Source organism: Euprymna scolopes, chromosome 13, assembly GCF_053919585.1.
Source record: "Euprymna scolopes isolate OS-2025 chromosome 13, ASM5391958v1, whole genome shotgun sequence".
NCBI classification, from domain to species: domain Eukaryota; kingdom Metazoa; phylum Mollusca; class Cephalopoda; order Sepiida; family Sepiolidae; genus Euprymna; species Euprymna scolopes.
Window position 1 is genome coordinate 102573865 of NC_136494.1, and position 250000 is coordinate 102823864.

Sequence of the window (250000 nt, forward strand, 5' to 3'; positions counted from 1 at the left end):
CACCTGAATTCTTAAATACAGGACATACTGATGAGATTTTCCAGGGTGATGGGAAGCAATTCTCCTTAAGACAACGTTTAAACAGTTTTGTAAGTATGGGCGCTAGTTCTGGTTGAAGTTTTTTGAGTACACTAGCTTAACATCTAAATCTGACCCCCAAGATCGCCATAGGCATGAAATATGTGCCTACATTAAAGATGACTTCCCGTGTGGCAGGGATATTTCTAGAAAAGATCCTAATTTACCTTATATGTGCTTCCGGGTTGCACTTGCTTACACCACTGCATTTATATTTGTCCTCTATCGGCCCCATAACAGTAGAGTTACTATTTTTAAGAGTATATCTGAGAAAATAGACCACATCCTGTCTGCACATCTGTCGGCTAACATTCACATCTGTGGTGACTTCAACGTCCATAACGTGGAATGGCTGACTCATTCAAATAAGACAGACGATGAAGGGAGGTTCTGTCATGATTTTGCCATTGCTTATAACCTCGCTCATATTGTTCGCGAGCCCACCCGTGTGCCCGATACACCCGGTCAGTATGCAAGCCTTCTAGACCTTTTTTTCTCAACTTCCCCTGAACTATGTTCATGTTCCGTTTTTTCACCTCTAGGATCCTTCGACCACTCCATCGCATCAGTTAAGATAAAAATGAAATGTAATAAGTTCCCAGACGTACCCCTCCACCGTACTGTATACCGATACTCCATGGTTGACTGGAATAGCTTCCGTACATTCATATCTGATCTACTTCTGCATTCCATGTTTAAAAAGGATGTGTCCTCTATAGTATCAGACCTGACTGAATGGTTAATTGTAGGCATAGACCAATTCATACCATCTAAAATATTCCAACAAAAACCCAACAGCCAGCCATGGTACTTCCCAGAATGTGCTGTTGCCATCGCGCACAGGAATCACTATTTCCATAGCTACCAACGTAATAGATGCACTGAGACTAAAGCTGCTTTCAGGACTGCCAGCAACCACTGTAAAAGAGTAATAAAAAATGCAAGAGAGCTATATGCCCAGTCCGTTAAATCCAAAGTAGCTGATCAGCGGCTTGGTTCCCACCAATTTTGGCAAATAGCAAATAGGATCCTGAATAGAAGTGTGTGTTCAATCCCAACCATTATCAATGGACCAGAGGTCATCTCGTCAGCATCAGACAAGGCCAAACTATTTGCCAAGAACTTTGCAGCTTATTCTACCTTATGCGACGAAGGCCATCAACTCCACATATTTCCTCCTATAACACAGAACATGCTAGGTAACATACAAATATCTGTGCATGAGGTCGCCAAGCTAATCAAGAACCTTGATTCCAGTAAAGCAACTGGCCCTGACGACATCCCAATTATAGTGTTAAAAAAGCTTCAACCAGAACTTGCTCCCATACTTACGAAACTGTTTAAGCGTTGCCTTAAGGAGAAGTGCTTTCCAACACCCTGGAAAATCTCATCAATAGTCATCTCCCTCTCAGTACAGACCAATAAGTCTCCTGTGTGTTATGAGTAAGTTGCTGGAATCCATATTAAATAGAGAAATAGTCAATCAACTCAGCAGAAATAACCTTCTTAGTGACACGCAGTATGGTTTCCGTTCTGCAAGATCTACCGCAGATGTACTAACGGTTATATCTCATAGGATTAGTGAATCTCTTGACAAAGGCTTCCTTTCTAGGGCAATTGCTCTTGATATATCAAAGGCCTTCGACAAGATATGGCATAAAGGCCTACTTCAGAAGATTTCCAGCTACGGTATAACTGGAAATGTTTTCTCAATCATTAAATCATTTCTCTCTGATAGGCTCATAAGAGTAGTGGTCAATGGACAAAAATCAGAGGCCTGCAGTATTAAAGCTGGAGTCCCTCAAGGGTCAATCCTGGGCCCAACTCTCTTCCTGATCTACATCAATGATCTCCCTAAACACATACTTAAATCATTCGTTAATATCTATGATGATGACACGAACATCTACGTCAATACATCAAAGGCTGTAAATGACAAAGTTCTCTCTGATTCTCTCTCCTCTGATCTTGAGCACGTGGTTCAGTGGGGGAAAACATGGTTGGTTACCTTTAATGCATTTAAAACCAAGCTTCTATCTTTACATCATCAACGCTCTGATCCTCATCTGGCATCAATTGAAATGTATGGCTCTCGCCTAGAAGAAGCCCCATGTTTTGATAAGCTTCTGGGCTTGACCTTTGTTCCTGATCTGAAATGGACACATACATCAAGTCTGTTGCCAAGGTCACTGGAAAGATGGTGGGATCCTTCTACCGCTCCAGAAGATATCTCACTACTGATGCAATTCTCTATCTATATAAAAGCCAAGTACGTCCAAGGATGGAATACTGCTGCCATATCTGGGCAGGAGCTGCTAAAAACAGCCTATCCTGCCTTGACAGAGTACAAAATAGACTTCGTGGCTTAGTGGGGGATGCCCTTTTCTATTCCTTGCAACCTCTCTCCCACAGAAGAGATGTTGCGAGCCTATCTTTGTTATCGTTATTTCCATGCAGGTGCTCATCTGAGCTCCAATCCCTGGTCCCCCCTCGCAAATCTTTTACGAAAAACACCCGTCTAGCTGAAACCACTGTCAAAAATTTTCCCCACTCTTTATCTGTGCCTAAATCAAAACGTAGATTCCATGAACAAAGCTTCTTTCTAAGAACTGCACGCCTGTGGAACTCTGTTCCGTCTGCCTCCTTCCCACCTGACTCCAACTTGGATGTCGTCAAGTCCAACGTAAACAAATTCCTGATGAACCGCCCCCTTAAGTAGACACTTTATTAAATCTCCACACTAACGTACTGTACATGCAATAACCCTTATCCCTGAGTGGCTTCCAGGCCTTGATAAGTGGTGACCACCTTGTAAAAAAAAAAAAAAAGACTATAATGGGAATACTGTCAAGGCTGGTTGCTTTACTGGAATCAAGGTTTTTTATTAGCTTGGCAACATCACGTACAGATATTTGTACATCTCATAGCCTGTTTTCTGATACAGGAGGAAATATTGGGGGTTGGTGGCCTTGGTCGCAAAGAGTAGAATTAGCTGCAAAGTTCTTGGCAAAGAGTTTGGCTTTGTCTGATGCTGACGAGATTACCTCAGGTCCATTGATGATAGTTGGAATAGAGCACACGTTCCTGTTCAGGATTCCAATGAATCTTCATCTAGGTCTTCCTCTTTCACCACTGCTGCGAGTAATACTTCATGACTGTTAGCCAAGTAGTGGTGAACACATCTAAGCTCTCTCCTGACACATTCTTCAATCGCAATCAGCTCTCTTCATCCTTTCTTCCTTGTGATATACAGCCTCAGCACATTAGAATTTGGGTGAAGTGTTCCATACTTGACTAACAATTTCTGTGTGTCACTATCCAACTTTTACAGTTCTTTCTGTGTTCATACTACAAAGGCTGCACTGTATCGAATTACAGCAACCACTTATGAATCGACGGCTGTGAGCAGGTTCCTACTAACTTATTATTATTATTATTATTATTATTATTATTATTATTATTAGTAGTAGTAGTAGTAGTAGTAGTAGTAGTAGTAGTTTAAATGGCGTTTTAGTAAAAAAAATAACTTTGGATTTGTATGTTTTTTAATGCCAAATTTCATCGTACATGTGAAACACTGAAATGAAAAATAGGTCACAAAAAATATAGTCGCCATCTAAACAATTCAGCAAATAGGCTTGTAAAAAAGAACGATAACTCAAGTTTATAAATATGCCTTTCTTTAACTAGAAAATTTTGAAAAGACGTTATCGTCCTTAATAAGATGGCGACTATATTTTTCCATCCGGTTTTTATTTCATTGTTTCACATGGACAATGAAACTTACTGAAGCTTTTCTTTTTTTTAATGTCTTTATTTATATTAATTTTATATACTAAGTAGCATATCAAGGAATAATTCTTAAAGTCGTATTATATGTTTTTTATTATTATTTATTTACTTATTTACTTATATTATTATTATTATTATTATTATTATTATTATTATTATTATTATTATTATTATTTTAATTTATATATTAATAAAATAGTTACTGGATGTTATCTACACTTTTATTAGGAAGTGGCATTTTCCACTAGAGTGCCATATATCTAACAGCTGTCCTATTTTTAAATTTCTGAAACAGCTACATGGTAAATAGCTGGTGATTCCCGTTTTCTATTTAAATTACATCTTTTTTCCTCACTACTATATAGTTGAATCTCCTTTTGTAATTGTAGATTTTCTAGCGGAAAGTCGGGTTATACAATGCTAAGTCTGTGATATGCTGAATTTAGTTGGTACTAGCATTTCAGCCCGGCGTTGCCCGGGTGTTTGGAGATGTGTGTTGAGCAAAAAAAAAAAAAAGTGGTAGTAGGAAGGCTGGTTTGAACCCGTACTGCAAAGGAGGAAAAGTAGGGGGAAAAAACGTGACGTCTTTGCTGTTACGACCACCGCCAAACCGGATGTGGCGTAGGTTTTAATTAAGGCTAGACAATGGAAAGGAGAGGATGACTTTCGAAAATATCGTCAAAAAAAAAGCGCCCCCATCCTTGATACTAATGTTTTTAGCCAATATTTTTATATTTGTCGTCTGAAAGGTCGAACTTCAAAACGATACTTATCTTGAGAAAATCCGTCACCTCTGTCGAAAGTTTTAGGCAGTCATGCAAACATACATACATACATACATGCATACATTTATATATTGGTAACTCAAATTTTCGACCCAGACTGATTAAAAAGCTTGCCCTATCTCTGAATACCTTTTATGTAAAATTTCAAATGTTTAGACCAGAAATTGTCTGAGTAATTTGGTAGAGACCGAAGCGGTCAATTTTCTTTTTTAATTTAACCCCTATTATGACCCCTTAACATTTATTGTTTTGGCCGCAAATCAAGTTATTAAGTTAGACCCATGTCCAAGGAACCTATATCCAAAATTTCAAGTGTTTAACCTCAAAATTGGCGGAGGATTTTGGTAGAGTTCTCAAAGGTCAAATCGTTAAACTTTAACCCCTTAACAGCCAAATTTCTGGCCAAAAACCAATTACAAATATTTTCCCAAATCTCAGTACCTTGTATATCAAATTTCGAGTCTGTAGACTAAAAATTGACAGAGTTATTGTGTAGGGAAATGTACTCAGACGCACACACACAGACAGCAAATGAAATACAAATCCGAAAAGAGATTAAAATGATCCGAATTTATTTAAAACAAAATAAAATGTTACGATTGCTTTTATTTTCCCAAGCTCGTGTTAAAAAAAAAACCCCTTAAGGTAACATATGAAAATAAAAAGCAAATACAAGAAAACAATTCTTACTTTAAAGAAAGGCTGAAAGGAAAAGCACATACAAAAAATAAAAAAATAGTTCTTTTAAGTCTTTAAATTCAGTCCTTTAACAAAAAGGTCTATTTTTTTTTTCAGGAAAGAAAACATGCAAGGCTGATTGCAAAGTTCTTTTAAAGTTTTTTTCCTTCTCCTCTGTCTCTCTTTTTTTTTCTTGAAAGAAACGAAACATTCAAAAGGTATTTTTTCTTAAAGTTTGTCTCTCTCTCTTCGTAGTATGGAGTGTCCGAAATAAAATTCCTTTTCTGAGAAAAGGATCTTCTTCTTCTTCTTCTTCTTCTTCTTCTTCTTCTTCTTCTTCTTCTTCTTCTTTCTCCTTCCTTCCTTCCTTCCTTCTCCAGAAATAATATTCCTTTTCTCTGAAAAGGTTTGCCTGGCTACTTCTTCCTCTGTTCGAAAGGGGACGAAGAAAATGAATCAATGTTGCCGAGTCTCTCAGTCAACTACTTGAAAAGGAAGAAATAAAAATGGTGACACACTTTTTCTTTTTCAATAAATGGTGTATTTTAGAACACCAATTTCAACCACTCCAATAAAAGCTTTCTACCCTTAGTGAAGTGGTTGAATGGATTTACGTCATATTGTATTCTGCACACGACGGAATCTCAGAAGGAAAACTTGCTCTCATGAAGTCTTAACTAGAATTGATTTGAAAAAAGGCGCAAGAAAGGGATCTCTGGGATTGTTTTTACAGCAGCCAATCGCCATCAAGCAATGATGATCGATACTACTAAGTAAAAGGAAAGACACTACATAAAGAGAGAGAGAGAGAGAGAGAGAGAGAAAGAAAGAAAGAAAGAAAGAAAGAAAGAAAGAGAGAGAGAGAGAAATATCTGCGAGGACTTAAATGACAAAAGGGGGGGGAGAAAGAGAGAAAGACGCACACACGCACACACACACATTCGCCAGCTGAAAAGGCCTCTCTGTACGTATGACTGCTGGACCACGGGGCCAAGATGAGAAGAGGAGGAGGTAAGATGAATGCTACAGACTAACCAAAAATGATGACCTCCCCTTCCCTTTGCACTGCTGGAGGCGACTGCATCGACAAAAGAAATAAAATTCCGACACTGAATACTATGCATATGTAAGTGATACACGGATGTGAGTATTTGGCAGCATGGTATTGTGCATGTGTGTTGGTTCACTTTGATCTTGTTAGTGCATGTGAGTGGATAGTAATCCTTTCTGTTCGCCGACTCTTGCTTGTGTGTAGGAATGTGCAGGTTAGAAGCAAAAACTGTTACATAGTAATTTAGTTCTTTTCGCCTCCCTCAGCCCAAAGGAACTAGGGGATGGGGGTTAAGCAGGCGTTCTTGGGTTCTACCGTGCACGTGCGGCTGGTGAAATCCAGAGAAAACTGATTTCGTTGACTATGTCTTATAAGATTTTTCTAAGTTAACACCGCGCATGCGTGCATAGTTCACATAATAGATTACTTATATTAAGAATAAATAATAATGAAATAAATGAAAACACCGTTTAAAGAATGTGTCAAGCTGGTCTAATGGTTATCATACTTGACTCACTGTCTTTAGGTTTTGGTTTCAATCTCATTTCGAGCATTTTTTCTTTTTTTGTTTTTTACTTGCAAGACGTGAACGGTCTAGAAAAAAAAATACTCGCATGCACATGCCTCAGTTTCTGCATGAATTAAAATAATATTTATGCGTATTTTACGATCGGGCAATGCCGGGCGGCCTGCTAGTCGTAACATAAAATCGCCAAAATGAATTCGTTGTTGCTGCTTTTTTTTTTTTTTTTTTTTTTTTTTTTTTTTTTTTAGGACCGATGGATTGAAGAGAAAATATCTGATCTATTATTTTTTGATGATCAAATTTATTTTTAACACATTATTTTCTCACCGTTCATCAAAAAATAGGACAGTGGTACGATTTCCACGCGAACTATTATTATTATTATTATACCATAATTAAATCTCGGCTGTCTGTTAGGATTTCTGTCGCCATAACAAGTACAGCGGGAATAACTTTTTCACATTCGATCGACATATTTCACTTGAGAAATAAACAACAACAACAACAACAACAACAACAACAAAAATGTTGCACCATTACATAACACTACGTATTTCAATAATCGGTGTTGTGACGGACGCGGAACCGGATGTTCAACCTGCGGCCTCAAAATACACGTGATTGAAACATTACCAATAAAAGGAGAATAGAAACATGGACGTTGGGTTCACTTTCGACAGCTTTGTACCTCTTGCTTGCCTTATTTTGTCCTTTAGCCTTCAAATCTCATAAGCGATGTTTCTGACAAAAAGGGGAGAATCGCTGTTTCCGTGGGCAGAGGCTATCTATCCAACACTTATCGTTACCATGAAGTATCAGGTTGTTGCGGGTGCCGAGGGTCCGTGTTAATGTCGCAAACTCAAAAAGTATAATAATAAAATTAGGAATTGAATAATAATAATAATAGTGATAAAAATCGAGTGTAAAATGGAGTTGAAACAATCAAGCAAAGATGACTGAGACAAATGGATAAATTAAATACAAAATTTATTTATTTAGTTTAATTATAAATGACTGAAAAGAGAAGATAAGAAAGTTTCTTCTTAATTGAAAGTCTCTTCCTACGACTGAGGTGATTTGAATGAAAAGATGTAGAAAATGAAAGTTTTTGGTTAGAAATAACCAGTCTTTTTACGAAGAATTAAACAATATAAAAAATCCACTGCTTACTTAGCGGAGAGATAGAAAAGGGTAAAAAATAAAAAGTCTATTAGGGTTGCAAGTCCGTATCCACGTGGAGGAATTAACCGTCAGGCGCACGCGTGTTTAACGTGCAAACTCGGACGGGTCGATGTTGATGTTTACGCCATGGTGCTCAAAGGTCGACCCCCTGATTTGGGCGAAAAGTGCCCTTTTTATACTTGTCCGATCGGCTTTTTAAAATTTGTTTTCCCTGTAATCCGATTGGATGAAAAGAATAACATTCTTATGACATAAGATGCTTTAAGTGACGTCCGCACGAACAAAGTAAATTTCGTTTAAGAACCATCGAATTTGCGTAGGTGGGGAAAGGGAATGTACGCGCAGCTGAAACGATATTTATACATCCACGCGCGCGCAACTGGGTTTTACTGTTAAGGCAGCATGCCATTATTTTGTTTTGAGTAGATTCGACGTGCGCGCGTTGGGGCTACGATAAGGTTCGTTAAAAAAACTTTGCCGATTTGTAGAATGGATATTTTTAATCATTGTAATTTATTTTATGCATATTGTTATTGTTAAGTGTTGAGACATTATGTTGAACAAAGATGGCGGCAGTAAATCAAATCGGCGAAGAATCAATGCAGTCACGATCTTGAATGTTAAGTAATTCCTAGTAACAAAGACAGCGGTGGAGAATCACAATTCAGTCATTTTGAGACAGAGGCTGACGACGAACTGATTGAATCCAAAATTCGACATTTTTATGATAACTTTTGAAGCTCCTGATTAGTTGATTGCTATAACTATGGTTATTGTTGTGGTGGCACACATTCATTTGCATATGTGGATAGTAATTACACATAAATAGGAAGACTCAGTTAGTCTGAGTGTGTGTTCACCAGAAGCCACCGAAGGCCGCCGAGAGCAGATATGTTTCTCCAGCAAAGACTCTCTTATTTGACACCATTATGTAAATATCCTGTAAATATACCTTTTCCTAATACACTTCTTATTTGATCTACCTTTGTTTGTTGAGTCGTCATTTGTATTGCTTTCTACGTTACTTGTTTCAACCTGCAAACTTAACAGTGACGACGAGGATGAACGTCAAATATAACAGTTTGACGAAGAAATGGAAAGAACTCACTAAAAAAAAAAGTACAATGCAACGGTTGAGCTTTCTAAGGAATACAAGTTTTGACGAACGAAATAGTCGTAAAAACGGATTTTACGCTAAAGAGAGGTTCGACTCAAGCGGAAAAAATGAATAATTCAGCGAACATTGGAAAACTGTAAAATATTTTCCTCGTGAAGTACAACACTAAAAGAAAGAAACAGTTGTTTCCCAAATTCCAAGAACAAAAACTACATTCAGTTAAAAAAAAAAAATAACCTCGATTAATAGTATTTTATTTACTAAAATACTAGTCGGAAAAAACAGAGACAAACCAAAACCTTTAATGCAGTCTCAAAGAAAGAAAAAAACTCGGACGTGGTAAAAAAAAAAAAAAAGCGACGATTTACGCCGTTTCCCGTGGAATCCATCTTAAAAAAAAAAATAACAAACTGTAAAAGTGAATTTTTGTAAAACGACAAACAGATCGTATTACTAAATTACGAAGAACAGATTCGTATTACTAAATTACAAGGAAGTAACATACGAAGAAAAAAAAGTTCACCAGTGGATTTCCTAAATTGCTGTAAATACCAACTAAAGACTTTTTGGTAAACCAAATTTTTCTCTTCGGTATTTAAAAAAAAAAAAAAATACCACAGTTAAACTAAAATCAAGGAAAGATTTTTTTTTAAACTAAAGTTGTCACTGGATAACGGATATAAGACAGTAAAACGTCACGCAAAAAAAAAAAAAAAAAAAAATTAAATGTAGTCCATACATTTTATTTTTTTCAATTGTGATTCGAGTTGAAAAACTTTTTTTTTTCTATGGAAAGAGTTGTACTTAAGTTCGGCTGTTATTTATTAGGAAATGCCTAAAACGGAAAAGTCATATTTTGTGATTTCAGCAAAAGCCTCAGTTCTTATGTTGTGGTTGGATGAGCTTGACTCGCTAGCGAAGTGAGAAAATATTATTCGAGCAGCGAAATTACTATTGAAAACAGGAACTATGAACACTTTTTTTTTGTAACACAAGCCATTTTATATGGTACGGATATTGTGTTGCATGTGAAATTGTACAATTTTTCTTCGTAACTGCATTACTGCTACTGAAGGATACAAAAAAAATGGAAGATTTATCTAGAATGTTAATGCAATTTTTGCAGACGCAACAAAAGGCGCAATTCGAGCTAGATGCACGTAGAGAGGAGAAATTATTGAAATGACAAATGGAACAAGAAGAAAGGCAGAAGAAATTACAACTTGAACAAGAAGAAAGGCAGAAGAAATTACAATTTGAATATGAAGAAAGGCAAAATGAACGTTTTGTTAAAACACTGGAACTATTAAAGACTAATCCAGAAAATGTCGACAGTAGTAATTTCTCGCATACAACTATATTTAATAGCATGGACACATTTAATTATGTGCCGGAGGAAGAAAAGACTTTTGAAGCATACTATACAAGATACGAGGATGTCTTTCAACTGGACTGCAAAAGTTGGCCAAATAGCCAGAAAGTGAGCCTTTTACTCAGGAAGTTGGGTGTAAGAGAACACAGCAAGTTTGTAGATTATATACTACCTAAAAAAAACTACGGAATTAGATTTCATGGAAGCTGTAAAATTACTAAAAGAATTATTTAATCCGAATATATCTCTTTTTCATAAGAGATGGTTGTGTATGAATCTAAGGAAGATGGACAACCAAGATTATTTGACATACGCATCAGTTGTCAATAAAAACTGATAATTTTAAGCTAGCGGAACTAACAGTAGAAGATTTCAAATGCCTAATCTTCGCACAAGGGCTAGTCTCCACGAAAAATGCAGAAATACGCAGACGAGCGTTGTCTAAAAACCCAAAAGAGGAAATTATATCTACATTTAAACTTGGACCCCCTCCCTCCAGCCCAAAGAAGAATGAGATTCGGGCATTTGTTACTGTAAGTACAGAACAAAAAGAGATGAAAAACAAATACACAACAAATAAATGCTACCAAAGGCAAATCTCTCCTACCTACCCGGATGTTTATGTGTGTTTTTAAACTTATTTTATTTAAAGTGTGTTTTTAGTTCAAAACAAACTTAATGTTCACTCTGTTTAGTTAGAATAAAAATGGCTGTACATAAGCCCTTCTCAAGGACCCTTGATAATTGCTAAAAATCGAAAATTAAACAAACGCTAGTAGAAACATGTCAAATAAATGTCAACAATCAAGCGAAAAAGTTTTGTTTACCAGTATTTTGTTTTGATTTTTGAGCGATTAGACAAGATTAAAAAGTTAGGAATAATCCTCATTTTACATAAAAATTTATGTGCAAAATTATTTCCCTGCTCGAAATTCTAAAATAATTGGTTTTTATTTCTTTCCGTCACATAATCATCTAAAAAATTAGAATCTCATTTTGGGGGAGTTTTTTTTTTTTTTTTTTTTTTTTTTTGTTGTTGTTGTTGTTGTTCTTCTTCTTCTTCTTCTTCTTCTTCTTCACTCACTCACTCACTAGGAATTTTCACACGGGCCATCATCAAAGAATACTCTTTGAGAACAACCTGTGATGTTCTCCGGAGTCTGAGCGACAACACGTCTCCCTAGATTTCCAGTACCCTCTACCTCTTTCTATACCATTTGCAAATTAATTTGCATTATCGCAACAACCGTTTATCATTGATTTCTCGTTGGTAGCTGCCATTGGTCTTCACTGGAATTTGAGTGGCAATAAGCCTCCCCAAGATCCAACTCCTTTTCCCACTAATCCACGCTTTCTCTCCTTGGTCTTTCCATCCTCCTTGACCCTTTGCCGATTTGGTGCGGTGCCAGTTGTGCTGATGCAAAAGTTGGGGGTGGGGGTGAAAGGGAAAAAGGGAGTGGAAATGAAAAAGGGGAAAAGGAATAGAAAGGGGAAAGAAAAAGGGGAAAAGAGAGGAGGGACAAGAGTAGGGAGAAGGAGGGATGGAAAGGGGGAATCGGCACTTTTCACTTTTAGTGTACCAGTTCTCTTGATTGGGCTTTTTTGTTTCATTTCTGTTGCAGTTTATATATGCCCGGTAGAATTTGTCACTCATGTGGACTAGTTTCTGCACTCAAGGGTTTTCCTTAAGATTTCATCTGTTTTCAGTGTTATTGTCCATTGCATAATCTCAGTCTTCCTCTCGATACAGATTTTTCTTAGTCTTTTTTCCACGTTTTTTTTTTTTTAACTGTTCCTAGTGCTCCTACAATCATTGGTATTATATTGAGTTTTTTCACGTTCCGTATTCCTTTTAGTTCTCTGACAAGTTCCGCATATTTGTTTTATTTTTCTTTCTCTCTTTGATCTTCACCCTGTGATCTGCTGGACAGCAAAATCTATAATTTGGCAATTTCTTTCCTTCTTGTTATTTTTTTATTTATTTATTTTTTTTTTTTTATTATTATTTACTCACTCACTAGGAGTAGTCACACAGGCCATCATCAAAGATTTCTCTTTCAGAATAACTTGTGGCGGTCTCTGGAGTATGAGTGACAACAAGTCTCCCCAGATTTCCAGTACTCTCCACCTCTTTCAATAACCTTTGCAAAAGAATTTGTGTTATCGCAACAGCCGCTTACCATTGATTTCTCGTTGGCAGTGACCATAGGTGTTCACTGGGATATAGGTGGCAATAAGCCTCCCTAAGGTCCCAGTCCTCTTTACACTTATCCAGCAGTGGTCTGGCTAGTGCTTTCTCTTCTCAATCTTTCCATTCTCCTTGACTCTCCTCACTTATTTGGTGGGGTACCAGTTTATGGCGACATACACAGAAAAAAAAGGGAGGTGGCCAGAATGCATGGGAGTACCTTACAATTATGCTATTTCAGTTTTCATGATTCCATGTGATGTTTATTTGTGTTTTGCATCTGTAGTTGTTTCTGTGTCCAGTTTGTGCGTATAGCTAATGTGTGGTGTTAGTCTCCACATTCAAGGGTTTTCCTTAATATTTCTGCAGTTTTTATTATTGAAATCCGTTGTATCTTCTTGACCATCCCTCTGATTCCAATCTCTCTCATTCTTTTTTCAAAGTTTTTTTGTATTGTTCCTAGCGCCCCTACTATTAGTGGTGTTATCTTGACTTTCTTCAATTTCCAGATCTGGCCAGTTCCGTGTATTTGTTCCGCTTCTCAGTCTACTTGATTTTTACTCTGTGATCTGCTGGAACGGCAAAATCTACAATCTGGCAGGACTTTTCCTTCTTGTTAACTATTATAATATCTGGTCTTCTTGCTTGGATGGGTTTATCCGTTTGTATAGCCATGTCCCATAGAATCTTGTGATTTTCAATTTCCAGTACTGCTGCCGGTTTGTTCTTTTATCTTTTATCTGTGTGTTCAAGATGCAATTGTCTGTATAATTGCCAATGTAATGCCTTCCCCACCTGATCATGTTTATTTCTATATTCATTTTGTGCTAGTTTGCTGCATTCACTTATGTGGTTTATTGTTTTGTCTCTTTGTCTGCAGAGTCTGCATTTGCCGTTTTCTTGTCTTGTTGATCCTTGCTTTGATGTGGTTGGCTCTAATTGTGTTATCTTGTGCGGCTGTTATTAGTGATTCAGTTTCTCTGTTTAGGTTTCCTTTTAGTAGCTATTTCCAAGTGTTTTCGTTAGTCTCATCTTTTGTAATCCTTATGAATCGTCCGTGTAGCTGTTTCTCTTCCCATTTTTCTTTCCACACCTTATTTCTTGTCTCTTTTTCTATCTTGTTTGTTTCTCCAGTATCTCTTGCTGCGGTAATTATTCTTTCAGTGTTCTGCATTATGTATTTTTTTTAATTCTTTTCTTTTTGTGTTATTTATGCGGTCTAATTATGGGCTCACAAGGAGCTTTCACACAGGTCATCAAAGATCTCATTGAATACGGCCTGTGGTCTTCCTTGGAAGCTGAATGACAACAAGTCTCCCCAGATTTTCCAATACTCTCCACCTCTTTCGATACAATTTGCAAATAAATTTGCATTATCGCAACAGCTGCTTGCTATTGATTTCTCGTTGGCAGTCGTCGTTGGTCTTTACTGGAATTTGAGTGGCAATAAGCCTCCCCAAGGTCCCAATTCTCTTTGCACTTATACAGTGGAGGTCTGGTCAGTGCTCACTCCTCGGTCTTTTCTTCCTCCTTGACTACTTGGCTATTTGGTATCATTCTTTTTTTTTCGTGGGGGGGGGGACAGTGTTGTGGTAATGGGGGATGTGGGTGGGGTTAGAGAACTTATAGATATACAGCTTTAATGTTCTTGGTTCCATGTAGCGCTTCATATTTTGCCTCTTCAGCAGTTTGCCTGGTCTGCGCTTGTGGTTTGTGTGTGTTAGTCTCCACATCCAAGGGGTTTCCTTAATATTTCAGCTGTTTTCATTATTGTTGATTATTATTAATTTTATTATTATTATTATTATTATTTTGTTTTTCTTTTTACAGTAACGCCAATCAATCTAATAACCAACCAAATCTTTATAATTGCGAGAAAAAAAGCATGAACATTTCTTCAGAAAGGAAAGGTAGAGAATAGTTAACAGATACCCGTTACAATGTTAAGAATGGTTTTCTAAATAGTAACAATATTATGTAGATGTTCATTCTTGACATAGGAGCGGTTTTATTAACTATTCTGTTCCTAAACTGTTTTCTTTGCATATCAATCGCCAATTCTTTTTAATTGTTTATGAAAATTTCAAATAGCATTAATGACAACCAAATGCAAAGTCTTGTCTCATAATTTTCAATCAATTACAAGGAAAACACAAGAGAAAAATATTTAGAAAGATCTACACCTGTAATACAAGCCCGCCTCCCGAGTCTATTTTTATGTTTTGCAAAATATATGCAAACATTACACAAGGAGGTGGAGGCAGTCATTTGAACGCGTTTTAAAAGAATTGAATGTTTAAATGAATGTAAAGAAATTTTAAAAGAACCAGAATCGGAATTTGTAACTGCATTGGAATCAGGAAAAATTTTGCAATCGTCCCATCTCTAATTGCAATGTGATTTGGACAAATGCTAAAAAGCAAATGACTTGAATAACTTTGTTTCTTCGATTCATTTGGATTCGCTCTACTCATTATTTCTAAAAGCAAGTTTGTTTTCACAGGAACATATTAACTCAAAATATTTTCAATTAATGAAAATAGTTTTAAACCCTAAAAAGTAACAATCCTGTGTGAAATTAACCAAGTCTATAAAACATTGGCTTGGTAAACTCAAATCAGAGTTTTCCCAGGTGACACCAGCAACGTGCTTTGACACTCAGCATCAACAACGTCCATCCTAGAAATATCTGACTGGTGTGCCTCATGCTGCAATCCCTTTAAGTCTGTTGCTATATCTCCAGTGAAGTCAGCCACTAGAAGGTGAAGTCTCTCTCTGTCTGTCTCTCCCTCCCTCTCTCTCTCTCTCTCTCTCTTAGACGCACACTCACACAACAGGACTTTGAAATTAACTTTTAGATGTGCTTGCCTATTTCTTATTCAAGAACTTTAAAACTTCTCAACAAAAGTTTGTCTTTCAAAATATATTTTACATCTCTGTAAAATGGAAATGTAGAATTACGTACATAAAATACGTTTGGAAGGCTAGAAAGCAACTTATTATTTTCTTATAAAAAATTATTTGCTTATTCAGATATTAAGATGATATACATCCTTGTTAATAAAAATCTTTTTTTTTCTCTTTTTTTATGATTCGCATGATGTTATCTGCGAGCAAAAGTGTTAGTTCGTAGGTCATATAACAGTATGATTTTCAAAAACAGTCATCAGCAGGGTATCGCGTTAGCCTCGCAAAATGAATTAAAAACCTATGGACTAACACTCTTGCTCGCGGCTTACACCATGCGAACCAGAAGAGAGAGAGAGAGAGAGAGAGAGAAAAGACTTTCATAGACAAGGATGTATATCATCGAAATATCTGCATAAACAAATAACTTTGTTTACAAAAAAAAAAAAAATAAATAAAATAATATGCGTTACTTTCTAGCCTTCCAAACGTATTTTATGTACGTAATTCTTAATTTCAAAATACATGCAACGCTTCAAACGCAGGTAATATTTCTTTAAACTCTGCAAACATTGTTTATATGAATATATTTTGTTTTTGTTGTTAACTCATGTTTTCGCGTTTCATTTCCCCAAACCTCGTTGTCGCGTTAACACTTGCAAACTAGTGACCCATTCATAACATTCATGTTCGCCAATTTATCTTGATTTATCTTGATTGTTAGCTTTGTCGTTGTCATTTTTCAAAGACGTTATTGCTGTCAAAATACACTATCGCAAACCAGGAACAGCACTACAGGATCAACAACAAAAAAATAGAAGATAAAATTGAGATAAAACACATCTTCTCTTGACTTGCAACGTTGTCGTTACATGTTAACACGTAGAGTCCGTCGTGGTAACAAAGGAGAGGAAGAAATTCTTCGACTCACTGTTTCCGTTTTTAACAAAAGAACCTTTATTCCTGGTATTTCTAGCAACACATTTCATTTCTCGCATCGACATTTTTTTATTCAGTCTCATGTCGCTCGCTGTTATTTTCCAGCCATGTCTACTCTCTCTGCACACAATTCCATTCCCGGTCCTCGCCACTTGTGTTTTTTTATTGTTTCTGTTTGTTGTTGTTGTTTGTTGTTGTTGTTTTTCTTCTCTTCTTCCGCTATCACGTTACTTCGTGCAGCCATCTTGGTTATTTGCATATTGTTAGCTATCATATAGTTGCTGCTGCTAACCCAGAACTAAAGGCTCAGTTACAGACTAATATTTCACTTCCTTTTATTCAAAGAACTTTATTAAAGTAACAACAACAACAACAACAACAACAACAACAAAACAAATTGTTTTTTTTGTATTAGGGGATGGTATTTACAGAAGAAGGTAGGGGGTGATAGTCAGAGGGGTGACTATTTCTTAAGTCTTCAGAAGAATATCTTTCCTTTCAAGTATCTCTTTCAACCAACGCTCAAATAATACGCTGTTCGCATTTCTTATAGTGACGTAAATATAACAAATATTTCGACGCTTCTACACTATTGGGACTAAATTTCGGAAATCGTAATACTGAATTTCACATGAAAACGTATTCCTCGTATTTTTAAGATGATTATATCCAAAAATTACGAAAATCGATAAGGTAGAAAATTATTTATTAAAAAAAATAAAAAATAGAATTTGATGATCGTAAGGCACAGGAGAGTTCAAAAGTGGGGTAGTTTTTCGTTTCGATTTAAACAAGATGGCGGCAATTTTTCACCTAGTAACACGATTAAAGTTGTTTTGTTTAATAATTCAGTAATATTCAGGTAATTTCGACTGCATTAATTGTGAAGCTACCATTGTAATTTATTAGAATTGACAAAAAACAAAAAACAGTTGAAACCATTGTTTTTTATCTGAAAACTCAATTTATCGACTACAAAATCTTGTCCCAATTCTGTAGACGCGCCAATATTTCTTATACTAGGTTTTATGTTTTTAGTGACACACATATTTGAGAAAAGCTTTTCCCACAAATAAGGTCGCTATTTCGGGTGCTATGTTATCGTGTATAAAACACACACGCGTGTATTGAAAGCAAGGATCGAAAACAAATTTTGAAAATTAAACATTTACAAAAATGATGCAACTTCTTACGGTGCATTGTCAAACTCGGGAATCTATAAGTAATCTGAATCAAACTCTTTATTTAATCCATGGCAGTAGATTGTTCTCGTCCAAACAGCCATGATCGAGTAGAAATGTTAAGCAAGTAATTTTTATTTTATCAATTGTAATAAGAATCGAGCCCTCAACCTCCAGAAGACAATCACTTCGAACTGATTCTTACTAAATGTCTTTGTCTGAAAAATGTCTACGGAGGTTACATTTGCTGAAATGTGAGAATTCAAGTTGAGAATAGTAGTCCGAAAAATTCCCATCTCAAAATTCTGAAATATTACCTTTCCTAGGACAAGTACTAAAATAGTTAGAAACTGAAAATCTATTAACCAGCGTTTCCCAACGCTTTTTACCTTCATGGAATCCTTCCAATAATAATAGTAATGTTTTACGGAATCTCTACATAACAAAATATTTTACAATTTTATTTATTTAGTTATTCATAATGCAAACAATATTTTCCTTTTCATAACTTTTTTTTGGTTTTGGTAAAAAGAAATTGTCTTTCTCAAATTTATTGAAAATTAAAAAAAAAAAAAAATCAACATATTTTTTGACAATTATTTCAAACGCATAATTGCATTCTTTATCCAGATTATTCACAATTACGTACTCTGGTGTCACCAGATCAGGCTGTCTGAAGATATCAGTTTCTTAACTTAAATGCACCAAACATTGATGTTAGTGACCTAGTTTCCTCTTTTCAAAACTCAATCATGTTCTGCAAAGTAAAAAATAAAAACAGCAATTTTCCTTATTATTTTATTTTTATTTACTTTTTTTAGTTTTGAAATCCTTTCAGATGAGGCTTCATAATTTGTGTATTTATTTTTTTTTGTCGAATTTTTATCCTCATTTTCATAGTTGTTGTTTTGCCACGTTTCAGTTAACTTATCCTTGGGCCTATACGGTTTCGGATGAACATTTCAATCTTACCAAAGCAGGCCAGAGGATGAGTTGGCCAAAACGTAGTGAGACAACAACTATAGAAGGTAGTAATTACTGGGAATGAGTTATAAAACTCGGCATTCCTATCCTATTGCGGTTAATCACCTGCAGAAGATCATGAGAATATTTACAGTCACATATTCTTAATGTATTACGTATTACTTTTCTTTGATGTAGATGGCCAAGTGCATTACTGGAGTGATTGTTCCCCACAACCACCATCATCACCACTAGTTAATCAAAAGCTTTGGTTTAGGAAAATAAATTGATAAAATTGTTATTCGCACAGCACATGCAATTTCCTTCCCATCCAAAGATGAAGCCAGTACATTGTCTAAAGTAAACGTATTTTGTTGCTTTCCTAAAATCACCAACAATATGGCAGATCGAATTTAGCTGCAGTTTATAAAGACTGTGTGACAGCTTAATTTTTTTTTTTTTTTTGCAAATCAATAAAAGATATTTTCATTTGAAACTGATGTCTAACTTTTGGAGTCAGTCTTTCTATTGCAACCTACAATTACTTCAATTATAAAGGAGAATAATAAACATATATATATATATATATATATATATATATATATATATATATATATATATATATATTAGAAGGTGTACCCAGCATTGCCCGGTATTAAACATAACGTTAAAAAAAAAACTTTAAAAAAATGAAAAAGAAACTGAGACATGATCATGCAAGTATTATGTTTTTTCTAAACAGTTCACTTCTTGTAAGTAAAAAAAATTCTCAAACTGAAACCGAAACCTAAAGACAGTGAGTCAAGTATGACGACCATAAGGCCAGCTTGACACGATCTTTACAAAATGTTTTCAAACCTACTGTCCATAATATGAACTATTCATATATGTGCAGTTGTGAAACAGTTAGCAAACATAAAAATCTGATGGCTGTTTTTTTTTTTTAATTTTGACCCTTTAGAAGGTCTTCATTCTGGATAAAAACTGATTAAAAAATTTTTCACATATTTGAATATCCTATATACCAAATTTCAGGTCTGTAGATCAAAAATTCATTGAGTATATAGGTTAAAAAGTGTCCTCACACACACACACATTTTCATTTTTATAGATATACTAGATTATAAATTGTGAATTTTAGATTTGGAAAGGCAAGACGCTGTATGTATCGCAAAGTAAAATACGAGGTTGAGAAACTGGCACGATCTATCCTTCTCTGAAGGGTAGATGGAACTCTTTTAAGCCATAGTAGGCACCCTGTCTAATGATGGCATCACGATAAAAAATGCCCTTGATAGCCCTGGCAAAGCATCAAGTATTCAGCTACCGACAAGATTTGAATTACACTACAAACTCGTGTAGTGAGTTCAATCTCAGCTGCGGCAGCGCTGGATGGATGGAGATTATAAAGGAAAAAGAGAGACTTTATTATATTTTCATTAAATATAATCCCATTGTTGCAGAGACAACAAAACTGGAATTCATCTTTTAGTTCTCACTTGTAAAATAGCAACATAAAACAATGGCACAAACATCAAAGATGACAAGATTCTTTTTGAATGGAAATTGTTTGATGCTAATAACATTCAGTTTATTTTGCCGATCCTAAACTGGAAGGTTCAAACGACTAATGAAGGTGGTGGGGAGGGAGAGGAAAGAAGAGAATAATCAATCGTTTACAAAGAACTTTTTCAAACTTCATAAAAACATAAAAATGTATATTTTACTTTGTGTCCACGAGTGAGCTACTTCTTGCATTTTTTTTTAGCATAAAAAGGAAGAGAGCAAAAAAAAAAAAAAAACAACAGAAAAATGTAATTTTTTATAAAGCTGTAGGATGTCGTAAGTCTCAGAAAATAATTTTTTTAATAAATGATTATAATCATATAAAAATTTACAATATCATTTCGAGTTCTTGCTTTATTTTAGATAATTTTAAGTAAGAAATGGATGCTCTCGTCTAGGAGAAGCCTCGTGTTTTGACAAGCTTCTGGGTTTGTCCTTTACTCCTGATCTGAAATGGAACACGTACATCAAGTCTGTTGCCAAGGTTGCTGGAAAGATGGTGGGATCCTTCTACCGCTCCAGAACATATCTCACTACTGATGCAATTCTCTATCTATATAAAAGCCAAGTACGTCCAAGGATGGAATACTGCTGCCATATCTGGGCAGGAGCTGCTAAAAACAGCCTATCCTACCTTGACAGAGTACAAAATAGACTTCGTGGCTTAGTGGGGGATGTCCTTTTCTCTACCCTGCAACCTCTCTCCCACAGAAGAGACGTTGCGAGCCTATCCTTGTTTTATCGTTATTTCCATGGCAGGTGCTCGTCTGAACTCCAATCTCTGATCCTCCCTCGCCAATCTTTCACAAAAAAACACCTGTCTAGCTGAATCCACTGTGAAAAATTTCCCCCACTCTATATCTGTGCCTAAATCAAAACGTGGATTCCATGAACAAAGCTTCTTTCTTAGAACTGCACGCCTGTGGAACTCTGTTCCGTCTGCCTGCTTCTCACCTGACTACAACTTGGATGTCTTCAAGTCCAACGTTAACAAATTCCTAATGAACCGCCCTCTTAAGTAAACACTTCATTAAATCTCCACACTAACGTACTGTACTTGCAATAACCCTTATCCCTGAGTGGCTTCCGGGCCTTGATAAGTGGTGACCACCTTGTAAAAAAAAAAATAAATAAATAAATAATTTTTTCAATTAACGAAAATTTTTTTATAAAAATCAATGGATAAAACAAAAATTATCAACCATTATTGAATAGATTTTGGAAAAAATACATTGTTTTAGACTATTAAGCTTATAAAAACTTTTTTTTTTAATCAATTTTCACCCCAAACAAGGCACAGTGCCACTTTGAAGTAGGGGGCTACTATCGGGGACATAATTTGCAGAGGCATTATGAAGGGAGATGAGTAGAAAGATGTTTGTTCACATTACACTTGAACTTCTGCATATCAGTACAGTTGGGAAAGCAGAATCCCGGAAGACTTGCAGTTCTGGGGAAGAAACTATTGGAGTAAAAGGCTTTCTTACACCTAGGGATCTCTACTGTAAAGGGGTGGGACTTAGTTGCTTGTCGGGTTTGTCGAGGGTAGTCACGTCGAGGAGGTACAAGTGCTTGCAGTTCGTCAGAGCATTCACCATGTAAGTATTTGTAGAACAGGCAGAGGGATGCAACATTTCGTCGATGGGACACAGGCTGAAGCCTAGATGACAGTTCAGGACCTATCAGGTTGGCGACTCTCTTTTGGACCCTGTCCAGGAGTGAGAGACAAGCAGCAGATGCACTAGCCCAAACCCCATTAATCTTGAAAATTTAAAGCCATTTATTCTATACATAAAGAAGTGTTTATTCTTTTGTTTAATTAAGACAAGCTGGAGTCGTAAAATACGCTTAAATATATTCATGCAGATTTCTTATGTATTACAGAGCTAATTCTCTATTGAATATACATATCATTCAAACACGGTAGTGTTTGAATGATATGGTTAAGTGGCACTTTTGTCATTCAGTAAAACAAAAAGTTATGATGAATTTTCAGATGTTCAAAATCATAAAAATTTGTAAGGAGGTGAGTGACGCTTTTCATGACTGGTTTCCATAGTAACCACGTTACTTCAGCGACTACTGTTGCTACTAATTCGCTGCTGTTGTGATAAGAGAAATAACAAGTGAAACAGACAGAATGAAAGGGAGATAATTGGAGGGATTTTATTGAAAGCAAACGAGTGCCGTACATTGTTATTACATATGTGTATGCTATGTTTATGGGGCAAAAAATAAGACTGAAATTAAACAAAGAACAAGTGAATTTACTGGAAGCCTGGAAAAATCATGGATTACAATAGAAAAATGCGAACATGAAAAGTAATATGGTTAAGCTTAAACATGGAAAAGTAAAGGACTCGTTAAAACTGGAAAAGAAAAGGAATGGAAATTCTAGTAAAAAAATATAATAAATTTATACCTTAAAATATTGCAGCATTAAGAATTTTTTTAAAATTCAATTTAAAACATTATATAATCAATTCTTAATTTTACTAGAATATCTTGTCCTTTTCCAGTTTTAACTAGTCCTTTACTTTTCCATATTTAAGCGTAACCATATTACTTTTGATGCTCCCAATTTTCTATTATAATATATATATATATATATATATATATATATATATATATATATATGTATAGCACTAATAATAGCAGGGGGTGATAAGTAGTATTATGGATTAATCCGAATCATATAAATACAACACTGGTAAATTAAAAAATATATCAATTTTGAATTTGGAGACAGGGACGAATCTCACAGGTAAGAAAAACATTTTTTGATAGCATGAATAGATTAGCCAAATTGATCTTGAGCAGGAAACTAGATCCAATATCTGGAACATTTTTTATTCTTTTGATTAAGGGAGGTGGTGTTTGATCAACACTACTGAGGAGACATTTCGAAAAAAAAATCCAAGGTGTAATTATTAAGAAAAGTGCGAACAGATGAACGATTTTGAGACAATTTTACAATTGTAATGCACCCTGGGGGGGGGGGGGGGGGCAATCAGAGTCAGTGTTATCCTGGAAAATCCGTTCTGAGAAAAATTTACTTTTACCATGATTAATACATGTGCAAAATTTCCCAACACTTCAAGGCATAGTTATTGAGAAAAGTTTAAACAAACAGACAAATTTAAAAAAAAACTCAGGATTTGAATTCCTAGGTCCAATCCCTCTTTTGTCGGGGAATGAAAAAAATGATGCTAATTTTGATCATAAACATGAACATTTGTTTTAAAAGTGATGTACCTATAAAAATGTTTACAAGTACATATATATTTTTTTGTTTTCTTTTTTTCAGTTTTTTTTTATGGATACTGTTCTTGTCTTTATCTTCATCATTCTGGAAAGTTTAAGATATATTTGCATACCTTGTTTGTCTGGATAGCTGATGAAATGACTGTAAAAAGTGAAACACTTCGCCGATAAAGAAATTGCTGGAATCTACATCCTATTATTATATAGACTCGTTCATTGCATCCCAATAACCAAAGGAAAAAATTAGTCCACAATCATATTTTTTAGTGAACACCTATAAGTTTCTTCTCTATATAGGCATTTGCTGAAATAAAAAAAAAAAGAAGAAAATTATGATTGTAAACTGACCTTTTCATTAGATCATTGGGATGTAACAAACTAATATATATATGCTCTGAAGTAGGAAACATGACTTTATTGAGCTTGTTATTTGAAACAATTTGGACATATAAGAGATATATACGTTAAAAAAATATATTTTTAGATAAACTCAGGAATATGTATATACTTGTACAGGGTCGAAGTCGCCCCAAAGAAAACAATACTACAGCTTTATTTTAAAACTTTTATTGAAAAAATCAATTCAAATAACTTGATTATGTAGTAGAGCTGGCATCTAATCAATCTAGCTGCCTTTAGTCTCAATCACTGCCTTGATATGGGTCTGGAACTGAGAGCATGCTTTTTCACATGTACCGGTGGGTTGGTTGGTTGTTTTTGTTTTACGGCATATCAACCCTTTTCGGGTTATTTAATGCCGAATCCAGTTATTTTGAAGAAAAATTTTTTAATAGAATATATTTGTTGTTTTCAAGTTGATTTCTATTCAACCCATAGTTGGGACCCTAACAGGTACTACCAGTCTGAGTCAGAGTGAACCTGGGAGCAATGGTAATTAAAGAGTGGCTCCACACTCCCCAAAGCTCGCAAGCTGGGGCCTCACCACTGGATATAGTTTAAGGTCATATCCAGGACCTGTACCGGTGGGAGCTCGATGAATACTCGGCAATCAGACTGGCTTTAGTGTTGTGGGAGGTCATGTTGGTGATGTTCTCGATGTATGATCAAATGAAGTAGTCCAGTGGATTCGGGTTGGGGAAGAGGTGGGGCAATGAGAGAAGAGTACAAAGTCGTAGGATTCCTTCTGAAGCCAAGCCTGCATCTTTTTGGACTTGTGGGCCAGCGCAGAGTCCTGCTTCCACACTCAGGGTTTGCCGGCGGCCACCTGATTGCATCAGGGGATTACCACACTCTTCAGCACATCCAGGTACATTTGGTGTTGATTTTCAAGATGTGAGGTGGCATGATGTGGCCCTCGACAGAAACCACACCAAAAACCACTTTGTTTTCATCACCCTGGGCACATCCCTGTTACCTGGATTTACATATTGAGGATGCTAGCAATGGTTCTGTTGTCATAACTTAGTATTGGCAGAGAGCATGAGTTATACAGCGACGCATCTCTGATCTTGCTCACTAAACATTGTGTCACTTTCAGACATTGCTCTTGGGATTTGTACACAACTGGCCAATAGATGGTTTGCAACAAAAAAAGAAAATTGATTTTCATCTAACGGAAATGGAATCATGCCTTTTCTAGGGCGACAATTTTATCGTTCCACCATAATATATATATATATATATATATATATTAGTCATTCAATTAATTTAAAAATTTATGATGTGAAATGTTTCAGTTTCCGATAAAAAGATTTTTATTATTCTATGTAAGATAAAAAATATATTAGAAATATTTTAACGCCTTTATTTGCTCTATCTTGTATATCGAGCAATTCTTATTTAGGTGGGATAATACTTGTAGAATATTACTGCCAGTAATATTTTGTAAAACTTATAATCACAGGTTTCCATACCAGCTGATTGTTGGATAATTTTATTTTGAAGAGTGTGTATATATATATATATATATATATATATATATATATATATATATATACATATGATGATGATGATGATGATGATGATTGCAATGTCTTGTCAGACGAGTGCCACTCCCTCAGACATTTAAAATCCATGAGCCCAAATGTCTGAGGGAGTATCTATACAAATATGATGTTACAGAGTCTTAGCTTTGTACGACAGCTAAGTCTCTCTCTCGGTTCAAAATGTTGAGATCCAGCAACAAGCAAGAGCAAGATAGCCAGCAACAAATTAAACTGCAGACCAGCTTAATGCGGGTACTGGTCTTCCGCTTTATAGTTTTTTAAATCAGAGATTTGCTTCTCCTAGAAAGGTTGCCTTCACCACGGCTTACGGGAGCCCTCTCTACCCCAATACACATATACACACAAATATACACGGTGCTAGTTGGCCGTTGACCCAGTAAAAGAGTTCATTCGCCCTTTGGAAGGTTTTGTTTTTAATCCTTCAGGGAGACTAGCCGCCCTCCTCACCATACAAGTCTGGTGGGGGAACCAGTTTAGTCGCCGGTGACCCGACCATGAGGCAGGTAGTACTGGGTTACATGGTACCATATATATATATACATACACACATATATATATATGCTAGTAACCTTTATGAAAATTAAATCTCGTAAATATGTTCCAAATTGTAAGTACCCAACATTGTTCCAAGGTTTTAACTGATTTTTTTTTTTTTACACATTTTGAAACTGTAATTTTTGTTTTTTGGGTTTTTTTTTTTGCTATTTTTTTTTTTTCTTAAATAGGTATTTTTAAAAAGAAAATTGATACTTATATCTATACAGTGTGAATGTTTGTACATGGCTATCATAAGAATCATTGCCATCTTTTTGTGATCCTTGTTTAACAAAGTGAGAATTTTACTTTTCTTCTGTTGAGACAAAAACCACAATTATAAACTTTTTGGAGAGGGGGTACCTGCAGAGAACATGACATTTTTTTTTTTTATGGAAATCGCTCTAGATGAAGCATGAAGCCACTGGATGTAAGGTGATAAAAAAGTAAAAACTACTACTTCAAGGTCAAAAACTAGCTAATTACAAGTGTTAGATAGACAGATTCCGACCCAGAAAAAAGCAATTTTTCCTCCCCCATGAAACGTTGCTCATGAAATGCAAGGAGAGGTATTGTGGTAAAAAGTTCTTCAAAAGAGATTGAAATTTTCATTGGTTTTTGGTCCCACTCAAATAAGAACAGTCTTTTTTTACAGTATACATCACAGTCTGGTTTTGATGATCCTGGGCTAAGTCGCAGCAAATAGCTAACCACTCTTAATTCCAACGCTAGAGACCAACTACTTATGGGTCTAATAGTATTGTCAGGTTGGCCTTAATTGTTGTTGGCCAGGTCTTCAGCTGCCCACCGACACGTTTTTGCCAGCCAGGCAGAGGGAGGGAAGAGGAGCATGCAAATAAGCTCTTTCTCTGGTTAACGAGCTATATGTCCAGATTAGTGGAGATGTCACCAAAGAAGGACAGATTGTAGGGGTTGTAAGTTTAGTCTTTGACAGAGAGTAGAAACCGAAATACAATCTCCACGGCAGCAGCGTAGAATGTTGCAAAGACGGTCGTTGTCGAAAACTTCCAGTTTGTGCAAATCCACTACTCATAGGCCACGTCTCACAGCCATAGAAAAAGAGAAAGATGGTTCTCACCATCATCTGATAGATGCATCGCTTTGTGTCCAGTCTATTTTCTGTTGGAACCCAAAAAACTGGTCAAGATGGAAGAATGCAAACTGTGCTGATCCTATTTGCCATCCAAACTTATCAGCTACCTGTTCATTTAGCATGATAGTAGAGCCAAGATAAACAAAGGAATCCACATTATTTAGGTGAATTCCATCCAATGTAAGTGGCTGCTAAGCATCTTGGTCAATTAGCGAAAACATGACGTTTGTTTTGTAGGTATTGATGTGCATCTCTAATCTGTGAGCGTAGGTTGGACCTTCTCGCCACTCTATCCAAGCAGGATGATGTAATTTGCTTAAACAAGATCAGTCAGTCACATTTTACCCAAAACAAACTTACGTCATTGAAATCACTCTTTGGCACAAAAATACAAGAAAAAGAAAAGTCAACCATCTAAAAGATATTATGCTGACATGCAGAGTTGATGGGAAATGGCGTTTTCGAAATTTACTCAATTAAAATGACAGCTTCGAACCATTCTTGGGAGAAGAGAAAAAAAGAATGTGTGACAACTCAAAAACAAATACATTGAGGACATTGCCAAGGCTGCTGCAAAGAAGGTAAGCTCCTACTCTGTTAGAAAATTACTAGAGCTATGACAACAACATATTCTTTTCATTGTTTTGACACTCGAGTGTATATCCAACATAGTTAGACACAGTTAATCAACCGAGAACCACATCACTCTATACAAAAGCATATAAGATATCAACGGATACACACTCGAGAGTCAAAACAATGAAAAGAATATGCTGTTGTCCTAGCCCTAAAAATTACCCACACCAGAGAGCATCCTATATCTTTACAAAGCCACAATTTTTCCATGCATAGAGTATTGTTGCCCGATTTGGGATGGTGCATTTACCACTAGTCCTTCCCTGTTAGACTGGATAAAAAAAAAAAAGAATCTCAAATCTAATAGATTCTGAGCTGTTGACTAATCTCCACACTCTGTCCCATCACTGTAATATTGCATCCTTGTGCTTGTTTTATGAGTACTTTAATGGAATGTGTTCTGATGAACTCATAGTACTTGTGCCCCTCGACGTATATACTCCCAACTACACCGACAAGCAGCAAAATCCCACCCTTTCTCTGCTGAAGTCCTTCGATGCTGAAAAATGTTCTAATAGTTTTTTTCCTCAGACAGCTAGATTTTAGAATTCCCTCCCTGTTTCCTGCTTCCCTGACTGTTCTGAACCGTAGAAGTTTACATGTAATGTGAACAAACATCTAGCTGCTCAACTCTGCACAGTCCCCTGTTAGACATGATTCAAAATAGTATGTCCATACATTTCAAGCGGCAATATGCTTGCTTGGGGTGAAAAAGAGGATGAAAACCAAAAAAAAAAAAAAAAAACACAATGAAAAAAAAAAAAAAAAAAAAAAAAACAATGAAAAGAATAAAATTAAATGATTTTATTCGTATCAATCAGATTTTGTGAAAAATGAACAAGAAACAAATTATTTCATTTGTATTTTAAGGAGAGTTCCCCGTGTACAAATAAACGACAATAAATAACATCTAAAGCTTACAAATATAAACGTCTATTGCATGTAAGGCTTTCTTTCTTAGATGTCAGACATGTTTTTGCATGTCTATAAACAAAAGAAATAAAAAGAATCTATAAGCATAAAATGTGAAATGAATCTGTCTGTGATAAGTTTGGAAAAAGCTGAAAAAAAAAAAAAAGTCATTTATTTTTTTTAATAAAGTCGATAAATATGAGAAGTGTTAATGCTCTTGAATGCATCTGCACAGTTCTATAAAGTGTCTCTGTCCGTCACTATACTGTAACGCTTAAGTTTAGTCTGTTATATTTAATTCTTTGAAATAGCGATTTCGTTGCTATATACCAAGATTGAATGGACGCGTCTTAAGATCTATTTTGGTTTGCAGATTAAATGATGAAAGACGAAAAGTTTTGTACAAAAGACTCCATCTTAAGTTGTATGAGATCCCCAAACTCCGAAGGAAATAATCGAAACATTGATTTTTACTCCATTCATTTTTTTTGTACACCAATGAGAATGTATATCAATTGTCGTTTGGACATAAAATGGGCATAAAATTCAGCACGTTCGTCTCACAAATCATAAAATTTATTTCTCCAACAAATAATGAATGATTGAGCTAGAGAAAATCTTAATTGCTACTTGAATTTAATTTCTTGCTAATAAGAAAGAAACTGTCATTTCTCACCAATTACATGTTTTGACCTCTGACATGCATTTGTAAATGGATCGATGATACGATAGGGACAAGGTAAAAAAAAAATGTCTTGCTTTGCTTCAATCTGTGTGTATCCTTTACACCTTTGCATTGTATTGCGTTCTTTAAATTTTACTTATATATATATATATATATATATATATATATATATATATATATATATACAGCAGACAATGCTTTAAGTAAACTACATTAACCTCCAAGATTTTTCTTTGGTTTAGAAGCACAATTAAATCATAATACTTGACTTCTGTCTAAACTTTAATCCTAGCTAATCTATATTTAAAAGGTTTGGTGCTTGTTCGATTTTAAGTGAATGCATTTTAGCTAAAACACTATTACATACATATGTGTTATGTCAAAATTAGTAAAAATTTTAAAAACTACAAAAAAAAACAAAAAATGATTGAATAAAAAAATAATTATAAGTAAAAATAAAATTTACGGAATTATAAAATTTTATTGAATTTGTCAATCTTGAAGAGTCCTATAAATCCAGGGGAGGTAACTGCAGTATCATGATTTTGACAAAATATTAAAATCCTTTATTTCAAAATAGAAAATGGCAGATCGCGCTAATATCTGTTTCTTTGTAAAAAGATAATTCAAGCAAATCTTTTACTCAATTATTTTCCGTAATTTTTACTAATTTTAACATGACAGGTAAGTACATAAGTGTTTCTTACCTAAAGTGCATTTTTTGAAATCGTATTATACTGCATAAGCACCAAAGGTTTCAATATAATGTTCAAATTTTGTGTAACTACACTGTGCAAACAATCTTTATCTCTATAATAATAATAATAATAATAATCATCATTGTAATAATACATGTTTTTCTGTATTATTACGATGATGATTATTAAAAAAACAGATCGGTGAAAATGTGATGCCAAAAAAGATTATTTCAAAAAAATAGCATTTGTTATGTTAAATGTTAACTCAAACCGAAATACATTTTTTGTTGGCTTTAAGGCTAGGATCAAAGTGTAGAGACTGTTCTGTCCAAAGATAGTATAATAATATCATGGAGGGGGTGCATTTGTGGAACGTTATACCACAGGGTTGCTTTCCAGCTAACTATAACATGGTCGTTTTCAAGTCCAATGCAAACAAGTTCTTGTTTAGCCGTTCTCTTAAATAATCAAATTCTATCCAATTCCCAACATTACCGATAATTTCGCTGTTGTCTCACCAATCATCTTACATTCATGAACCCTTATCCTCGAAAGGCCTTCAGGCCTTGGTAACTGATTAAAGATACAATTGTGGCATTTCCATAGGTGTCACATGTCTTTTATTAACAGATAAACAAAATGGTTTGATTTATTTACTGCATGGCTGTGTGAAATTCGGAAAATAATTTTGAGGCCTTTAAATTATTGAATAGAAAATAATTTGATCCAAATTTTAGTTTAATAACCCCCCCCCCATCCCCTGTTTTTTATTTTTATTTTTTGCGCTCCTAAACTAGTATGTTTTGACTGCATCTCTGTCGTATAATTAATCCAAATAAATGAAGGGGAAGAGGCTTTTTTTTTTTTTTGAAAGACTTGATCAATTGGTAATACGGGATTAATCAAAGTTCACAGTGTTTTGACCAGTCGACATCAATCTTCTTCAGGATGAAGTACTGTACACCTTTTTAAAACGGATCAATGTCGAAGGCAAGCAATGGCTCATGCTGGGAAATGAAAACCTGATATGTTTGGAACTTTAGATTTATCCTCAGACAAAAAATGATAGAGTGAAAAAAAATAAGGGGGTTCTGTCTTATGAATTTGCTGTCAGCATCACAATAAATAGGGGTCAGAGGTCAAATAGTAAAGTGACATCCTCTTGTATTTCTTTAAACAAAAGAAAAAAAAGAGAAGAAAACTCGAGTTTCGTTTTACTCGTTTTTCACATGCACACATGTATATAGGTAACTTGAAAAATTGCCTTTTCGGGCAAAGAAACCATTGGTATTACAGAATCCAATATGTAGATATCTAAACAATTATATATTAGACTTTAACTCTTATAATTAAACCCTTTAGCAAACTTTTATTCCACAAAATTGTATTTACACCTGAATGAATAAATGCATTTTTTTTTCGTTTATCACATCTATATATGCATTTAAATAATTAATTATTAAAATCAGTAACATTATATTTTAAAATGTTGCATATATAGTAGAAAGAAAATGCCCAATCACAGCTATTTGTATGATTAATTGGCACAAATGTTTTAAACAGTTTATAATAAATTAATGTTTAGTATTATTCATTTGTAATGTTACTGGTCTAATTTCCTATATATATGCAATAGTGTTTGTCAATATTAACAGTAATTAAAATGATTTCATAAAAAAAAGGATAAATTAACAAAGCCTTTCTTTAAAATGTTAATTTTCAAAGGAGATAATTTAAATAATAAAACTCATTAGTTTCCAAAATTACAATCGATTTATATTAAAGATATGTAATGCAATTTATACATTTAAAGAGAATACTAGATTAATAACTGCCAAATGTAGTGGAGCTATTTTTACCTTGAAAAACTGATTGATGCACATTTTAAAATAAATTCATACTTATATTTTATTTAAAAAATAACTATTCATACCAGAGTTATTTTTAAATGTTTATTGATAAGGTTTTTTTAATATCTATTGATTCAAGGATTTTAACAAATCATAATATATATATATACTGGATTTTGTCAAACCAATGGTTTCTTAGTCTAAGGTGGATTGGCAAGTCATTGAAAAATAACGTTTCTAGGCAAGGAAACCATTGGTATGACGGAATCTAATAAGTATCTTATTTAATAAATATTAGATTCTTACCCCGATAATTGAGCACTGGTCAATTTTTCTTCCTGAAAATTGTAAATATCATATGTGTGTGTGTGTGTATGCATATATGTCAAAATCTGTTACTTAGCACTTAACCCAAAGAGTGGCGGTCAGGGGTCATTATGAAACGAGTCATGGGTCATCATGGAAAAATTAGACGTCATCACAACATGTCTTTCTCTTAGGAATCAAAAATTTTGGATTCCAAAAGCAGAAAAAAGGTCATTGCACACAACCACATCCGTTCTTCTGTGTCCAGAAAATGAGTTTTCTTGCGTTTCTTTTTCCCCACAATCAGTCGTCATATTCACTGAGTAAGAAGTGCGTAATAAATGTCACCCGCTTCTTTTCTAATTCCATCTGTTCCGTTTTTTTAGCACCAACAGGACTCCTTGCTTCATCGTCACTTGGATGTCGCAAGAAAAGGCGACCAAATATGGAAGCTGGTAAAGAGATAAAAACAAAAAAAATTTTTAAATCAACAAATTAAAAAAAAAAAAAAAATGAAATAAAAATATTTGAAGACAATACAAATCTTTAAAAAATAAATAAAAAAACAAATATTATAAAAAAGTGAAAAAAATCTATATATCTATAAAAGTGAAAATGCATGCATGTGTGTGTGTGTGTGTGTGTGTGTGTGTAGATTTCCCTAACAAATAACTCTGTCAAATTTTCAGTCTAGAGACTTGAGATTTGACATAAGGGGTATTGACAATTGGGAAAATCCTTATAATCAATTTTCGGCCAGAAATTTGGCTGTCAAGAGGTCAAAGTTCAATGATTTGACTGTTGAAAACTCTACCAAACTCCTCTGCCAATTTTTGGTCTAAATACTTGAAATTTTAGATGTAGGTTACTTGGACATGGATCAAACTTTTTTAATTTGATTTAAGCCCCAAAAAATAAATCTTAAGGGGTCAAAGTTCAAAATATTTTGACCTCTGTGGTCTTTACCAAATTACTCAACCAATTTCTGGTCTAAACATTTGAAATTTTACATAAAGGGTATTCAGAGATAGAGCAAGCTTTTTAATCAGTTTGGGTCGAAAATTTGAGCTGCCAAGGGGTCAAAGTTAAAAAAATTTGACCATTGCGGTGTCTAGCAAACTACTCAACCAATTTTGGGTCTAAACATTTGAAATTTATACATAATGGGTATTCAGACATGTGGCAAGCATTTGGGACGAAAATTTGGCTGCCAAAAGGTCAAAGTTGAAAGAGTTGACCTTTGCAGATTCTACCAAATTCCTCCGCCAATTTTGGGTCTAAAGACTTGAAATTTTAGATGTAGGTAACTTGGACATGGGTAAATCTTTGTATTTTGATTTGAGACCAAAATAATAAATGTTAAGGGGTCAAAATTGGGGTCAAAGTTTAAAAATTTGACCTCTGCGGTCTATACGGAATTACTCACACAAATTTGGGTTTAAACATTTGAAATCTTACATGAAGTGTATTCACACATAGGGAAACTTATGAACAGTACATAGGGATCGAGCAAAGCTGGGCTGAACTGCTAGTTTGTAAAAAAAATAAAAGCAAATTTGAAAAAAAATTTTTTTATTCCGATGTAAGCATCTGTTAAGCAGTCAGATGATCACATTTTTAAGTTTGAAATAACATTTTCATGACTAAACATACAGATTGAGTTGACATATTTTTAGATGTTAAAAACATCTTTATGAAAGGCTTTATAAGTCAGTCATGCTAAAATTTAAAATTTTAAATGCACAGATAAAAGGGACTCTTCTGTTACTCATAAAATTCAATTTTCTTAGTTAAAAATAAAACTACTTGATCAATCTATGTGATTTTTAGAATATGATGTTTTCATTTCATCCCAGGTACATATATCATACAGATTTTTCTTCCTTTTTTTTATAGGGAGAATTTTAGACAAGAACAAAAAACAAAATATCGATCTTGATTGAGGAGGAAAAAATGTCTAATTTTTCTTACCCAGAGTTTTGACATCCAACTGATTACTTTCAGAATATTCTAACAATTCTCGTAAAAATGCGCAAATGTATTTGAAGACAGTTCTGTGGTGTTCAGGAATTGTGGAGAGAACCTGCAAACGGAGAAAGAAAAAGAATGAAAAGTCGAATCTGCAAAACTAAAAATGATTTTCAATTCAAGCAACAGTTTCTTTGTATTTATTTGGCTTATCCAGATACCTGTTCAGTATTTCTAATGATGTAGCCTCGTTTTTTTTTTTTTTTTTTTAGGTACATCAGACAAAAATGAGAACATCAAAGATGATAACAGAAGTGTGAATAATGAAAATTAGAATTGTTATCTTGGAAATTTCCAGAAAAAAAATCTTTTTATATGAAAGCAAGAAAACAATTGGATTCAAGATTTGAAAGAATTTTCCAATAATCAACTACAGGTTATTATTTGGATGCTTCAGACTGTTGTCCTCAGTTCAAATGTTATTTTCACAACATATCAGTCAATGTAACCTTTGACCTTGTTCAGGTGAGGCGTGTCAAACTAGTGAATCTTCATAGAATTTTGAACTGAACCCTTTATTTAATCTAGGGGGTAGCATGCTCTCATTCCATCAGCCATAACTGAGTAGAAGTCTTAATTCTTATTGTATTTTGAGTGTTGCCCGTATTGAGGATTGAACCTTCAATCTCCAGAAGAGTATAACTTACAACTGAATTACAATGGGTGACACTCAAAATACAATAAGGGTAACTTAGGATTTCTACCCAGTCATGGCTGAGGGAACAAGAGTTTGCTACTCCTGTGGATTAAATAATTGAAATTTCATACAGATTCATGAGTTCAACAGAAAGATTCCCAAGTTCGACAAGATACATCTGAAAAAAGTCAGGTTACATCAACCAAAACGTTGTGAGAATAGAACTCAAGATGACAATAATCAGAAGAATTCAATAATTACAAATAATAAATCCTTCAACAAAAAAAAATTTGCCAACATTTTTTGTCTTCATTTATATACTTTTTTAGCACTTATCAATGGCTGAAGGAAGAAGTTTAGTGGTTAGATTGATTGAAACATTGTGAAAATAATACTCAAAATAAAAACAGTAGTTCGAAGATTCCAAATAATATAATCATCATTTCAAAAATTCAGAAACACAACTCTGTTAGGTTGACAACTTTTCACATTAGTTTAACATTGCTGTTCTTCCCTTTGCAAATCAATAACAAAAATGACAACGATGGAAATCTTTATGATCATCACCAAATATGATATAACAAACAAGAAGGAGGGGGAGGAGGAAATTGGAATGTTTTAAACTGAATAGTTTCATAATTTGAAGGTTTTAAGTTAAATTCTTCCACATTAGAAATAATTTTCTATCCAATCAAACTGGCAAATAAGTTTCACTAAAAATATTCCAAAAGAAATCATGGAAATAAATGTTGTAGTGATTTGAAAATGTTTTCAATGCTTGATTGAATTGTTCGAAAAACGCAGCAATTAAGAAAAATGCTGGTCCACAATGATTGCTGACCCAAACATTTTCTTCTTAATCTTCTGGTTCTGGCCATCTTGTCTGATAATCTCCAAGAGCACAAGCACTGGTTTACAAATATACAAAAACAAAACAAAGCAGACTCACAAAAAAAAAGGACACAAACTCTAATACATTATGTATAAAGTAGTTGTGGTCTGGGTGTGCATATGACACGGTCGGGGAAAAACGATTGCCAAATACAGTTGTCCACATCTTACTTAAGTTTTCATATATCAGCCAAAACCTAACATGGATTATTTGTCTGTTGAAGCTCATCTCAACTAGATCTTCTCCAATCTAATCTCTGCGAGGCTTTAACTACTAGATATCATTAGTTTTGATCGGAAATTCTAAATGTCTGGTCTTCATCCCCATCGCACTCAGCTAATCAGCAGAAATGGCTTTCCTCTCAACCACTTCCATTAGTCCACCTGGAAACCATCAAACTACCTATCAAGCACTACCTTTCTGAAGAATTCAGAAGATTTTGGCAGGCATTTTAATATCTTTCAACTCATCACATTTCCAATTACTTTTCATTTTTGTGGATCATATCCTCCACATTCTCTGGGTCACGATTTTTAAACTCGATAGAATCACAATGGAATTGAAGAATTGACAAAACAATACTGTTGGGGATGCACCCCTATTGCCTGGAATAATGAACTATTCTATGACATCACTTCCATCCACGCCGTCACTTACAGGTAACGACAACCGGTTGACAAAAGTCAATCAGAGATGGACACGTGAAGAGTATAGTCATCACTAACTAGTCCAGCAGTTAAGCAAAGATATTGCTCAATCTACCATTTTCATGTATTTTCGTTAATACATATTTAACTTTTACTGCATTCTTCCTCATCAATCATTCAAATACTAACATCACAACATTGTTACAAGTAGGTTTTTCCATTCTTGTCCGTCTGATTTTTGTTTGCTAAATTTAGTAAAAAATGAAATCTGTTTTTTTTTTTCTTTTTCCCAGGCATTTTTTTTATTGTTGTTCTAAAATCTATTGGGCAATAAATGGCAGCAACCAGAAATTTGTTGAGGAAAGGAAGAAAAAACACACGGGAATGTACTCATCAAAACAGTTTCTCTATTATATGTGCGGTTGACAACTTTTAAATCCAGATGAACATATTTTGTCTCAAACAAACATTTATTGATTTCAATCAGTACCATGAGAATCAGCACACTTTTGCGAACGCAAAACAAGTGTATTTATGCCAGTAACGTAAAAATCTTGTGTTCTGGTGGTGATGATATTGCTTAGGTTTTTGAAGCATTTCTTGTGCAGAAAGTTGTTGAGATGCTTGACAAAGAAGTAGTTGTTAGGTTAGGTCTGGAGAGTATGGCCGACGAGGCAGAGTTTCATAACCCAATTCATTCAACTTCTGCAGGATCGGTTTAACAAAATGCAGTTGGGCATTATCATGAAGGATAATTGGGCCTTTTTTGTTGACTAATGCTGGGTGTTGTTGAAGTTTCTGATGCATTTCATCCATTTCTTGACAGTACTTTACTGCCGCAATAGTTTCGCCTGCATTAAAAAAACTGTAATTGATGAGAATAGTCGCAGACGACCAAACAGTCAGCATTACTTTCATTTGGTGCAACTCTGGCTTCGGGAAGTGTCATGGATTTGTCTGCATCTAACCACTGAGTTGAATGTCGCTGGTTGTTGTAAAAATCCACTTTTCAACACAAGTCACAACCTGCTCGAAAAACGGGCCATTCTTAAGAGTTGCATAAAAGAAGGAAAGTTGACACTTCATAACAGCGTTTCGTTTGGTTGTTGTTCAATTCGTGAGGCACCCATTTATCAAGTATATTTGTCTTTCCAATCTCTATCAAGTGGTTGAAAATCATTGTCTACGTTATGTCTAATTCAGAAGCAAGTTCTAGAACAGTTGTGTGTGGATTGGATTCGACTAAAGCTCTTAATTGATCATTGTCATCATCAAATGGTTGACCACTACGCTCATCATCTTCAAATCTTCTCACAAAATTTCTTAAACCTTCATTGTGCTGTGCATTCAGTAACGGTTCCTGGGCCAAACACTTTATTGATATCTCAAGCTGTTTCAGCGGCTTTTTAGCCTAGCTTGAACTGAAATAAGAAAATTGTGCGAATTTGCTTTTTTTCCATCTTGCATTCAACGTTCTGAAAAGAAGACATAATTGTTTTAAAACAATTGTAATTTAAACGATTAGATAGAGTGAAAAAATACTCTTTAAAATGATATATAAAGTAAAGTTATTATAACAAAAACCTATTTGAAAATACATCATTTGAAATCAAAATTAAAAATTCCGTAAGAACTTTCTTCTCAACCTAATAGTTTCCAAGATATATATTTTTTTTTAATTTTCACACAAATTCTTAACAAGTGCATGTAAAGAATGAAAGCCCCCAACTGTTTGTTAGGGGTCACAATATTAACATGAAATAGTCCTGGTGTTCACTACGAGCGGTTAAACTGCCTCAGTGCTCTCTGCTCGACGGCAGAAATGTCTGGTTTACATAGGGCCAAATGAATCCATATTATGAATATAGGGGTGTTAATTACCCCAGAATAGTGTTTTTTCCTAAAAATCTCCAGTTTAAACTAAACAAGTCAAAAATAAGAGAAACTGCATGACCATAATTACAGAATGTCATGCTTTGATGAAACAAAAGCCATCTAACTCCTCTACCCATATCATGAATTGTTTAAAATATTACCTTTCATGGTGAAATTAATTTTTTTTAGTTTTCAGAGAGAACTGTCATGAGAGGAAAAATGAAGGCAAGACAGAGAGAAAATGAGTCAGAGAGAAAAAAACAGTAAGAGAAAGACAAAGCAAGAAAGAGAAAGACAAAGCAAGAAAGAGAAAGACAAAGCAAGAAAGAGAAAAATAAAATAAAATTCCATTAAAAAGCAATGAAATTCCATTAAAAAGAAATGAAATTCCATTAAAAATCAATGAAATTTCTTTAAAAAGAAAATGAAATTCCACTAAAAAAGCAATGAACCTGTAAAAATATGAGAATCATAGATTTTCAGTAAAACTGTCGCATCATCTAATAACTGTTAAAGGATTCATTTTGATAAGCATTAAAGATATGTTTTATGAAACTTTTTAATGACGTTTCGTTTCTTACCTGTCTGCATGCTTTGCTGTTGTTGCAGGCGTCAAGGCACTTTTGGTGGACATTGAATGGAATGACAGGTTCTGGTAAACACTTGAGGAAGAGAATCAACGCTCCAGCAACAGAATGAATGCTACCAGGTAAACAATGCGTCAAGGAAGATCTAACCAACAAGAATTGTCATCAACAGAAACAGACATGTGCAGCTCAATGGTTAAAGCATCAGTAAAGAACAACAAATTGAAGGTTCAAGTCTAAAATACTTTTATAAATGAAAGGAAGCTGGATTTTCCCCATATTAAAACCCGACCTTGTGTCTAACTTCCCTCGTGGGGGGGGGGGGGGGGCAAATAAATAGGAACTCTGTAATTGAAGCAAAAATGGGAGATAACCAGGCACAGTAGATGACATCATCCATCAAATAAGCAAGGGAACGGATAAAAACATTCTTTATCAAGATGAACTGTGACCCTTTTGATCACAAGCCATCTATTAGATGAATGAATGCTTGTCCATAATTCCCCTATTAAGAAAAAACAAAAATAAAGATCTTTCTTATGCAAGTACCTTGGACAGAAAATATCATACACTAAAAATCATGCAAATTGATCAAGTAGTTTTATTTTACTTTTATTGGTGAAATCATTCATTTTTCAATCAAATCGATTGATTGCCTGCTCTAATCAAGAACCTATTGTGGTGCACAGGGATGAAGCTTTAAATGCCTCTCCATAGTGACTTAGTTCACAATAACATTGTAGTCTACATTGCACTGTAGAGAATACACTTAATTTTATAAAAATATTTTTATATAATAGCTTGAATTAAAAGTTTAAGATGCGAATGTCAAGTATCATGATCCGATTGTGCTCTAAATAGAAACATTCATTTTGAATGCACCCCTATCTTAACAAAGGACCTACTGTTGATTTTATATGGCAGGCCTTTCTGCTTTTGCGGTGATAAAACTTCTCAAATGCACTTGTGATTTTGGGCTGTATAAGGGTATTAAATCTGGTCAAAATCAAACTGTTTCTTCTTTAATCAGATTTTTTTGATCATCGATTTTTGATAAATTATCAGAGGCAAAATCTATCTAAGAATATTCCCAGACACAGAGTGCATTTTTGTGAAATTTCAAAGAAAAATCAGATCAGACTTTAGATAGATTCCATAAGGAACAAACTCACACACAGACACACAAAATACCTTTTATATACAGTGTGTCCAAAAAGTCACTGAATGGTTTTGAACTTAAATAGATTCTTTATTTTTTGAGGATATCTTTCTGTCATTTTAACACAATATGATTAAGACATTGGGAATTTTCTTTTTTAAATTGCAAAATTGAAACAATCTTTATTTATGAAAAAAAATGTCTTTTAAATTTTGCCCACATTTTGACAGATTGCAGAATATCTGGATTGCGATTTAACTCCCTTATTTCGTTCTGCGAGCTGGCAGACCTCGAACTATCAAACCCCAAACCCTGCAAGAATTGTAGGTAAACATCAGAAATGAAATAAGGGAATTAAATCTCAACCCAGAGATTCTGTCATGAATAATGTTTTGGAAAGAGCACAAATATGTGAAGCTGGAAATGGGCAACATTTAAAAGACATTATTTTTCATAAATAAAAATTTTGAATTCTGCATTTTTATTTTTAAATTTCCCAAATGTCTTAATCAGTTTGTATTAAAATTACAGAAAGATATCATTAAAAATAAAAGAATCTATTTAAGTTCAAAACCCTTCAGTGACTTTTTGGACACACTGTATAAGTAGAGACTTGTGATAAAAAAAAAACATTGCTATTTACTTGTAAATAAAATCTTTGTTTAAAATAGTAAAACTTTTTTCTTTAATTTGTGATTCAAAAGTTATAAAAGCACATATTCAACTCAATTGGAAGTTCAAAAATCTGATATTATTGAAATTTGTGTCATTTTGATTATGACTTATTTTGGAGTGCTTGAAATCCATAGGGTTCATATTATAAATTCACCCAACAGGTCACGTATTATTATTTAAAAATCACAGAAAATTGTTGCAAATTTTGATTATAATTTTCATCAAAGAAAACTGTTAATAGCAGATTTCAGGTAATTTCAATTTAAACAGATTTGATTCTAAAATAACAAAAACAAAGTTTTGTGAATGAAAGTGAAAATTCAGAAAACAAAATATTTTTTTCAATTTATCTGCTTTTGATTTTTATGCTTTTAGAATTTTTTTTATTTTTTATAAGCCAAACTTATTTCAACAACTGACTGAAAATAGAGAAAAAAAAAAAAGGATATGAATAACTTCGGGCATGCCAGTATCGAGACAGTCACGGATTTTATAAATCTCTCCAATGAGACCAGTTTCTTGGAAAAGTCCCTCCTGAAAAAATGAAGAAAAAAAAATTGTCAAAACTCTGCTCTTAACAAGTTCCACTGAATCATTGTTTTAAGTTCCTTATTTCAAATTTTATCAAATTACAAGTTTATTCATTTTAAATAATAAAAGTATTTTAATTTAAAAATAAAAAAATAAGAAAAATTATTGATTATTATTATTCACTCCCAAACAAGATGGAACTGTGATAAGAGGCCAGATTTATAGCTGGTATTATAAATCATGAGTTGTACGAGAGTATTGTTCACATTACATTTAAATTTCTGCATGTTGGTACAGTTGGGGTTACAGGGAGTATGGAGGGAAATCCAAAGGCTAGCTGTTCAAGGAAATAAGCTATTAGAGTAGAACACCCTTCAGTATTTGCAGACCTTTACAGTCAATGAATGTGGTTTTAGCCGACTGTCGGGTTGATCGAGTATATTTATGTTGAGGGGGGGGGGCATAAGTGTAGCAAGTTCATCGGAGCACATTCTGTTGTAGTACTTGTAAAACAAGCACAGGCATAAATCATGATGACGATGAGACAGGGGCTGGAGCTTTGTAGACAATGAGGAACCTATTAGATTATAGATTCTTTTTTGAACTCTAAGAGAGAGAGGTTTGCAGTTTGCACCCATGAAAAGAAAAATAATTGCTTGCAAAATTTTTCATAAATTCTGAACTGATTTTAGTAATAAAAATTTTATATTTAGTTTTTAAAAGGAAATCTTGAAATAAAAAAAAATAATTTGAAATGAATTGAACATTATAACCGAGTTTCAATAAAATTTACTGTTGATGAGTAAGCATAGGTTGGAATTTTTAGGTTTAACTACTTTAATTAAAACTTTACAAATAATCAACTCAAGTTTGAAATTTGGAAGAGATTTTTTTTTAATAATTCCTTGTATATATAAACGTTTTTTTTTTATTAAAAGTTGATGACTATTTTGTTTATTTTTTTATACTAATGCATTTCCACTTATCAAGGCTTAAAATTACTCAAGGATAAGGGTTAATAAAATTGTCAATTAGAAAACGCGATGGGTAGAAAGTGCAGGATTTGATTATTCAAGATGACAGTTTGACAAATATTTGTTAATAATGGACTTAAGGATGACTATGTTGTAGCCAGCAAGGAAGTAGTTATATTCCACAGATGGGAAGTTTTTAGAAAAAAACTGCACTATTTTTGTTTTAAGTACAAAGAGAGAAAAGGAAGAGTTCTTTGCAATGGTTGTAGTTAGACGGGTACTTGCTGTGAAGGTTTTAGAGGAGTAACCAGAGATTGTAGTCAAGCATCTACCGTGAAAATATCAAGGCAAAGGGGCTTAAAAGAAGAAATGCTCAAAAGAGTCATAATAAATAGTTATTAAAAAACACTAATTGCCAATGACAAATAACATCCTCTCTGAGAGCCCATCTTTTAAACTCCTTGCTTAAAATTCTCAGGAAACATGAATTGGAACAAATACACTGAGAACATTGCCAATGCTGCTGCTGCAAAGAAAGTGGGCTCCCTCTACCATGCTAGAAAATTAATCACACCAGAGAGTATCCTATATTTTTGCAAAGTTACTCATGCATGGAGTATTGTTGCCATATCAGGGCTGATGCATCTATCACTAGTCTTTCATTCTTAAACAGAGTCCAAATTTAGTAGATCCTACACTATTGGCCAAGCTTCAACCTCTGTTCTATCGCTGCAGTACTGCATCCCTGTGCTTTTTTTGCAAGTACTTTAATGGAATGTGCTCTGAGGAACTCGTACGTGAGTTTCATAATAGTACCCGTCTCTACTAAAAAATCAGATGACCTGTTAACGTAACAGTATTGATTATTATGAAGGATGGTCATTTTCTGTTTCAATTCTCAAAGAAATTAATCAGAGATTTATAAAACTGGTCGAAAAGTGACTATTTTATTTATTAGAAGATAAAAAAATTACTTTACATTTGGACATGTGCAATTAAGAAGGAACTATTTTTTGGCAGGAAAATATTGTCAAGTTTTACATTTGTTAAAAAATGTATTTATTTACGAATCCACATGTGACTTTAATTTTAAGTTAAAAATGCACCCGTTTTTAAATAATTTTTAATTAGTTTTTTTTAATGATCCTTTTTCTTTATAATACAGCAAACAATGTTGAGTTATCTTTTAACTGTATACTTTATTATAAGGATCTAAAAAAAAAAAAAAGAAAAAAGAAAATGGATTTTTGGTCAGAAAGTTGAAATTTTTTTTTTTTTTTTTTTAAGCTTTTAAACCAGTTAAATAATTTTTACAAGTCTGTTTTCTTAATAATAAAGAAAATTTTTCACAGTATTATTGATATATTTTGTAGAGATCTTTAGTTTTCTGTGTTACTCCGTTGGTTATTGACACAACTGAGCTGGAGCTCCACTGCATCCAGCCTGCCCATTTCCTACAGAGGTCCAGTCCACTGGACGATTTAGGTTGGGACTAGGGTAACTTGGAGTTGGTGGCTGATCAGGTATCTTTTCAAGCCAAATATCCATTTTTTTCTTGAAAGTGTTGGGGGACACTCTCCTTATATTTCTTATTGCAGCTGAATACAGTTGAATGTTCTTGTGTCACTGTACGTGAAGCTGTGGTGGATGAAGGACTTGATCCTCCGTGTAGTCCCAGGTGTGGTTTTTATATAGCAGAGCTTTCCTCACTGCTGATGGGTTATTTCTACTATTGTTGTGTTTGGGGCCCTTCCTTCCAAGATTTTCCATATATAGATGATAATATATCGTTTTCTTCAGCGTTGTAGCGAATACAGTTGCAACAATATTTTTGACTTGTTCATTTCTTTCTTATAAATTTATTAAATTCCATTAAAACATTTTTGTATAAAAATGTTTCAAATTTACTATTTCTGTGAGGAAGTTCTTTTTTTGTATAATAATATTTTTTAAAATTAATGTTTATCCTTTTTCAAAAGTATAAGTCAAACAAACATATTTCTATAAAAAGAAATGTGTAAACTAAAACTGTTTATATATTTATTCTCAAATAGTTTTGAATATTTTCATCAAGTTTTATAACATTTAAAAAATTCAGTTCTATTTAGAATTTGATTTTATTTTTAAAAAAATACAGAAAAATCTTTATTATGTATGTACTCATCATGGAACGAAGATGTCATATTCCAAAAATCATGTAAATTAATCAAGTAGATTTTTTTTAACTAAGGAAATCAAAATTTATAACTTTTAGCAAAATAAAAAGTTTTTTATTATTTTGAATACAAACAAAATCTCGGAAGTTGAATTGAGTTGTCCACCCTTGAATTTTAATATACGCAGCTAAAAAACATGGCAGCCCCTACTTCTTCCATCTCACTCATCATAAAATTTGATTTTCTTAAAAAAAAGGTCAATTTACATGAATTTTGGAATATGAAACGGGTACACATATTATAAAGATTTGTCTGTATTTTTATTAAGCCGAATTCTAAATAAGAACACAAAATGCATTAATTAATCAGTTTTTGGTATTTATGGAGTGTACCGAAATAATATTATTTAGAAACCCATTTTTAACAAAATTACCTAACAAATATTTTTATAAGTTTGATTTTAAAAAGATATATTTCTGCACTAGTAACTTTGTATTTAAATTAGCATTACAAGCGTATGCTCTATTTTCGTGGGCTTCGGCAATATTACATACCTAATATGCTTCAACAAGTCATATCTTTTTATTTGTTGGTCAATTTTTAAAAGAATTACATTGCTGGAAAGGGAATAGAATAAGCATTTCGATGATGTTAATTTATTTTTCTTTTATGTGTTCAATGTTTTTATGCTTCAAGTTAAAAATTAAAAAAAGGTATAAAATGACGACAGCAAAAAGGGAAACTGTTTTACAATGTTTACATTTCATACGTTACGTTTGGATACACATGTGTGGGGATAAATTTGATTGGATATGGCTGAAATTTTACAGGCTATATAAAAATAGAAGTTCATCTCTACTGGACTTTTATTTATGTTTTTAGGATGATAGGAAGCAAAGTATGACCGAGCAAAGTTGACAAAAAATATTTCAAAATTGATAAGATAAATCGGCATATATCATCCATTTTCATATAGATAATAATTTCAGAATTATTTTCATGTATAATATGTAAATATTTGATAATTATTAGTTGTGCAGAAATTTCTTTAAAATGTTACCTTTTATAGAAATTCAAATCTGCTTAACGGAAAAACGGCTTGCTAAGCACTAATATGCTCACCAGCGTATTCATGTTGCATCCAGTTATTTTGTAGAAGGTTTTTATTTTTCAAGCTCTTTGTATCTTCAATTACTAGTTTGTAGTGTTTGGTGCATTTCGTCTCAGGAAGCCAACATCTTCAGATATCCTGATCTGATAGTACCATTAAAAATTTGAATGTGGAAGAAATTAGCAAGAGTGAAAAATAATAAAAATTTGAATCTCACTTGTGTTCGTCCAAATTTGTGAAGATGATCAATTAGGCGCCAGATTTCTTTTGGTACTGCATAAAGACGACCCCCAGTGGCTGCAATATCAACTTGCTTTAAACTGCCAGGCTGTTCCTGAAAAAGAAAATTTGATAAAAAATCCTGCATTTTTTAAAATTTTGAATTTCTTGGAAATTTCTTTAATTAGCAAAAAATTTGCAGAATAGAGAAAAACATAAAAACCAAACAAAGAATTTATCTAATCATTTGACTTTAGAGATGAATAGATTTTCAAACAAAATGAATCAAATTGCCAAATGTCTATAAACTTCCAATTGAAATGTGTAACATTACTTGAGACAGAACTTTTTCTGCCATGTAAACAGATAACTAGTAGACGTGCCATTTAGTTTTACTGTGACATCTTGTAGTAGGGAACATAATTACTTCTGTTTCTAACCAATGTGATATCCGCCGCTTGTTGCTGCAACAGCAGTTGAGGATGTGCGTTTCCCAGTCACAAATCTATGTCAATAGCATATAACATATTAATATCAAAACAATAAAAATGTACTCATTTTCATATCCATTTTTTGGTACTTATGCAGAATAGGAACAGTGTTATCATCGGTAGATTCCAGACAGGTTATTTAAATGATTGAGCAAAAATTTTATATGAAAATGGTGAATATTTAAAACATTAGCAAACTGTGAAAAATTCGTAAAAATAATTATAATCGAAAGCACTGCATGGTAATTTCAATAATAATAGAAATTTATTAATTTATTTTATTATTTATTTATTTTATCATCTTTTAAATTAATTTATTTCATCATTGTTGAAATTTATTGAATTTATTATGGTTGAAATTCATTTACTGTGTATTTCGGTATATAAGATGACCTTTAAAGTTAAAAAATTATCTTTAAAAACCAATATTTCATAAGATACCGGGTGTCAGCCTAGGCTAAACAAACATGTTTTCGTGATTTAGCAATCGTCTTATACAACCGATATATGATAAATTTATTAAAATTTTCTTTAATTTTGTACCTCATTTTATCTGATGGTCGCTTTATATGTCGAAATATGCAATAATTTATTTTTATCATTGTTTATATTCAGAAATGAACTATTTTTATGCTTTATCGTAATTCTTTGAAATACTTTTCATTCTCTACATTCACTTTTTTTTTGCTCTGACTTTTCATAAAATTGTAACTGAATTGTGTCATCATTATGTTTTACTAATGAAACTTTTTCTGCTTGTTTTATGGGAAGTTCTAAACTTTTTTTACAACATTTATACACGGATCTCTACCATATAGTTTTATAGCATTAAAAAATATTGTTATTGGTTTGTCTCTTTAGAGAACGATCTGTAAATTATTCATGGCTTGTTTTTTTTTTAGCAACAAACAAATTTTATCCAAGCATGTTATATGTTTTACGCACACATTTTTTTGCAATTTTGCTTTCAGATTCCTCGACCAGGAAGTTATACCTACTTAGTATTAGTTTCAATATGCTGAATGTGTACGGCATAATCACGTTGACACACCAGTTCCCGCTGGATCACGGAAGTTAAGCAACGTTAAACCTGGTCAGTACTAAATGGGTGACCATTTGGAACTTCCAGGTGCTGTGTGTGCTCTCCGCTTATCTCGGCATTGTTTCCAGTCATCCTGGTCTTCTCCTTGCCACTGGACTAAACAGTGCCGACTCAGTAGAGGTGTGGTTGTGGATTGTGTAACCCTTGCTTCACAATTACACTCGCAACTGTGCCTACAGAGGATATCCTTTGTCTTTTGAGACTGAATGGAGGCATCGCGATCAATATACTGAATATAGAACAAGACTGCCAAGCAGTAAATAAAGAAAGAGTAAGAGAAAAGGCGAGTGTAAGAAAGTAAAGAAAGAGAAAGGTGGGAGAGGATGCTTACCAAGTCAACAAGTTGAGCAACTGGTACTTCTCTGATTGGCCGTTGCATCTGAATTAGGGCTTCAATAGAAGAACCAAAGCTGGTGGGAACGAAATTACCGTTTATCGTAATTTGTCTTGGAGTTAAGAAAGATATTACTGTCATGAAATACTTACAAATACACAAGGTTCTACTTTCATACGACAAGCATTAATTTTAATCCGTAACATTTGTGAACGATTGAAACAAAGATAGCAATATTTGAAAAATGATATAAATTTTTAATATAAAAACATAACGCACATAGATTATCACATTTAATTGAATATTCGAACATGCCCTTTTTTTCATTAAGTAAATAGCATTTTCTCAACTACTTTTAAATCCTTCCTTCTGGGAATCGTTATTCAAATCTGACGACATCTACATGCACCGATATTACTGATGTACCACAATTCTCTGTTAATTAGATCAATAAACCTTCCACTTGTCATTCAGGATGATCTCCACAATATTGTGACATTCTCAGCTAAAGCATCCATTTGTTGATGATCCGCATAGCAACTCCAACTACTCTTAAAGCATACAAGTATTAATTAAAGTATCAATTAAAGCATATAATGAATTTAAAAAACAGAATTTTTTATTGAAATTACATTCCTCTAGATCCATTGTGATCTATGCTGATGCACATTAACAAAATTACCTCATAAAGGGTGTGACTCTTTCCCATGCATGGTTTTTGTCATCATAGAGGTTAACTATTGTCTGTAGCTGCAAAAAAAAATGCTATGAAACATATCAAATAATACTGGGTATGTGAAGACCAATTAAGACCACCATAGAAAACCATCTCAGAAAGTACTACTCCATCTGCAAGAATCTCTTAATAGTCTAATGAATTTACATTATACTTCTATTTGTCCGTCTGTTTCTCTGTTCTATTTTGTCTGGAACTACTGCGCCAATCTTGCTGAAATTTTGCACAGACTTTTGCTACGATAAAGTGCCACAAACTAAATATTATGGTATCCTTTCAATGCATGGTTGGGGATTAATAGATATTAGTATTTGATGGAAAAATCAGCACAAATTTAAATATATTCACTCATCAATTTGGCATAAAACACTCATTCTAATTCAACTGGCCATAACTTTTTCCTGTCATAAATGAGTTAAAAACTCTAATTTTCATATATTATTCATTTTATGATGGATATCCTTCACTTCGTTGATGTCACAAAATTTTGGTTGAGATTCTCCAAGACCTTTAGTTGTTTCCAATTAAATCCAGTCAAAGTATATTTGGGCAAGAATATTCACTGCTTTTAAATAAAATTTACCCTGGGAAGATGGAACTGTCATCTCTCAAAACAGGACGTTCAACGGGAATGTCATGTTCACAAGCGATTCCCAGTCGCATGTATATCCCTGTCAGGGGAGATGATGACATTAGGTTTTTGCAGTTCTTGCATGGAGGTGTTAACGTATTCCTACATACAGCACCTGGTATTCTCAAATGGTCACCCATCTGGTATTGATCAGGGTTAACATTGCTTAACTTCAGTGTTTCAATGTTATTATGCAGTATATAACAATGTTTACTTGGCAATGCATGAATATAAGAAAAACAAAATGTTGTAATATCCTTCATTGGTTTAGGGAATACAAATGCTGTTTATATCTTGGGGTTGGGATGATGATGTTCTCTTGAATGCCCCACCGCAAATGTCCATGTAGGAAGATAATCACCTTTTAATCTTAAAAACATTAACTTGTGTATCCGTTTCCTTAACTATGACTTGCTTCTGTTGAAATCATCCTCACCAGGTTCTAAACACCTCTATCAAGCAAGACCTTACGTTACATGTATTTTCTCGCAAACTTATAAACGGCAACTGATCTAAATACAACTAAACCAAACCAACTATCTGTTCTCATATATTTGGCTATATAGGTTAACCTTGGATCAAACCTCGTTAGCAAAACCTAAAAACTTGATCTACATTTAATTCAAAAAGCATATTACTGCAAATAATATGCAACCTAGTAGAACTTAAAGGAAGAAGTTTTACTAATGTAATACTATTGTTCTTTAGAAGAGTTCAACAAGAATTCTATGATAATAATAAACAGGTCGATTAAATAAAAAAGGATATAAAGCAGTCCTTCCCTCCGTGGAGATGCAGCACTAATATATCATCGATCGTGTCTTCTTTGCTGTTTAACTTACAAACAGATGACTCATCAACTTTCACTTCCAGTTCAATTTCTTGAAGGTCGCCTACAAATTAAACAAAACTGACAAACATTATGAAAATTTCGGCACACTTAAATAGATAAGTAACAAGGAATAAGAAAAGGAAACACAATATTCAGCATTTAAAGACGTCTTTATTCTTAGGTGTTAATCCTACGCTACGGCAATGTCTGCAATAATTTTAAGAAATATATCTAATATACATAGTAAAGCCAGTCATTTCATGAATATGTAAATGCTAAATAGATTTTTTTCTAAATGTGCACAGAGATATTGAGGAATATTAGAGAGTGGTTAAATTAACATAGATTGAAAGTAGACGAGCGAAATACATAGATATTTGAGAGATGGTGATGTCCATTGTCATATTTGGTTTAAAATTCATTTTACATCGTAGCATGCTTTCTACAGCATTTAGAAACTGATTTCCAAATTACCCTATTTCTGGCCAGGATTTTATTTATTACTTACTCTCATGTTTTCTTTGCCCATTCCCTATAAATTGAAACAGATATCGCAATAGTTCTCCATACATCAAATCTGTTGTCAAAGATTACTGGAAAAATGGTTGGATCATTCTATCGCTCCAGAAGGTATCTCACTGCTGATGCAGTCCTCTATCTGTATAAGAACCAAGTATGTCCGAAAATGGAGTACTGTTGCCACATATGGGCAGGAGCTACTCAGCGCACTCTATCCTGCCTTGATAGAATTCAAAACTGGCTTTGAAACCTGTCTCTGCTCTATCATTATTTTCATAGCAAGTGCTCATCTGAGCTCCAATCTATGGTTCCCCCTTTCCAAACTTTCACAAAAAACACTCGACTAGCTACAAGCACTATCAACAATTTCCCCCACTCTACCTGTGCCTAAATCTAAATGCAGATTCCACGAACAAAGCTTCTTTCCTAGAATGGCACACCTGTGGAACACTGTTCTGCTTCCTGACCAATTACAAATTATGTAAACTAGTTCTTGTGGAACTGCCCTTAAATAATATTGGTAAACTAACAAGGACGAAATTATAAATCAAGTTATCGCTTTTGCACCCAAAGTGAGATTTATAATTCATTTGTTATATGACGAGTTTTTAACAAGTGCAAGGGTAATAACTCGATTCATACTTTCATTCTTGTTAGTTACAAACTTTTTTTTCCCCTTAAAGCAACGAAACAAAGGCAACATTTCATAAAAAAAAAAAAAAAATGATAGCTTTTTTTGTTTATTACACCCATACACAATAGAATTGAACGATACAAATGTTTGTGTAACCTCTAACTCCATACATCCTTACTTTCCTCAGCAAACTCCCTGGACCTACTCTTCCTGTTATTTATGTCTAAGTTTATATAAAACTTGTTTTACATCATCCCACGTAAAATCTTCTGGCTACCTTTTCTCAGATACTAATTGTTCCATTGTCTGCCCAGTTCAATCATTTTAGTCAGAATTCCAAATCACTTTTAAAAAATTTTTATGAATCCGTATTTCTCATTTTCCATTGTTTGCTTTATTGATGTTACGGTCAAAGAAATGTTGTGACTTCCTATCTCTCCAGAAATAATACTTTTGAGATTTTCTTTTGTTTTTTAATATTATTTTTTCATTTTGTGGCTTTGAATTGAGACAGTTTCATCTATGTTTCGAACCTTTAACAGCAGAAAGAAAAACAAAAATCTTCACATGATTTGAACATTTTGTGTAGGATCAGATTTGATAATTTGGATTAACCGGATTACTGTTTTTTTGCTTGAGAGTTATTTGCACAACATTTTGATTGGTGTAACCTCCGACCTTCTCCAGGTGTATTTTGTCAAACTCCCTAAATTCATACTACAATTCTTTGCAAGGGCTCATGGCATCGTAAATAAAGTATATGGTAACATTCAGTTGTAAGTTATACTCTTTTGAGGTTGAAGGTTCAATTCTCAGTGCAAGTGACACTCAAAGTACAATAGCAAATTACTTAGGGCTTCTACTCAGTCGTGACTGATGGAACGAAAGCATGCTACCCCTATAAATTAAATAAAGAGTTTCGTTCAACATTCTATGCAAATTCCCGAGTTTGACAGAAAGATTCCTGAAGTGCACAAGATACACCTAAAAAAGGTCCAAGGTTACATTGATAAAAATGTTGTGTGAATAACGTTCAAGATGAGAACAGTAGTTCTATTAATCCAAATAATATAAATTATCAATGCTTATCTCAAATATTCAGAAACAGATTTGTTCAGTTTCACTAAATTGAAATGATTAAAAATAATTGATCTTGATTAATAATTACCAACATTAAGTTGAATACTTTAGTTTTTAAAATTTAATAACTATATGATTATTTGTAAATGTACTCTAAGAATAATACAAGAAAAAAAATTAAAACGATTTTGATCTTACCTGGCATTAAAACAGCTTTGTATGGATTTACGTTCAACCAGGATTTGCAAAAATCATTTCCTTGGGCTTTCTTTATAAATTCAAACTCAACTGGACCCTGAAAATACACACAATTTTAGCTTTTACTTTTTAATGAAATTTTTCTTTTAATAAAAAAAACAAAATAGAAATCTGCAAAGAGATATCTTATCAGTTATTTTCAAAATAAATCAGAGAATTTGAGTTAAAAAAATGTATGCAAATGTTCATAACTATACTTAACTGAATATTTTGACGTATAAGTCGACCATTAAAGTTAAAAAATTATCTTTAAAAAACAATATTTCATAAGATACTGGGTTTTGCTCTCTGTAGCCTAGGCTAAACAAATATAGTTTGTGATTTAGCAGTTATCTTATACAACCGATATATGATAAATTTATTAAAATTTGCTCCAATTTTGTACCTCGTCTTAGCTGACGGTCACCTTATATGCTGAAATATATGGTAGTTGGCATTGACTAGGATGCAGTGAAATCATTTTAATTTTTATTTTTTAATGTAAATAATTCCCATTATATTCTTCAATCTAAAATATGAGTTATAGCCGTTGCTGATTTTTATTTTTAGGTGATTATTTAAAAATGTTTCATAGCAACAATCATTTGGATAGGATTATGCATTTTTTTACAAATAAATTGCCATGAAATATGTTATTGCATTGCTAGAAATAAGGTACAACAATGGCAAATGAAAATGACCTTATTGGAAGCAAAATTTAATTTGTCAGCTTAAATGCTATATGGGCCTGGCTTTCAAAATCTGATAAGATAGCTTCATATGTTTGAAAAGCATGAGAAAGAATAGAAATAGTTCAAATTAATCATTTCAATATTTGAAAACATCAGTAAAAGATGAGAGATTAAGAGCTGGTCAAAAATGAGGACTTTAATAATATTTTTTGTGGTTGTTCAAGATTCCTCCTCTATTAAAAAGTAAAAATACAGAAAACTCTTTAATGTGTATGTATCCATGACAAAATGAAAAGATCATATTTCAAAAATCAAGTAAATTAATAAAGTAATTTGATTTTTATAAACAAAATTTTAAAATTTCAAGCGATTAATGGGAAATCGTAGCCATTACAAGGCTGATCTTGCAAGTTTGAATTATTGTGGAGTTATCTGCCCTCATCACTTCAAGATGATGACACAAAGTAGTCCCTTTTTGCTTATTCATAAAATTTGATTTTTTTTTATTAAAAACTAGCATTGCATGGTTGTAAAATAATGTTAAAGAAAAAAAACAAAAAAAAAACGGACCTGGGTGTCATCAGCCAGAAGCGAAACGGAAAGCAAAATTTTGTAAGCAAAAGAAAAAAAAAAAAATTGCTGCGTGTTGGACACGAACTTATAAAACTTGAGTTCTTAAGCGAACATGTTATCGATTGGATCACAACAGGTATTTACGTTAATGGGCACCAGTGCTAGGTGTTCATCAGATCCCATTCAATTAAAGTACTTGTAAGACAAACACAGGGATGCAGCATTGTGGCAATGAGATAAAGATTGATGCTTGGTCAATAGTGTTGGACTTATTAGATTGAAAACTCTTTGTTGGAGCCTGTTCAATAGAGTGAATAGTGGTTGATGCACTGACCCATGTGTGGCAACAATATTCTATGCATGGGCGAATGGTGGCTTTGTAGAGATATAGGGTACTGTTAGGCGTGAGTATTTTTCTTGCACAGTAAAGGGAGACAAATTCTTTGCAGCAGCCTTGGCAATGTCTTTATGTATTCATGTTAACTGTGAATATTGAGCTAAGAAGTCTCAGATGAACTCTTAGCTAGAGTGTTATTAACCATGGAAATTAGTGGAGAGAAGATTTTTTTGTAATTGTTGAAGGAAAGTTTTTGTAATTCAAGTGATAATGTACTTGCAACTGATTCCGTTTAAGTATATCAAATTATGATCTGATATGTACAAATTTTCACATTGATTTTACTGCGTTTTTATTTCCGTGGATGTGACTAGGTTTAGGATCGGTCTATTTTATACTTTCTTGGAATATCAAATATGTCTAGACAGAGAAAGTTGAGTGTTGGTTAATGGCGAGTACTGGACCTTAAAACTAGATTTCTAACTTGCACCAATTTTCGAGTAAATAGTTGGTTCTTCTCCAGAATTCCCTCAATATTAAAAATCAAAAATGAAGAAAAACCTGTATGATGTACATACTCATGACAAAATGAAAATATCATACTCCAAAAATCATATAAATTGATAAAGTAGTAATTTTTTTTATTAAAAAAAAAAAAAAAATTTTAAGTGAGTGATTAATGGGGATTTGTAGGCATTAAAACATAAACCTCGTAAGTTTGAGTTATTGAGTTATCTCCTGTTGTATTTGTTTTAAACTGTTTTCAAAATGGCAGACAAGAGGGTAGCTGTCTGGTTACTCATAAAATTTGATTTTCTTAGTTAAAAACAATAATACTTGATCAATTTATGCGATTTTTGGAATATGATATTTTTGTTTCATCACGGCTACAGGCATCATACAGATATTTCTTTATTATTGTTTTTTAGTGTAGAGGGAATTCTGGACAAGAACCAAATAGTTTTAAAGACCATCTAAAAAGACAAAAGGTTCGTAAAAACATCAGAAAACACATCTGGTCATCTTGAAAAACTGGTCCAAATAGTATTAATTTCCCAAATTCAAAACTATAACTAAATTTCACTGAGTCATCCTCAACTAGAATTTTTATTGGACATGCTCTAACTCTTTAAGTATTAACTATGAATGAAAGCCAATCACTGATAATCTATCCAGAATTGCCTCTATATTAAACAAAACATATTCTATATGATGTGGGTATAAAAAAAAAATCAGTATGATGTATGTACCTATGACAGAATGAAACTCATATTCCAAAAATCACATAAATTGATGAAGTAGTTTTATGTTAAACTAAGAAAATCAAGGAGCTGTCTTGCACCACCATCTTGAAGAAACAAAGACAGATAACTCCACAATTCAAATTTGCAAGCCCAGCCTTACCATTAATGGCTTTAAATCATTTAAAAATGAACTTCTTTATGAAAATAAAACTACTTAATCAATTTACGTGATTTTTTTTAATGTAATTTTTTCATTCCATCATAGGTACAGACATTGTAAAGATTTTTGTATCTTTTTTTAATACAGGGGATTTCTAGACGAACACCTTTTTTGATATTTTCTCTCCCAAAAAGATGGGACATATCTCTCTACTGTTAGAGGGAATCTTGAACTTAGATTAGACCACAATAGACGAATCACAATTATGTCCTAGCGAGTTCAAAAATCATCAAAGCATGATGGCAGTCAACTCAACCCACTCTTGGCGAGAGTTGTGGCAATGAAAATGAAGAATAGACAAAAGAAAAATATTAAAAGTTACATTTATATTATTAAAACAGATCAACTCTTGTTAATTTTTTTGAAGTTTTATAAATTACATATCTCACCTGTCCAATGTTTGCTACAATCAATTTTTGTTTTTGCGATTCAAAGAACTTCACATCTTCAAACGTGAACTGAAAATAGAAACAAAATAAAGATTTTACAACATTTTGCAGAGGCAGAGAACTATTCATACTAATCCCCGTAAAAATAAATTTGCATGCTTTTTTTCTTAATCCATGGAGTTACTAAAATTCATACTTTTCTCTTCAGAGAAAATCAATAACAAATTATATTATAAAGAACTTACTTAAGTATAAAATTCTGTAAATATTCGTATTTTAGGTGCTTTTACACTATTGGGACAAAATTTCGGAAATCATAATATTGAATTTCACATGAAAACAATGGTACCTATGTATTCCTCATATTTTTAAGATGATTATATCCAAAATTACAAAAATCGATATTATTATTAATAATTTATTAAAGAAAATAAAAATAGAATTGGATGAAAACGATCATAAGACAGGAGAGTTCAAAGGGGGAGGTAATTTTCCATTTTAATTTAAACAAAATGGCGGCAATTTTTCACCTGTTAACACAAGTTGTTTTTTTTTAATAATTCAGTAATATTCAGGTAATTTTGACTGCATAATTTGGAAGCTACCATTGTAACTTATTGAAATTGAGAAACAAACAGTTGAAACCATTGTTTTTTATCTGAAAACTCCATTTATTGACTACAAAATCTCATCTCAATAATGTAGAAGCGCTTATTTTTATATTATTACTAGCATACCGCCTGGCGTTACCTGGTTGTAAAATACGCTTAATGATATTTTAATTTATTCAGATTTGTATTTATTATTATAGATCCAGTGGGACATAAGTGAAAATCATATTCCACATAAAAACTCCTTGATATACTTATGTATCATGTAAAAATAAGTATTCTCACCAAAAATTAGAAAAAAATATCGATTAGAGTTTCAATTAAAAAGAAAAATCAGTTTTGTATTTTGCCGATCTATTATACATTATTATTTGGTTAAATGACAGACTGACATATCTCGTCTTGCTGCTCTTATCATTGGCTGATCAATAAAATATAAAATTGATTTCTATTTTTAACTAAAATTCTACTCAATAATTTTTGCTAGAGATATCTATTTTTGCCTGATACATAAGTATATCAAAAAGTTTTCTTTTTTATTTATTTGGAATTGCGATTTTCACTTGTGTTCCTAAATGTATAAGCACCAAAATTTTAAACAGGATTTTTAAAGGATTCTCAAATTTTTTTTTTTTTAAATAATAATGACCGTTTGATTTTAGAGAGAGGCTTTACAGAAACCAAGTAGCATGTTTTCATTTTAAGTATATTAAAATGACCAAAAAAAAAAAAAAAAAAAAAAAAAAAAAATTAGGATTTTTAGTTAAATATCATTCATGGATTTTTCAAATTGTTGTATCAATTCATTTAGACAAAAGATGTGATCAACTTAAGACAAAGTGTTGGATCTGTTTAAATAGATTATTGCATTTGAGAAAGTTTACAAATGTACTTATAACTGTTACAAATGTACATTGTTCCTCCCTTCGTTTTTTGTCATGCTATCAATAATACATAAGTAATAAAATAAGTCATTATGATACTACAATCAGTATCAGTTCCAACTCTGCCATATATATATATATATTTCCCCAAAACCTCTGGCCCTGACAGAAGGGAGACTAAAACTTGCTGCTATGGTTTCAAATGATCTGAAATAACAGCAAGGGGAGTCTTCATTCCAAATATTTCTCATATGTCTCCCCTCTTTTGGAAATAGGGTACGGTTATGAATATCTCCAGTATCAAATGATCCTTATACACTATGAAATTTACTTTATGTATGAAAACCAAAGAGGGGATATATAACATATGAGAAATATTTGGAATTTAGTCTTCCCTTGCCGTTATTTCAGATCATTTGAAACCAGAACAGCAAGTTTTAGTCTCCCCTCCATCAAGGCCAGAGGTTTTGTGGAAATATCAGATATTTTGTAATTCATATGCAAAACTAGGAAAACAAATGACTATGATTGAGACATTTTATGGCTGTAAAAAAAGTGCCAAAAATAGGCTCTGGACGATGGATGATCCTCTTAATGTGCAACCTTAAGGGAAAATTTCACATAGCCCACTACATAATTCAGGTCATTACCTTTATAATGAGCCTTCATTTGTTAAATTCTGATCAATAGTTGCTGAGATATGGAACTTATAAAATTAACAAAAAAGGTGGTATATATATATGTGTGTGTGTATATATATATATATGAATATATATATACTGGTAACCAAATTAAATATTGAAATGCTCATATTTTTGGTTCTATGGGATGAAACTATATGAAACTGCAGACTTTTTGAAGATTATAATACTATTCTATGGCTAAAATTTTATGACAATTGGTAAAAAAAAAACTATTTTTTCAAACCAATAAAATATGCCATAATTTGCCTACATTTGTATATATAATGTCCTGCAGGTCAGCTTCAATTTTGCTGCTTCGGTTGTCTTCCCTGTGGCCTTACCAGGCCACTAATATACACACATATAAACAAAGGGATTTATATGATGAAAAATTAAAATTTACAAAATTTATTGGATCATCAAGTATTCAAAACAGGAATACAGTAGAGATTTTATCCTTAATCCATGGAGTTACTAAAATTCATACTTTCTCTTCAAAGGAAATCAATAACAAATTATAGAATTAAAACCAAAACTTATAGCACTCCAGTATTATTTCTTACCATCTGAGCTAACGACAGACGGATATAAAAACTTTAAAAATTAACCAACTTTAACATATAAATGTATATTTGCACATACGTAGAGTAACACTTTAATTCAAATTACATCTGCCCAAATCCAATTTTTCAGTTTTGACCTCAGCACCTATTTTTACTGGCTAAAAATCAAATTGAGTTTGTTCTACATATCCAAATCCCCTATATATCAAGTTTCAAGTAAGTAGACCAAAAATTAACAGAAGAATTTGAAAAAATACAAGGTCACTTTTACATACATATTAGCAGGCCATCCGACGATGCTTGGTCATAAAATATGATATTTTAAATTATGAAGATTTCTTTATTGAAGAGCCAATACTCCATTCATTATTATATTGTACCTAATATATAGTAGTGATTTCAAAAGTAAAAAAAAAAAAATTTTTAAATGTGACTTGGATGTTATCAGCTGAAATCAAAACAAAAACATAGCTCTCCAACATTATTCACTGCCATCTGGGCTAAAGTTCATACGCATATAAAAACTTTAAAAATGTTAACGGTATAAATGCATATTTGTGCATGTGTAACATGTTTAGTTGACTTATGCCTGCCAAGTTCAATATTTTCAAGTTCTAATTTATATTGAACACGTTTGAAAAATACTGATTCATTTTATTAATATATTAAAACTTGTTTAATCTATACTCCTATAAATCCGTTTTTCTTTTTTGTGTATTATATTCATATTAAAACCCTCTTTTCTATTTATTTAAAAAGAAAATACAATTTTATTATATATGGGTTGTGGAAATGCATTCACTAGCAAAAGATCTAGCTAATTTGCATACTCTTTTAAACATTCATTTTAATTAATTCCCTATTAATTTTTTCGGTTTTCTTATGGGATGATCATCTTTAGTAAACTATTACGTGTAATTATATTCATGCAGATATTCTACATGATTTATACTTGCATAATATTTGCGTAAAATCTTTACAGTAAACAAAAATTGTTTCCATATATATTTATGTATACGTATATATTTTTGTTTAAGCGATTAGTCTATCTATCTATATATATATCTATACTAGCATGGGTGCCTGGCATTGCCTGGGTATTTAGAGGTGTATGTTGAACAAAAAAAAAAAAAAAGGGGTAAATTTTTTTAACTTTGACCCCTATTTGGCTGTTAAGGGGTCAAAGTTCAACGATTTGACCTTTGAAAACTCTACCAAACTCCTCCGACAATTTTGGGTCTAAATACTTGAAATTTTAGATATAGATTCCTTGGACATGGATTTAACTTAATAACTTGATTGAGCCCAAAACAATAAATGTTAAGGGGTCATAATATGGGTCAAAGTTAAAAAAAAAAATTGAGCTCTGCGGTCTCTACCAAATTACTCGGACAATTTCTGTTCTAAACATTTGAAATTTTACATAAAGGGTATTCAAAGATAGGACAAGCTTTTTTATCGGTTTGGGTCGAAAATTTTTAGTTACTAATATATAAATGTATGTATGTATGTATTTTTGCATGTCTGCCCAACACTTTTGACAGAGGCGACAGATTTTCTCAAGATCAGTATCGTTTTGAAGTTCGACCTTGCAGATGACAAATATCGAAAAATTGGCTAAAATCATTAATATCTTCACCTTCAACTGGGCACTTTTCTACAGGGGGAGGGAGGGGTCGCTTTTTTTTCACCGATATTTTCGAAAGTCATCCTCTCCTTTCGATTGTCTAGCCTTAATTTAAACCTACACCACTTCCGGTTTGGTGGTGGTCGTAACAGTAAAGACGTCAGATTTTTTCCGTTCTTTTCCTCCTTGCGGTACGGGTCCGAGCCTGCCTTCCTACTACCACTTTTTTTTTTTTTTTTTGCTCAGCATACACCTCCAAACACCTGGGCAACGCCATGTTGAAATGCTAGTCACCTATAAAGTTGAGTTTTTTCTTACTCTGACATTGATATTAAAAGCCTACTTTTTCTATTTAAAAATTATTAAAATGAACTTCTTAATATACTCAGTCATGAGCGACTACATGAAGGTTAACTAATTTGCTTTTTTCTCTGAAAAACGAACATTCATTAATTACTCATTCATTTTTTATGGTTTCTTATTAGATGATCGGTTTCATTTCACTATCAGAATTAATTCTATTTATGCATAGTTTTTACATTCTGCATAATTGTGTAGAATTTAAGAGGAAAACGTTCTAGCACACAGAAATATTTATTTATATATATATATATATATATATATACACACACACATATATATAAGTGACCTTGTCAGTGTGTGCGCGAAAAGTCTTTCCTAAACTTCTCTATGAATATTTGACCTACAGAATAGAAATTTGATATGCAGAATACCTGGACCTGTAGCACACTTTCGATTAGGTTTTTAAATGAAAAAAATGTCTACTAAGGAGTCAAAATTGAAAACAAAACAGTTGACTTAAGTAAGTCAAATAGAAACATTACTCCTGCTGTTATTTTTGCACATGTGCAAAATCAAACATTTATTTGATTTTTAACATTCCATTTTCATCTGTCAGTAATGACTAAGGCTGGAGCTCTAAACGTTCTGATTTCGATTCTAGTGAATGGTACCCAAGTCATATGTTTTATAACTTTTGAAATCCTTACTATATATTGAATAATAAGCAATAGAGAATTGGCTCTATAATAAGAAATCTCCAAGAATATAATATTTATATTTTATGACTGAGCAATGCCAGGCGACCTACTAGTATATATATATATATATATATAATAGTACTAGGTGTACCCTGTCACGTGTTGCTGTGGCTCAATTTGGTGTAATGGAAAATTCTAATAAAAAAAGAAAATGCCTGTTTCTTATATTCTTAGTACAGCAATCCACTCCAAAAAGTAATAAAAAAAAAAAAAAAAAAAAAAAAAAAAAAATGATGGTACTCTTGCAGAATTGGATCCTGATCCTCGAGATTACTGTCAATCATGGCTGAACGTAGCAAAAATGTTGAAACGCTAAATGTTTTTTTTTTTTTTTGTTTTCTGTATACAAAAATGTGAGTAATTAATATTTAGTGATGGGGGGGGGGGTTACTATATACAGATTCGAAAATGTTGTCCAAAAACAAATAAATGAAAGCAAAGGTAAGTTACGTTTCTACCTAACTGGATAATTGTTTAGTGTTTTTATGTAATGTAAAAATGTTTAATTGGCTGGAAAAACACAAATGATTGCAGACTCTGTTGAATACGTTAAGTTTGGGAAAGTAAGTTGAAAACTAAAAACTATACAATACAGTGTCAAAAACCCACTGAATATATGTTACCATGATATAGGCTGACATAATCGGTGGGTTTGTGACAGTATTTTGTATAGCTTTTTAGTTTTAACTCACTTTCTCAAACTTAACGTAATCAACAGTGACTGCCACCATTTGTATCTTTCAAATACACCGATAAACACTGTTTTTCAAGCCGACTAAACGTTACATTAAATGAAAAGGGTTTGTATTACTAAACACAGATACAAAGAAGTTGTCAAAAAATAAATATATAACAAATAAATGTTATCAAAGGCAAGAAAAGTAAATGTTCTACCTAACTGGATAAGATTGTAGTGTTTTTATGTAATGTAATGTTTAATCGGTTCAAAAACATGCAGTGTTTATCGGTATATTTGAAAAATACAAATGGCGGCAGACTGTATCGAACACGTTAAGTTTGGGGAAATTTTGGGAAAATGAGTTTAAACTAAAAAACTATACAAAATACTGTTAGGAACTCACTCAATATATGTTACTGTGACGTAGGCGGACATATAATCAGTGGTTTTAAACTTTTGCTTGATACAGATGATGACTTTTAAGAGTCCCTTTTAGTGATTACCTGGTTTGAGGATATTATACAACTAAACGGCAAATCTGCCCCAAAAATCTGGTATTATTTTACTTTAAGGCCCGTCTCATGTTCGTATATAACGAAATATTTTATTGTAGATTTCAGTGTACTAAAAACGAATCTGCAAACTGTTTCCGTCGCAAAAAGAAAGTTTTCATGATATGAAGAAATCACTTTTCAATGTAAATTTAACTTAGAATGAGCACCCACTTTCTGGGCACCTGAGAGAGGGGCATTTTTCTATGTGTGTGTGTGGGGGGGGGGGCAGCCGCGGCCGCCAAAACACCCCCCATCCCTCCAACCAATTTAAACAGGTAATTTTAAAGGATTTTCCAAGGGTAGAAAGGAAGCCCCCCCACCCCCCACCAAAATCGTGGCCACAAAGTGGGTGATCATTTTACGTTAAATTATTATGGAAAAGTGATCCTTCACTTTTTTAAACTAACATTTCTTCATATCTTGGAAACTACTCGTTTGCCTTAATTATAAACGTTATTTTCGTTTTCAGCGACCCCGAAAACCTATAAGTGGTAATTTTAAAGGAATTTTCGAGGGTGGAGTAATTCTTCATATTTACCTTCTTTTTTTTTTTTCTCCAATAACATAAGAAATTAAGAATTAGACAAATTTATTTTAGGTAGGCTTCGCCAGGAAAGTATTTTGTTATATACGAACGTGAGACGCGCCTTAATGGAAAATTTTATCAAAATTCCGGGATGCTTTTTTTTTTTTTTTTTTTTTTTTTTCAATAACACAAGAAATTAAGAAATAGACAAATTTATTTTAGGTAGGCTTCGCCTAGAAAGCTTTTAAAAATAAAAAATTAAGATAAACAAATGGTGCTAGTGCACTTACCGATCCGTGCTATTTTTTAAATCGTATTTCCAAGTTTAATTAAAGTTTTATGATATGTTTTTTTTATTCAATTGTAAGGTTAAAAGTACAAAAAAAAAATATATATATATATATATATATAATTTAAAAAATAGGGATTTTTTTTTTTTTTTTTTTTACCCATCTATTAAATAGATAAATGTTGTAATTCGAAAGTCGTCAACGTGTGGTGCACGTGAAAGGCTCATTTCTACCGGAAATGAAATGGCGGACAGTCTCGCAGTTACGAAAAATATTTTTATTTTCTTTAATATATTTTTTATAATTTGCGATCTTAATTTATTTTAATAACATGCAAACATTCCTTGACTTTACAGATAAATTTTCTGAAAATTTCAATTAAATTGGTAACATAGAAATATGGTTTTATTCACTTTGAACGAACCAAGAATTACATTTTTATATATCTATAGATATATATCAAAATCCAGATTAACAGCGTGAATGTTATAACTATATATGGGAGTTGTCCTGAATTTCTACGTTACACTATGTGCCAAATATCTAAATGACCCATGAAGTCAGAACTCCTTAAAATTTCAAATACATATATCTTATGACCATGATACTTACGTCCGTGATGTCAATCTTCACTTGGGGTAAATATTCATTCTCAATTCTATCCAATCGCTTCATAATATCTTCATAAACCTTCTTGGATTTCTCTTGATCAATCACTTTTAGCTAAAATAGAACAAAAAAGAAAATAATAAATATCTCATTCCCTTACACAGGCTGTCACAATCCTGATCAGCGTCCCAAATAATGAAGATCAGCAAGCTTCACTTCTTGACCTATTCCTGACTACAATTCCTGAAGATTGTGTGACAAATGCCCATAACAACTCTTACCTACTTGAGGTAAATACCCTAACTAACCCAATAATCAGCAAAATCCTACCACTTCACTGCCGTGGTCCTTAGATGCTGGAAAGCTTTCTACTCTAATAGTTTCTTTCCTCAAACTGCTAGACTTTGAATCACCCCCCCCCCCCCCCCGTTTCCTGCTTGCCTAGCTGTACTAACATGTAGAAATTTAAATGTAATATGAACAAACATCTCACTGCTCAACTCCTTACATAGTGTCCTCTGTATATATGGTCCTAAATAGTAACCCCTTTACATTCAAGTGGCAACATACCTTGTTTGGGGGGGGGGGCGAATAAGAGTAAAAAAATATATAGAGAAAGAATCCAAGGTAACTGAAACTGTTACAAATCACATAATCTAAGCATAAAAACAAAAGTGGTAACGTCAAAGGTTGAAAGGGTGAAGAGCACACTGGAATCTTTGCGAGACTTATTGCCACTCAAATTAAAAAAAAAAAAAAGTGTTATTATCGGTAAGAAATCAATGGTAAACAGTTGTTGCAATAATGCAAAATGATTTGCAATGAATATCAAAAGAAGTAGAGAGTAGTGATAATCTGATGAGTCTCATCACTACAAAATCCAGGGAATAGCACTTATTGTTAGCAGTGAGCAATCACTGGTAATAATTAATTTTAGAAAGGTTTTTATGTTTGTTTTATCTTTTCTTTTATACTTTCTGAAAGTTTCCAATTCATTTTAACATTACATATCTTTTTCAATGCAAGAGAAAAAAAACAAGCAAACAAAAAAACACTATTTTTTTTTCCTGAGGAACTCGTGTAAATCTCTGATGATTTGCTTGGTATATTTACGCCATCGATTGAAACATGTAAAACAAAGTAATAAGACAATATGAAAGTGAATTAAGTGAATACTTTTGTGACTTCGGAATGTTTAATAAAATTTTATATATATATATATATATATATATATATATATATATATATATGATATACCAAACAACAGACATAATTGCCAATACATACGGGTCTTCAATTACTAACCACCTTATAAAAAAACTCGTCTTATGCAGTGAACTTTAACACAAACTCTTTTACAATCTTGAGTCGTGCTCACTCATCATTCTACTTAAAGATCTTAGAGACGGTTCCTGTTCGGTTGAGAAGGTCTTCCCTCTGAAAACAGAAGGAATGCCTCTTAGGTTTGAGCGTGATTAGTCTCTAGGATCTTCGAGCAATATAACGTATTTCAGTTGCTTTCCCTAATTTTTTTTTCCCCATACATAACATAACATTATTTTTATCTGTACATAATTTCAATTCCCATTTGTGTCTTTCTTTTTTTTTTCACTCAAATCCCTCAGCTTTGATAAAGCGAGGGTGAAACCGATCAGCTGAATCCCCCATTTTTTTCCCATTTTTATTCTCTTCACCCCATTAATTTTATTTTAAATGTTTTTATCATGAATTTTCGTCTTCCCTTCATGATTGTATTATATATATATATATATATATATATATATATATATATATATATATATATATATTTATTCACAAGGATATATAAAATTCACTTACCCCAACATTAAAACTTGCACTGACAGGTTTGTGATCACTGATCTTCAATTCATTATGAGATTGGTAAGAAGTTTGGCACACACAACTCCCTTTCCATAAGATTCGGTCACACCAGGCAGGAATTCGACTTTTTTCACTGCATTTAAAATATTCAATAGTATTAAATTATGTAATAGTAACTTTTAATAGCAAATATTTAAACTGAATAAGTATGGACAATTAAAAGAATGACATTAATTGCTTTTTTTAAAGCAAGAAAAACAAAATCTACATAAAAGAGAATTTATGAGTTATTATCGAGTGAGTTTCAAAAGGCAAGATAATGAAAATTTTGATAAACATTTTGAAAGATTTGCACTTCAGAAAACAATGGAGAAGGGGGAGGAGGAAGAAAATGAATTCTAACCTTGAATCCCAATTGTCAGTACCTGGATCATATTTGTAGGTTGGTTTAAAGTTTACTTCCCCTTCAAAAAAATTCTCAAAGACGTCACTATGTCCGAGCTGTCTGTAAAGCTGCAAGCAATGAAAATAAAGAATAAAAAATTTTTTTTTGTTTAAGGAAATTCTTAAAAAAAGAAAGAAAAATTTAACATTCTTTTCCTTTGTGCATACAAGTTGTCTCCCTTTATTAATTTCAAATCAAAACATTTTTCCAAGTTACATAGGAGTCACAAAATGTTAATAATGCGAACAAATATTAAATATTCAAGCAATACTAAAAAATAAATTTAAAAAAATTAAGTTCTCTCCTAAGTCTAAAGATTGTTAGAAGAGATACTTAATGCAGAACCAATAGACTGAACCACTCCTGTGATAAGACCAATATGTTGCTGAAAATGGTTACTTGTTGAAGCAACTAAGCAGGCTTAAGTTGATTAACTTCAATGATTGAATGCGAACCAGTGTGTAATATGATTTAACTGTTAAGACAAGTTAATATCAAAATATTTATTGTGGTGCTTGTCATAAATTCCCTCTATATTAAAAAAAGAAAAGAAAAAAAAATTAGTATAAAGTACATACCCATGATAGAAAGAAAATACCACACACCTAAAATAACAAATTGATCAAGTAGTTTTTTTGTTTTTTTTTAAAGAAAATCAAATTTTGTGGCTTAACAAATCATGATGATATTGCAACACCATCTTGGAAATAAACTGAAAACAAGGGAGAAAACTCCAAATAATTCAAACTTATGAGATTTTAGAAAGTCATTGTTGATATGAGGAAGAGGGATGCATTAAAAAAACTCAAATGATTTTCTATATAAATAAATAAAACTACTTGATCAATTTATGTTAGTTTTAGAATATATTTTCTTTTTGTCAGGGGTACACACATCTTACATATTTTTCTTTAGTTTTGTTTTTTAACATAAAATGAATTTTGGACAAGCACAAAGTTCTCTTCTAAGTCTAAAAGCTGTTAGGCATGATGCTTAACCCAGAACCGATAGACTGACAGGATGCTAGTATGTGATTGATTATACCCCTCGTAACAATGGTAACTGTTTATACACTTGCGTGAAGTGTTTGCCGACAACATCTGGTATTACAAAATGGCTACTCACTGAAGTACTAATCAGGCTAAAATTACTTAACTTTATTATCCGAGAATTGGTGTATAAATGTGATTTAACAGTTAAGAAAAAAACAGACTTAGGAACTCTCACATCTTGTGACGCATGAGGCAGTCAAAGTATACCATTGTTTTCAATGTGAAGCAAAATCCACAACGTCCCTTCAATTTCTTCCTGTCACAATCAAATCTCTCTCAATAGTTTTCTTTCAGTTCATCTTTGATTTTCCTCTTCTTTTTCTATCGGGCGTCCATTGGAGCACTTGGTTGGCAAACCACCCAAGAGATATTCTCTTTGTTTGAAGAAAATAAAACTCATTGAGTGGGAAGAACAATGTCCAGGTTCTTCTATGGGTGATTTCAGAAATGGATACCAGTAGAGGTTATCTTCAGTGAATGTCTCGAGCAGCCAACTTCTGAACAATAACCATTAACAGTCAAGATTACAGATGAAAGAAAATCATTTTTAAGCAATTAATGGGAATTAAATCTAGTTAGCATAAAATATTGTCGAGTTATCTCCCTTTGTCTTTCAAAATGACAGGTGAAACAATCATGTCTTAAATCCTCATAAAATTTGATTTTCTTATTTTAAAATAAAACTACTTGATCAATTTACATAATTTTTGGAATATGATATTTTTGTTTCATTACAGATATGTACATGATATAGATTTTTCTTTATTTTTGTTTTGTTGGGAAAATTCTGTACAAGAACCGATTTAAAAACTTACTTGATCAAATTGAATAAGTTTGTTGTACATTTTGTTGTCAATGTATTTCTTCACTTCAAGAATGTCGATGTCTGATATCCGGTAATTCAAATCACCAATCCAGAAAATTATTCTGATAAAGAAAAAAATTGTCGAAAGAAAATAAGTCATTAATTACTGCAATTTTTACCTATAACAATTATTTGAAATTTTTTTGGCCTTATTTTAATTAAATTTTAGCAAATATCTGGATTACTTATTGTGAAGCAATATATAGTCTAACAGCTTGCCATTGAATTGTGAAAAGTAGTACACAACTTTGACCATCTATATTACATTTCTTTTATCTATCTGCCTGCCTCTTCCACTTTTTTTTGGAAACTACTAAGCTGATCTAACTAAAATTTTGTATGGACCTTTGTTATGATAAGGTACAGCAAACTAAGTATTATGGTATCGATTCAATGCACAGTTAAGGATTAATAGACATTAGTCACCACAATACAACTTACTAGAAGCTTGGCATAGAGAACTTGTTCTAAGTCAACAGGCTATAACTTTTGTCTATTTTTATGTCTTATCAAAATATAATTCGAATATTTCTTAGCATTTGTACATTGGTTTTTACAACAAAATTTTACATTTAAAAAGAAAAGTGAGTTTATCGTAAGTAAATTGAACTTAAAATTGACACAATTGTGTATTACCCATCCAAATGAGTTCCAGTTTTGAAAGTTCCCAGTATTAAAGGGTGGTAGTTAATTTGACCACCCTCACTGAAAATGTATATGAAAACACAAGAATATCCGTAAACTGATTTTTACAGAAATAATTAATATTGAAAGTAAAATATATTTTTAAGTATAATAAATAAGAATATCCATAAACTGATTTTCATTTTTATTTTTAAAAACTATGTTCATCTATAGAAACATTTTTACAGAAATAATATTGAATGTGAAATAGTTTTTTGAATATAATCAAGTAAAATAAATTATAAAAATCAATGTGAAATTGAATGCAAATTATTTAAATTTACATGAAAAATGATAAATATTAAAAAAAATATATGAACAATTATAATAAACTAAGTAGAGGAATATCATATTTTTGGAGTTTCCAGATTGATAAAAAGAACGTAATGCAGCAAGATCTTCAAATGAAGAATTGACACCGTTTACTTCTGAAAACTTTTAAATATTTGATTTTGCCATCCAGGTTTCAATTTGAAATAGTATTTTCATTATTAAAAATACAAATCCAATGGACACATCTAAAACATGTTGTATCCAAAGATCACTTTGACAATCTATAATAGAATTTTTGTTAGTCTGTCGGGTTAATTGTAATTACATTTTCACTGTTCTGTCACATTTAACTTTGTAATGACAGTTTTATGGGTTTTGAGTTGATCACCACAATGTTTCTTCCAGCATCGATCCAGCTCCACCACCAGGTTGGAAGAAACATTGCAGTGGTCAACTCAAAACCTGGCTCAGGACAGTAAAACAGGATGCTGGACTGATTCTGGGCCCCTTACTTTTACAATTTCCATCGTTGGAACTGTGAATAGCTTGCACTCATAACAGAAGCAGCCTTGAATCACTGTGTCTTGTCAGCCAATTTTCAGGATGTGGTGAACTTGTTGGAAAGAGTCGGCTGAACCGACCCAGGGTGAATACCACAACTATGACTGAGTTTGTAATAATAGCGTTTTCGTTGGTCTATCACTCATAAGTGTGTAACAGTATTTTTATTAGTCTGTCACACATGAATGGGTAAATACGTAATTTCACAAAAAATTTATTAAATGAAATCAGTACATTTTACAAACATTCAGAAAATCAACACACACTTATTAGCCATCTTTGATTTTTTACTTATCAGCATTTAAAAATGTGTCTTATTGAGTCAAGGATATTTGGTCTTGGCTAAGAAATGAAACATTAGATTATGTACCAAACAAGATGAGTTATTTTTATATTTATTTGTTTGCAGACTTCATAGTTGTTATTTCACCACCTCTCAGACAACTTATCCTTTGGCCTTCTTCAAGTGATTAACCATGATGGGATAGGAAGGCAGAGTCTCTTAACTGCATCTTCAGTAATTACTGCCTTCCATAGTTGTTGTTATCTCACTATGTTTTGGCCAACTAATCCTCTGGCTTGCTTTGGGTAGAATTGAAACCATTATCTTCAGACAATGCTCACTTGGAACCGTAGACAACCATTTACAGATAAAAACGAAAACTTGGATTTATAAGACCAAAAAATCCAACCTTGATCACCCTCCAAGGTCCGTGATGCAGTGGATAGAGGCATTAAGTCTCTACGGCTCAGGTGAGCATTGCCTGAAGATAGCAGTTTCAATCCTAGGCCAAAACGTGGTGAGACAACAACTATGGAAGGCAGTAATTACTGAAGATACAGTTACAAGACTCAGCATTTCTATCTCGTTGCGGTTAACCACCTGAAGAAGGTCAGCAGATGAGTAAGCCGAAATGTGGTGAAACAACAACAAATATAGAGATGAGGATAAATAAATTACTCATCTCAAAAGATTCCAATAAAAAAAAAGAAATACCCAAGAGGAAGATTGGTAAAATATTAGAAATAATTGAAAGAATATGAAATGGTTTTATTTAAGAAAAAAATTTTCCATATGCATCATAATAGTTTTGTAATTATTTATTGCAGAAAAAGGAAAAAGCAAAGATATTAGTAAAAAAAAAAAAAAAAAAGGAAGTGTTAAAAAAACAAAAAACACTTACTCATGATCATCCATAGAGAGGTGGGGAACAAACTGACGAAAACGGAGATGAGAACTGATATCTCGATAATCCTGAAAGAGAACGACAATGTCAAAAACAAAGGATAAAAACTTGAGAAACCCTGGAAAGGTTTTTTTTTTTTAAAAATGACAACATTTCAGAAAATCCTTTCACCACTTGAAAAAATCCTTAGCAAATCTTCATGTGTTTAAAGATTGAAAGCTTTGGAATCTAGTTACATCTAAACATTTTATTAATAAAAAATTAAAACATTACTTTAATACGATTAGTTATAATTTTATAAGGATTTGGTCCAATTAATAATTTAATGACTAAACATTGCTGCAATAATTAAATTTAACTTTCAAAATCTACTTTTTCTTTTTATATTTGGTAAAATTTTTTTAAAGCAAAACAAATTGGAAAAATTCCTGAGCAATATATGTAGTTTATATATATATATATATATATATATATATATATATATATATATATATATATATATATATATATATATATATGAGAGCGCGAGAGATAATATAATAGTAAATCTTTGACAAGGCAAAACTTATCAAGATGAGAAAAGCTCAACACTACTAAGAGGAGCAAGCAATAAAATCAAAATGAAAGATGAGGAATAAGAGTTATATATAACTTTATTATATCAGCAGAATAATAAGGAAAGGTTTAATTGAAAATTTAATGAAAGAAACTCTTCAGAGACCATGGCATTTCAAAGCTATATGTTTCTTGTCAGAAAAGAGCTAGAATTATACAAAATGCAAATATAAAAAAAAACTGGCTTAATAACATTTAGATATGAAATGAGAATGAAGGAATAGGATAAAATGGTAAAAAATAACAAAAAATAAGTACAACACATAAGGGTAAATAGGAGGGGTAATATATATGTAGGTAATAGTACAAAAAAAAATTATAGGTCACTATGAAACAGTAACACTAAAGAAGATCCAATAATAGAAGAAGGAAAAAAATAGGGAGGATAGAAGAGAAAGTGGAGAAAAAAGGAGAGGAGACAGAAATAGCAAACAGGGGAGACGGAAATATATAAATAGATAAAAAATAGATTTAAAAAAATAAAAATAAAAAATAAAACAATCTGAAAGTGGAGAAAAATGGGATTAAAAAAGTGTTCAAAGTAAATTCAAAACTTAAAATAATCTTCTATATATCTATAAAAACAGAGATGTGTGTGCCACAGACGATTTCTGATTGGTTAATCCAATAATCACATCTCCTAAAAAAGTATAGTTCTTACGCTCTTAACTTTACCATAAAATATTTTGGTCTTATTTATTGTCCATCTTGGAAGGGTTTAATTTTTTTCTAACTTGCCATTTACAAATTACAAAAATACGAAACTTACAGACATCACAATCCAACCTCCGACTCAACGTCCGCCATTCACACAACAGGAAAGCAAACGCTGGACAGATTATTAGTACTACTACTACTACAAACAATACAGCACAAAAACACGCGCACACACGCACACACACTCACGTCCACTACCGTCCTTGGCTACGTCACGTTGTTATGGCAACACGATAAATACACAGTAAATTTGATTTTCTTCATTTCTGCGCAAATATTACGCAAATATAAATCATATAGAATATCTGTATGAATATAATTACACGTAATAGTTAAATAAAGATGATCATCGTATAAGAGAACCGAAAAAAAAACTAATAGGGAATTTGTATAAAGTTGTATTTTCTTTTTAAATAAATAGAAAAAAGGGGTGTTGATAAGACTATCGATACTTATACAGTTTAGTGACGACATTAAAAAATGGAAATATTGAAAAAAATTTTTATTGTACGTAACTGTTATAGACTGAAGTTCTCCGAAAAAAAATTTCACTTCATTTGATCAAGTAGTTTTGTTCTTACAGCGAAAAACAATTATTTATCACGACGACGTCAACGTGGCCATTTTGGAAATGTACCTAGCAGAATACCTCCATTTTAGGCCAAATTTCGCAATCTAGCCTTTTTTTTCTCGCCATATTGAGATGCGCACAACACATCTGCAATTTTTTTACGTTTTTTTTCTTTCTTTTTTTTTAAATCTGCAATTTTTTTGCGTTTTCTTTTTTTTTAAATAAGAATACTATTGAATATGCAAAGAAATTGAAGAATGCAAAGAATTGAAGAATTTTTATACGAGATTATTTTCGAAACATGCTCAGTTGGACACGCATGGATAACTTCGAAACTTCGTTTATTTACTTCTGTTACAAATTAAAAAAAAAAAAAAAACACCCCAAAAATGGCATCTGTCTTCGCAAAAAAAAAAAAAAAAAAAAAATCTCATTCTGGTGGGGGGAAAAAGGGCTAGATTGGCCTAAAATGGAGGTATTCTGCTATGTACGGCAGTCACCTGCCCTTGAGGAATTCCTGGGCCTGCAATAACATTTCCAAAATGGCCACGTTGACGTAGCCATGGTAAATCATTGTTTTTCGCTGTAAAAAAAAAACTACTTGATCAAATGAAGTGAAATTTTTTTTCGGAGAACTTCAGTCTATAACAGTTACGTACAATAAAAATTTTTTTTCAATATTTCCATTTTTTAATGTCGTCACTAAACTGGATAAGTACCAGACTATCAATACACACAAAAAAATATAGATTTATTTTTGGGTAAAGTTCCCCCGGGTTTTCCTTTCACTTCAGTAAATAATGGTCTTTTGTTATATATATGGCGTACTATTATCCTTATATATATGATGTTTATGTTTATATATATGTATAAGTGATAGTGTCTGTGTGTCTGTGCGTCTGTGTGCATTTCCCTACGCTAAAACTCTGTCAATTTTAAGCCTACAGATTCGAAATTTGATATACAGGGTACTGAGATTTGGGAAAATCGATGTGATAGGTTTTCAACAGAAATTTGGCGATTAAGTGGTCAATATTCAACAATTAGACCTTTGAGAACTCTACCAAACTCCTCCTACAATTTAAGGTCTGAACACGTGATATTTTATATATAGATTCCTTGGACATGGATCTATCTTATTAACTTTACTTGATCCCTAAACAATAAATGTTAAGAGGTCATAATAGGGGTCAAAGTTTAAAAAAATTGACCGTTTTTTTTTCCCTCAGCATACACTTCAAAACACCTGGGCAACGCGGGGCACCGATTGCTAGTATAATATAAAAGTAAAATGATGCAAGTTCCAGTGAAGTCTTTAGTTTATGGTTCAGAAAGTGAAGAATATGGCGATTGTTTACAAACACGAGGTAAAATAAAATTTGTGGAGCATCAAGTCTTAGTATAATCCTCATAAATCCAGAAACTATTTGAAAAGTATAGCATAACCTTGTGGATTGATGTGAAAATGGAAAGATCCAAGTAGGAATTCTCAAAACAGGAAGGTAATTAGTGGAATTTTTAAAAATTGGTAGGTTTCAATCTCATCAAGAAATTTATATTGGGATATAAAATTTGGTGTATCAGACAAAAGGCATATATCAGACCACTTCCAGAAAAGGAGGTCAGTAAAAAAAATAATACCAAAAAGCCGGCAAGGTCATGTTCTTGTTAAATAAAATCCAAGAAGGAAAATCTGTAATTAAAACAAAGGTTGAGCACATCCAAAACACAAAAACACAAAAACACAAAAACATAAAAATCCAAAAAACAAAAACACAAACAAAAATACAAAATACAGATTTCAGATCCGATTTTAGAGAAAAACTTTAGAAAATTGAAATTCAAGAGAAATTTTAAAAACAATCAAAAAAACAAAAACAAAAAAAAACGAGAGTGAAATAAAAGTAGGAAAATCATCTATGGAGATATACTACCTCTCCTATTTACCGTTATATGTTGCATCTACTTTTAATTGCTATTTACCATATTATCCTATTCCTTTATTCTCATTCCATATCTAAATGTTTTAAGCCAGTTTTTTTTCTATATTTACATTTTGTATAATTCTGGCCATTTCTCCTTGTCTGATAAGAAGCATTTAGTTTCGAAATGCCATAGCCTAAAGAGTTTTTTTATTATTAATTTTCCCCTTAACTTTTCCTTATTGTTCTGATGATATAATAAAGTTATATATAACTTTTGTTCCTCACTAGGGAGAGGGGGGGGGTTGCCCAGTCGTAAAATACACTTAAATATATTTTAATTTGTTAAGATTATTACAGAGTCGTGATTTCAACTGAAAGCAAAACTGTAGTATTCTAAGTTGGTGATTTTACCACTGTACCAACGTAACATGCATATGAACTGATTAAAAATTAAAATAAACTAAGACGAATGTACAAAATGTATAACGATTTTTTCAATTTTGACCCTTTTTTTGACCCCTTGAAAACTATTTTAACCAGCTAAAAACCCATAGAAGAGTGGCCCGTAATATATCCAATCAATTAAGGCCCCTAGCGGTGTCTGCAACTTTTAGTTTCAGAGGAGATAGAGTTTGAAAATATGGAGACAGACAGACATGTAGCCTTTTATATATTAGATTTTTCATCTTTATTATATACTAGCTGTACCTGTCCGGCCATGCATTGCTGTGCTTGAGTGTGGTTGATACCAGTATTAGATTGATTTGTATCTCAGAGATGCGTGTGGACACAAAAATACACACAGAGAAAGAAACACACATATGCACGCACACACGCAAACACACACAGAAGCACAAACAAAAAACACTCACACAGGGAAAAAAACATATGCACACAAAAAACAAAACACACACGGGAGCACAAACCAAAAAAACACATACACGCACACACAAAACTGCACACATGCAAACACAAAAATGCACATAACTGTGCAAAAAACACACGCACACACACACGTACAAACAATACGCACACACAAAAACACAAGGACATACATAAACAAACTTATGCCCACACAGAAAAAACACATACACAAAAATAAACACAAACACGCACAGACACACACCCAGAAACACACTGATGTACACACGCACAAACTCACACATGCACACACTTCGCAAAAAGTAAGGAATAGATAGTTTAAAGGCTTCAAAATCACACACAAGAAGAATTTGAAGTAGATAAAATGTCAATTTATGGTTATGATTTAATGTTAGAGTCAAGCATTATAGTTGTGTAAAGAAAAAAAAAACAAAGAAAATAGCATTGTTGAGTGTCTGGTAAGGAGAATCATTATTTTCATGGCAAATGCTCAGCTGAGCTTCATTCTATGGTCCCCCTCACTAAACTTTCACAAAAAACACTCGTCTAGCTGAAACCACTATCAATAATTTCCCCACTCTTTATCTGTGCCTAAATGTAAATGTAGATTCCATGAACAAAGCTTCTTTCTTAGAAGTGCACGCCTGTGGAACTCTCTTCTGATTACCTGCTTTCCAGCTGACTACAATCTGATTGTCTTCAAGTCCAATGTAAACAAGTTCTGTATGAACCGCCCCCCCCCCCTAAGTAATCCAATTTACAAAATTCCCAGTACTTATGTTTATTATGCTCAAATCACATTGACTAATGTATACCCATTAACCCTTAAGCTCGAGTGGCCTCCGGGTCTTGAGAAGTGGTGATTCCTGTGTAAAAAAAAAACAAACAAAAAGAAAAAACAATGCTAACTGTAAATGTTAATTTATTTTGGTCAGGGATTGTATTTTTTAGGTTGGGTACGAGAAAGAATTCTAAGTAAAATGAAAATTTAAAAAAAAAACATGGAAAAGTGGACGACCTGTTACAAAACCAACTAAAGTAAAAAACAAAAAAAATAGCATCTACGGTTATGATTGAATGTTAGAGTCAAGCAATATAGTTAATTGTGTATATAAAAAAAGAAAATAGCAGTGTTGATTGTCTAGTAAGGAGAATTGTAGTAGAAAAAAAAACAATCCTAGATTTTATCTCTCTCTCTCTCTCTATATATATATATATTTATGAGAATGTGTGTGTGTGCGTATGTGAGGACATTTCTCAACCTACATACTGAACAAAGTTTTGATCTACAGACTTGAAATTTGGTATATAGGGTATTCAGACGTGTGGAGAAGTTTTTAATTGGGTTTCATCTGGAAAAAAGGCTGTTAAGGAGTCAAAATTGAAAAATTGGGGAGTCATAAGATTTTCATCTGTTTGCTTCACGAATGCGCATGCATGAATGGTAGGTTTGAAAACACTTTTCAAAAATCTTGTCAAGCTAGCCTAATGGTTATCATACTTGACTCACTGCCTTTAGATTTTTATTTCGATCTCAGCTTGAGTATGATACCTACAGTATTTCTGCTTATAATAGATGAGAATTCTACATAAATTAAAATATAATATTCATGCATATTTTACAGCCAGGTGACCTGCTAGTATATATATATATATTATATTTGTATCTTAAAGCAGTTTAAAACTGCATCATCTGGAATTCTTTTCTATTGTCTCCAGTAAGTTCAAAATGTTTACAGCAAAGGGCAGTTATGCAGAATAAGGGTTGTGCTATAATAGGAATCTTCTAGACAGTTTATGTAAAACTAGCCTGCGTGCTCATCGTTGCCCGGGTGTAGAGCATAAAAAAAAAAAAAAAAAAAAAAAAAAAAAAAAAAAAGTAGTAGTAGGCAGACAGGCTCGAACCCGTGACATGAAGGTTGAAAAGAAAGTGAAAAATCTAACGTCTTACCGCTACTCCATGACGCGACCGGAAGTCTAAAGCATTCAAATTTAACGTAGTCAATCAAATACAAAAGATGACTTGCAGAAATGGTTTTGCTTTTAAACCTCCCACGAAAGTAAATTAGTTTAATGTGGGGGCAAAACCAGCTCCTTCAAAAAAAGGGGTCACTCTGGCAGTATCCAAATAAATAGTAATTGTCTCAGAATGAAAGGTTTCCCCTACATTGACCAAGGACGAATTACAGAACAGATACTACCCGGCCCGAAGGCTAGGCAGTTGTGTTCGAATAGTTTCGCTTTATTTATATGAAAAAGACTACACTAAAAGAGTCAATACTAATCAAGGCCCAAAGGCCACTTGAGGATAAAGGTTAAAAAATACCATGTAGATAGCAAGACAACACTGTGATGATCGGTGATAGTGGAAATTGGGCAGAAATTGATTATTTAAGAAAATCTTGTTTAGGTTGAATCTGAAAATGATCATGTTATAGTCTATTAGGATGCAGCCCCATGGTATTGTATCCCACAGGTGAGTAGTTCTAGGAAAGAAACTTTATGCATGGAATTTTCATTGAGTTTCAGGCATGGATAAATAGTAAGGAAAATAATCGTTTTAAATGGGTGCTATACGTAGATTTTCGATGCTCTCAGAGTAATTGTCATCATTCAATTGTCAATTTATTTATCCCATTAACCCTTATCCTTGAGTGTCTTCTAGTCTTGATAAGTAGTGACTCATTAGTAGTGCTAGGACAACAGCATACTCTTTTCGTTGTTTTGACTCTCGAGTGTGTATCCCTTACTATCTTATATGCTTTTATATAGAGTCATGTGGTTCTCGGTTGATTAACTGTGTCGGATATATACTCGAGGTTCAAAAAATTTGACATAGCCCCACTCATCAGTCATTAAAAAATATATTATGAACAGTTTTTTATTTTCCAAATAAACGTCTTTTTTTTTTTTCCTTTTTTTCCAAGAATCATTTGTTTTGAAAAAGAAAGCAAAAGTTTTTACCTGGTTTCGCCGTTCAAATTCATCTTGGTGAGCCGCCAAATGGGAACTGATGAAGCACACCGAAGTGTTATGGATGGTCATTCTCACAGCCACACCTCCCTTATTACCCTACAAAAGCAACGCATCGTCGATCACTAATCACAAGAAAAACAAAAAAGAGAAAATGTGAAAAAGACCAACAAAAAGAACACAGAAATATTTTTATAACAGAAATCTGCCTTTAGTTTAATCAGAGTTGCAGAGTCGGAATCCAAGATTTTGGAAGAAGTTAAAATCAAATTTGTAAGAATACTTGAGAGTCCATTCTTCTAACACCTCAGCTTAATATTCATAGGCAAAATGAATTGAAACAATTAGATTAGGGACATTGCCGAGACCACTGCAAAGAAGGTGGGCTCCTTCTACCATGCTAGAAAATTACTCACACTAGAGAGTATCCTATATCTTTACAAACTCATAATTCATCCATGCATGGAGTATTGTTTGCTAAATATCTCACTATTAGACAGGATAAAAAAAAAAGGTCTCAAATCTAATACTTCCCGTATTATAGGCCAAGCTCCAACCTCTATCCCATCGACACAACATTATATCTCTGTGCCTGTTTTACAAGTACTTTGATGGAATGTGCTCTGATGAACTCATAGCACTTGTGCCCCCTTTACATACTCCCAACTAAGCTGACAAACAGGAAAATTCCACTTCTTCCTTGTTACGGTTCCCAGATGCCAGAAAACCTTTCACTAATAGTTTCTTCCCTCAAACTACTAGACCTTGAAATTCCCTCCTTGTTTCCTGCATTTCTTACTATACTAACCTGCAGAAGTTTAAATGTTATGTGAACAGAGTTCTCGCTGCTTAACTCCCCACAGTTCTTTGTAAATTATGATCTCACACAGTAGTCCCTTACATTCCAAGTTGCAATATAAAAAAGAGTATTAAAAATCAGAGTTGGATCTTTATCTCCAAAGAATCAACAATCTAAATATTGGAAGACTTTAAAAAAAAGAATCTTAGAATCGGAGTAAAAAAATTTTTTAAATCGTCAAACTATCGCCTTATAATTCTGCAACCTTGGCATTTACATTAGCTGAAGCATGTTTTTTTTAAATTAAATGCAGTTTTCCAGATACGAAAAAGGGTTTGTAGTATTTCAATATGGAGACCTTGAGCCACCTCATCAGATGACCAAGATTAGATTTTGCTGTCACTGAGAATAGCATTCAAATGTGATATGCATGGGAATATCTGGATCCAGAAGCGGAGAGAATTTTTAACAAGTTAGTATAAGGAGAATTTTGTTAGAGATAAACAAAAATTCAGCTAATGTTAATTTTTTTTTATTTGGTTAAGAAATTTTCTGTTTCTGCAATTTTTGACAGCAGCACAATCAAGGATACTCACCAAAAATCCCATGATGCCAGTGGCCACTAAATCGGAATCAACACAATAGACATAAGAGGCCAATTCCTGCCGTACATATACAATTAGCATTATTCCAACTAAACGGACTAATTTTATCTGAAAAGAAAGAAAAAAGATGTAAATGAAAGCCACAGGAACTTAGAGATTGTGCCCACACACAAATTTCAGGTAGACAGAGAACAAAGAAAATACCATGTTGAACTTTGACACATATATTGACCTCTGATGAAACAAAGAAAGGATTTGTCAATAAAAGAAAAGATGGACAATGAGAGAGAGAGAGAGAGAGAGAGAGAGAGAGAGAGAGAGAGAGAGAGAGAGAGAGAGACGCACGATCGTTACGTCATTAGCTCGTCAACCCTAACCTCACCTCCACCTTTGCTTGATACGTCCAATGACTACTGTGGGTAAAATAATTATTAAATAAAAAACTGTTTTGTTATAAAACCGTCTTTGTGTTTGATTTTTAAACGGCTGAAACAAGCTAGAGTGTATATATTTATTTAGCAGCATGCATCTTCGTAGAAGTGCAACAAATATGCTTATACATACGTGAGCGATAAACAGACAAATCGTTACAGAGAGACAGACAATACGACAACAGAAGCGATATTTTTTAAATGTAAAAACAATAAAAATGCATTACAAAAGTTACAAACTTTTTGTTAAAATGGAAAAAAATTATATTGAGAAAATTTATAGAAGGTAATACAATGCAGAGACATAACAGATAGACAAGAACTGGGAGAAATTAAGATATATAACAGCGGAATAAGCTATGCACACATCTTTTATTAATACATATCTTTTTCTTATATTTCATACTTGCATGGTCAGATAGAATTCTGTATTGTATGATATTTCAAGAGAATCAGATGTGTTGAATAATTAACATTGTTAAAAGATAATTAGTTATTATCTATCTATTTATCTATCTATTCAATGATATTCTTAAAATAGTTTATATTGGGAGTTATTTATTGTTGGAATTCTAGATAACCACCAATGTCATTTAAAAAAAAAAAAATTTTGTTTTTAATATATATGAATCTATATATATTAAAAACAAAAGTATTTTTTTTTAAATGACATTTTTAAATGACAGGACTTTGAAGATAAAATCGAATAATTTTAACAAAATCGGCAAAAAAATACTTTAAAGAAATCTCAAAATATTTATTCTATTTATAAATTACAGACCAAAAGAATCCTTAAATCCATAAATTTAATCTATTAAGTAAAACTTCATATCAAAATAAACTAATTTTATGTTATCCAAATGCATCAAAATTAGAAGCCGTCACTTTTATGCAAGTGTTATCATTAAAAAAAAAAAAATATCAAGTAATTCTATAAAAGTACAATTAACTAAATTGAAAACTCATTTAACTACATATTGTGAACCAGATGTATTTCAGTGTTTGCTCGGCTTTGGCCGGAACATGATGTCAACAGCTGGATTAAGCTGAGCCACTGCTCAGGTTTAGCTGCTGTCTGACGTAACTTAGTTAATTGAAAATTCTTAATAAAATTTTTGTTCTTGTCCAGAATGTCCCCTATATCAAAAACAAAAATAAAGAAAAATTTGTATGATGTGCCCGTGACAAAACAAAAATATCATATTCCAAAAATCATATAAATTGATCAAGTAGTTTTATTTTTTAAATAAGAAAATCAAATTACATTAGTAATCGAAAATGGTTGTCTTGTGCACCATTTTGAAAACAGTCTAAAAAAAAAAAAATAAATAAAACAAAGGCAAATAACTAACTACTTAAAATTTGTGAAATTTACATTGTAATGCCTACAAATTCCCATTAATTTATTAAGTGATTTTCTTTATAAAAATAGAACTACTTGATCAATTTATATAATTTTTGAAATATGATATTTTTGTTTCCATATGAGTATATACATCATATAAGTTTTTTTTTAGTTTTGTTTTTAAATGTAGGAGAAATTCTGAACGAGACCTAAAATTTTTATGAAAATGATATTATCTTAAGACTGAAGGATAAACAGAAAAGAATTACCTTTTTGTATTTAGCATCGGGATGAAGGCAGGAAGTTACCATATTCAACCATTCAGCTTCTTTGACGGAATCAGTAAAAATGAAAGCTTCTTTACTCAAATCCAGTTCTTGAAATCTGAGCAGAAAAATTTATATATTTATGAATTTTACAATGTTTTCTTATTTTTTCATTAAATGAAATACATTACAAAAATAGTAATCATAGAAGTTTCTGGAAGCATCTTTGTAGAAATTTTAATTTTGTTACCCCCCCCGCCAAAAAAAAGCAGCTTTTATCTGAAGAGAAAGCAATAATTGTCAATGAAGGAGCAAATCATTTTGAATCAAAAACAGACCCCCCCCCAAGATTGTCTTCATTTCAGAGTTTGATAATTATGTCTTTCAAAGCAACTGTGTGTTTTTATGACGATTTTTCAAGGAAATTTGTAGATTATCAGGGTTACCAGAACTGATGTCTTTAATTGATTCATTGGCACTTGTACAGTTTAATCAAGACATTAAAAAATGAAAACACTGAAAAAAGGTTATATTGTACATATCCGTTTTGAACTGAAGATCTCCGAAAAAAAATTTCACTTAATTTGATCGAGTAGTTGTTTTTTACAGCGGAAAAACGTTTTTATGAGAGCGCGTTGAAGGCAGTATTTTTTCTTAATTTTTGTTTGGAGTTTAGAAACGTAACAGGAGATAACTCCAGTTAAAGCGCCGACACTCCCTCCCCATCTTTAATAAAAATCGAACCTTTTGCTTGGTATCATAACAATTTTTTTTTTTTCACTGTAAAACAAAAACTACTTGATGAAATTAAGTGAAATTTTTTTTTTTAGAACTTCACATTCCATAACGGATACATAGAATTAAAAAATTTTTTTTTTGTTTTTTTGATATTTTCATTTTTTAAAGTCTTGATTAAACTGTACATGTACCGATTCATTTTTATTAGAAGGTTAATAAGATGAATAGATTATCAAAATGAATTATGAGAAGATTAAAACTAATTGATGTACTCTCTGCTTATCCCAGCATTGTTTTTAGTTGTCCTGGATTCAAACAGTGCCGATTCAGGAGAGGTGTGGCTGAGCATTGCACAACACTTGCCTCACAATTACACGTGCAGCTGCCCCTACAGGGGAGTATCCTTTGTCTTTCGAGACTGAACGGAGACATTATATGTATATATATTAAATGAATGTATAACAACCAAATATGTTGATATTATACTCTAGGAAACTAAAATGGGGTAGAAATTTGAGTAGAACATCTAAATTAAAAATGAAAGAAATTGATACATGTGATACACAATAGGATTGGTTACTCCTGAATTAAATCATAAAAAAAAGATAGTCATAAGAAGTACTATTATTCAAAATACTTACCCAATTGCATAAATATCAGGTGGCTCAGGATCAGCCGCCAACCACGTGTGGATAGAGACACTTGGAGACTGACCATTGACATTCCATGTACCACAAAATACCCTAAAATTAATAAACATTTATTTTTAGTAAGATTGTTAATATTTTCTATGAACAACTTCTCCATTTCAACCCTCATTCCAGCATCTCTATAAAAGGCTTTGTTTGTTTGTTGATCAGTGCATCGGTCTGTCATGGACAAGTTTGAAATAATATTTTTAGATCTAAACACAAAGATTAAATTGATGCATCATAAGAATATCTATTCTCTTTCTTTTTAATTACAATAACTAATTTGAACATCTTTCTCCTCACAAGAATATGATTGTCTAACATAAGTCATAAGTATGGACAGATGTAGCAGTCTGGGGGAGATGTTGAAAGATAAGCTGAAAGCCGAATGCTTAATGATATTATCAACTACATTCACGAACATACGCTCATTAAGGCCACTTACCTGATTACTGTAGTCAAGACCACTTAGAAACAAATATATCCCTTTTGAGAGACATATTTTTTAATATAGCAATACACATGAAAAAATTGAAATAGTTTAAAATATTTCAATATTGGTATACATGGAAAGAGCTTGATAAGCTAAGAAAGAATCTTTTTAAATTTTTTAAATCTGATTAAAATCAAGGAAGTTATGACTATTTTTGTGCCTCACACATTTGGATATTTTCCCCTATTTAAGACCATATGTGTTTCGTCACATTTTTTACACTACTTTTTCAGTAAAACTGTCATATCTTTGTTAAAACACAAGACTAAGAAATGAAATTTACCATATAAGTGTATTTTTGTACAAGGAATCAGAATATGCGACTGAAAATCTCCAAAATTTCATGGTTTCCAAATAATCTGCAGTAAATGTGCTGCAATTCCTTAAAAATGCCATGTATCCATAAACAGAAAAGAAGTTGGAGAACTCAAAGTTGAATTGTAATGTGCTTTATGTACAAAAAACTTAAATCTAAACATAGGACCATTTAAAAATGAATATATTGCAATATGTCTTTGGTATTATTGTAGATTAACACCTTCTGTTTAACGCCACCCAACCCCTTCTGACCACCTCTCCAAAATGTGATTCTACAATTTTTTTTTTTAGGCATTTTAACTTTCCAATACATCGGTAAGCACTGTATGTTTTTCGAGCTGAATAAACAAGTTATGTTAAATAAAAACACTAAAAACATATCCAGTTAGGTAGAAAAGTAACTTATCTTACCTTTGATAACATTTATTTGTTATGTATTTGCTTTTTGACAACTTTTTCAAATCTATGTGTATAGTAATACAAACAGGATTTTCATACATCTTTTGATTTGGAAAAAAACATTTGTGGCTGTTCGTAGTAAAACATTGTTTTGATTCGCTATTCAAAACTAATGCAATGAATAAAAGTGCATGCAAGCTATATATCTACAAAAGTTTATTTTGTTTTTTAACCATGTTTTTAAATTTGACCAGAAATGTGAGAAATTATAATGGATTCATAATGTTGAATTGGTTGAGATTGTTGTTATTATACATTCTGAAAACTGAATAGTTCTAAACTAATGTTATTCTGATAACAAAATAGCTCTAATTAAACATATCAGAACATTTATATTCATATTTTCATGTTTTTCTTAATTTGTTTGTGAATACAAATTAAAGAACACGTGTTTATATAGTGCTATGACTACTACTACAGCTGCTGCTACTAATACTAAATTAATTTGACCAAACTCGAGGAATAGAAACAATTTTTTTCGGGTAGGTCCTTTTAAATTATTATCAATTACCGCGGTTCTACTCAACATAGAATAATACTTTTAATTGATAAAGATAGTAAAAAGAATGATTTACTTACTAGTGGGTGTCCGATGAAATTTTTTTCAAAATGTTCGATACTCATCATATTAAAGTTTTATTTTTAACACGACAAAAAAAGAAATGGTCAAAAATATTTCGGACACTTGACAAGATTAACACCTCTTCTGATTGTTTCCTAAATTTCATGACGAAATTCTTCATACAATCACGGTACGGGCCTTTAGAAAACAGGGAGGGTCATTACAAAACCTTACCGAAAACGCCATTTTATGACGTTCACATTTTTATCACTTTATTTGCTTAAAACTCTTAAAATATATAATGTACATTCATATTTATTAATTCATTTGAAAGTATATTCATTTCCGAACAAAATAGTAGTATTTTGAAGTCCTGAAGTGCTTTGGTTTGAAAAATATGGCTATTTTAGTAGAACTACCTTGAAATCTGTGATTATCCAAAGCGCTTTTTTCGTTCGTGTGTATTACTATTCAATATATAAAACAAATTCTATGGATTGTGTCAAGAAATCTCATCTCAAATTAATAAATGTTGTTAATTGTAAATAACACACTATTGTCCTTTCATTTGGATGCAGTTTTGTGGGTCAATTTTTAATCTGGTCTCAGAATTAAAATTTTTTTTTATCAGTCAATTTCACAAAAATAACAATAAATGTAACTCTTCAGAAAATGGAGGAAAATAAAGTTTACTTACTTGACTGTCTCTGTGTAAGTGTATTCAGATTCTCTTTCTGTCATGAAATGGCGCACAAAACATTCACGTGCGGTAAGCGGCTTTAGGCCACCGTCTATCCCATCAACAGTGTTCACAAAACCGAGTTGTTTTTGAATGATGTCTATGTCATCCCACTTTTGAGTGTCAGAATCACTTGAAAATCCAAACAAAATAAAGAATATCAAAATAAGTAGAAAAAACAGATAAAAAAATGTTTCTTATATGAAATTTAAGTGACATAAAAATATTTGCCAATTATATAAACATATGCACACAAACACATATCCAAGCAGGCTTGATTAAAAACTACACAATTTTCTTGATATTTTTTTTATTGTAAACATGTGCTAAGCTGCATGTTTTAGTGGTGCATGTGAATGGTAGATGTTGTAAGTGAGAGATATTTGGCCAAAAGAAAAGGAGGGAGGAGAACAGAGAATTGAAATTATCTTGGGTTGAAATAAAACAAGCCGAGTATACGAATAAAAATTTAGTTTCACCATGACTAATGTTTGTGCAAAATTTTAAAATTCAAAGCATGATTATTGAGAAAAGTGTGAACAAACAAACAATTTGGGGGCAATTTTACTCTTATAATGATACCCTAGGGAGGCAACCAGAGTTGTCCCAGAAAATCTGTTCTGGTAAAAATTTACTTTCACCATAACTTATGTTTGTGCAAATTTTTAAAAAAATCCAAGGTGTGGTTATTGAGAAAAGTGCGAAAAAATGACCAGAAGTGAATTACTAGGTCCGATTCCTCCTTAACTGGGAGACAAATAAGAACCTTATTAAGTGGGGAATAATGCTGAAACTGACCCATTTGAGAAAAGTAATGTCTAAAATGATTTGCAGATAAATCCTTTGTATGGACGTTGTCCAGCTGTTATCTCCAGTGGATATCTCAAGTAGTAAACCTCTGGATGGGTGAATGGTGACCATTGATAAAGGTCAGAATCTAGTCAGGAGTGAAAAGATTCAAGGAGATGGGAAGGGGAAGTAATTAGAATCAGGTCCTCCATGGGGTTAGACAATCAGCTGGAGTCCGAGGACACAATTCGTTTTTCTGAAGGTCCATAGTCCGTTTGGGCCAAAGTGCCTATCGGAACAAGATGGATCCTTGAGGCTCTTGGCTAAATTGTATTGATAGGACTAGTTTAGTAAGGCAAAAATCTCATTTCGCAAGTCTGCTATTCAATCTAAAAAGAATAACATTCTAATCTCCAAAGAAAAAAAAAACTTGTGTTGCTTAAAATAGGAATTGTTGATTTTGTTTGGCAGAAGGATTGCTTTATTGCAGCATTGACTGAATCAAATAAAAATTTTAAACTGGCATAACAAGTACGACAACCGTGGCCTGTGCAGTAAACACACACACATGCATGCATGGTCATATTATTGTCTTCAACTTGTTGAACTATTTTCTGAGAATACAAAAAAAAAAAAAAAAAAAAAAAAAAAAAGAAGATAAAGTTTTATATCTTTTACCAAACATGCCTGGATAATGACTACATGACATGCACATGGTTGTATTAGTTCAGGGGTGTGCAACAGGCGGTCCACGGTCCACAACCTGGCCTGCCAGACCAGTTAATGTGACCCTCAGATAGTGTTTTGTTTTTTATAATTACGCACTTTAATTTCCATTTTTTTTTTTAAGATCATAAAAACTAATTTCATCATTTTTGAATTCACTACACAAAATATCACATAAGTTGGCAAACGTTGTGTCTTTTCATTTTAAAACAAGGTGGACAAAAGTTATTTTCAAGCAGGTTTATGTAAAAACTATGCATCATTACTATTTCAGTTAAGTTCTTTATTTAAATGTCAATATTTGGTTACAGTATAAAAATTGAATCATAACACAATACGGCGCTTCTACACTATTGGGACAAAATTTCGGAAATCGTAATACTGAATTTTACATGAAAGCAGTGGTATCTACATATTCCTTGTATTTTGAAGATGATTATATCCAAAAACTACGAAAATCGATAAGATAGAAAATTATTAAAGAAAATAAAAACTAGAATTTGATGAAAACGATCCTAAGACACAGGAGAGTTCAAAAGGGAGGTAATTTTCCGTTTCGATTTAACAAGATGGCGGCAATTTTTCATCTGCTATCACGATTAAAGTTGTTTTTAATAATTCAATAATATTCAGGCAATTCCGACTGCATAATTTGGAAGCTACCATTGTAACTTATCAGAACTGACAAGAAAAAAAAATAAGTTGAAGCCATTGTTTTTTATCTGAAAACTCCATTTATTGACTACAAAATCTCGTCCCAATAGTGTAGAAGCTCCAACAATACCAATATTTCTTAAACATAAATTTAATCGTATGTATTGGGGGCCATAATACTAATGTTTGTAGTTGTTTTATAATTAGTTACCTTGAACTTTAACTTCAAACCTTATTTTCAAATTTGTTTATTTGGAAAAACACGCCTGTTGGTTAGTAAAACATCCATTTGTTTAGTTTTTATTGATCCATTATTTATACAATAACGTCACTCGAATTTTGCATTCATACCATGCTTGACTTTTGCCATCTATATATATATAGCCAAGAAAATCGTGAGGATGTTATAAATGTAAAAATTTTGTAATTTTTCTGACATCACCAAACTGTTGATTTTTGATTGGTTAACTTTTACTATTAAAGTAAATAAAAATTTGTTTCGACTGAATATAATACAAAGATTTATGTTTAATTATTTTTATTACATTGAATTGATAGTAAAGATTTATCAATAAATATTTACTTGCTCAAATCAGATTTTATTTAATACTAGCAGTTCAACCCGGCTTTGCTCAGGCTCTATATACTGTTCATAACTTGCCCTACATGTGAATACACTTTATAAAAGATTTTAAATGTTTAGACCAAAAATTGTGTGAGTGATTTCGTAGAGATTGCAGAGGTAAATCTTTTATAACTTGGACCCCAATTTTTGACCCCTTAACATTTATTAGTTTGATCTCAAATCAAAATAAAAAGTTTTATCCATGTCCAAGTTACCTACATCTAAAATTTCAAGTGTTTAGACCCAAAAATTGGCAGAGGAGTTTGGTAGAGTTTTCAAGGGTCAAATCGTTGAGCTTTGACCCCTTGATAGCCAAATTTCTGACTAAAAAGATTTTACCCAAATCTCAATACACCTTATGTAAAATCTCGAGTCTCTAGACTGAAAATTGACAGTTATTTTGTAGGGAAATGTAGACACACATTTTCACTTTTATATATTAACATAGACTGTAAAGTACACAATTTTATAATATAATTTTATTCATTTATACCCTTACTAGCCTGGGTCGTTTCACAGGTTAATTTATGCTATTAAGCCAGATATTATCAAGATTATTGATTAAACTGTTTATTCCAAGCCCATAAGGAATTTTTCTAAATTATTTTTTTTAAGTAATTAGCATAGCTGATTGTTTTTTTTACTTTATTCCCTATTGTTTATTTAATTTAGATTATATTTCTTTTATTAATTTGAAAAAAATTAAAAGATAAAAATTTTCTTTCTTAGACACACTCTTGAGGTTTTAGTTGGATTTTCAATTATTCAGTAGGTTTTTTTCCATCCGAATGTTTTAAACCCACGAAACAAAACAGCACAACGCAGCAAACAGACGAAACAAACAGACTGATGACAAACAGAGGAATGGGCATAAACACCGGTATATCAAACAAACAGATACATTTCACCAAAAAATAGTAAAACAGATCCTTCCAGCAGGTGAAGAGTAATATAGATATTAATATGCTAGTTTATATACTGTTAAAGTGTTTGTATATGAAAAACATTTTTAAAACTCTATTCAATAATAGCAAGGCACATTATTGGTCAACTTTTAATTCATTACTAGCAGAGTAACCTGACGTTGCTCAGGATTAAATCAGGATCAACAAAGGTTTCACACTCCCATATTTTGTTGTCATCGAAATCGTGAAATCACCCATTTTTCAATCAAATCGATTAATTGCCTGCTCTAGTTGGGGACTCAGTACATTGCACCGAGGGAAGCTTCACATGCCTCCCCACAGTAACTTAGTTCATGATACATTGTAGTCTAGATTGCACTGTAAAGAACCTACTGTTGATTTTATAAAATTATTTTTATATAATGGCTTGGATTAAAGTTTAAAATGCAAATATCAAGTATCATGGTTCAATGTGTTCCAAACAGAGAAATTCATTTCAAACAAGCCCCTGTCACATCAAAGTACCTAACTGATGATTTTATATGCCGGGCCTTTCTGCTTGTGTGGTAATAAAACTTCTCAAATGCACCAGTGATGTATAAGGCTGTATAAAGCGTTAACTTTAGTCAAAATCGACTGTTCCTTCTTTCATTGGATTTTTTTCAATTATTGATATTTATCAAAGACATTCCCAAACAAAACCTATTTAAGAACATTGCTGGGCACAAAGTATGTTTGTGTGAAATTAAAAAAAAAAAACCCAGCCTAACTGTTTAGGAGTCAATAGGGAATGAACTCACATTCACAGTTCCTTTTAAATAGTAGTGATAGATTTTAAAAATTTATCAGTTATACTATTATCATAGACTAGTAATATTTCTTCATATTTTATCTATGTAAAGATTTCTGCAACTAAAAACGAAAAATTGATGGAGAGGGAAGAATTTTTAACAATTACTGGAGCAAAAATACTTTGTCGTTCAAACAAAATCTCCTGTTCTGCACACATCTCCCCATAATGTCTTCTAAGGTCATCAAATCTAAACCTGCCTTAAGTTTCACATAACACAACTATCATATGATTCTCATTTTTCTTTTCTTACCATGCAATGCATATCCTCAACCCTCATTGGCCAAGTTTCACTATTATGCATCACATTACATACCTGATAGGCTCTTCTCTTATTTCAACAATATTTTGAAAGGAAAGGCATATATATATATATATATCTATATATCTATATATATATATATATATATATATATATATATATATACACACACACAGGGTGTCCCAAAAGAAGCTGATGGTTTAAAAAAAAAAAAAATGAATAAATAAAAAATAAAAAAAATAAATAACTTTCTTAATTTTTTATATTTTTCTTTTATTTTTCCAGATCATCTAGAGGAACCCTTCCAAGGAGTGGATATTTATCATAGAGTTGTATTTTCGGTTGAATGAGTCAATATCAGAAACTCAAAGAGAATTTCGACAAAACTTCAACACAAGAAATTCCCCTAGTCCCAATGCAATAAAAGCTATGGTGGCTCGATTTCATGAGCAAGGGTCTGTATGTGACTTCCCTAAATCTGGTAGACCCTGTACGGCAAGAAGTGATGAGAATCGTAAGAGATTAGCAGAGAGTGTGGCCGAGGATCCATCCACATCAGTAAGAAGGAGATTAAGTCAAATTGGGGTCTCTCGATCAATGTGGTTCCAGCAGGACGGTGCAACGGCGCATACGGCACGAGAAACATTAAATCTGCTCTAGGACATATTCGGCAACTGAATAATTTCTCGTGGCTGTGAGATAAATTGGTCACCCCGCTTGCCACATGTGCAGATTTCTTCCTTTGGAGTTACCTCAAAGAGCAGGTATATGCAAACAAACCAGCCACAATAAATGTCATTCAAAACAATATAGAGGAGGAAATTAGGGACATAAGCCCTGAAACATTAAGTGATGTGCTGGACGATGCCCTGCAGAGAGCACAAGAGTGTGAAAATGGAAATGGTGGACATTTGAGTAACATCATTTTTCATAACTAAAAACATACCCTAGATTAAGTTGTGTAAATAAAATTAGAATAAGTAGACTATGATATCTTACTATATCTCAAAGAAATCAGGGAGAGGCTCATCTACCTATGTATGAAAATTGGTAAGCATAACTTAAATATTGAGGAATTTAATGAAGTTTAAAATCCGTCAACTTCTTTTGGGACTGTATGTATGTATGTATGAAGAGGAAGGGAGGGAGGAAAAAGGGTAAAAAAATTTTTTTTTAAAAACTCCAGCCGTTTGAAACGCTATTCTGTTCATTTGGATTTTTCGTCTGATTCTTTGTATATTTAATTTGTTTTGGATTTTTTTTTTTTTATCAAACTCATTGAATTGTACCCATCACGTTCATCCTGATCATTGAAGATATATGACTTTTGGAACGTTCCTTCATGTGTATTTTACATGCATGTGTACGTGTGTGTATTCATATGTAAGTACATGCTTATATGTGTGCCTCTATGTGTGTGTGTATACATGTGTATGTATGTTTGCGCGCATTCTGTGTATACTTCCATGTGTATGTGGGGTGGAAAGGGCTCCTGTAAGCCGTGATGAAGGCAACCGCTCTAGGAGAAGCAAATCTCTGATTTAAAAAACCATAAAGCGGGAGACCAGTACCCGCATTAAGCTGGTCTGCAGTTTAACTTGTTGCTGGCTATCTTGCTCTTGTTTGTTGCTGGATCTCAACATTTTGAACCGAGAGAGAGATTTAGCTGTCGTGCAAAGCTAAATCTCTGTAACATCACCTTTGTATAGATACTCCCTCAGGCATTTGTCTATAAAAAATAGTCCTTACAGCAATGGAAAAGTTGTGACGCGTGTAGGCTTGAAATGCGGGAAGCATGTAATAATTGATCTGCCATCATTATATGTATCTGTGTGTGTATGTACATATATGTGTACGTATGTTTATATATGTACATGTGTATGTATATATATATGTTTGTATGTGTTTGCATGTATATATATGTTTGTGTGTGTATGTATGTATATGTATGTGTATATATGCATATGTGTATGTTTGTGTATAAATGCATAGATATGTATGCATATGTAGTTAAATGTATGTGCATATATGTGTACGTATTTGTATGTGTATGTATATGTGTGTTTGTATTTGTATATGTGTGTGTATATGTATTGTGTTTGTATATATGTATATACACGTGTATGTTTATGGATGCGTGTATATATATATATATATATATGTATGTATAGCAATGACCGTCTTCAGTGTCATGTCTGCTTGAGTGTGTGAATTCGCCAATACCACTAAAAAAAAAAAAAAAAAAAGTCATGTTAGGGCTCATGGACTAAGTGTCTGAGGGAGTGGCACTCGTCTGACAAGACATTGCAATCCTCATCATCTATATATATATATATATATATATATATATATATATATATATAGTCTTTGAAGTTTTTAACCTTTAAAACTATACAAAAAAAATATATATTTTTTATCATTCGTTAGAAAACCATCTAGTCAGTATATATATATAAACATGATCCATACCTTGGCCCATTCAGGGAATCTATACTCTTGGCAAGGTCGGAGTTGATTTTAAGTTTGTGTGGAGGAGAATTAGTTCTTGAACGATGAGCTGGAGATGCTGTCCTCGATCGATTTGAAGAGCCTTTTTTGTTTTGGGTTGATGGAGATTTGCTACGGTGTCTTGCATCAGTACGGGCTCGATGCACAGGTGACTCTTTTCCCGGTACATTCAAACTTTCTTTACTTTTAACAGAATCTGAAATCATTAGACGAGATCCATTAACAAAAGAAATAATAATAAACGTTATAATATATATATATATATATTTATATTGAGAAAAAGGGATCAATTAGCTACAAATCTATGAATTTGTTATGCATCATCTATTATATAATGGGCAGTTGTTTGTGTTTGTATGTTTGTATATTCAGCTAAAAGTAAAAAAAAAAGAAATACAAAAATAAAGACCCACAAAGTTGATATATTGTTTATTGGCATTGTCCAGAATGAACAATAACTAAAATTTCGAAAAAATTATTAATTCTCTGAGGTTTAACTGGGCCGAGTTTCATCAGGGGTGCAGCAGTCTTGCAGTGTTATTATGTAGTATTTGGAAAGAAAATGACAGCTAATTCAATGAGGAATCTATTATATAAAAGAAGAGATACTTGTATGTATGTATGTGTGTGTGTGTATATCCATTTAGACAAAAATTGCTAAGTGGAGGAAAAAGAGGGGTTTAGAGATAGGGAGGGGAAAACGGAGGAAAGAGAGAAAAATAGAGAGGTAGAGAAATAGTAGTTTTAATAGAAATATATTACACTTTTGCCCCAGGCAATGCCAGGTAGCCCTGCTAGTCTCTCTCTCTCTCTCTCTCTCTCTCCCTCTCTCTCTCTCTCTCTCTCATCTAATATATAAACAGTTATATGTCTGTCTCCATATTTGTAAACTTTATCTGCTCCAAAACAAAAAGTCACAGAGCGGCACTAGGGACCTCAAATGATTGGATTTTTTACGGGCCGTTCTTTTATGGGTCTTTAGCCGGTTAAAATAGTTTTTAAGGGGTCAAAAAGGGTCAAAATTGAAAAAATCGTTATGCATTTTGTACATTCATCCTAGTTTATTTTTAATTTTTAATCAGTTCATATGCGTGTCATGTTGGTAAAGTGGTAACGTCACCAGCTTTGAATGATACAGTCTTGGTTTCGATTCTAGCTGATGGCACCCAAATATGTTTTGTTTTGTTTTTACTTTTGTAATCATGACTATAATAATATATACAAAATCTGGACAAATTATTATATCATATTTAAGCATATTTTACGCCCAGGCAAAGCCCCCCCCCCGCTAGTATGTATATATAACGCAAAAATGAAGGGAAGACTTAAATTCATGATTAAAAACATTTAAAATAAAGTCACCTAATAAACACATATATGTCTGTTTGTCTCCATATTTTCAAACTCTATCTCCTCTGAAACAAAAAGTCGCAGAGCAGCACTAGAGACATCAAATGATTGGATTTTTTACGGACCGTTCTTTTATAGGTCTTTAGCCGGTTAAAATAGTTTTTAAGGGGTCAAAAAGGGTCAAAATAAAAAAAATTGTTATACATTTTGTACATTCATCTTAGTTTATTTTTAATTTTTAATCAGTTCATGTGCATGTCACGTTGGTACAGTGGTAACGTCACCATCATTGCACTTGTACCCCCTCAACATGCATATCTCCGACAAACCTCTCTAGCAGCAAAATCCCACCTCTTCACTGCAGAAGTCCCTAGATGACAGACATCCTTCTATACTAATAGTGTCTTCCCTTGGACTACTAGGCTTTGGAATTTCCTTCCTGTTTCCCGCTTCTCTGACTGTACTAACATGCAAAAGTTTAAATGTAATATGAACAGATATATTGGTCATCACCTTACATAGTCCCCTGTGGACATGGTACTAAATAGTAGCCCCTTTTATCCAAGCAGCAATATGCCTTGCTTGGGGTCAACAAAAGTAATATACGTAAGAAAAAAAATTTCAAATTTATCTAAAAATTACTTATATTAAGATTTTAAAAATTAACGAATTACTTTGATACTGAAAATTCAGCTAAACTTAAAAATTTATGATACATTTGTTTCATTGGGGGGGGGGGGTAGGAGAAAAAAAAAATACTAAACTTTAATTCATCTGTATAATATAATATGCTAAGGCATTTCATGTTTGTATGTACGTTATCACCTTTCACACACACAAAAAAAAAAATGAGATCATCCATTCAACATAGTTGATTGGTTATCTTATGTTGTTCAGATAAAAAACAAAAAAATCTGACATTACTTATTTTAAAATGAATTGTTCCAAAATCAATGACATCACATTGACTAAAACAGTACAATTTTAAATAAATTTTAAAAAGTGACATTTGTTTTATTTATTTGCAATTTTAATTTGTTTTATTTATTTACAATGTTAAATAAATTTTAAAAAGTGACATTTGTTTTATTTATTTAGAGAATAATTTAGCTCACAATTATTTTATAATAAGACAAAGAATATTGTCTTAAAAAGAATTAAAATTGTTGCAAATTTAAATAAATAAAAAACACATTCGTTTTATTTAAAATATATTTAAGTGAAATTATTTAACAGATTAAGAAATGGTCATTTTTGTCTTAATACTATTTACTGATAAACATTATTTCGAAAAGGAATATTATTAAGAGCGAATCATACAAATTAATATACAAAACACTGTGGAATTTCCACAGGTCTCACAAATAAAAAAATTAATTCTAAATTGGCTTTGGAAAAATATATAGATCGTATATAGATAAAAAAAAATATCTTGTTACGTGGCTCATTATACTTTACGATTTTTTCATGCCAATAAATTCAAAAAGAAAAATTTGAATTTTAGTCAAAATAGTATAAGCTTTTGTTTAATGTGGATTTTTCTATTTGCTCTATGATCTGGAATTGAATTCTAAAAGAAAACAACAACATTCACTGTTGCTTATTGTCGTAAAAATATGCAGAGACAATGTTTAACAAAATTTATAAAGAAATTAATTTTAAATTGAGTCTTAAAACAGGATGCACAACAATTCATAGATATGTAAGATCCCACAAAAAAATGATAGCTATACTTCATAAATCAGAAAAAAAGTTTATGGGAAATTTGTAAAACTGAAAAAAAAAAAAATTAAATTTCAAATGTGGTGATGGCGTTTCACAATCAGAAAACTCATGCTTGTTAAAGCAAATATTCAAAGGCCTAAACTGTTGACAACACAAACAATAAAAAAAAAAAACAGCAGTAAAATGAAAATTAATTATCACTAATTACAAGAGAAAAATAAATTTAAAAAAGCAACAAAAAAGATAGCAAATAAAAACAAATTTTCACTAAATGAAAAAAAAAGTTAAAAAAATTTTTTAAAAAAAGCAGACACACCTTCATCCAAATAAATTGTACAGAAAACATTCAATTAAAAAGAATAAGTAAACAAACAATAAAACATATTAATAACATACACAAATATTCAATTTTTCTCCTGCTAAATTTTATGAAAAATTAATGAAAAATATAAATTAAAATTTGTATTGGGGGAGGGGGGTATTTAGATTATTCAGAATACTGTTCTCATCTTGAGTGTTTCACAATGTTTCAATTGGCGTAATTTCCAACCATCTTCAGCTGTACCTGTATTAACTCTGGAATCTTTCCGCCCGCAAGGACTTGTGGCTTAACAGATAAAGTACTAAGTAAAATTCAGTTCTAATTAGCATTCTGTGAATGCTAAAAGTTCAATCATCAGTGCAAGTGATACTAAGAATACAATTGCAAATTAAGAATTCTATCTAGTCATGACGCAAAAAGAGCATGCTACCCCCATGGATTAAATAAAGGGTCCCATTCAAAATTCTGTACAGATCCCAGAGTTCAATAGAAAGATCCTTGTGTCTGACAAGATACACCTGGAAAATACCGGAAATTACATTGACCAAAATGTAGTAAGAATAACACCCAAGATGAGAACAGAGGTTCAAATAACTCAGATAATACGAATTATTAATCCTCATCTGAAAAATACAGAAATGTAAAAAAAAATTTTTATTAATTTATTGACATTGGAATTTATTAATTAAAAGACTATAATGATTTTATATATTCACATAAAATCTATAAAGATGTATTCATAATTTGAAAAAAAAATAAATAAATAAATAAAATAAAACGACAAAGAAAATCTTTAAGCTATACAAAAAATCTTATTTGTATATCTTAATATCTTTATTTATCCCTCTTTCTCCCATGTCTATTCTTATCATTTCATCCCTTGGCCATTCCCTCTCAACTGAACCTGCTACCTCAACTGTTCTACATCTAAATCATTACAGTGCGATTATGTAACACAAGGTTTATGCAGTGGAATTAAAGAGTCAGCAAGCTAGAGGAAGAGCACTCTGGTCTGTAAAAAATGGCTGGGCACCTCAGGCGATAAGCAATAACCTCCTCAACGGGAGAAGGTAAAGCCTGGAAGGGTGAACCTCTTAGAACTGTGCAGGATTAAAGCCATACCTCAGTTAATAGGGAAAAAGTTATGTCAATAATGGCCTAGACTCTCTTAGTTTTGGTACCAAGGGAAAAGCCCCAGCTGGGCTACTAATTCTAGAACTCTCATCCATTCCTTTAACATGGCCATATGATTTATCTGTATACGACAATATTCGAATCAAATTAGTGTAAACATGATATTATACAAGAAAAAACATTTTTTTTGCAAGGAAAATTGAAAAAGAAAGACAAGTTTATTCAAGATTTCTTTAGAATATACATGGCCTTCAGACTATGATCAAAGTGGATTAGCTGTTTTCAGGCGGCTGGATTTCTTCACACATTAAAAACCTAGTATCCAACGCTATTCTTGTGAGGAGGCAAATAAATAGCAACAGATGCATCCTCACATTTTTATAAGAGGCTCAGTCTTTTGGTTTGTCTGTCATGCTTCAGCTTGAAATAGCATTTTTGCCAGTAAATACCTGATAATGTATTTACTAGCAATATTTTTTAAAACTATGTCATTTGATTTCAAGCACCCCAAAAATATGAGCATCAACCAAAAGGACACTTGTTTTAGTAACACCAAATTTTCCAACTTTTATTTCCGGTTGAATCATATGCAAAAGAATATGCATTTTTCTAACTTTTCTATCACAGGATTTTTATCAAATATTTTTTTTTTAATATAAAGTTTTATGTACAAAAAGGTTTTTAATTAAACGTATGGATATAACAAAACGTGCTTGTAAATAAAAGTATGTATTTATAGTGTTGTCATTGATCTTGCATGCAGATAGAAATGCACAAAACTTTTTTTTAAAACTCTTCCTCATTGTTAGTTTTTTGTATTTATTTTAAGGAGAAATTCTTCTAGACTGAGGCAACTTTTATTCTTGCCCAAATCCAGAGTGGACCTTAGAAATTTAGATAAAAAGAAAACATTTTTAATAAAAAAAAAGGGGGGGTGTTGTACAAACTTTTTGCTTCCCTACTAGGACATTTCTGTAATGTTTTTATTTTAAATATACTTTTCATTTGTTGATTAAAATATTTTGCAAGTAAGACTATGTATTTTTAAGATTTTATTTTATCATGTTTGTAAATAAATATTTAATAGAATCCCCTTTCCTTCTTTACATAAAAAAGAGCCCTCGTGTGGAGGTAAGTAAATAGCAAAGTTTATGATTCAATCGGAAGTAAAAGTTTTAAAATCCAATGTTACTGAAAAAAATATCCTTTTGGTTGTTGCTTATTTTAGATAGTGTTTGAAATCCAGATACTTTCTTTTTTTCAAAATATTATCTGTTTCAATTAAAGAGAAATAACTCTGCATGAACGAATACAGAGTTACAACTCTTTGAAAAAAAAATGGTAGCTATTTGGAAATAATTTTGATTTTTACAATATATTTTCAGAAAGGAATGAAATCGAATTGCATCTTATTAATCTTAACAACATGCTGCAATAATCTCCAGGAAAAACTGATGGACCAAAATCTAATACTAATTTTGTAGAAAAAAAAACCCATCAATGGCAAAGAATCAATAAAGAGACCGATTTTAAATATTTGGTCAGAATATACTTATAGGGTGAAGTATGCCAGGTTGTTCTGACAAACTCCTCACAGAAAGACCAAGAACACTAAAAGGTGATGTCTGGTAGGCATTAAATTCTCACCTATATATATCTGTATAAGTGTGTGTGTGTGAAAATTTAACTGTCCTATTTTTAATATCCTTTTTACTTATATCAGCATCATGTGTAGTAAAAAAAAAAACATAGCACAGACAACATGGCGACTGCGTATCTTGGAAAGAACGCAAACATGTGCTCACAAGAAAATCTTAGCAATATACATTTATTCAAATTATTTACTGAAAACCTTTTCATTGAGAACATGCAAAAAAATATTGAAAAATGAATACAATCAATGTATGTATTTTACAGTAGGATGATTTTAACAGGGTCAACTTTTCTAAACTCAATCCATCGTCGAGTTAAATCGATTCTTTTGTATAGAAATGTCACATATAGAGTGAGTAGATCCACTAATATGTGGCTTGGGTAGTTAAGGATTATGGGAAATTAGGATTGCTAAGTTGAAGATCGCTTGGACCGTGGGGATAGAAGTGATTATGGCATTGCATAATAAAAGTCAGTTTGTTGGAAGATATGTTGAGTATTTAGAAGTGGAAATGACGTGATGACAAGATTAATTTCAATCCCTCTGTCTACCTCTACTCACTGGTAAGTGATTTGGGAGGAAGATCAAGTTGAACAAATGACTTTTGTCTTCCCTCAGTTTGGGATCCCTTTGAAAGTAAAAAATAAGTTTTGGTTGCAGGGCAGTAAGCCCTCATTCTAGGAGGATCATGTGGAGCTATGTGCACAGAAGGAACATTCAGTAGCCAAGGTTGTGAGAACTTGTAAACTTTAGCATTTTTATAGTCGCTGTGGTTGACAAAATGAAGAACATAAAGAAAATCAAAGTTAAATTAGATGAAAACTAAATGCAATACCAAATATATTTTGACAGAAAAAAATTTTGAAGAGTAGAAAATAATAAAATTACAGTTGATGGACAGTTACTCAGACTCAGACATATGTTGGAGTTTTAAAGACAGATTGTTTACCAGGCAAATTATTTGTCAGTTCAAATACGTCGCTTCTTAGAATATTGCCTGCGGTGAATTGGATATCGATGGGAAGCATAGTTCAATGTGCGGTGTCTAAGAACTAGTAAGTCTATTTCACCATTTTTATAATCAATACGCATCAGACAGTAGGTATAAAAGACACTCTAATCTTTATAACCAACTAGCGAGTGGCGCCCGGAGTTGCCCAGCAGTAAAATATATTTTAATTTATCTAGATTTTGTATATATTATAATAAAGTCAATTCTCTATCGATTATTTCATATGATATTGTACCTAATGTATAGTCATGATTTCAAAAGTAAAAAAAGAAAATATGACTTGGGTGTCATCAGCTAGAATCGAAGCTGAAACTGGCGCAAAACTGATGCATTAAAGCTAATGACGTTAGCACTAAACTATTGTCACTCGGATATGAAATCATTAAAAATAAACATAAATGTAAAAAATGTCAAATGATTTGTGCATGCATATAAGTATAGTTTTAATCAACTCACGCTTGGGAAGTTCTGATTCCTTTAATTTTTATCCCTTTTTTGACTTTTTAAAAACAGCTTAACTGGCTAAAAACCCCTAAAATGGTTGACAAAAAATGCAATCATTTGAGCTGTTTCACATCGTTCTGTGACCTACCATTTTGGTGGAGATGCAATTTGAAAAATGGAGACAGACAGACAGACAGACATAGCAAGTTTTATAAATGAGACTATAGATATCTTTGAAAAAATATGGATGTTGCTGATATATGGTTAATTATACTTCTCATCCTAAAAAAAAGGACCATGGCTGATAATAGATTCAGCAGTCTACCATGTTATGGGAAAAATCAGAAGCTATGAAAGATCCGGATAAAATGGCTATCATAAAAAATAAAAAAAACAACAAAATAATTCATTTTGATACATTAAAATGAAGAGTTTATGAATGTAGTTATTTTTTTTAAAATAGAGACAAACAAACAAAAATAGCGTCAACAGTTATATTGGCGACAGCATAGAACATGCAGGAGAGAGAAAGGGGCGAGCAGGAAGAGGGGAGGTATCACCAAAATAAGCATGTGTGTTGGGCAACCAAAAGCAAAACATCAAAGAAGGTTAGCATTTTGAAGGGTCACCTGGTTAGCAGATTGTGGGTGAGAGAGCAGCGAGCCTCATCTTGGCTGTGTGCGTGTGTCGCAACCTAGCAACAATGGTGGCCTTAATTGTAAGATAGAACAAATGAAAAAAAAAAAACAGAAAAAAACTAAAAAACAAACATCATATACTCAAGGTGTTTGCATTTCAAAAATTTAGAGGTAGTTGGTGAGCTCCTTCAGACCATTATCCCCATTTTTAGCGGACGTTATCTATAATAAGGTGAAACAAAAAGTGGGGGATCAATTCAATCAGTTTTTTTTTTCCTGTTAAATAATTTAAGTAATAAAACAAGATGAAATCCATGTTGATTAGAAAGTGCACCCTGGGTTTACTTTGTCAGTCTCATAACTCTTGCTTCTCTATTTCGTTCATTAGTCCTCATATTTCATAAGTGATTTTTCTAACAAAGGAGAATAAATTATTTCCTATTGTTTTGAATGAATATGTAGAGATTTTCAATCTTTTCATAGTATTCATCATCATTCAACTGTCAATCATCCATTTCATTAGACTTTATCATTGAATAATTTAAAATCGTTGTCAAATTGATACAAAATGAGAAAATTTCAAGTCGTATCAATTAAGATTTCAAGTCGTATCAATTACAATTTAAAGTCGTATCAAATACAATTTAAAGTCGTATCAATTACAATTTAAAGTCATACCAATTACAATTTAAAGTCATATCAATTACAATTTAAAGTCATATCAATTACAATTTAAAGTCATATCAATTAAAATTTGAAGCCGTATTAATTAAAATTTCAAGTTGTATCGATTAAAATTTCAAGTCTTATCAACTAGAATTTGAAGTTGCATCAAATGAAATTTCAAGGCTTATCATTTAAAATTTAAAGTTGTATCAATCAAAAGCTTCAAAATGTACTTTGATTTCATCACACACAAATATTAATGAGATTGTTCAGGCATTTTTGCAGGCCAAAATGCTTCCACTATAGATCTGGCTTTTCAAACTCCACTTTCTTGATCTTGTGTGGAAGGGAGATAAACGTCAAATGGCTTGCAATGTGGAGCAAGGCCATAGCTCCAGGCATCCAAATTGATGGTCCAATACATTCAAACAATCTCCTTTTCACTTATTTCTCTGAACTAGGACTTATACTGGAATCTTTAAGGATTCCAATCAAGGAGTTGATTGCAAATATTACCGGACCTCTGCATGCTGCTGTTACAGAGTAGATGATAAAAACCATACAATTTAGATTAACCTTACATAATTTACACAAACATTTCACCATGTGCTAAAGTATTTTTCTTCTCCCATCTATTTTAGAAAATGACGGATTAGACAATATGATGGAGTAACGGCCATACATCATGCGTCCAAAGGGACATGATTACTTGGCTCAAAGCCAATACTCCTTACTTCAAAGTGTAAATATCTATGTGATAGATTTTACTATTTCATATTTATTGTTATGCCAATTTCAATTATAAAGGGGAGAGGTCACAGACATAAAATTCTTAAAAACTGCTGATGGAAGCTTGAAGCAATCAATGCTTAAACTCGTTTAACCATTTACATCTTTCTGCAATTACTTACAGAAAGCATATTGAACATCTCATCTAATGTATTATTATTCATCGGACTACTGTTCTCATCTTGAGTATGATTTTCACATTTTGGTCGATATAACCTCCGACCTTCTTCAGGTGTATCTTGTCGAACTCAGGAATGTTTCTGTCGAACTCGGGAATTTGGACGAAATTTCGAGCGGAACCCTTTATTTACTTCACGGGGTAGTGTGCTCTTGTTCCATCAGCCATGACTGGATAGAGATCCTAAGTAATTCGCAAATGTATATTTTGGCCGCCCACACTGAAGATTGAACCTTCAACCTTCAGGAGAATATCACTTTAACAATTGATTTTTCCCAGTACTCTAACCACTGCACCACGAGTCCTTGCGGACGACACTAGTGTAGTATAAAATGTTGAGTGATTCGTGGCGCAGTGGTTAGAGTACTGGAAAAAATCAATTGTAAAAGTGATATTCTCCTGAAGGTTGAAGGTTCAATCCTCAATGTGGGTGACCGAAAATACAATAGCGAATTACTTTAGACCTCTATCCAGTCATGGAGGACGGAACAAGAGCATGCTACCCCCATGAAGTAAATAAAAGGTTCCGCTCGAAATTTTGTCCAAATTCCGGAGTTCGACAAGATACACCTGAAGAAGGTCGGAGGTTATATCGACCGAAACGTTGTGAAAATCACACTCAAGATTAGAACAGTAGTCCGATGAATAATAATACATATAACCAATCCTCATCTCAAAAATTCAGAAAGGTAATCTCATCTAATGTATTTTTTTTTTTTACGTTTTAAAAAAATGCTTCATTAACAATTGTTTTTGAACCCGATGGATGTCAAGCCCCACAAAATAAGCGATACCTAAAAGGACACATTTTTCAGTAATATTGAATTTTTTAATTTTCAATTGAGTTGAATCATAAACAGAAGGACATGTGTTTTTATAACTTTTAGATCACAGATTTTTATTCAAGGAAAAAGAAAGTTTTACTATTGAAAAAAAAAAGTATTTTATTTACAAACAATTTTATTTACAAGCATATTTTGTTATACATAAATTTTTAAATAAGATTTTTTTTATAAATAAAACCTTTCTTTTTTAAATAGCAAAACTTTTTTGTGGGAGATTTTATATTGCAACAATTTAAATGCTTAAAATGGGATAGCATAAGTATTTCATAATGACACTGCAACAGCATTGGAAAGAAGGAAGAAGCTGGGTATATTGACAAAAAAGCTGAGACAACAAAAAAAAAAAATGACTGGATGAGAGAAAATCTGTGCTTTGATTACTGAAAAGTTTAGTAAAAAAAAAAAAAAAAACAATTATCTTAAAAACATTTTTTTCATTATGAAACAGAATAATGTTAAAACTAAATCAGAGCACTGCTTACACTCTAACTTCAATAAGACTGTTACAAACACAATTTCTAGTTTAATATGAAAAAAATAATGAACACGATTACAATCACTCAACATTTTATACTACACTAGTGTCATATTTTTTGATTTTCAAGAATAACCAACAAAGCAAAAAAAAAAAAAAAAAAATGGGTGATAAGATTTAAATAAAATATTACAACATATCACTTCTGTTGATGATCTGAAACTTTTTCTAATTATTGGACGTGTGCCAAAGAAGAGTCTATAGAAAAAGAATCACTATTTATTTGTCTACCCACAAGGTAAGTTTTTAATGTGGCAATATCTAATTTCTTAAAAAGGATATTCTGGATTGGGACAAAAAACGACTACTATGCCTGAAACCATCCAAGGTTACAGAAGGCACATTGTAGAGTTACATAGTACCAATATTTTCTATTTCTTAACAATTTTTTTTCTTCTTCTGTCCAATTCCTAAACTGCAAGTTTTTAAGTAAATCATTTTCAATCTATTCTCTAGCTATATGACTAAACTTAACCAATCAGATGCTGCCTTGCCATCAAGTACCACATCACTCATTCTTATTAACCTTTGAAAAACATTACTATTAAATTAAAGTTACATATCAAATAATGTTATAGCTTAGCAAAGATGAGGATATTAGTCTGTAAAAACTCACAATTCACATTTTTGAAAGATTTTTTTTTTGTTGCAAATTAAAAAAAAAAAAAAAAACGAATAAAAAAAACTCCAAACCAAATTATAGATTACAATTTTTTTATATATACAAAAAAACAAATATTTACATCATGTATCTAAATAACGACTGCTTTGCTTCGTATTTCAACAGAGGAAATTCAATTTTGACACAAGACGAAATAGGTTTTGGCTTTTACAAAAACATTGATTTTGCTTAGACTAACATCTTCATCTTTATTGTTTAATGAAAACTTTTTAAAACTTTGAGGTTTAATTTCTTTTAGTTCTCATTCATATATATATATATATATTAGCAGGAAGACTCGACATTGTCTAGAATTGAATGAGGATCAACAAATGCTCCACCTTCCCATATTTTTATAGTCATTGAAATTGGTGAAATCGCCTAGTTTTTTTAATCAAATAGATTGTCTGCTCTAGTTAGGGACAACCTCTCCCCCCTCCTCATAGTGTATCGGGAGGAAGGTTCACATGCCTCCGCGCAGTAACTTAGTCAACAATACATTGTAGTCTACATTGCACCGTGGAGAATCTACTGTTGGTTTTATAAAATTCTCTGTAAATAATGGCTTTACTTAAAGTTTATAATGCAAAAGTCAAGTATCATGGTTCAATTGTGCTTTACAGAAACATTAATTCTGAATGCACCCCTGTCTTATAAAAAAAACGAACTGTTAATTTTATGAAGTTATTTTACATAATTACCTGAATAAAAGTTAAACATACAAAAGTCAAGTATTGTTGTTCAATTGTGTTCTAAAACAAAATATTCATTTTGAATGCACCCCTGTTTTATAAAAGAATTTACAGTTGATTTTATAGGCTGAGCTTTTCTGCTTATACAATAATAAAACTTCCTCAATGCACTTGTGATGTTAGGTTGTATAAAAGTGTTAACTTTGGTCCAAATTGGACTTTCTTAATTATTGATGTTCGATACTTGTCAGACACATTCAGATACAAAACTTTAAAAAAAAAAGTTAAAAGAAAAGATTTTCCATTGGTTTAGTCATGCTCAATGAAGAAATTTCTTCATGGAATATTACACCATGGAGTATCCTTTTTTATAAGCTTGGCTTGTTTTAGGCTTTTCATGCACACTTTTTAGTTTTTCAATCTGTGCTAAATAGCAAAATTTATGACTTGCTATAAACATATTTTGCTAAAAAAATTTCCTCTGATGAAATGAGTCATTTATTGAAAATCCATGGATTAAGGAAAAAATTTTAATTTTTGTATTCCTTGTTGAATAATAATTTTGTCATATTTTTTTAATTTACTGAATTTAATTCCAAGTTTTCATTTATATATAATTATTTTTGGGATTCAATAAATAGATATTTTTATATCCATAGGCATATATGTTTCACATTTTTATGCTTGTCAGTATGGAAAGTAAGTAATTGTACGAATTACTTATCCATGGTAGGCAAATAGTGTGTGTGCGTTTGGATTCTTAATCCGGCAGAGGGATGTGATGCGTCTAGTGTGTTAGGTATAAGTTAGTGTTAACTTCATGCTTGCATGCCTTCCTGCTTCCAGCTAACACCGCTGGCTAATCTCGTGGTGAAAAGGGAGCAGCTATGCATAAGTCTTCCCTGCCAGTACATAGTCTCTCCATCATCAAGACTTGTACAGTGCCTCCATGTTAGCCACACACAGTAACTGGGTGCCTTGTGACTCAAGGTTAAACTTGTAGGAGATCTCGAAGTAGTAGGGGACCCCAGAGGTAGTGCGTTATTGCCCACCGATATGTGGACATGCCCTGGCACACTACCAACCCTTACCTCACTGTCTTGTGGGTGCCCTTGGTTAGGCAAAGACTAGAGGAGACCAACCCCAAAATCAATCACCACAAATGGCTAAGAGATGGGAACTCTGACTTCAAATCCTACTGCTGCCTTGCAGTTTTTCTTAAAAGGCTATGGACCTTATCCAGAAAGAAAAGGCATAGTAGCGGACACGATAGGGTGACTGTTTACCTCACTGAGATCACTTTTTGGCCAGAAGCTGCAGCCTCCTCTGCTGCCAGTCGTCGCAGGTTCGCTCCACTGGACATGAGCATTGGAGGTTCAGAGGGTGTCTATCTGATACGCCACAGATTCTGCACCTAAACAGCGCAAGCAAGTTTGGAGCCAAGGTGGAAAGTCCTGTGGTGATGGAGTGAGACTACGCCAACACCGAGAGATAAAGCACTGAGGCTCCAACTAGTCATTGTCAAGATTGATGGACTGCATAATGATGATGATGATGGTAGGCACAAACATATGAAGGCAGATAAACCCATTTGTATGACATGATACCAAATATTTCAAACATAAAGTATAACCATGTATGGTAGTGCTAAAGAAGGAACTCAAATAACTGTAAAACAGTTCTCATTGTCTTAAGCTTACTTCTGTCACTATATTTATAAGGAATTGCATAAAGCAACTAAAAAGAAAATGAAGAACTTTAAGAAAATCTGCCTTTGTCTTTCTTGCACCCAGGGTTAACTTTTGCTGTCAACTAATTAGAAAAAAATTTCCCTTTGCTCCAGATGGCAAAAAACAAACTTGAAAAGCTATCATTTTTATAAATACAGCAATATTTTGAAATTGACGAAAGGCCAGGTCATTAAGAAGAGGTCACCTCTATAAGAAGACTTGTTAAAGGAAGTGTAAAGATATATTTTAAACTCTAAGTTGCATTTCAAAAATTTAGAGGTAGTTGGTGAGCTCCATTATCCCCATTTTTAGTGGGCATGATCTATAATAAGGGGAAACAAAAAGTTAAAAAGCGATTTAAAACACAATAACAGATTTTCTCACAAAAATTTTAACCAAATGCCACACTTATTTTCACAATTTTTTTTTCTTTTTTAACTCTGTACACCGAACAGAAAGGTTATTTTGACTAACCAGATATGGATGAGCACTTTAACCTCGACATAGGATTACTTCTTTACTAACTGAACATTAGAAAGACAAAGGATAATTAATGGAACATTCAAATATCTACATATCTCATATAGAGATTAAATCTTCAAATCTCGACTATGACTTGAATGGGACAATCATTTTGTTTGTCATTCTAACTCCAAACAGGCTTTACATTATCTTTATTTTTAAGTAAAAAAACTTAGCTTCAAAAAGGGACCTCTTGACTTCTAAGAACACTGAAGAAAACCGAAACAAGATTGTTATGTTTGAATAAATGGCCCTGAAAAGGTACACAATTAGAAGAAATTGTTAATATCTCGAAAATGAACATGTTTGGGTTTGTAAAGTGGGGGATGCTCTCTTCTCTTCCCTGCAACCTCTCTCCCACATAAGAGATGCTGCGAGTCTGTCTTTGTTTTATCGTTATTTCCATGGCAAGTGCTCGTCTGAGCTCCAATCTCTTGTCCCCCCTCACCAATCCGTCATGATAAACATCTAGCTAAAACCACTATCAGTAATTTTCCTCACTCTTTATCTGTGCCTAAATCAAAACGTAGATTCCATGAACATAGCTTTTTTCTGAGAAGTGCACGCCTGTGGAATTTTCTTCCGTTTGCCTGTTTCCCACCTGGCTACAACTTGGATGTCTTCAAGTCCAACATAAACAAATTCCTGATTAATCGCTCCCTTAAGTAAGACACTTTATCAAATCTCCAATACCAACTGTTACTACGATATCCCATTGATTATTGTACACAAAATAACCCTTATCCCTGAGTGGCTTCCGGGCCTTGATAAGTGGTGATCCCCATGTAAAAAAAAAAAAACAAAAACAAAAAAAAAACATGAAAGTTTAGAGTTATCAATTCCAGAAAATACAAAGGTTTGAGTAAAAGAAATGATATTTTATTTTCATTTTTGTTGTTGTCAATAAAGTAGTAGGAGTAGTATTTTGGGACTGGGTTAAATTTAAATCAATCATATCAGAGAACAAATAGGTTTAAATGTGATAAAAAAATGGGAAAAAAACAAAAGATGGGAGAATAAAAATAGGGGGGGGGGAAGTTAAATGAATGAATCCAGAATTTAAAAATGAACAATTTTTTTTCAAATATTTTTAAAATTAAAAACAAAATTTCTAAATAGATACTTTTATTGAATGACTTAGTCACAAAATTCAGAAAATGTTTGGAAAAAAAAAAATTAATAAAAAAAAAAAAAAAATTTTTTTACATTTTTTTTTTTTAAAGAAATATATTGTTAATTTAATTTTTAAATTTTTCATTTAACTCTTAGGACCAATGTGCATATAGAGGTGATTAAAGAACAAAAAAACAGAGACTGAAATTCTAACATGCAACAAGAAAAATTATAAATTATAGAAAAACGACCAAAATTACATGCAAGAATTAATCAATTCAAAATGATATGTAAACTTTTCAAAATTGCAAGTGAACTATTGCAAGATATATCTGACAAAAATGATGATCTGTTTAAAAGATAACCACATATATATATATATATATATATAATGTTGGAACTAAAAAATAAAATAGGCAAATGCAAATACTTTGTTTTTTTTCTTTAATACTAGCTAACAAGTACAATCAAAAATTACGCTTAAACCAGGACAAAACTCAAACAAAACCAATTTGCCTCCTTCCTTGAGGCTTGCATTTACGAACATGCGTGGGCTTAGAACTAATTTAGATGATGTTGAAGCATTTCTCCTAACAAACACCCCGGATATCTTAGCACTAAGTGAGACTAACCTAGACTCCTCTATCCCTTCTAACTACTTTAACATGCCCGGATATCTCCCACTCTGCCGTAAGGACTCTGACAGACATATGCACGGGCTTGGAGTCTATATTCGTAACACCCTCCCCTTGACTAGAGAAACAAAACTAGAATCGGATGATCAAGCCTTTATGTGCTTTAGACTTAACATGCAACACAACATTAGTTACTTTTATTTTCTCTACCGCTCTACTTCGACCCAGGACTGTACCCTAATAAACAAAATCTCTGACAGCATAGATACAGCACTTTCCCTCAATACTAGCGCACAAGTTCATGTATTTGGTGACTTCAATGTCCACCACAGCAACTGGCTTGGATTTTCTACTTACACAGATGCAGCTGGTACCACAACACATAGCTTCTCTATATCTCACTCCCTATCTCAGACGGTTACGTTTCTGACACATTTCCCAGATCAGCAAGATCAACATGCCTCACTTTTAGATCTATTTCTGACAACAGTTCCTGATGATTCTGTAACGAATGCCCACAGCCCACTCAGGAACGCCGATCATGCAGTGATAATGGTTGAAATCGCCCTAAACTCTAGAGCCAAAACTGAAGAGCCACAGCTCAAAACGAGATATCATAAAAAAGCTGACTGGAAAGCCATCAGGGATCTCCTCAGAGACACCCCATGTCGAAATATCTTTTCACTTCCTGCTGAACAGTGAGCCAAGGAGACCACTGAATGGTTCAAAATAGCAATTGAAGCACATGTTCCTGCACGGAAATTTTATAGCAAGCCCCACTCTCCCCAATGGTTTACTTCTACTTGTGCAGCTGCCATTGCAAAAAGGCAGCATGCATACCACAGATTTAACTGACATAAGTTTAGTTCAAACAGACAGAAGTATATAGAAGCCAGAAGTAACCGTAAGAAAGAAATAGCGACAGCTAAGAGAGAATATCTAGGAACCCATGACTTCTGGAAAATCTACAACAGTGTAGTAAATAATGGGCAATCAACTATTCCCCCACTATCCAACAATCATGAGCTTGTTTGCTCAGCAACCGAGAAGGCTAACATGCTTACCAGTCGGTTTGCCTCTAACTCCACACTGGACCCTGCTAACCACCACCTCCCTGACTTTCCTTTGCGGACAGACGTCATACTAGACGATTTGAAAAATCACCCCTTCTCAGGTGTATGCTATCATAAAAAATCTTGACACTTCAAAAGCATGTGGACCTGATCTCATCCCGACTGTGCTATTAAAAAAATGCTCTGCCGAAGTAGCTCCAGTTCTCTCCAAACTTTACAACAAATGCCTTAATGAATCTTGCTTTCCTGCCTGCTGGAAAACTGCTTCTGTGGTACCAGTTTTCAAGAATTCTGGCGAAAGAACCGACCCAGTAAATTACTGCCCCATTAGCTTCCTCACACTTTTTACCAAAATATTTGAGTCCATAATTAACCAGGCTCTGGTCCACCATCTTACAGATACTAAACATCTGACCGACCAACAATATGAATTTAGGCAGGCCTGTTCCACCGCAGACATCCTAACTGTAATCTCTGAATGTAGATACCATACACTGGATAAAGCAGGGGAGGGTAGAGCGGTAGCTCTAGATATATCTTAGGCTTTTGACAGGGTATGGCATGAAGGTCTATCCTTGGACCCCTGTTGTTCCTAATATTCATAATTGACCACCCTGACAAAATTGCCTCTGAGATGGGTATATATGCTGATGACACCACACTCTATAACAGGCACGACAGGAAAACAAATGAACACATATCTAAAGAAATGGCAGAAACACTAGAGGATGACCTCCGATCTGTAGTGGAATGGGGACAAAAATGGATGGCCATATTCAATGCTGCCAAGACTAAACTGGTTTCCTTCAATAATTACAAAAAACCTTCTCTACTAATAGCAATGGCCAACGACTCTTTATCTGAAAGTACATCTTTTAAACTCCTTGGCCTAACGTTCACAGTAAACATGAGCTGGAACAATTACATTGAGAGTATTGCCAGGACCGCTGCGAGGAAGGTGGGTTCTCTCTACTGTGCTAGAAAGCTACTAACGCCCGAAAGTATCCTGTACCTCTATAAGGTCACCATTTGTCCATGTATGGAGTATTGTTGTCATATTTGGGCTGTTGCATCTGCTACTAGTCTCTAACTCTTGGACAAGGTCCAAAAGAGATTCTCCAACCTGATAGGTTCTGAACTGTCATCTAAGCTTCAACCTCTGTCCCATCGACGAAATGTTGCATCCTTCTGCCTGTTCTACAAGTACTTTAACAGTGAATGCTCTGACGAACTGCAAGCACTTGTACCCCCTCAAAGTAAATACCCCCCGACAGACCCGACAAGCAGCTAAATCCCACCCTTTCACAATAGAGATCCCTAGATGTAAGAGAGCCTTCTACTCCAGTAGTTTCTTCCCCAGAACTGCAAGACTTTGGAACTCCCTTCCGGGATCCTGCTTCCCCAATTGTACTGACATGCAGAAGTTCAAGTGTAGCGTGAACCAACATCTTGCTGTCCAACTCCCTACATAGCTTATATCCCTGATAGTAGTCCCCTACTTCAAAGTGGCAATGTGCCTTGTTTGGGGTGAAAATGTTATAAAAAAAAAAATATATATATATATATATGTGCACCCTCCAGAAAGTTATTGAACACACTTTTCAAGGTTTCAGAAGATAATGTGGAGGTCAGCTGGAAACCTTCTTCAGATCAGTGAAACATAATACCAAGCTGATCCTGGTCCCCCATCTCTATGAGGTTTGCCGTTGGAACTGTGATTGGCTAATATGTGTATCTGCTACTGCGATAGACCATTGTGCCTCATCAGCATTCGTTCTCTGAACAATCACAGTTTGGATATTGCTCAAAGAATTTAAGCTCAAAACTTTGAAAGTGTTCTTTATTGAAACAGCATTTCTTAAGTTTGTTTTAATTTTAAGAACTACATAACAATACTAACATTGAAAGCTAAGCAGTTCATTTCTGTCCGACAATGACGAAAAAAAAAAGGTGACAATATCCTTTTCTGTCTGTGCGGGTCAGATAAGATAACAACAGAGAATGAGTAAAATGATATGTTGACTAAATGTCTAAAAAAGACACAGCAAAATCAAAATATCTCCAAAAAATTAAAGGTACTTATCCAGTTTGCAACTTAATCACTGGTAACTTTGCATAAGTATTTTTCGGCAATTCACGTAAGCAGCCGAAAGATACTTAAGCAATTATCCAATCAGCTGTCAGAAAATAAGTTTTGATGAAAGCATGAAATTCATTAACTCAAGAAAACTTTTAAAATTGAAAATGTGTTTCAACATTTTAATGTGAAATCCTACCCATGTCAAGAATGTCTTTCTACTTAGAAAGCCATTCTTAACCTGGGGAAGGGGGGGGGCGTTTGGAATTAATCATCTGGCAATCTTTGCTTCAGCTTTTCCAGATTATTTACATAAATTGCCAGAAGATGTTTACGCAAAGTTGCCATAGATTAGGTCATAAACTTGATAAGATGATGACAAATTCCTGCATAATGATGATATTTTACATCCCAAAGAATCAATCTTTAAAGAGACAAAAAATGAGTAAGTTAAAAGAGAAATCAAGAAGATCATTGGTTTTTATTGAAACCAGTAAAAAATCATAGCCACTGAGTCAGGAAATAAGATTTTGGTTTTTGGAAGTATAAGATTGAATAATACAGTTGGGATAGGAATATCCTGAAAACTAACTATTGACAGTGGTAATGTATCAATACACCAAAAACATCTTTCAAGACACAAGAAATCTGGATTTCAAACTGTTGCTGATTAATTATGATGAGCAACAGAATGTTGAAAAGACACTGTCATTCAGTGGCTAAAAGATGAATGTAACAGATGAGATAAGTCCATCAAAATATAAAATATTCAAGAAAAAAAAAAAACATAATTTGGATTTTAGATTGGTAAATGCAACTGATTACCAATTTTCAAAAAAAAAAAAAGAAAAAAAAGTCAACCAATCTTAGAATAGGTTTTATTTTTCTTCGACAAAACCAGTAGAAATAGTCGCAATATGATTTATTTCCTCATTAAATTTCAATCATGTTTTTTTTTAGGGGGGGGGGCAAATAGGATGAAGCAAAAACTGTAAGGTAAAAAAAAAAATCTGGGTTTGTTTTTTTTTTTTTTTTTTTTTTTTTCAGAAAAAGCATAAATATGAAAGAAAGCTAAAACAAAATAGCAAAAGTCATTGAAGGAAAGATGGAAAATGCATGTAATTGCAAAATAATTGAAGAAATAAATTTCCAAAGTCCAACTGTTTTAAAAACCAAAGCTAAAGAGAAAAGCTGCCAGAATTTGACAATGTTTGTCAAAGTTTTCAAATCATTTCTATAAAAAAAAGGTGATTAAAAAGATTTTTTAACAAAACCAGATGCATCATTTTGATCAATTTTGTAATCGGACAAAATTTCACAAAAATACTAAAAAAAAAAAAAAAAAACTGAACATTAGGGAATATTTAATTAATTGATATCTAATACTTATTGTTAAAATTTCACAAAAATGGGGGATATCTGAATTTTCATGAAGAGCTTCAAGTCCCCTTTTACTTCCTTTGCTTTAAAACAAAGCAAACTAAATGTAGTTAACATTATGGACGCTTATGCCTTACAACTATGTTTCAAATTTCATAATGATCTTTTATTTAATTTTGGAATGAATCCTATATATAAAAATATATACACATATCTAACTTTATACCTAATAGAGTATGGAGCTCTTTCAACATGAATTCATCTAAAATTGATCTGATTTAAATTCAAAAATTAAAATAGTACAAAAATAAAATCCAAAACAATATATGTAAAACATATTCAAAATGACATTTTTCCAGACTAAAAATAGTAATCAAGATGAAAAATTATTCTGAAGACAAAAAATGAAATCAGCATAAAAAAATATTTTTGTTGATTTAATGAAAAACTAAAAGAGAAAACTAAGTTTTTTTTTCATGGATTGTGTGAAGGAAAATAAAATTTTTCTAATGTTTAAAAGTAAATTTTTGGTAGTATTTTAAAAGCTTTATTAGATTTTGATCTTGATAAGTGGTAACTTGTTAATAAGATAATAATAAAAAAAAAAACTTTATATGAAAAAAAGAAATGTATTTATTTAAATAAACCAATTTTGGGATATGGATAGTAAAATAGATATAAACTTAAAATCTTGGAAGATTTCAATAACAAACAAATAAGAAAGTGTCAGAGTTCACTTTAAGTATTGTGTGAAGCATTCAAATTATCACATATTGAAGGCCTTGATAATGCAAATTAATTTTTTTTTTTTTAATCTCAAATCTTACTGATTATTCTGAGAGAAATCTATATTAGACTGCAACGGCACAAAAATGGCCACCATTTAGAAATTTAGCTGCTTTATGCAGACAGTTTTCGTAGAAATTGTATAACTATATCTTTAAAATTCTATAATTTATTAAAAAAAAATACTTTTTAAATACCTTATTTACATCTTTCTCATTTTCTTTTTCTTTAACATTTTATAATTTCCAAAATGAAAATCTTGAAAAATAACTTCATAAATGTAAAAATAATGTTTTTGTGTTGCTGTAGTCTCGTCCAGATACAAACAATACATCTGAAAACTTGTATTAAGCAAAAATTTTATTTAAAATAGAAACTACTTGTTTGTTTTTGAATTTTGGACATGAAAATTGGTAATTTGTATTATTCAAACTACTATCCTCATCTTTGTTGCTATTTTCACAATCTTTAGACTGGTGTAACCTCTGACATCCAAATGCATCTTAAAGAGTTCTGTTAGAAATTCAATATGCTCAACAGACTCTTTGAAAAGATATACTTAAGAAAACTAGAGATTACACTAAAAAAAAAAGTGAAAAATAACTATTAAGATAAGAATAGATGTTCGAATAATTCAAATTATTTGGTTGTTAGTGAAATGTATTTAAGAATTTATGATTATTTGAGTATTTGTGCCAAAAATTGGATTATAAAAAAAAGAAGCTATTTTTGGGATGGTGAGATTAGAGTAAAGGACCACTAACAATTAATACAGTTTCTTCAAAAAAGAATCCAAACTAAAAAAATTTGAAGAAATGAATATTTTTTGCAATATGGTATAATCCAAACATTAAACAACAAAGTAAAATGATTTAAGTTAAAAAGTAAAAAAAAAAAAAAAAGAAAAAAAACAGAAACAACTAATAAATATGGCAGTTATTCTAAACAACTTGCATTCAGCAAAAAAATCCTACAATAACAAAAACACTGAGTAACTGCAACTATTGACAAACATTGGCAGAAAAATAGAAAGGAGCACATAAGTAGAAAAAAAAAAAAAGATGAAATAGAGATGAACAAAAAAAAGTATGGCAGCTTTTGCAAAAGAAAAGAAAGGTGTCCATTTTGGATTAGGAGAATAAGCTACAGCATTTTCAATCTTACGTTGCATGAGCGGAGTATTCAATGGATCAAAGATGTCATTGGCAAAGGGATTGTCAACAAGGTCATCCTGCGGAAGGTCCTTTAAATTAGGAGGATTCAAAACTGTAACACAAGCAGAACTTGTACACTGTGATTTTGTATGCTAGTATAAGTGTATGTATATATATATGTATTAATGCTTGAATCTAATTAATATAAACAATAGATGGGTTTAAGTGTTTACATGGAATGAGGAAAAGTTTTTTTGTTTTTTATTTTGCCCTACTGCTACAAATTGCTGAATAATAATAATAAACCGGATGTTGGTAATTTTAATAATACTGCATGACCTAGCAATACAAAAATATATAAACAAATAATGTTATGCCTGTACAAAGGAAAATAACACCAGAAATATGATATTCTAAGGTTAGTGCATTTATTGAAATAATTGTACTGTAAAACTTATGAACCAATTATATTGATGATTCTGGATTATTTACGTGGCATGTAGCATATGATGATAGGATGTAAAAAACAAAACAAAAAAATCTAAATTGTGAATCTACTGGACTGTTGGTGAGGAGAACTATCGCTAGGTTGATGTGACTTTGTTATTTGTTAATTTATGTATGTTCTTAGCACTGATGAATGCCCTACTGATATAAGAAAAAAAAATGTGCATAGATCTATATAGAAAAATATCAGCAGAAGGGCAAAACAATTGTACACTTGTATAGTAAATAAAACTGAACCTTTTTTGATATGAGCATAAAACGAGTGTTTGTTCTCAGTAAAGTGATATATTATAACAGTATTTACACACACACACATCATAACAGTATTTACATACATATATAATATATTAGAGCAGTATTTATATACACACACACACATATATTACAACGGTATTTACATGCACACATATATAATATATTATAGCAGTATTTATATACACACACATAAAAAGGTTGATTGGAAGTAATATATGGTTTCCAGTTTCATGTCAGATCTGGATAAAAAATATTCTTGTACAATATAAAGGCCTGTCAACTAACGTACATTTCCTTATTTATAAAACCGGTCTTTGTTACATTTTACCATCCCTATAATATAGCTATACTTAAGACTGCACCCTTTTTCCTCCACAAACTAAAAAAAAAATTTAAATATGAATAGCATATGGTTAAATCTATGATTTAAGATCAATTTTTGTTTTAAAAATAACGTAATCATAAAAAAAAAATATATATATTACATATCTAATTAATTTTTAAAACATTTAAATCCAAACAAAGGTAGCAACTTGGTAACCTCATATTGCCTAATATTTATGTAAACGAAATTTTAAATTCTAGAAACATTTCAACTATTGTCACGAGCTGATATACAATACATCATTGACGGAAGTTTTGTTTCTGTTGTGTTATTCCTACACAAATAACAAAAGACAGCTGTTCATGGCATCAAGACAGTTGACAGCTGAAGATGACCTCTGTCCAAATTTAAGTTCATTTGTGTAAAGCAGACAAATTTCCAAATTTCAAATACTTATCTGTAAGGAAACAACAAAAAGAGACACAAATACAAAAAAAAAAAAAATAATTAATTAAAAACTACTAACGCCTACTAAAATACTTACCAAAGCTAAAATTTATATATATATATATATATATATATATATATATATATATTAAAATAAATATGATATAAACATGATCTTCATCTTTCTCTCTCTCCTCTTTTTCTCTGGGGATGCAATTGAAAGCAAAACTCGATACTCAAGTAAAATTTTATGAGGAATTTAACAGTGATATTCATTTTGTATTAGGGAGTTTTAATATCACACTATGGGTTGTACGTTTGTACATGTCCTGCATTACTGATGCATATCTAAAGTGATACCGTAACCTGTAAAGGACATACCTCAATTTTCCCAGAGATTGGTTGTGCACAATTTTAATTAAAAGAAAAACCAAATAGTTTACATTAAAAAAAATAATTTGAAATTAATAAAATAAAATAATAATAATAATAATAATAATAAAAAAAAAATGTAATCTTGGAGGATGTCCTCCTATTCATCTCTACATTTGTAGCAAGAAAGAATGTGTCCATGGAATATAGATAGCAGTTTTGTTTCGGGGCATGTGCAACTGCCATTTCTTTGTGTGTTGTGAGCCAAACCTTCCCCAACTTCATATGCAATTGTGGGGCTAATAGAAGATAAACTCCTAAATGCTTATCCTGGCATTGTGTTCAATCGTCATGGCCTTTACATTGCTACTTGACTAAAGTAACTCTGTTTCATATGGGATGTGGTTATAGATTACTCAACCATGGTTTTACTATAGATTTCTTTGCACAGGCATCCTTGCAGAGCATATCCATTGTCTCATTAAATCCTTTCTTTTCATTCATTCATATCTCTATATGTTTATTGTATCATGCTTTGAATTAATGTTTTTACTGCAAAAGATTATATACTTATAAGAACAAGGGGGAGGAAAGCGGTGTTTCGCTCTATCAAATAAAAAAGAAAAAGAAAATAATTTCTTGCTAGTAAATCATGCAATGAGGCCTTAAAGAAAAAAAAAAAATGAAGAGAATAACATTTAAATGTTTGGTAATGTCTTTGTTTACCTTTATCTTCATCTTGAATATTCATATATTTGAGAGGATCAAAAACGTCTGTCTCAAATGGATTGTCACCACCTTTGCTTCCAGTATTGTATTTTTCAAGCCAACTGAAGGAGGAAGGAAGACCAAATCCAACTGTGTGTGTCAAAACTAAAAAGAAAAAGAAATAATTGTTTCAATCTTTCGTCAAATACATGTCTATACTCCTATAAATTTGTTTTTCTTTTTTGTGTATTGATATTCATATTAAAACCCCTTTTTTCTATTTATTTAAAAAGAAAATACAACTTTGTTATATATGGGTCGTGGAATTGCATTCATCTGCAAAAGATTTAGGTCATTTTCATATTCTTTTAAACATTCATTTTAATTAATTCCCTATTAGTTTTTTAGGTTTTCTTATAGGATGACCATCTTTAGTTAACTATTACGTGTAATTATATTCATGCAGATATTCTACATTATTTATACTTGCGTAATATTTGCGTAAAAAGTTTATAGTAAGTACAAACCTCTTTCTATATATATTTATGTATGTGTATATATATTTGTTTAAAAAATTTTGCCTACCAAACTCCTTAGTCAGTTTTTGGTCTACAGACATGAATATATAGGGTATTTGAACTCATGCAAAACTTTATACTTGGGTTTTAGCTGGGGAAAATTGGTGCAAAAGTGTGAAAATGAAAAAATTGGAATTTGCCAGGTGAAGGTCGAATGACGGCATTACGAATATATAGCTATTGGTCTATGTTTTAATTTTTAGCCTTGTAGCAAATACGTCTTCATAGCTCTAGCATTAATGTCAAAGGAAAAAGTAAATCGTAAGCTAAACATTTCGGTTTTGATTCTAAATAGCACACAAGTCATTTTTTAAAACTTTTTAAAATCATTACTATATATTCGGTCCAATATAATAATAAATACGAAATCTGCACTAATCAAAACATCATATTTAAGCATATTTTATGATCGGGCACTGCCAGGCGGCCTGCTATTAAATTAATAAAGCACCAATTTTGACAGCAAAAGTGATGCTTGTAAAGAACACTCACCTCCATCAAAAAATAAAAATTGAAAAAAAATATGTATGATGTACAAGAGGCGTGCAATAAATAATGCCCCTGACCCACTTCCAGTTGTCTGATCTAGCTGAAATTTTGCATGTGTAATGATTTATATCTCTACGGGTTATGTGGCAAATTACAGCTCTGAACTAATTTTGGTTTCTGTTTTACAGGTGTTTGAACTGAGTCAGGTGTGAAATGGAGCCTGTTGAATGTCGAGCAGTGATCCGGTTTTTGTATTTGAAAGGACGCACACCACAGGAGATTTTTGATGAAATGAGAGAAACTTATGGTGATAATGCCCCTTGTAAAACGCTGGCATTGTGAATTCAAACATGGCCTGAAGTCTGTGGAAACAACTCCCAGACCTGGTGCCCACCCACCTTCTGCCATTGATGAGGCATCTGTCTGTCAAGTTGAGGATGCCATTTTGGAAGATCGGCGCATTACTATTCGCCAAATAGCTCAAGATGTCAAGATTAGTACAGGGTCTGTGGAAACTATCATTCATGACCATTTGCATATGCATAAGGTGTCTGCCAGATGGATTTCCAGGTTGCTCACACCATTCCAGAAGCGAGACCGCATTGAGTACTCGAGGATGAATTCGGAGATGTGCCAAGAAGATGAGTCAAAGTTTTTCAAAAGACTGAATACACAGGATGAAACCTGGGTCCATCACTATGATCCAGAGACCAAAGCCCAGTCAATGCAGTGGAAGCACTTGGGTGCAGCCCTCCGCTGGCAAGGTCATGCTCACAGTCTTCTCGGACCAGGACGGAGTAGTGATGACAGATTTCCTGGCAAAGGGTACTACAATTACAGAAGCCTATTATGCTTCACTTTTGAGGAACTTAAGGGAAGCTATCAAAATCAACAGGCGTGGCAAGATCAGCAAAGCTACCCTTCTCCTGCAGGACAATGCTCCGGTCCACAACTTGCATATCGCCAGATCAGAAGCACGGGTGTGTGGTTATGAAATCCTCCCTCCATCCTCCATACTCTCCTGACCTTGCACCCTCTGACTTTCACCTCTTCCCAGCCATGAAGTTGTTTCTGAAAGGAAAGCATTTCCCAGATGATGCAGCCTTGATTTCTGAAGTCACGTTGTGGTTGGAGGACCAACCTGGGGTGTTCTACAAAATCGGTCTCCAGAGCTGCATCAAACGATGGTGAGAAATGCATAACTCTGGGTGGTTCCTATGTAGAGAAAGACTAATAACTGTGCCAAGTTTCGTTGCTCTCCTGCTATCGGAAGTGGGTCAGGGGCATTACTTATTGCACACCTCTCATATGTACCCGTGATGGAAAAAATATATTGTACACCAAAAATCATGTAAATTGATCAGATAGTTCTATTTTTAAATAAGAAAGTCAAATTTTATAACCAGACAACAAGCGACGATCTCATAATGCCATCATGAAAACAGTCTGACAGACAAGGGAGACAACTCCAAATAATTTAAACTTTTGCGAGATTTTTGTTTTAGTTTTTTAAATAATAAACTCTTCAGAAATAGGGTTCAGAATCAGCCTTGTACATCTTCATAATATCTATGCATTCCTATTAATCGCTTAAAAATGATTTTCTTTATAAAAACACTTGATCAATTTACACAAGTTCTTGAAATGCAATATAGATAAATATATATATTTCTACACTTTTATTGCTTCAAATATTGAGCTGAACCTTTTGCTAAACTTTCTAAATATGTTCACTAGGGAAAAATAACTTTATCGCCAAGAGATTTCAAATCATAAGTCATACATAATGAATATGATTTAGGTCATAAACTCATTTGCGAAAAGGATTTGGTGGGAGGTTTTCCATTATCAGTTCTGTAAAGGAATTGAACAAGAGTCAGATAATCTCACATCATTGAACTTGAACACTCTGGATTATAATACAACTACAGACACCACTTTCTCCAATAATTCATATTTCAAATTCTATAAAATCGAAACACACAGAAGTCCACCTGTTATTATGGCACTGGATATTTTTGAGCATGACATGATTAATATGATAAAAAAAACAGAAAAGCTAAAACACAGAGTCAATACACTAATCACTCAATAATAAAATTAATCAAACTTTATAAAAATATTAAAAAAAATGACTTTAATTTGATAGTTCAGACAAAATGATATACAGTATGAACTTTGAAATTTGTAACAATTTAGTTATGAAGGAACTTCACAAAAACTACAGAATAGCGAACAAGAATGACATTCACAATGCATTGAAAATATTTTCTAGAATCAATATTGATAAAAACATTAAAGTATACACCACTTGTGTTTAAGGAGCACAAAGTAGATTTTAATAATAACCTTGCCATCAGATTAATTTGCCTTTGTATATCAAACATAGGTATAATTAGTAAAAGGATTTTAGATAGAGTTTTACCTCACATTAAATCTAAAGTATTCCATTTATGGCCACCCTCTAAAAAAGTGCTCAAATAGTTTAGAAAGTTACAGCAAGTACCAAAAATTTATACTGACTCTTATTATACTTTACTATTAAATAAACCCTAGATATAGATAAAAAAAAAAGAAACAAGCACAACAAAATAAGCAATAGATATTAAATTAACTAGAAGAACATCACTACTATACAAAAGGAAATCATGGCCTAGGAAAAATAGGGAATTCACTTTTGACATTACTATGGGTACTTCAGACTTGGTGATTTCAGTTTAAAACAAATCCATAAGGAAATACTGCATATGCTGGGAGGTTTATGAAAGGGTGATGAATTCTTTGTTAATTCTGAAATTTTGGGATTTAAAAAACCTAAAAAAAAGAATCAAAACTTGGTCACTGGAATTTAGTTTACTTATATGCATATATATATATATATATATAGTAATTCATAAAATATATATCGCGATTAAGCTACACTGAATATTCCGCGTTTCATCCACTCTAGGACTCTTCAGGCTTATATATGTATATATACATAAACGATCACACATATATGTATGTATATATATATATATATATATATGTATATATATGTGCATATATGTATGTACACATTTTTTTTTTTTTTTTTTTTACACAGTGATCACCACTTATCAAGGCCCGGAAGCCACTCAGGGATAAGGGTTATTGCAAGTACATTAAGTTAGTGAGGAGATTTGCTGAAGTGTTTACTTAAGGGGGCAGTTCATTAGGAATTTGTTAACATTGGACTTGAAGACATCCAAGTTGTAGTCCGGAGGGAAGCAGGCAGACGGAACAGAGTTCCACAGGCGTGCAGTTCTAAGAAAGAAGCTTTGTTCATGGAATCCGCGTTTTGATTTAGGCACAGATATAGAGTGGGGGAAATTTTTCACAGTGGATTCAGCTAGACGGGTGTTTTTCGTGAAAGATTGGCGAAGGGGGACCAGAGATTGGAGTTCAGACGAGCATCTGCCATGGAAATAACGATAAAACAAGGACAGGCTCGCAACGTCTCTTCTGTGGGAGAGAGGTTGCAGGGTAGAGAAAAGAGCATCCCCCACTAAGCCACGAAGTCTATTTTGTACATATATATATTTATATATAAACTAGCATTAAAAAAAACAAAAAACACTAACTTAGTTTTAAAACAGATCAAGAAACTAAATAGAGCACACACAAAGGAACAGGTCAACCAGAGGCCAAATAGGCCTTTGTCCGATAAATGCATGCTCATTGGCTGATAGGAGGGGCGCGGTGGATACTAGAAAGCTGATTGGCTAACTAAAATCTCAATAGAAGAGGAGCATATAAAAACGATAAACAACCACAGAATTCGCACATAAGCCTGAAGAGTCCTAGAGTGGATGAAACGCGGAATATTCAGTGTAGCTTAATCGCCATATATATATTTTATAAATTACTAACTAGCTCTACCTACGTATTGAGCACTTTTGAAGTAAATACTTAAAGTTTACGCATAAATCTATACTTTCGTATATTAATTTTATGTGAGTAAATTAAGTAGTTTATATATATATATATATATATATTAGTATGAAAATATGTTTATGACACCTAAGCTACACAGAGGCGTTTACATTTTATTTCTGCAGAAAATCGTCAGACTAAAACCTGATCTTATTTGCTATAGATATATTTTCATACAACTACTAAGCTGTACTCATGTACTGATCATTGTTGAAATAAATACTGAGATATATATATACACAATATATGTGTATATGCATAATCACACTGGTTCTCATCAGATCATCAAAGTTAAGCAATGTTGAGCCTGGCTAGTACCTGATGGAGAATTCTAGATGCTGTATGTGCTCTCCACTTATCTCAGCATTGTTTCCAGTTGTCCTGAACCTCCACTTGCCACTCGTATTTAACAACGCCAACTCAGGAGAGGTGTGGTTGGAGATTGTGCAACTCTTGCCACAAAAATTCCATGCGCAGGCACCCTTATAGTGGATATCCATAGTCTGTCAAGACTGAAGGAAGCTACTATATATATATATATATATATATATATATATATATATATATATATATATATATATATGTATATATTAGGTGCAGTTTGGTAGATCGTTCTGCAAACTGGCTGATAAGGTCACTTATATATATATATATATATATATATATTAGATAGATAGAACCTCATATCAACTTTTATAGAACTGTCAAAATCATATCAACTCAGATAAATACATGTTTTATTCATCAAGTAAAAAACATCTATAGTTTGCGATATGCTTTTTAGTATCAATTCAAAATTTTACACATGACCAGAAAAAGCAATTTTCTTTTTAGAAGCAACAATGTAGAAAGAAAGAAAATCTGGAATTCTATTTTTTTTTTTTTTTAATATCACAAAAGACCTTGGAAATCTGCTGATATCAAGTTGGTAACTATCCTCTCCAGCTGGTTGATGGCCACATTCCAAATTTGTTGATGAAAGATTTTATCATCATAGTTCTTCTAGAATCAGATAAATACTTGCTAATATAATTAGAAATGCAAGAACTGTGACTTGCTTTTTGCTTTTTATAGTTGACATATGAGTATTGGAATCAAGAGATGCTGTTTAGTTTGCTCTCAATAGAATGGCTGTTAATAGGGGAGAACATGATGGTTGCAATATCTCTATTTTATTCTCAGATATGTTCAAAAGACACTGCCATGTTTCGCTTCAATCTACCAAACTGTATGTGAATAGAATGGAGAAAAATGAGCAGACTAAAATCCTGAGAAGATAATAATTTGTGCAGAAAATACAAAAAATAGTAAAGCCAATCCTAGATTTTATAAGTATAAAAATTAAACAGAATTCTTCAAATACTTGGCAGATAAAGTCATATTTTATAAAAATACTTGTCAAGCAGTCCCCTCAAATGATCAAATTTTGTCCATTCAAGTAAAAAATTTTCAAGCCTCTTATAACATTGTTCATCATTCAACTGTGAATCTAATTAATCCTTATTCTTGAGTAGCTTTTCACCTTGGTAAGAGGTGATTTGATTTGGTTGTTTTGTTTTACAGCATATCACCCCCTTTTTCATGTTATTTAATGCCGAAACAAATAATTTTGGAAAAAGTTTTATGCTTCAAGTTTTTTATATTTTCAAATACTTATTTACAGTGTTTGATTATTCTGTTTTATTGTATATCAACTCGTTTCAGTTTCAATCATTTTGCTTCAAGTTCTTTATAAATTCTAATATTTATTCATGGTTTAATTGTTTTGTAGAAAAAAAAATGTTTTCGGTTTTGCAGAACATAATTAAGTTTGGCAAAGGGAAAGGAAAAAAAAACCATCAATGTTTGGTGCACTTAAGTCAGGAAGCCGATATCTTCAGACAGCCTGATTTGGTAATACTAGTGGTAAGGAGTAATTCATTCATAAATTTTTTTTAAAAAAAACTAGCAAATCAATTCTGTTCTCCTTTATAAATGAAAGCCTCCTCAATCAACATAAGAAGTCGGGTACGCGGAAAACACAATGTCCACAGGGTTTGGAAAGGTGGATTTTTGGGTGGTGGCACGGAATAGAAATGAGCATGTTGCCCAAAGGTATCTGAAGCAGTTTAGTGGTTGATTCTATATAATGCATCAATGATACTTTGATAGATTGTACCACTCCTAATCAAGGTGAACTGGAGATTAATAGTAACTAAGAGGTAACTCTATAGTCCCTACAAGCTCCCAAATTGGGGCCACACCACTGGATGCATTTTGAGAACATACTCTGAAAAAGAGTCAGTGATTGTTAAGAATTTCCAACAAAATAAAAAAAAGGTAAAAAAACAAAAACAGCAAAAGATAGTCAACAAAATAACTTATCAAAAGCAGTAACAATGTTATTTTTCTATAAGTACTTTTATTTGAATTTAATTTTTCCTTAAAATATTATGTTGTTAGGTCATGCCAGTTTCCCAAAAATAATCAAAATCTGAGTGATGCCTTTTTCATCTTTTTGGGTAATAAATATATATATATATATATATATATATATATATATATATATATATATAACTGTTGCAGACACAATAAAATTTACTTTTATTTAAAAAGAGAAAATACAAAAAGAATAAATAAATAAATAAAAAAATAAAATAAATCAGAGACTTCAATGGTTTCCAGAAACTGAAGGTAGCCATTTTTATTTTTGGCATGTAATCAGACAGTATTTTAATGGAAAATTAAATGCAAATAAAAATGCTTTAAAATAATTTTAAAAGCACAGAAAATTAAGCTAGTAAGTAGAAACTTGTATTGCCTTTGGTAACAGTTATCTGTTGACTATTTGGAGTTTTTTTTTTTTCATCCCTTTTTTGTTCTGTTGGAAATTCTTGATAATCGCTAGAGTCAGAATGACCAGCATTTTCTGTAATGCAAAAAGAAAACAGTCTCTTACCCAAGACACAACATAAAGCAAACAGCATTTCTCATGGAAGGAAGGGAAAATGTCTTTCAAAAATGCCATGCGCATTGATCAGTTAATTGGTTGTGGTTTGTCATAATAAAAACTGGCAAATTTGTATTATTTGGATTATTCAAACTTGTTTTCATCTTGAGTGTTAATTGCACATTTCAGCCTTCTTCAGGTATATCTTGTTAAACTCTGGTAACTTTCTGTCAAACTCAGGAATCTGCACGAACTCATGGTATAACAGATAAAGTACTTGGTAAAATGCAGTTGTAAAGTGACACTCTTCTGCAGATTGAATGTTCAATCCTCAGGGCAGACAATATTAAGAATACAATTGCAAATTACTTAAGACTTCTATTTAGTTATGGCTGACAGAATAAGAGCATGCTACCCCCATGGATTAAATAAAGAGTTCTATTCAAAATTCCATGCAAATTCACAAGTCTGACAAGATACACCTATCGACTGAAACGTGAAAATAATAGAAAAAAGCCTAGTCAGTTTTACCCCAATATCAAATAATTTCTTATAAAAACAAAATAAACAAAATCGCACAAAAACACTACATCTTAGGTTTAAAAAAGATAGTACATTAAAAATTATACAAATTTATCAAGTATTTTTAAATAAGAATAAGCACACTTTAAAGGTGCAATGTCGTATCCGCCATTTTGTGCTTATAATAAGGTCAACGGCCAAGGGACATAATTCAGCACACAGTCAATAATGATACCAGCTAGAAATCGTTTACAGATCAAATTTGATTTTATTGGATAAAAACAAAATTATTAGATAATTTTTCAAAAATTTTGGTGTACAGCCTTTTTTTAACCTAACAGGTATGTACATAATAAAGTTTTTATGCAATTATGATTTTTTTAATATTAGGGTGAAATTGGATAAGCGTAAAAATAAATTAGAAATGACTTACTATCTTTTGCTCGTTTTAATTCCTTGCAAATGGCTTGTGCTTGGCTGGCAGAGATTTCAAAGAGAAGTCGTTTATTTGGTACTGCTACACTCAGTGCCGTGTCAGATTCTGAAAATAAGTTTTTAAAAAATATTTATTGCCATGTAAGAGTAAAGAATAAAAGTTTGTTTTTTTTTAATTTTCTTCCCAGAATAAAAATGTCTGATTTTCTTCTTATCGATTTTATGAAGCAAGACAGGTTTTTAGACCTGCTCAACCATCTCTATCAGACACACTATCAGTCTGTCAAGACTAAGTTTAACACAGCATTTTTGCTTGTATGGCATGTTTAAATGTACTCACACTATGTTGATCCGTCTATCAAGCGTTAAAACATACATGGAAGTATTTTAAGAATATCCGTTCTTGTTTTTACAGAATGAATGCAATTTGAATTTGAAAGAAATTAAGAATTTCTCAATTTATTACATGTCAACATTTTTCGTATTATTTGGATTTTCTGCACTACTGTTCTTATCTTGATTTTGATTTTGATAATGTTTTTTGGTTAATGCCAGTGTATCTCGTCAAAATCTGGAATCTTTCTGCTGAACTCCGGGAATCTGCATAAAATTTTGAACGGAACCTTTCATTTAATCCACAGAGGTAGAATATTCTTGTCCCATCAGTCCATCATTGTTGTCCATCATCAATCGAGATGCCCTGGCAGAACAGCGACTGAAATTAGCATTCACAGAGTGACCCTTTGAGGCATTTGGCAAGCTTTCAAAGTTTGATGGTGAGAGGTGGACAGTGGAGCGACGATGGATCTCTGGACCGCCAAAACTATGAAATAAAGTGGATTGCTATGAGAGCACATTGCACGGAGAGACAAGAAAAGAATTTGTGAAAGAAGTGGGGAGGTGACTAGAAGAGGGAATCCTAAAGCCCTGGTCAGGGAAAAAAATGCAAGAGAGCTATATGCCCAGTCTGTTAAATCCAAGGTAGCTGATCTGCGGCTTGGATCCCACCAGTTTTGGCAAATAACAAATAGGATCCTGAACAGAAGTGTGCGTTCTATCCCAACCATTATCAATGGACCAGAGGTCATCTCGTCAGCGTCAGACAAGGCCAAACTATTTGCAAAGAACTTTGCAGCTAATTCTACCCTATGCAACGAAGGCCATCAACTCCCCATATTTCCTCCTATAACACAGAACAAGCTAGGTAACATACGAATATCCGTGCATGAGGTCGCCAAGCTAATAAAGAACCTAGATTCCAGTAAAGCAACTGGCCCTGATGGCATCCCAATTATAGTGTTAAAAAAAGCTTCAACCAGAACTTGCTCCCATACTTACGAAACTATTTAAGCGCTGCCTTAAGGAGAAGTGCTTTCCGACTCCCTGGAAGACCTCATCAGTTTGCCCTGTATTTAAGAATTCAGGTGATAAGTCATCTCCCTCTCAGTACAGACCAATAAGTCTCCTGTGTGTTATGAGTAAGTTGCTGGAATCCATATTAAATAGAGAAATAGTCAACCACCTCAGCAGGAATAACCTTCTTAGTGACACACAATATGGTTTCCGCTCTGCAAGATCTACCGCAGATGTGCTGACGGTTATATCCCACAGGATTAGTGAATCTCTTGACAAAGGCTTCCTTTCTAGGGCAATTGCTCTTGACATATCAAAGGCCTTCGACAAGGTATGGCATAAGGGTCTACTTCACAAGATTTCCAGCTACGGTATAACTGGAAATGTTTTCTCAATCATTAAATCATTTCTCTCCGATAGGCTCATAAGAGTAGTGGTAGATGGACAAAAATCGGAGGCCTGCAATATAAATGCTGGAGTCCCTCAGGGGTCAATCCTGGACCCAACTCTCTTCCTGATCTACATCAATGACCTCCCTAAACACATACTTAAATCATTCGTTGACATCTATGCTGATGACACGACCATCTACGGCAACACATCAAAGGCTGTAAATGACAAAGTTCTCTCTGATTCTCTCTCCTCTGATCTCGAGCGCGTGGTTCAGTGGGGGAAGATGTGGCTGGTTACCTTTAATGCATCCAAAACCAAACTCCTATCCTTACATCATCAACGCTCTGATCCCCATCTGGCATCAATTGTGATGGATGGCTCTCGTCTGGGTGAGGCCCCGTGTTTTGACAAGCTTCTGGGTTTGACCTTTACTCCTGATCTGAAATGGAACACGTACATCAAATCTGTTGCCAAGGTCGCTGGAAAGATGGTGAAGATATCTCACTACTGATGCAATTCTCTATCTATATAAAAGCCAAGTACGTCCAAGGATGGAATACTGTTGCCATATCTGGGTAGGAGCTGCTAAAAACAGCCTATCCTGCCTTGACAGAGTACAAAATAGACTTCGTGGCTTAGTGGGGGATGCCCTTTTCTCTACCCTGCAACCTCTCTCCCACAGAAGAGACGTTGCGAGCCTGTCCTTGTTTTATCATTATTTCCATGGCAGATGCTCGTCTGAACTCCAATCTCTGGTCCCCCCTCGCCAATCTTTCACGAAAAACACCCGTCTAGCTGAATCCACTGTGAAAAATTTCCCCCACTCTATATCTGTGCCTAAATCAAAACGCGGATTCCATGAACAAAGCTTCTTTCTTAGAACTGCACGCCTGTGAAACTCTGTTCCGTCTGCCTGCTTCCCTCCGGACTACAACTTGGTTGTCTTCAAGTCCAATGTTAACAAATTCCTAATGAACCGCCCCCTTAAGTAAACATTTCAGCAAATCTCCTCACTAACGTAATGTACTTGCAATAACCCTTATCCCTGAGTGGCTTCCGGGCCTTGATAAGTGGTGATCACTGTGTAAAAAAAAAAAAAAAAAAAAAAAAAAAAAAAAAGAGGAGTGCTGTCACTTATCGCAATTGTTCAGCCTACCAAGAACAAGATTAAACCTGTACTGGACTTCAGGGAGCTAAACAAATCTGCAAGTTCTAAATAATTCGCGATTGTATTTCTGCATGTTGCCTGCACTAAAGATTGATTGAACCTAAGTTAAACCTCAAAAGGAATGTAACTTACAACTGAATTTTACCAATTATTTAATCCACTGCATCACGGGTCTTTGCGGCGATCGGAAGTTAAATTGACTAAAACATAGTGAAAATTATATTCGAGATGAGAAATCCCCAAAGAATCCAAATAATAATAACAATCAATCCTCTACTCAAAAATTTAGAAACATAATGTCAGCAATTTTAAAAAATCTTCTTAAAATGAATTTGAAACAGTTTTATTATTTAATTGAAAAAAAAAAAAAAAAAAAAAAAAAAACGATCAATTTATAAAATACTAGCAAAAGTACCCGTCATTGACGGGGTTCAAAAACAGCCTACAGAAAATGGACTCTGATTTATGAAAGTATGATAGGTTATGAAAAGGAAGGGTTGTAAAGAGATAGCTTCGAATTTGGGGGTATCAAAACCAAAGCAAAATATGATGAAAGTAACAATAAAATAGATAAACCCCATAATTTATTATACCATGCCTGTTCACACGGAAACACTTATCACAATATTCTGTGGATCTATATTAAAAAACCTTGTTAAACTTTGTGACATATTTCCATTCTATGGAGGTCAGGTGCGAACGAACACCCCATAATTTTATTATACCATATTTCTTCAAACTGAAACATAATTATCAAAGTATACTTATGCAGATAGATATGAAAAGTTTTTATTAAAGTTTGTGCCTATTTCCATTCTATAGAGGCCAGGCGCGAACTAGAGGATCACTGATTCTGTGTGATATTACAATTAGTATATCAGCTGTAGATCTAGCATAGTGCATGTCACCGAGTAGTTTATTTTTGCTGAGGTGGTTGACCACTTTTCTATTTATCACAGATTCCAGCAATTTACTCATGACATACAGGAGACTGGTCTGTCCTGAGAGGCAGTTGACTGCTCTCCAGAATTTAAAAAAATTTAGTTGCTTTTTATTCAAATGGATGGGGTGCTTTCTTTTTTTGGTTCATATATGAAACCTGTTTTGCATACTGTACAAGCAAAAATATATCAAATAAGCCACAATATTTTCTAATGTACAAACCAAGCTGTCCTCTCAAGTCACACACTCAAAAAACACAAGTCATCTCCTTTAAAACAGACTAATTTTCATCATGATTGACCTCAAATCAACTGATTTGTTTTAACTTTTTATAAAAATTCCAAAAATCTTTCAATTCTTTGTTCATTTTCTTAAAACTGGAATATAAAAAAAAATGCCCAGAATAAATATACTGAAAAGGATTTGACTTTAAAAAGTTTTAAAAAAAAAATCATTTCATATAAAATTATATAATCTTAAGTTTGCAACAGGTTGCATGGTTTTGAATTAAAATAGAAGACAAACAATCTTAATATCGAAGACGAGCTTGAACAATCTGCTACAGACGGACTTTAAAACTTGATTTTACAGAATGTTACTTAACCTTCAATCTATAGAACTAAAGGCTTGAGAATAAAACCAGGAATTATAAAAAGTGAACAATATATTCTATATGGGACGTCTTATAAAGCTATCTTATTGGATTTTCAAAGTCAGATTTAAATACAGGAGTGTGAATAATCAATGGCAACAAAAGCTAAAATAAAGATGAATTTCCCAACCTACGAGTGCCATGGCCCACTGTATGTGTGGAGAGAGAGAGAGAGAGAGAGAGAGAGAGAGAGAGAGAGAGAGAGCAACAGCATAAAAAAAAACTGTTTTCTTAAACATATATTTCCAGCTGGCTACAATTTGATTGTCTTCAAGTACAACGTAAACAAGTTCTTGATGAACCGTCCCTCTAAATAATCCAATTTACAAAATTTCCACTACTTATGTTTACTACGCTATAATCACATTGACTACTGTATACTCATTAACCCTTATCTTTGAGTGGCCTCCGGGCCTTGATAAGTGGTGATTCCTATGCAAAAAAACAAAACAAAAAAAAACAACTCCAATCAGTTTCAACTAAGTTAAAGTTGAGAATAAGCAGAATTTTTCTGGACTTACAAAAGAAAAAAAATGCAATATTCTAAATTTTTTTTTTTTATACATATCACTACTTATCAAGGCCAAGATGCCACTCGAGGATAAGGATTAAAGAGTGTACAGTAGAAACTGGACAATATAGTAACCGTTAGTAATGGAGATTCGGTAAATTTGTTAACTTATATGGTGAGCTCACGTCTTTACAAATAAGATTTTAGCTGACAAATCAATTTTTGTTTCTGACTAACCACTTTTCATTTTTTATTGTTCTACTGTGTTGTTAGCAATATATATAACATACTATGCTGTAATGTATTTAAAAAATTAGTCTCACCCATACAACTGCTAACAATTTTTAAATAATCACCTAAAAATAAAAATCAGCAAAGAGGATAACTTATTTAAAATTGAATATAATAAGAGTTGTTTACCTGAAGTTTAAAAATATATAAACAAATAAAAATTAGAATGACTTCACTGTATCCTGAGCAATGCTGGGTAAATACAGTTTGTACTTTATACAAAAGAAAATGAAAAAAGTTTGCATTAAATAAAACATTTTCAGATTATTTTGCCTTACCTTGTTTGTAAGAAAAATGCTTATCAATCGGCAGAGCAAGTTCCACATTGAGTTTACTTGTCTGACTGCACGGTACTTGTGTTGATGTGAAGACAAACATACTATTAAAAAAATTTAAAAAAATTTAAATCAGCATAAGTATCAAAAAATAATAAAGAATTACATTGGAAAATTATTTGCAAATTTAAAATCTTCAAATGAAAATCACAATTCAAAAAGTGTTAAATTCTTTTTTTATCATTAAAAAAAATCAAATACAAACAAAAGAAATTCAAAGCTAGGAAGAGGACCTGCATTGAAATTTTTTAATTAGATTCAACGGAAAGATTTTATAACATTATACTCTTTGACCTTCTTCAGACACTGTCATAATTAGAACCGTCGATAAGAGTGTTATATAGGGGTTTCATTGAGAGAGAGAGTCTTAGAGATAAAGTAAGAGTCTTATTACAGTGAGGGATGCTGTAAGACTCAGAGAGAGAGAGATTGTAGACTTAGAGAGATTGTTCATGTTATTACGATTCCTATATTTTAAAGTGTTCATTCCTTGTTGTGTAGAATGGAAGAGAAGGAGAAAGCTCTTTGAGTGATGACATAGTGTTCAGACAGTTCGGACATGATGATGTTGAGACGTGTATGTAAAGACATATAACACAAATATATAATACAATTCCACTTTACCTTTCTGTAAGAATCATAAGACACAAGACGAGCTTTACAAAACACATAATAGTTTATTTCGTCACACGGCCGTGTTTCCATCATCAAGAATTCAAAGTTTCACATTTTTTCTTGAAGTGACGTCTCGCTCCTAGACAACTGAATCTCCCCGAGTTTTCTCACTGACTGACTAACTCTAAAGTTATTTCTCTATTCCTAGAACTTTCTATTTTCCGTGACGTCATACACATGTTAAAACATGTGCCTTCTTTCACGTGTTATGGACATACGTGTCCAAAACTTTTCCTATTTCTACAAAAGGAATTTTAATCTATATTCAATATGTTAAAAACATTATCTTATAAGCTGCATTCTTTCAATTTAAAATTTCATAACAAACTTGATAGTTAACATTCTTTCCTTGAAATATTTTTCTATATTCTAAACAAATGTTTGTTTTACATTTTTAAATTCTCACACGTAATCTATTTCTTAACTAAATTACGAGGTTCGAATTTGTCTATTGCTATTTCATTTTCATTTTAAACTAAATTCTCCATTTTTATACTTACATGAAAAGGGGACAGCCCTTATCATGTAACAAGAGCAGAAATACTCATAAGCAAGGGGAGATAAGTCAGTCTGTCATGTAACCAAGAATGACTTAACAGCAAAATACAAAAACTGATTTTTATTTTTAATTAAAATTCTACTCAATAATTTTCCCTAATTTTTGGTGAGGATACCTGATACATAAATATATCAAAGAATTTTTACTTGAAAATTGATTTTCATATGTCTCCCCCACCCCACCTACTAAATAAATGCCAAAATATTTTTTTAGACTAAAATTTCTATTTTCCACAATGTGTCTCTAAAAATGAAAGTAATTATCTATTGGACAATTATTACAAGAAACAGAAAGAAAATAGAATTAGTTGATAAGAAAACTCCTGATTAACCAACAAGAAGGTTTACAGTACACAACTACAAAGAACTTTCCTTTCTCCATGTGCTTTACATTAAACAGGAATTTCCATGAAGTTTCTTCCCGTCTATGGAACATGCTGCCACAAGATTGCTCCCCAAGTGATACAACATGGTTCTCTTCAAATCTAATCTGAATAAATACTTATCATAAATTATCCCTCACAAGTCATTAACCCTTATCCTTGAATGGCTGTTAACCTTTACAAGACCCTAGCAGAGATTCTCGGTGTAATCCAGAGCAAAAGTGTAATATATTTCTATCAAACATTCATCTCTCACTTTCCTATTTTCTCTCACCATTCTTTCTTGTTAACCCAACCCATTCCTCTCTCTGGATACACACACACTTTTATAAATTACTCAAGAAATGAGCTGGCATAAGGGAAATAACCCCTTGAAAAAAAATCAGAGTTACTTCCCTTTAGTTAGTACATCAAGAGGCTGGAAAACAGACCCCTCCTCCCTGACGAAATCTACATGTTTACAGCTAAAGAATAAATGTTTTTTCTAAATTTCAGACTTTGTGGGTGTTTGTTTTGTAGTTTGAGCTGAATATAAACATGGACGACCACTCTTTATATAACAGATGGCTCATCAGTAAAAAAGAAAGAAAAGTAGCCATGCAATTTTCTCTAGTGGAAAGACAAAGTATTATCCACAAATGATACTTACGCGTAGTCTCCTTGGCGATCAACAAGCACAACATAACGAGGGCAATGTTTCCAGTTATCAACCAATCCAGCTCGTACACACTACGACAACTTTGTTAGGGAAAAATACATGAGAAAAATAGAAAACAAAAAAACATTGCATGTCATTTTATACAAATATTCATTTTAAAATTGCTAATGAAAAACAGATGTTCATTTGAATGATTTGTTTCCTGAGGATATTTCATTTTTCGACAACCATTCATCAGAGGAATAACGCTAGAAATTAAGTGCAATTGAGTAGGATATTCCATCACATCTTCAGATAAACAGTCATTTTAATTCTCACCTTCCTCTTATTTTATCTGCCGCTACCAGATCAGGCTGTCTGAAAATATTGGCTTCCTGAGACGAAATGTACCTAACCTTGATGCTTTTTGTTTTTCTACTTCCTTTTGCAAAACTTAATTATGTTCTGCAAAACCAAAAACAACAACCCACCTTTTCTCCCCTTTTCCTTCTTCCCATTTCTCCTTTTTCTTTCTATCTCCCCCACTGCCTGACTAGCTTCCTAACTTGAAATGTACCAAAGATTAATAATGTAACCCTTTTTCCCTCTACCATTGCAAAACCCATTCATGTTCTGCAGGGCAGGGAACAAAAACGATAAAAACCATTATAAAACAACCAAACCAAACACTACAAACTAGCAATTGAAGATGCAAAAAGCTTGAAGAATAAAAACCTTCTACAAAAATAACTGAATACAACATGAATACTATTTCCAAAATAAATGGATTTGGCATTAAATAATTTGAAAAGGGTTGATATGCCATAAAACAAAACAACCAAACCAAACCAAACCAAACCTAATTTTCTACGGATCTATCATTCTTGCTTTCATTACTCTCTTTCTAAATCAAACAAAACTCAAGAGAGGCATAATCCATTAATATCAATAAAAATCATACTAAATAAACAAATTGCATCTTGTTATTAAATAGTTTCTGAGTTTTATTATTATTTTTATTATCAGCAGTGACTCAAAACTGTACTGGGTGCAATTATACTAGCTATGTATTACTGTCTCAACAAAGGCAACTGGAGTTCTTTCTTGGTATATTCTTAAAATAAGTTGTATCGGGGGCACAAAGCACAAAACTAGTGAATAATTCTACTTTTTCTTTTTCATAATAAAAAAAAATTAAAACAAGATACATAAAGACAGGTGAAGTGCTCTTTAGCTTTGGTAGACAATCACCTAGAGACGGTTTCTTAGTAAAATCACTGGTCGCTATTATCCATTGGTAGACATCAGCAAGAGCATCTAGTTCATAAAAATCTTGCCTCACATAAATAAATGATTCCCCCCCCCCACAAACAAAATCAAAAATGGAAATCTCACCACAAGTAATAATACTGTTTAACCTGTAGCTGGAGAGGGAAAGGATGCCGAGCAAAAAAAAAAAATAAAAAAAGAGAGACTAATTTTGGATTTATTTATTCATTAAATCATCTTTGGAAACTCAATTTTACCTGATCCAAACAATTTAAGCTAAGCTCAATGGCTTAACCAACTGATCCTGCTTCTTTTGTCTAGCTAATAAAAACAAGATGTTTGACTAAATTCTTTTCTAAGATCTATTTTTTAGTCAACGTCCATCGGATGAGTAATGCCAGTATTTGTAACAAAATTATATATTCAATGAGATCAATTAGGTTTCAAAGACCCCAGAAAATATGCAATTGTCTTGTGTGCACTGTAAACAAACAGACCATAAACCGGAGTTGTTTTGTTTTCCTTTACAATATCAACTTATAATATAGGGAGAGACTTATTAAAGAAAAAGTGGAGATACTAAATATTTTTTTGTTTGGTGTAATTATTTTTTTTTTATACAAAATGTTTTGAATCATTGTCCTTATTTGTCAAAACTGAAGATTATATTTTTTCTTTAAACATTCTAAATTGCCAATTTATTATACATTTGTTTATAGCTCAATCGGATAAAACTGGTGTTAACCCAAAATCATTTGCTCATTTGCTGGGATCCTTGAAACCTCATTGATCCATTCAATGTTATTCAATTATATACTTGGAATGTTTGTAAAAGTTTCAGTCAAACAAATTGCATCAGGGAATATAATTCAAATTCAATAAGTGGTCTATATTGATTCGATAATTTTGTTTATGCTGATCACTACAGGAACGACTGCTTTAAAATCTTTAGTTACATGCAGTCATTTTCCTATTTAAAGTTTGGGAGGCAATATACATTTTCTATGAACAATCTCCATTATGTAAAAAAGAATTCAATTTCAATGGATACATTATGTTGAACTTCATTCAAATTTTAACAATAAGATACAAAATATTTAATGGTTAATGTATGTAGGTGTGTGTATGAGTATATATATATATATATATATATATATATATATATATATATATATATATATATACATACACACACACACGGCATAATCACGTTAACACACTGGTTCTTGTCAGATTACCGAAGTTAAGCAACATTGAGCCTGGCTAGTACCAGATGGGTGACCATTTGGGAATTCTAGGCGCTGTATGTGCTTTCCGCTTCTCTCTATATTGTTTCCAGTCGTCCTGAACCTCCACTTGCTACTGGTATTCAACAATGGCGATTCAGGAGAGGAGAGAACCGAAATTACAGCCAAAAGTGTGATTTATCTTTTCCATGATATTATCCTTAATCTTTACGTAGATATCCCAAAATTAAATTTGTTCTAAGTTGGATCATGGTTGATATTTTCACGGAGTTCAGTGATGATTGATCAAGCAATGTGGATGCTAGGCTTTATACAAAGAGAAAGTGAAAGATTCAACTGAATACATAACCTCCTTGACAGAGGTGATTACACTTATAGCAAAGAAATCAGTTTCATTCAATTCTAATGAAAGAAGAGTAATGAATGCAATGTCAAGTGAAAATGTCAAGTGCTGCATTCATTGTTATGAAGAAAACAAACTGTTTGGCAGTCAAGAGGTCAGGGTCAATTGGGCCACTTGACAAAAGAAAATTATTAAATGACTTTTTACAATCTTCAAGCAAGTTAGTCTAAAATTGCTATTTCAAACTTAAGTGTGACAGACCAATGTAAATCTTATTTTAAATTATCTATATAAAAATGTTTTTAATATATTTTTTATTTAAATTCTATCTCTCTTCATTTAACATTACTGTTCGTTTGTTCATCATTTCATCTACCGCATGACCAATGCCATAACACGAGAAGTAATGATACATGGAAGTGTAATGAAGGATCTCTCTTCATTTAATATCACGGTTCGTTCGTTTTTTTTTTTAAATGTTTCACAAGCTCACTGTTCAGTCTTCATGGTTCAGTGGGTCAACTGTCTCCAAATTGCACTCTGTGCAGTCTTGTCCAATCACTTTCTATTTCCAAACCAAAGAAAATTTTATTTTAATAAATGTAATATAACGACAAACATGTTACTTTCAACTTAAATGAGACAGACCAATCAACAAGCAGCACCTTCCCCTAAACGCGTGGACAAATCTAAAAAGTGTGGTTCATTTCTGATAAAAAAATTATAATTGATTTTCAAATAATTCAGGAAAGTAAAATACCCAAATGATTAAAAAAAAGACAAAAAACATATACGGGTTATTCAATTACTATTTTCGTTTTTGTTTTTATTCTTGCGATGTTTCAGGTTCTTCAAGTTCATCTTTTAGAACTCCGGAATCTATAAGGAATTTCAAACTGAATTCATTCAGTTCTAAGTAGTGACAGTCTTCTCGAGATTAAAAGCTCAATCCGTCTTACAGGCAATATTGAAAAAAAAAAAAAAAAATTACTTAATACTTCTACCTAGTCACGGCTAAAATTACAAGAACAATCTACCTCCATAAATTGAATAAAAGGTTCAGTTCAAAATTCTATATAAATTCCAAAATTAAAAAAAAAAAAAAATGTACCTGACGAGGGTTGTAAGTTACATCAGTCGAAACACAGAATAAAATCCAAGATTAGCATAATAATTATTAATCCTCATTTCAAAAATATCAAAAGAGAAAACTTTTAATCCAAACTTTTTCAATTATGAAATTATTCAATTCTTGTCCAGTATTTTCCGAATATTAAAACCAAAAATAAAGAAAAATCTGTATGATGTACATACTCATGACGGAACGATAAAGTAGTTATATTTTTATAAAGAAAATCATTTTTAAGTGATTATGGGAATTCGTAGGCATTACAACATAAATCTTGCAAGTTTTAATTATTGAGTTATCTCCCTTTGTTTTTATAGGTTGTTTTCAAAATAGTGGACAAAACAGCACCTCTTCTGTTAATCATGAAATTTAATTTTTTTTTTTTTTTTTAATTTAAAAATAAAACTACTTGATTAATTTGTGATTTTTGGAATATATTTTCATTTGCTCAGGAGTACGTACATCAGACAAATTTTTCTTTATTTTTGTTTTTTAATATAAGGGAGATTCTGACAATGACAAATTATTCTCTATTAAAAAAAAAAAGAAGAAAACTGTACAATTAAAACTTGTAACTAGAAAGAGAATTTGCAAAGTTAATCAGAGATATCCTTTTAAATAATTCCTTCCTAATTTCCACCATTACTGCTCATCATGGCATTCTCTCACCTGACACTCATTAACCCTTATCCTTGAGTGGCCTTCAGGCCTTGATAAATGATGACTATCATAAATTAAAAAAAAAAAAGTTTGTCTAATAAACTTTGTGAGAAAGGAAGAGATGAAAATAAATTTGAATATGTTATTGATCGCCCAAAGCAAAATTTTTCATTTCAATAGAAATGTAAACTCAAGCTTCTATTAAATCCGTAACACTTTGGACCAAGATCAAAGTGTAGTATCTGTTCTTCAAATGCTGCACTTCAATTTCTTCTCCTCTCTCAGTGGAGGAGAAATCCTTCCGAGACAATTTTAAATTTTTGTTCCTTTTCTCCACGTTAAAACCAACCCTGGTGTCTGTCATGTGGGGAGGCATTGTAAATAGGAACACTGTACTACTGCGTACTTCTCCAACGCCTTTGATTGCATCCAATTATCTATACAATATTCCAAAGATTTTACATCATAAATCATTCTTATCTATCGATTACTACAACCAGGTGTTGCGTCTTTCCCTACTCGATTATCAGAATAATGAATCATTCCATCCAACTTACAAGTATTTTTTTTCCCATTCAAATCGACGAAAGTAATTGATTTTTTTTTTTATTCATTAAAAAATATATACAGCCACATCTCAAAATATCAGAATGTCTTTTACTTTTTTTATGCATTCACATAAGTTTCAGATAAATTCAAGCATTCACATATGTACAAAATTACACAATTTACCTGTGTGAATGTTTTTGTGAGTTAACTTTATTATTTCATATCTCCCATTTAATATATAAAGAAATCTTGTCAGATTGTTAAAGTCAGACCCAAAATCTGTCTTGCATATCAATATTCGATTTGAACTAGCCTATTTTTTTTTCTCTCTCCACTATTATTATTGAGAGGTTACGTAATTAAGAACATGGACTAACAACCTGGATGTGTCTAATTCAAATCCAGTTCATTTTACAAAAAAAACACTTTCAATTAGGATGTTAGAAACCTTCCTATGGTACCTCCTGTAAGTACTCAATGTATTTCTAGAAAGAATTCTAACTAGAAAGATATCAGGGGAAATTAATGCTAATGAAATGACCACTTGCTTTAGTTTTCTTCTGAAATTACTTATTCCAATAAGAAAATTTAATGCGTAGACTTTTTGCCTTACTAAATTTATCTTTAGTTGCCCTTTGGCAATTAAATATTTTCGTTTAGTAACCAAATAGAAAAGTTACTAGCCAAAACAATGTGATTTTTGGAATATATCTTCGTTCTGTGATGGGTGCATATATCATAAAAAATTTTAAAAATTGTGTTTGAAATAATTGTAATTCTTAATATGTATTAAATTTCATGTTAAGATTTGAAGGTATAAATATTCAAATTTCTTAAGATGTTTTTTTTAAACAGCCTTCGTAAAAAAAAAGAAAAGTATATGTTCTATTAAACCTTTTATTGTTTAAATAATTTGCTAGTTTTATTAAAAAAATAAAACAAAAAAAAGATTGAAAAGATATTTATGACTCAGTAATGAGCTTTGGAAGATTGTGAAAAAAATTTATGATTACCAAAAGGTAAGCATTTTATTATTTCTAGTCACCACTTGGAAAAATAACTTGCAAATGCGACTATTTCACTCACAACGTAAAGCCCTACTTACTTACATAATATCGTTAAATGTTAAAGGAATGTAATCACATAATGTTATTTCATGTGACTTCTGCAAGCATAAATATCTAAAAACATTTTTAAACATTAAAAGGGAATTTTCCATATAAATTAAACATTATTGGTTGTACTTTACTATTAATCAGTCGACAGCAAATATTAAATTTTTTAAAAAATTCCTGTTCCACAAAATCATTTGATTATTAAATTAAAATTAATTCACTTTTCATCATAAACAAGTTATTTTTTCCTTTTAATACAGGGCAACGATGGGTAGGTATAACTAATCTATCTAACAGTAAAAGTGAGAATGTGTGTGTGTGTGTGTGTGGACACTTCTCAACCTATATAATCAATGGGTTTTTTATCTAAAGATTTAAAATTTGGTATATAGGATATTCAGACATGTGAAAAACTTTTTAATAATAAGTTTTCATCTGGAAAAAAAGAGTTGCTAAGGGATCAAATTTGAAAAATTGGTACTTGGGAGTTATCGGATTTTCAAATGTTTGCTAACTGTTTCACGAATACGCATGTGTGAATGATTCACATTACAGATTCATTATGTTAAAAATAAGTAGGTTTGTAAACACTTTTTAAAGACTGTGTCAAGTCGGCCTAATGGTTATCCTACTTGACTCACTGTCTTAAGGTTTGGGTTTTGATCTCAGCTTGAGTATTTTTTTTTTCTTTTTTTACTTACAGGAAGTGAATTGTTTAGTAAAAACACAATACTTGCATGCACATGTCTCAGTTTCTGTATGAATTAAAATATATTTATGCATACTTTACGACCAGGCAACATCGAGCAGCCTGTTAGTGAATAATAAAACTCAGTCAATTACGTTTTGATCATTTTTCATCAAGTCATACAAAGTATTTCAGATTATTTGGATTATTCACACTACTGTTCTCATCTTCACTGCTATTCGCACAACGTTTCAGCTGATGTAACCTCCAACCTCCTTCAACTGTATCAGGTCAAACTCTGAAATCTGCATGGAATTTTGAATGGAACACTTTTTTTAATCCACGGGGGTAATACGCTTTTGTTCCATCAATCCATGACTTAGTAGAAGTATCAAAAATGTTTACACCATTTAATTTGATTAAACATTTCTAAACATCATGACACTGGATCCAGATTGAAATTCAGACCAAAACAAAGCCTTTCACTTCTTCATCTGGCATCAGTTTTACACACAGTGAGGTACACATTTTTTTCCCCATCTGCTAAACTCAACTGGAATGTCAACACTTGCCAAAGTAAACCATCATCCACCCTGATGTTCTGCTATCAGAGTGCACCTTCTTTTAAAACTAGTTGCCCTACAAAGGCTTGAGAGTCTAGTTTGCCCTACTATTTCACGCAGAGTTGAAAGGAGAGAAAGGATGGCTATTAGTGAAAGTTATGCTATATTACAGAATTCAAAGAAAGTCTTTAAATTAAGTTAAATGCAATTAAAATTAACCTCTAATGTAAATTGTATCTAAATTACCTAACGTACTTCATCCACTGGTTACTGTAGCTCCCAGAATTCAATTACAGTGTGGGTAAGCCTATCCCATCCCTCAATACAGAAGTTAGGAAGTCAGACTTACTAAAAGATTCAACGTTCTTTTGTGAAATCACATTACTTCAATTCATTCATATGAATCTCTCCACTCAGATCAAGCAGGAGTTTCACAAGTAATTATTACAACTAGTGGAATTGACTTGCACAACGACGTGCACGAGTGTATGACGTATGTGGAGAGAGATTATTTAATTTTTCCATTTTATGTCAAATGATGTGACAGTGGTTGGAACTTGGCAGATAGTGCGGAAACTATTAGGTTACAGAATTTTTTTTTTTTTTTGCACCATGTTAAAGAGAGAGAGACTAGTGGTTGATGCACCAGTTCAGATGTGGCTGCAATTGCATGGACAGTGTTCCTAATTTTAATTGGTCCTTCAACTTATTATTTTCTAATGTTGGAAGCTTTTTCCTTTGCAGTTCTTAAACAATCACATTCGTCTTATGAAAATTATAACTAATTGAGATCAAAACACTGCAATGTGGATCAAAAGATAATGTAAAACTAGTTTATATTCAATTGAATTACGACAAAAACTAAATTCTTGTCAGAAATGGGCACCATCTTAAAAGCTAGAAGGCATACTGAATTTTTATCAGTACCATTGAATTTGTCTGTCAAAACGTATTCATTCTGATAAATAGATTACTAAAATATGTTCAGCAATTCAAGTCCGACATTGGAAAAAAAATATTTGTTTTTTTTTTCATATGATGCTACAACCATCTTGGATTTTCAAGTGGCTCCAATTCTTATGAAAAAGTAAGCCTGAGACATTATTCAAGTGCTTGCATCACAAAATAAATGGTTCTTTTGACTTAATCTGCTGCTGAAACTGAGTGTTGGAAATAAAATAGCAAATGAGCATAAAATTGATCAGCAGTAAAAATTAACAAAAAATCTTTTAAAAGACGAGTCTGTCAAATGTATATACACAGTGTGATGATGTATGGAAGTGAAACCTGGCCAGTGAGGGTTGAGGACATGCATTGCATGGAGAGAAATAATGTGAAAATGATACGATGAATGCATAACATGAACCTTAGACTAGCTTAGATTTGATGACTCAGAGATAGATTAATTCTGGACATTATTAGGCGATGTGTGCTGAACAGGCAACTTCGATGGTATGGCCACATTGAAAGAACAGTTTTTAGGTTAGAAGATGTAAAACAGTTGAGGTAACAGGTTTAGTTTACAAACAAGTTACAGGAAAACATGGGAGAGAGTGATAAGAGTAGACTTTAAAGAAAGAGGGATAAATAAAAACCTGACCAGAGATAGGTTAGTGTGGCAGTTAATTTCTAAAAACCATCAATTGCATGTCAGCATGTAAAATAGATGTTCAACCGAATATTGTCATGATGATGATTGTCACAAGTAAAAAAAATAATTTTCTGCACAAAAGCAAAATACAGAAGAAAAAAAAAATGAATTCAACTTGCGTGATACTTGATAAGCTGCATTTTTCTTGTAAATATCCCACAAATAAATCAAACTGAACTGAACAAAAGGCAAATGACAAAAGAAAAAAAACCAACATTCTGCGTACCTGACCTGTATTTATAAACCGACAGAGATCGTTAATGCCCATTGACAAACAAAGTGTATTGCAGGGTGGGGTCTGAAGGATGGAGGCAACCTGGCTGGCATTTCTTATTTTAATCAATAATCTCATTTTAATATTTAATCATCATTTTAATATTTAATCATCATATTCAGTTTAATGTCGATTCTACATTTTGACATATATTGGACAACTTTTAGAAATTGATTTTCAAAGTAACCTGTCTCTGGACAGGTAATAATTTATATCTCTTTCTCTAAAATCTATCCTTACCACTTCATTCCATGTTTTCACTAGCATTCCCTTGCCACCTGATCCTGCTAACTCAACTGTTCTACATCTACAACCTGAAAAACTCTTGTCCATTCTTTCAATGTAGTTATACGAACAAAGTCTCTGTATTATTGTCCAGACTTAATCTTCCTGGGTAATCAGATCCAAGCCGGCCATTAAAACTCATATTACACTTAAATGTAGATTCCATAAACAAAGCTTCTTTCTTAGAACTGCACTCCTGTGGAACTCTGTTCCGTTTTCCTGCTTTCCAACTGAATACAATATGGCTGTCTTCAAGTCTAACATGATGAGCCATCCTCTTAAGTAATCCAATTTACCAAATTTCCACTACTAATGATGACTGACATGTTCCCCTTGACCACTGTACAATCATTAGCCCTTATCCTTGAGTAGCCTCTGGGCCTTGATAAGTGGGGATACCTTTGTAAAAAAAAAAAAAAAAAAAAAAAAATATTGTATTATTTTTTATTATTTCACTTCATGCAACACATACCCTCAACCTTCACTAGCTAGATTTCATTTCCATGTATCATTACTTTTCGTGTTGTGGCATTGTTCATGCCAGAAATGAAATGATGGTTGGTGCTCTTCACAGGCTTCAGTCCATTGTTGGTCCAATTCCTTTGAAGACATCACATGATTTCAACTTGGCAGAAAACATGGCGTAAGTTGCCATTACCTTCCCCAGCGCAGTGACATCTGACTCGCCTGTTTGTACCTATGTGTTGTCCTTAGATCATCCGCATAGCTGCAGTTGAATACCATAAATCTTAATATCATAGAACTGTTGATCTGCTAGAGATTTATCCTCCTGCACGGCCATCCAACATTCTGCTGCCGACGTCATCAGAGTTACCATTACACAACATACAAATGCCCAATCAACAGTGGCAATCCACTGTTTTTTAATAATACCAAAAGTTTCCTGAACTTATTCTATACATGCCTAACCCTTACTATCGCACCAGCTCCACCCTGTGTTCTGGACAATTTTAAACATAAACTGGATGAAATCAGAAACAATAGTAAAGTATGTGTGTATAATTCAAACATTTTTCTTTTATTTAAACAATCGTTTAAATAAAAGAAAAATGTTTGAATTATATACACATATTTTACTATTGTTTTTAATTTCTTCTAAAATTTAAAATTGTCCAAATTACCGCTATTCTTTTAACTTAAGTAATTTGTTACTTGATAGGTATCAATGTCTATTGATGTATGTTAGGGACAACTATTGTAATCTGTTGTAATATGTCCATGTGCTTGTGTCTTATTTGTATTGTTACCTTAGGAAGTTTGTTTCAATCATCTTTAAGACTGATGAATAGACTAGTGGAGGTACCCGGCATTGCCAAGGTGTAGAGAGGTGGTGTAATAAGAATATTGAACCACAGCCAGGCGTGAAAAAAAAAAAAAAAAAAAAAGAGCATGGCTACCCGATGGAAAAATAAAAGGGATAAAACAAACGGAAAAAAAATCACATAAATAAAAAAAAGAAAAAGTTTTGTTACGTGTGCGCGAACATGAAACCTGAAGTTTATAATGCTCCACGATGAAGTCAGCGAACTAATGTTGTCATTTTTTCTATTTAAACCAATTCAAGAAAGAACATGATATGTGCATGCATGGTTGTCTAAATCATTATGAAGGAACAATTTTTTTTTACCCCCCCACCCCACCTCGTTGCAAACATCTATTTCTATAGGAAATAACTGACCGTTTTTTTTCTAATTCTCACATATCATTTGACAGACATCGCTCTTTCAGACGGTACCGGTTTCAACCCAGTTCGATGCCGCTGAGAAAAGTTTTTGTGAGACACACACACATTTTACCCTTTATATATAGATGAAGAAATTACATCTGCTTGTTGTTCTCATTCCAGAAAAGTTATCATAGATAGGTTTTTTAACAAAAACTCAACTTATTACAGGTAGAAGAATTAAGATCATGTTCACTAACAGTTTCTATACTATTTTAATACTAACTGTCTTTTTTTTCTCTACTTAAAAATAACTTTACTGGGAAGGGAAAAAGGTAGATATCAATATGCCCACTGATGTATATGAAGGACAACCATTATAATCCATTGTAATATAGCAATGTATGTGTATGTATGAATGAGCAATATGTGTCATATTTGTATTTGTTAATACCTTTATATATATAAAAAGAAACCTGCTTCCATCATCTTTATGAATAATGAATAAAAGATGTAAAAAAAATAAATAAATAAATAAATAAATAAAAATACACCTGCCTTATGTTGTCATTCCCAAAAAGTAACCATGTAAGCATGTAACCTCATATATCAACATTGAACCCTGACTGTCAACATCAAGCAGGCTTCTATTACTAAACACCAAATACATCTCTATTATATAAAAAGAACTGTGTGCGAGTTTGTTACCTACAGACTCACAAACCGCTGGGCCGATTTAAAAAAAATTTAACACAAATGTATTTTATGTGCCTGGCAGTGTTCTTAGATAGCTCTTGTATTCAAAGGTCTTTGATAAGCATCGATAATCAAAATAATTGGGTGAAAAAAGGAACAGCCGATTTTGACTAAAGTTAATACTTCTTACAATCTAATATCACACGTGCATTTGAGAAGTTTCATTATCGCACAAGCAGAAAGGTCAAGCATATAAAACCAACAGTAGGTTCTTTAAATTTAACTTTAAAATTCAATTTAAAAAATAGCACGGCCTGTAAAAGAATTAAAAAAAAAAAAAAACAGAATTGGTGAGTGTATAGAAAGGTGTTTAACATTATGGATCGTCATGTTCAACAATAAATGTATTTTATGTGCCTGGCAGTGTTCTTAGATCGTGTTCAACAATAAAAAAGTGATGTCAGCAAATTCTGTGTTCTACAGTTATTTCAAACCAATTTCATTAATTGCGAGAAAATTGCTGAAAAGGACATTAGGAAACAGCTGTTACAGTGTTAAATATTCAAGCTGCAATCGAAATAAATCTTACTTATCTAAATTATTATAAAATCACTTGGGTCTAATATCACATATTTTTTTTTTTCAGCTGCATGTGCACCTTCTTATAAACATATATACAAAATATCTTTTACCTAATCAATGCTTCATCATTTCAAGACCAACATTTTTCTATTTCCTTAAACTTGATTTTCAAATAAAAAAAATGTTTTCATAGTTTTCTTCTTTCTTGTATCAAATTTAACAGAAAGATGAAAACAACTTTTTTTTCTTTACAATTATTACTTGCTAGAAAGGGCATTCCAGACGGCTATTCAAGTCCAACATAAACAAGTTCTTGATGAGCCGTTCCCTTAAGTAATCCAATTTACCAAATTTCCACTACTGACAATTATTACGACATTGTCTCATTGACAACTGTACACTTATTAACCCTTATCCTCGAGTGGCTTCTGGGCCTTGATAAGAGGTGAGTCCTTTGTAAAAAAAAAATAAAAAAACGGCTATTAATCTAGTTTTATATACTATGTCTATTCCCACGGCCAGTCTCAAGGACAGTAACCAGAAATGAGCGAATCCTCAAGGCTGCCCGTGGAAATGCATCAACAGCCTCAATAAGAATTTGCAGAGCACCAGTCTAAAACGCAATGGATCAAGACTGGTAGCAAATGAACATTAGACCTGGTCGATATGAAAGAACTCTCAGACACGGTGAAGAAAGGGAAGTAAAATAACGAGCAAGTATCTAGCATAATGATTCATCTTCTTTAATGAGCTGGGCGATTTAAGTTAAATTCTTTATTCATACCGAAGACTCAAAAAATAGTACTCTATGCTCCCTTGTTAAACACTCAGCATTACAAGATAAGGATTGGGTAAGTGGAGCAATCGAAGAAATGAAGGGGTGCTCCCCCCCCCCCTTATATCTCGGTGTAGTAGTCAATGAAAAAAGAGCTTTCGGTTGTCCTTGACTACGATCCATATAATGATAATATTAAATAAGTATCAACAATTATCTTTATATCTACAGACACATGTGTTTCGAACTTATGTTCTTTGGTGTACAAGATGATAATTACTGTTAGTCGGAAGATTTGAAGCCAGTGACAAAGTCATCCTTGATTTCGTAGGCTGGTATTTTACCTGCAGGCTATCAGAAATGAGCACAACTTATGAAGAAAATTAAGTATCTATAAATGCCAAATCAGTAGGCATAAACAGTAAACGGTCAAAGTATTCAATGACAGGAAGTCAGAATATTGCATTTGCACTTAGGTTGACTGCTTATTAACTTCCTAAAGAAGGCTCAACTTTTTTCTTCTTTAAGGATCCTTATAACGATAATATTTAAAAATAAATATTAACAATTATTTTTATACCTACAGGCACGCGTGTTTCCAACTTATGTTCTCTTCAGTGTAGGAGATAATTACTGCCAGTTGAGAGATTCAAAGCCAGTCACAAAGTTACCCATGACTTTGTGGGCTGCTAACTTTTCTCAATTTTTGTATAAATATGATGAAAAGAAAAGGGTTGTTTTTTTAAAGACTTACTTTTTCACAAAGAAATATGACTTTTTTTCTTCTCCTCTTCCTGATTATAAAAAAAACCTTGCCAGTCATTTAATATTAGAAGAGAAAATAAAAAAGAATGGGGGGGGGGCATCCTGTTCTATTTGGATAATAAAAACTCTTAGCTCTTGAGGAAAAAAATCAAAAAAATTCTCTTTACACGAAGGTCTACAAATGGTAGACATTCAGATGCACTAAAGACAAGTTCTTTTTAAAAAAAATCTGGATGAGACATTACTCTGCCTCGTATACCGAAACAATTAAACCTTATTTTCTTCCAGTGCGAAGATTCAGATAAGACAGAGAAGCTTTTCAGAAATAAAAGATTCAGTTTTGGTTCATTCTGAAAAAAATCTTCAACAATAGACAAAAGAATTTTTGTCAGAGGAGAAAAGAAAAAGTAAAAGAAATAAAAAAAAGAAAAGAAAAAGTAAAAGAAATAAAAAAGAAAAAAAAAGTAAAAGAAAGAAAAAAAAAAGAAAAGAAAAAGTAAAAGAAATAAAAAAAAGAAAAAAAAAGTAAAAGAAATAAAAAAAGAAAAAAAAAGTAAAAGAAATAAAAAAAGAAAAAAAAAGTAAAAGAAAGAAAAAAAAGAAAGAAAAAGTAAAAGAAAGAAAAAAAGAAAAAAAAAGCAAAAGAAAGAAAAAAAGAAAGAAAAAAGTAAAAGAAATATAAAAAGAAAAAGAAAAAAAAGAAGACGATCCATTATGACATATGAAGAGATTTAAGATCTTATCAACATCTTTTTTATCATTATTTATAAATAGTATTTATAAACAGGGAGTGGAAATGGGTATGATGTAGAAACTTTAATATTTTGCAGATTTTTCTTTTAAATTAGCAAAAAGAAATACACACCCGACTGATATGGTGTTTTGAGATATTTTAATTCTAACTTTATTTTTGTTACCTCTATACATTTGTTATACATTAGCATCCTAAGTAGAGATTATGTTAATTAGTATGAATTTCGGCAAGGGTTACATTAAGTACGTTGTGAAAATAACACTCAAGATGAAAACTATAGTCCAAATAATCGAAGTAATACAAATTATCAGTCCTTACAAGACTGAAAGTAATTAATATATGTTATCCTCCTTTAAATGCTCTGTAAATGAGTGTGCCAACCCAAAATTTTATTTTCATTATATTTAAGAACTTTTAAGGTGGTCACAGAAATCTTTGCAAAAAATAAACAATGGTACCAAAATTATTTTGGTAGTACTGTTCCACTGTATCCACTGAAAAGAGACTGTTCAAACTTTGTTAAAAATTTGATAATTTGCTGTCTTGTGTGATATTGCTGCAGAAGCAGTTCTATAGCCAACTAGGATAGCTTCCGAACCTTTATATCTGATATAACTCTCCAATTCCATGTTTAAAAACGTGTCCTCTATAGTATCAGGCCTGACTGACTGGTTAACTGTCAGTGTAAACTGTTTCATACCCTTCAGAAATTCCAACAAAAACCAAACAGTCAACCATGGTTCACTCCAGAATGTGCCCAGAAATGACCATTTTTATTGCTTTCAAAAAAGTAGATGTTCTGAAATTAAAGATGCCTTCAAGACTGCCAGCAATCACTGCAAAAGAGTCATATGTTCAGCTTGTCAAGTCCAAAGTAGCTGAGCAGCAGCTTGGTTCCCACAAGTTTTAGCAAATAACAAACAGGGTCCTGAACAGATATGCCCTCTATTCTAATCATCATCAATGGACCTGAAGTAATTTCGTCACCATCTGACGAAGTCAAACTCTTTGCTAAGAACTTTGCAGCAAATTCTACCCTATACAATCAGGGTTACCTATCTCCCATATTTCCTCCTATGACTGGAAATATACTGTACGACATCTATATATCTGTGCATGATATCAAAAACCAGTAAAGCAACTGACCCTGACAGCATTCCAATTATAGTGATAAAAAAAAAACTTCCAACTGAAACTAGCTCCCATTCTTGTAAAGCTGTTTAAATGTTGCCTTAAGGGAGAAATGCTTCCTAACACCTTGGAAAACTGACTGTCTGCCCTGTATTAAAAAATTCTGAAGATTGGTCATTTGTCTCTCAGTACAGACCAATTTGTATTCTGCGCATCATAAGAAGGCGGCTTTGAATCTGTGATAGAGTAGTAGTCAACCACCTTAACAAAAACAATCTACACAAGGACATGCAATATCCTGCTAGATCTACGGCTGATGATATAACTAAAATATCACACAGGAATAGAGAATCTCTTGACGGGGGCTTCATTTCTCAAGCAATTGCTCTTGACATATCAAAGGCATTTATGGCATAAAAGTCTACTTCACAAGATTTCCAGCTAGGGAATATCTGAAAATGTCTTCTCAACTATTATATCCTTATAAGAGTAGTCATCGATGGACAGAAAATCAGAAGTTCATAGTATCAATGCTGTCGTCCTTCAGGATTCCATCCTGGGCCAAACTCTCTTCCTGATCTTCGCCATTCTTAGATTATTCGTAGACATTTACGCAGATGACACCACAATCTATGGAAACACTTCAAAGGCCGACAATAACCAAAACCTTTCCAATTCTTTTTTCTGATCTTGAGCACATGGTGCAATGGGGAAAAAGGTGGCTAGTTAATTTTAATGCATCAAAAACCAAGCTTCTCTCTTTCCATCACCAACGCTCTGATCCCCACCTGACCTCAATTGAAATGAATGGTTTTCATCTTGAGAAAGTAGAATGCTTTGACAAACTTCTGGGACTGACTTCTGATGGAACACTTACATTAAATCCATTGCAAGGTCGCAAGAAAAATGGTTGGATCATTCTACTGCTCCCGTAAATATCTTACTCTCGATGCAATCCTTTACCTGTGTAAAAGCCAAATACATCCTAAGATGGAGTACTGTTGGGAAAGAGCTGCACAGAGTACTCGTTATTGCCTCGACAGAGTACAAAACCGACTTTGAAATTTAGTGGGCGATGTCTTTTCTCTTCTCTGCTACCTCTTTCTCATAGAAGAAATACTGCAAGCCTTTTTTCTGCTCTATTGTTATTTTCATGGTAGGTGCTCGACTGAGCTTCAATCTATAATTCTGCCTTGTAAATCATTTGCAGCAAACACTTGACTAGCTACAACCACTACAAGCAATCTCTCTACCTGTGCCTAAAACTAAGCAAAAATCCAATTTCCACCATCTTGATAGTCATTAATCCTTATTCTTAAGTGGTGACTGTATGGTTAAAAAAAAAAGTTAAATTTTACAGCTTATAACTAAAAATGCAAATTTTGAATAAAAGGAAAATCTTCACAAATGTGATGTCTTCCAAATAAAAATTAGTCATAATGGAAGTAATAATTATGAGATTAAGCCAGTCCAAACATTGGGCAAAATTCTAATTACCCCTTGAAACAAAACTTGCAAAAATGACACTGAAGTGCAACTTTCACTATTTATATAGGATTCATTTCAACAACTAACACATTGTATATTCGTAATATGATTCATAGCACAGAAGAGATTAAACTACATTTCTGTTTTGATAAATAAATTTTTAATAAAGTCTCAGATTTGACCATTTAAAAACAAATGGAAACACAACTGAATAATTGGGCAAAAATTTAATTCACTAAAATTTTTAATTTGGATTACTTTTTTGATGAAAAACAACCTAATACTCATGTATGTAACCTCCAACCTTATTGCAGACCCATGGCCTAGTGAATAAAGTACTTGATAAATTTCAGTTATAAGTTACACTTTTCTGGAGGTTGCAGGTTCAATCCTCAGTGCAGGCGATATTCAAAATAAAACTGCGAATTACTTAGGACTTCTACTCAGTTATGTTTGATGGAAAAAGCGCATGCTACCCCATAGATTAAATAATGGGTTTGATTCAAAAGTCTGTCCAGATACCAAAGTTCAACAGAAAGATTCCAGAGTTTGACAAGAGATACCTGAAGAATGTCAGAGGTTATATTGACTCAATATTTTCAAGAAAATAGTTTTATTTTTTATTTTTCAGCTTCAAATACTTGTATTTCTAAAAGTTATGAATGAATTTTGATAATTTTAAAACTAAATCTTCAATCAGTTTATATTTCATAATATCGTTTTTCTTTTTTTTTTTATTTAGCAAAATCTAAAATTTAATTTTTTGTGAGCATTCCTACTTAAAGAAAAAGGGCCACTCATTAATAAGATATGCTTAATATAGGGTGCTAGGTTTGTATTGTCTGGATTCTTTGGACTACTGTTCTCACCTTCAGGGTTATTTTCATTATGTTTCAGTCGATGCAATCTCCGCAAGAACTCATAGTGTAGTGGATAAATTACTTGGTAAAATTTAGTTATAAGTTACACTCTTCTGGAGGTTGAAGGTTCAATCCTCAGTGCAGGCGATACTCAACTCTTAATTTCTTCTATTTACCGATGGCTGATCAAAAAAGCGCATACTACCTCGGTTTCGTTTAAAATTCCATGCAGATTTCTTAGTTTGACAAGATACAACTTAAGTCAGAGATTACATCGACCATAACATTGTAAAAATAACACTCAAAATGAAAACAGAAGTCCGAGAAACCAAATAATACCAATAACATTTGGATGCCATAATCAAGTTGACGTTTAAGATAACTGATAAAAAATGAAATTTTATACCCCTCCTCCCACAAAAAAAAAAAAAGAGTTCTCACAAATTGAAGGAAATTTCACTATATTTACCTATTTTTATACACTAAACTCTAACCTGGTTAGTGATATCTACAGTGAATTATTATTTTTTTTAATTCTCATTTATAAGCTCCTCCTACCTACTAAACAGTATTTCAAGCAAAATCATTCTGCAATTTCGTCTCCAACTAAAAAGAAATGCCAGCTGCAATGTCTCTCACATTTGTTTGTTGCTGCCATTATTTTTTCATCTCAGAATCCATTCAGCAGAGGAATTTTTTTTTTTTTTTTGGTGGGTGGAGGGGGGGGGGCTTCTAAACAAGCGAATGGTTATTGTCAACAAAAACATGCGAGACACAATAACTAAACTGCGTACATAAAAACAAATGCTGCTGACGACAACAGAGAATGAAAAGATGCTCCATTCAAAAGTAGAAAATCAATTAAATGTACTTTTATCTTATTCTCCTGTTGGCAGGAAGTTTCCTTTAAACATAACTAGCAGAATGCATGCAAATTTCTACATTAACTTAAATTTTATCTACTTATATACATATATATATATATTTCAGTACTTGTAATGAATGAGTATTCAGTCCTTTTAATGAACAATCTCATGTAAGTCCAGAAATGTCCAAAACGGATGTGAAAACTTTGGTAAAATTTTAAAAGCTAAGCATATGTAGGGTTATGTTATGGATAAAAAAAATTTTTTAAACTTCTCTGAAAAGTTGCAAAAACTTCCTTAAAAAGATGAGCTTTAATCTCCAAGATTGGTTTAGGAGTTCTCATCAAAGTACTGAAATCCTCTGGATGCCTATTACAAGCACCACATTTTCATTACTTTTAACTGAATATAACAAAATAATGAGTAATTCCATGTCAAATCATCCAGGGTTTGAAATGCATAACCTCAGATTTTGTTGTAACTTGCACTACAAATGAACATCATAAAAACTTAGAAATTCTGGAATCATTTTTTTTTATGCCCCCATATTGGTGTACATGTGAAAAATTCCTAAATCTCATAAAATCACAAATTCTGTGCAGTTTCTTAAGTTCATTTAGAAAGTTTCCAAAGTTTGACAAGATACACCTGAAAAAGGTCAGAGGTTACATTGACCGAAATGTTGTGAAAATAACACTCAAGATGAAAACATTAGTCTGAAGGATCCAAATAATAAAAAATCCACAAAATCGAAAATGCTCTAAATCTGCAACCACTTGGAATAACATACTCAAAGTTTCAGGATTTTTTTTTTTTTTTTTTTTTTTTTTTTTTTTTTTTTTTATGATGTCCATTTCTAGTGCAAACTGCAACAAAATCTGAGAACATGGGATGGGGTTCAAAACCCTAATTTTCTGGATGATTTGACATGGAATTAACCATATGTATTACTAGCAGAACACATTTCGGGTACCTGAGATTGACTGAAAAAGGGAGTAGGGGGGTATAAATAAATAAATGCTGAAGAAGGTGACTACAACAGCCATCTTTCCCATAATAATTGCTTACTTAACAAAACAATTTTCTTTTTTCAAAAGTGACCTTTCCCTTATGATTGTCCAGGTTAGCATTTTAGAAAATGTGTGCATATGTGGGTGGCAATGTATTTGTACAAATAAGCAAAGATGACTCAATGAAATTTAGTAATTGAATAACTACAAACCTTATTAGGAAGCTATTTGTAAAAATAAGTGGAGGCAGGTTCACAGAAAATAAGTATTATTGTATTTGCTTGGAATGTTAAAGTACTTTACAAATGTTAAAAGTATTTACAAATAACATAATTTACAAATAGCATAATTAGTATAGTATTTTTTTTTTTAGATTTATTTAGTAAACTATGGATTAATTTTATAAATATTTTAAAAGATAATGAAAATATTATGGCATTTGATTTTATGCAGACTTACACCGGCATCTCAGTAGTCTATCTAAACCCTAACAGCTTTCTTAGCTGGAAGAAATATTTATAGAAAAAATTGAACAAAAATAAAATATATTTGTTCCAATAACAATGAAGAAAGCTAATGAAAAATAGGCTAGCCTGAATCAAATTAAGATATATTAGACAGATTGCTATTTGAGTCTGACTACGAAAATCTGACAGTAGATTTGAATCTTTCTTATATTGCTTGTTATATTCACAATGTTTCAAGTCAACTGCATCTTTTTAAATTTGAGAACCTGCGTAGAATTTTGATTGATTTGATTACTTTGTATTATGGCATATCAAATCTTTTTCAGATTATTTAATACCAAATCCAATAATTTTAGAAAGAAGGTTTTATGTTTCAAATTCTTTATATCTTCATATATTTATTCATGATGTTTAGTTTGGTTGTTTTGCAGATAAAATTGTTTTTGCTTTTAGATTTGCTGAACATGATTGAGTTTTGCAAAGAGAAAAAATAAAAACAATAACACCAATGTTTGGTGCTTTTAAGCTAGGAAACCGATATTTTCAGACACTCTGATCTAATTACACCAGGATGGAATCTTGAACTATATTAAATCCATAGAAGTAGATTGCTCTCATTCCATCAACCATAAAAAGAGTAAATGATAGAATGAGACACACACACACTATTAAATAAAAATTCCAGTTTAAAATTCTATAGAAATTCCAGAGTTCGACAAGGTTTTCAAGTTTAAAAAGATGCACCTAAAGAAAGTTAGAGGTTACATTGGCCAAAATGTTGTGAATATAAACACAAAGGTGAGAATAGTATATAGAAATGTGGTTATCGAAAGATACTCAAGTTTGATTTAAAAGGTTCCCAAGTTCGAAAAGATACACCTGAAGAAAATCGGAGGTTACAGCAGCAGAAATATTGTGAAAAAAATAACCAAGATGAGAATAGTAGTCAGAGTAATTCAAAATATCACTCCTCATCTAAAAAATTTCCAAAATACTTTTTCACTCATATTTATCAACACAGGTGAATTACGCTCTTCCTTCTAGCATATGCATATATTCCTCTCAAAAGAGTGTTTCACCTACCTTGCCTCTTCTCCCTCTCTAGATAGATTGATAGAAAAGTCTATATGTAGATGGATGGGCGACTACTAAGTGTTAAACGTGATTTTTTTTAGATGAAGATTATTTGGATTCTTCAGACTACTGTTCTCATCTTGATTGTTATTTGCACAACGTTTTGGTCAATGTAACCTCTGACCTTCTTCAGGTGTATCTTGTCAAACTCTAGAATCTTTCTGAATGAACTGAGGAATCTGCACAGAATTTTGAACGGAACCCTTTACTTAATTCACGGCAATAGCATGCACTCATTCAGTCAGCCATGATTGGGTAGAAGGCCTATGTAATTCGCAATTGTATTTTGAGTGTTACCTGCACTAAGGATTGAACCTTCAACCTTCAGAAGAGTGTAACTTTAGAACTGAATTTTACCAAGTACTTTATCTACTAAACCATGTGGACAATTCTAGTATGAATTTTAGGAGGCTTAAACCTATTTTGTTTCAAAATGTACAATCTTTCTACTTATTATTATACATCACTATTTATTAGAACATCTCACTCATAAACATTTTACTACTACTACTACATATATATCTATATATCAAAAAAAGTGAAAATGGGTGCGCGTACATTTCCCTACCAAATAACTCTGTCAATTTTGGGCCTACAGATTCGAAATTTGACATAAGGGGTATTGAGATTTGGGAAAATCTTTTTAATCAGTTTTCGGCCAGAAATTTGGCTGTTAAGAGGTCAAAGTTCAACGATTTAACCTTTGAAAACTCTACCAAACTCCTCTGCCAATTTTGGGTCTAAACACTTGGAATTTTAGATATAGGTTACTTGGACATGGATCTAACTTTATAATTTGATTTTAGCCCAAAACAAATGTTAAGGGATCATAATTGGGGTCAAAGTTTTTAAAAAATTGACCTTTGTGGTCTCTACCAAATTACTCAGCCAATTTTTGGTCTAAACATTTGAAATTTTACATAAAGTGTATTCAGACATAGGGCAAGCTTTGTAATTGTTTTTATTTTTGCTGAAAATTTGGCTGCTATGGGGTCAAAGTTCAAAAGATTTTATCTTTGCAGTCTCTAGCAAACTATTAAGCCAATTTTGGGTCTAATCATTTGAAATTTTACATAAAGAATATTCAGGCATGCAGCAAGCTTTTTAATCAGTTTTTGGGAGAAAATTTGGCTGGCAAGAGGTCAAAGTTTAGAGTTGACCTTTGCAGACTCTACCAAACTCCGCCGCCAACTTGAAATTTTAAATGTTGGTTACTTGGGCATGGGTCAAACATTTTAATTTGAGCCCAAAACAATAAATTTTAAGGGGTCAAAATTGGGGTCAAAGTTAAAAAAAATTTGATGTCTGCTGTCTCTACCAACTTTTCTCTATGGTAATTAAGGAAGCCTATTATATAGAAAGGCATTACCATACATATTCACACTTTTTTATATATATATATGCACATAAAGTTATGAACAGTACATAAGGCCTGAGCAAAGCCGGGTGGAACTGCTAGTGTATATAAATATATATATATGTAGCAATGGTTATTTTTTTATTTATGTACATACAAAGAAAGAAAATAGTATTACTGCATATATGATAGTGGCTACATTAAAGTAAAATGGCATTCAAACAGCTAAGAAATCAAAAAGAAACTAAATAATTTTATCAAATGCAGCAAAATTGCATTTTTTACCGACCTGTATAATTTGAAAGTAGGGAAACTGATTGTATGGTTTATTATCTATGAATTTATTATCGTCACTTTCACTTAGCCAGGCACAAGTAAATAAAAAATTTAAAAAAATGGCGGTTATTTTTGTTTAACTTAGCATTAGTGATATTTTTTTTTATTATATTCTAAGGAATAATGCAATAACAATATATGAATTGGCTATATTGAATTTTTACTGTTTCCGGATATGAACAAAATGTTATTGGAATTTTAAAAAAAAAAAAGAAAAGAAAAAAGAAAAGAAAAACAAAAAAAGAGTTTCAGAATTTAAAAAAATATGCAAGTCAGTAAAAAGTTAAATTTTCTTGTATTTGGTATAAATTATTTGTTGTATGTTCTGTTTGTTTTTGATTTCTTAACTGTTAACTATACTACATGATTGCCAGCCAGTAAAATGATGAAAAAAGTATTTTCCAACAAACTGTGTTTACTTGATTTACACTTTTATGGCTAAAAACTAAATTTCAATTAACCCCTATGCCAGATGAGTGACAATTTTGGAATACTAGGCACCATATGTAGGAGGATGGCAATCCACTTTTGCAAAAACAAAAAAAAAGATGAAAAAACCCTGACCTAGATATGCAAGAAACTAGAGATCACTTGTTAATTAATATTCCCTAGAAACTTCCTCCTACTGAGAAAGTTGCCTCCACCTGTACTGAGGAAATTCTGAACTAGGTACCAGGGTACTCATGTAAATGCAAATTTTTTAGCCTCAGTCACTTAATAGAAAATTGCCAAATTGTTAGAAACGAAAGAAATAAACAAAAAATGAGCAAAAGTTTTTAAAATATTCTTAATAGAAGACATCAAATATTTCCTGAGAGATTTTAGAAAAAAAAAAAATAGTAAAGAAAAAAATTTGGTTCAAAAGAAAAAAGTTATTCGTAAAGCAGATACAGCTGGTCAGCATTTGATTGGACACGGCAGGGGAAATCTTTTGTGTGTCTTTTAAGACAGCTCTATAAATAAACTACTTTCTATCTATAGAAGAAAATAGTCTTCCTATATTGAAGTAAATGGTGGTTAAGAATCAATAAAACTAGCACATCTAATCACACATGCATACATGATGTTTGGTTAAGAATTGATTCCTAGAAACCTATATTGTCATAAGAGTTACTATGATCACAATAAGGAAAGAAAGGTGTTAAAGTTCAATAGGTACCTTAAACGCATGCCACAGTTTTAACCCCCTTATATAACACAATGTAATTATAATTTAATATTATCATCCTAACTTTTTTACCATTTAAAAGAAAAAGCTTCAAATAAACTGCTAATAGTTAAAAAAAAAAATTTTACAGCATACAAAAATAATGAAAATATGAGATAAAAATCATGTTTACATTATCGATGCTTTAAAACAACGTTCCTATGTAGTGACGTTTTTTAAGCCATTCACACACCCATGTTTTAAAAATCTAGTAAAAAATCAAATAATAGTCATATTTTCCCAAAATTTTTGATTCATTATTAAATAAACTTACATAATAAAAGTAGGTTTCATTAAATATATTTTTTTAGGTGTTCTACACCCCCCCCCATTATTTCATGGTCCGAAAACTAATCAAAATAAATGTGGGTCAATAAAAGTTTCAACATTTTTTAAAGCTGAAAAAAATCAAATAATTAATAGTAATATATATATATATATATATATATATATATATATATATATATAATCCTGTTATTTATTTCATTCACCTGAAAGTTGTAAATAAAATTGGACAATATTATTCAATATTATGTTAAAAAAAATAAATAAAAAAAATAACACTTTTTCTTGATAATTTTTTCTCTGTAATATAATTATTCGAATTACAATAAAAAAAAAAACAATTCTAAAAAATAATTATTTTTAAAAAGCTTTAAATGGTATTACATTCAAATATTACGCGATATGAAGTTTAAACGAATTATTTTAATAACAGGTTTCCAATAATAAAAAATATATATTCATATAAAAGAATATAAGACTATTGAGATAATAAAAATTGTAAATCCAAAATCGGCCTTAAAAAAATCCGTTTTGATTTTATTATTTAAATTGATAGAGGGTGGTCCTTATGTTTCGCGCTTTTTTTTACCAAAATGTATGGAGGCTTGTAAGGAACATTATTTTTAAATACATGTGTCAATAGAAGACGTTAAAATTAATTTTATTAACTCTAGTCTGTAGTTTGTTAATAAAAATGTATTTGTTTTACAAAAGGTAAGTTATATATTATTTTTTATCCATAGCAAAAAAACGTTACTTCATTAACAATTATAACACAAACGCTTATCCATAGAAATTGACACAAACACATGAAATGATGATGTCACTATTAATATGTGTAATACTGACATTTTACACATCGCCGTGGAGGTACCTAAAGTTCAAGATGGAGAGTAGAATTACAGGGTGGAACGATAAATTTGTCGCCCTAAAGAAAACACTACAGTTTTATTTTAAAGCTTTTATTGAAAAAAGTCAATTCAGGTAACTTAATTATGTAATAGAGCTGACATCTATTCAATGTAACCACCTTCAGCCTCAATCACCGCCTCGATACGGCTCTAGAATTGGGAGCATACCTTTTTCACAAGCATCGGCAGGAACTCGGCAAATACTCAGCAGATGACGGCGATCAAGCTGGCTTTGGTGTTGTGGGAGGTCATGTTGGTGAGGTCCTTGACATATGACCAAACGTAGTTCAGGTTGGGGAAGGAGGACAGTCAGTGAGAGAAGGGTACAAAGTTGTAGAACTCCTGAAACCAAACCTGGGTTTCTTTGGACTTGTAGCCGACGTTGAGTCTTGTTGCAACACCCATGTCTGCCAGCACCCATCTGATTGCACCTGGGGATCACCACACTCTTCAGCACATTCAGGTACACTTTGGTGTTGACTTTCAAAGATGTGAGGTGGCATGATGTGACCCTCACTTGAAAACACACCAAAGCCATAACTGTGGCTGGAAATTTTGTTGAGCTTTGCCCTCCAGTGTTGAACCATCTGGATAAACATTTTGAGGGTGCTGACAATGGTCCTGTTGTCAGAACTTGGATTGGTAGAGAGCATGGTGCATCAGTGATCTCCCTCATTTAACATTGCGTCACTTGACCTTCAGACATGATAGAAGGCTCTTTATCGCTCTTGGGATTTGTATACAACTGGCTAACTAATAGATGGTTTGCAACAAAAAAAGAAAACCAGTTTTCATCAAACAGAAATGGAATCATGTTGTCTTTTCTAAGACAACAATTTTATCATTCCATCATGTAGAGAAGCAAAAAAATTTGATGCACTCATTGAAACCAAATTCACTTTACAAAATTCATAAATGTCGATTCATTTCAAAATGCATTTTTTATAATAAATTCTTGTGTGACATTCTTAGTGTAAAAATGAGTCAGTGATTACAGAAAGTTTGAGTTATAATAAAGATTTCACACACACACACACACACACACATATATATATATATATATATATGTGTGTTAGACCAGTAGTTCCCAACTTTTTTTTATGGTGGCACACTATTGAGCTCTTTAAATTTTCACGGCACACCTATCACAAAAAAAAACTCAATATTTAAATGTAAAAGTAACATTTATGAATGTTTATGATTATCGAGAATTCAAAATATCTATATGAAAACTGCTTTCCACCTATAACATCTTTGCGATACACCAGTTATCATTCTGCAGCACACCAATGTGCCACAGTACGGTAGTTGGGAATCGCTGTCTTCAGTGTTTAAATTAGAAATTTTAAACTGGGCAATTCATGTAGATCATGTTTCTGAATTTTTGAGATGAGGATTGATAGTTTTGATTATTCAGACTATTGTTCTTATCCCGCAAAGACCTATAGTGTAACAAATAAGTTACTAAGTAAAATTCAGTTTTAAGCAACACTCTTTTGAAGGTGAAAGGTTTAATCGTCAATACAGGCGATACTAAGAATGCATTTACAAACTACTTAAGACTTCTACCCAATCATGGCTGACAGAATGAGAGCATGGATTAAATAAAGGGTTCTGTTTGAAATTCCGTGCAAGATCGTTAAGATCGGCTGAAACGTGAAAATGACAAGCTGAAAACAGTAGTCTGAATAATACAAATCATGTAGGTTATGTTTAAGTGAAAAACTAAAAATTTTAAAGATGTTAAAGAATTTGTTAAACTGAAGAAACAAAGTAGTTATAAATTGTAAACATAGAATAAATTTCACCCTCGGATAGTGACTTATATAAAATAATTCACTTAAAGTTGTCACAAATAAAACTGAAAGTATAAAATATTAAAAAAATTGTGTCTATATAGGATAGGAAAAATAGTTTAGGTTGTTTTGGAGAATGGTAGCTTCTCTGTTCGTCTAAAATGTGTTCCTGTGCTGTTCTAGGAGGTCCATCTTCCCAGGTTTGACCTTATTGCCCTTTAAGAAGTTAGTTTATTATTAATTGCTTGAGGTGCCCTTGCCAGAGAACGCTAATGGTGTACCCAGGCAATTTTTGTTAGGCCAGAATGCTCATCCTCTAGGGTGCTAGCTTTAAAATCGCACTTTCCTGGCCTTGTATCTAATCTTCCCACCTTGGCAGGAAGATAAATAAAAACACTGGTGATAAATAAAAAGGAATGTAGAGGTATGCCTCAAGCAGTTGTTTACGGCAACCCCATACCTACCTTGGAAGAAGATAAATGCTGATGAAAAGGAAGGATAAGAGTTCATGATTAGGGGGGGGGGAGAATATTAGGAGGAAGAGAGTAATAGAAACATAGGATGTTTATAAGGTACAAAAAAAAAAAGATTGTAATTATTGTAAGGCCTGAAAATCTCTAAGTACAAATTTCTGTGCAGCTGGCCAAAAAATATTTTTATACAACTCCATTAAATTTGATAAAAATATCCAACAGTTTATAAATATTTAACAATAAACAAATATCCACATTGTTTAATTTTATATGACAGTTTAGGGTAGAGTGATACAAGTCAGATTTTTTAATATCATCATATTTGGTTTAACGCCCATTTTATATGATGAAGTACTGGACGACTTTTAGAAATTGATTTGCAAACTAATCTATCTCTGGTCAGGTCTTTATGTATCCCTCTTTCTCTCAAGTTCACTTATCACTTCGTCCCGTGTTTTCCTTTACTTTCCTGTGTCAATTAACCCTGCTACATCAACTCTTCGATTAACCCAAAATACATCCTTTCAACGTAACCATACCAAGAAAATCTGCACATCTTCCTAGACTCACCAGATTTGATCTTCCTGAGGTCATTAGCTATAAGTCTATTTTTAACAACCACAATACACATCCATCATAATTCTCATATTTCTCTCCATGCAACACATATCCTCAACTCTCATTGGTCAGGTTTCACTTCTATACATCATCACACTGTACATACATGCTTAATGGATTCTTTCCAATGCAATCCTCTATCTGTATAAGAGCCAAGTATGTCCTAGGATAGAGTACTGTTGCCACATCTGGGCAGGAGCTGCTCGACACATCCTATCTTGCCTTGATAGAGTTCAAAACTGACTTCAAAACCTAATAGGTAATGTCCTTTAATAATAAAAAGAATAACTTCATTTTGTTATTTAAAAAAAATTAGTTAAAATATGATTAACTTTCTAAAAAAAGTTTTAGAATTTATTAATTAACTTGTAAAAATTTTTTTTAGTCTGTCAAAATGGATATGTTTTACATATTTCATGATCAAGGAGACATTTTCTACAAGTGCCAAATTTGCAAGATCAAACTGAGATTTAAACCTAATAGGTAAATGTCCTTTTCTCTTCTCTCCAACCTCTTTCCTACAGAAGAGACGTTGCGAAACAGTCTCTGCTCTATCGTTATTTTCATGGCAAGTACTCGTCTGAGCTCCAATCTATTCCCCCCCCCTTGCCAAACTTTCCCCAAAAAACACTCAACTAGCTACAACCATTATCAATAATTTCTCTCACTCTCTATCTGTGCCTAAATCTAAATGCAGATTCCACGAACAAAACTTCTTTCCTAGAACTGCTTGCCTGTGAAACAAGTTCTTGTTGAGCTGTTCCACTTAAATAATCCAAATTCTACCTAACACACAACCTCTACACGATTAGCGATTACTACACTACCACCTTACATTCATTAACCCTAATCCATGAGTGGTATTCGATAAGTGGTGATTCTCTTGTAAAAAAAGACTCAACCTATATGTATAATAAACAGAAACAGGGCTATCACAAAAATGGTGTCAGGTGCTTTTCTGACATATACCAAGATAAAAAGATAAAATAAACTCCCTATTTATATAACAGACATGCACTGTGTACAATCTTGTCTTAAAGGGAAAAAACGTTACTTTGCAAGATAAGCAAATTTTTTAATGGACAACTGAGATTTATTTGGTTTTAATGACCATCAATTTTATTTGATGTTCTAAAAAAAGAAAAAAAAACAAATAGAAAGAGTGAGGAAGAGACAAAAAATGGTGTGGGCATACAAATTTTTTTAATTGCTTTACTGACATTAAAAAAACTAAACATTGTATTTAAGTCTCATAATAATTATCTAAAATTATAACTAAAATATTGCAATGCTCAAATCATGTTTGTCTATAAGAAAGAAAAAAAAGAAGAACTTCATTTTGTTAATTAAAAAAATTAGTTAAAATATGATTAACTTTCTAAAAAAAGTTTTAGAATTTATTAATTAACTTGTAATAATGTTTTTTTTAGTCTGTCAAAATGGATATGTTTTACATATTTCATGATCAAGGAGACATTTTCTACAAGTGCCAAATTTGCAAGATCAAACTGAGATTTAAAAGAAAAGGCCAAATTAACAAAGTCTGGATTTTAAGGCATGTAGACACTCAGCATGAGAAAGCCGAGAAGAGGACCACATTCATATAAATTCCATTTTCCCCATTACAGACTAAATTTCATAAATGATTGACATTCTTTATTATAAGAGAGTGAGGGGGAGAGGGGAAAGGGGCAGAGATATGGAGAAAGAGGGGGAAAAGAGAAAGAAGAGGAGAGAGAAAGTATTTAGTGGCATTGATAGTCTTAATTTTGTACATGTGTGTCTGGCTAAATATCAGAAACTACGCAAGATACATTTACAAACTTTACATGATCAGATTCAGTGTCACTTGACCTAATTGCGCTGCAAAAAAAATACTGTAATATTTATTTCCTTGGAATTTCCAGGGATCACATTAATCCAGAGGGGAGGGGGTTAAAATGTAACAATTACTTTTTTTCATTCTTACTGAGAGTTGTTTCAAAGGCAACACTAGAACTAGGTCAAGCAGTTAACTAGCTAGCTTTCTTTGTATTATATTGAACCAGTTGCCAGAGGAAGAAGTGGAGGTAGAGGAGTAAAAGAAAAATGTTACACATTTTTTGTTACATACTATTTTGCTATCCATGCATATGAGCAACGCCGGACAGCCATGTTAGTGTGATTGAAAACCGTATTTTATTAGTGACATGCTCACGTCAGTCAACATTGAGCCATGATTAGCAGGCTAGTCTTTATGGAGTGTAGTTATATTTAAATTTTTCTGGGCCCTCCCATACAACTATATCAGTTACGTTTTTGTTATTGGTGAATCTTTTTATTTTCCATTTGAATTGTTTCAAAAAAATTTCAAACTGAAAAATAAATAAAAAAAATAAAAATGAAGGATGATTTAATAACTGAAATTTTGATTATGCATACAAAAGTCGAGGCATTTTGGGGCCCTGATTTATACAAGGAATTTTTGATCAAGGCAGCTGTGGGAAATGGATTTCATCACAGGCCTTTTCATTGGCGTAATACAGCTGTCAAAACCATGATAGAAATGCTCAAATGAATTCAATGACTTAAATTTGGATTGGTAACAAAAAATCAATAAATATCAACTCAAAGAGTAAAGAAGTTAACTGGTTTTATCATTTATCTACCTATATTATATATATTATTAAAACTCTAAGGATATTAATAGGTATCTTGCTTGTAACCATGTACATAAATGTTTTAGATGGTGGGAGATGGTTGCTTTTGTTTTATGGCATATAAACCTTTTTGGGGTTCCTATTTACTTACCTCTCGAAGAGGGCAGAGTTAGACGCCAGTTTTTAATCTGGGGAAAATCCAGCCCCCACCAAAAAGGAGCACTCTGGATAGGAACAAAAATAAAAATTGTCTCAATTATGAAGGATTATCTCATCCACTGACAGAGAAGTCCTTAGAAGTGTAGCATCAGAACAGATACTACACTGTGATCTTGGCCCAAAGGTCAGTGCATTTGAGGTTATTTTAATGTCCAATCTGATTATTTTGGAAAAAAGTTTTTATGCTCCAATTTTTTTATACCTTCAAATATTTATTCATGGTGTTTGGTTTGGTCGTTTTATTTTATGGCATATCAACCCTTTTTAGTTTATTTAATGCTAAATCTGGTTATACTTCAAATTTTTTATGCATTCAAATATTTGTTCATGATGTTTAGTTTGATTATTTTGTAGCAGAAAAATTTCTTTGGTTTTGACTGTGCAGAACATGATTGAGTTTTGCAAAGGAAAAAACTATCAAAGTTTGATGCATTTTAGGTCAGGAAGTCAGTAGCTTTAGACAGCCTCAGTATCTTCAGAAAGAATTCGTTGACATCTATGCTGATGACACAACCATCTATGGCAACACATCAAAGGCCGTAAATGGCAAAGTTCTCTCTAATTCTCTCTCCTCTGATCTTGAGCACATGGTACAATGGGGGAAGAGGTGGCTGGTCACTTTTAATGCATCCAAAACCAAGCTCCTATCTTTACATCATCAACACTCTGATCCCCATCTGGCATCAATTGAAATGGATGGCTCTCGTCTTGGAGAGGCTCCATGTTTTGACAAGCTTCTGGGTTTGACCTTTACTCCTGATCTAAAATGGAACACTTACATCAAATCTGTTGCCAGGGACGCTGGGAAAATGGTGGGATCCTTCTACCGCTCCAGAAGATATCTCACTACTGATGCAATTCTCTATCTTTATAAAATCCAAGTACGTCCAAGGATGGAGTACTGCTGCCACATCTGGGCAGGAGCTGCTAAAAATAGCCTATCCTGCCTTGACAGTGTACAAAATAGACTTCGTGGTTTAGTGGGGGATGCCCTTTTCTCTTCCTTGCAACCTCTCTCCCACAGAAGAGACGTTGCAAGCCTGTCTTTGTTTTATCGCTATTTCCATGGCAGGTGCTCGTCTGAGCTCCAATCCCTCGTACCCCCTCGCTAATCTTTCACGAGAAACACCCGTCTGGCTGAAACTACTGTCAATAATTTTCCCCACTTTATCTGTGCCTAAATCCAAACGTAGATTCCATGAGCATAGCTTCTTTCTTAGAACTGCATGCCAGTGGAACTCTCTGCCGCTTGCCTGTTTCCCACCTGACTACAACTTGGACGTCTTCAAGTCTAACATAAACAAACTCCTGACAAACCGCCCCCTTAAATAAGACACTATCAAAACCCCAACACTAATGATTACTACAATACTATCTCATTGATTATTGTACACGCAATAACCCTTATCCCTGAGTGGCCTTCGGGCCTTGATATGTGGTGACCTCCATGTAAAAAAAAAAAAGAAAAAAAAAGAAGCCCAATCTAATAGCACCAGAGATGGTGGGAGAATAGGGCAAATAGTGTAAATAAAGGGTGAGAGGAATGTAATGATGCAAATGATTAAAAAAAAGAGGGTTTATTATGACATCACAATGTATTTGATTTCAAATTTTACAAAAGTCAAAAGATTTTAGTATACATTGACACCATAATAAACCCTTTCTCTCTCTCTCTCTCTCTAGAAAGAGAAAAGTTACAACTCTACCTAGTACTGAGCACTTTTTAAAAACTATTGGTTTTATGTTCATTTTATATACAAATACATCTGCATTTATAATAAATAGGATTGCACTTTTAAAAAATATTGTTATATTTAAATATTGAAATTTAAGAAAGTTAAAAATGATATGTACTTTTTTTTTCATTAAATTTTATTTACCATCAGGATATGAAGCAAGTTTTAGTCCGATAGGTCCTCGTCAAGAGACCTTTTTTTCAAAATCTTTTCTTCCTTTCTTGAATTTTAAGTGCTTTCACTTGAAGAGACTTCAGACTGTCCAGTTAATATTTCAAAAGACTACTATTCATGGGAGATTTTTATATCTTCAAGAAAAAAAAAAGCCGATATTTTAAAAAGGCCAAAAGCTTGCTTCATATGATTATTTGAAGAAAACTAAAACAAGCAGAGCATGTGGGGGGTCACCTTTCATGAGTGAAAAATTTACTTTCACCAGGACTAACGCTTGCACAAAATTTTTTAAAAATCCAAAGCTTGGTTAGAAAAAAAGTGCAAACAAACAAACGGGAGTGAATTACTAGATCCAATCCCCCCTTTATCGAGGGACCAAAAAGTATAAATCAATTTTGCCTTTCCGAAATTTGAATATTCGAATGCGTAACAATATTTAAATAAATGTTATCCTCTTTCTTATAATCTTATCATCTAAGACGTGTTTGTATTTAGATTGCACAGTTAGCATCTCCAATATTCATGAGATTTGTATATCTCCAAGTAAAAAAAAGAAAAAGTAAAAGTCACTTAACAAGGATCTGTTGGGACTAAAGCTTGCTTCATATCTTTAAGGTAAAGAAAATTGTAACATTACACACATTTACACATGTAAACCCAACACGTTGTAGCAGAGTACGTCGCAAGGAACATAGGACTAAGTAATAACTCGACATTTTTCTTGTTTTACATTTATTTCTGGGTACTTTCCCAAATAAACCATGATCATGTTCCTTCTCCCTGACCTCTGTCCTTTCGAACGTCGTTTTGAATGTGCGCTCTCTCCCTCTCCTTTTTATAATCTTTTTTCTTTTTCCTTACCGTGACGTCATTTCATTCACGACTCGATATTTGCATATAGCCGTCATATGCACATCTGTGCTCTGTTACAAAATAAGCACATATCGTTTTTGGTTTTCTTAAATATCCCATCCCCAGCTTGAACAAAATAAGAAATTTAAAAAAAAAAAAAAAAAAAAAAAAAAGGAGAGGGGGGGGGCACAACTGCCCTTTATATAATAGATGAAGCCAACCACCGAGCACATCAAGGAGGCCACAATCCTCTTATAGCGTTAAACAGATGTTAATGATGCAAAACTCCATTAAGCTCTTTAAGAAGATTTGATAATCAAGTTGCAGCCTGGAGATTTGCATTCACGCTTCACCCTAAGGGTAAGGATGTTCGCACAGTCATTACCGCATACACAAAAGGAAGTTAAACAAATTGACTGAGACAATACAAACAAAAGCAAACTTAAAATCACACAAGTTTGTTTAGCATTTCAAGTCAGTGAGGAGAAGAGGGGGTAACTACTAAACTGGCCATTATTTATTATATTGTACCCAATATATAGTAATGGCTTCAAAAATTTTTTAAAATATATGTGACTTGAGTGCCATCACCTAAAATCGAAACCAACACATTTAGCACTCTGACCTTATTCGTTATAGTCTGAGTTAACGCTAGATGAATAAAAAAACTTTAAAATTTAACCAACTTTAGCATATAATTGTATATTTGCATATGTGTAAAAGATATACATTTAGTTGAATTATTCCTGTTAAATTCCAATTTTTGTTCAATTTTGACCCCTTAGTAGCTTTTTACTGGCTAAAAACCAAATCAAATGTTTCACATGTCTGAATACTCGATATATCAAGTTTCGAGTCTGTAGACCAAAAATTGACAGTAGTATGGTAGAGACCGTTCTGCCCAGTCACTTTCACACACACATTAATCTGAGGTTATTGTTTTCCAGAGGTTAAGCAACCAATGAAGTTTAACAAGGTTAATACAAGAGTGTTCAATACCGAAATGCTTTTACATAAGCAGTAATATGCTGCTACACAGTCATGAGCAGGTTTCGGTCAGCTAGTTAGTAGAGACCTCTTCAGACGATACAGCTTATATGAAAACAAAGATGGCAAACTTTGTTTTCGTATAAGCTGTATTGTCTGAAGAGGTCTCCAGTTACTAGCTGACCGAAACCTGCTCATGACTGTGTAGCAACATATTACTGCTTATGTGAAAACAAATAAATTATATAATTTGCTTAAAATACATTATAAAAAAAACTTAAAACACGCTGAACAAAATTCTTAAAACACGCTGAACAAAATTCATCAAGATAATGTGGATGCCCTTATCTATCCTGGCTCTACTATCAAGCCGACTGGGCAAACAGCGGCTGAGAGTGAGCAGTGAATAGGAGCAGCACAGTCCACATTCTTCTATCTGAACTAGTCTCTGTGGTTCTGACAGGAAATACTCTTGGACACAAAGGAACATATCCATCAAGCGATGACTGTGAGACGTGGCTTATAAGAGCAATGGATCTGCACAAACTGAAAGTCTTCGATAACGACGGTCTTTGCAGCATTCGGCATTGCCACCATGGAGACTGTGTTCCAGTTTCTACTCTCTGCCGAAAACTAAATCTACGTCCCCTACTGTCCGTCCTTCAACAAAGTTTCTGGTGGTTGGACATGCCGCTCATCGATCAGCAGGAGAGCTCATTTACAACGTCTTCTCTCTTTCTACTCAGCCTGACTGGCATAAACGTGTCAGTGGGCATCTGAAAACCTGGGCAACAACAATTAAGGATAATCTGGCAGTACTATCAGGCCCACAAGTAGTTGATCTCCGGCATTGGAATTGGGAGTGGTTAGCTATTTCCTGCAACTTGGCCCAGGATTGGCAAAACTGAACTGCGATGGTTCAAGATGTAGTTAGTGTTCAGGGGAAGCCGGCTCAACCAGATGTGGATAGTCACCAAAAGAGTACACAAAAATCTGTTGATCTTTTCATTTGACTGTGAAAAAACTTTCTGCTTTTAGTTTGTTTTTTGATTGCTTGCTCCAACTAGTTCTTATTCTGTTCCTCTTGTTGTCATTCAGTTTAGATCTTAAGTGTTATTATAAACAGCTACACAACACATAATGTCTGCATTTTATTGCAAAGTTTATTTTCATCAAAGTAATAAAACAATATTTAACGATTTGGAGAGGAAGAGTTCAAAAAGTTTGATAAGGAAAATGTCTTCCTTCACGTGACAAAAATCAATTTGTTGCTTTGAAGATTTATTGATGTTAATTTGCTCTGATTGTTTTGTCACTTTTGATTATTAGTGTTTTGTATTGGAAAAGAACAGTAAAAAGAAAGAGGAGAAAGAAAAAAGAAAGAAAGGAAGAGGAAAAGAAAGGAAGAGGAAAAGACAGAAAGAGGAAAAGACAGAAAGAGGAAAAGAAAGGAAGAGGAAAAGACAGAAAGAGGAAAAGACAGAAAGAGGAAAAGACAGAAAGAGGAAAAGACAGAAAGAGGAAAAGACAGAAAGAGGAAAAGACAGAAAGAGGAAAAGACAGAAAGAGGAAAAGACAGAAAGAGGAAAAGACAGAAAGAGGAAAAGACAGGAAAAAGTAAAGGAAAATAAATAAAGGAAAAAAGAAAAGAGAAAAAAATCATGCACCACCATTTCAATGTTTTAAATATTTTTTTTTTCAAAATAAAAAGTTAGGTAGTGTTTTTTTTTAAATTAAGGCAAAAGAAATTGTTAATTCTTATTATAATTGAAAAGATTATTATCGAATTAGAATGATCTTCAAATACAAAGTGATTGTTGCAGCTTTTATCTTCCATTTGATGTCCAAGAAAAATAGATTAGAAAAATTTTTGATCACTTTTACGCTGTAGATAAAGCATTAGCTTTGTGTTGGTTTAACCAAACCTTTTCTTTTTATTCTGGAAATATAATCAAAATTCTTACAGCATTTTATCTTTGTGTCATTTAAATGACTTGCTAAGTTTATTCTATCTTCTTTTATTTATCGTTTATATATGAATCAACGTCAAAGTGATGTTTTTTTGGTTTTTTTTTTATTACATTTGCACCCCAAACAAGGCACATTGCCACTTTGGTGTAGGGGGCTACTATCAGGGGCAACAACTACTGGGGTACTATGTAGGGATTTGGGCAGCAAGATGTCGGTTCACGTTACACTTGAACTTTTGCACATCAGTACAGTTGGAGAAGCAGGGACCTGGAATGGCGGTTCTGGGGAATAAACTACTGGAGTAGAAAGATCTTTTACATCTAGGGATCTCTACTGTATGGGGGTGGAATTTAGCTGTCTGTTGGGTTTGTCGAGGGTGTTTACGTCGAGGGGGGCACAAGTGCTTGCAATTCGTCAGAGCATTCATCATTAAAATATTTGCAGAACAGGCAGAGGGATGCAACATTTCGTCGATGGGACAGAGGCTGAAGCTTAGATGCCAGTTCAGGGCCTATCAGATTGGCGACTCTCTTTTGAACCTTGTCTAAGAGCGAGAGACTAGTAGCAGATGCACCAGCCCAAATATGACAGCAATACTCCATACATGGGCGAATGGTGGCCTTATAGAGGTACAGGATACTTTCGGGTGTTAGTAGTTTTCTAGCATGGTAGAGAGAGCCTACTTTCTTTGCAGAAGAATATAAGAAAATAAGATTGTTTTCAAATCTTTCAACAAGTGGCTGTGGCCAAACGATATCGGTCTGTTGTACTTTAGTTTGAAGGGCAAACATTAATAATATGCATTCATTTTTTTTCTTATAGTAAAAATATTCTAATGTAGATATGCAAAGGTAGGGATACTATGGTAAATTTCCATGAAAGGTTAAAAAAGTTTTAAGTAAAATTTTCCAATTAGTATTTGAGTATGGCTAGATGGCATCACAGAAAGAGAAAACTGCCAATCTTTCATGGTGAATGAACAGGAAAGATCTCTTTTTCGACTGAACCAGCACAGAGAGAGAAAGAGAGCAGGGCTCTACATTGCGAGTGAAACAGTCGCATTTGCGAGTGATTTTTCAGAGTGGCGACTAGAAATAATGCAACACTTGTCTTTTGGTGATTGTGTTTCTTTCACCAACACTCTTTCAAAGCTCACTACTGAGTGAAAAATATCTTTTCAACTTTTTCTTTTTAATAAAACGAGCAAAGTCGAATAATTTAAACAATAAAAGGTTTAACAAAACAATATACTTTTTAAAAAATTTTTTTAACAAAGGCTGTTTAAAAAATATCTGAGGAAAGTCGAATGTTTATACCTTCAAGTATCAACATAAAAATCGGTATATATTTAGAATTACACTTATCAAAAAAAAAAAAAAAAAGCACAGAAAAATCTTTATGATGTACATACTCGTCATAGAACGAAGATGTCATATTCTAAAAATCATATGGGTTTGGCTAGCAACTTTTCTATTTGGCTAGTAAACGAAAATATTTAGTTGTCAAAGGTCAACTAAAGATAAATTTATCTGTAGAGCCCTGGAGAGAGGGAGAGAGAGAGAGAGAGAGAGAGAGAGAGAGAGAGAGAGAGAGAGAGCAAGCAGTGGGTTTGCATAACTACCGTCTTCCTCCATGGGGAAGAAGGTTGAGTGTTTTTATTAGTGATGTGACGATTCCAATATTTTTCCCCGATTCCCATACAATTACCGATTCCATGCTAAATTACTGATTTCGATTCTTTATAAATCTGTAATTAAATAATTACACTATAAGATTGTTATTTCCCCTCGATTTTCGTAAAACATGTTAAATATGCAGATATTTTCCTAAACGGTAAAATACACTTGTGGAGAGTGATCTATCGATTTTTACCTTTACTGGTAATTTAAAATCAATAAATAATCATTATTATCAGCAATGGAAGATTTTACTTTAAACAAAATCAAATAAAAAAAGACAGTTAAAAGAATAATTTTGGCAGCGGAAAATAGGCATCAATTTTTCCGATTCCCCTAAATCTTCCAATTTTTCTGATTCCCAATTCAGATTCCCATTAATCATCCCAACACTAGTTTTTATGCATATACATGCATATACATGTATCCTAAACAGAAAAAAATAAAACCCAAAAAGATTTTTGACACCCCATTGCATTTTATGTTTCTGAATTTTTGTCATCAGGATTGGATTATTCAGATTATTGTTCTTGAGTGTTATTCCCATATTTCAGTTGATCTAACTTCTGTCCTTCTTCAAGTGTATCTTGTCAAACTCTAAAATTCTGTCTGTCAAACCTGGGAACCTGTACGGAATTTGGAACAGAACCGTTTATTTCATGCACAGGTGTAACATGCTCTTATTCTGTTAACCACAACCGGGTAGAAGTCTTCAGTAATTTTCAACTGTATTAGTATCGCCTGCACTGATAAGATACTTAGTAAAATTTAGTTTTAAGTGACACTATTCTGGAGGTTGAAGGTTCAGTACGGGTAATACTAAGAATACAATTACAAATTACTTAAGACTTCTATCTTATCATAGTTGAAGGAATGAGGGCAAGTTACTCTTGTGGATTAAATAAAAGGTTCCATTTTAAATTCCATGCAGATTCACAAGTTCGGTAGAAAGATTCTAGAGTTCGATAAGATACACCTGAAGAAGGTTGGAGGTTATATTGGCTGAAACTTTGTGAGAATAACACTCAAGATGAGAACAAGTCCAAATAATCCAAACTGCATTTGTCAAAGTTTCTTTATTAATAAGGTTTACAGAAGCCTTTTTGGCTGGGAACAAACTGTAGTGTCTGTTCTGATACTACACTTCATCTTTTGTGCTCAATCAGTAAAGAAGAAATCCTTCCAGACTGAGGCAATTTTTATTTTAATCAAGAGTGCTTCTTTTTGTGAGGAGCCGGATTTTTCCCCACTTTAAAAATGACCTTGTGTCTAACTCTGCCGTTGTGGGTAGGCAAGTAAATAGGAATGTTTACGAAAGTTGTTAGTGCGACGATAAAAACAAAACTATCGAGAAAAGAGAATAGGAGAACCTTGTCACTGTGAACTACAGAAATCTTGACCAGCCAATTCTGTGAATGAAGTGGACAAACCATAGGGACCAAGAAAGAACGCCTTGTGCGGATTGAAGAACTTCCCCACCCCTCAACTATGTTACATTATGTTGGCAAGATTCATGCTAAAGCAAACCAGACAAAAATCTTAAGAAAGAAGACATTCCACAAGAACGAGTCACTATCATGTGAATCTTCACAGTTGAGTAATTTTATCTCATCAAATCGAAATGTTTTCACATGAAAATTAATTAATGTCCGTTTCCCATCGAGTATTTCCTTTCCATCACCCATCTGTGCATTATCATGCGCAACTATAAGCAGGGGAACATATCGGTTTCAAGTAATATTTCAAGAAGGCAACGTGTACATCTGGTAGATTTTTCTTTATTATTTTTTTATTTCACAAAGAAGTCACCACTTATCTAGGCCCGGAGGCCACTCAAGGATAAGGGTTAAGGAGTGTACAGTAGTCAATGTGAAAATATTGTAGTAATCGTTAGTAGTGGAAATTTGGTAAATTGGATTTGTTCATCAAGAACTTGTTCACGTTGGACTTGAAGAAAACCATACTGTAGTCAGTTGGAAAGCAGAAAATAGAACAGAATTCCACAGGCGTGCAGTTCTAAAAAAGAAACTTTGTTCATGGTATCTACGTTTAGATTTAGGCACAGATAAGAGTGGGGGAAATTATTGATAGTGGTTTCAGCTAGATGAGTGTTTTTTTTGTGGGTCAGGCCAGGGGAGGGGGACCATAGACTGGAGCTCAGACAAGCACTTACCATGATAAAACAGAGACCAGCTTGCAATGTCGCTTTTGTGGGAAAGAGGTTGCAGGGAAGAGAAAAGGGCATTCCCCACCAGGCTACGAAGTCTATTTTGAACTCTGAATATTAAAATTGATCAGAAATAGGATTTTCTCCTTGTTAAGAACACAGATTGATATTTGCCTTAATTGATTATTAAAAAAGTTATTATTGCCAAAGAAATGGAAAAGAGCCCAACTTTACTTTATAATAGGACTAGCATGGCTACCCGATGTTGCCCGGATGGAGAGAGGTAGTATACTAAGGATATTGAGCAATCCCATAAAAAAATAAACTTTTGTTTCAATCAAAATAGTAGCGAGTGCTCATGCAACCACAAAAAAAAAAAAAAAAAAATTAAGTGCAGAAGGTAGGCTCAAACCTGTAACACAAAAGAGGAAAAGGAGGTGAAAAAAGCTAACGCACTAGCTGCCACAACCGCGATGATTTATGATGTTATGACAGGTCGAAACAATGTTTTTTAAATGCACATTGAGATTGCTAGGCATATGACTTGCAAAAATGTTGGCATAAAAAAAGTGACCCCTCCTTGCAAAAAACGACCCAGTTGATCAGCACAGAATCAATCTTTTTTGGACAATTTTTAGATATTTTTCATCCGAGAGATTGAGCTTTCTAACATTACCAATGTCTGATGCATCTGTCAAAAGTTTTTGACCGACATATAAACACACACACTAACTAACACACTTTCCCTTTTATATAATAGATGAAAAGAAAGAAGATAAAAAAGTTGATCTAAAAATAATTACATTTTTCAATTGTGAATCGATTTGGGTCCAAGGAGGAGAGAGAATTACATTTTTCTTTATTCATAACAGTAAAAAAAAATAGATAAAATAAACATATCATAATAAGTGATTATTAAGATGAGACAAAAGGATGAAACTTAACTCCTGTTTGTAAAATGACATTTTATTTTTTGCCCTCTAGCAAAAAAGAGAAATTAATTGGAATAATATAATATTGGCATGAAATGTAAGCCATATTTTGTTTTAAGGTCAGGTTGTTGTTGTTGTTGTTGTTGTTGTTGTTGTTAGATTTGTGTGGCTGTAACCTAATAAAGAGGCAGGAAACAAAAGTTTTTTTGTTTTTTTTTTACTTTTAGAGAAAAATAAAAGTTCATGCTGTAACACAAGAAGATGACAACTGTGCTCATCAATTACATTCGATTGCCAGAAGAGAAGAAAAAACTTGAAAATGAGAGATTTTCAAACAAAACAATATAAAGGTTAAAAGTTAACCGGATTTAGTAGTATTACAAAGCTTCAAATTAAAAATGTTCAATTCGCAGTCAATTAGAGATGATAAATTCTAATGACAATGAGAGAAAGGGGGGTGGGGAGATAATGACAATGTAAAATATTGTATTGGAAGCTTCTTCCCATGGTTCCTATTTCAGTCACGTAAATTATTTAGAATGAAATGGGTTTGGGCATTTTACCCTTTGCCCTTAAACTGCCAACAAAAGAATAAAAATGAGATTATATTCATTTTTTTTTTTATCAACACCTGGAAGTATCCTGGACATTTTCTTTAAATAAAACATTAAGACTAGCAGGGGGCGCCTGGCATTACCCAGTCGTAAAATACACTTAAATATACTTTAACTTATGCAGATTTTGTATTTCTTATTATAGAGTCAATTCTCTATCGATTATTTCATATTATATTGTACTCAATATGTAGTCATGATTTCAAAAGTAAAAAAAAAAAAAGTATAACTTGGGTATCATCAGCTAGAAAACGGAAACCAAAATTTATAGTGCTCCAGACTGAGACATTATCAAATCAACCATTGTCAGTTGGACAAGAAAGAGCTAAAAATAAACTAAGATTAATGTACAAATCTATATAAATTTGTGCATCTTCAGAAGAGCAGTTTAAGTCAACTTACATTTGCCAAGTTCTAATTTCTTTCAATTTTGACCCCTTAGCAACTATTTTAACCAAGTAAAGGCACATAAAAAAGGGTCCACAAAAAGTGCAATCCTTTTTTGAGTCGATACAGTTAAAAAAATAAAAAAAAAAACGGAGACTGACAGACAGCAAGTTTTATAGATGAGATTTTAACATACAAGTTCACTTAACTGTATAAATTTAACATTAGATAATGACCCAGTCCTTAGCTAGTGGCCACATAGCACAGGACAAAAACAAATTTTTTTTTTTTTTTTTTAAGTTATTGTTCTAACTTTAAGCAATTTCATTTCCTTTTTGCTAGGCTAGAGGGATTATATAATTGTGAAAGGAATTACATACAATACATAGTTAAAACAAAATGGTTTTATTAAAATATTTTCCAATGCTATTGATGCTTACCCATTTTTTTTTTTTTATCATCACTTGTTTTTAATTCATTCTTTGAAACATGACGTAAATGACAAATACATGGTATCATGCCAAAAATATATTTATTTTATTGAGGTAATGCTTTAGGCTCTATTTCTAAATCTGAAGAGGTCAGTTGGTAGAACCTCAGAAGATCCAAGGTTTTGGTTTCGATTTCCAGTCATGGCATGCATCTGCTTTATTTGTTGGGAATTTATTATTTATGCGATATTCTCCATTTTTAAAAGCAGTTAAAAGAATGAGACAAATTCTGTAATTAATTAATTTTAAGAAAAAATTATGACCGAAAAACAGAAAAATTTTCTATTTATATATAAATTAAAATAATATGCAAGTTACATAAAGACAAGAAACACAAACGCACAAGAAGTGATCACACAAATGTGTTAATATTGAATACCGGGACCTGTGAAATTCCACAAGGGACTCATTCATATGTAATATATTGATGTTGGCATTCTGTAGATGTTCAGTGTAAATGGAGATGCTATAATATTATTGTAACTCTTTTGTTGAAACTGCAAAAATATTTATCTAAGCTAGCAGGGATGCCTGGCATAGCCCAATCGTAAATTATGCTTAAAGTTGATATTTTAATTTTTGCAGATTTCATATATATTATTATAGAGTCAATGTTCTATCAATTTTTATATATTATAAAGTTGCGATTTCAAAAATAAAAAAATATATCCATATGACTGAGTGCATCAGCTTGAATTGAAACTGAAACCAAAACTTATGAAAAAATATATGTATGTATATATATATATATATATATATATATATATATATATAACTTGAGTTTCTTCAGCTATAATCAAAACTGAAATTTATGAAGAATTCTTGATAAAATTATTTATATAAAAAATAGATTACTGGAGTGACATTAGCTATATTAGAAGCTAAAACCAAACTTATGAAGAATTCTTTGTAAACTTATTTATTACAAGAAATGAAAGTCCATAACAATTAAACGACAATCACTCGGATGTAAGGGTGACACATAAAATAAATACCACACACGCTATCCTATTAATATAAAGATTATATATGCACCAAACACACAAAAAAAAAAAAAAACGGGAGAGAAGGCAATAGCTCAAGACAAAGGGTACTACTACTAGGAAATCTGAACCGGACTGTTGTTTTTTTTTTGTTGTTTTTTTTTTTAACTCTAATCTAAGTTTCAGTTAAGAAACCTAAAGTTTGATTCAGTTCAAATTTTGTAGAAGTATCCAAAAGGCAAATAAAATTTCCAAAACGAAACAGTTATTCAACCTTAATCAAAGTGTAGTACCTGTTCTATCCTTGGTCAAAGGAGGAAAAATATTTTCCTAGATCAAAATCATTTTTACTTTTATCCCAATAAATTGTCGCTTTTAAGGAGAGAGATTTTTTTACCCACATGAAAAGTGACTAGGGATATACCTCATCCCTACAAAGTATTGTAGTCATGTTTGACTACCAGTAGATAAAATTAGGAAAAATGAGATAATTGAAACTTGCAAAATAATGGCATTTCTAACTATAGTGAACATTTTTTAATATATTTCTCATCAATCCAGGGCAGATTTTAAAAACTAAAGCAGGTATTATTTTTTTTAGAATAGCCAACAAAACAATCTAACAAATTAGGCACAAACCCATAAAAAATGTGGGGTAAAATGGGAAGGGGGTGTTGTTGATCATCCTCTACCCTACATTTTAGCTACAATTATTACAAATACCACATTTATTCTTGAGTGAGGCACTCTACTTAAAATATTCTAAAAAATTTTTTGCAGCACGTATGGAAGCAGTATCCCCTCCCTCACTCTGTATTTTTTTTTTTTATTTCTATCTTTTTTTTCTTCATTTTTTTCACCAGATTATTATCGAATGAGCACTAGTATACCAGATTATACAAAGCCATTTTTTTAGTCAGTATTTAAATATTTGTATGAGGTTCTCAGTTTCTAATGCAATGTTCTAGTAAATCGATCACCCATTTTAGGACCACTTGACATTTTTAGGTGTCAAAAAAAAAAAAAAATTGTTACACCATGTGTAGCTGGCCTAAAGCGAGGTTGTGAAAAAATTACTTCCTTCACGGTCTTCTTCTCAGGTCTCTTAACTACTAGTAACAAAACGATAGTAACTTTCCACTAGTGAAGAAGGCTTTTATAACAAATGAACCTTCTTCTATTAGTGTAAATTTTTTTTATTTATTTATTACATTTTCCCCCCAAACAAGGCACATTGCCACTTTGATGTAGAGGGCTACTATCAGGGACATAAGCTACAGGAGTACTATGTGGGGAGTTGGGCAGCAAGATGTCGATTCACGTTACACTTGAACTTCTGCATGTCAGTACAGTTGGGGAAGCAGGAACACAGAAGGGAATTCCAAAGTCTAGCGGTTCTGGGGAAGAAACTACTGGAGTAGAAGGCTCTCTTACATCTAGGGATCTTAACTATGAAGAGGTGGGATTTTGCTGCTTGCCGAGTTTGTCGGGGGTATTTACGTCGAGGGGGTACAAGTGCTTGCAGTTTGTCAGAGCATTTCACCAATCTATCGTTTGGCTTGGACGTTAGAAGAATCTCCCCTCTCCCCGGCAGCTACACTTTGGTAAGTTAGCTCATTATTTATGACACTCTTCCAACAACAAGGAAAAAAAAATGTTCAAATTTGTGTGACCCTGCAGGGGAACAAACAGTTGCTGGGCTTACCTGAGGGTAACAGTGGTTCAGGGTACCCTCATTCTGTTCCTTAGCCGAAGCTCTCCTGTCTGCTGTAGTTTATTGTCATACCCAAGACTTTCCCTACTGAGCAAATAGTAGACTAGGTTTACCCCTCTGTTTTCTTTGTGGTGCACAATCACTACAATACCACTTCTGTCTTGCGGGCAGAACCAAGTCAATACCCATGCACTAAAAATGGTACAACTCATGATAGGAGTCACAGCATACTATATCTTGGCTTCCTGGAGGTCTATTGCAGGTAGGACATAACCAAATTGTCTCCTTCCTGAAATGAGCCTGAGGGTTCCAGGGATTGGCTGCTGCCAGAAACAACAAGCGAAGACGTACCAACATTATTAGGTTCACTCTCATCAGGATCATCATCAAACTGAGAAATTTCCATTGGATATAAATTCTTTAGTGAATGAAGCTTCACAGGACCATCACCCTGTTTGACACATGCTGTTCTCACTGCTTCATCTTAGCCTGGCAAGACCTCAAGTACAGTACCCAACATCCAAAAGGGTCTAGATTTTAGAGAGCTTTTGACCAAGACAACATCATTCCTTTGAATGTGGTTCTGGAATGATATCTGAGATCTTCCTGGTGAGCTTCCTCTAAGATCAAGTACCAAAGTTCCCTAAATCTTGACAACCATTGGTTCTGCAGTTCATTTGTATCAATTAATCTCCTCGAGCTGGAAGGAACCAAGGTGGAGAGATCATTTCTTCCCAACTGTAATAATAGGCCTGAATTTTTATTGAGTCTTATAAACATGTTGGATGTGATAATAGTTGGTTGCCTTTCAACAGACTCTTCATAAGTAAGAGGTCAGTTGTTTACTGCCTTCTGAATATACGAGACAATAGTTAGGAAGGCATAATTTACCTTACCCCTACCAACAACCCTGTAGAGGCAGAATTTTAAAGTTTTTATATTACACTCCCAGACTACCCCAACCCAAGGGGAAAATAGTGGAATTGTCTCCCACTTAACGTTACAGGACCCAAACTTACGAGGTGTTGGCTTTCCCATTGAATCTCAGAGGTGATTCAATTCTCGTAACTTGGTAGTCTTGAAGGAGACAAAAGCACTTTAGTTGTTTTCCACTACCAAAAAAACTCTTTGCATTGTCACCGAGAACACCATGTGCGTTTATAAATCTAATTCGAGCCTGAAAAAAAAAAGATACTCATGTCCGAACCACCTCAATATGTATTGCCTTTACACTTAAACATGCGAACAGTAATAGGTATATTCTTTTTCTCAGTTTCCTTCCTTCACCCAAAAATGTTCTGTGAAATCAACTCCAGTATTCTTATAAGGCACCTCAAATTCAACACAAGAAATCGGTAAATTGGCAAAATGTTACCTGGCAGCACAGATCTCAATTTGCATCTCTTACATCTAGTACAAGAATTTAGGGCACTTTTTTACTGCCTGCCTTCCATAAGGAACCCAATAACCCCGACATCTTAACTCAGATTTGACCCTACACGAAGATGAGAACACTTAAGACAGCAGTTCAATATTATGAATCATGTCAGATGATTCTTGCCCAGCAACAATGGATTCTTAACTTCATAAATAAACTAAGAAGACATGTCTAGTCGTCCACTCAAGCGAATCAATCCTTCCTCATCAAGAAAAAGATCAAGTGCCTAAACATGATTAGGTGTTAACTTTCCCATTGGATCCCAAAAGTGATTCAATTCTGTAGTAAATTCCTACTAGTGAGTGTTTTTAATCAAGTAATTTGCAGTTTTCTGGTCGTAATATTTTTTTTTTTCCTTGTCAACCAATAAATCAGAAGACTACTGAGGTTACCCTTAACAAGCAGGTAAATGTTGAGAACCACTTTAAGGAGATTACTAAAGTGGACTCCTCATTCATAATCATTGTAAAATTCGTTAAAGAACGGGCGATCTGCTGGCACCAATCATCAAGGCAGAATAAGTCTTGCTCTAGCCAATTCGAGACATCACAACGCAACCAAAATGGATCGTGATACCAAAATTCAACGTTGTTTTCAAACTTTTTCATCGTTAATTATCTGGTAATTAGATCTGCTGGATTCTCAGTGGTGGAAATATACTTGAAGGTTGGTTTAATGCCATACTCGGTTTCCAAATCAAGACTCATTTGCAAAATATCCTTTAACCTATATCTTGTAAAAATACTTTTACTAGCCATGATTTGTGACAAAATCCATGAAAGCACTATTTGTGCAGCCGTTGCTATACGCAACCTTGAAGGGTGGACACCCTTGCATCCATCCAACATAGTAGGCACGCACTTTAGGGCAAGATAAACAGCCATCAGTTCTGAAGTGGGTGATGTCTTATCCTTCACTGGCACAACACATGTTTTGACGAAAATCAAAACAGATTTTTTATCCTGAACATAATAGGCAGCAAAGCTGTACGCTTCTTTAGAGGCATCACAAAACAGATACGTTTCTCTGGCTCGGTTCCCATCATGAGCCTGTCTGCTAAAATGCATATCACTTAATTTTGATAAGTCCTCCGCAAGGTTCTTCTAAGATAACTGAAACCCTGAAGAGACTTCCTCATCCCAATTCAAACCCCGCTTCCACAATTCTCCCACTAGAACCCTACTTCTAATGGTCACTGGTAGGTATAGAGACAAAGGATCAAATATTTTGGCCAATTCTAAAAGAATCCACTTCTTGGTAGATACATTCACATCGCATCATATCTGACAGAGACAATGCGCAGTTTCTCTTGAAAGAGGATCATACCGGTACACTAGTACCATCTTCCAATCACCATCATGAACACTTAATGTACCATCTCTTCTCATTTCATTCCTAAGGTCATCACAATTGGTGTAACAAGACTGCACTACAAACCCATCTGCCTGCAAACGCTTCTTGACCTGAGAATAAAGTTCTGTAAGCTTCACTGGGTCGGACTCAGTCACCACCAGGTTATCGACAGAAAATTTGATTTCCATCACTGCTTGACATTCATCTAAAGAGTATTGGGCAGCATGAAACCTCAGGATACTCCCCAATATAAAGGGGCTGAAGGTGAACGCAAAAGGCGGTCACTTTCCTTAACAAGGGCATTGTGAACCATCAGGAAAGCCTTCCTCATATCTGCAAGCAAGACAAACTTGTTGGACCTGAATGACATCAGTAAGTTCAACATGTGTCCCATCATATTCACCCCAGAGTAAACAGTCTCATTCAGTGAAGCCGAACCACCGGTTTTCAGGCTACAATTAAATACTGGCCTGATCTTTGTAGTTGCTGTTGAATCTGCCTTAAAAATGGGTCGATGTGCTATCCAGATATAATTCCTAAACTTTTGAGGAGCTACATATATTTCCTTAGTGATGCCCTCCTACTCCTGGTGAAGGAACACATTCAAATACTCTTGATATAAGCTCTTTTTCGCTAAGCTCCTGACTACTTGATCGAAAATGTGCAAGACAATTGCATGATTTGAAGGCACCTGAACAAGTTTATCTGCATGCCAGGGTAACTGAACATATTTCTCATCCTTGAAGGTTATGGATTCTTGAAACTGCTGGATCTGATCCTGGTCAGAATTTGAAATCTTTTTTGTCCTGAATGCCTAATGATTCAATGCTGAACATCATCTCTAATTCTCTCTCGACATTGCTGAAGGGGAAAGCATCCATCCGGGGGTCTACATAGGTAAAATCGGCTTCCAGGACAAAGCAAACAGGAGCTGATTTCACCTGGGGAGTGTTCTCTATTACTGAACTAAACAAAGGAGAATGCCCTTGAACAGAGGCAGGATCTGTTGAAAAAAAAGAGTCTACCTCACTAAAGTGAATGAGACCAGCAGGGACAGAGAAAGCTCGACCCTGCAGACAAGACACCAACTGTAAGAGACCTAAATTTTGCACCAGATCAAGTCCCATAATTCTCCCTATAGACACCAAATCTGTACCAGACTCAAATTGCCCAACCAGAGTATATCCAGTCCATTTGAACTTCAACAGTAGGTGCCAATTTTTCAAATTTAGAGATAGAGCCAATGAGTCTGCAACCAGTACCAGAACATACCTAGTAAGACCAGACCCCAAATCAATATCCAGTACCACCTCCCTGAACTTCCTCTCACATTATCCAAGTAGGCTAGTTAATTTCAAATGTGAACCGACATCTTGCTGCCCAAATCCCTACATAGTACCCCAGTAGTTGTTGCCCCTGATAGTAGCCCCCTACACCAAAGTGGCAATTTGCCTTGTTTGGGGTGAAAATGTAATAAAAAAAAAAAAAATAATAAAAAAAAAAAAAATGACAATCTAAACTGTCAGAACTCAAGGAGTTCAAGACACCACCTAACAAGTATGTTTGGCCACTGCCAGTATCTAGCAGGCAATTCACCGAAACAGTTGTTTCTCCTCGACCAAAGGTAATGTAAACAACAGGAGGTAATTTACTAGAGTATCCAGAAGGAGGATGGAAATCTAAAACTACTTGAAAAGAGGCAGCTTGGCTTGTAGAAGCACCTCTAGATCTCGAAATGCTGAATCATCCTCAGAGAAATTGCAATCAAGTGAGCTGGCCAATTCCTCCAAGATAGAAGTAGTCCTACTGATGAAGCCCGCCTCCACCCCCAAGATCCGCATGAATCATCCTTTTAGGGGAGAAATCAATGATATCTTGAAATATTTTGTCAATAATATCATTGACATCTAGATATTCCTTTTTTAACATTGAGAGTGCCTGCTGGTAATTTGCGTTGACAACTCAGGTGATTAATCAAGAGCAGAGGTCTCCCGGACAGGGAGCATTTTAAAAAAATTCTATTTTTCTGCATCATTTGCCATGCCTGCAGCACACTTTTCAAATTTACACAAAAAATTATAGAAGCTCATTCGATCGTTTTCCATTTCACTACCACTGAATGTGGGCCCCATGATCTGGACCTGAAGAAGTCCAACTGAAAACGATGAAGGAGCTCTATTTATAGGAGATCCAGACCTATAGGGAAGTGAAGGTTGCTCCAAATAACCACTTGCCTCCGGCAGATGTAAATGAAAAGAGAAATCTTCTAATTCCTTCCATAGAGCCAGTTGAGAACTTAACCAATCAGATTCCATTTGCTCTCTTTCCTCATCCGAGACACAGGAAATCTGTAGTTTGCAGGTGGAAATCTCGATTTTGTTTATGTACTTTAAAATTTCTCACTGGAATACAGAAAATGTAGCAGGAGTAATTTTTGCACCATGAGACAAAGCCTTCCCTTAATTTTCATCTTTAGAATGGATATTCTGGTCAAGTGCTCCTCCCTGGAAGCTGCCACAGTTGATGTATTAGAGGTTTACTTGACTTGTAACAAAAGCGAACAAACTCCAGTCACTTATTTGTTTTTGATAATGCCGTTTGATGTTTCCTTAGGAATTCGTGTTGAATGTTACGTAATGCTTTCGCAAAAGAAAAAATAGTTTCACTGTGCGTAGCTGGTCTGAAGCGAGGTTGCAAAAAAATTACTTCCTTCACGACCCTATTCTCAGGTCTCTTAACTACTAGTAACAAAACACTAGTGAGGAAGGTTTTTATAACAACTGAACCTTCCTCTATTAGTGTAAATATTCACCAAACTCTCATTCGGCTTGGACTTTAGAAGAGCCTCCCCCTCCCCAACAGCTACACTTTGGTAAGGTAGCTCATTATTTACCACATTGGCCAAATTACATGAATTTAGCTTTTTTTTTTTTAAAGCAGTTTAGCTTTTTTTTATCGGAGATTATTTTAAAATCAAAAATTTCAAATAAGTCTAAATTTGCAAAATTTGGCCTAAAAACGTCAAGTGGTTCTAACATGGGTGATCAATTTACTAGAACGTAGCATAAAAAACATTTTTTTTAATAATCTGGCTGGTAGACTAGTGTCGATTCGGTAATAATCCGCTGGAAAAAAAAAATTATAAAAAAAAAAAAAATACAGAGGGGGGGGGGGCATCGCTTCCATACATGCGACAATTTTTTATATATATATGAAAAAGTTTGTTTTCTGTTATGTTAGAAGCGAGTAGAATTAAAGACTTTTACAAAATCAAGAAAAAATATAATTTACTTCCTTTTAAAGGAAGATATGACACAAGGTCAGGAAAGTGAAGTCAGCACCTCTAAAGGAGGAGCACTCTGCCCATTTAAAAATTACCTGAACAGCCCATCAGCATTCCTCATTAGGGGGCGCCTTAGGCAGTAAACTATGAACTTACGTAACCTGAAAAAAGAGAGGCACGGCCTGAAAAGGTGGGCCTCCTAGAAGTGCACAGTACTAAAGCTTTCTTTTAGTCAACAGAGAAAAGGACATTTCAAAAATGGCCTGGACTCTGTTGGTTTGGGGGTAGAGGAAGGAGGTAATCCCTGGCTGAAAAAAATATATATATTCATAATCACATCAAAATGAATAAATCGGTGATTGCTAAACATTTCGAACAGAAAAAAAGGTGCTTGCGCAGTTGCGCACTTATGTTATTGAGCTATTTTAGTCAGTTATGAGATATATATATATATATGTTCTTTGTCTTTGTTAGCGATACTTTTTGAATGAATTCAATTATTTATACGAAAGTGCATTTTTTTTTCCTAAATGCGAATTGGGAATAATGTTCCCTTTTGACCAAATGAGGAGCGGCATATGTATTGTTTTTAAATTATATATATATATATATATATATATATCTGTGGAAATATATATTTATTCACTTATATTTCCTTTTATATATACCAATCCTTACTTAACAAGCGAGCGCAATGTAATTACAGGGCATAAAATGATAAAAGTCTATATTCCAAATTTCATGATGTTGACTATCTTACAATTTATTCCTTTAATTCAGTTGACATTTGAAGTGTAAATGCCAACTGAATTAAAGGAATAAATTGTAAGATGGTCAACATAATGAAATTTGGAATATAGACTTGTCATTTATTCATTATATATATAATTCATTGAGGCGTACAAAAATTATATAATGCAATCATGAAGGGAAGATGAAATTTCATGATTAAAACTTTTAAAATAAAGTCAACGTTTAAAATAAAGTTAACGGGTTAAAGAGAATAAAAGAAGGGTGAAAAAGAATGGGGGAGCTGACATTTTTTTTCTTTTCTTTTCTTTTTTTTTTTTACCCCGTTAACTTTATTTTAAACGTTTTAATCATGAATTTTCGTCTTCCCTTCATGATTGCAATATATATATGTGTGTGTGCATAAAGCAACAAATAGAGTTGTTCAAACGCAATAACATTTACTTTTCTGTCTAATGAAAAGAGAAAATGAACAGAAGAAAATTACAGCTTTCCGAAAAGGTTTTTTTTTTTTGTACATTTTTACTTTCCACCTTAAGAATCATCTTTAAAATGACGACTTTTGGTGGTTTTCGAGTACGCTGTAAACGAATAATCGCATATAAATTAAGTTGCGGCCATTGTTATACGCGCGTGGGCCAAAAATATGCGTATACAACAATGGCCACCACTTATAGCATAAGGAATTACTTTGCTTAATATCCGGAAATCTATTTGTTTGCGGAGAATTTTAAATGCGATGTTTGTTTACAGCATACCCGAAAACCTATACAAGTCGTCATTTTAAAGATGATTGTTAAGGTGGAAAGAAAGTAAAAAAATTACCCTTTTTTTCACGTCTTTATTTACTGTAGCAAATCCTGGACAATCACGAAAGAAATTGTAAATCGCATTTCACAAAACATTAAACAAATTGTTATATAATGCAAATAATCGATATTTTCCAATCACTTGAATCAAACATTCGAGCAGATAACAAAGGAACGCATTTGTATTATTCGCACAGTGGACTGGACTACTATTCTTATACTGATTGTTATATTCGCAACGTTTCGGCCGATGTAACCTTCGACCTTTCTGCAGATGCATTTTATCGAACTCGAGCCTGTGCGGAATTTCAGTCGGACTCGTGGCATAACAGTTAAAAATGATGTTTAACAATTAGGGTAGTTATGCACTTATGTTACCGTACTGAAATAATATTTAGAAAGCCATTCTTAACATAGAGGGTAGGATGTTTTGTAATTATTCTGTACTTTTACCTGACACTTTAATCAAAGAGAGTTGTAAAACTTTAATTAAACTTGAAAATAGTTTTAATTTTAACAAATAGCACGGTAACATAAGTGCATAAGCACTACAATTAGTTCTAAGTGACGACAATCACCAAGAGTTGAAGGCGACAATAAAAAAATAACAAATTAACGCTAAATAGGAACAATCTACGGTACTTGTACAGAATAACGTTATTATTTAGAAATCCATTCTTAATATGTGGAAGAGAGATTTTTTTGGTGCTTATGCAGTTAAGCAAAGATATTAAAAAACAAAGATAAAGAAAAATACGGTGTCGGTGTACACGTGCTCGTTATGGAATGAAGTTGTCATAAAAGAAAAATTACTTCGTTTTTGATCAAGTATTTTTTTTTAATCAAAAATTGTAAAATTTAAATCAAATTGTAAAAAATTGCATGTTTTTTTTGTTTTGTTTTAACTATTCTGTATTTTCATTTAACAATTTAACAAAAAATACTATAAAAATTTAGTTTAACTTGAAAATCCTATATAAAAAAGGGTACTCATGCACTTATTGATCCGTGCTGAAATAATAACATTTAAAAAGCCATTCTTAACATGGGGAGGGTGTTTTGTACCTATTCTGTACTTTAACCTTACAATTGAATAAAAAACGGTGCTAGTGCACTTACTGATCCGCGATCCGCGCTATTTTTTAAATCGTATTTCCAAGTTTAAAGTTTTAATGTTTTTTTTTTATTCAATTGTAAGGTTAAAGTATGAATAGTTATAAAACACCCTCCCCTCCTCTTGTTAAGAATGGCTTTTTTAAATAATAACGTTATTAATTCAACACGGATCAATAAGTGCAGTGCAAGTACAAAAAAAAAACTTTAATTAAACGTGGAAATACGATTTAAAAAATAGCGCGGCGGATCAAGTGCATTCACACACACAAAAAGCACAGTACTTGGATTAAATAAATTTCCGAGTACTTATGCAGAGAAGGTACAGTGCTATTTTTTTATAGTATTTTCAAGTTAACTGAAAGTACAGACTAGTTACAAAAGACCCTCCCTATGTTAAGAATGAGTTTCTAAATAACGTGATTATTTCAGCACGGTACCTTCTCTGCATAAGTACTAAATTTCGATCATTGACAAGTTCAGCTCAGCAATGCATCTGAAGAAGATCGGAGATTACATCGGCTGAAACGTTATGACTATAACAACTAAGACAAGAATGGTATTCCAAACAATATAAATAGGTGGAACGAGCTCACCTCCCCCCCCCCCGCCGCCGCACTAAAATTAATTGTTTTTCAGGTTTTATTTTTTCTGCCGATTATCGTCGATAACGAACTTAACTTTCATATTAGCAGGAAATTTTTTTTAAGCTTATTTAACTTTTAAAGTGGGTGATCACATTTACATTATAACGTTCTATTAAATTGATACCCCACTTTTCGGTCACTCAGCAAAACTCTCCTTATTAAGCTATTTTTTGTGATGTAAAAGAAAAATTTAATAGAACTTTATAATTTAAAAGTGATCCCTCGCGTTAAAAGTCATTAAATAAACTTTTTTTAAAAAAATCCTGCTAATATGAAACTGAAGTTTGTTATCATATCAACAATAATTATACTACGGGGGGGGGGGGCTCGTTCAGGTCCGCCCAAATAATTCAAATCATTTTTCATCCTCAAAAATTCTGAAACGAAGGTACAGAATAGTTAACAATGCCCATAGCCCCCCTCATCACCTAGTTACTCATGTTAAGAATGTGTTTTTAAATATTTTTTAGAAATCCATTCTTAATATGCGGAGGCTTTGTTAGCTATTCTTGTTCTTACAAAGAACTTATAATTTAAATGAAAAAAAATCATTATTTAAAAAAAGGATACAATTATACAATTTTCATCTTCAGCAAGTTTACCCTTAACTAAAGGGATTGCCTCCATAGTGATTGTTGGGGGATTTCTTTGAAAGTCAGGTCTTTGAAAAGAAATCCTTTAAAGAATCCGTGAAGCGAGGAGAATTTCCAGTTTAGTAATGTCCAAGAGTGCAGCAGGTAAAAAATGGTAAAATCCTATGAATTGTGGTTGTATTTTCGCCTTTTCTTAGCCATTCATTCGTCGTGTTGGGAAAGAGATCACGTTTCTTCCCTTTTTCTTTTCTAGTTCCTTAAAGACGGACTATCAGTTTGGGTGGGGCGATACTTTTGAAGGACTTTATTTTTATCCAATCTTAACTAATTTTACAGCAGTAGACTTGTATATTTGTGTAGGGAGGGTGGTGTACAATTAAGATATTTCCACGTAAATATTGTACAATTCTTCGGTGTAAACAGATAAAATTCAATTTTATAACAAAACAAAAAAAAAAAAAAATCCAGCGAGTCGTGAGAGGGCAACTAAAGCGCTCTGTTCACTTTTCTATATATATTTTAATTAAAATAAAACTTAATCGTTAAGAATCTGTTATACGCAATTTTTTTTAAACAAATATCACGGTTGATGATTGATCTGATTTGTTTTTAACAAAATGCCTTCGAAAAGGCGGTTACACTTTTTCTTTTCTTTTTTAAGTAAAACTATTGTTTCGCTGTAATCAAGGCGTTTCCAATCCTCAAATCAACGCAATAGAATTTGAATTAGCGCTCAAAATATACATCAACAAGAAAAATACACAATTATAGATCGGAACTTCCCAATATTTAAGTTGGGAGTGACCTGAATAAATCCTAAATTGTTACACCGGTTTCTTTTTGCTCGCTAAATTTAAAAATTTATCACAACGTCAGAATTTGTATAGTAATAAACAAACCGGGATTACATAATAGTGCACGCACGGGAGGCCTCACCACCACCGTGTTGCTTCTTCGTATACTTGTTTATGTTTTATTTAGTAATTGTATTTTGCTGACGAGATTCATAATTCATAATTGTTTTTGCTTCAACATCAAACAGTAACAGATTAAAAATATTGTATAATTGTTGTAACTTATAATAATAATCGTTAAAAAAATGTAAAATTTTTATAAATTTTTATTACTTTATTAAATATACATTTTTAAACCAAATTTTATCTTTTATAGTAATGAGATATAAAAATTATTATTCTCTATTATTAAAGAAAAAAATGATCGTTCTGGGAGGCCCCACCTATAAAGCGCACACTTGATTAACCAAATATACACTAGCAGAAGTTGTTAAATAAAAAATATTAACTAGTTTAAAATTAAATAAATTTAAATTAAAAACAAAAAAAACGTCTGTTTAATGTTTATATTTGTGTCAGAACTAATAATAATAATTTGAGTTAAACTGTTTGTTAGCCTTTTCAGCTTTTGTTATTAACCAAAATACGTACGTCCAGAGGGAAGTAAATCACAGTATTCAATAAATGCGTGTCGATAATTGTTAATCGCCCGAAAGGATTTTTTTTTTTTTAGAAAAAAAAATAAATAAAAATAAAAAACGGACGACCTCGTTTTTAAAACGAAGACTAAGAAGAAAGATGGACAGTCGATAATATATTTCGTCGTCCAATAGCTTTTACTGTTCCCGAATTATTAACAAAAACTGTTTTCTATGTCCCGTGGGTTTACATTTGCAATAGATGATAGCAATACAAAACTAGCCGTCGAGTAGTCCGTTAATCTTTCTCCTTTGCTTAATTGAAGTATGGAGAGTTAGAAGGACGATGTGAACGTCCGCCATTGCTGAGCAAACAGCCAGCAACAAAATCATTGGACATCAATTCGTATTTTGTTTCGGATACAAAAAAATAAAATACTGTTATTCATGTTTTCTAAATAATTTTTTTTACAATAATATTTAATGAAAAAATCAATTCTTATTTATATTTTAACCTAATTAAAAACAAAAAAAAAACACTACATAAAAATCGTTATGGTGTATGTACGGACCCGTCACTGAACTAAGGTGTCATATTCCGAAAACTACGTAAATTGAGCAAGTGGTTTTAAAGAACACAATTTTTTGATCTCGCAAGTTTAAATTATTGTGGACTTATCTGCCCTTATTTTTTTCAAGATGGCGACGCGAAACAACCCATTTTACTTACTCATAAAATGTGATTTTCTTAAAAATAAAACTACTTAATCAATTTACGTAATTTTTTGGAATATTACATCTTCGTTTCAAGACGGGTACGCACATCATAAAGATTTTTGGTAGTTAGTGCACATATCGATTCGCGCTATTTTTTAAAAATAGTATTTTCAAGTTTCATTAATGTTTTATATCTGTTTTTATTAAATTGTAAGATTAAAGTACAGAACAGATACAACACACTTTCCCCTCCCTATGTTAAGAATAGCTTTCTAAATAATGTTAGTGCGCACCGCACCACACCAGTACCAGGTTGTTATGTTTGTTTTTTTAAATAAAAACCAAAAAATTAAATTAATTATTATTATTTTTTTTAATAAATTAAAAATCAAATTGTTTAATTTTTATATTAGTAGCATTGCAAGTCGATGAACAGTTACTACAATAAACGACATTTGTGCATTTTAACATCCTTGTACAAATTTAGAAAGCCAATATTAATATGGAGATGGCAGGGGTGTTAACTCTTGCCTTGCCGCGAACGGAACTCTCTTAAAATGAAACAAAAAGAAAATGTTAAAATGTGAACGTGCACAATGAATAGTCTTGAGCCGTTCGTTGTGATCTTCGCCGATTAGACACTGGCTGGCGACAACAGATTGATTTCAAAAGATATTGAATAATGATATAGTGAAACAATAATTTTGAAATAAAAATTTTATTCATAAAAAAGTTAAAACTAAACAAATTAATTTAATAAGTTGATTTTTTTTAAGAATGAAAAAATGTATAACCATTTAAATTATAGTAGGATAAAAAAAATTTTTTATCATTTATGAAAAAATCTAGCATTGAATTATTTTTGGATAATTTTTCATGCTGCAAAAAAAAGCTATTTACGTTCAATCTTGTTAACTCAAAATTTAATTTAAAAAATTGTTGTAAAAATTAATTCGATTCACAATTTTTTTCTTTTCATGCGGCTGTTCCCTCCGTTGCGAAATAATAAACTTATTCTTTCCATAAAAAATGAATAGGTGAAGACTGTCTTTTGATATCTTAAAAAATGATACATACAATTATAACCAATCAAAATATTAAAAAAATAGTTTTCGTAAAGATTAAATATTGTAGTTAAATAATAAAATATTTGGAATACTCATACAAACAAATACGAAACTAAGCGCTGTCTGCACGTAGAGCTGCTTCTGTTACCAAGGCAACGGTAATAAAATGGCGATGCTCCTTTCAAAATATTAGGTCGATTTTTTGTTTGTTTGTTTGTTTGTTTCTCTTTGAAATGGAATCGATGATCGCATAGTGTGCCTCAATTGTTTCCATCGCCCGATTGATTTTAACGATCATTTTAAACAATTATAATCAACAAAAAGAAAGATAGAAAAATAACGTCATCTTAAGAAGAATTCCAGCAGGTACTCTTCGATTGCGACGAAAAAAAAAAGCAAAAAGCGCTCATGTCAGTCCTAAAGTGGATGTTATTATCTCAGGGCAGGTAAGTAAAAAAAAAAAAAAAGACATACATTTATTTTCTATCCTCATTGAGATTTTGATAAAATTCTATGAAAAAAAAAGAAGAAGATAAATACATAACCTATCTAAATATTTTGTGTGTATAAATAAAAATAATTTATTTGTAACCACAGACACTACTGTTTCTTCATGCTTACGCAGTCATCAATGTAGGATAACAATTCCTGCCAGTCATGAGATTTGAACCCAACCACGAAGCCGCCTTTTACTCCATTTGCCGAGCCTTTACATCAGTGTCACCAAACAATTGCTACGGAAAGGATAGGAATTAAAAACTATTAAACCATACATACATATATATATATATATATATATATATATATATATATATATATATATATATATATATATATATACATATATATATATATATATATACATATATATATATATACATATATATATATATATATATATATATATATATATATATATATATATATATATATATATATATATGGGGAATCAAAGAAGTATATAAGGATTCTTTATATGGAGATTTGTGTGTGTGTATATATATATATATAATATATATATATATATATATATATATATATATATATATATATATATATATATATATATATAATCACAAAATGAATACGTCAACTGGCCACTTCATTCATACAATTTAATCCCATAAGATTATTTTTTTTAGGGGATATTTAAATCCCATATCTACGCTGATAAACTAGACACATTGGACTACTTAGAAGACAACATTCAATGTGGTATTGCCAAAATACAACCTAATTTAATGTGCAGAGTTTGTAAAAATTGTACGTCTAGATCATGCCATATACATGCAAGCTGCATGAGACGTATGAGCTGTAAAGACCATATTCCCGAAATTGTATTTAAATTATAAATGCCAAAAATTAATCTTTGAAATAAATCACATATTTGTATGATGAAAATATTTTTCTGTGGTGATTCATTATTTATTTTAATTTAAAGTTTGCCGCTTCTAAAACTACATACTGCATGCATATATATATATATATATATATATATATATATATATATATATATATATATATATATATATATATATATATATTAGAAAGACAACCGCGTGCGTATCTGTATTTTTTTTTTTAAATAAGCAAAATATTTGTTTAAAGTTTCAAATTTTCGGCTTATATATATATATATATATATATATATATATATATATATATATATATATATATATATATATATATATATATATATATATAAGGGGGTGGTCACCAATAATGTATATTTTTTAACATTATTTTATTATTCCGTGTTTTGGTTTTTCATTGAAAATTATGTTTAGATCATTGTAATAATGTTTTTAAATCATTGGAATCGTTTTTTATGAAATTTTTTTCCTGTGTAAGTAAATAAAAATAATTGTCTGTTTAGAAGATTGGGATTATTTTGAAACTATTTCCAGTGCATGTGTGTACATGTTTTGAAACATAGAGGTGTCTGTTATCTGCAATTTTGATGTTGCTCTTATGTAAGGCCACTCTATTGCTGAAATTTTTGATGGTGCCTATGTAGGATTTGTTGCATGCTGTGCATCTTAGTGCATATACTACATTTCTGAAGGTGAAATTTAGATCCTTTTTTATTTTGAATGTTTGTGTTGGGTTTTGAATGTGTATGTGTTTCCTTCTATTATTATGTCACATACTCCGCATCGCGGTTTGTTGCATTTTGTAACCCCTTTTGTAGTGTATGGAACGAGTTTTGAGGAAGTTAGGATGTGTTTTAGGTTTTTAGGTTGGCGTTTGCTTTTTATTATTTTTGTTGTTTTAAGTATGTTGTTTAGTTTGTCATTCTGAGTGAGAAGAATAAGGTTTTTTGTTATCTCTGTAAATAGTTCTGGGTTGTTTGTGTTGCGTGTGGAGACGTATGCTAAAATTTGTTCTTTGTTGTGTTCTTTTGGGATTCTTAGTTGGTCTATTGAATTTTTTTCAGCCAGTTCAATACCTTTCTGTATTAGTGGTAGTGGATATCCTCTTTTCCGCAGGGTTATTTGCAATTCATTCAGTCTAGTCGAACAGAGGTGTCTGTTCGTTACTATGGTGCAGACTCTACGTGCTAGGGAGTAGGGTATTGATTTTAGACAGTTTTTAGGGTGGTGGCTTTTGAAGTGGAGGTATTGTTGAGTGTCTGTGGGTTTGTGGTAGATGTCTGTAATTATGTTGTTGTTTTTGATTGTTACTAGTATGTCTAGGAAAGGTAGTTCTGTGGGGCTTTGTTCTAGTGTGAAGTTTCTTTTTGGGTGTAGATTTTGCAGCAAAGTGTGGAGTTCTCTGATATCCCCCCATGTGATCCTCCAGAGGATAAAGCAGTCGTCTAGGTATCTTTTCCAATATTTTATGAAGAGTGTTTTTATATTGTGCCCGTATTTCTGCTCTATCCTTTCATAAAGGGCCTCTTCTAGGAAGGTGAGTGTAAGGGTGGCATATGTTGGTGCCATTTTAGTACCCATTGCTGTGCCTAGTATTTGGATGCAGTTGTCGTTATTGAATTGGAAGGAGTTGTTATTGAGGATTATGTCAATGCTGTCAATCACAAATTGTTTATTGAATCTGGGAGGTGTAATATATATATATATATCCCAAATCTCTCTCTCTCTTTCTCTCTCTCTCTCTCTCTCTCTCTCTCTATATATATATATATATATATATATATATATATATATATATATATATATACAGATCCCAAATCTTTTGCCTTGATAGAGGAGTAGAGGCGAGACTAAAACTTGCTGCTATGATTTCAAATGATCTGAAATAACAGCAAGAGAAGATTTGATTCCAAATATTTCTCATATGGTATATATATATATATATATATATATATATATATATACTAGCAGTTCAGCCCAGCTTTGCTGGGGCCCTATGTATTGTTCATAACTTTATGTGCATATGTATATATATATATTAAAATGTTTGACTCATGCCCAGGTAACCTACATCTAAAATTTCAAGTGTTAAGACCCAAACTTAGTAGAGGAGTTTGATAGAGTCTGCAAAAGTCAACTTTTTCAACTTTGACCTCTTGGCAGCCAAAATTTCACCCAAAAACTGATTTAAAAGCTTGCTGCATGTCTGATTACCCATTATGTAAAATTTAAAATATTTAGACCCAAAATTTGCTCAATAGTTTGCTAGAGATCGCAAAGGTCAATTCTTTTCAACTTTGACCCCTTAGTAGCTAAATTTTTGGCCAAGAAAACGATTAAAAAGCTTGTCCTATGTCTGAATACACTTTATGTAAAATTTCAAATGTTTAGACCAGAAATTGGCTGAGTAATTTGGTAGAGACCGCATAGGTAAAATTATTTAAAACTTTGACCCCAATTTTGACCCCTTAACATTTATTGTTTTAGGCTCAAATCAAATTAAAATGTTTCATTCATGTTACAGTAACATACATTTAAAATTTCAAGTGTTTAGACCCAAAATTTGCAGATGAGTTTGATAGAATGTTCAGAGGTCAAATCGTTGAACTTTGACCCCTTGACAGCCAAATTTCTGGCCGAAAACCGATTAAAAAGATTTTTCCAAATCTGAATACTCTTTATGTCAAATCTCGAGTCTCTAGAGTGAAAATTGAGAAAGTTGTTTGGAAGGGAAATGTACCCGTACACACACAGACACGCACACACAGACACGCACACACAGACACGCACACACAGACAATTTCACTTTGATAGATTTAGTAGCAGTTCAGCCCAGCCTTGCTCAGGCTCTATGTACTGTTCATAACCTGCTTTACATGTGAATACACTTTATGCAAGATTTAAAATGTTTAGACCAAAATTTTTATGAATAATTTCGTAGAGACCGCAGAGGTCAATTTTTTTTAAAACTTTGACCCCAATTTTGACTCCTTAATATTTATTGCTTTGCTTTCAAATCAAAATAAAAGGTTTTACCCATGTCCAAGTTACTTACATCTAAAATTTCAAGTCTTTAGATTCAAAATTGGCAGAGGAATTTGGTAGAATCTGCAAAGGTCAACTCTTTCAATTTTTACCTTTTGGCAGCCAAAGTTTCGCCCCAAAACTGATTAAAATGCTTGCTGCATGTCTGAATACCCATTATGCATAAATTTCAAATGTTTAGACCCAAAATTGGTTGAGTAGTTTGCTGAACACTGCAAAGGTCAAATCATTTGAACTGCACCCCTTAGCAGCTCAAATTTTCAACCCAAGCCGATTAAAAAGTTTGCCCTATCTTTGAATACCCTTTATGTAAAATTTCAAATGTTTAGACCAGAAATTGGCTGAGTAATTTGGTAGAGACCGCATAGGTAAAATCTTTTAAAACTTTGTCCCCAATTTTGACCCCTTAACATTTATTGTTTTAGGCTCAAATCAAATTAAAATGTTTGATCTATGTCCAAGCAACCTACATTCAAAATTTCAAGTGTTTAGACCCAAAATTTGCAGAAGAGTTTGGTGGAGTTTTCAAAGGTCAAATTGTTGAACTTTGACCCCTTGACAGCCAAATTTCTGGCCGAAAACCGATTAAAAACATTTTCCCAAATCTCAATACTCTTTATATCAAATCTCGAGTCCGTAGACCGAAAATTGACACAGTTATTTGGTAGGGAAATGTACACACACACACACACACACACACACACACACACACACACACATATTTTCACTTTTATAGATAGATATATAATTAGTTAATTAATTATTTTTTTTTTTTTTTATTTAACTTTGGAATAAAAAATATAAAATTTACACAGAAGCTTGAAATGCATTCAAATTTGGCTGTCTTCAAGTCCAACGTAAACAAATTCTTGATTAATTGTCCCCTTAAATAATCCAATTTACCAAATTTCGGTGCTAGTGCACTTACTGATCCGTGCTATTTTTTAAATCGTATTTCCAAGTTTAGTTAAAGTTTTATGATATGTTTTTTTTATTCAATTGTAAGGTTAAAGTATAGACTAGGTACAAAACACCCTCCCCTCCCCATGTTAAGAATGGCTTTTTAAATAATATTGTAATTATTTCAGCACAGATCAATAAGTGCACTAGTACCCAAATTTCTAATACTAACGATTACTAAGAAATTATCCCATTGACTACTGTACACTCAATAACCGTTATTCTCGAGTGTCCTCTGGGCCTTGATAAGTGGTGACCTCTTTGTAAAATATATATATATATATATATATATTATACTTGCAGGACCCGTTTCTCAGCTTTGCCCGAAGATATCTAAAAGAATGAAAAAGGAAAAGTCTTTTTAAATATTCTTTGTGAATTGTTAAGTACCTGTCTATTAGCGGTGCACACAGGAAATATGTCACAAAGCTAGAATAGATTCGGTAAGAGAATCCCCTTCTACCCCCAAAATAATAAACTATGATTACCTGAGGCATCATCATATGTGATTCACATAAAATATTGACTGTGGATAAACTGCTAAAAAAAATTAACACAAAGAGAATAATTGGTTTGTTAGGTATTTATTATTCAGAGCATAAAATTTTGGAAAAAATGATGCAAATTATTGACAGAATTGTTTTACCGAAACCAATGAAAGTATGATTATCTGGCACAATGAAATGTATGTATTTTTTAAAGAAAGCTATTCTTACCAGTAAAATTCTTTTATAGTTTAGATGACTGAAATAGAACATTTTTAAATTTTTATTTTATGAAGTAATAAAGGAAAATGTAATATGTACATAAGTAAAAATTTAGGCTACTAAAATAGGAATTTTTTTAAACAGAGTGTTTATTAGATAATTGATAATCTGATATTATTAGAATTAGTAGAAGTTGTTTACTGAGAATGCATTCTGGAATAATGAGTCTGATTGGCTATTTATACTTGGCGATTGTCTGTTGTTCATTTAAGTCAAATCTATATTCAGTCAATAAGTACATATAAATATGAAATGACGTAAGTTAGACGATTTTTTGTAAGTGAATGTACTTATAGAATGGAGCATTGACTTTATTATCTGTATAAATCTCTTAGATAGATAATATTTTATCGTGTACCTTCTAGTGTTAATCTATATAAACATTCTAGGGAAACTGTCCATGGCTAAAGTAAGGTGAAGCTAAGGTAAGACCAACCACTTCCAAGAATTGTCCTTGAGATTTGTTTATTGTCATGGTAAAACATAAGTTACTTGGGAACTGAACCCCTTTAAATTGAATTGCAGATTCTGACAGAATGACAGATATTCTGGGAATGAATGTCAATTCTCCTTTAGTCACACCAGTTAATATGACAGCTTCTATCACATGATATTGCATGCAGTCAACACACAATCTTGTTCCATTGCATAGTCAAACAGTAACATAATTGAGCATACAGCTTTCAGCTGGAATTTCTGTGGTGGCATATCTGGTAATTCTAATGACTTTAAAAATTCTGTAGGGTATTGTATGGCATGATAATCATAGAGAGTAGAATATAGAGAAGTGAAAGTTTTTTCTTTAGCTAGAATTTCATTAATCAGTTGTTGATTGATGACATGTACCATGTCATTTTAGGAGCTAGAAATGCTCTCTACGTTAGCCATTAAGGATACACATATTTTTCAGCTATATCAGAATAAACTTTGCTACTAAGTTCTGTGAGTGATGAAACGACTGATCACATGGAGTAATAACATTCTTGCCAGATTGCTCCCCCCCCCCCAAGAAAGAAAAAAAAACTTTCAATACTTAGGCAGAGAAGGTACCGCGCTGAACTAATAACACTCTTATTTTGAAATCCGGTCTTAACATGAGGAGGAGAATGAAAATAAAAATGCTATTACAATTTTTTTACCTACATTTTCATAACTGACACTGTGTCCTTCTGAGAATTTTCAAAACCAGAACTCATTTGGATGGGTAAATATGCGATTTCATCACATAAGTTAGAATTATTGTCTGACTGACAAAGCCTCACATAGAAGAAAAGCCTAACTAAAGAAGAACCTAGGAAGTTTTTTTTTTTGATCTGCACTTCATATTTGAACTTAATTCAGTCAAACAGAAAGTCAAATAAATCTGTGAAGATTTTATTTCACAATCATTGTGATGAAAATAGAAGCCCTTAAACTGCCTTTCAAATAAGTGTCCAAAGTTATTAATTTCATTTGGGCCTGAACACTTATAAAGTTTGTAAGAAACATGCAATGAATACAGAACACAGTTACAATCATGTTAAACCTGTGCAGGTCCAATCATGCCTCGGCTTCAAAAAAAATACCCCTTCCCCTTTTCATCATATCCCATACACACGAAGCAACAAACTTCTTATAAAAGGAAATTATATATTTAGATATAAACTAAATGTAACAAATGTAAGATACAAATCAAAAGTAATAATGTTTTTCTCCGTTTTCTCCTGCTTTTGATATTAACTATTAGATCTTTTCGCCCATTAGAAATGGGCAAAAGTTATACTTGACTTCAAATGAATGCTTTATGCCAAATTGATGGTTAAATTTGTGCTCATTTTTGCATTAAATATTAATTCCTATTAATCTCTAACTGTGCATCGAATGGATACCATAATACTTAGTTCGGTGCACCTTATGTTAACAACGGTCCATTACAAAATTTCACCCAGATCAGTCCAGTACCTTCCGAGAAAAATAGAATTGACAAACAAGCAGACAGACTAAGAGAAATATAATAGAGTTATTTCATTAATTTATGAAAAAGAAAGCTTAGTTTTTGTACAAGATTAATTAAGTTTTATTTTTAGATTTTCATTGTCAGGAATAAAAACTTATTTAAAATGTCATTAAAATGAGTCATGAAACGTACTTCACAGTTCAGTAATTGTAGTTAGCCATTTGTACTTGTTTCTGATCTTGCTTTGATTTTGCTTTTATACGTGAGTATTTAACTACTCTTCGTGGCTTTCATCATTTCTTTTAATGTTATCTTCTCAATTAAAGGTTGGAAACGAAGCAGTTCTCTTGCTTTTCTCAAGCAGACTGATAGAAATGTTAGAGCCCCAGGACTATTTCAAAGTTTTCCTTCTTTTAGGCTAGTTTCGTTACTAAGTTTTGGAAGTGTCGTCTATCCTACTATTTAATCCTAACCGGGAAAATTGGAGACATAGATTCAATGTCTTAGTTGCCAACCTGATAGGTCCTGAACTGTTGTGTAAGTTTCAAAATCTATCTCATCGCCGAAATGTTGTGTCCCTCTGCCTGTTCTACAAGTATTTTAATGGTGAATGCTCCAACGAACTACAATTACTTGTGCCCCCTCGATGTAAATACCCCTGACAAACCTGACAGGCAGCAAAATCCCACCCCTGCACAGTAGAGATTCCTAAATGTAAGAAAGTGTTCTACTCCAATAGTTTCTTCCCCAGAACTGCTAGACTGGAACTCTCTTCTGGGATTCTGCTTTCCCAACTGTACTGACATGCAGAAGTTCAAGTGTAATGTGAACAGATATCTTGCTGCTCAATTTCTTACATAGTATCCCTACAACTTATGTCCCTACATCAGAATGGCAACTGTGCCTTGTTTGGGGTGAAAATAGAATTAAAAAAAAAAATGATACAATAGTCACAAAACTTAACGCATCACTCTAAATCCACAGTTTGTTCCTGTAACTACTGCATCATCATTCCTCCTCAGTGCCCTTCTCTTATTTCTTGTACACTTTAGTCATGTTAATTAATAAATTTAACTTTCATTATACCACCCTGAAATAAAATGAATTTATGTTCCTGATATTCCTAATGCTACTTGTAAGTCTTCGATCATCTTTTAGGCTTCTTTAATCTTCTTCTGTCTCTCTTTCCTGTTATGTTAATATATTTCTTACTTCAGAATATCTAGAATTATTTTATTTTATTTCTGATCGACGTCGTTTTAATGCATAGGCAAGTGTTTGGAGGTTTCCAAATAATCTCAGTTCCTCCGAAGGTGCTTTTCATTCTTGTTCAGTTGAATCCTTAGTCAAAATATCTGAGGACAAGTATTCGGCATTTTCAATTAAAAGATCAACTACTGCTAAGGTGGGGGTGGGGGGTTCCTTTAACGTCTGAATTGAACGGATAAGTAAAATGCATCCTGTTTGTAAAGAGACTATTTCAAAAGAAGAAGAAGAAGAAGAAGAAGAAAAAGGTGTTTGTCATCTTTCTCCCGCCAAAATTAAATGCCTAATGATTGGTCAAAATAATTGTTCTGTCCAATCAAATGGATCTATTTTAGAAGATTTTTTTTTTTACTCGATGGTGCTGTTTTTACTCCTCCCTTTACGTGCCATTCTCTTTTAAGCCTTCAGTTATACTCACACACATTTCTATTTAAAAATGTTAGATTTCTTCTCGGCAACATTTGTGGTGTAATCAGAATGAATCTTCCCTGGACATCAGCAAACACTCGTCTACCTACAACAAATGCTAACAATTTTCCTTAATTTCTATTTGTGCCTAAAACTAAACTTAAATTCTGTGAGCGAAGTTTCTTTTCTAGAACTCCAAAAAATTTAACGAACAGTACTTAAATTCCACCATTTCTGATGATCACGGTGTTGTCTCACCAACCAACTGATACTCATTAATGCTTATCCTCGATTGGCCTGTAGGCCTTGATAAGCGGCTTTGTAAAAGAAAAATAACGATAAAAAATGGTTCAATTTCTCAAATGATGACCCTCCAAGAAAGTAGATCTGAGGAGACAACTAAAAGTGAACTTTTAATTTTTTTTTAGCAAATTTTCATGTTGTAACCATCAACATTTATGCACTTCAATTATAATTTTAAACACTTCTTCTGCATACTTTTTCTTCTTTGTATTTTTGTTTTACATATTTTACTTTTTCAAAATTAATGGATCGGGCATTAAATTACTCCAAAACAAAGCAAGCAACCATCATATTCCTTTTCGTTTTCGTTATTATCGCCATGGGCCTGGAATATGTGCCTATATTAAAGATGGCTTTCCATGTGGTAGGGACATCTCCAGAGAAGATCCTAACTTACCCTATATGTGCTTCCGGGTTGCATTAGCTCACACTACTGCATTTATATTTACTCTCTATCGCCCCCACAACAGCGGAGTTACTATCTTTAAAAGCATATCTGAGAAAATTGACCAAGTCCTATCTGCTTATCCTTCAGCTAACATTCACGTATGTGGAGACTTCAATGTTCACAGCGTCGAATGGTTGACCCACTCAAACAAGACAGATGATGAGGGGAGGTTCTGTCATGATTTCTCCATTGTTTATGACCTCACTCATATTCTTTTTCTTTTTCGTTATTGAATAAATAAAAATGGCTATTTGGATGGGGTCGTTTTCACCTTAAAAATTTACATTTTGTTAAATTGCCTAAAAGAATTTATTCAGAGGAGATCTTTTTCTGCTTGCATATTTTGTTATTATTCAATGTGTAATTCTTGCAATTGTTTCGGGAATAATTGAGATCATTATGAGAGCAATTAACTTAATGACATAAAAAAATTTGCCCAAGTTAACAAGTTATTTTTCTTTTTCTGTTTGCATCAATTCATGGGAAAAGTTCTGTGGGCATCACAAACAAACAAAAACATCAACGACAAAATTAGGTCATTCATCAAATTTTTCTAAGGAGATTCTTTCTCCTTTCTTTTTTTATTTGTCTCGTGTGCCAAAGATGAAATCCTGAAACAAAATGTTACCCTTGTGAAAACAATATTTTCAATTGTTAAATTTTTTCAGCCACTCACATAATTTGGAAATAAGTCTGAAAATATTAATCATTTAACAAAAAAAGTATTTCATATTTGGTAATTATTTCCCCTTTATCGTAACTCTTAAATACACACGAAACCTTCTATATAGGAATCTGTCCAGCGCTATATTGCAATTGTACTAATTAAATAATTGAATAAAGCTTCTACAACTACACCCTTATCTCCTCTACAGTGTTGTTTGTTTGTCGTCTACTAAAATAAGCCAAATATTATAAGTTATATTTTGTGCATCATCTATATTTTTCTCCGTCTGTCTATCTGTTTTTCTATATCTCTCTCACAATTGTCCCTTTTCCCAAATGTTCTTTGTCTCTCTCAATCTTCTTCTTCTTCTTCTTCTTCTTCTTCACTCTCACCAATCTTCTACTTGTCTAAATTAAAAAAAAATTATCCCCTTATAGCTTCTCATAGTTTTTCACTTCACAAAGCCGTTGTTGCCTATTTAAACAGATTCTTTATAAAAGAAGAGCATGGTGATCATAAAACTTATTTTTACATAAGATAAAGCAAATAAAAATCCATGTTTATTCCATTCACTTTTTTTCATAACATCATAATTATTCAATTATTCAATCAGTAAAAAAAAAAAAGAAAGTTGATTTTGTTAATATATCAAATTCCTTGCATCGTGGTTGGAAGACCAACCTAGGTTGTTCTACAAAAACGGTCTACAGAGCTGCATTAAATGATGGGGAAAATGCGTGACTCTGGGTGATTCCTACATAGAGAAAGACTACTAATTATGCCAAATTTCGTTGTTCTACTGCTCTGAGAAGTGGGTAAGAGGGAGGGGGCAATATAACTTCTTTGGATTTAATAAAAATGACAAATAAATAAATAAAAAAGGGGAGAATATATATTTTTCAACTGATAATAAAAGCTGGATGTATTTCCAACAAAAAAAAACATAATACGAATCCATGATTTTATGACGGATATTCTGTGTTTCATGCGATTACACCTAAACAAACTGAAAAATAAATAAACAAAGAATAAAAATAAAATATTTTAGCCCCATGTAAGGGGAGGTAATTTTACTATATAACTATAATTCAATTCAATGCAAATAATTTGTCAAAAAATAAAACAAGTATGCTACAATTGCTATGTAAGGACAGAAGATGATACAGTATTCTTGCACCTGTTTAAATTCTCCTTGAATTGCTGGCATATTTATTACCTCCCTTGGAAATCTATTCCAAGATCCAGGGAGTTTGATTGAGAAAGTATTTCTCCTTTGGTTCAGTCCAAATCGGCAATGAAATGGTTTATTGTAGTGTCCACATAGATATCTTTCTGGTGCAGGTTTCAATAATAGGTCCTGAAGTATACCATATGCCCATTAAGAAGATTGTAGGGCAAAATGAGATGACCATGTGATTGTCAGCACTCAAAGGAGCAAGGGTTAAACTTTGTGAGTAAGCTTAAATAGGGCAGATCTGATAGACTCTGCATCATTTGAGAAACCAGTCTGGATATCACATGTTAGATATGTTGCAGGATACTGGACACCATACTCTAACATATGATCTGACAAGGGAGACATAATGTAAAATAAGCACACATCCTATCCAGAAAACTATATTGATCATCCTGTGAATGACCTTTTAGCAAAGGACAAAACAAGTAACCATTTTTTTTTTTGTATTTCAAAAATAGATGTCATTTTGAAACTATAGAAAGATAGTTGCTCGTTCTGTCCTGTATGGTCAAAACTGGGTGATTATGTTCCGTTATAGGTATATAGTGAAGTGCCCCCCCCCTCCCAGCACATCCACTATAAAAATATTTTATTTTTAATTTTTCCAACTATTGCAAAGGTGTCAATATCATGTCAGCTGATGATCCTAAAAATAGTCTTTCTTCTCTTATAGATAAAAAAGAAGAATTTTTACAGGGGAATATTTTACGTTACACTGGTGTAGTGTAGTGTAAAATATTCGCCTGTAAAAATTCTTCTTTTTTATCTGTAAGAGAAGAAAGACTATTTTTAGGATTGGATTTTTTGGATTTTCGACACTTATCGGATAAATGTCTGTACAAAGCATATCTAAGAACACTGCCAGAAATATGAATTACCTTTCTGTGAAATTTGTAAAAGAAATGCTCAGCCGTTTTGGAATCTAGGAGGAACTCACTCCTTCACTCACTCACACACACACACACACACACACACACACACACAAAAAAACAAAAAAAACAAAAACTAACTGACTTTTATATAATAGTAGAGATAGAGATAGTATTTTAGTATTTTCCTGATGAAGACTCTTATACGGGTGGAAAATTAGAAATTAAATAAATAAATATGTTTATTTAAAAATTTACATTTTGAGAGATTTCTCTGTGTATGTGTGTGTGTGTGTGTGTGTGTGTGTGTGTGTGTGTGTGTGTGTGTGTGTGTGTGTGTGTGTGTGTGTTTACTTTTTATCTTCTTTTTGATATAATGATGCTTATTTTGCTTTTTGTTTAATATAAATAACCTTTTAGAGCACACTGTTAATTAATTAATAGTAAACATATTTATTTATTTAAATTCTAATTTTTGACTCATATACGAGTCTTTATCAACCCCCCCCCCAAAAAAAAAAAAATTATTGTCTGTATTTTCCTGATGAACACTCTTATGTGGATCGAAAATTAGAAATTAAATAAATAAATGTTTATTTAACAAAGCAATTACATTTTGATTGGTTTCTGAACCGTTCCAGTGTTTCAAATTTCAGTGCATTCAAACAGTGAAAATACTTTTACTACTTATTAACACATGCACACCAAAGTACAAAGCCACTGAACTCGGACATAAAAATAATTCAATCTTCAATAAGAACAGAAGACTAAATGACAACATGCTGTGTAAAAGGAAAAGAAAAAAAATATTCTTGATGGTCAAAAATTAGAATTTAAATAAATATGTTTATTTTTAAAAAAATTTGCATTTTGATTTCTGTTTCTGAACCGTTATATTTGTCTAAATTTCAATAAATTCAAACAGCAGAAATACTTTTACTATAGACTTTAATGTCATTTCATTTAAATGAAAAAAAATCTAAGTTTGTCTTTATGGATATAAACGTTGGTGGATGTGAAGAGAAATGGTCACAGAACTGACCATTTTATCAAAAGCAACTATTACAAATAAAATCTAAATCTAATATCAAAATACTTGGATAAAGAAAAACCGGTAATCAATGGATAATAACGGATAATCAAAAATAGATTCAAAGAGGCAGCAACACTTGTAGAATTTTGTCACCAAAGCTTCTCAAGAGGAATTCAGGTGGGAAACAAAAAGAAAAAAGTTCTGTTTTGCTGTTAGCCATTCTGTGATTCTAGTATTCAAGTCTTAACGTGTTTCAATGCTTCTTGTGTTCATATATTGTGAATACAGCATTTAAGTGGATAACCAGATCCAAAGATGAATGCTATACCCAATAAAGACTATTGTGAGACAAGTGAGATCTCATACGACACTGGCAAGCAATCAATTGTTGGGAGTTGGAATCTTGTCAGCTGTGAGGGAAAAAGCATTGATGGAAATATCAGTGATACATCTATAATTTCAAAATGTGACAGACTAATGAAAACCTTTTTTAAAAGTTAAGTGAGACAGACCAATGAAAATGCTATATCAAAATTAAGCATGACAGACTAATGAAAATGCTATTCCAAAATTAAATTAGACAGACCAATGAAAATGGTATTTCAAAATTAAGTGAAACAGACTAATGAAAATGGTATTTCAAAATTAAGTGAAACAGACTAATGAAAATGCTATTCCAAAATTAAATTAGACAGACCAATGAAAATGGTATTTCAAAATTAAGTGAAACAGACTAATGAAAATGCTATTTCAAAATTAAGTGAAACAGACTAATGAAAATGCTATTTCAAAATTAAGTGAAACAGACTAATGAAAATGCTATTCCAAAATTAAGTGAAACAGACTAATGAAAATGCTATTTCAAAATTAAGTGAAACAGACTAATGAAAATGCTATTTCAAAATTAAATTAGACAGACCAATGAAAATGGTATTTCAAAATTAAGTGAAACAGACTAATGAAAATGGTATTTCAAAATTAAGTGAAACAGACTAATGAAAATGCTATTTCAAAATTAAATTAGACAGACCAATGAAAATGGTATTTCAAAATTAAGTGAAACAGACTAATGAAAATGGTATTTCAAAATTAAGTGAAACAGACTAATGAAAATGGTATTTCAAAATTAAGTGAAACAGACTAATGAAAATGCTATTTCAAAATTAAATTAGACAGACCAATGAAAATGGTATTTCAAAATTAAGTGAAACAGACTAATGAAAATGGTATTTCAAAATTAAGTGAAACAGACTAATGAAAATGGTATTTCAAAATTAAGTGAAACAGACTAATGAAAATGCTATTTCAAAATTAAATTAGACAGACCAATGAAAATGGTATTTCAAAATTAAGTGAAACAGACTAATGAAAATGGTATTTCAAAATTAAGTGAAACAGACTAATGAAAATGCTATTTCAAAATTAAATTAGACAGACCAATGAAAATGGTATTTCAAAATTAAGTGAAACAGACTAATGAAAATGGTATTTCAAAATTAAGTGAAACAGACTAATGAAAATGCTATTTCAAAATTAAATTAGACAGACCAATGAAAATGGTATTTCAAAATTAAGTGAAACAGACTAATGAAAATGGTATTTCAAAATTAAGTGAAACAGACTAATGAAAATGGTATTTCAAAATTAAGTGAAACAGACTAATGAAAATGCTATTTCAAAATTAAATTAGACAGACCAATGAAAATGGTATTTCAAAATTAAGTGAAACAGACTAATGAAAATGGTATTTCAAAATTAAGTGAAACAGACTAATGAAAATGGTATTTCAAAATTAAGTGAAACAGACTAATGAAAATGCTATTTCAAAATTAAATTAGACAGACCAATGAAAATGGTATTTCAAAATTAAGTGAAACAGACTAATGAAAATGGTATTTCAAAATTAAGTGAAACAGACTAATGAAAATGGTATTTCAAAATTAAGTGAAACAGACTAATGAAAATGCTATTTCAAAATTAAATTAGACAGACCAATGAAAATGGTATTTCAAAATTAAGTGAAACAGACTAATGAAAATGGTATTTCAAAATTAAGTGAAACAGACTAATGAAAATGGTATTTCAAAATTAAGTGAAACAGACTAATGAAAATGCTATTTCAAAATTAAATTAGACAGACCAATGAAAATGGTATTTCAAAATTAAGTGAAACAGACTAATGAAAATGGTATTTCAAAATTAAGTGAAACAGACTAATGAAAATGGTATTTCAAAATTAAGTGAAACAGACTAATGAAAATGCTATTTCAAAATTAAATTAGACAGACCAATGAAAATGCTATTTCAAAATTAAGTGAAACAGACTAATGAAAATCCTATTTAAAAGTTAAGTGACCAATACAAATGCTATTTCAAACTTTGAGTGTAACATGGTTGGACAGAATCTCTTATAGAACTGGTTGGCATAATCTATATATTATTCTGTTTGTTCCTTGCTTAGTTAGTTTGTTCCTTGCTTAGTTAGTTCATACGTTATGCTTTCAAAAAGTTCAAATACAATTTTTGAAGGGCAAACTGCTTTTAAAAAAGGCCAAATTTGTTACATTTGGCTTTAAAAAGGCCAATTTGGCAACTCTGGACAAGAATATGAGAGTGATTTCTCTTTAATGTATCCTTGTTTTCAAATATCATAATAATATAGGATCGTTGTTGTAAGGGTATGAGAAAGAAACTTTTAGTAATTTTAATGTGCAGCAGTTCTTCACATTTGAAAAAGTCAGCAAAACGTTATGTAAAAAAAGGGAACATTTGAAAGAAACAAGATAAAAGAAAAAAGAATATTGTCTGCCAAGAGATGTTGAATTGAAGAAATAAATTAAACATTATCTCTTACAATGTGATTTTATTATTTGTATTGAACTATGTAGCACAATATATATGGCATAATCATGTTGACACACCAGTTCCCGCTGGATCACTGAAGTTAAGCAACATTGAACCTGATCTAAATGGGTGGCTATTTGGAACTTCCAGGTCCTGTATGTTCTCTCTGCTTATCTCGGCATTGTTTCCAGTCATCCTGGACTTTTTCTTGCCACTGGACTCAAACAGTGCCGATTCAAGAGAGGCGTGGTTGGATATTGTGCAACCCTTATCTCACAATTACACACCCAGGTGCCCCTACACGGGGTATTCCGTGGAATTTCTACAAATTCTGCTAGGTTTTAGAGTCTTAAGTGAAGAGCCATTCTTGTAAAAGAAAAAAAAAATAATCCAAAAAGAATAGCAAAAAACAAAACTATCGTTGAAAAAAAAAATATCCAATTGCAAATATTAAATAAGTCCCAAATAAAATTTGGCAGCATCAATCCAACCAGACGATTTGAATTGTAAAGAATTCTAGGTAAAAAAATTGGTAGTATTAATCCTGTCAGGATCAGCAAAGCATAGTTCTCTTCTCATGTAAAGATAAACAACTATGATTGAAAAATTCTAAGAGATTCAGTATATTTTATAGAGCGATTCTGGGACATGATTGGTTCGTTCTCATCACTCCTGGCTAGAAATATAATCGTCCAAATCTTTGTAATCATACTTTTATATTATGCCAAAAATATTGCAACACAGAGTGAAAAATAAACAGATAGACAGACCTTATCAAAAATCTGCCTAGACACATCTAAAAAATAGAATCTTTTGTTTTTCTGCAATAAGAGAAGAAAAAGTTGCTTTCTGATATAGTCTTTATGATTTCTTTACTAATTGTTACATAACGAGGTCTGGGCTTTGAATTGAAAAGTTTGAGTGCTTAAATTTGAAGTAGCATTTTCATCTGCCTGTTGTGTGTAAATGTCAACAGCATTTTTTATCACTGCAGCGTGGGACGATAAAATTGTCGCCCTAAAGAAAACAACAGTATTGCTTTATTTAAAAACTTTTATTGAAAAAATCAATTCAAGTAACTTGATTATGTAGTAGAGCTGACATTTATTTAATGTAGCCGCCTTCAGCCTCAATCATGGCTTGATACAGGTCCAGCACTGGGACTGTGCCTTTTTCACAAGCGTTGGCGGGAGCTCTGTGAATACTCTGCAGATGGTGGTGATCAGGCTGGCTTTGGTATTGTGGGAGGCCATGTTGGTGATGTTCTCAACGTATGACCAAACAAAGTAGTTCAGTGGGTTTAGGTCGGGGGTAGAGTCAGAGCCAGTGAAAGAAGGGTATTCCTTCTGAAGCTAACCTTGGGTTGTAGGCCAGTGCCGAATCTTGCTACCACATCCAGGGTCTGTCAGCGGCCACCTTATTGCACCAAAGGATTAACACACTCTTTAGCACATCCAGGTACACTTTGGTGTGGACTTTCAAGCCGACTTCGAAGATGTGAGGTGGCATGATGTGGATCTCATGAAATCACATCAAAAACCATAACTGTGGGTCATCCAGTGCATTGAGCTGTTCCCTCAAGCATTAAACTATCCAGATTTTCATTTTGAAGGTGTTGGCAATAGTCCTGTTGTCATAACTTGGATTGGTAGAGAGCATGAGTTGTACAGTGGCACATCTCCGATCTCGTTTGTTGAACATTGGGCCACTTTCAGACATGATAGAAGGTTCCCATTGCTCTTGGGATTTGTACACAATTGGCCAACTAGTAGATGGTCTGCAATAAAAAAAAAAAAAAGAAAATCTGCTTTCATCAAATAGAAATGGAATCATGTTGTCTTTTCTATGGTGACAATTTTATCGTTCACCCTGTATTAATTAATGTTGGGACGATTAATCAGAATCGGAAATCGGAAAAATCAAAACTTTTGGTGGTATTTAAATCAGAAAATTTGTTCCTATTTTCTGATGTCAAAAACGATTCTTGAAAATTTATTTTTGTTGTTGTTTGAAACGTAATTTTCTATTGCTGGTACTAATGATAAAATGAAAAATATGTATTTATTTTAAATTACCAGTAAAATTAAAATCTATTGATTCACCCACTCCACAAATGTATCTATTATGTATACAAAAATATATACGTATATTACATGGGTTTTACAGAATCTGTGTTGCAATATTTGTGTTGCAGTGAAAGGGTGCTGGGCCCATAACCTCTTGAATTTAAAGCCATTTTTGGTTTCAGAAGATGAAAAAAAATCTTGTTCCAAACAAAATGGTCGTCGTCAATCAGAGAAGCTTTGAATTCTAAAAGCCAAGATGAAGACCAAGAATAGGGTTTTCTGTTGGGTAGTCAGTCTGTACAAATGTCGGATTGTAAAAGTCTGCAGATGGAGAACAAATTCCTTCTTGTATAGGACACGAAAAATCATGTGCAGGAATGCTAAAAGATTCAATATTTTTATGGAGCATTTCTGGTTTCTGATTGGTTGCTAGCCAAACGTGGCTCCATTTGATTGGTCAGTTCCTATCATCAGTGTTTATAGTAGAACCTTTCAACTTTCTTTAATCATACACTCCCACATATAAAATATAAAAAATATTGCAACAATCTTAAAACAAAAAATGAAGAGCATCAATTTTATAACAAAATATTTAGAGGTTTTAAAATTATCAGAATCAGTAATTGTATCACAATCAGGAATTCAGAACTATATCAGAATTGGGAAAATATTGAAATCGTCCCATCACTACTATTAATACATATTGAATGGACACTTTTTAAGAATACTAGTTATGAGTGTTTGTTACAAACGTTTTACAGAGTGGACCAGAAATTGGAGGTCAGTTGAGCACCTGCCATAATGATAGACTTGCAACATCTCTGCTGTCAGAAATAGGAAGTAGGGAGTCAAAAATTCTTTGTCCACTAGATTAAATGGAACAAAATTTAAATTTCTGTTTCATTTTTAAAACAACTGTAAAACAGAGCGTTCTCTGCAAGTTTTACCAAATGACAAAGAATATTAAACAAAAAGAATGACAAATTTAAAATGAACCATGCTGAAATAATAATCTTATTATTTAGAAAACCATTCCTAACATGGGGAGAAAAGGGTGTTAGTCTCCCCCTCAACATGATATTTTTAAAATTGTAAAATAAAATAGCCAATTTGAAACCATAAAAAGACTGACGTTTATTTTGTTTTGAAAATTAGTGACCATAAAGGGAGGTAATTTGTTTTTCATTAATTATCATGGTTAGCAGCGACACCAATTTTTTTTGTTATATTAAAAATGTTTATTAGCCATTTGGAATATTCCATTTTCAATCTAAGGGATGGTCACAACGATAACGGTCGAAGTGACAAGTGTAATAATATATAGATTATGAAAATTATTATTTAAAATTTTATTGACTACCATTTACATAAAAAAGAATTTAATTTTGGATAATGTCCTTTTCCCCAAAAATATTTTTGATTAACAAAATTCAATGAGATGCATTAGGTCTGATGAAAGTTTAATTTTTTTATTTTTGTATCTTGTTTTTATTATTATTATTATAATTATTATTTTTGTTTATTGCTCTCATGCTTTGGACATGTTCTTCAAGTATGTCATCCAAGAGATTTTTGTTTGCCCTCAACATTTGTTGTTGATAACATGAGGTGGGAACATTATTATGTATACATTGCACATGGGTTATTTTAAATCTTGAACTGAATTCAGGTTGCAACATGCTTCTTTGTCAATTACTTATCCAAAATGATTTATTCAATTCTTGTCTAAAAAATATTTTTCAATCATTTTTCAAATTTTCAGATATGTCCTTGCATTAATCAGCGACAATTTAGCTTAACATTTGCATTGCTAAACGAGCAAATTAAACAGAGATATATTGAACATGACTTATACATTCATGTCGATAAATGCTGCCATTGGTGTTCTTTTCGACTTGACTCCTACTTTTGGTGACGACACTGCTCTGCCCAAGGAGGCGAACAAGGCAAGAGATCTTGACTTGAATCTCTGGTCCCTCCTTGCCAAACTTTTACAAAAATCACTCGACCAGCTACAACCATTATCAACATTTCCCCCACTTTCTATTTGTGCCTAAATCTAAATGCATATTCCATGAACAAAGCTTCTTTCCTAGAATTGCCCACCTGTTGAACACTGTTCCACTGGCCTGCTTCCCATGCGACTATAATATGGTAGCCTTCAAGTCCAATGTAAACAAGTTCTTGTTGAGCTGTCCCCTTAAATAATCCAAATTTTACCCAATTTACACCATTAATGATTACTACACTACCACCTTACATTCGTTAACCCTTATCCTTGAGTGGTCTTTAGGCCTTCATAAGTGGTAACTCCCTTGTAAAAAAAGAAAAAAAAGGGAGTCATCTAAGCATTATATTTAGGCTGCAAATAAAGCAAGAATAACTCTATTTCTCATTCGACATTTTTTCTGCAAACTCACTCCTAAAATATTTCTTCCTATTTATGTCTCCCTCATCAGATGAGTGTTAGAGTATAATGGCCAAGCATTTGCTCCATATTTAATATGTGATATCCAGCATCTGGAGAGAGTTAAAAAACTGGCTACTTAAATGGTGCAGGGTTTAGCAAACCTGCACCATGACAGCTGACTCAAGAAGCTTAGTCTTCTCCCACTGGAGCGCTGACGACTGCATGGTGAACTCATTTTGGCCTACAATTTCATCAATGGTCATTATGATATACCTCATGACTTATTATTCACACCTGCACCAGAAAGAAGTTTACGAGGGCACTACAAGAATTTATTTCACTGCTGATTTTGATTGAATCGGAGGAGGCACCAAAAATGCAACAATTTAAGGGGAATTTGGACAGGTACTGGGCTACTGTATTCTCTTCTTGGTATATAGAGAGTTAATAAATGCACCAACAACACAACAATTCAAGGCAAAATTATACAGGTGCTGGGCTACTGTATATTCTCCTGTGTAAATTTCTAGTACTCTTTTCTTACGTGGCAATTGAAGCATACTTGTTTTATCTTTTTGCCAAATAGATTTTTTTTTTTACATAGGGGACACCACTTATCAAGGCCCAGAGGCCACTCGAGGATAAGGGTTACTGAGTATACAGTAGTCAGTGGGATAATATAGTAATCGTTAGTAGTGGAAATTTGGTAAATTGGATTACTTAAGGAGACAGTTCATCAAGAATTTGTTTACGTTGGACTTGAAGACAACCAAATTGTAGTCAGATGGAAAACAGGTAAACGGAAGAGAGTTCCACAGGCGTGCAGTTCTAAGCAAGAAGCTTTGTTCATAGAATCTATGTTTTGGTTTAGGCACAAATAAAGATTGAGGAGAATTATTGACAGCGGTTTCAGCTAGACGGGTGTTTTTCATGAAAGTTTGGCGAGGGGAGACCAGACGAGCACTTGCCATAGAAATAACGACAAAGCAAAGACAAGCTCGCAACATCTCTTCTATGGGTAAGAGGTTGCAGGGAAGAGAAAAGGGTATCCCCCACTAAACTGCAAAGTTTATTTTGAACTCTGTCAAAGCAGGATAAGCTGCTTCTAGCAGCTCCTGCTCAGATGTGGCAACAGTACTCCATCCTTGGACATACCTGGCTTTTATATAAGTAGAGAATTGCATGAGGAGTGAAATATCTACTGGAGCAGTAGAAGGATCCCACCATTTTACCAGCGACATTGGCAACAAACTTGATGTATGTGTTCCATTTCAGATCAGGAGTAAAGGTCAAGACCAGAAGCTTCAGCTTGTTAAGCCAGGCGACCACGTCACCTTCTCCAGTAAATGGTCTGACGGTGTCGCTGCTTAGCCTTATTCTGTCACCCATTTTTGCTGAAATTGCTTGTAAATTCCTCCTAGCTACGATGTCTAGAATAAAAAACATTTTAACACTACTGTCTAATTTCTTCCAACTGCAAAAACACAACTTTCTGCTCACAAGGCTCGTTCCTTCTGTCACCAAATCCTAAATCTCTGAGTCTCTGTAAAAGTCAGGCTTTTATACTACAATCAGCAGTATCTCATTTGCATAAAGTGATCAGTTGGATTAGCATAAAACCGGAAAGGCAGCCATTTTTTTTCTTTACTTTTCTTTTTGTCTGCAAGGGGCTGCACAAGAAACAGTTGTGTACTGATTTTTTAATGCCTTCTAATTACAGAGAGAGAGACATGCTTTCACCATGCTGAGCAGATTCCGGTGTTGGTTGAATATTCCTATCATATAAAGATAGAGTTTCCACCCATGTGGTGAGTTAATAGACATTTTATTGTTTTGTTGTTGTTAATGTTGTATGTTCTTTACATTTGTTGGTGCATTCAATAAATGCGTATATTTGTTCTATCAGTTCTAATTTGTCAATGTACGTTATTCATTCTTGTTAAATAATGTTTTCGATTCATGGTTAATTAAAATAACTAAGAGTTTCTAATACACCATTTAAATCGATAAAAAAAAAACGGTATAGTTGCTTGTTAATGATAAACTCTCTAACTCTCTGTCCTTCTGTATGTCTCTGTCTGTTTGTCTCCCCCTCTCTCTTTCTCTCTCTCTTTCGTCAGGTTGTCCTGCTAATACGAACTATTGGTGCTTATTCAGATTGGCATTTATAGCAGCATTTAAAAGTAAAGAAAATACAGAAATGTCTGTATTATGTACGTACCAGTCATGTACGAAGATGAAAAAAAATCCAAAAATCATATAATTTGATCAAGTAGTTTGTTTATTCAGCTTGTCGGACTGATTTCCTCATCTTGGTTGTTATAGTCACAACGTTTCGGTTGTTATGTCACTAAAATATGTAGTCGAGTGGTCCTAGACGTTGTATCAAAGTTTACAGTTACCCAAAGGTGCTGAGTTCAATCCTGGAGGAAGGCAGTGAAAAGTAACATTCAAAACAGAGAATTAGCAACTATGTCCCAGAGCCTAGCTGGAGTCCGAACACGGTACCCCTGTAATAATAATAAAGGGTTGGGTTCGAGACTCCTAACAATCGGTTCCCCAGTTCCATACAAAACACCTGATGAAGGCCGGAGGGCAAAACGTCCGAAACGTTGTGACTATAATAACCAAGATGAGGAAGTCAGTCCGACAATCTCAATAAATAAAAACACCTCATCTCAAAAATACAGACAATTACAAGTACTTTTTTGTTTTTCAAGAAAATCAAATTTTACTCTTGTTTCGATAAGGGTGAAAAAAATGAAATCAACGAATCGTTGGATAAGCGCAGACAATCTTAATGCACGAGAAACTCCAAATAATCACTGATTACCTCCCTTCATGAAACAAATATGGCCTCGTCTGTCACTTATCAGTAAAAAAACGGCAAATTTGTTTTTCGTAAATAAAAAAAACTACTTGATCAATTTTTGTGATTTTCAGAATATATAATCTTTATTCCATGAGAAATAAGTACAATAAAAACGTTTTTCTTCATTTTTGTTTATCGATATAAGTACCAATCTGAATAAACGCAAAACTATTTTTGAATTCATGAAAATGAACGGCAGCCATCTTCTATAATATAAAAGTCAAAATGAGTGTGTGTGTGTGTGTGTGTGTGTGTTTGTATGTCTGCCAAAAACTTTCGACACACATGACAGATCCTGAGGCAATCAGTATCGTTTTGGAGGTAGATGTCTTGGACGACAAATATAAAAAATTGGCTAAAAACATTAATTCCTTCACCCTCAACTGGGCAGTTTTGTACACAGAGGGATCGCTTTATTTGTCAACATTTTTGCAGGTGATCGTCTCCTTTCGATTCACTACCCTTAATTTTAATGCTCGCGACTTTCGGTTTCACGATGGACGCACCAGCTAAGACATTTTGTTTTTGTTTCACCTTCTTTTCCTCCTTCGCATTACGGGTTCGAGCCTGCCTGCCTAGTACCACTTTTTTTTTTTAACACCTCTGTTGTTTTGGGGTTCCTTATTACACCACCTCGACACACTCGGGAAATGCCGAGTATCCTCGCTAGTTTTGAATGATTGAGAGATTGTTTTCATATGAACAGGTTAAGATTTTCATTGACTCACCTGTCTTATCAATATGTAAGCAAAGGCTAACATGGAAGCTTTTCTAATCTCGTGTGTCATATGAAATAAACACTTTTCCATGTAAAACTTTACTTATCAGTTCTTAACATTTGCTTTTATCAACCGAAAACACTTGAGATTTCACACTTTATCATTTTGCAGTTTTCGTTGTGACTTTATAAAGAAACGTTTCAACTTTTCAAGTGAGTTTACATTCTTTTATCGTTAATCATAAGAACATTAGCTACTTAATCTATATTATATTTCTCTTTGCCTGTTTATCTGTCTGTCCGTTCCACTTTTTCTCCAAAACTACTGAGCCGATCTGGTTGAAATTTTGTATGGGCCTTTGTTATGGTAAGATGCAGCGAACTACATATTATGGTATCTGTTTGATGCACAGTTAGGGATGAATAAGGATTGGTATTTAATGCAGAAATGAACATAAATGTATTTAAACATAAATTTGGCATAATTACTCATTTTAAGTCAATGGTTTATAACATTTTTTATTATTTTACAAAGAAGTCACCACTTATCAAGGCCCGTAGACCACTTGAGGATAAGGGTTAATGTGTGTACATTAGTCAATGGGATGATAGCATAGTAATCATAAGTAGTGGAAATTTTGTAAATTGGATTACTTAGGAGGATGGTTCATCAAGAACTTGTTTACGTTGGACTTGAAGACAATCCAATTATAGTCAACAGAAAAGCAGGCAAACGGAAGAGAGTTCTACAGGCGTGCAGTTCTAAGAAAGATGCTTTGTCCATGGAATCTACGTTTAGGTTTAGGTACAAATAAAGAGTGTGGGAAATTATTGATAGTGGTTTCGGCCAGACGAGTGTTTTTCATGAAAGTTTGGCGAGGGGGGGGGGCATAAATTGAAACTCAGACGAGAACTTACTATGAAAATAATGATAAAGCAGAAACGGGCTCGCAACTTCTCTTCTGTGGGAAAGAGGTTGTGGGGAAGGAAAAGGGCATCCCTCCACTAAGCTATGAAGTCTATTTTGAACTCTGTCAAGGCAGAATAAGCTTCTTTTGGTAGCTCCTGCCTAAATGTGGTAACAGTACTCCATCATTAGCCGTACCTATCTTTTAAGTTTTGTTCGTTTTTAATAAGCTAAAAAGTCTAGTATATTTTTTTTACGAATGTGTACCCTCCATAAAAATCATGGGAAAAATATCCTTATCCAATGTTCGCACCAAAGCTCATAGTCATATAAAGTGCAAGCGGAACTAATAATTAAAAAAAGAAAATTGGAAAGTTTTTAAAAAAAGTAAAGAAAAACGTATAAATCGGTATAGAAAGTAAAAAAAAAAAAAAAAAAAAAGACGAAAAAAGAAAACAACTAAAAATAAAAGTCTGATTATTTTTCTAAATACTAAAAATAGATTCCTGCAGCATTTTTTATCTGTGGAAGTTGAACTGGTTTGAGATCATGTCTCAAGATCATGGTAATAAAATTACCTGATTCTGAGTCAGATCACATTCAATTCACACTGCCAGACTAGATAAGTATTTTATTAGGAGGTTGTTAATGAAAAATGATCACAAGTATATCAGAATAATAAAAACAAGAAATAAATGCTTCTCCTAAACTGATTTAATGGCAGGCATCCCTTCTACTCCCTTTTCTCTCTCCTTTTGCCTTATTTTTATTTTCTTCTTAAAAAAAAACAACGACAAAAAAGAAAGATTTGCATTGAGAGAATTACGATTCACGTATTCAATTTATCTGAAGATTTTGGCTTGATGATTGCATTTGCAGGAAATTGCATCTGAAACATGTATGCACATATGCAGCCAATAATATTTGTACAAATTAAAAATTTATACTATATATATATATATATATATATATATATATATATATATATATATTCAGAATGTGAGAGATTATATAATTATTTCCACAGCCAAACAACATCGCAGCTCACGAGAGCCATAACAGCCAACAAACAGCCAAGGAAATAAAATGCGTTTGGACATGATTAAAAAATCCGAATTCAGATTTTTTAATCATGTCCAAATGCATTTTATTTCCTTTTAGTGGATTGATAGTTGCTATTTCTTCGGATGAGTTAAGGGCAAAATAGATTCATTGATTGACTGAATTAAAGAAATAAATTATAAGATGGTCAACATCATGAAATTTGGAATATAGACTTTTGTCATTGTCTCATTATATATATATATATATATATATATATGTATATATATATATATATGTATGTATGTATGTATATATATATATATATATATATATATATATATATATATATATATATTGTTGCAATATTTTTGGCATACTGAAAAGGTGTAACCACAAATATTCAAGTGATTCTACTTATAACCAAGGGTGATAAGAATTAATTGCTTTATAAAAATTACTGAATCTCTTTGGATTTCTCAGTGATAACTTTCTGTCTTGGCACGAAAATATCACTAAGTTCTGCTGATCCTGACTGGATCAATTCTTTGCCTGAAAAAGTTTCTCTGATTGGATTTATGTTGCCATTGCTTTTTTTTTTTTTTTTTGGCTTTGGACAAATATATTACAAGAATGACTCTACACTCAAGATATATATAAAAGTGGCCTAGCAAGGCCAGAGTGGAGACAACCAAGCAAAAAAAAAGAAGCAAAATTCATCCCAAAGCAGTAAAACTAAAGCTATATATACAAATGTAGACAAATTTGGGCATATTTTATTGGTCTGAAAATATAGGTTCTTTTTTACCAATTGTCATAAAATTTTAACCATGGAATAGTATTATAATCTTCAAAAAGTGTACAAATTTTCATGTAGTTTCATCCTATAGAACCAAAGATATGAGCATTTCAATATTTAATTTGGCTACGGGTATAGATACATCCATATATATATATATATATATATATATATATATATATATATATATATATATATATATATATATATATCTCCAATGGTGGATGAATATAACGGAGCAGATCCAAAAGGCGTTTGACACAAAAAATTCGAAGGAATTTTATGGACTCCTTCGCCAAGTATTTGATCCTCCTACCTCTTCAATATTTCTCCTGATGTCGAAAGATGGTTCTGTTGTCATTAACAATCCAGAAAATATCTTGAAAAGATGGCAACCGCACTTTACTGATGTATTTCACAATCCCTCAGCAGTAGATGCTGATGCAATTGATAACCTACCATATCATATTCAGAATGGACGTTTGCCTAATCTGGTTGAGGTGCAGTTGGCTATCGCACAAATCAGCAGTGGCAAGGCACCTGGTTTGGATGGTGTTCCGGTGGAGCTTCTTAAGATTGGAGGTGTGAATATTGCTAATGCTATCCTGTGTTTTGTTGAGGAAATCTGGGAATGTGCTCCTGTTCCACAGGATTGGATTGATGGTGTCTTGGTGACCCTGTTTAAAGGAAAGGGGCAGAAGAATGTTTGTGACCACTACCGTGGGATTGTGCTTTTGGAAGCTAATGGGAAAGTTCTCGCACGACTTCTATTAACAGGTTCCTGGAGGATGTTTGTCCTAATGCTATTCCAGAGTCACAAAGTAGCTTTAGGTCTGGCAGAGGAACTATGGATATGATTTTTTCAGCCCGGCAAGTCCAGGAGAAATGTATTGAACAACAGATACCACTGTATCAAGTGTTTGTTTATCTAACGAAAGCATTTGACACCGTTAATAGGGATGCTCTCTGGTTAATCTTAGAAAAACTAGGGTGTCCTCCAACCTTTGTTAGAATATTCAAGGAACTGCACAGGGACATGAAAGCTCGAGTCTCATTAAACGGAAAATTGTCTGATGAAATCCCAGTTGACAATGGTGTCAAACAAGGTGATATTCCTGCCCCTACTCTTTTCTCTATATATTTTGCTGCTCTACTTACTCATGTGTTTCAGGATTGTGATAGAGGTGTCATGTTAAAGTTTTGAACTACAGACATGAATATTGCATCAAAGGCACATTAAATGGCTTGAACGATTTTGCCAAAAATGCTTGAGACATATCTTAAACATCAAGTGGCAAGCACAAGTACCTGATACTGAAGTCCTTGTGAGAGCATGTTGCTCTAGTGTTGAGCCACTTGTAATCAGATCTCACATGCATTGGGTTGGCCACTTGATTCGAATGAAAGATTTTAGGCTGCCCAAAACAAATTTTTTACGGGGAGCTAGAAAATGGCAAGCGCCCTCAACACAAGCCTAGGAAGAGGTTCAGGGACTCTACAAAGAATAATTTGAAAATCTTACAAATCGACCTCGACACATGGGAAGAACTTACTCTGCAAAGGCTGAAGTGGCGAAAGCTTGTATGTGAAAGTTATGATGCTCTAGAGAAAAGAAAGCAGGCCCACAGCAATCTGAAGCTAGAGCTTCATTGACGGTCTTAACGTGACCCTTATGAACGAGTGCTTTTGTACAAAAGCTAGCTACATCAACCACCTTAAGTCACACAAAGCTCCTGTTCAGGTCAATTTTGCACCTATTAGTCCGAACGACACGATCTGTTTAACATCCAGCAAAGTTTGTAAGTCTACTGCTGGTCTGAGAAGACATGTGATTGTTCATAGGAATACCGTTCAACCTCCAGAGGAAGTCAACTCGATGGAAATTGCTCAATTTGTTTGTCACATCTGCTTCAAGATGTGCAAATCTGCGGGGGGAGTGGAGAGTCATCTGAAATGGCATGGACGACAAGATTGGGAGAACTCAATGTGACGGTGATCATCTGGAAAGATGCAGCAATCATCATATATCTTAGTCTGAGTTTGTTGAATAAATCTACATTGTAGGTAGATTCCAATTAATTATAAGGTATTTTTGGTCCTTAGTGATAATCCTTTGAGTATGGAAAGTCCGGGGTATAATCCTCCTAACTTTTTGTTGTATATAATCCCTGTATGGAAGCTGCTTACATCGAAAATCCAGGGGATAAGGAAAACAATCTGAACTGTATTATTTTTTCAAACAATAAATTTCTTTTCTGAAAATTGATGTTTTTCTGAATGAAATTTAAACAAAAAAACTATAAATTCTATTTGCTCTATCAAGTATATTGAGCTATTCTCTTTTTGGCTGGGATTGTCTTATATAATATTACCTCCAAAAAATATTCTGTAAGACTTAATACTACATGATTAATTAATCTGTGTTCCTATTCACCTGATTTATATATATATATATATATATATATATATATGTAATTCTTGGTTCGTTCAATATCGATAAAACCATATTTCTACATTACCAGTTTAATTGAAATTTTCAGAAAATCTATCTGTAAAGTCAATGAATGTTTGCATGTTATTAAAATAATTTAACATTGCGAATTATAAAAATATTAATTAAAATATAAATATTTTTCGTAAGTCGTTTCTGCGAGACTGCCTGGTTTTATTTCCGGTAACTTCCGTTTCAACTACTCTCGAATTACAAGATAAATAAAAAAAAAGGTACTCATGCAGAGAGTAATCCGTGCTGAAATAATAATGTTATTATTTAAAAAGCCATTCTTAACATAGGGAAGGGAGGGTGTTTTCTACCTATTCTGTACTTTAACCTTACAATTGAATAAAAAAATATATCATAAAATTTTAATTAAATGTGGAAATACAATTTATAAAATAGCGCGGATCACTCTCTGCATTAGCACAAAAAAAAATCCCATATTTTTAAATTTAAATTCATTCAACAACTAACCTCCCCATGTTAAAAACAGCTTTCAAATCAAACACGCCCTTCCACAAACCTCGAAAGCTGTTCTTAACATGGGGAGGTTGGGGGTGTTAATTCTGAAAGCCATTTTAACATGAGGAGGTTAGGGTGTTTATAATATGCTGGGGCGAGTCGTAAAATTAACAAAGTTGCTATTTATTATTTATTGCAAAAATTGCTTGAAATTTATTTATTTGACAAAAAAAATTACATTTTGTTACTCCTTGGGCGTTGAGTTCCATGACGACCAGCAGAAAAAAATAATACTCGCTCCCTTAGTCCCCCACCGCACGTAACATATTTTATTTACTGACATTGCCGTAACTAAACGATTATTTATCACATTTACAAACATTTATTTATTTATTAATTTTGAAAAAAAGTTTTACTCTTTATGAATATTAAAAGAAAAATGTTACCAAACATTTATTAATAATTTCTCACTTTTACAAACATTTGATTTTAAATTTCTTTTTAAATGACGACTTTTATCAACTTTTTTTTTTAATAGTATTTGTGGATGGGTATGCTGACAACAAATATCAGTTAAATTTTGTAAATATCCCCCCCCCCCCGCAAATGGTGTTTATTCCGAAATCCGTTGTTAACATGGAGAGGTTGAGGGTGTTTATTCTGAAAGTAATGTAAAAAAATAAATAAATAAATAAATAAATAAAAAATATAACTAAATCATTTACTGATAATTTCTCACTTTTACAAATATTTTTAATTTACATGCGCAGATGAACAAATTATTGAAAGTGCGAAAACAAAACGTTTTTGTAATAAACCTTGGGTTTGCAAAATTTAACTGATATTTGTTGTCAGCATACCCATCCGAAATTACTATTAAAAAAAAAGTCGATAAAAGTCGTCATTTAAAAAGAAATTTAAAAACAAATGTTTGTAAAAATGAGAAATTATTAATAAATGTTTAGTAACTTTTTTCTTTTAATATTCATAAAGAGTAAAACATTTTTCAAAATAAATGAATAAATGTTTGTAAAAGTGACAAATAATCGTTTAGTTACAACGGCAACATCAGTAAATAAAAATGTTACATGCGCATGCATCAGGCTTGACTAGGAAGGGGGGACTAAGGGAGCGACTATTATTTTTTTCTGCTGGTCACCATGGAACTCAACGCCCAAGGAGTACCAAAGGGAGAGATGGATAGAGAGAGAGATATTAAGAGAGGAAGAGAGAGAAACAGAAGATGAACTACACTTCACCGTTTTTTCCTCGTTCAGTAGAGAAGAAATCTTTCGAGACTGAGGCAATTTTAATTTTTTGTTACTATCCAGAGTATCCCCTTTTTTTTTTTCGGGAGCTAGATTTTCCACACATTAGAAACCGACCGGGTTATCTGTACTTCACCTAACAAATTAATAAAAGAAAAAGATATTGTAAAATTTGAATTTAACGTGAAAATACTATTTTTAAAAAATAGCATGATAACATAAGTGCATAAGTGCCACTTTATGTACTCATTGGGCGTTGAGTTCCATGGCGACTAACATAATTATTTAATGGTTGCTCCCTTAGCCCCCCCCCCACCTAGTCAAGGCTAATGCATGCACACGTAACATTTTTTTTTATTTACTGACATTGACTTAGTAATTAAACGATTTATTGATAATTTCGTAACCCTTAAACGCATGCCGGAAAATTTAAATTGGTTTATTATTGTTGTAATGAAAAAAAAAAAGTTTCATTCAACACAAAACCAAAAACACATATTAGTGATAAATGATTTATCATTCTATTCATTGAAATTTACTAATTTTTAAATAAAAAAAGTAAAAAAAAGTTAATAAAAAAATAGTTGTTTATGTGCGCATGTAAAAATGTTTGTAAAAGTGAGAAATTATTTTAATCATTTAAAAAACTTGGTATTTTTTTTTTTTTTTTAGATTAAGTCCACCTTATAATCACCCCCAACCTCCTCATCTTAAGAACAGCTTTCAGAATAAATACCATTTTTGAAGGGGGTGGTGAAAAACTATTTGCAAAATTTAACTGATATTTGTTGTCAGCATACCCTACCGAAAATACTATTTAAAAAAAAAAAAAAAAAAAAAGGAGGTATCCAGTGCCCGTTGCAGAGAAGTAGATTTATTTATCAATAAAAGTTGTGTAGAAGTAAATTTATTTATCAATAAAAGTCATCATTTAAAAAAGAAAATTGTGGCGGTGAACCTAAATGTAAATATTTACCTAAAAAATTATCCACTCATGTAAATTAAGAATGTCTGTAAACGTGAGAAATTATCAATACATTGTTTAGTTTTTTTTTTAATATTCATGAAAAGAGTTAAGCCAACGTAAGTAAATACACGAATTACAAATGTTTGTAAAAGTGGAAATTATTAATAAATGTTTAGTAACTTTTTTCTTTTAATATTCATAAAAAGTAAAACTTTTTGTACTCCTTGGGCATTGAGTCCCATGGCAATCAGCAGAATTATTTAATGGTCGTTCCCTTAGCCCCACCCCCCTTAGTCAAGGCTAACGCATGTACACATGGCATTTATCATTTATTTACTTACGTTGCATTTCGCACTTTTACAAACATTATTTATTTACGTTGGCTTAACTCTTTTCATGAATAAAAAAAGTAACTAAACCTGAATTTGTCACTTTTACAAACATTTATTTATTTATTTATTTACGTTGGCTTAACTCTTTTCATGAATACTGGAAAAAAATGTGGTACTCCTTGGGCGTTGAGTTCCATGGCGACCAGCAGAAAAAATAATAGTCGCTCCCTTAGTCCCCCGCTCCAAGTCAAGCGTAACGCATGCGCACATAACATTTTTTTTTGATGTTGCCGTTGTATCAGTATTAAAAGAAAAAAAAGTTACTAAACATTTATTAATAATTTCTCATTTTTACAAACATTTGTTTTTAAATTTCTTTTTAAATGACGACTTTTATCGACTTTTTTTTAATAGTAATTGTGGATGGGTATGCTGACAACAAATATCAGTTAAATTTTGCAAACCCAAGGTTTATTACAAAAACGTTTTGTTTTCACACTATTCAACAATTTGTTCATCCGCGCATGTAAATTAAAAATATTTGTAAAAGTGAGAAATTATCAGTAAATGATTTTTTTTTTTATTTATTGATTTTTTTTTTTTACATTAGGTCCACCTCCACAAATGTTAAGAACGGCTTTCAGAATAAACACCCTCAATCACTCCATGTTAACAACGGATTTCGGAATAAACACCATTTGTGGGGGGGGGGAATATTTACAAAATTTAACTGATATTTCTTGTCAATATACCCATCCGCAAATACTATTAAAAAAAAAGTCGATAAAAGTCGTCATTTAAAAAGAAATTCAAAATCAAATGTTTGTAAAAGTGAGAAATTAATAATAAATATTTAGTAACATTTTTCTTTTAACATTCATAAAGAGTAAAACTTTTTTTCAAAATGAATAAATAAATAAATGTTTGTAAATGTGATAAATAATCGTTTAGTTACGGCAATGTCAGTAAATAAAATATGTTACGTGCGGTGGGGGACTAAGGGAGCGAGTATTATTTTTTCTGCTGGTCGTCATGGAACTCAACGCCCAAGGAGTAACAAAATGTAATTTTTTTGTCAAATAAATAAATTTCAAGCAATTTTTGCAATAAATAATAAATAGCAACTTCGTTAATGTTATGACTCGCCCCAACATATTATAAACACCCTAACCTCCTCATGTTAAAATGGCTTTCAGAATTAACACCCCCAACCTCCCCATGTTAAGAACGGCTTTCGAGGTTTGTGGAAGGGCGTGTTTAATTTGAAAGCCGTTTTTAACATGGGGAGGTTAGGGTGTTTATAATACGCTGAGGCATGTCGTAAAAATGAAACGATTTAGAAAAAGTTAAAACAAACTTTTTTATGTAAACAATGCCGTGAAAGAAACTAAACAATTAAAACGTAATGGTTCATGAGTGAAAAGCCTTAAAATAAATAAATAAATTTAAAATTAAAAAATATGGTAAGAATGAATTTAAAATTGGTAAGAATGAATTTAAATTTAAAAAATATGGGATTTTTTTTTGTGCTAATGCAGAGAGTGATCCGCGCTATTTTTTAAATCGTATTTCCACGTTTAATTAAAGTTTTATGATATGTTTTTTATACAATTGTAAGGTTAAAGTACAGAATAAGTACAAAACAGCCTCCCTTCCCCATGTTAAGAATGGCTTTTAAAATAATAACGTTATTATTTAAGCACGGATCACTCTCTGCATGAGTACCTTTTTTTTTTTTTTTACTTATCTTGTAATTCGAGAGTAGTTGAAACAGAAGCTACCGGAAATAAAACCAGGCAGTCTCACAGAAACGACTTACGAAAAATATTTATATTTTAATTAATATTTTTATAATTCGCAATGTTAAATTATTTTAATAACATGCAAACATTCATTGACTTTACAGATAGATTTTCTGAAAATTTCAATTAAATTGGTAATGTAGAAATATGATTTTATCGATGTTGAACGAACCAAGAATTACATTTTTATATATATAGATATATATAAATATATATAGATACACATACATAGACACACATAAGGATAATTATATACACGTATACAAATTATAACAGATGCTAAAACTGCTACCATTCCTACACCCCACCACCACCATCACCACTACTACTAATAATAATTAATATATATATATATATATATGTAAATATATAATATATATAAAATATATATATATATATATAAACATATAATATATATATATATATATATATATATATATATATATATATATAAATTATGTGGTTATGGTTATATACATATATGTACACATACACACACACATATATATGCATATGCATACATATATATATATATACATATATACACATATACATACATATACACATACATATACACACACACATATACATACATATACATACATATATCCAAATAAATAAATATATAAATATAAAAATATACCAATACAGAGAAATATGCATAATTTAGGTGTACTATTTATCTTAATATGTAAAAAAATAGAATAATATAATAACAGTCGATATCAGTATTGATTATTTCTATAATTCTCAAGATAAAAGCAATAAACTAGGTAAGACAAAATGATAAAATCCAGTAGAATGGGTGGAAAAACTACAATAATAATAATGTACAGTAGTAAAAAAAAAAAATCCTAATGTATTTATAGTTTAACTTTTAACAGAGGGACTATGTAATTTCAAAATTGCAATACTTGTATTTTGCCCTATGTTTGCGTTGGAAAATCAGCTCACTTTTTGTATTGATTACATTTTTGGATTGAGAAGACATTATAATCCTAACTGCCTCAGAACAGCAGAAGTTACAATATTTAGGTCCAGGGGTGTAAGAGTGAGATTTACATATAATAATCCAATTAATTGAGAAGCGAATATTCTTAGATTTCAGAGAGGTTCACTGGTTACTATTTGTGTTTTTATTGCTAAAAGATGATGTGTGGTTAGAGATTCTCTGCTTTATTAAAGTAGAAGTGGATCCGATGTATGTGTATGTTTTGGGTTCATTGTGGATACTGTTGTTTGCATTTAATATTAGATTGTTATTAAGGTTAGGATAGGAAGTGGGTGAATGGGTGGGGATGTTATTATTGAACTGGTTTCCAAAGTTATTATCATGGGAGTTGTTTTGTGAAGGACTATTATTATTTATATTATTGCCATTTGCTTGACCAAAGATTGACTGTTGGGAAAAATTAGTGGTGTTTCTTTGGAGCGATTTAGGTGGTATCTCAGTTACAGTACATGAATAAATCACATTTTTATGGATACAGTTATTATTGAGGGGGCATTCTTTTTATTTTTTGACAATTACGTTTGGTTTTCTTGCCCAAGGGAAAAGGAATTGCTTGGGCATCTTTAATTTTCTTGTTATTAGAGGTTATGATTGTCTGGTCTAAATTAGGCATTGTAGCGTATGATATCTTGATAGAATTTTTGTTAAACAAAGTGTTATATCCATGCAGGTACCTAAAAAAATTTTCAACAATATTGAAGAATTCCTTGGGGATATTAATTTTTACATTGGAGCTAAATGAGGGGTTGAACTAAATATTATTCTTTCTCCTCATCCTTTTTCTAGTTGAATTTCTAAGGGCGTTATTATAAAACATGGAGTTTTGATCAAAGGTCTTTCATATATAAATAAATGGTAAATATATATATATATATATATATAATTATTTTTTTACTATATGACTCAAATTTCTAAGGGCGTTATTATAAAACATGGAATTTTAATTAAAGGTCTTTGATATATCAATAAATGGTAAATATATATATATATATATATATATATATATATTTATTTATTTAAGAAACGATAGAGACGATGTCCGTTTGTGAATGTATCTGAGATATTACGATGATGTGAAAACTTCTTGCAGAATCTAACTGACGCAAGAAGCCCGATGCAAAAAAGCCTTTCGTGGACATACACAAACGCTCCCGCCAATTTTGCCCTTTATATAATAGATTATATATATATATATATATATATATATATATATATATATATATATAATTTAGACGAATACGAGTTTCATGTTATCATGATTGCATGTTCTATAAATTACACATCAACAAAATATTTTATGAAAACATGTTTTGAAAATCTTCGTCAAGCACAGTGTAAAGAAAGGTGAACTCATAATCAGTATGAAAGTGGAGTTTTATATAACCAGAAACATATTAAGCCAGTTTCACAGACTATTCAAAAATAGTATTACCTTAAGTTATATTTTTCTTAATTTTTATATGGCTAGATATCAAATTTAGATTCAGCTAATTTTTACTAATCATTGAAATGAAATCGTTTTTGTCTCATTAGATTAGCACTAAGTATCAATCTTTTAAATTTTTTTAATATATATATATATACATATACATACATATATATATATATATATATATATATATATACAGGGTGGGCCAAAATAAGGGTCCTATCTTTAAATTTAAATAACTTAAAAAATAGGACCCTTATTTTGGCCCACCCTGTATATATATATATATATATGCTATGAGTTTGTCAAAGCATATTCCATTAAAGTACTTGTCAAACAGACACAGGAATGCAACGTTGCAGTGATGGGATAAGACTTGGAGCTTAGCTGAGAGTGCGGGACCTGTTAGACTGGAGATTCACTTTTGGACCTGTCCAATAGGGAAAGACTAGTAGTAAATGCATAAACCCAAATGTTGCAACAATACCCCATGCATGGGAAAATGGTGGCTTTGTAAAGATAATAGACACTCGAGTAGTTTCCGAGCATGATAAAGTGAGCCCACCTTCTTTGCAGAAGTCTTGGCAATGTTTTCAATGTATTTGTTTCACTTCATGTTAAGCAGAGTCTCACATAGTAGCCCCTTACATCCAAGTTGTAATATGCCTTGTTTAATAAAAGCAAAAAGAATACCATTTGTGATAGGCTAACATATTTCAGTACATTTTAATTTTTCAAAAATACTTAATCTGATCCGAGGGTGTGATAATATATGGACATTTTTAAATAGTCACCTTTAAGAAAATCCACTAACAAAAATAATTCTTACTAAAAGAATAGCTATTAGTGTTCCTTACTGATTTTAAACATACACATATTTATAATACATATTTTAAAAGTAATTAATCCCAGGCAACACCAGGTTGTATGGCTAGTTATTATATAATCTTATAACAAAATTATAAGTTTGTTCACTAAGTTGTAGCTATTATGCATGATAGTCCTGTTGATCTTTTTATATGTATGTGAAAATAGAACACTAACAGCAGAAGTACGAAGAAAAATCCCAAGCAGTTGAAATGAGATGTGTTAGAAAAGTGCTAAAAGACTACTCACACCTGAGAGTACCCTGTATCGCTACAAGGCCACCATTTTCCATGCATGGAGTATTGTTGCCACATTTGGGCTGGTGCAATCTACCACTAGTCTCTTCCTCTTGGATAGGGTCCAAAAAAAGAGTCTTCAATCTAATATGTCCTACTTTGTCAACTAATCTCTAACCTCCGTCCTATCACCACAATGTTGCATCCCTTTAACTGTTTTACAACTATTTTAATGGAATGTGCCCTGATGAACTCGTTGCACTTGTGCCCACTCGACATACATATCCCGACAAACCCGCTTAGCAAAAAAATCACACCCCTTCACTGTTGAGGTTCCTAAATGCCAGAGAGCTTTCTACTCTAATAGTTTTTTTTCCCTCAAACAGCTAGACTTTGGAAATCCCTTCCTGCTACCTGTTTTTCTGACTGTACTGATATGCAGAAGTTTAAATGTAATGTAAATCAACATTTGTTAATCTTTCTTAGGCATGGTCCCAAATAGTAGTCCCTAACATCCAAGTGGCGATATGCCTTGTTAGGAGTGAATGTGATTTAAAAAGAAGTTCTCAATGTCTTATACATAGACCACATTACAAAAAAAGCAGTACGTACAAGCACCATTTTGCATGCAAAACATTTTGAAGAACTGCTAACTATCATCAAGAAAAGAAAATTTTGATAGTATGATACAGATTGTCAAGAGCCAATAATCTAGCAAAGACAATTCTCCAAGGGACATTGCAGAGACAGACAAAGAGATGGACCGACAACATTATGGAGAGGAAAGTTTTACCAAAACACATACTCTTGCCCATGACTGACAGAAATGGAGGAAACTGGTGTAACGTTCAACAATTCAGCACTCTCACGATCCCAGAGGGTTAAGTGACTCGTGAATCTATATATCTATAAAAGTGAAATTGTGTGTGTGTGTGTGTGTGTGTGTGTGTGTGTGTGTGTGTGTGTGTGTGTGTGTGCGCGCGCGTGCATTTTCTTAGCAAACTACTTTGCCAATTTTCATTCTACAGACTCGAAATTTGGCATAAGGGGTATTGAGATTTGGGAAAATCTTTTTAATCTGGTTTCAGCCAGAAATTTTGCTATCAAGGGGTCAAAGTTCAACGATTTGACCTTTGAAAATTCTACCAAACTCCTCCAACAATTTTGGGTCTAAACACTTGAAATTTTAAATATAGGTTACTTGGATATGGATTAAAATTTTTTATTTGATTTGAGCCCAAAACAATATATGTTAAGGGGTCAAAATTGAGGTCAAAGTTTAAAAAATTTTACCTCTGCGGTCTCTAACAAATTACTCAGCCAATTTGGTCTAAACTTGAAATTTTACATAAAGTGTATTCAGACATAGGACAAGCTTTTTAATCCGTTTTTGGCCGAAAATTTGGCTGACAAGGAGTCAAAGTGCAAAGGATTTGACCTTTGCGGTCTCTAGCAAACTATTCAGCTAATTTGGGGTCTAAACACATGAAATTTTAGATGTAGGTTACCTGGACATGAGTCAAACTTTTTAATATATATATATACATATGCACATAAAGTTATGAACAGTACATAGGGCCAGAGCAAAGTCGGGCTGAACAGCTAGTTGTGAATAAAGTTCTCCTATCAGCAGGCAGTTTTATGGGAGGGGGGGCGACATAACACTGTTGCTGAGATTCTTCTTTTCTTCTTGGACAGTCGCTCGAACATGTTAATACAGCCGACAGAATCACAAGTGTCCATTTAATCTTAAAACATATTTTATGGACTTGAATAAGAATCTATTTTCCTTATCAAGGTGTTTTTTTTTTCTAGATAATCTCCACAAGACAGATGAACACTTTCATGTAGTCGGATTATACATGGCATGTCTTTGCTCGATAATTTTTAAACTGCTACTATTTTCCATGAGTCACACCTTTTCATACTAATCAATTTTTTGTGGTACCTGTAAGCATTGCGTACGCAAAAGTGTAGTGAAATTACAGGTAAGTTGATAGATAGTAACCATTTTTGTGTGTAAGGCTGTTTGACTCATGCTGGAAGTTTTTAGAGGATATAAAACTCTCGAGACCAGCAATTAACTAATTGAATATATCAGAAGTGACAAACGATACAGTTTTGGTCCTTGACAAAGGAGGGATTGGGCCTAGTAATTCACTCCCGTTCGTCTGTTCATCAGTTTGTTCACACTTTTCTCAATAACCACACCTTGGATTTAAAAAAATTTTTGCACAAACATTAGTCATGGTAAAAATAAATTTTTCCCAGAACGGATTTTCCGGGATAACTCTAGTTGTTCCCCTAGGGGCAAAATTGCCCTAAAATCGTTACCACTTTTCTCAATAACCATTCCTTGAAATTTTAAAAAAATTTTCACAAACATTTGTCATGGTCAAAGTAAATTTTTCACTTGTGGAGAGAGATCCTGCATGGTCGACTTGTCTTTATGAAAATGGAATACAGGGGAATTTTGGAGATGAAAGATCTAAACTTATCCTAACTAGCGTTTGAGTACTGATACATTCTGTGATGAAAAGAGATTTAATCTGGATAAAGACAATCAAATGATCAGAATCCAGGAAGTTACTTCAGCTCCCAAGCTAACAGAGTAGGAGTCATTTTTGAAATGACATTTTCTCTGTTGATTGAGGAACAGCTATACAGTTCTAGGAGGTCCATCCTTCAAAGCCATTGCCTCCTGTCTGAAGGTAGAACAAGAGATGAGCATTACTCAGGGCAAGTTGTCAAGAATAGGAGTTAAGAATGTGAACCTTGGATTTACTTTTGGTTGCTTCAATAATTACTGCTTCCCTTATTTTGCCCTTTAGGCCTCATATTCTATAAGTGATGTTTCTAGCAAAGAGGAAGAAGAATTGCTGTTTTCTGGGTTGGATTTATCAATCTAACACTTATCATTGGCTAGTTTTTGATATTAAAGTAGTATTTTTTGTTAGCTTCTTACATTCAGTGGCTTCATGCCTTGTCTGGAGGGATTTATATATATAAAAAAAGAGATCAAGAAGGCTATGTTTGTTAGTATCAGGGTTTCTAAACAATCTGTATCAATTCACAGGCAAAAGAAAAGTCATGACGAAACTTTCTTCATCATCTGTTTTGTTGGAATAGGCTAACTAAGCAAAATTGTGAACATTAAAGTCATCACAAATGTGCTTGTGTCCTTCGATATAGCTGGTGAAGTCTGGAAGATATATCTGATTTAGCCATTGTTTCTATAGGATTTTCTAAGTTTTTGTTGGCTTTTCACATTATTTTTAGGGTTTGAAACAATTCTAATTGGTTGAAAATAATTTGAGTTAACACGTCCTTGTGAAAACTTACTTGCTTTTGAGAGTGACAGAGAGAGAAAATCCAAACGAAGTACAGAAAGAAAGAGGGTAAGCTATTCAAGCCACTTGCTTTTTAGCTTTCGTCAGAATCGCTTTATAGTTCAGTTGTGGCAGAAGGATGAACAGACAGGACTGTTCTGTAGATTTTGGAAAATTATAGCTTATTGATCAAGCATAAACGAAATACTGCCTCCTTTCCCTTACAGTTTAGCTCCCTTCATGGTCAAAAGCATTCACCATTTCATATGGCTTCAGGTGACTTATCTCGTCCTCCTCTATAAAACACGGCACACCTCTCATGTCTTATTCTTCTCCTGGTTTCCTTGCACCGGTAGCAAAGGGAGCACACCTTTTGCTTCTTTGATGTGAGGTTATTTGTAGCATTACTGTTCAAGCTATTTGTTTTTAATTTTCGTCGGAATCGTTTTACGATTCAGTCGTCACAGATATCAATGCTGGCAGAAGGATGAACAGACAAGATATTGTAATTTTTTTTTTTCAGAGATTCTTTTAAAGATAATAATTCCTTCATTATTAAGACGATAAAAGTCAAACATGAACGAGGTGCTATGTACAAGGCTTATGCAAAAAATGCATAGAATGAAACTCTAGGTCTTTATTGAAGATGCTTCTAACCATATATAAAACTTTCACTGATATAGGTGCAAATTCTTGTAGCTTGTTTTCACACTTTTAATAATGAAATTTGAAAATCTGGAAACGATCTGTAGAGGAGCTGAAAGCAGAATAACATACACATAGAAGTTTTTAAACATTTCTAGTAATTCCTTACAGGACAGAGGCTCTGAAACTTCGAAAATTTCAACACAACATTAAAAGTTGAAAACTTTTATAATTGAAGACACTGAAAACAATAATATGCATTCTTGCTTAGATTTTTATATGTTTTCTCTTTGTAGAATTCTCAGGGTTGTCAGTACTGTTGTATTATATGAAATGATTACAAAATGGTTTTTACTGTTTTGTTTTTATTATACTTTCTCAGGAGTTATCTACCCTTAGTTAGGCTTTTCAAGTCAAATTTTAATATTTTGTAAAAGTTCAAGCATTTCTGATTTACGTATGTTGAAAGCTCTTAGAATATATCAGTTAATTCAGCATCAGATATCTATGTAGAAACATAAGTATATTTATATTCACAAATTAAAATCAACAGCTACTATACAATGTTAAAGAAAAGATAACATTATATTAGCTTTAACATACGTTTATTTCTTTTTACATCTTTAAATTGACAATATTTCAGACAGCAACCCCTTGACTGTAATTATTTATTAAAACAGAGTATGATGTGATACTTAACTTCAGTAGCCAGCTGTTGTCAGCTTGATCTTGCCAATTTGACTGTTTGACTTCACTGCCAATTTGACTGTTTGACTTTGTTTAAATTTTATTTGAATTTCATATATCGTTAAAGTTCCGGTATGATTTGAATTATTCAAATTTCTGTTCTCATTTTGAATGTTATTCTCACAAGATTTCAGCTGATGTAACCTCTGACCTTCTTCAGGTGTATCTTGTCGAATTCAGGAATCTTTCGGTCATACTCAGGAATCTGTACAAAATTTCAGACGGACTCTTTTATTTAATCCATGGGATAGCATGCTTTCGTTCTGCCTAAAACATAAAAGATAAAGTACTAAATAAAATTCAGTTCTAAGTAGGGAGGTGATGGTGGTCTAATGGTCTAACTCAGACTGAAACTTGAGCATTCCAAGTTCGAATCCAGTTCGTTCTACAAAAATCACTTTCACTTAGGGTGTTGGCCATCTTCACATGGTCCTTCTTTTAGTCCCTGATGTCCTTTTTGAAAGAATTCTAACTAGACAAATATTGTGAAAACAAATGCCAACATAGAATCATCGGATTCATACGATGATCATGATGATGATGATGAGTTCTAAGTGATATTCTTCTGGAGGTTATACTAAAATTACAATTGCGAATTACTTAAGATTTCTACCCGGTCATGGCTGATAGAACAAGAGCATGCTATCCGTGTGGATATTCGAAATTGTGACGAGCAAAAATAATCGAAATTCTGTACAGATTCCCGAGTCTGACATTGTCTGAAAGTCACGAAAAGATGCAAAAAAGCAGATAACATTAAAGAAAAGTTCAGCAAGAAATCATAGCAGCAGTCCAACAAACACGTGTGTCAAAATCTAACGCAAACCAATGAAATGACGAGCAACAATAATCGTTATGGATTCTCGTAGTGTTTTTTGTTCATCCACCCTCTCAATGCATGCTGCTTTTATATAGCTCAAGTACTCCTCCTTTGCATGCATGCAGTGTGACTTTGCGAAACCACATGTTATAAAAACTATAGGTGCCATCTTTTCTCAGCCCAACTCTGCATGACACATTCATGTGGGAATGCTTTAGCAGTAAGCCTTCTCTGTTTTTCCCAACAACCCCCTCTCTCTTACTTTAGACAGCATGTTCCCCCTGATCTCTAGATTCTATTTCGTACTCCCTCATCCACTGTGATGGTTGCCTTTCTCTACTTGGCCTCTGAGGTATCCCGCCATCCTCCTGCTGCACATCACTTTCCATTGCCTTACTTTCAACTGGCCTTTCTCCGGAAAGCAGAGAGATAGAGACAACAAGGGATGAAGTATAGGTGAAGCCCTCAGGTGTGTGATGTACAACAGTGTGGTACATCACACACCTGAGGGCTTCACCTATACTTCATCCCTTGTTGTCTCTATCTCTCTGCTTTCCGGCTCAACTCTGGGATGCCTCCAGGAGTATGTGAATATCAACAGATGTGGACAGATGTTCTGATCTAGGCGACATATTGTACCAATAGACAGCTTTCTCCAGTGAGGTGCCCCTGCTCTCTGCCACTGCCTTTATTGTCTGGTGGTTTCTTTCCATAATCTCATCACCACTAGGTCTATGAAGAATTGACGGACATTCCATTTCCTCAGTACATCCACAACTACTACTGATCTAAATGCGGTCCTATTGTTGGTTAGCAGCTCTTTCACCGGATCTTGCTTTAGAGACACCATGTCAAGAGCTGCTGCTATTTCACTGACCGTTCCACCATACAGCCTTCTCTAGAGCCGCAGTCGATCATTGTCATATAAATCCCCCCCTCCCCACCGTAATGCCAGTCTTTTCCAGGCCCCTGTTACACCTAGTGCTCGTGCTTTGTGCGTGCTTGGAGCAGAGTCGGTTGACTGACACCTGTTTCACATTCTGACCACTTGCTTCACTTGTTCCTTGTGAACACTCAGGTTGACTTTTCTCACTAGGAACAATGTCCTCTCTACTATGGTGGAAATTGTTCAACTCTCGCACACCAGAAATATCCAGATTAGACACTGCAGCAACATCCTCTTTTTTTTTAAAACAAGCCCTTTTTCACTCTCGTAAGAACATTCGATTTGTTCTTCTCAGAGGCCACCATGATTATGCATAGCTTCAGGTTAAACTCCTGCTCAGCTTAGCCAACATTTCTAGCCTGCACTTCACTAGCATCTCAGCTGCCCCTTTCGTCCTTATCCTTTTATCGTTGGCAAATACTGATTTTAGCCAAGCAAACACAATGGCAGAGTCTATTTTCATGCAGATGTCATGTAGTCCCCATTTCAAGACCAGATTCACTCCTTTGGTAACTGCGTCCAATTCTGCTACATTAATATGGCTCACATCATCCTGTTTTTTAGCCAGGCTGCATCCTCCGCAACCACTCCACCCATTTCCAAGACAACACCTGTTGCAATGCTGCTTGCATCACACCACACGATCCATCCAGTGTTTGCAGCACATTCCACATTCCCCAAACTGGGTCTTGTCTTTACACTTCTTTCAAGACCTCTTCGATTAAGGTGGCTGTTCTTCCCCCCACTTTATCATCCCATTTTCTTCCTTTGACATGCCTCTTGATATAACTGCATGCTGTTCTAAACCAGCCAACAACAGAGTAATGCCCGATCAGCCTGCTGCATATTGAAAAAAGCTCCCGCTTGTTGAGCTCTTCCTTCATTTGCAGGACCTTGTTCTCTCTTCAAAACTCCAGTCCACCCAACTCATTTTGTCTCAGCTTTAGCCCCAGGACTGTTCCCCCATCTAATTTTTCCAGTGCCAACCCGAACTCCTTCAAGTTAGTCACCACCTCCTTTGCAGTCACCAAAGTTTCATTTATGAGGATGTCATCAATGTACGAGCTTACGGCACCATTTCCTTTCCCCATTCTTTCCAGAATCTTTGTTAGAATAGTTGACATGATCTTGGGTGCTGAGTTGAGTCCAAACCCCACCCTCATAAGGTAGTATGTTTTGCCTTTATATCTGACCAACTGGTACTTCCAGAGTTACTTGGTGACACGGAGTTGCTTAATGGTCTCACTGCATACATCTACAGTGTCAACCCCAGTATAGTGCTCAACGTGTTGGTTCAACTCTCAGAAATCCAGACCTTCCCTTTCATCGCTTGCAAAATGACCATCAACGGCAAGATGTCTGATTTGACGTCCTCCTCAATCCATCTATTCACTTCTTGTTCAAAACCCTTTCTTGTTCCTCCTTTAAGCAAATTCTCATAGCATATCACCCTGTTTATTAGCATTGGTGGTTTATTCTTCCACTATTTCGCCCTTCTCTTGCCATCCTCCGACTGCAAATCAGGACCATAACTTCTCGGCTCTCTACCATGATCTCCTGCTTGGGCATCTACTGCAAGCACACCATCATTCCTGAGTTGGGGCAGCTGCTGGCACTTTGGCACACCCCCTTGCTAGCTTTTCCAGACTCGCGCAGTTCACTGCTAGGTGACCATTCTGATTACACCTGTAGCACAATATCCTTTCCAACAACTTCCTACAGTCTTTCCACAGGTGTGAGCACCCACATTTGAAACATGCAATTTTTAGTGTTGTCCAGCTTATGCTTGCATCTTTCCAGACCGCTGCTGCTGTTCTTATAAACCTAAAGGGTTGGGTACTCATTGATACTTTTGCAGTTGGGAGTAGCTCACTCACCTCTATGTTCTCAACATCTAGGATCTGCTGCAGCGTCTTAGAAATCTCCTCTGGTATTCAGTGACAATGCCAGCTCCACCAATCTTTTGATTTTGTTTGTGTATACATCAATGGATTCCCTCATCCATCTCAACTCTTTTAATTTGGTTTAGGCCGCAAACGACCCCTTGGCAAATGTCTGGATCAATTTGGTTCGAATTGTATCAGCATCAGCCTGCTCCTGCTCATTCAGTTCCAAGTATCTCCCTTCAAGAACAACAGTATCACCATGGCAATGTCATCTTCTTTTTGGAGATTTGCCAGCAACTTTTGTTAGCCAAGTGTGAGACTAACCGTAGCCCTCGGCGCAAGAGGGTCCGTGTGTGCCTGACGTGTGGGGTGGCTTCCCGAGAGGGCCCTAGCCTACAAATTCCTATCAGGACTCCCCGCTGGAGCAAAGCAGCTCCTGCGAGCAACCTCTACAATATCCTCACTACCGCTGAGTGACCTAGTGGACAGAGCCAGGACAATAATGAAGGATGACTCGACGGTGCAGGAACCGGTAGTCGCCGTCGCACAGGCCCCACCAAGTGGCGAAGGACCGTCTCAGGGACCCAGCCCGCAAGGTGATGTCATCTGCTACAGATGCAACGGGCGGGGCCACATGGCAAGAAATTGTAGAAGGCGGTCGACGGCTGTTCGCTGCTACCGCTGTAACAAGACTGGGCACATGGCCCGAGACTGTGCGGGAAACGGGGACGGGGACAAGGTGTCAGTGCCGACCTCTTCCCCGAACAGAAAATAAACAAGGCGCTCCCTGTCATTCAGGTCCGAGTTAATGACACATTATGTTCAGGCCTCCTTGATTCCGGTTGCTCCCGCACCATAGTGTGTGCGGACTTCTGTCGGGCGTGGAAAAAGAAGAACGTCAGGTTAACTACCATTACTGGAAAAATACGAATGTGTTGCGGCGTGGGTGTGGTACACATTCGCACAAGAACTGGGAACTCGGCCAACGTCGAAGCGCTGGTGACACGCGAAAAGCCGCTGAGTTTCGACCTGTTGCTAGGCTACGATGCCATCAAACCCCTGGGCGGCGTGCGCATAATGCGCGCTGGCGTTGTAGAGTTTCAGGATAGGCCCCCGGTGTGCGCAGCACTAAGAGTCAACCAGCCGGACTTCAGTGCGGAATTCGACGACCAACAGAAGGCGTGGACCGCCTAAGGACGCCGTGACTGGAGGCAGTGCGCCCGCTGATGCGATTCATCACTACCACGTGCGCGTCAAGGACGTTGAAGTGTGTCTACCCGACCAACGAGAACCCCAGGGGACGTACCAAGTGGGAGACACCGTCTGGGTGAAGCCACCCGGCGGCCGGTGCACCAGCAGCTTTTGGAGGGGGCAGGTCACCGGCGTCATCAATGAACAGGCCATACTAGTCGATGATACTCCGCGCCACGTAAGGGATGTCCGGCCCGCTTTAAGTGCTGACCAATCGGCGAGCAGTGGAAGTAGCGAGTCATCCGACGATGAGCGATGGATCCAACCCGTGCCCCACGAACCTGGTGACTCAACTGCGAGCAGTGGAAGGAGCGAGTCATCCGACGATGAGCGATGGATCCAACCTGTGCCCCACGAACCTGATGACTAAACTGCGAGCTCTAATGCTGATGCTTCCGATGACACTTCTGAGAGCTCCGATGAGGAAGTCCCGGCAATACCCCTCCGCAGGAGTGCTCAAATCAAATGGCCACGTCCGCCGTGTCACGTATGTGATCTGGAGACCAGGGGGGAGTGTGAGACTAACCGTAGCCCTCGGCGCAAGAGGGTCCGTGTGTGCCTGGCGTGTGGGGTGGTGGCTGATCCTGTGGTCGGAGCAGCGGACGAAAGAGTTTCAAGATGGCAGCTGCCTGCTTTTATTAGAGACGGAATCTCGCAGGATCGCGCGAGATCTCGCGGGGATGCAAATTAGCTAGGCCATCTTGAGGAATAAAAATCGGTCCATTGGAGGTGCGAGGCAGTCGGGTTCTGACGTTCGTGGCGATCAGTACAGTGACCGTTGGGTTCCGTTTCTATTCGTGCAGTCAGCTGAGCTTTGTTAGTTACCTTCGCGCCGTGGCTGTCATTGTTTGTTGGTTCGCTGTGTGTTGCCGTGGTTCTTCAGTGAAACGCTTCGTCGCCCACGACAAGACTCCCCATCTCCTACACAAGATACTCATACACCAAGCTACCATGTCGCCTTCACCACAAAACAGCTTTATCATGTTGTTTAGACAGGTGACCATGGCTGAAATAGCTTTTGGTCTAAAAGTCACAAAAAGATGCAAAAAGGCAGACAACATTAAAGAAAAGTTCAACAAGAAATCATAGCAGCAGTCCAACAAACACGTGCGTCAAAATCAGTGCAAACCAACAAGGTGATGAGCAACAATAATCGTTACAGATTGCTTTTTGTTTCCCCACCTTCTTAACACAAGTTGATTTTATACAGCCCAGGTACTCCTTATTTGCATGTGTCCAGTGTGACTTTACGAGACTTTGTGAGACCAGATGTTATAAAAACTATAGGCACCATCTTTGATTATTTTCCTTTCTCAGCCCAACTCCACATGACGCATTCATGTGGGGGTGCTTAAGCGGTAAGTCTACTTTGTTTTTCCAACAGACCCTCTCTCTTACTTTAGACAACACATCTAAAGAATGTTGGAGGTTACATCGGTCAAAACGTTGTGAGAATAACACTCAAATTGAGTACAGTAGTCCGAATATAAGGGAAAAAAATTCAGAAACATAAAGTTTCTATATTGTTTGTGATTATCGACTCATGTAATTATCATGAAGTGATACTTTTTAACTCCAGCAGCCACACTATTAATCAGCTTTTTGATCTATTAATAATTGCCTGTCAGTTTGATTGTTTTATTTGGACTTTATTTACTTTTGATTTTTGGATTTATGTTGTTTATACAGTTTGAAATGTTTTTATTGTCTGTGTTGTATGCTTGTGGTTATTGATTGAAACAAACTTTCATGCAAGTGAAGTGTTTGGGTTTGACTCTAGTGTGTTTTATTATCATTTTATTCTTTATTCTATTTTATTCTTATTAGTTTTTCTGTTTAAGCTGAAATTTAACAAAGCCTTTAAAAGCAATAAGACAGTTATATCCCTCTGACACATCAGGATCTAAGGGGCATTAACTGTTCTTTGGCGCAATTGCATTATGGGACGATAACAGGACACAAGCTTTAGTAGTAAGAACTTTATCATCACGCATCCAGTGGTCTTCACTTACTGGAATTGAGTAATAAAATATTTGTGGTTGAATAATTCATTATTAATTATTCTGCACGTTTCCAAATGGATTGTTAACTAATCTGTACTTTCAACCAACAATTTCTGGAGTTAAATTTGGCACATTACTGTTAAAGCTCGCTATTCCAAAATTTAAATTGGCTCAGTTTCTAAAATAGAGTTTTTGCACAATAGTTGAGGGTAAAATCAACTGGGCACCGCATTCAGCAACTGAACCTTGCGAGACGCACAGACATGTGGGCGTCTTTGAGGCAAGTAATTTTCGCGCTCATTATAATTTTCTCTACAGTATTGCAAATCGTTCCTTCTTCCCATCAATTCTTTTTCCTGCATCTCATGTACACACACACTTAAGGAACATAATAACTGTCAATGAGGAAATCGAACCATGTATAAATGGGCATAATGTTTTCCTTCAAAGATGGACCCAATTATAATACAACAATTGTTGCAGTAGCAATTACATCCAATTATTCTCAAAGAGATTTTCCGCACCTACATATCTGTCTTTGGAAACAAAAATATGAACATCAAAAGAAGCAGTGACATGTGCAGTCACAGAAGTGTATTATGACCCGTACGAACATCAATCATGCAATCACTGTAGACGGCATTATGAGCATGTACTTGTACATCCACTGCACGGGCTGTGATCGTCCCCCTTGTTGTGTTGGTCCAAAGTTGTTGTTATGTCCAGTCAGCACGACAACAAAAGAATCCTCCCTTCAAATAAAAATCACAAGTCTAGCTTATAAACATATAACAAATGCTTATTTTTGTTTTAGCTTATAAACAAATAATAGCTGTTTATTTTATTTTATTTATTGAGATTACAAGTGCTAGTCGTTTTCTTAAGTCAAACAACAGACTTGCAAAATAAGAGTTTGGCCTGACCAAATCTAAACACATGTCCCATAAACATAGTCACTTAGCTAAGAACCCCACAGACCCAACTTGCCTGGAGAAGCACACGACCAAACTAACTGCAGCCATAAAAAAAAACACAAACTTACATCTTCAAACATCCAACTCCGTGTGCTGTCCAACGGGACGGCTTTGATCACTTCCCCTTCCTGATTCTAGCCTTTATTAATCATCACCATTCGACCACCCAGAAATTGACTACTCGAAAGAGCCACTAGAGATAATAACCATTCAAAGGAGCTTATCTGTAGATAATCTTGGGCATTACTTTCCTCACAAAGTCCCAGCATGACTCCCTATCCAATGAGATGCTCCTTTCACTTCAAAGAAAACATTAGGTAGCCAGACTTTCATCCGGATATTTTCACTTCTCTCCCCGCCACTTCTTCTTTTGGCCAAGCATCTATCACTTCCAATGCCTACTCTCTTGATTACAGTGGAATGATCCCTTTTTATCCAGTCTATAGAGCCTTACTTATCTACATAGTCCTGGGTGAATTCAGCCAGAAAATGTCATGTTGTTGGTTGGCCCATTCTTCCAGTTTTTTACAATGAAAGTTCTTGTATTTTTCGCAACTTTTTGGAGCTATTTCTATAACAGACTTGTTTTCTGATTCTGCTCCATTTTTAAGACAGGCTTGTCGAAAATGTGTCGAGAATTTTCTGGGTTGAAGAAAAATTGAATACATGTGTTCATTTTAGCTGTCGACGTGTGTGTTTATAAGTGTGTTAATGAGATAGATATAAAGATGTGCATATATTAACATATTGTTAGTGCTAGCGTGTATGCATGAACTTGTGTGCGTGCGTTCACTGAGTGGCCTGGATATATCCTGTCGCTATGTCTATGTCACTGTGTATGTGTCTATATATATATATATATATGAGAAAATGAACAATTTTTTTTTTGATTTTGTGAGCTTTTCAAGATGAATGCGATTTGATTTTCTGAAATTTGTTTCCTTTTCTCATTTTCCAGAACTTCCTCCGTGGATTTCACTCTGCACATCTTTACGAACAATTCATGATGTCGGCCACAAAAGAGGAAGCCAAAGTCTATTTGGCCGAGCATGGTATTCCGCAGTTGTTTGAGTGCCTTCTCAGCAGTCTCATGATGGAACGGCCCAAGAATCCTGTGGAGTTTATAGAACGGAAAATAGCCGAGGTGAAATGTGCAGGGATCAACAACATCAACTGGGAGACGTTCATCTATCATCTCCATCCGTACCGAGACGATGTGCGGAGGCAGTACATCAGGGAGGACAGCATGTTTGCGCAGGACACTCAGACGGAAAGTGCTTCTTCCACTTGTTATCGATCGGAGGTTTTTGAAATGACCGATGCAAACAACGAATGAGGAGAAAATTTCTTCCTTTTTTAACATTCATTAATTCACTTGGTCAGTTAAGAGAGAAGGGTTCATCTTTACCTTCTGCTCTCAAATTCATTCTAGCATTTGCATGCACGCACATATATGCACCCCTGCATGTGCAGCGATACACACATCTAACATCTAAAGTTATGTTATTATATATATATATATATATATATATTTTTACATAGGCATCACCACTTATCAAGGCACAGAAACTACTCGAGGATAAGAGTTAAGAGTGTGTAGTAGTCAATTGGACAATGTAGTAATCGTTAGTAATGGAAATTCGGTAAATTTGTTAACTTAAGTGGAACGGCTCATCAAGGACTTGTTTACTTTGGACTTGAAGACAATCAGATTGTAGTCAGCTGGAAAGCAGGAAGACGGAAGACAGTTCCACAGGCATATATATATACTAGATTTTATTTTACCTGTTAAAAATGGGCAAAAGTTATAGGGCATTGACTTAAAATAAGTGCTTTATGCCAAATTGACAGTTGAATATGATTAAACTTGTGCTCATTTTTGCATTTAATACTAATGCTTACTAATCCATATTAATCCCTAACTATGTATTGGAGATATACCATAATACTTAGTTCGCTGCACCTTACTATAACAAAGATCCATACACATTTCAGCCAAATTGTCCAGTAGGTTCAAAGAAAATTTGAGAGCAAATGTGGTACTATTGTGACTAATCCTTATTAATCCTTCTTAATCCTTAATTGTTCATCAAACAGATGCCATTATACTTAGTTTGCTGCACCTTGCCATAACAAAGTTCCACATAAAATTTAAGCCAGATCGACTCAGTAGTTTCAGAGAAAAAGTAGAACGGGTAGACAGACAAACAGAAAGTCTAGAAGAAATATGTAGATATATTAATCAACCACGGACACCTGCTTTGTTATCTGAAATTTACCAGATTGGCATGCAAGTGTATCTATAGCAATCAACCATCAAATGCAGAATCCACAACACCAATAAACCTTCCACTAAGAGTAAAAGAAATGCTAACACTATATATGCTATCTCTTTGTTTACATATATATTTTTCCAACACTATCAATAACTTGAGAAAGCTATTCTTTATGGAAGATTATTCTTTATGCTAAGTGAAAGCCGTTATTTTCTCTAACAGAGAACTCAATATATAAATAGAGGGCATATATAAATGACAAAATTCTATATTCCAAATTTAAAGATGTTGACCATCTTACCATTTATTTCTTTAAGTATGTTGAAATACACAATTCTTGACAGCACCTGTTTCATAGCACAGAATCATTCATGTAATTATTATGTCAATTTTTTAGTTTATACCGCCCTTAACTTATCAGAAGAAAAGAAGCTTATCAACTTTAAAAAAAAAAAAGAAGAATATTGGCTTGATTACAAAATCCAGATGTTGAAAAAGAATTTGCAGCTATTTTTCAGTGTGTTACGCCATCTTTTAATAAAACACACACACACACACACACACACACACACACACACACACACACACACACACACACACACACACACATATATATACATCTTAATTGATTAAGTTCAGGTATATTGTTATCATGAATTAAAAATAAATATTTTTTCAAGAGTGCTCAATACGCATGAAAAGCTTTTATATAAATAAAATCATATAAACATTGTCTATGTGGATCGATCCACATTTCA

At 33.1% G+C, this 250000-nt stretch overlaps 2 protein-coding genes across 3 annotated transcripts; one reads left to right on the forward strand and one right to left on the reverse strand.

Moving 5' to 3' along the window:
* Window positions 1-31484: 31484 nt before the first annotated feature.
* Window positions 31485-193031, reverse strand: LOC145292118 (inositol polyphosphate 5-phosphatase OCRL-like). Of its 2 annotated transcripts, XM_080138223.1 has the most exons (26): window positions 192286-192824; window positions 135825-135904; window positions 133503-133603; window positions 127913-128020; window positions 119026-119172; window positions 116404-116505; window positions 93240-93474; window positions 85918-86091; window positions 83338-83439; window positions 81962-82076; window positions 79908-80024; window positions 78504-78611; window positions 70827-70897; window positions 68075-68186; window positions 66166-66275; window positions 65760-65895; window positions 63924-64034; window positions 55834-55902; window positions 52340-52436; window positions 49843-49969; window positions 47707-47815; window positions 45781-45897; window positions 41241-41325; window positions 38952-39079; window positions 34263-34374; window positions 31485-32743 (listed from the first exon to the last, which is right to left on the reverse strand). In XM_080138223.1, the coding sequence occupies exons 1-26, from the start codon at window positions 192340-192342 to the stop codon at window positions 32595-32597; spliced, it is 2979 nt and encodes a 992-aa protein (XP_079994349.1). In that variant the 5' UTR covers window positions 192343-192824; the 3' UTR covers window positions 31485-32594. The 2 variants fall into 2 exon arrangements, with proteins under 2 accessions (XP_079994349.1, XP_079994350.1); XM_080138224.1 differs by lacking the exon at window positions 116404-116505 and having other exon boundaries at window positions 192286-193031.
* A 2546-nt stretch (window positions 193032-195577) lies between these two features.
* LOC145292121 (adenylate kinase isoenzyme 5-like) lies at window positions 195578-249857 on the forward strand. The gene is made up of 3 exons (XM_080138226.1): window positions 195578-195970; window positions 218877-218964; window positions 247925-249857. Exon 3 carries the CDS (start codon window positions 247970-247972, stop codon window positions 248300-248302), a length of 333 nt encoding a protein of 110 aa, XP_079994352.1. The 5' UTR covers window positions 195578-195970; window positions 218877-218964; window positions 247925-247969; the 3' UTR covers window positions 248303-249857.
* The last annotated feature ends 143 nt before the right edge of the window (window positions 249858-250000 follow it).

Excerpts from the sequence above, each read along its gene's own strand:
- LOC145292118 (XM_080138223.1), bottom strand. The coding sequence starts at position 192,342 with ATGGAGGCAATCCCTTTAGTTAAGGGTAAACTTGCTGAAGATGAAAAT. Across the intron at positions 135,905-192,285 it reads AAGATGAAAATTGTATAATT|TGTGTACGAGCTGGATTGGT; the intron begins GTATCCTTTTTT and ends AAGTTGTCGTAG. Across the intron at positions 80,025-81,961 it reads CCGATGCTAAATACAAAAAG|ATAAAATTAGTCCGTTTAGT; the intron begins GTAATTCTTTTC and ends CTTTCTTTTCAG.
- LOC145292121 (XM_080138226.1), top strand. The coding sequence starts at position 247,970 with ATGATGTCGGCCACAAAAGAGGAAGCCAAAGTCTATTTGGCCGAGCAT.